This window comes from Vulpes vulpes, chromosome 2 (genome assembly GCF_048418805.1).
Source record: "Vulpes vulpes isolate BD-2025 chromosome 2, VulVul3, whole genome shotgun sequence".
Classification (NCBI taxonomy): Eukaryota; Metazoa; Chordata; class Mammalia; order Carnivora; family Canidae; genus Vulpes; species Vulpes vulpes.
Window position 1 is genome coordinate 49,550,333 of NC_132781.1, and position 243,793 is coordinate 49,794,125.

A 243,793-nucleotide genomic window follows, 5' to 3' on the forward strand; every position below is an offset into this window, starting at 1 on the left:
ACTCTCCTTGCTGGGAAGTGTTCTAAACAGAATGTGCATCACAATCACAGAGAGGGTGTGTACCTGGCCTCCTTCAAGACCTAAGGCAGAACCTCTGAGTTTGGGGATTGAGGTCTATTGACTGGCTACTTCTCCCCACCTCTGTTCTGATTCAAGCCGGGTTAAGGTTTCCCCAGCGGGGCTCGCATCCTGTGGGGTTGTCCAGAAATCTCTAGCTCTCTCAAGATTTATAGATGCTGACTCACTAGCTGCCTATCTAGGGGCTAAGCTCTTGCAAATTCAAGCTGCCTTAGCTTTGAATTTTGCTCCAAGTCCATACCTACAGTTCCGGAATCCCCCCTGATGCTCCCACTCCCCTGCCTCTGAGGCCAGCAGAGCTGTAAACCTTCCCACAGAAGGCCTTTTTGCAGCATGCCAGCTGGCAAACCCATCCTCCATGTTCAAGACAAGTTTAGGGACCCCTTTCTGAGAGGAGCTTTCCCAAGTATTTGGGGCCCATACTGTCAGGGCCTGGTTTCCCGGTGGCATCGTTGCCACCTTGCACATGTTCGTATAGGCAGATTTACACCATACTAAATATGAGCCTTGATAGATGCCTTGTGATTCTTCTGGAACACAGACCCCGGGGGGCCTAGGAGAACTGCTATGAGAGCATTTCCACATCTTCCTAGGAGGCTGCCACAGAGAGTCTCAGCTCCTCCCAGGTTCTGATGCAGTAGGAGGCTTCTGCCTCTCAAAGCTACTTAGCTTTGTCTAGAAGGGACTTCTCAACAACAGGGCTTCCCGCCACTATTGTTGCATTGCTGTATCCAGATCCTTCTGGATATGGTGTTATCCTGTAAAACAAGGGACATGGGGGGTGATACCCTTGCTTATCCTGCTTTGCTGTCCATGTAAATAATACAATTTCTGAATCTAAAAAGGAGTCATTGTTTCTTTATCAGCTGAATCTGTCAGCTCTACTTGACACACGTTGTTACATCACCAACAATGTCATTTGATCCATAGTTGTGTTGCAGAAACAATTGTTTTTGCATTTTGAAAGTTACCTATACTCCATGTAGTAAACCTCTGCAGCATTCATCCCAGAGTTGACTGTTCAAGGGGCTCTACTTAGGCAGTGTTGAGATAGCAAAGATTGTAAAAACAGGGCACACAGCACCACAATTGGTGTTTGAGAAGAGGAATGATGGATGATGGATGGTGGATGGTTGGTTGGCTAGATGGATGGATGGATGAATGGCTTCTTTAACTCATATTGGATAGGCCATTTAGTTTCTCATTCTCACAATCCCTCCTACGTTCCAAGGTGCTTTCATGTCCGTTGTCACTTTTGACCTCTCCCAATCAGTTTCCTGTGCAGATATCAGGAATAAGGTAGGATGTGCCAAGTCCCTGACCTATATTTACACACAGTTAGTAACCAAGGCTGGCCTTGAATCAAGGGCTGTTGAGGTCAGCTGGAAACTGGTTCTGGAACAGAACATGGCTTCCAACTCCCAGGGCCCTCATCGACCTGGTATTGGGCCATCTTCCTGAACCCAGGGTGAGCCCAACACCTGCCAGATTCTGCAGAGTCCTCAGGCACTTCCTCACAATAGATCTTTGTGTCCCACTGGCTCAATTTTTGGCTCCATCTGGGACTTCCCAATAACCCAAGTGACAGCAGGATCTGATAACTAACTGGGTGGGACAGGAAAGAGGTGAACACTATTCAGTGTTAGGGCTCCAAGGCGGTGCTGATAAATATTTACAAGGAAAGAGTCAGTAGGACTCAGAATCCTGAACTTGGACCCGTTATTCCTCAGGGTCCCTCCACCTACCCAGAAACACTTGGCCTAGACCACAAACCCGGGCAGACACTTTTTGACACTTCAACTCATGTTTTAGGATGATCAGAATTGGATTTTACCCTCTTTATGTGCTAGACCAGCCCATCATTCTTTTTACTGCAAAAACATGGAAATTGTGGGGGCAACTCTTGAATGAAAGAGGAAGTTGCAGAATATTTAGAAAATGAAAATGAACACACAGCACATCAGATTCTGAGAGATCCAGGTAAAGGAGCACTGAGAGGAAAATCTGTTGTCCTAATGACAATTTTAATAAGTAAAAAGAATGGAAATGAATTAATTAGCCGCAAAAACTAGGGGGAAAACAATATAACCATAAAAAAGGATAAGGAGGAAACTGCAAGTATAAAAGCAGAAGTTACTGAACCAGGGAATAGAAAAATTGTATATTTGGTCAAGTGGTGTTTTCTTGAGAAATACCAATAAAATAGGGAGCCCTCAATGCCCAAATCAAGAAAAAAGGGAAAAAGAGAATATACATCAAATAATCAATGCTACTGGGAAAATAATCACAAAAGGAGAAGAAAGTAAAGAACCAATAGAAGGAAAACATTTACTTTACCTCATGGAATAAACAAAAAATTTGGATGAAATAGACAGTTTCTAGAAAAATATAAGCTACCCAATCTGGTAGTGAGAGAGCTATCAAGTATTAATGGACTAATTTCCTAGAAAAAAAACTGGAAAAATGAAGAGTAAGTTATTTAGGAGGCATTTATTTCCCCCTAAAATACCAGTTCCAAATAGTTTTAAAGGGAAAATCTAGCACACCTTCAAGGGACAGTTAATTTGAATGCTAAAAAAAAAAAAAAAAAAAAAAAAAAATTCCAAGTCATTTTTATGAAGTTAAGACTCTGTTTTCAGAACCTACCAAGAAATGTACAAATTGATCTCACTTTTGAAGATCAGTGTAAAATTGCTAACTAAAATATTATCAAACAGAACACAGTAATGCTTTTAGAGGGCAATACATAAAACCTTCATTCCAGGATCATGAACATAATTCATATGAGTAAATTTATTGATAAAATTCATCGTAGTAATAGGTCACAAGAGAAAAATTATGTGATCATTTCCGATGATAACTATCAAGGCTTTGATAAAATTCAAAATTATTTTTAATAATAAATTTAACAAAAATTATACAAGCTCAATGTGAAAAAAAAATTACACTCCTGAGGACCCAACAAAGGACACAAACGAAGGAAATGCATGTCATAAAAGGGGCTGGAACATTCCATAAAGATGAGATCTTGCCATTTGTGACAACATGTATGGATCTAGATGGTATTCTGCTAAGTGAAGTAAATCAAGCAGAGAAAGACAAATACCATATGATTTCATTTATAGGTGGAATCTAAAAAACAACAAATAAACATAAAGCAGAAACAGACCCATAAATACAGAGGACAAAGTAAGTGGTTGCCAAAGGAAGGGAGATGTACAAAATGGGTGAAGGGGAATGGGAGGTCCAGGCTTCCTGTTATGGAATAAGTAGGTCACGAGGATGACAGGTGCAGCACAGGGAACATAGTGAAACTGCAGTACAGGTATGATAACAGGTGGTGGCCACACTTGTGGTGAGCACAGCATAACATGTAGAGATGCTGAATCACTATGTTATACACCTGAACTGAGTGTGACAGTGTGGGCCGACTGTACTTCAAAGACAAAACAAACAAAACAAAACCATTGGGGTTCTGGCACACAGGCAGCCCAGTAGAATGGAGGGAATGTCTCTAAACAGAACCAAGTACACATGAGAATCAGGAATGTGGGGAAACTCAGTAGTTAATAAATGGTCTTGGGAGAAGGGGGTGGACATTTGGAAAATACAATTTGAGTCTGAACTCATGAATTAAAGCAAATGAAGTCCTGATGGAGCAAAAGATTGAACAATGGAAACAATGAAACAGTGAAAATCCAGGAATTCAATTTCAGAACATAAGAGGCCTTTCTAAAGGGTGACCCAAACCCTGCAACGGTGGTCAGAAGCCAGGAAAGGAAACACTGGTGAGTTTTAGAGGAAACAAATTGGGATGATACCACAAGTTGAATAAGAAGAGAAATGATAAACTGAGGAAAAGTATTTTTAACTGATAACACATATAATATCTAATTTCCCTAACATATAAAGAGCTCATGTGAATCAATAGAGAAACCTCAAGAATTCAATAGACAAACGCTTCCCCAGGGTCCAAATGGGAGCGGCTCTGTGTGGGTGGTTCCTGGTGCCCTTGGGGCCCCTGCCCAGGGCTCTGAGCCAATAGGCCAACCACACAGGGGACCCAGGTCAGGACACAGAGAGGCCTGTGTGGAGGCTGGTCAGCCATGGGGCTGGGGCCCTGGGGCCCGGGTGGGTCCTGCCGTGAGCCCTGTCTGCCCTGAGGGACTGTAGCGGGGACCACTCAAATTCAGCATCCCCCCATTATGCTGTCACCGCCTTTCAGGGAGGACAACAGGTGTGTTGAGAAGAAGGTCTTTGCAGAGAAAACGGAACTTGCAACCAGGTTCAGCATCGACGGTGAGTGTCGACTCACATTGACTCTGAGCTGCAGCCCCAGCCCCAGCTGCCCGGAGGCTGCTGTCCCTGCCAGTGCCGGGGTGGGGGAGGTGGGGGGTGCTCGGGGCTGCCTGCTCTGACTCGGGGGGTGCTCTGCCCAAGCCCTGGGTCACCAGCCTCATGTGGAGTGGGGTGGCCTCCTGTGCTCAATGGACAGCTGCCACCGCCCCTTACACTGAGCTCCTGGACTCTGCCGGGCTGGGGCAAGGGTGGGGCGGGGGGCACAGAGAATCTTCTACTGAATCCTCTGCCACAAACTGTAACATTTGAGGGGTTTTGTAAATTATAAAAAAAAACACAAACGGAGAACTTAGTGGTAAACTTTAAACAAAGGAGACACAGAGATTTCTCATAGGTGTTCCCCCTACAAATTCTAGTTGTTCCTTACACATGAGACTTGCTTTGGGCCACCCTGAGCCTCCTCTTTTCCCTGGGGCCTATGTCTTCCTCCCTGCCCTTCCTCCCTGTCCTTCCTCTCTCTCCTTCCTCCCTCTCCTTCCTCTGCCTCCCTGCATCCCTGCTTCCCCTCCATCTCTCCCTACCCTCCAGCTCCTGCACCCCCCAGGGTGGGGGCTCTGCTCTTCTGTTCCACCCTTCTGACCCACCACAATCCTGGCTGGCCACACACCTCTCACCTTGAGCAGGTGCTTCATACTGTACCACTCTGCCTCTCCTCTCCCTCCCTTTTCCTGCTGCCCCTGGCCATGCCGGTGCCTGGGGCCACTGCACCTGCACACGGGAGGGACCCTCCTGCCAGACAGGACACCATCTTCACCCAGGCTCCTGTGCCCCCAGATGTGGAGGAGAACCAGATCTTCCTGCTGGACACGGACTATGACAACTACCTGTTCTTCTGCATGGAGAACATGGACACCCCCCAGCAGAGCCTCATGTGCCAGTGCCTGGGTATGTGCTGACGATGTGCGAGGTCACCCTGAGTGCAAGGCTGAGCACCCCTGGCCGGTCCCTTGGGCCCCGGGGAGCAGACACAGCAGCATCCTGTTGGCCTTAGGGCCTGGAGATGCCACATTTTACCCCAGTGGTGGCTAAGTCCCCAGATTGCCTGAGAAATCCAAGATAAGGGGGCCAGGAGGCTGGTTGCAGGATTGAGGGCTGGCTTAGTGTTACTGGCCTCATCAAAAGATGACTACTAATTCGAAGCTTTGGTGGATGGTCATGTTCGACAAAAGCACCACTGAAACTGTCATGTTCTCCCCTGAAATGGAAGCCAGTAGAATCTGGTGGCACAAGGCTGAGGCAGTCCTGGTTTGCCTGAGAGAAGCATTTCCTGTGGGGTCATATACACGTGTTCCTGTCAGCACACCAGCTATGCTGGGTGACCCCTGGTAGCCCGCGGCGGCAATCCGTCTCCTCCCTTGTCCACGCAGACCCCCCGCACTGCCCTAGATTGAGGGAGAGGGGACAGGGACCCCGGAGCCCAAGACTGACTGCAACCCCCACCCCCCCACAGCCAGGACCCTGGAGGTTGACAACGAGGTCATAGGGAAATTCAACAGAGCCCTCAAGACTCTGCCCGTGCACATGCAGCTCTTGAACCCCACCCAGGTGGAAGGTGAGCACCCCACACCCCACACCCCACACCTCACACCCCTGCTTTCACTCTGTGTGTGGCTCACCCACCAGACAGCCATGAGCACTGGCCTCCCCATCCCCCAGGCCTCCTTGGATGGGGTGGAGCAGGTCACAGCCCCTGAGGGGGGTCCCCCTCCCCACCCCATCTCTGCCCCCTCTGGGCCGGGGGCTGTCCTGGCGACCTGTGACCCCCCCTCCACTCTCTTCCCCCCACAGAGCAATGCCTCGTCTAGTCTAGTGAGCTCCACCTGACCCATCTCCTGGGGCAGAAATTTCCTTGTCCTTTCGAAGAGGAAGCCAATGACCTGCTAGATGGTCCCCCTCCAGTTTCCTGGGTCTGTGTGCTCAGGCTGGGACCTTGCTCTCTGACGACTCTAAATAAAGCCGCATGACCTCCCCTCTGTGATGTGTGTTGTTGGGAGGCGTCAGGGCTCAGGGTGCGTGGGGGGTGTGCTCCAGGAGGGACCAGTTCCTGGGGAGAAACTTCCTCAAGTTTCTCATGCACAAAACAGGAGAATCCACTTGAGCAAACTTTGTAAAATATTATCAGTGAACTAGGAGGAAAACTCATAGTCCTGAATCCTTAAATTAGTTAGCTAAGAGAAACTAAAATAAATGAATCCATAATAAAATCAGGTTAGAAAAAAAGCATTAAAATAAGGAAAATAAGGTGCCTCTGCCCCTAAGGCAAGGGTGGGGGTGAGGCTGGACAGACTTAGCTCACCTATCAGAAACTGCTGGAAAAAAAATCCCCACAAATTTCCAGAAATATCAATGACCACAGATGGAAAGAAATTTAATTTAAAGAATCAAAAGGGGGATCCCTGGGTGGCGCAGCGGTTTGGCGCTTGCCTTTGGCCCAGGGCGCGATCCTGGAGACCGGGGATCGAATCCCACGTCGGGCTCCCGGTGCATGGAGCCCGCTTCTCCCTCTGCCTATGTCTCTGCTTCTCTCTCTCTCACTGTGTGCCTATCATAAATAAATAAATAAAATTAAAAAAAAAAAAATAAAGAATCAAAAGGGATTCAGTTGTTTGGCTCTAATCTCATATACTTAAAAACCTCAAGTGGATGATTTTCACAGCAAATGAATGCGTCCAAAACAAATCCAAGAAGACTAGAGAAAAAGTGGTCAGGCCCCTCACCGAGGCAGAGGACACATAAGTGCAGAGCCTCCCACCCGCCCTCTAGCCCCACCGCCGGCCTCAGAAGGGGGCAGACAGGCCCTTCAGGAGCAGTGGTCAGGAGTGAGCAGCTCTCAGCATGGGGGGCAGGCAACGCCTTCACATTCTCGTACCCCTGACAGATAGGCAGCGGAAGAAGTCTGTAACACGAACAGCGTGCTTGCACAGCCAGAGGGACTGTCCCCTGCGCTTGCTATACATGTGGGCATGTCATCCCCATGACAGTGCAGGGGGGCAGGCAACCCGTGCCCCTACTGTTGTCACAGAGGTATAGCATGAGCCACCTGCCCGACACGGGGGCCACATGGGGCCGGCAGTGGGCCAGTGTCGCGGCGCACACCCACCCACCCCCTGCCTTTCCCATCAGGACACCCTATGCACCCATGCAGAGCCCCTGAATGACCTCATCGCCCCTGGATTCCAATGGCGGAGCGTCTGTGTGAAGCTCAAACTAATTTCAAACAAACTATATTCAGATAATTAAAGAGGAAGAATGATTCCTCTGTAGGTGACTAAGTCCTGCTAAGACTCCTTCCTGTAAATTCTCTAAATGGATAGGGGGCAGTTTCCAGGGTGTGCAGTTACGTGCTAACTTCTGTGTAAGAAAGAACGGAAATACACAAATGCGCAGAAACATGGACTAAGACACACAGGAAGAATGAGCAGATGCTGAGTTAGAAACCTATGGGGAGGAACATGAGAGCGCGGGTGGAGACATTGGTGGGTGTAGATTTCATGCAATTTTAAGATTTGAACCAGTTCATATCTTCTGTATTTTAGATGTGAACTGAAATAAAAACCGAAAAGCAGCCAGCCATGAAATGATAAACAAGCAGAAATGAATGAATCTAACTTCTGTAAAACTGACCATTTCAGTTTTGATTTTTTTTTTTTTTTTTTTTTTGGCCGGTGACATGCTTTAATGCCACCTGGCAATTGATCCATCATGAAAGGTGGTTAGTTCCAATGAGAGGGAACATAGACAGTGGTGGAAGGAGAAGCCTCGTCGAGCAATATTGGTCAGATGCCGTGCTTTCTGGTCACACCCTGTTCACTTTGCTGTGCACACACCCACCCTGGGGTCTTGCCCCTGTGACAGTGCTCCACCTATTCATACTTTGATCTTCTGTGGACTATATTCTAGCGAAAAATAAAATTTTTTAAAGATTTTATTTATTTATTCATGAGAGACACACACACAGGCAGAGACACAGGCAGAGGGAGAAGCAGGCTCCCTGCAGGGAGCCCGATGCAGGGCTTGACCCCAGGACCCTGGGCAGATGCTCAACCACTGAGCCACAGGGGCATCCCAGGAAAAAGAAATCATAGCATCAACCTAGTAATAATATTCGTGTTGGTGACAATACTGGTGTTCTTATCAGAGTCCAAATTGAAACAGATGGAACTTGAAAAATGGCTTTGAAGGATTATGCATTTAGAAGGAGATCTGTCAGCAGGGAAGGAGGGAAGGGGCTGCGGCCGGTGGGGCCAATCTCTTACCTACCATGCATAGTCATAAGAAGAAGGGATGGGTTGGGGGTGTGTGGGGAAGGATTCACGTTGTCATTGGAATAAAACCCAAAAGGTCAGGGGAGCAAAGTAGTGTGGCAAGAAATTTGTGTTGAAAAGTAATGGAAGATGAGGGTGGTATTTTAATTCAAAGTAAGTCTTATTTAATAAATGACACACAGGCAGCTGGAATTGGGGTAGTGTGTGTGTCACAACCTGAGCTGGGGAGGGGGGGGGCCACCCCTCAGCTTGCAGTTCCCAGAAGAGTTTTTGCAAGATTTGTGTTGCTGCTTTCTTAAATGTTTGATGGAATTTAACAAGGAAGCCAACTGGGGTTTGAGATTTTGGTGGCAGGATAGGGGGAAGATTTTCATCCACAAATTCAATTTCTGCAATAGATCTACATCGATTCTGGTTATCCATTGCTTCTCTAATAAGCTTTGATACTTTTTATCTTTCCAGGAATTTATGCATTTTGTCCAAGTTATCAGAACTATTTTCATAAGGTCATGCAAGATGCTCCCTTAATATCCTTTTTTTTTTCTTTTTGAGAGAGAGAGAGAGTGTGTGTGTGTACATGAGTGAGGAGGGGGCAGTGGGAGAGGGAAAGAGAGAATCTCAAGCAGACTCCCCACTGAGCTTGGAGCCCAATGCCGTGCTCGAACCAATGACCCTGAGATCGTGACCTGAGCAGAAACCAATTGTTGGATGCTTAACCGACTGAGCCATCCAGGCGACCTTTCTGATATCCTTTAGTGTCCACAGGGTCTGTACTGCTGTCTCATTCTTTGTTCCTAATCATGATACATGTCAACGACCTGGATTTTCCTGGTTCATCTGGCTAGACGTTTATCCATTTTCCTGATCTTTTCATTTTTTTCCTGATCTTTTCAAAGATCAAAATTGTTTTTGATTTTCTCTGTAGGTTTTCTGTTTTATATGTTATTGTTTTTTGCTATTACATTATTTCTTTCCTCTTGCTTATATTGGTTTCAAATTGTTCTCTTGGTTACTTAAGCTTCAGGCTTGGATTTTTCAATTGAGCATGTTTATGTGGCCTAATATAAGAATCAATGCCATAAATTCCCTTCAAAGTGCTGCATCCACATACTTTAATATATTTTTGTTCTCATTTTTAGTTAATTCAAAATACTTTTCTAGGGTGATGGGCACTGAGGGGGGCACTTGACAGGATGAGCACTGGGTATCATACTATATGTTGGCATATCGAACTTCAATAAAAATATATATATAATAAAAAATAAATTACAAAAATACTCTTCTGTGAAGGATCAAAGGATCACCTGGGGAAGGGGCCGTGAGCTGCCTCTGGGCCCCTTCCCGTCCCCACAGAGGACTCCCCGTCCCACCCAGGCCAGGGGCCGAGTCTAGGCGGGTGGCAGTCAGTGGGCTCTGGATGACCCTTGGCCATCTACCAGACACGGGGCTACAGGGTTTCCACACTGGAAATCACGCACCTGTTACCCAGGTGGGTCTGAAGTACAAGTCACATGAGTTCCCTAGAACCTTCTGGGACTGGGGAAACCAAATTACAAGCCACCCTGAAGGCGGAGAGCCAGGGGCAGGTTTCCCGACGTCATGGCTTCTGCTCATGCCCCAGAGCCTGTGGAGGACCCCCTTCCCTGGCCACCCTGCAGCTCACCACCCACCCCGGCCGTCCTCGAACCTTCTGGAGGTCCAGGTCCTCCATGGTCCGGGGGACGACAGTGGCCTGGATGCCACACACGAGGGCCAGGACAAGCAGGAGGCTCCTCATGGTTGTGGCTGTGGTTGCACTGAGCTCCCGGGAGTGAGCAAGACCGAGCGAGGGGCTCGGGTCCTTATGTAGGGGCGGGGGCGTGTGGGCCAGCACCATCCAGTCCCCCATGCGGTTCCTGGAATCCCCGGGCTCATCCCCAGGCCCCCAGGGGGCTTCCTCCACCAGGACAATAGGAGGCCTCTTCCCTCCCAGTGGAATCGGGAAGGTCCCTGTGTCCCTGGGGCCTGGACAGCTCCTGGCAGGTCCCAGAGGGGAGGGTGGGGGCCGGAGGGTGAGGGCTGGCCGCCAGCGTCGGTAACACTTCCTCTGAGGACACTGAACCTGCTTCTATCCCCACCCCCGCCTCCTCTGTGCTCCTCAAATCTCCACCATCTGGCAGCAGGGACACAGGCAGCACCCCCATTGGGAACCCGGGGTGACCAGGGTGTGTCCAAATGACCTTGGCAACTTCACCCAGAAATGACCTCTTAAATCATCTCTCTTGTGGATGAAACGTGTTTTGTTTTGTGGGCACACACTTGCTACGTGAAAGGAGATCCAAATGCAGGTGTGATCCCGTTCCCTTCTCTGTGAGCCAGAAGGGATGAACCTTGACGGTCCCCATTATTTAGGAATCTAGAGGGCTCACTGGAGCCTCCTGGAGAATTTTCAAGTCGTCCTGGGTTCCCCCAGACCCACTGAGGCAGGGACGGACCCACCACGCTTGTGTGGATCTGGGTACGAGGGCCACTGAGGGGTGTTCATGCATGACGACTGTTAGGTGTGGTCATGGCACATGCCACACCACCCCAGCAGAGGAGCGGATTCTTCTAGTGCCAGAGGCTGGGGAGAGGTGCCTGGGGCGGCTCTCGAATGCTCCACCAAAGAGAGAAGGAAAGTGACAGGTCTCTGGGGCATGGGCAGCATGAAACTGAGCACAGTGTCTGAGGGGGTCATCCGCCATCCTCTCTTCTCTGCACGGGTGAGTTTCCATAATTTTTAAAATAAATTTAAAAACAATACCAACAACCTGTGACCACTGTCATCTGTGACCACCTGGGGAGTCTTCACAGAGACAGTGGAGTCCCCAAATGGAAATGGCTTCAAGTCCCCTGGGTCCTGTGGTTGCCAAGCTCTGGCAGCTGCAAACCCTTCCCTGCTCCCTGGTACCGGCCCGCCCCGGCCACCGGCTCCCCACGCTCCGCCGCCATCACCGCCCTGCCAGGTTAAGGAAACTCTATTTGTAGTTTGCTAAGAGGAGCGGCCCTACGTTGTGTGTAGCGTTTTCCTGAATGCCATTTGGCGTCTGAGGAGGTGCCACTCTAGTTTGCCCACCTGGTGGCTCACGTGGACAGGTGGCCCGAATCCCAGGCACAGCATGCGTATGCCCACAGAAACCATTGCTCCTTAGCGTGACGCCGGCCGCACTGATTCATAAGGTCAGACAGGAGGACAGAACGGAGGCACATAGGCCGGCAGGAGGGAAGTGAGGTGGCCACAGCAGGAAGGGGACACGCCCTGCACCTTCCTCCATCCTCTGGCCCTGCTGTCCCTTCCCTCATTCCAGGCTCCAGAGCACCAGGCGTGAGTCTCCTGACCAAAACCCCTGAGGGGTCTCTGCTTCCCTGTCCCTCGGTCCTTCTCCGTTCTGCTCCCAGAACTTTCCACTGAAGTGCATTTGGCATCCTGGAGTGTACACATGAGTGTCTGTGTGCACACAAGTGTCTGCATGTGCTCATGCACCTTTCTGTGTGTCTGTGCATATGTGTCTGCATGTGTCTACATGTGTCTGCATGTGTGTGGTGTGCATGCATGTGTGCCTGTGCATGCACATGTATCTGTATGTGCCTGTGAATGCATGTGCACACGTGTATACATGAATCTTTCCATGTGCTTGTCTCTGTGTGCATGTGTGTATCTCCGTGCACGCGTTTGCAGGTGCAGATGTGTGTATATACATGTGCGTGTCTGTATGCATGCATGTGTGTCTATGTATACGTGTGTGGGTACATGTGTGCACATGCATGTGTGTCTGTGTGAGATCATGTGCGTGTGCCTGTGCATGCTGGGGGGAGCTGCCATACAGTTCCCACTTCAAAGTCTAGGTGACCCCACCTCCATGAAGCCCCAGAACCTTCTTTGAACACTTGATCCCTGGCCCTGCTGCCCCTCTGCTAGGGTGTGTCTACCCACGTGGTCACAACGAGCTCAGATATTCCTTCGTTGGGAGGTCTTCCCTCTGCCCCCAAGGAGGGCCAGCCATCCTGTCATGTCCCCTTTGGTGGCTCCTCACACACCCCTGACCACTGACCACAGACCCCTCCATCACTGTCATATGGCAGGAAGGGGTATTTGCTGTCATGGGATCTGCCTTGCATGGGTACTGCCCACGGAGAGGCCCTCGGAAGCTTCCTGTCACTGGTGCTTCAGCAACACCACATGTCATCCCTTTGCGTCCATCAAGCACCAGCACCTGTGCATATGTGTGGTTCACAGCAGAGAGATGTGAATGGATTAAGGGCCGGGACCCTGTTCATCCAGGTGGGCCCAGGGTGGGCACAGTATGTAAGTCGACGTTGGAGGTGGGAGAGAGTCAGAGCAGAGCAGATGTGAGGATGGGGATACTGCACGAGGAGGACACCCCTGGACACGGCTGACCGTGGGAGCCAGGAGATGCAGCACCCCCCCAACGTGAGCCCCAGAGGGGTGGGCACAAATGCTCTGTTGGAATCAATACTTTCAGGAGCATGCTCAGCTGGTGCGGGGGACACCTGCTGTGCACTGGGCAAGGGGGTGTGGAAGGCGGTTCTGTGCACGGGATCCGGGCCGGCCTGGAGGACCCTTGGCCTGAGCTGTTCGCACGTCTAAAGGGAGGGCTTCTCAAGGCTTAGAATTCAGCCTGAGACGCAGAGCGGGGCCTCTGGGTTTGAGCGTGGCCATGTGTGTTGTATGCATGGGTGCCTGTGTGTGTGTGTGTGTGTGTGTATCGGTGCATGTGTGTATGTGTACCTGTGTGTGAGCATATCTGTGAGTGTGCACGTGTGTGCCTGTGTCTGTACATGTGCACGTGTGTGCCTGTGTGTGTGTATCCGTGCATGTGCATGTGTGCAGGGAGCCAGAGCAGCAGGTCCCAAATCAGTGACACCTATGGTCACAGCCCCATGTCTGAAGGCCCGAGCATCCCTGCCTGCCCACTGGCCTCGGTCCCCCTGCCCCCCGGTTCCCACCGCACCCATTCCCACTGCCCCCTGTTCCCACTGCCCCCTAGTTCCCACACATTCTCAAACCTGATTATCCGGATCCCAGTGAACTCCGTGGGCACCGCCGTCATCGGACTGAATTTTATCTGCTTATATTAGCTAGTTTGTCCCTGGTGCTCTGCCCCTGGGGCCTGCTGTGCCAGGAAAGGCCCGGGAATGCCTCGAGCTGGGGTGTGGAGGGAACTCCCCGTACCTCCTGCCTCCAGGAGGCTGGTGGGGTGCATCCCTCCCATCACAAGGGAGACCCCAGCCAGCAGCATGTCAGGCTATGCATTGCAAAGCTGCAATGTCGGCACCAGAACATGAACAGAAGTTCCTCCTGAGGCGGCCCCTCCTCGGGCAGAGTCTGTGTCTGGCCCAGCCTGGGGTGGGGTCACGAGCAGAGTCTACCCTGGCTGGGGTCCCAGTGTCCTGCTGTCCTCATCCTGGTGGCCCCGAGGAGCCTGGCCTCAGGCCTGCACTGTCATCCCTGCCACGGCCTCCAGCCAGTGGGGAACAGGGGCACCAGGTGATCCCCCCATGTGTGTCCCCACCTCTGGTCAGAACCTGTCACCCTCCTGCTCCCTCCCCCAGCCACAGAACCTGAGCTTCGTGGATGCCAGCCCTGCAGAAAGCCCCCACAGGACACCCAGGCAGAGCCGCAGCACCCTGTCCCTGCCCGCACCCTCCTGCCCGCTGGGCTGCGGACCGCTGTCCAGAACCAGGACATCACCAGTCCTTGAATCTCTCCTACCCTGGCTCATCCACCCTGCCGCCTTCCCAGCCTACCCGAGGGACCCCACAGACAGACAGAGTCACTAGGGATTGGAGAAGTTCTTTATGTGGAAGCAGGAGAGGGTAGGGGGCCGGGAGGGGTGGAGCGGGCAGACCCGGGGGCAGGGGTTCCATCTGCATCATGTAGGACAGAGGGTCGCGGTGCTGCTGTCCCAGGACTGCCGTGGAGCCGCTGCTCGTGCCTCCTACCCTGGGAGGGAGGAGGTGTCCATGAGGCTTAGGCAGGGGTGGTGAGGGGTGGCCATGCGGGGTACAGGGTGGCTCCTGGGGGCTCCAGAGGGAGAGGGTCCTTCTGCCATCTGCCACTACCCAAAGCTGTGTGGGGGGGATGCCTCTGAGGTAAGCGGGCTGGGCCACCCTGGGGCCGCGACTAGGTCCCCGTTCTGTCCCCATCTGGGCTGTGCTCACGGCAGATCTGGTGGATCCGCGCACCTCAGGCAAGTCTCTGCACTTCCAGCTCCAATATTAGTGACAGAGACCCGGTGACAGGGCACATGTGGGGCACCCAGAGCGGGAGGGAGGTGAGGGGGTCCCAGCGCCTCAGGGAGGAGCCGGGAGGGACATCACCAGGACTCAGGCCGGCCTAGATGTCTTCTTGGGGTGCATGGGGTGTGGTCAGGGCAAAGCCTGGCCGCTCACTCCCGAATTCCACATAATGACCCGCCAGACAGTTGGAGAAAAGAAAAGAGTTCCTCTCTGTCCCTGAGACAGTTGGGGACAGACACCCTGAGTGACCCGTGGGGGGGGGGGTCTCACCGCAGAGAAGGCTCTTGGGCCTAGATTGGGATGTCTCCCGGGACCTTGAAGTCCTATGGAACCCAGGACGTCCCTCCAGGGGTCACTCATCCTAATCACATCTGGGAACGCATCTTTATATAGAAACCAAGAAAGAGCCCGAATGACAAGACGCCCCAGACCTGTCACTACCCGCAGCTCACACTGGACAACGAAGACCTAGAGGGGTCCCCTGTGTCCCTGAGACATGTCACTGCACGGATGTGTCCCCGTGAGAGTAGGGGACCCGAGAAGGGACGGGGGGCACAGGCAGAGCTAGCCGTTACCTGTCTGGGCAGGCACAACCATGTTCTGTGGCAGTCCCCTGTGCCGTAGGAATTTCTTAAATGCTTCCAGTGCTTCTGCGTTCATGTCCGGATTTCTACCTGCAGTGAGGTATGCAAGTGAGCCCGCAGTGTCAGGGAGCGGACCGGGAGGAACCGGGGGTTGGGGGTATGGAGGGTGGCAGGAAGCTCACCCATGAGCTTAGCTACTTTGAACCCGTCCCCCTTGAACTGTCCTTCACAGTAAAGTACAATGTAGTCCTTCACAGGTATCTCCTCCACGTGCAGGTGGCTCCTGCCCACTGCAGAAGGCCACGGGGTGGACACAGGTTCCTGATCCTGGAGGAGAGCTCGGGGGTGGCAGACGTCTTCCCACCCCTGACTGCCATGCCCTTGGATCTGTCCACCTGTCCCCAGCCTCCGCCTCCTGACCTGAGCCCCAGGACTGAGGTCCCCAGCACCAGAGTCTCAAGTCCCCGGCCCAGGACTGCCCCCGGGGCAGTGGAGGCAGGGCAGGAAGGCTGCCTGGGGAGGGGACGCTCCGGGTCTGGTGGGGCACATCCACCCCCTGAGCATCCGAGTCTCATAGGCTCTGTATTTGCCGGGCGTATCGGTTTTCTCCAAGAAGGTCTCCACTGTGTGGCACTGCTCATTGGACCTGGAGGTCGGGACAGAGGCCAAGTGGGCAACGGCTTGATGTCCGCTCCTGTCTGGGGGGATGCAGAAGCCTCTAGTCCTGACCTCAGGGCAGCACAGTAGATCCCAGCCCTGCCTGGGGCCCTCCCACCTCCAGAGCTCTGTGGGTGTTCGGTGTTACCCCACACTGAGCGCAGGGCTGGGGGACCCCAAGTGGGGCCTGAGGCCATGGGATGGGGGGGCTGGTGGGCAGCTAGCCTGGTGCTGCCTGGGGTAGAGCCGGGCAAATGCTCACCTGAGCATCAAGGAGATGTGCAGGTCACTACTGCTCAGCCCCAAGACCTGTACGGGGGCACCTCGGCCACTGAGGTGCCCCTTTCCAATACCACAGTGTTAATATACCACTTGCCTGAAACCTGAAAGACACATGTCCTTGCAGCACTTGTGACCAGCTCCCCCGACCCTGACCCCCTCATAATTCCACCCGCAGGCCCCACCAGACACCTCCAGAATCCAGCTGCTCATCACCCCCACACGTCTGAGGCCTCTTGGTGGACACCGGCTCCCTTGGGGGCTCTGGGTCCCTTGCTAGTTCTGGCACATTCCCTCGGCCACATCCTCGTGTCCCAGGGCCTGGAGACAAGACGCAGGTCCTCTTGGCTCTGAACCTTCCTGCTCTCTGACCATAGCCTGGGGAGGGTCAGGCTTGAGCTCTAAAAGGGGTCTAACTCCTGACCACCCTCTGCTGCCCCAGCCCCACCCACCCCACAGAAGCTGCACGTCGGGGTCCTGGAAGATCAGGGGGTCCTGGGCTTGCACGGTGATGAGGCCAAGGGCCATGGCCAGGAGCAGTGTCTTCATCTCCAGGGCCCTGGGGTCACGGCTGCCACGCAGGTCCGTGTCTGGGGCTCGAGAGGCTGTGTAGGCTCCTCATGGGCCGCCCTTTATACCGCCCACCCCCACCCCCATCCCTGGGCCTGGGTCCCTGGGGGCTTGTCCAGCCCACCTGCTGGCAGGTAGAGCCTATCATTTGGAATAGCTGCTCAGTAAGCCCTGATTTACTTGATTTGTGTCCCATGAGCTGTGTTTAGGGCCCAAATGGGCGAGCCACACTCTCAGAATGGGATCCTCAGGGGGCAAGGAAGCAGAGTGGCTCCTCTCCTCCAGCCCCCCGCCCATGGCTTACCTTTGCTCGACCACCCTGGCTCTGGTCAGGCCTGTGCTCACCCCTGGGTGGGGCCCCGCTCCTGCAGATCCCAGACCTGCCGCATCCCACCCTGGGGAGCCCCCCAAGGGGGAATGTTTTGGGATTCAGGGCTCGGCTGCAGCCACGCTGGGGTGCCCCCAGGCTCACTGTGGGAGCATCACCCTCTCCCCTGTATCATGTTCCTGCTGGACCTGCTGTGGGACGCCTTTGTTCTCTTCCTGGGTCTACCCTGACTTGGTGCTCGGAGCCACAGAACCGTACTCTTTCCCAGGTCGGGTGGGCGGAAGTCTGAGAGCAAGGTATCACCGGCCGAGGTCCTCCAGCCCCCTCTACCCACGCTGCCACCTCTCCCAGATCCCAAAGGGCCCAGCTGTCTGCTCAGTATCCTCTGGCTTCTGTCCTGTGTCCTGAATCCCCTCTTCTCCCCTCTGGACACCAGCCCTCGGGTGTAGAGCCCCCAGCAGCATGACCTCGTCCCACGGTCAGTACCTAGGTGATCACGTCTGCAAAGACCCTGTTTCCCTGTCAGGCTCTAGGTGGGTCTACCCTTTCAGAGCCATCCAGACCTGCACGCCATGCTGCTCTCTCCAACTGACCCAGCATGAATCTCTGGCTTCTCATTTGCTGCCACCTGCCCCTGTTAGGGGACTCAATCCACTTGCTCAGGGCCCCACACCCAGGGCACAGAGGAGCCCAGCCCTGAGGGGCCCTGTCCTTACCCTGCAGCCCTAACCCCTCCATGGTATCTGACCCATGGCCCTGCGGGGTCATCTGGCTGCCTCCATCTCACACAGACCAGGTGAGAGGCTCAGGCGCCCAAGCCTAGACCCTGTGGTCAGGCCCCTGCTGCCCTCTGAATAAGGATTCCTGTGCTGGCCCTGGGCTTGGAGTGCCTGTCCTGGGGCCTGGAGCTGATCCTGGTGGGAGGTGAAGGCCCCAGGCAGGTATTTCCAGCCTCACAAAGGCATCCTTATGCCTCTCTGCACCAGGTGTGCCTCCCCACATGCTCTCCATAACCCCTGGGTGATGGAACTGAATGTGCTACTTGTAATTACCCCAGTAATTACCCCCAGGAAAGTGCTCATGAGCAGAGCCCTGCCCTCCCCAGGGTGGAGAAGGGGCAAGTCAAATGCTCTTTTAGGCCTGAGACCAGGAGGCAGGTCCAGGCCTTGAGAAAGGCTCTCGTGTTCCCTGTGTGTGCTGACCTTCTGCCAGGGACAGGCAGGATCCCTGTCCCTACCAGATCTCTGAGATGACAGGGGTCCCCGGGGACCCCTCGATGGCCTAGCTCTGTAGACACCCCGGTGCTGCCCCATCCTCACAAGAAGCCTGGGCAGCAGGGCACCAAAGGGCCTGAGAGGCAGTGGTGTCCATGGCCCAACTGAGCTTTGCTGGGACTCTGGGGTGCTGAGGGATGCTGGCAGGCCATGGCAGGATGTGGGCCCAGCCCTCAAGGCAGGTAAGAGGTCACCTGATGGGCACGTTTGCATTTGCGGGTATGCTGTGGGTGCTGGGAAGGGACACACACATCAGTGGAGCAGAACGGAGAACTCAGAAATGGGGTCACACAATAGGGCCAATTTATTGTTCGATAAACCTGTTGGAGTGACTGAACACACAAATACAGGAGCCTTGACGTCAGCCACAGGCCTTCCTTTATGAAAGTAGCTGTTACATTGATCACAGGCCTCAATGTAACATAATTCAGGAGACGTTTTCATGAGCTGGTGTCAGGCAAAGCATTCTCAGAGACAGCACCCAAAGTATCATTCATAAAGACAAACCGGTGAACTGGATGTCATTAAAATTCAAAACTTCTGCTTGGCCAAGTCTGTTGTTGAGAGGATTTTATTTAAAAATAAGTTGCATGTGGGACACCTGGGTGGCTCAGCAGTTGAGCATCTGTCTTCAGCCCAGGGTGTGATCCTGGGGTCCTGGGATTGAGTCCTACATGGGGCTCCCTGTAGGGAGTTTGCTTCTCCCTCTGCCTGTGTCTCTGTCTCTCTCTGTGTCTCTCATGAATAAATAAATAAAATCTTAAAAAAATAAAAATAAGCTTGTGTTGGGAGAAATATTTGTAAATTTCATAATCTCAAAAAAACAATACATTGAAATAACCTCAAACCTCAACGGCAAAAAACAAACAACCCAATAAAAATGAGCAAAACACTTGAACAGACACTTGCCCAAAGAGGACATCCAGAAGGCAAAGGGCAGTGGGATCTGACTTGCAGCATCACTGGTGATGAAAATGTGTCACCACGCCATCCAGGAGGCAGCGCTACATGCCCACCAGAGCGCAGGATATCAGCAGGGACACCAAGAGTGGGACCCTCACCCGCAGCTGCTCTGGGAAACGGCTTGGGGATTTCTTACAAATACAGATACACACCTTACACCTAGGCGATCTTTCCTAGGTCTGCATGTAAAAGAAATGAAAACACAGGATTCCACGCCCACAAATGTGTATGGCAGCCCCAGGCACAATTGCTAAGAACCAGAGATGGCCCCACGTGCCTCTCTCTTGAGCTGGTCAAACAAGCCACAGTCTGTCTATGCGATGGAATGACACAGTAAATGGAGCAAGGCATGGACCAGGTTGGTGGCAAGGTGGGTGGCGAGGGCCTGAGCAGAGTGAGGGTTCCCACCGGGGTGCCCCGGGGTGCTAGGGCTCCGTTTATGTGACGTTCTGGATAGATGAGAACTTGCGGGGGCAGGGAAGACAGCAGGAGGGGAGGCCTCGCCCGTAGTGTCAGGCATGGAACGGCTCTGTATCCCGATTAGGGTGGTGGCGACACAGATCCGTGCACAAGCTAAGGTTCATAGACTTGTCTGCGGAAATGCTCCTGGTCGATGTGGAGCAAACACCCACCCACCCCAGCCCCACCAGGGAACGTGCTCCCTCCCTGCTCTGTCCACCAGCGCCAGAAGGCACAGCATTTGGAGTTGTTTTTCCCTCCAGCCCCTGGGATGGGAGGCCTCCAGAGGCCGTTTCCCCAGAGTCTCTGCAAGTGTGTTGCATGTTCCCGGAAAGCAGGCCATGCATCAGTGGAACATGGGGCGTGGTGGTGCAGGGCACCAAGTGACAGCAGTTCCTTACCCTGGGGTTGCTTGCAGGGACATGGCACCTGCTGGAGACTAGCTGGTTTGGGGGACCCAGTGGGCTGCTGCTCTCAACCATAAATGTGGGACCAGTGATGGACTGAGGGTGGCTTTCCAAAAGGAGATGTTGAACCTTGGAGCTCCAGGAAGTATCAGGGCCTTGGCATCATCATTTATTTCAGAAACCTCAGGACAGAGGTGCCTGAGAGCAGACCCCGCGGTGATGGTGTGTCTGTGGGACTGTGCCAGGAGCTGAACTCAATCCTTGCCAAGTCTGTCCTGGCAACGTTGGGGAGATGACAAAGTAGTGGGATCTCGACACCCGGATGTGGGACGTCGATGAAGCCCTGGGGCAGGAGAGGGGACCGTGGCCCTCCCTCCCTGAGAACCAACCCCTCTCCCCCACCGAGAGCACCCCGCCTCCCACCCCTGGGAAGCCCCGGCTGAGGCGTGGTGAAGATTCTGGAGGCGTCAGAGAGCTGGCCTGAAGGCTGAATCACAGGATTCACCAGCTGCGCGTGCATGCTGGAGTCAGGATGTCAGGAGACGACGCAGGCAGCTGGGGGCTCCAGACACCAGCCAAGACTGCCCTGCGGGCTCATGCGGAGAGGCTGAGATCCCAGAACTGCTTTTAGAGAGAGGGGAAGGGTCCCACGTCGGTCAGTCAGTCTTTTGGTCGAGGTTCCGGAGAGAGAGCCCACACTGCCGTTGGAACAAACATACAGAATTCGTAACTGGTCACAGGGGACAGTGACTAAAGGCAGCCAGGACTGGAGAGAATGCAGGCATCCGAGAGGATGCCTGCAAGCCCACCAGGGCTGAGGCCTGGGACCCGGCCAGGAGCAGACCCGCGGAGTCAGAGACATTCATGGGGCTCAGGGCTGGTGGCTGGGGTACCTGTGGAACTCCCCAGAAAGCCACCACAGGGCATCCTGCTTGCTGCCAGGCATCCCAGGAGCAAGGAGACAAGGAGTAGGGCAGGAGGCAGACCCCTGGCTGGGCCCCATCCTCGTCGCCCTCTGCCCACAGGCCCGGCCCTGGATCCCACGTGGGAGGGGAGCAGGACACACGTCGGGGTCCCCTGGTGTCATCTTGATTCTGGGTTCCCTTCAACTCTCTAGGTGGCTGGCCCAGAGGGGCCATCCTTACTCTTGTCTCTGGGGGGCCTGAGCCCCTCGTCATGACTGTCTCTGGGCAGGGAGGCACCAGCAGGTGAGCCCCCAGCAAACCCCCAGGTCCAGATGAGCTCCTTTCTGCTCTGCCCACTGGTAGCCAGTCCCCCGGTTCACCATGGTTGAGGTCAGCACCCCGACCAAGCAGCCAGGAGATGAGAGAGTTGGAACAGCCGGCACGGAAGTGTCCATCGCAGTGACCTGGGGCCGAGTGCACCTGTGTGTGTGAGGCGTTGGGGAGAGGCAGTGACGCGAGGCCCCACCCATCTGCCCCCAGACCTACTGCGAGACTTCCCGCTGGCCTTCCTGGGGGCAGGAGCACACCCAAAGCAACTGAGGTAGAGCAGGACTGCAGGCCATGCGTGCCCTGGGATGGCCCTCAAGGGACCCAGGCCAGACTGATGGGGAGAAGGTGCCGAGTGCCTTGTGTGCAGGTCTGATGCCTGGGGACCCCAACCTGGGGCACCCACGTTCTATTTCCTCCTCATAGAGACTGTGTACGAAGCCAGGTCAAGTTTCCCAAAGGCAACATCCACTCCAAGGGCAGAGCACGGATTTGGGGACTTTGGCCAGCGCTCTGCTCATGCGCCCTCTTCTGTCAAGATCGTCAAGCAGTCCCTTCCTGACCGCCGGCCACCCCTTCCTTCCCTGGGGAGCAACATTATCTCCAACGAGGTGGGATGCAACTCTCTGAGACCCTGGCAGCCTGGTGGGTAAGCTGTGGTCAGTTGGTCCATGAGCACCTGGGGGAAGGACTCGGCTGGGTGCGCTCTCTGCTGCCCCCACTTCTGTGTTGAAGGCAGGCCTGGTGTCTGCTGCCTGGAGCAGATGCAGTTCTGATAGAAACCCTGCCATCCTCCTGGCTGGAGAACGGGGACAGGGTCCCCAGCAATTAAGGCTGCTGGGAAAGGAAGGCAGAAAGCCAGGAAAGAAAGGAGCCAGAGAGCGAGAGCCCCAAGTTCTGCACCTAAACTGTCCGAATCTTGGGCTCACCCTAAAATATGAACGTACAGGGTGGACTCCAGGCAGCCCAGCCGGGCTCACGGAACTGGCCTGTGCCCAGTGCAGGGGACACAGAGCATGCAGGTTGGGTTCAGACAAGTTAAATGCCTGTTTAAAAGGGTAAAGTACAGAGGCACCTGGGTGGCTCGGCGGTTGAGCATCTGCCTTCCACTCAGGTCATGATCCTGGGGTTCCGGGATCGAGTCCCCCATCGGGCTCCCTGCATGAAGCCTGCTTCTCCCTCTGTCTGTGTCTCTGCCTCTCTCTGTGTCTCTCATGAATAAATAAATGAAGAATCTTTTAAAAAAATAAAATGGTAAAGTCCATAGTCTTCTTTAAAAATTTTTGTTTATTTATTTGAGAGAGAGAGAGAGAGGCACCAAACATGCAGAGAAAGTGGAGATGACCAGAGAGAAGAGACATGCCTTGCATGGCCATGGGTGGAGACTGGGGGCAGGACAGACATCAGGTAAGCATCAGTCCACATCAGGGACCCCAGGGCCCAGAAGACTGTGGGCCGTCGTCAGGAAAGGGTTGAAAGAAACTAAGAGCCCACCCAGCATCGTACAGCCGCTGAAAACACCTTTCATGAATAAAAGCAACAGTGAAAGCATTGGGCTGGAAACATGTTGTGGATTGGGGGCACCGGTCCAGCTGCAGAATAATGGACAGTGGGACTCAGGACCCAGGAGTGGAGGGCAAAGGGCAGGACAATGGGTGAATGAAGCTTCGCTTTCCCCTCTCCGTCCCTCTCTGGCACATCTGGCTGGTGGATGCAACACACGGGCCAGTGGGCACCTTTGAGAAGTTGGGAGGAATGGGCCTGTGCAGCCGCAAGGCCTCCACATTTTAACCAAGCCCGTGGAGCCCCAGGTGATATGTGCTGTGGCCCCCAGGCAGCCACTCTAGGAGCAATCAGAATGGGGGGTGGCTTTGGGGGTCCACTTGGATCCCCTCATCTTTTGGAAGCCCTGAGACCCGACCACTGAGGGACATTCCCTCTTCCAAAATGCCCCTCCTGCCAGAAAGCAGTCCCAGCCCCACTGTCCCTGGGACAGAGCCCAGGGTGGGGGTGGGGTTAGGGTGAGGCTCTGGCTGGGCTGAGGGGGCTCTGGTCTGTTCACAGGGGAGGGAGGTCTTGTGGAGGCCACACCATGTACCATGGGCAGGACTGGCGCACCTGTGACTCACTCTGTGAATGTATGTTCCTCCAAGCAGAGTCCTCAATCCTCATGGTCCCCCACGAATGGTCATTTCTCTTCCCCGCAGACGGGTTCCTCCCCACAGCCCGGTACACGGCATCTTGCGGGCAGGCTGGTCTAAATGGATGTCCTCCCCCAGATCCCCCGGTGGTCTATGTGGCAGTTGCCCAGGAAGTGGGAGGAAGCGGAGCCTGAGTCGGGGGCGGGGGGGCGGGGAGGAAAATCAACAAAGTGCTTTCAAGCCACAGCTGAACCCACAGGCTGGGTCCAAAGACACTGCACGAGGGACAGAGGACCAGCAGGACACCCCAGGCCCCCAGACTGCCCTCCAGGATCGGAGCTGCCTCCCCTGGCCTCACAAGTGCAGCCAAGTAGAGAAATTGCCCCAAGACACCCATGACCCCGCTGCAGGTGAGCCGGGGAGACACCCGTGCGCCCGTCATAGGTGAGCTGGGAGCTGGGAAGCTGGACATGGAGCCGTGTGTCGAGAGCATCTGCTCCAAGGAAGCCTCGGGTGCTGCGTGGCCTCTGCTCCAGGCCCCCCAGATTGGGTCAGTAGGCAGTCCACACGGGGAGCCGGGACGGCCCACTCTCCCCACCCCACATGCATCACAAGAGCCTCCCTGACAGGTTGGCACCTGGTCAGCCCTGGCAGCCCCCGTATGCAGAGGCTCCCTTTCATCTCCCAGTGTGTCACCGTGTCTCTCTGTGTTGTGCTGTCAGAGAAGCTTTTAAATCTTATCAAACACCAGAAACCCCCAAAGGTATCTGAACAAAATGATACATGTGATACTTTCTACTCCAGAGATGTCACTCCCCAAACCCAGACTCAGACCTGGCAAGCCTCAAGCCGGGACCCAGAGGGAGGCTAGGAGTCTGGACGGGGCAGCTTGGGAAGCAGAGGCTGGCCTCCTTGGCTGACAGCTCCAGTGCCAGCCACACCCCTGATTGGAGCTCCACCCCCGCCCACCGCCCTGTGCAGGTGGCTTGGATGCAGGACCAATATTGAGGGTCCAGGGCACCCTGCATCCCCCACCCGGGCAGATGCTCCCTTTGTCCCAAGCCCACAAGTCTGACTTGTGCTTCCCCATGGATCAGACCTGTCCCTCAACCCCAAGACCACCCACGACCTGAGCTTCGTGGGTGCCAGCCCCGCAGAAAGCCCCTGCAGGACCCCCAGGCAGAGCTGCAGCACCCTGGCCCTGCCTGTACCCTCCTGCCCGCTGGACCAATGCACCGCTGCCCAGAACCAGGACATCACCAGTCCTCGCATCCCTCCTGCCCTGGCTCGTCCACCCTGCCCCCTTCCCAGCCTACCCGAGGTACCCCACAGACAGACAGACAGAGTCACCAGGGATTGCAGAAGCTTTTTTTTTTTTTAAGATTTTATTTATTTATTCATGAGAGACACAGAGAGAAAGAGAGGCAGAGACACAGGCAGAGGGAGAAGCAGGCTCCATGCAGGGAGACCGATGTGGGACTAGATCCCGGGACTCTGGGATCATGCCCTGAGCCCAAGGCAGGCGCTAAACCACTGAGCCACACAGGGATCCCCCTGCAGAAGCTTTTTATGTGGAAGCAGGAGACGGTGGTGGGCCGGGAGGAGGGAGTGGTGGTGGCAGGAGGGGTGGAGCAGGTGGGCTCGGGGGAGGAGATCCTTCTGCATTCTGCAGGACAGAGGGTCATGGAGCTGCTGCCCCGGGGCTGCCGTAGAACCGCTGCTAGTGCCTCCTGCCCTGGGAGGGAGGGGGTGTCTGTGAGGCCCAGGCTGTGGCAGGAGCCCGAGGGGCGGCTGCACAGGGTCCAGGGGCAGCTCCTGGGGGCTCCAGCCCTTGGACCTGAGCCATCAGAAGGGGAAGCTTCCCGTGGGCCGCCCCCAAGGCTCCCAGCCCAGTAGGTCATGTGAAGTGTGAACCTGTGACAAGGTGACAGGTGACTTCAGGTCGGGGGTGGGGGGCACAGGAGGAGCGGGAATGCAGATCTAGACTCTGGCTCCGCCAGCACTGGGCAAGCAGCCTTGACGCAAGTCTCTGAAACTCCAGTTCCAAAAGGACACACAGCCAGTGAGGGACTCAGGGGATCGGAGGCATCCCGTGCATGGGTCACCATGTTTCTGAATCTTTTAAGCAACTCGTTGGGTAAACAGAGTCACGATGACTGTTTAGGGGTGAGGAGGGATTTCCCACACTGGCCTATCGGGAGGTCCATCGCCCACCTGCACACCGGCCCGTGGAGTGCTCGCTGCCAGGGGCCACTCTACTGGATGGCTGCACCTGCCCGGCCCAGGTGGGACATGGCCTCTTGAAATCCCACTGACTCTGCAACTGTCCACTTACCCTAGTGTCCTCCTGGAGAGCAGGTTTCTGTGGAAGGAAGGAAACACATGATTCAGAAGATCCCCAGGGCCCTTGCCAGCCAAGGTTTCAGACAAGCCCAGAGAGAACAGCCAGAGTTGGATGTGGTGTGTTCTCCTAAAATGTCACTCTGCTGGTGGTTCCACCATGGAGGCAATTGGGCAGGACCAGGCACAGGCATCCTTCCTACCGCTCTGCGCGAGTTCCAAAATCTCCTGGTTCAATCCTTTGGCTCTTGAGAATTCCCGAAAATCCTCCAAGGCCTCTTGGCTCTGCTCAGGGTCCCTTCCTGTCAGGGAAACCAGGAGGCATGAGGTTAGGGGACACGAGCAGGCAGCATCTGCACCCCAACCTGGGTGGGAGCCCGCGCACCCCCATGGGGGCCAGGCCAGAGGGCTCTGGGCCAGAGCAGGCAAGCAGCTGGAAAGGCGGAGCAGAGGAGCTGTGGGCATGTAGCAGGAGCTGGAGCAGCAGACCCGGGAGGACACACTGGGTGTCTCTGGGGAGCAGGGGGCCAGCTGCAGGACTCCCCAAGCCCCCCACACAGAGGCATTTCCTTCCCAGGCAGGACCCCACACGCTTGGAGCTCCCCCCACCCCGGGAAGGTGGTGCAGCCCCCCAGGCAAAGCCTGGCCTGCTCCCTGACATTTGGGTTCCTGTGTTCTTGCTGGGCATGGACCCGGGCTGGACACCCAAATCCTGAACCCCAGGAATGGCAATGAGTCCTTCCCTGAGGGTGGTGGTGGGGGGAAAGCAGCCAGAAGGAGAAGCCACCTGGAGCGGGCCGGGGGTTGGGGGGAGGGTCTGCAGGCACTGGGATGTGTGAGCCTCACCCAGAAGCTTGGCCATTCTGATCTGCCTCCCATGGAGCTCGCCCTCGCAGTAGAGAATGTAGTGGTCCCTCACCTGGGATGGCTGGATGGACACGACACGCTGGCCCTCGTCTGTGGGATGACAGCAGGACGTGTCCTAAAAAGGCCTCGTGGTTCTCCAGAAAGAACCAGGGCTCACCCAGGTCCAGCTGGGCACACCACCCAGCCTCCATGCATTCCCACCCGGGTCTGGGCCCCCCTTGCCGGGTCCCAGAGAGGCTCCAGGCAGAGGGGTCTGAAGCACATGGGGCACGGGGTGCTCAGTCCCCAACAACCAGGTTGCCCTCTGCCCCTGACCTGGGCACAGACATGGCTGGAATGCCCTGCAGGCCAGCCCTTCTGGGGACAGATCCGTCCCACTAGTAATTGGGGTGCGGTGCTGGTACCATAAGGCACTTTGGCTCAGCAAGGAGACAGTGGGCACTGAGGGGTCAGGCAGGAGCGGACTTCTCAGGCTGCGAGTCCGCCCCGGCTTCCTGAAGCCACCCCCTCCCCCAGTACATGCAGGGCACTGCCCGGCTCAGGCTCCAGGACTCACATGCCGTGTATTTGCCAGGCTCAGAGGTCTTGTGCAGGACCACCGTGATGTTCTGGCACTGACCATTTGTCCTGAAACACAGGAGCCCTGTGATGCCTCCCTGGGCACGTCCCTCCTGTCTCCAGCAGCCCAGGGCAACGCCGCGTGCTGCCCTGGGTCTGGCACAGGCTGACGGAGCCACTGACATCTCCCACCCAAGTCCCGACCAGACCCTCGGTGCCACATGAGGCAGCTCCCTGGGGCTCCCCCGGGAGGAGCTGGGGCAGTAGCTCCCCCAGTGTGCCAGTGCTACCCCTCTGAGGCCTCTCCTGTCCTCTGCGCTCCCTGCCAGTGAGGCATCTTCTGTGGCAGCACCCCCTCAAAGCTGCCCGGTGCTGAGCATGAGGAGGGGCTGCCCAGGTCACTGCGTGGTCTGCTGGTCCCACCTGGACACTGGCTCTTGGGTGTGTGCATACAGGGGGTGCTGCTGAGGGAGGTCACGGGCCACCTGGTCGCTGACACTCACAGCATGGTGATCTTGGCTTCCAGGTTGCCCCCCTTCTGGGCTTTGAGGAGCATGGGAGTCACTGAGTCAGGCTTCTCAGGCACCTCCTGGTCTGCTGTCATGGCCTTCAGATACCATTTCCCTGACACCTGGAGAAGGTTCACTTTCCTCAGGGCACAGGCTGGCTCCCCTGGGATCCCCCTCCTGCTCTGCAGCCCGAGGCTGTCCCCCAACCCCAGGACTGGGGGCACAGAGCATGTCCCGGCCCACCTCCCTCCCCAGCAGATGCCCGGTGCCCTTGCCGGACCTCCAGGCGCCAGAGGCCAGGCCCTGCAGGCCAGCTAGGACCTCAGGTGTCCTTACTCCCAGGGCCCTCCGCACCCGCAGCTCATTTGGCACAGAACCGTCTTGCTCTGTCTGACCGTTGCCCTGGAGACAGCGGTTAGTGCCTCTCCCTGAGCGCCCCCGGCCCACCCTGCCCCATCAGGGCCTCACAGCCACAGTGTCCTTTCCCAAGGCTGGGGGATCCTGGGCCTGCAGGATCGCAATGAGGCTGAGGCCGATGGTCAGGAGCAGGGTCTTCATGTCTAGGGGGTCTGTGCTCACAGCTGCCAACAGGTTGCTCGCCTGGGCTTGGACAGGCTGTGCGAAGGGCATGGTCACCCTTTATACCCCTCTCGGCCCAGGGCCCCCAGGAGACTTGGCACAGACAATTGGCCGCTCCCTTCCCGCCCATAAACCGTGGCCAATTCTGCAGTGGAGCGGATAAAATGTCATTATTTTCAACTGTAAACTCTTGTTAACCAGCACAGACCACCACTGTGCAACCAGCGGTGCCACAGGCCAGAAGAACAGACTTACGAATATTATACAGGAGGGAGTGGGTCTGAGCGCAGGAGGTAGAGGCTCTCCGTGAGGGAAGCCACCAGGGGAGATGTGTAAAGTGCCAGTGGCCCATCCCCACCAACTGGGCAGACGTGTGACTGCCAGAGAGGGAGTGCAGTTTGGACCTGAGAACCATGGGGCTTGGTCTCCCTGACCCTCCTGTATTCCTGGGCATGCCTCCTAACCTCGAATTCAGCATCAAGAAAGGGACCTACTATGTGAACATGACCCTGTGTGTATTTAAGGGGACTATCTACACTCCTGTCAAGATAGGTACATGGGCATTTTGATGCGCCCTGTCTGCTGCATGTGAAGGATTGGGCCTAGAAGGGAAAAGCCACGACAGGCAGGTGGCCACAGGGACAGTGTAGTGTGCACACACATGACATCATGTGGGGGCCCAGGGTTCAGGGAGGTGGGAGAGTGCAGACCCAACCCACAAAGCAGATGGGAACCAGCTGCCCCCCACCTACTCACCCGGCAACATCACCCTGGTTCCCCACACGTCACAGCAGACAGAGCAGACCAAACACAATTTAAGGTGAAAAGCATTATATAAGGATAAACAGAGAACCCGTACAAAAACAGCATAAGGAGCAATCTACCAAGAAGATACAATAGCCATGAGTTTGAAGGCAAGCTGCAGCAAAAATACAAAAAGCGAAAACAGTTGGAAGAAGCCAGGGCTCCTGTCAAATCCACGGTCACGCCGGAAGGCCTTAAACCTTCTCCACCCAGAACAGAGGCCGCAGGTTTAATAGTTCATACCAATGCAGGAGATTCCAAACCAAAATGATAAAAATCTGTGTGTACAAAGACCCTGCCCCAAGAACTACATTCTTTTAAAACACACACGGAACAGTTATAAGGATTGTCCACATGCCAGGTAACGTGAGAAATTTCAAGAAACAATACAAAGCATCTATCCTGTTTGGCTACAAGGCCGTGAAAATGGAACCCACAATGAACAGAGTGGTAGAAGATAAACCCACACTTTGGGGATCCCTGGGTGGCTCAGCGGTTTAGCACCTGCCTTTGGCCCAGGGCGTGATCCTGGGGTCCTGGGATTGAGTCCCACATTGGGCTCCCCTCAGGGAGCCTGCTTCTCCCTCTGCCTGTGTTTCTGTCTCTCTCTCTGTGTCTCTCATGAATAAATAAAAATTTATTTAATTTAAAATTTTTAAAATTTATTTATTTATAAATAAAAATTTATTTAATTTATAATTTTAAAAATTTATTTATTTATAAATAAATAAAAATTTATTTAATTTATAATTTTAAAAATTTATTTATTTATAAATAAATAAAAACGTGCTGAATGTCCATGTCCCCCTCAAATTCACGTGCTGAATGCCTAGTTCCACGGGGGTGGGGTGAGGAGGTGGGGCCTTTGAGGGTGAGTAGGTTCTGAGGGAGGGGGCCCCCTCACATAGGATGAATCTGTGGGTGCCAGGCTGGCGGGCTTCCAGCCTCAAAACTCTGAGAAAGAAATGTCTATTGTTTAAACTCCTGAAACGACAAAAATACATGAGTTATAAGCATTTAAATCAAGAAGTAATAAAAGTAGCCTAAAGAAAATTAGAAGGTAAAAAATTACAAAGAATGGAAACTGAAGAACTGAGGTATTTTTAAAATGGGGGAACCCAAGAGTGGTGAAGCTGGCTGGGAAGAATGCATCGAAACAAACTTCTAGCAAGACTGATGGAAAGAATTAGAAACGCAGTCAAACTGTCTTAGTATGAGGAGGTGATGGGAACCACAGGTAGACACCTGCGGCCCAAGCGATGAGCAGGTGCAGAGGCCGCCCCGAGGGTCTCAGCGCCCCCAGAGGAGCGCGGCCCTGTTGTCCTGGGGCCCCAGCAATGGACCAGGGAAATAGAGGGAACGCTGGTGCACGACACGGCTCACCGGGGTCCCCGGGGGAGGTTCGAGGGCAGCGGGGAGAGCTGAGCTGCACGTTACCTTGGCCCCCGGGAGCAGCAGGGCAGTGGGAGGGCCTGTGCTTGCCCAGGGGCTGCTTCCAGGAAAGGTCATGCTGTGTTTCTGTTCCAGTTCTTTCTTTCCTTGAGCTCCTGCTAGGTCCCTGGCTTTTCTGGACACAGGACCCCTTTGTGCCTCTAGTTTGCTCTGTGTCATGGTGAATGTCACACAAACAGGAGTGTGCCTGGAGGCCACCTAGATCCGTGCCTGCCTATCTTGGCTGCTAGTTCAATGCCAGCAGACACTGCCGCCAGGAGAGGCTTTGCCAACCTGTCTCCCCCTCCACCAGCACAGGGAGCTTCTCAGGGGCTGCTCCCACCCTCCTTGGACAAGGCAGATCCCAGAGAGTGGGATCCAGAGGCAGGCCTCTCCCAGTAGGTGCCTGGGAGCCATGTCGAGCTCCCCAATGTGGTCAGTGCTCAGATCCCGCCAACTCGGCCTTGGCCAGCACAGGCCCCATCACTGGCTGGTGCAGGGGCCTCATTATGAGCACACTAACCTCTTGGCCGGGCTTCTTCCTGGGGACCAGGCATCTCTGCCACTGGGAAGGTTCTGAGCAGGCAGCATGAGGGCCAGCCCTGTAACTGCCCCAAACTGCCCCAAACTGCCCCCGTGCCACAGGACAACAATGTGTGCACATTCCCTACTGACCTGGGTCAGGACCGGGGAGCAGCACGGAAGGAGGTGTCATAAGCTGGAGCCGCCGGGGAGGAGGGAACAGAGTGGCTCTGCCTCTGCCTCTGTTTGCCTCCGGGACCTCAGACCCAGTCGGGCAGACCCAGGCCCCCGGCCTCTGCCCTGAAGCTCTCCTGCCTCCCGAAATCCACCCCCGCCCACCCACCCCGTACCCTCACAGCTGTGGGGGAGCTGGAGATGTCCCAGGTGGGGGCCCTGAGACCAGGCTCCTCCCTGAGCACCTGCCCTTCTGCCTACCCCAGGTGAGCGCCAAGAGGCTCCTCTCTGGGGCCGGGCTTGACACTGATGCTCCTTCTGGGAAAGTCCTTTTTGGTGAAAGACTCAGAGATGAAATAAGCCATTTCTGCCTGTCTCAGAGGCAATGCGGGGGTGATGAAGAAATCACGAGACAGCCTCTGAGTCTGAAACCACATGCAGGGATTCACAACACCCTTTGGAGATCATAATTTATCAAAAACCTGAAGAAAACAATTTTTCATACCCAGGCAGAGGTAGCGCTCACATGTTAATAGTGCTGGGACCTGCTGTCACACCACCAGGCACCCATGGAGGGGGCCGTGATGGCCTCAGCACCGTCACCCACCACCAGGGCACTCAGCACCCGTCCTCAGCCCATGGCTGCCAACAGCTTCAGAATTTCCATGCCCATGTGCACGATGCTCTAAAAACATCTCTCCGTTTTTTCAAGAGCATGACTTTGATGCATTCCACAGGAAAACACCTACTCTCATCTCCTGCAAACACTGGACATCTTCACACACAGGTGTTGAACACAAGCAGAGTGAATCTAATAAACTGCCAAAAGTGGGACTTGTGGGCCAAATGGCATGCATCTGTCCAATGTCCCCAGGTGTCACACCTCCAGGCCAAAAGGACCAGCCAGCCCTTGGAGAGGCTCGCAGGTGCCAATGGCCTTGGCCTTGGAGGGGCCATGACTCTCATCCCCTTTCAGGGTAGAGGCGGTGGGGCCAGAGTGGGGGTGGAGGGCCCAGTGCCTCAGAGGCTTGCACAGGCCAGGCTCAGGCAGGGATGGGGAGTCTGGACCCCCACCCCCTCTGAGACTCTCCTTTTTCTCTTTTCCTGTTTTTTCTGGGGTCCTTGGATGTAACTGCCTGTGGGGTGCCACCGTCCCAAACCAATAATAGAAATACTGGCCTCGGGGTGCTGAGCTGAACAAGGGAGATTTTTACTCCGAATTTTGAATTCTCAGCACTTCTGATTTTTGTGTGCTTGGCTCTTGAACAATGTGGGCCTTAGGGGCACTGGACCCCCCCACTCCCCGTGCAGTCGAAAATCTACGTATACTTTTGGAGGCCCCTCAAAGCTGAGCTACTAATAGCCCACTGCTGACCCGAAGGCTTACTGATCACATGAATAGCCAATGGGCTCACAGGTGCAGTTCTGTGCACAACACACTGTCCTTACCACACGGGGAACTTCAGGAAAGATGTCAGCAGGAAAATCATACAGCAGAGAAAATAGACTTACAGCACCAGCCTGCGCTTACTGGAAACAATCCGGGGGTAACAGGATCCATGCGGTTCAAATCCACATTATTTCAGGATCAGCTGTATAATCAGAATTTTTAAAAAGGTTGTTGGCACTAAATAGACACCAATATATTTGTATTGTAATTTTATACTTTATTTTTAAAAGGTTTTATTTACTTATGAAAGACACAGAGAGGCAGAGACACAGGCAGAGGGAGAAATAGACTCCCTGAGGGGACCCCAATGTGGAACTCAATCCCAGGACCCTGGGATCATGAACCTGAGCCAAAGGTAGATGCTCAACTGCTAAGTCACCCAGGTGCCCCATAATTTTATACTTTTAAGAAAACATGTAAATTGCCTAAAATTCACCCAGCCCCCACAAAAGTTCCCCAGGGGTTTTAACAGGGTTGCTGGGACCAGTCCCATCCAGTCTGCAGCCTCATGTCCCCAGAGACGGTTGGGCATTTCCTTGCTGGTTTTCTGAGGCCTCAGAGAGATCACTGGGATCAGCCAACAGTGTCCTCAGGCTGTTGGGCACGCTGGAGCGATGGGAGTACAGGAAGTCAGGGGCTCCATGAAGCCTGTGGTGGCACTTTGGTGGCTCGCCCAGCAATGGTTCCCCTCCCTCCGTCCTCCCCCATGGACCGATGTCCTCCTGGGCACTGAGCACCCTCCCAGCCCCATGGTGAGTCTGGCTGAGCTCACAGTGACCCCATCCTCTGGTTGGTGTCAGCTCTGGAAGGAGCAGGGGAGACATGGTGGGGAGACTGGCAGGGGATGTCTGAGAACCACAGTAGGAACCCCGTCGGGATGAGCCAACCATGTGGACCCTGGACGAGAGACAGGGAAAGCTCCCAGGCCCTCAGTGACCTCATGGAAGCCTGCCTGAAACTTAGAGTCCAGGCCTGCGAGCCGATGCACAGCCAGGTTGGTCTAGCAGTGTGAGGCAAAGCAAAAGTGGGGGTCCACTTTTGAGATTGGCCTTGCATGGACGGCAGACAGTGAGGGTATTGTGTTGGTGAGGAGGTGTGGGTGATACTGGGTGCCAATGTCAAGGACAGGCAGGTGCTGCGCAGTGAGAGGTCAACTCTGGTGAGATAGGGGCTCGACATGGGCCACCATCACTACTGATTTCCAGCTACAAGGAAGGAGGCGCATGGACAAAGCAACAGGATATGTCTGTAGCAGCTGACCTTTAAAACTCCAGATAGGGACATGCCTGTCTCAAGAGTCCCCACTCAAACGATTACGCGGTCCACCACACATGCGGAAAGTCCACGTTAATATCCGTGTGTGAGCTGGTGTAAGTTGGCCTGACTGAGCCACGGGGAAGTGAATATCAAACAATTATGTGGTCTGCTGTGCACGTGGGGAGCCAACATCAACATCTGTGTGCACACGGGCGTTAGCGGGCTTGGCCACGCTGAGGGGAAGGGGAGCCAGTGCCAGGCTGGCAGCCCTAGCACCCACTGCCGGGCAGCGGGGGCCACATGGACCTGGAGATTCCGAAGGACAGGTCAACAGCCGCCACCTTCCTGTAGGCTGAAGAGAACAAGGACCCGTGTCCATCACCACCTGCTTTGTCTTGATTTTGTTCTGTTTTGGGGACGGGGTTAGGGGGGGATGTTGCAGGGGACAGTGGAAACTATCCCAGAGTGAAATGGGTTTGGTGACTAAGCCAAGGATCTCAGTGACGCACCTCACCTTGAGCTCTGCCCCAGGCACCAGCACTGGGAACATTCTGATCCAATCGCAGGGTTAGTTTTGGAAATAGTTTTCTTGTTCTCTGTAAAGATTTTATTTATTTGACAGAGAGAGAGCGCGCGCGCGCATAAGCAGGGGGAGCAGCAGAGGGAGAGGGAGAACCAGGCTTCCTACAGGACTCAATCCCTGAACCCTGGGATTGTGACCTGAGCCTAAGGCAGTTGCTCAACCAACTGAACCACTCGGGTGCCCCTGGAAATATTTTTCAATTCTTTCTTCTTCCTCTGCCCCAGTCAAGGGACAGAACGGCTTCTAGGTCACACTGCCTTTTAACCACTTTATTGGCCTTGTACTTCACATTCCCTGGTGTTCATCTCTAATAATCATACAATTTCATGGCTTTTACTATATATCTCACAGTTGTGCAGCCTCCAGCAAAATCTAGTTTAGAGCATTCCTACTTCCCCAGAAAGGTCCCTCATGCCCACCACACATCAATGGCCAATCCCACCCCAGCCCCTGGAAACCAGCACCATGGATTTTTCTCCTCTGGAGATTTCATACAAAAGGGATTCGTACATGTGGCCTTGCTCCTCGCACTCAGGAACACATGCTCAGGATTCCTTCCTGTAGTAGTGGTGCTGGCACCCCAGCCCTGAATACGATTCTATTCCATCCTGTGGATGGACCATATTTTGTTTATCCATTTTGTTTATTTCCCATTTAATGAACATTTAGGTTGTTCCCACCTTGGGGCTATGAGGAAGAATGCAGCTGTGAGCATTTTTGTAAAAGCCAGCCCTCCCCAGATCTCTGGGGGTTGTGCCAAGCGGGGTTGGGGTCCTGAGTCATCCAGCAACTCTCCAATTATTTGGAAAACTACCAGGCTGTTCTCCGTGGTGGCTGCACCGCTTCACAGTCCCGCTCACAACCTCCGGTGGGCTCGCTTGCCCGTCATCCTTGCCAACACCTGTTAGTGCCTATTTTCTGGACTGGTGCCATTCTGGTGGGTGTGAGGTGGTGTCTCTTTGTGATTTTGATTTGTGTTTCCCTGGTAACTAAGGGCATCCACTCATTTTTCTTGTGCTTTCAGCCATTCACATGTCTTCCTGGGTGAAATGCATATCAAATATTTTACTCATTTTTTTAGATGGGTTGTTCATTTTTTAAAATAAATTAATTTTTTATTGGTGTTCAATTTACCAACATACAGAATAACACCCAGTGCTCATCCCGTCAAGTGTCCCCCTCAGTGCCCGTCACCCATTCACCCCCACCCCCCCGCCCTCCTCCCCTTCTACCACCCCTAGTTCATTTCCCAGAGTTAGGAGTCTTTATGTTCTGTCTCCTTTTCTTTTTTTTTAAAATTTTTTTAATTTATTTATGTATGATAGTCACAGAGAGAGAGAGAGGCAGAGACACAGGCAGAGGGAGAAGCAGGCTCCATGCACCGGGAGCCCAATGCGGGATTCGATCCCGGGTCCCCAGGATCACGCCCTGGGCCAAAGGCAGGCGCTAAACCGCTGCGCCACCCAGGGATCCCTCTGTCTCCCTTTCTGATATTTCCCACACATTTCTTCTCCCTTCCCTTATATTCCCTTTCACTATTATTTATATTCCCCAAATGAATGAGAACATACACTGTTTGTCCTTCTCCGATTGACTTACTTCACTCAGCATAATACCCTCCAGGTCCATCCACGCGGAAGGAAATGGTGGGTATTTGTCGTTTCTAATGGCTGAGTAATATTCCATTGTACACATAGACCACATCTTCTTTATCCATTCATCTTTCGATGGACACCGAGGCTCCTTCCACAGTTTGGCTATTGTGGACATTGCTGCTATAAACATCGGGGTGCAGGTGTCCCGGCGTTTCATTGCCTCTGAATCTTTGGGGTAAATCCCCAACAGTGCAATTGCTGGACATACACATGCAGAAGAATGAAACTAGACCACTCTCTTTCACCATACACAAAGATAAACTCAAAATGGATGAAAGATCTAAATGTGAGACAAGATGCCATCAAAATCCTAGAGGAGAACACAGGCAACACCCTTTTTGAACTTGGCCACAGTAACTTCTTGCAAGATACATCCACTAAGGCAAAAGAAACAAAAGCAAAAATGAACTATTGGGACTTCATCAAGATAAGAAGCTTTTGCACAGCAATGGGTTGTTCATTTTTATGGCTTCTCCTGCTCCTCCTACCCCTCCCCCTGCCTCTTCCTCCTCCTCCTCCTTCTGCATTATTTTTGTATTTTTCTCAAGAGTTCTTTATTTTTTTTGTTTATTTAATTTTTTAAAGAATTCTTTAGATATTACAGATAAAATGGTGTTTTTTGAAATGCAAAAGTTTTTAATTTTGATGAAGTCCAATTTGTCTTATTTTAAATGGATCATGCTTTCGGTGTATATGTAAGAAATCTGGCCCACCCAATATCATGAGGATTTTCTCCTATGTTTTTTTTCTTCAAGTTTTATAGATTTACCTCTTACATTTAGATTTATGCTCTATCTTGAGTTGTTTTTTTCACATGCTGTGAGGTCAGGCCTGAAGTAATCTTTTTGCAAGTGGTTACACAATTATACCAGGAGAATTAGTAGGAATGTTTCTCTTTCACTATTGAATTGCCCCGGCACCATGTCAAAATTAATGAGTCATAAATATTTGGGCTTCTTACCAGACTCTCCAAATTATTTCATTGATCTTATGCCTCTCCCTATGGCAGTATCACACTACCTGGATTGCTGAAGCTTTAGAGGAGATTCTAAAATTAGAAGTATAGGATCCCCAACATTGTTCTTTTTGAAGATATTTTGGCTATTTGGGTACCTTGCAATCCCATATAAATTTCAAAATCAGTTTGTATATTTCAAAAACAAACCAAAATAAGGACCAACCCAAAATCCCACTTGGATTTTGTCAGCAATTGAATTGAGTCTACATATTGATTGGGGAGATTTGGGGAGATTTGCCATCTTGACAACACTGAGTCACCTGATCCATGAGCACAGAACATCTCATGTCCTATAACATCTGAGCCCTCGGCAATGCTTTATAGGTCAGCGCACAGGTCTTGCCCTTCTTTTATTAAAGTTACTTCTAAGCATATTATTCTTTTGGGACATGTTGCAATTGGAATTGTCTTCTTGCTTTCATTTATAGATTGTTCATTGTTAGTATATAGAAATACAGTGGAAACATGCGTGTTGATCTTGTGTCCTGAGACTGTGCAAAGTCATTTATTGATTTTTATGGTTTCTTATTGATTCCCTGGGGTCTTCTACACAGAATCATGCTGTATGTGAATAGAGACCATTTCACTTCTTCCTTTCCAATTGGGACCTTTGATCTCTTTCATTTCTCATTTTTTATTTTGACTTTGCTGCTCGGTTTCTCTCTCTCTCTCTCTCTCTCTCTCTCTCTCTCTCTCTTAGTGTACTGGCTAGAACCTTCATGAATTTGGAAGACTTTGTTGTTGAATGCATGGACATTTATGATTATTTTAGCTTCCCGAAAAATCAAGCCTTCATTGGTTATGGAATATCTCTCTTTGTCTTTTTTAATATTTCTGTTGTCTTAAAGCCTATTTTTCTGATTTTAATATGACTTCTCCAGCTCTCATGGTCACTGTTCACATGGTGCCTCTTCTTCCATTGTGTTATTTTAATCTACTTGTGTCTTGAATCTGAAACATTTCTCTTGTAGATCATGGAGCTGGATGGTGTTTTCCATCCAATCTGTGAGTATCTGCCTTTTGTTTGAAGAGTTTAATCCATTTACATTTAATGGAATTAAATTTTTTGCTGTTAAAATAGCGGCAGTTTTATTTTACTTTATTGAAATTCAATTAATTGACATATAGTACATTATTGGTTTCTCAGAGGTAGGGGTCAGTGATTCATCAGTTGCATGTCACACCCAGTGGTGGGATTTGTCTGCCCTCTCACCGTTTTCTATGTGTCTCGCGTCTTTTTGTTCCTCTGTTCCTCCTTTACCACCTTCATTTGTATTAAATAGATACCTGGTCTGATAGTTTCTGCTCCCTCTCTTCCTCATTTCTTGGACTGTGAGTGTTGCTATGCCTGATTGTACTCCACAGCCTAAAAGCTCTGCTCCTTTTTCTTCATTTTGTTCCGCTCTTCAGATCAGATGATTTATGTTGCTCTTCCTTCAGTTTGCTCTGAGTTTGTAGATTCCTTTCTCAGCCATCTCAGACATCCTGTTGAGCTGTCCCAGTACTTTCTCCATATAAGATACAGTACTTTTCAACTACAGACTTTCCATTAGGTTCTTTTTGATCATTTCTTTGTCTTTATTTTCTCTGTTCTGTGAGTAGTTATCAAGATACTTTCCTTTAGTTTTTTTCAACATGGTTGACATTAATTCTGTTTCTACTTCAGATCCTGGCATCCTAGTGATAGGTGAGTGCTTGCTCAGAGGTTGGGCTCAAATACTTTCAGTCAGGAAGGCTTCTGTTCTTTGCCAATGGATCTGGGTATGGGAGCACATTCAAAGGTCTGACCATTTATAAATCTGCCCTGGATGTTTGCCAACCATCTCATGTCTCCTCTGCACATGTACAAGGATTCACACTGAGCCAGGAGTAAGCAGAGAACTAGGGCCCTCTCTGGTCTTTCCTGACTGTGCTGTTCTGTGGCTCCATTCTGCATCAGGAAGCTGAAAGGTTGACCTCCCAGATCAGCTGCCACTGAGATGGCCACTGTTTCCAGAAATTCTTCAGAGCAGGGCTGGGATTTACCTACCAGTGTACACATCAAGTTGGTGACCTCTGACAGTGGAGCCACTGGTGCTCCTCATGTGTCACCGCCCCACCCTCCCCCCCCACCCCCAGGATAAACATCACACTGAGGGTTTTGGGGGAAAAACACCTGAGGTTCTCACTGTCCCTACCTGACCTTCAGATGCTCCTCGGTGACTTGTGTGCCTCTGGTCTCTTCCTGGAACCTAATCCAGTGCTGGATACGGGTGCCCAGTGTCCACAGAGCTCAGGATGTCCTGGCAAGGGAGGCCCATGAAGGGCCCAGAAGAGGCCAGACACAAGGAAGACAACAGGACAGAGCTTCCCAAGGGGAACACTGTAAGGGGAAGAGAATCACAGGGGCCCTTGGGAAAATGCAGAGGCTGTGGAGATGTTGGCTGAAACTCTGTCATTTGGTCAGAAAATTTATGTCCCAAACCCCCACTCAACACTGGATAAGTGACTCTGTTGATTTTAGGAATCTGTGCATAGGAGCCATTGTAACTCACGTTGCATGGAATCTAGGATAAACTTACTTGTCATCAAATTTTAGGACTAGATACTTCTAGAGGAAGTGTCCAGCTTGAGCCTCTCCATTCTTTGTGCAATGGACTTTCATTTTCAGGAGCAAATTCCTGGTGCTCATCATCACTGCTAACTCTGAAGACTGCCCCTGTCACCTCCCACAGTGGACCTGAGTGTCATGTGGGCAGAGACCACAGGGAGGGGTGCTCACTGTTGAAACCCCAGTGTTTGGTGCACAGCAGGGACCCAGATCCTCTACTGAGGGAGGGAAGGTGAAAGGGAGGACGGGAGAGAGGGAGAGAGGATGGGGAGGGAGGGAGGCTTGGGATTGAGGGAGGGAGGAAGGATGGGAGACTAGAAAGGGAGTGATTGAATTAGGGAGAGGGTGTGAGGAATAGAAGGGAAGCAGGATGGATGGGGGAAGGGAAACCACAGAAGTAGGGTGCATATACCAGGAGCCAGTATTTGGGGTAAGATCCAAGGGCATCACAGCCTGGGCCCTGATTGGTGGCACAGGCCCTGACTAGCGGTCCTCCTCATACTGACCTTCCTTCTCCTGGGATCTGCTGTCATCCTGAATCTCCTCCACCTCCTCCTCAAACAATTCTGAATATTCCCAGGAACTGAGTGGCAGGAGGGGGCTCAGGAGGAGCTTCCTGGATTCTGTGCCCCAGAGGCAGAATGCTGAGACAGCCTGCCCGGTGGCTCTTTCTGTCCTCAGGCACCAGGCAATGATTCCACTTTCTCAGGGAATTCAACCCATGTCATAGATGGGGAAACTGAGACTGATGACAGAGACTGGGACCACTAGAAAGTTGATCTGGGTCAGGGGCCCGATCTCTTTGACTTTGGATTGTTCTTAGCTGTGGACCCAATGCTCAGCATCCTGGAGCACAGGGTCCTAGCTTCTGAGGGAATGCACCATCACATCATGAGGCTCTACTGAACCCAGGGGAGCAGAGCTGACCATTCTGCCTAAAAAGGGACATGGTGGCCAGGAATGGATGACTCTGGACTCTGTGGGTTCTCCCACTACTGGACCTGCCATTCCCCCAACGAACTCTGCTCTTCAGGGGACTTGCAGGGACCTCTGTTTCCTCACATCCTCAGCATAGCTGCTGATCCTCACACCAGACACCTGCAGATCTGAGGGTGACCAGCGCTGGCCCCATAGGGTTTCCTTTGCCAGAGTCCCTCCCTGGGAGCTCCCGTCTCTGACACATACTCCCCGTGTCCTCCCCTCCCCTTGCACGGGTGTGTGTTGGTCTCTGTCCCTGTGGACCCCATGAACGTGGAGCAGTGTTTGCACCAGAGGCTTGTGAAACCTTTCTCTGGCCTTGGGTTGTGACAATGCTTCTGCCCTCCGAGGGGTGTCTTCCAGCTTTCTGCATTTCCCCTATTTCTGTGTTGGCCACAGGAGGAACCCGCCGGCTGGGTTGCCTTCTGGGGTCTGGCTATGGGGTCCCAGCAGGATAGGGGATCTCAACTCCTCCCCTGAATCTCTGGTTATGACCATTCTAGTTTCTATGTCCATGAATATGGCTACTTTGGAGGTGCTCAGGTATGGATTCTTTTTTTAAAATATTTGATTTATTTATTTGAGAAAGAGGGTGGGTGGCTGAGGAGAGAGAGGGGGAGGGAAAAGCAGACTCCCCATTGAGCAGGGATCCAGATGCAGGGCTCCATCCCAGTACCCTGGGATCATGACCTGAGCTGAAGGCAGACGCTTCACTTGACTGAGCCATCAGGTGCCCCACACTTGTGGATTCATGCAGTACTTGTCTTTCTGTGACGGCTTCATTCACTGAGCCTTGTGTCCTCAGGACTCATGCATGCTGGAGCAGGTGTCAGGGTTTCCTTCCTTTTTAAAGCTGAACACTATTTCATTGGTGGAGAGACCACATTTGGTTTCTCCCTTCATCCATTGGTGGACATCTGAGTTGCTTCTACCCTTTGGCTACTGTGAAGAGTGCTGCTGTGCACGTGGGTGTGCAACTATCTCTTCCAGACCCTGCTTTCAATTCTTTTGAACATATACCCAGAGGAGGGGTTGCTGGATCATACTGTAGTTGCATTTGTAATTTTCTTTTTTTTTTTTTTAAGATTTTATTTATTTATTCATGAGAGACACAGAGAACTAGAGAGGCAGAGGGAGACACAAGCAGAGGGAGAAACAGGCTCCACACAGGGAGCCCGATGTGGGACTTGATCCCAAGGCTCCAGGATCACAACCTGGGCCAAAGGCAAGCACAAAACCGCTGAGCCACCCAGGTGTCCCGCATTTGTAATTTTCTGAGATGCTTCAATCCTGTTTTCCATAGTGGTTCACCAATTCACAATCACACCAGCAGGCCACAGGGGTTCCACTTTCTCTGAATCTTTGCCAACATTTGGTGTTTTCTGTTTCTGGTAGTCATCACAGTGAGAGTGAGATTTTATCTCTGTGGTTTTCGTTTAATTTCTCTGATTATTAGTCACATTGAGCATATTTTCATACGTTTGATGGCCATTCACATCTCATCTTTGGGGAAATGTCAATTCCAGTCCTTTGGCCATTGTTAAATCAGGTCATTTGATTGTTTGGTTATTGTGTTGTAGGAGTACTGTATTTAATCTGGATAAGGAGTCATTATCAGATCCATGATCTGCAAATATTTTCTCCTCTTCTGTAGGATGCCTTTACACCACTTGTGTCCTGTGATTCACAATAGTTTTTAACTTGGATGTAGTCCTATTTGGCCATTTTATTATTGTTGTGTTTTTGGTATTCTATCTAAAAAACATCGTTGTCATACCCTGTGTCATGGAGCTTCTCCTCTATGTTTTCATATGGGAGATTGACCATTTTAGGACTTTCACTGAGGTCTTGATCCATGGTTGACTCATTTCTGTAAATGTTGAAATGGAAGGTTCTGTCTTTGTACGTTTGCTTTATTTAACCATAGATACAAGCCATCGTCTCATCTCTGTGTTGTATTTCAACACTATAGATGTGTCTTTAAGCCAGAACCACACTGTTTTGATGAACATTGCTTTGTAATACTTTTTGAAACCAGGAAGTGTCAGTCATCCATTGTTGTTTTTTTCTTTTTTCTTTTACATTGATGTAATTACATATCAGGTATTATTAGTTTCAGTGGTAGAGTTCAGTGACTCATCACTCTTATATAGCACCCAGTGCTCATTATATCATGTGCCCTCCTTAATGATTTCATCAAAAATAAAATAATATTTTATGATTCTGTTTCGTTTCTTAAATTACACGTGAGGGAAATCATATAATTGTTTTTCTCTAGTTGACTTATTTCGTTTACATTATCCTCTAGTTCCATCCATGTTATTGCAAAAGCTAAGATTCCATTCTTTTTGATGGCATAGTAGTATTCCATTATGTGTGTGTGTGTGTGTGTGTGTGTGTGTGTATACCACCTCTTTATTCATTCATCTGTTGGTGGGCATCTGGGCTCTTTCCAGAGTTTGACTATTGTGGACATTGCTGCTATAAACATTGAGGTGCAGGGGCCCCTTGGGTTCATTACATCTGTATTCTTGGGGTAAATCCCTAGTAGTACAATTGCAAGGCCATAGGGTAGCTCTATTTTTAACTTCTTGAGGAATGTCCACACTGTTTTCCAGAGTGCGTGCACCAGCTTATGTTTCCATCAACAGTATTAGAGGGTTCTCCTTTCTCCACATCCTCACCAACATCTGTCATTTCCTGGCTTGTTCATTTTATGTGATTTCGATTCATATTTCTATGATGCCGAGTCACGTTGAGCTTTTTTTCATGTGTCTGTTGGCCATCTGTATGTCTTCTTTGGTAAAATATCTGTTCGTACCTTCTGACCATTGGATGATCTGTTTTTTGGGTGTTGAGTTTGATAACTTCTTTACAGATTTTGGATACTAGCCCTTTATGTGATAAGACATTTACAAATATCTTCTCCCATTCTGTCAGTTTTCTTTTGGTTTGGTCAACTCTTTCTTTTGCTTTGCAAAAGCTTTTTATCTTGATGAAGTCCCAATAGTTCATTTTTGCCTTTGTTTCCCTTGCCTTTAGGGATGTGTCTAGCAAGAAGTTGCTACCTGTGTTCTCCTCTATGATTTTGATGGATTCCTGTCTTAAGTTTAGGTCTTTTCATCCATTTTGAGTCAACTTTTGCATATCCCTCTTAATAGTTCTCCCAGGGCTGGTTTAGTCATCACAAACTCTTTTAGTTTCCGTTTGTCCTAAGAAGCTTTTTCTCCTTCCTATTCTGAATGACGTCCTAGCTAGATAAAGTATTCTTGGCTGCATTTTTTCTCATTTAGCACCAAAAATATATGATGCCAGTATTTTCTGGCCTGCCAGGTCTCTCTGGATAGGTCTGCTGTCAGTCTAAGGCTGCTACCCTTATAGGTTACAGACCTCTTGTTACAAGCTGCTTTCAAGACTTTTTCTTTGTCTCTGAGATTTGCAAGTTGCACTATTATATATCGTGATATTAACCTATTTTTACTTAATTTGAGGGGAGTTCTCTTTGCCTCCTGGTCTTGAATGCCTGTTTCCTTCCCCAGATTGGAGAAGTTCTCAACACTAATTTGCCCCAATATACCTTCTGACACCACCCCCCACCTCTCTTTCCTCTTCTTATGGGATCCCAATTATTCTAATATTGTTTCACATTTTGTTATCACTTATGTCTTCAATTCTCCCCCTTGTGATCCAGTAGTTGTTTATTTCTCTTTTTCTCAATTTCTCTATTATCCATCATTTTGTCTTCTAGATCACTGATTCTCTCTCCTGCCTTATGGATCCTAGCAGTTATTTCGTCCTGATTAGATTTCAGTTCTTTACTTTCTGCAGAAAGGGATTCTCTAGTGTCTTCTATGCTTTCCTCGTGCCTATTTAGTATTTTTATAATTATTATTCTGAACTCTAGTTCTGACGTCTTATGTCCATACTGATTAGGCCCTTGGCAGTCAGGACTGCCTCTTTTCTTTTTTTGAGATAAGTGTTTCGATCTTGTCATATATAATCAGAAAGTGGTTGCTTTTCTATTTGCAAGTTGCAGCTATGCTTTTCTTAGATCTCTGGCAGAATTCACAGGAGTTCAGAATGAATTGATAGCTTCTAATTGAATTCCTGGGATCAACATGACTAAGGGACTAAGGTTTCCTATTGCTTCACCATCTTGGACCGGTACCAATTGTCTTCTGAATTGTTTTGGCTATTTGAGGTCCTTCTAGATTACACACTCCTTTAGGATGAATTATTCTATTTCTGCAATAAATGGCATTGAGGTTGACAGAGACTGAATCTGGAGATTGTTGCAGGTAGCATGGAATCTTGACAATAGAAGACCTTTAGTCTGAGAGCACAAGAGGCTTTTATTTGCATCTTCTTTCACTTCTGTCTGCAGGGTGTTATAATTCTCTATGTGTAAGCCTTTCACATAGAAAAAAAGGTTAAAGCCTTTTAACCTTTGTTAGGTTTATTCCTAAGTATTTTATTATGCTATTGTAAATAGAATTTTCTTAATTTTCTTTCTCTTTGGTTGATTCTTCATGTAAATTGACTCAAATTATTTTTCTTAGTTGAATTTGTATCCTGCACCACCACTGAAGTCCTCTGCTGCTTCTAAAAGTGTTTGGTGAATGCTTCCACCGTCATTTGGTGGAAGTATAGAAGACATCTACATCTTCATACACAGATGATTTATTTCTTCCCTCCCATTGTGGATGCACTTTTTTCTTGTCTAATCGCTCTGCCCAGGACTTGCAGTACTATGTGGAATAGGAACCACAATGGCAGGCATCCTTGCCTTGTTACTCATCTAGGGTAATGCTTTCAGCTTTTAACCCCAGAGGATGGTGTTCAATGTGGGCTTTTCAGAAACAGCCTTGACTTTGTTGAGCTCTTTCCTTCTTTCCTCGTTGGTTTCATGTTTTTATCATGTGAGGGTTTGAAATCTTGTCAGGACCTTTTTCTATATTGGGTGAGATAATCAGGTGGATTTGTCCATCTTTCTGGGAATGAGGTTTATGTATATATTGGTATATCAAACCATCCTCAGGATGTACTGTTTTTGTGTGTCTTTCTTCATTATGTTTCTAGGATTCCTGAAGATGTGCATGTATGAGTTGGACTTGGACTCCATACTACTCTGTGTGTCCCCTTGCTCTATCACCTCACTGCCCTGATTACCGTAGGTTTTACAGAGCCTGAGTATCGGGTAGTGTAAGTTCTCTGACACTGTTTTCCTTCATGACTTTTATGAATATTGAGGGCCTTGTCTTTTAGTGTACATTTTGGAATAATCTCACTAGTTTCCACAGATAATTGCCTGCTGATGTATTTTATGGGGATTGTATTGAACCTGTCACTCAAATTGATGATAACAGACATCTTTACAAGGCATGGTGTTGAGCTTGACACCAAAACTTAGAAAGGAAGAAATTTTAAGGTCATAGGAAAAAGGAGAAAATGATAAAGCATCACTCAGAGCTCAGGAATGGGGACAAATAGCCTCCTGTGCCTGCTGTAGGTGTCCTTGTGGAGCTGATGCAGAAGCTGGTTATAGGTCCAGCTGGCTTCCTAAACCTAGTATGCACTTGCTCAGTCTCCTGAGGAGGGTACTACAGCAGGAGATGGAATTGCCTCCAGCTCTGGAGCGGGCTCTGGTTCCATAGCTACTTCTGCAGCTGCAGAAGTCCCCCATCTAGCTTGGGGGGCGGGGGGTACTAGCCCTGGTTCCGTGCTTGGGTCTCCATCTTGAGATGATGCTGAGGCAGCAAGAGGAGAATAGATCACCAACCTGCCTGTCTGTCCATGTGGCTTCTCAAAAGGTACAGCCCACAGCCTTCCAGAGCAAGGCTACAGCTGCTGCTAGAATTGACTCTCATTCTGGAGCTGCCTCTAACTCTGGCAATGAGATCAGAGTGAGGGGGAGAAGCTGTATTCGAGATGACCTTTGCTCTGAAGCTATGGCCAGATTTGTTTCACTCTGTAGGTGGTCTACATGTTGGAGCTGGAGGAGTTCTAGTGTGTGGATAGCACTGGCTTGGACTCTAGAGCCGGTTTCACAGCTGCCATAAGTCCAGGGCTATTGAATATTCTAGGGTGCTGGATGGTGAGGCAGATGCAGGATCCTGGTCTGAACACCTGTGCCGCACATTATCCCCATGTACCATGCCCGTCACTGTCTCTAGTTTTGCCATCCATAAAACAGACATGGGATACTAACTTTCCTGGATTCAAGAGCTCAATCCAGTTGAAAAATCAGGTCTAGATTATCTTTGGAGGTGGATTCAGTTCTGGCACCTGCCCTGGAGCTAGTGCCAGGTCCAACTCTGATGCTTGAGCCAACTCCAGAGATTGGGGCAGCTCCAGTCTCAGCTCTCATGCCAGTTCTGGGATCAGGCCCATCTTTTGAGCTACAGCCCACTCCAGCTCCAGCTGTGGAACTCCCCATACAAGGGGCCACACCTGCCCCAATGTACATTCAAATTGAGCACAAAGTCAGGAGGGAGCTGGGAGGTGAGAGGTACTTGCTGATTAGGTCACTCCAATACTTCACTCACTCCACTAAGAGCTACTACTATTGACCCTTCCTGGAGGTCACAGGCCCAGCTTCCCAAATAAGGCTCAAAGAGGAACAGAGACCTTGAATGTTGTATGTCCAGGCTTCTACCTTAAAATTATTATATTGACAAAGAAATTCCACTTTCTGGAATCTGTTGCAAATAGAGAGATTTATGGACATGGGTGTTCCCCTCAGTAAGATGGAAGGGAGACCTGGGGCACGGTCTGTGTTCCAGAGCCGGGGCTCCTTGGAAATACTGATGTGGAGAGAGAGTCAATGGGGGGAGGAATAGGATGGAGGGGCTGGTGTCCTCCCCTGAAAAAGCAGGTTCGGGAAGATCACACACCTGGCATCAGCCGTGATGCACAGTAACAGGTACACATGCTATGCCAGAGTTTATGGGGTGATCCCAGAATGGGGATGGCTAATTGATGGTGCACCTGCCAGTGGGATAGGTGCTGATCCCTGTTCTCCAGACAGAGGTGCCATCACCCTTGTCTCCAGGGCAGCTGTGGGGTCTCCCCTTCCTCAGGCCCCTGAGGGCCACCCGGGCCAGGCATTCACCTTCTGCAAGAGAGGACAGATGGGGCATTTCTGTGCCCAAGAATATGAACCCTGACCCAGCCAGGAGAGCTCTCCTGGGACTCCTCACCCAGCCAGGTGGCCGGGGCCACCATGTAGGTGACAGAGCCAGAGGGGCTGGGCCTTGGAGGGAACATGTGCCTTAACCAAGCTGCTCCGGGTGGTGAGAGAGCACAGCTCCTGCTTCTCGGGGAGCAGTGATGTGTGTGGAAGAAGGAGGCGAGTGGAGCCTTCAGGGCCTCACCACAGTCTCTCCCTTGGTCCTGAAAGCCACAGATGAGGAGCTCTGAGGGGCGAGACGAGGCTCCAGGAGGATTCCCATCCAGGGAAAGGGGAGGCCGCTGACCCCTGGAGGGCTCTGAGGCAGCCAGCCCCCTGGGCTCGAGGCCATGGCACAACATCACCTCCGGCTCTTCCTTTGCCCACCTTCCACGATCGTGTGTGTACAGTGAGTGGTCCACTCCCCGCTGGGGCACTTCCAGGTTCGGCCTGGAGTCCTTGCCTGATAGGGGTCACATGCCAGTGGCCCAGAGAGCAGAGGATGACCCTCTTCCTCAGGAGCTGTGGAAGGAGCCACTGTCCTGGGGCAGGACCAGGTCGAGTGAGCCTTCCCTGCCTGCCCAGCACCCACTGGCCCTGAGCTGGAGGATGGCCTGTGCTCCTGGGCTGAGGGCGTGGCTGGCCAACGAGGAGGGGAAGTCCGGCTGGCAGGATTGTCTTGGAGCAACAGGAGAGTGTGACCCCTGTGAGCAAGCAGGACCCACATCTGGTCTCCTTCTCAGAGCCCACCCAAGACCTGGAGTCGGGGCGCCCATGGGCTCAGCTGGCAGCAGGGTCTGTGCTGACCAGGGGGCCATGACCCCAGGAGAGTCCACGCTGCCCTCTCCCCACACCTGCCTGGCCTCACCTCTCCTTACCCCAGGACCCCAGACTTGGAGCCTGGCCCCACAGGGCTGCAGGGCTCCAGCTTGTGATGCTTGTGCATCCCCTGGGGCAGCTGGATTGGCTGGGCTGGAGGGAGGCCTGGCTGCAGACAAGGTCGGGGTGGGAAGGGCTGGTCCAGGCCAATGAGGCACGCAGGGTCCCCGGAGCAGGGCTGTTCTCCAGTCCTTTCCAGGCTCACCCCCCATGAGGTTCGCCTGGGGAGGAGAGCCCCCAGGTCCTCAGGGACAGCCTCCCACCCCATCCCATGTGAGGACATGACCCCGGGCTCCCCAGGCAGGCAGAGAAGCACACCTGCACACACACACACACACACACACACACACACACACACACACCACTTTGGGTGCCCAGCTGAGGGGTCAGGAGGGGTGCACGTCCTGGGAGGGGAGAATGACAAGGGGGAGAAGGAAGAGGAGGGGCAGGGGCATAGGGACTCCTGACAATAACTCAGATCCACAGCAGGGGAGGAGGAGTATCTTCCAGGTGAGTGTCCAGGGGCCCTGAAGTGCCCAGGGGGGTTGCCAGGGCACTGGGAGGGGACAGGGTCTGGGGTCCGCTGTCCACCACCACCCTGGGCACCTGGAAGTGGGAAGAGACACCCCTCTAGTGGGGAAGGGGTTACTGCCCAGGAGACCTCCGCTGAAGCCCGAGTAATTGGGCTGCCTAGGTGGGGGTCAATGGGGTCCCAGAGGCTCTGTGACAGCAGGGACAGGACAGATCCATAGTTCCTACCCCTGATGGCATCCCTAGACGGAGAAGCCTGAACCCCACTGTGCAGATGGGGAGCCTGAGGGGCCCTGAGAGGCACAGGGTCTGTCCGGGGTCACAGCCCTGGGCAGGAGAAGGCAGGTCTGAAACCAGCTGTGTGTCCTGCACGCGGGAACACGGGCTGCACCCAGGCCTCCCTGGGGGGGTGGGAGGGGCTGTGTTGGTGTATCTGTATGGATGGGGTATGAGGTGGACGGTGAGCACAGAACCCATCGGGGAGGGGGCCCTTGGGGGCTCTTGTGTGAGGAGGAAGTCGGATGTGAGGACCCCATGATGTGGGGACCTCACTTCCCCGACGACACAACCCCTCGGAATTTGGAACCCGGATAACCAGGCACCCGCATTTGGACACAGCCCCGTACCCGCTCAGTTGGTTGGAGATCCTCAAACCAACAGCATGTTTTCCTGCTGCTTCAACACATCTGGATGTTGCAGGAGGAGGACAGCGCACCCTGCCAGCAGTGCCCCTCATGGGGGTGTCCCATCAGGGCTCCCCGGAGCCTCTGGCCATTTGGCAGGAAGGTTCAAAAGGACCCCAGAGCCATCCCACCCAACCCCGCACCACTCTGATCCAACCTGTGCAGCGCTGGGTCTCCTCCCCTAGGGCGCATGTGGAAGGAGGGAAAGGGACATGTGGGGTGAGCCCTCCCTGAGCAGGCGCAGGCTGATGAGGGGTCAGAACCTGGTGGGTGGGTGCTGTTCACTCCCCAGGTCAAGGCTGCCTGGTGGGATGGGGTGTGGGGGCGGTGCCTTTCTGCCCAGGGCTGACCCTGGCTCTGCAGGGATGGGTCGCTGCATCCCGGGTGCAGGGCTGTGCACACTCAGGTCTGTGTGTGATCTGGGAGCACAGGGGGAGTAGGCAAGAGCACAGGGAGGAGGGCCGGGTGGGGCTGTGAGGTCTCCGGGAGGCTGCCTGTCCCCCTCTTTGCAGAGCACCGCAGAGGCTGGAGGTGAGAGACGGGAGACACCAGGTCCCACCTCCCTCCAGTGGTACAGTTGTACCCCACCGCCCAGCACGGCCAGCGTGGACATGGGGACAGAGTCTCCACAGAGCAATCTCCAGGAGCAGGTACCCGGGACTGCCTGGGAAGGCCCCTGACCCTGCCTAGGCCACTGTCTCTGTTCCTCCTACATTGGACTCTAATCCTGGAGGGGGAGTTCAGGGAGGTAGAGCCTGAGGGTGAGAAGCTGAGGTGAGTGTCTGTGGGTGTCTGGGCAAGGGTGGGTGTTGGGCCCCACAGGGAGGAGCCCCAGAGGCTGGAGTGGGGCCAGGAGCCAAGACTAGGCTCAGAGCACCCAGCTGGGTGACAGTCATCAGGGAGATGCCCTGGGGGGGTTCCTTCCTGGCTGTGGCCCCTCTGGGAGGATCTCGGCTGGGTCTGTCCCTACAGGGGCTCACAGAGAGGCAGGCATGTGAAGGGTCTCTCTCCTCTCACACGGGGTCCCCATCTGACCCCTGAGAGCCCCTCTCACGATGCCTCTCACAGAGATGGAGCAGCCAGGAGCAGGGGTGGGAGCTTGCACCCCTGCAGAGCCCAAGGATGGTCCCCCTGTAGCTGGAGGGCCCCCTGCGGAGGCTGCTCTTGCATCAGCAGGTCTAGGAGGAGAGGGGGTGTCTGCAGAGACTCCTGCAGGGGCCCTAGAGTCAGCAGGTGACCTAACAGGGGTTCAGGACAAGCAGCCACACGAGGAAGAGGAGCTGGATCCCAACCAAGGGGAGGTGGCACCTGCTCCTGCCCCAGGTCTGCTCCAGCTCCTGACGCTGACCCTGACCCTATTCCAGATCCGGACCCTAACCCTGACCTGACTCTGACCCAAATCCTGACCCTGACCCTGTTCCTGCTCCTGTTTCGGCTCCTGCTCCTGACACTGATTTTCCTCCTGCTTCTGCTCCTGATACTGATCTTGCTTCTGAGACTGACCTTGACCCTGCCGCTGCTCCCGTCCCCACCCCTGCTCCTGCTCCTTCTCCTGAGATTGACCTTGCTCCTGGTCAGGACCTTTCCCCTGCCCCATCTCCTGACCCTGCTGCTGCCCCTGCCTCAGCCACTACCAGTGCTCCTGCCCTTAGCCACCTCTTGCTCCAACCCCTGCTCCTGCCCTTGCTCCTGTCCCTGCTCCTGCCCTAGCCACTATCAGTGATCCTGCCCCTGGTCCTAACCCTTCTCCTGACCCTGTCACTGCTCCTGACAGGGACCCTGGCCCTCCTCCTGTTCCTGTAGGGCTCCCAGATACATACCCGGAGCCCACAACCCTTCGGAGAGACCTCCTTGTACAATCACCCTTAGGTCCATCACCTGACCCCGACCCCCTGCCCGCATGCATCATCTCTTCCTCCTATATTCTTCCTTTCTGGTATCTATTCACTGTCTTTCTATCTTTACACATTCTGTGCGGCATATACTATTTCTTTTAAATAAATTTAGCTGTTTCCCTTGAACAAATCATGAGCATTAAGTGTGTTCCCAACATTGTGCCACTGGATCCCAGATCATTGCTGCAGAACATCTCAGTCCCCAAAGGACACCCTGACCCAGAAGCCCTCCCTGCCCGTTTTTCACCCAGCCCAGCCCCTGGAAACCTCTAAGCTGCTCTTTCTCTCTCTCTTTGTCCCTTCACGGGTTCTGGATGTTTCCCGAAGTGGAATCATCCAGTCGGTACCTTTGTGTCCACCCACAGATTTTCAAATGGGACCCCGTATGTGTGTGTGTGTTTATGTGACACAGAATTCCCCTTATTCAGTATTAAAATCCCTGGCAGATGAAAGAGGAGATCATAACAGAGGCCCCTTGAATAAATATGGGCACACTCAAGTGGTCCAAACCCTGATCCTTCTGGGACCCCACAGCCAGACCCCAGGCAGGAGCCCAGACAGTGGGTTCCTCCTGTCGCCAACACAGAAACAGGGGAAATGCAGAAAGCTGGAAGACACCCCTCGGAGGGCAGAAGCATTGTCACAACCCAAGGCCAGAGAAAGGTTTCACAAGCCTCTGGTGCAAACACTGCTCCAAATCCATGGGGTCCACAGGGACAGAGACCAACACATGCACGTGCAAGGGGAGGGGAGGACGCGGGGAGTATGTGTCAGAGACGGGAGCTCCCGGGGAGGGACTCTGGCAAAGGAAACCCTATGGGGCAGCGCTGGTCACCCTCAGATCTGCAGATGTCTGGTGTGAGGACCAGCAGCCCTGGTGAGGATGTGAGGAAGCAGAGAATCTGAGTGGGGTCGCCAAGGTTCTGGGATGACCCGCCCAGCAGGGACCCTCCTGCTCCCCAGCCCCACTCCTGACCTCGTGCTTGATGGCGAATGTAGGATGGGAGGTGCGGCCCTTGTACAGGGAGTTCCACAGCGGGGGCCGGAGCAGGATCCAGCTCAAAAGGTGGCTCTGACCAGAGAACTGGCAAGAGAGCTGAGACTGGAGCTACCTCAATCTCTGGGCTGGCGCAAGCATCATGTAGGACCAGGCTCCAGCTGCCGGACAGGTGCCAGAGCTGAATCCACCTCCAGAGTTGATCTAGACCTGGGTCTGCACTTGGATATAACTCCTGAACCCAGGAACAGCCTCCTTCCCAGCCTGTTTTATGGAGGCAAAACTAGGGAGAGCAACAAGCAAGGCTACATGGGGACAATACCTAACAGGGGTGTTCAGACCAAGGATCCCACATCTCCTACACCACAGACCCTGCCTGGTTCAGTCCTGAGCTCCCGTTAGGGACATCTGTGTGTCCCACCGCCCCAGCAGCTGCTCCCACCTGAGTGGAGACACTTACCAGGCACCCTATGCCCCTCTGACCTCTGGTTGGGGCAGGCCCACGGGGGTGGGGACAGTGCTTCCTCACTGCTCTGCCCACAGCCTCAGAACAGTGCCTGGAAGGTAATAGCACCTCACATGTTATACTCATGTGACCCCCCAGCAGCCCAGGGATGCAGGGGGGTGGGGAGGGTGTCCCCCAGGTGGGAGATCTGGGCATATTCTCCTGTTCATCCATCCACACCTGTGCCCGCACCAGCACCCATGTCTGTCCCTGGGAGAAGAGGTGCACCCCAGACCCCCTCCCTGCCCTCGGGGCTACAGCCTGACCTATGGGTCAGCATCTCACTCTCAGTCAGCAAGCGGGGGAGAGAGAGCTAGAGCATCTCCAGCACCAGACCTTGTATGAGCTGTGGAGCAGAGCCAGCTCTGGCGGGAGCTACGATCTAGAACCATCTGACACCCAGAACTTGCACCAGAGCTAGAGTCGTACTATCTGTGGAGCCAGCTCTAGAGCCTGAGCCAGTGCCATCCACACACGAGAGCCCCTCTGGCTCAAGCACATGGACCAGCTACACGGTTACAAAAACCTGTGACTGGAGCTTCAGAGCGAAGGCCGCCTCCACCCCCACTTCTCCCTCCCATGCTGCCCCAGTGCCAGAGTTAGGGGCAGCCTGAGAACGAGAAGTAATTCTAGCACCAGCTCTAGCCCTGCTCTGGAGGCTGTGGGCTTTTCTTTTGAGAAGCCACATGGACATGCAATTAAGTTGGTGATGTTCTCTCCTCTTGCTGCCTCAGCACCACCTCCAGATGGAGACCAGGCCACTGTACCAGGGCTGGTAAACCCCCCAGAGCCCGATGCAGCTGCAGAAGCAGCTACGGAACCAGAGCCCGCTCCAGAGCTAGAGGCGCTTCCATCTCCTGCCGTAGCACCTTCCTCAGGAGCTCCAGAGCCTGAGCCAAGTGTGCACTGGGGTTGGGAGGCCAGCTGCACCTACAGCCAGCATCTGCCTCAGCCCCACAGGGAGACCTGGAGCAGGCACAGGAGCGCTTGCCACCCGGTGAGCTACAGCAGGTTCTTGTACCAGCAGCAGAGCGAGTACACCTCCACCTACAAAGCCAGAGCCGCTGTGAGCACCTGCTCTTGGCACCAACTAAGGACTCGTGTCCACTCTGGCACCTGCCAGGATTAATTTATTAGGATAGCCTCTATGGATAAAACTTCTATTCCGTGGATTTGAATTCCATTGGAAGTTTGGCACCAGACTGAATACTAGTCTAAGCCAAAATTTTCTCTTTAGTGTTTAGAAGCACCAAACAGGTTTTCCTTCAAGTTAAAAGAAAAAAAAAACAACTCCCAAACTAACAGAACCTCATTAGCTTAACATTATGTTGAATGCAACTTGGCTTGGGTCATCCCTATCTCCCATAGAATTTTAGATGAAAGCAAATTGGCCTATGGCAAAGAATCTGCAACCTAAGTGAGATGTAAATTTACAAAAATTTCATCTCTTTGGTGTGACAAAACACATTCCCTCCAGATATATGCTGAAAAATTCAGAAATGAAGTGTCATGATGTCTGCAACTTACTTTCAACTGGGTCAGCAAAAAGCACATATGCATATACATATATGGAGATAGGTAGACATCAGGCAAGTTTGTGTGGTATGTGTATTAGACATTCAGACAATTACACATTGTACTAGTCTTGCAACATTTCTCTATGTTTGAAAATAATATATTGTTAGAAAGAAATTCTAGCTGTGTTTTAATTCCATTTTGTGCATCCAAAGGAGTATTTGTTCTTTTCTCTTTCTTCTGCTATGTTGACTCTAACCATTTTGATGTATGGAAACTTTCACTTGAATTGCCTTCCACCATGCACTTATATTTTTGTTTTTAATCCTTTTATCCTCATAACCGTTTTGTCCAACCTTCTTCTTAGAGCATAGATTTACTTTCTGCTTTTAGTGTAATTTGACATTTAATAAGAATAGGCTTCCTTTGGCTGTGTCTTTTCACCAATGTCTTAATAAATCAAACTATCTCTAGCCTCTGTGATTAGGCCTACCCAACACTCCATTTCCCATTAGGATGGGAATGTCTGTAACTCTCCCCCTGCCAGGCTGCCACAGAATGACTTTGCATTGTGATGGTGGCCTAGAAGTTGCATGGAATTAGATCAAACTCAATTTGGCCCTCTTTGATTTGGGCCTCCTAACATAATTTTCTAGTGTTTGACCCAATAAAGATCATGAAGTGGAGAATTTGAGGGAAAAAAAAAAAAGAGGAGGGCCTCCAGTGGACACTTGGGCCAGCTCCAGAGCAACAGTCATCTCTCCACTGGTTCCTGCACCAAATCTAGCATCAATGTCGGAGAAAGAGTCAGCTGAGGACTAGTCATTTCTTTTTTATATATATAATAAATTTATTTTTTATTGGTGTTCAATTTGCCAACATACAGAATAACACCCAGTGCTCATCCCGTCAAGTGCCCCCCTCAGTGCCCATGACCCAGTCACCCCCACCCCCCGCCCACCTCCCCTTCCACCACCCCTAGTTCATTTCCCAGAGTTAGGAGTCTTTATGTTCTGTCTCCCTTCCTGATATTTTCCAACATTTCTTCTCCCTTCCCTTATATTCCCTTTCACTATTATTCATATTCCCCAAATGAATGAGAACATACACTGTTTGTCCTTCTCCGATTGACTTACTTCACTCAGCATAATACCCTCCAGTTCCATCCACATTGAAGCAAATAGTGGGTATTTGTCATTTCTAATGGCTGAGTAATATTCCATTGTACACATAGACCACATCTTCTTTATCCATTCATCTTTCGATGGACACCGAGGCTCCTTCCATTCCACAGTTTGGCTATTGTGGACATTGCTGCTATAAACATCGGGGTGCAGGTGTCCCGGTGTTTCATTGCATCTGTATCTTTGGGGTAAATCCCCAACAGTGCAATTGCTGGGTCCTAGGGCAGGTCTATTTTTAACTCTTTGAGGAACCTCCACACAGTTTTCCAGAGTGGCTGCACCAGTTCACATTCTCACCAACACTGTAAGAGGGTTCCCTTTTGTCCGCATCCTCTCCAACATTTGTTGTTTCCTCCCTTGTTAATTTTCCCCCATTCTCACTGGTGTGAGGTGGTATCTCATTGTGGTTTTGATTTGTATTTCCCTGATGGCAAGTGATGCGGAGCATTTTCTCATGTGCATGTTGGCCATGTCCAAGTCTTCCTCTGTGAGATTTCTCTTCATGTCTTTTGCCCATTTCATGATTGGATTGTTTGCTTCTTTGGTGTTGAGTTTAAGAAGTTCTTTATAGATCTTGGAAACTAGCCCTTTATCTGATATGTCATTTGCAAATATCTTCTCCCATTCTGTAGGTTGTCTTTTAGTTTTGTTGACTGTATCTTTTGCTGTGCAAAAGCTTCTTATCTTGATGAAGTCCCAATAGTTCATTTTTGCTTTTGTTTCTTTTGCCTTCCTGGATGTATCTTGCAAGAAGTTACTGTGGCTGAGTTCAAAAAGGGTTCAACACTCTAAAACAATCAATGTGATTCATCATATCAGCAAGAGAAAAACCAAGAACCATATGATCCTCTCATTAGGAGGACTAGTCATTTCTAGAAGCAGCTTGTGCACGACTGCCTGTTACAGAACCAGCCCCAGCCCCAGCTCCAGCTCCACCCCCAGCCCCAGCCCCAGCCCCAGCCCCAGCCCCAGCTCCAGCCCCAGCTCCAGCCCCAGTCCCAGCCCCAGCTCCAGCCCCAGCCCCAGCCCCAGCCCTAGTCCCAGCTCCAGCTCCAGCTCAGGCACAGGTCCTGAGCCGGGTCCAGGGCCAGAGCCAGGGGCATCCCCAGCATCAGCCGCAGCTCCAGCTCCAATGCTAGACCCATCCTTGCCCAGTGCCACGCATCACCTCTCTGGAGAGGGAGCAATGGTTTTTCTTCTATATGTTTCATGATTTCTCTATTTAATCATAAACATTTAGATTCAATAGAAATTAACCTTTCATCCCATCAAGCCGTACCATGGAGGCATTAACTCCGTCTTGTACTCTGCTCCCCTGTCACCGCCAGCTGGTCCCTGTCGTCTCCATCACCCCAAGGGGACCCTCTACCCACGAAGCAGTCATTCCCCAATCTCCTTCCTTACCCCCTGACAAAGACTACTCTGCTCCCAGTTCCGTGCACTTCCCTCACCAGGCCCGCAGCCCCCTCCTCAGCACCACTCGGCCTCACCTCCCTCGGAACTGAAGATCCAGACAATGTCAATGTGCTCTATGCCATGAACTCTACGACCAGAGTCACTATGTTCTGAGAAGCCAATCTTCACCGAGGGGGTGGACAAACCCTGGAGCCAACTCTCCCCTCCCCACCTGAAGCAGAAGGGACCTGAGAGTGCATACAGGAATTTGTAATTGGTCCCCAGAGCTGGCCAGTTCCAGGGTCACCCTCCCCACGGTCTGGCTGGCTGGCTGGGTAGCTAAACCCCTACAGACAGGAGTGACATAGACCAGCCAGGCACCTTTACCTCACCTGCCGGGTCAGATCACCCCCAGGAATAGCATCAGGCTGGGCCCGTCCAGCTGCTGGGCATGATGCCTCACTCCCAACTGGCTGACCTGGCCTTCCGTGGTCCACACAGCCTCGGGTGACCGCTGATCAGGGATCTAAGGAGTTGCTGTCCTTCCCCGAGAGCACCACCCATGGGCACAGAGCCCTGCTAGGTCACTCACTGCCCACTCCACTCTTCCCTCAACCTTCCTGCTTGTGGGTCCCCAGTCTGTGCCTGTGGGAACCCCAGAGCTCCCACAGTCCCAGCTGGCTTGACCACTGCAGAATTCAACCTTCCCTGCATCCTCCAGGCCCTCACACAGCATCCAGGGCCTGGGCCAGGGACAAAGCCAGCTCCCACTCACAAGGCCTGGAGTAGTTCAGGTGGGACCCAGACCTCAGCACTGGGGACACTGCCACTCCATGACCTCCTCTAACTCCAACGTGGAGGAGATCGGCATGAGCTATGACCCAGAGGTCCCAGATGGCCAGGAAAAGTAGCTGACTGTCCCATCCCTTCTCCCTGACAGCCCTTCCAAGTGCCAGGGATCCCCACTCACCTGCACAGAAGGGGCCAGGAAATCCTAGCTCCTAAATGGAGCTTCTAGAACCCCTGGAGCTGGACCCCAGCCTGGAGTGCCCTGCAGGATCCAGAGAATCTACTGATCATACCGATCCCCCACCCCAGTGTCTGCCTCCTCATCATCTCTGATGATTTTTGGCACAACTGCACCAACACAGCTCCTCCTCCTCTTGAGCCACCACCATGTCCCTGGTGGCCACATGCACCCTGCAAACACTCTGTCCCAGGAGTCTGCAACCACAGCTCCTCTTTGCAGCTCTCCATCCAGCACAGAGGCAACATTGCATCATCCATGTGACTCCAGTTGGAAACAATGGTAACCTGTACTCCATGGGTGAGGAGTCCCTGTGGGGCCTTCCCCTCTCAGTACAGGACTCTTCTGAAAGGCTTCCTGTGAAGGACCTAATAGGACCTCCTGGCAGCATGCCCATCCCCAGGCAGAGGGAGGCCTTAGCACCCTGCTCTGCACAGGAGGAGAGTGCGGCAGGACTCACCTAGAGCTATAACTGGCTCCGAAACAGATTGCAGACTTACAGACAGAGCCGGGTTGGGAGGAGGAGTCAGCTGCACCATGGCTCTAGCTTGAGCCCCAAGCTTACAACCCTTGCCCATGTTCCAGCAGTTGTCCCACCAGCTCCAGCAGACAGGTGTCCTGGGACAAGCTCCGAGGGAGATAAAGCTCCAGCAGCTGCTCTCACACAAACTGGACAGGAAAACCTCGTACCACATCAAACACGATTGCTAGAAAGAGAGGCATTTTTATCACCGAGTCCTGTGAAAGCTCCAGAGATACTTCTCTAGCTTGAGATCTAGAGCTAGAGCCAGCTCAGGTCAGAGTCAGGTCCAGAACTACCTGTGGCACCAGATCCCAGCTGGAGCCTGGCAAGTTCCAGAGCCAACACCAGCTGCACATGATGCTCTAGATCCTACACACAAGTCAACAGTAGGTCAAGAGCCTCCACCACCAGCATCTCCAGACCTACAGATGCTCCGTCACCAATTCCAACGTCGGTGCTGCTGCAGCTCTAGAGCTACCACCAGCTCCTTCACCATCGCCAGAGCTAGCGCAGGTGCAAGACCCAGAGCTAGACCCAGCTCCAAATCCAGGTGCAGCATCACCTCCTGACACACAGGCAGATCTGGCACCCACTGCAGACCTAGAGCAACTGGGCTCTGAACTGCAAGACCAAGTCTGGCACCAGCTCCAGAGCTGGAGCAAGCTCCAGCCTCACCTCCAGGACCAGTGGAGGAGATACAACCAGGGCCAATTCAGATACCAGAGCCTTCCTGTCCGCTCTGGGGAAGGCACTTTTTCTTTTCTTTTGGCTTTTTTTTATTTTTGTGATTACATGTGTGTTATATTTCAAAATTAATATAAAAGAAACTTTATCTTTTTAAACATTTCAAAATATTCAATTCACTGATATTATCTACATTTCCCATGCTGTGCAGCATCACCACTATCTTGTTACAGAACATGTCATCGCCCCAGAGAGATACCTCCCACCCACTAAGCAGTCAGGCACTGGCCATTGCCCACTGCCCCTGCTCCCTGGCAACCACTAATCTGGCGCCTACCCCTCTATGAATTTTCCTATGCGGAGGGCCATACAGTATGTGGTATTTTGCCTCTAGTCTCTGCCACTGGGTATCCTGTTTTCCAAGTTCACCCACATGATACCGGGTATGAGCACATCATTCTCGTCATGGCTGAACGAATTCCATTGTGTGAATGTGCCACGTTGTGTTTATCCGTTCACCTGTGGATGGATATGGGCGTCGTTTGCATTATTCAGGGATTGTGATGAGTGCTGCTATGACTGCCTCTGTGCAGGCTTTTGTTAGGGTGCCTGTATTCAATTCTCTTGGTTAGATAATGAGTGGAATGGGGTCCAATGATGACATTACGGTTAATGTCTGAAGGATATGCCACACCTTAACCATTTTCCATCTCCCCCAGCAATGTGTGAGGGCTCCTATATCCCCAAATCCTCTCCAACACTTGTTATTTCTGTTTATTCAGTATAACCCCCTCCTGGGTGTCAAAAGCTATGTCATTGTGGTTTTGGCTGCATTTCCCCACTACCTAGTGATGATCATCTTCCCATGTACTTACTGGACTAACTATCTTCTTGAGAGAAATGTCTAGTATTTTCAAGGAGGTGGTTTGTGTTCTTAAGTTGTAGAAAATCTTTCTATATTCTAGATGCAAGGCCCTTATCGGATTGAGGACTTGCAAATAGTTTCTACCACTCTTTGGGGTTCTTTACATTCTCCTTTGATTTATTAGGGACACCATTGCCAAATCCAAGATTTGCCCCTAAGTGTTCTTAGTTGACTTCTGAGTTGACTTCTGGAGTGTTAAGAGTTTTCACTCTTTTTTTTTTTTTTTTTTTTTTATTCATGAGAGAGAGAGAGAGAGAGGGAGAGAGAGAGGCAGAGACACAGGCAGAGGGAGAAGCAGGCTCCATGCAGGGAGCCCAACGTGAGACTGGATCCTGGGTCTCCAGGATCACGCCCTAGGCCGAAGGTGGCACTAAACCGCTGAGCCACCCGGGCTGCCCAGTTTTCACTCTTAAAGTTAGTTCTTTGATCCTTTTGGGGTGAATTGTTTTATATGGTGCAAGACAGTGCACTGACTTTACTCTTTTTTTTTTTTTAATTTTATTTATTTATGATAGGCACATAGTGAGAGAGAGAGAAGCAGAGACATAGGCAGAGGGAGAAGCAGGCTCCATGCACCGGGATCCCGACGTGGGATTCGATCCCGGGTCTCCAGGATCGCGCCCCGGGCCAAAGGCAGGCGCCAAACCGCTGCGCCACCCAGGGATCCCGACTTTACTCTTTTGTATGTGGATATCTGGTTTCCCAGCACCATTTGTTTGGGACCCTGTTTTTGTCTCAATGAAGGATTTTGGTATTCATGTTGGAAAACACCTGACCGTACATGTACCTATTCCCTGATTCTCACTGGTATTCCATTGACCCACAAGTGTTGGTCTTCTCTGCTCATATCTTGTGGAACATGTTCTAATCTCCTATAGAGATTTTTTGACTCTTAGTATTTTTTGCATATAAAATCATGTCACATATATAAACACACTTTTCCTTCTTCATTTCCATTTAGGAGCTTTTAGTAATTCATCTTGTATAATTACTCTGAATAAATTCCATGACAATATTGAAATGAGGTGGTGGAAGTGGACGTGCTTGACTTATTCCAGAGCTTAGGAGAAAACTTTCAGTCTTTCGCACTGAGAATGATATACATATGAGTTTTTTCATCACTAATCTTTATCCTACTTTTTAAAAGATTATTTATTTATTTGAGACAGAGAGTGCCCACTTGTGTAGGGGGAGGTGCAGATGGAGAGAATCTCCAAGCAGACTTCCCTCTGAGGGCAGAGCCCAATGGGGCCTTGATACCAACACCCATGAGATCATAACCTGAGCCCACACTGAGAATCAGATGCTCAGTCTCCTGAGTCCCCAGGCATCCCTCCTTTATCGTATTTGAATCTTCTATTTCTATTTTCTTGACAGCACCTATCGTGAAGGTGTTTGGATTTTGTCAAAGCTTATCCTACATCAATTGATCCTGTTTCTTACTAATGTAGCCTAGAACACTGATTAGCTATGTGGAACAGCCTTTGCATTTGGGCCTACATCACACTTGGTCATGATGTAGAGTCTTGTCAATGTGCTGCTTGATTCTGTTTGCTAGAATCCCGTTGGGGATTTTTGCAGCTCTCTTCATAATAGATTTTGGGCTGCCATTGTCCTTACTTGTAAGGTCCTTGTCAGTCTTTGGAATCAGGATGAGGCTGGCATTCTAGGGTGAACTGGAATATTCCCCCCATCTTGTATTTTTTGTGGAATTTCAGAAGCATGGGTATTATGTCTTCTTCAAATGTATGGGACACATCACCATGGAAAGCATCAAGTCCTGGGCTTTACTTTGTTGGGAAGTTCTCAAGACTGCTTCAGTCTATGTAGTTCTTATAGGTCTACTCAGGTTTTCCATTTCTTCTGGAGTCAGTTTTGGTAGTTTGTGTGCTTCTTGAATTATCTGCTTCACCTCAGTGAGCCAACTACTGATATAAAATGGTTCCATTTAATTCTCATTCCAAATTTGGATAAGTGTGCAAAAGAAAGAACCATTGCTGTCACTGATTTTCTCAAGGGCTGTTCACTTTCATTTATCTCCATTCCAATCTTCATAATTTTGTTGACTCTAGTAACTTTGATCTTCTTATACTGAAAAAGAGGAACCTCTAACTCTTCCAGACAACAGCCAGACGGAGGGTGACCTTCCAGGTCTGGGTAGAGAAGGAATTACAGATTCAAGTGGATCAGGCTACCTGGGCAATTTCTACCTCAATGGGCATCCAGGCCACCTCCAGACTACAATTTCAGTCTTACCTTTCCTCTGGCAGGCAGGATGCCCAGCAACAGACTGACCTGGTTCCCAGCAACCACTCAGGTCTTAGGCACCTTCTGTGCTGTGGGAACAAGAAGACTAGCTGGATTTTGCCAGGCAGCACTGGCCCTGGGCAGGAAACTCTGCATGGCCCTGGGCATTGTCTCTGTGAACTTCCTTCACACCTTCTCCTGTGTGTGTCAGGTCCATCTGTGCTCATGGAAACCCCAAAGCACCCATTCACCCATGGTGTCTGATCCATGCAAAATCAGCCCTTCAGTTCTGCCACCAGACCCCCAACACAGCACCCAAGACCCGAACGAGCCCTCATTCCAAGTCCTGTGGTCAGCTCAGATGCAGCCCCCACCTAGGCAGCAGGGACATTGCCTGCCTCAACCATCTTCCCCAGCCTGATGCGGAAGAGTAGATCAATATGGGCTTTGTCCCAGGGTCCCTCAATGGCCAGGGAAAGAAGATGGCTGTCCCACCCTTTCTTCCTGACGGATAGCCCTTCCTGGGACCTGAGTTCCCAATCCACACCCACAAGGGGCCAAGAAGACACAGTCTCTAGAAGCCTCAGAGCTAGATGCTGGCAGGGGGTGCCCTGCACAATCCAGAGTTTCCATTGACCTTTCCTTTCTTCAACTTCCAGAGTTGACCTCCCAGTTACCTCTGGAAACCGCAGGCACCAGCTAAGTTTCACACAGCACCTCGTCCTCCTCAGCTTCCACCACACTCCTGGCAGCTTCAGGCTCACAGGAGCTCTGTGTCTCGGGATCTGCATCCATGGCTCCTCGCTGCAGCTCTGCATGCAGCAGGTGGGTGATGATGCCTGAACCGTGTCAGCCCTACTGTGAAGATTGGCAAAAGGTACAAGAGTGTCCTGGTGAACTGGCAGGTGGGGAGTCCCTCCGGTAGCCTCACTCAGGCCTCTCTGAGTACTGGCCTCACTGGAGCTGCTACCCTGACCAGAAACCATCGCTGGATCTTCCAGGCAGCATGTTCAGGGCTGGACAGAGGCAGAAGACCACATGGACACCACTCTGCACAGGAGGAAACTGAGGCAGCCGCCTCATCCCTGGCAGCGGCTTGGTGATCCACGCTTGAGTGGGGGCAATAACATGCCCACCAAGCTCCCTCCATATCTAGGAGGAGGTCTCCATGTCCACTCAGGCCAGCGGCCCTGCCTGGCAGGACTGGAGGTGGCCCCGCCTAAAGGATGTGAGGGAGACAGGGACACGCGGGACCAACCTTTCAGCGACCCCTTGGCGGTGCGCGTGCCCGCTGCGAGGTGAGGTCCCGTGCACGCGCTTTCTGCTGGTCCGTGTGCGCCTGCGCAGGATCCACCGGCCTCCTACCCCTCCTGCCGTTGGTCGGACAACAGCGCCCAACCAGAGTGCTCTGCGTCAAACCCTCCAAAAGGTGGGAGCTGCCTGGATACGCTGAGGCCGAGCCCGCTTAGGAAGTTCCTCCTCCAGCCCTTCCTGGGACAATGGGAACCTGAGGCCAGGGGAGGGGGGACTGGCCTGGGACCCACAGGTGAGCAGAGGCTGGAGGAGCAGGAGGGTCCTCTTCCTAGGCCAGGACTTCATCTTCCAGGGGGTGAGGGGGGTGGGGTGGGGGGGATGGTCCTGTGGGAACCAGAGCCCCTAAGGTCCTGGGTGACCCCTGTGCACTGCTCCGGGGCCCTTTCCTCTGAGCATCCTCGTGTGGGCCCAGGTACAAGGTTGTGCCTGCACACACACACGAACTAGCTCCCCAGGTGGGGTCAAAGGAGGAGTGGACCCTGGGGGTAATAAGGGGGAAAGAAGGAAGAGGTAGGAGGCAGCTGGACCGTGGGATGAGGGCATTGACTCCTGGGAACTGCCCAGGACCGTGGCATGGGGAGGGGAGATGCCAGGCTGAAGGTCAGTGGGTGCCCAGGGTGCCTCGCCACGGGCACCCACGCTCTAAAGCAGCCCGGCCCTTCCACTTCACTTGGCTGGAGATGCTCAAATAAGCAGCCTACTGTCCTGCTGTGTCCTCCTGACCCGGGATGTGTTCTCAGGAAGCCCGCAGTGAGAGCCTTTTCCATGCTACAGACTGTAGGTGGCCTGTCACCCCGATGGCTCCGCCATGTGCCTGGAGAGGCCCACAAGGAACACTGAGAGGCGCAGTCTGGCCAGACACTGCTGTGATCCCACCGAGCAACCCCATCGCCCTCCTGTGTGTGTGTGTGTGTGTGTGTGTGTGTGTGTGTGTAAAGAGGGGTCATGTAGGGTGCGCCCACCCTGAGCAGGAGAAGGCTGATGAGGGCACAGATGCCTGGTGGGCGGGTGCTGTTCACTCCCCAGGTCCAGGCTGCCTGGTGGGATGGAGGGGGGGGGTGCCCTTCTGCCCAGGGCTGACCCTGGCTCTGCAGGGATGGGTCGCTGCATCCCGGGTGCAGGGCTGTGTACACTCAGGTCTGTGTGTGATCTGGGAGCACAGAGGGAGTGGGCAGGAGCACAGGGAGGAGGGCCGGGTGAGGCTGTGAGGCCTCCGGGCGGCTGCCTGTCCCCCTCTTTGCAGAGCACCACAGAGGCTGGAGGTGAGAGGCGGGAGACACCAGGTCCCACTTCCCTCCAGTGGTACAGTTGTGCCCTACCACCCAGCAGGGCCAGTGTGGACGCAGGGACGGAGTCTCCACAGAGCAATCTCCAGGAGCAGGTACCCAGGACTGCCTGGGAAGGCCCATGACCCCGCCCAGGCCACGGTCCCTGGTCATCTTATGTCGGACTCTGGTCCTAGAGCCGGAGCTCACGGAGACTGACTTCCAGGGTGAGAAGCTGGGGTGGGTGTCTGTGGGTGTCTGGGCAGGGGTGGGTGCTGGGCCCCACAGGGAGGAGCCTCAGAAGCTGAGGTGGGGCCAGAAGCCAAGACGGCTCAGAGCACCCAGCTGGGGGATGGTTGTCAGGGAGATGCCTTCGGGGGTCCCTTCCTGGCTGTGGCCCCTCTGGGAGGCTCTGGGCTGGGTCTGTCCTTATAGGGGCTCACAGGGAGTCAGGCATGTTGGGGGGGGCCTCTCTCCTCCCACATGGGACTCCATCTGACCCCTCAGAACCCCCTCCCATGGCCCCTCTCACAGAGGTGGAGCAGCCAGGTGCAGGGGTGGGAGCCCGCACCCCTGAAGAACCAGAGGATGGTCCCCCTGCAGCTGGAGGGCCCCCTGCAGCGGCTGCTCCTGCATCAGCAGGTCTGGGGGGAGAGGGGTGTCCACAGAGACTCCTGAAGGGGCCCTGGAGCCAGCAGGTGACAGGGGTGCAGGGACAGGTGCCACCCGTGCAGGGAGAGCTCCTGGCTCCTGGTCCCCCTCCTCCTGCAGGAAACCAGGCCCTGCTCTGGATGGGGTAGACCCGCAGGGGGCGCCAGCTGCCACCACCCTGAATGTACCTCCTGCTCCACAAGGTCACCCTGATGTCCCACTAGGAATGTTGTTCTTTATCATGGTTTCTCCCGGGGGATTTTTTTCTGTTATTTTTGTCATTTCACTTTTGATGGAATCATATATTTTAGGCTTTAAATAAAAGTACATTTTTTTATTTCACTATTTATGAGCATGAAGAATGTTTGAATGCCCTGCATCTACTGTGTAGTCACAGAATATCTCAGTCCCCAAAGGACACCCTGACCCAGAAGCCCTCCCTGCCCGTTGTTCACCCCGCCCAGCCCCTGGAAGCCCTAAGCTGCTTTTTCTCTCTGTTCCTTTAAGTGTTCTGGATGTTTCCTGAAGTGGAATCATCCAGTCGGTACCTTTGTGTCTGCACACAGATTTTCAAACGGGACCCCGTATGTGTGTGTGTATTTGACCCAGAATTCCCCTATTTCGGTACTGAAATACATGAAGGATGAAAGAGGAGATCATAACAGAGGCCCCTTGAATAAATATGGGCACACTCAAGTGGTCCAAATCCTGATCCTTCTGGGACCCCACAGCCAGACCCCCAGGCAGGAGCCCAGACAGTGGGTTCCTCCTGTGGCCAACACAGAAACAGGGGAAATGCAGAAAGCTGGAAGACACCCCTTGGAGGGCAGAAGCGTTGTCACAACCCAAGGCCAGAGAAAGGTTTCACAAGCCTCTGGTGCAAACACTGCTCCACGTCCATGGGGTCCACAGGGACAGAGACCAACACACGCACGTGCAAAGGGAGGGGAGGACGCAGGGAGTATGTGTCAGAGACGGGAGCTCCCGGGGAGGGACTCTGGCAAAGGAAACCCTATGGGGCAGCGCTGGTCACCCTCTGACCGGCAGGTACATGGTGTGGGGACCAGCGGCCCTGGTGAGGACGTGAGGGAACAGAGGCCCCCGCAGGTCACTGGAGAGAAGGGTGACGGCACCCGTGTCTGGGAGAACAGGGAGCAGCACCCATCCCAGCCAGCAGGTGCACACATCACCTGCCGTTCTCGGCCTCAGACTCACCCCCCGGAAACCCTGGCACGGTTTTTCAAAGGTGTATTTTCAGGAGCCTTCATCACGACGGTCGGGGAGATGGCAGGGAAGGGACAACACTAGTGCCCGAGGAGGTGGGTGGCATCCCTGGTCCCAGTCCCCCTGACAGGAGGCCCTGTAGCTACTGTCACCGCACCCCTCAGGGCACGGATCCGGGAAGGCCCTCCTGAGTCCCCTCCTGCCACCCGGCCCCTGGGCACATTCAGAGCTGTTGGAGGAGGCGGTGGAGAGGATCCAGGATGACGGCAGGTCCAGGAGAAGGAAGGTCAGTACGGGGAGGACCGCTGCTCAGGGCCTGTGCCACCATCCAGGGCCGGGCCTGTGATGTCCTGGGACCTCACCCCAAATACTAGCTCTTGGTGTATGGACCCCACTTCTGTGGTTTCCCTCCCTCCCTCCTCCCTCATTTATTCAATCCCTCATTCATTCTTCTCCCTCCTTCCCCTTCTGACTGCCTCCCTCCCTCCCCCCTCCCCCCTCCCTCCCTCTCTTCCTTTCCTCACTTCCATCCTCCGCCTCTGGTAGCCCACATCTCACCCGCACCACCAGCTCTGTCCCCAGGGCTGAAGGCCGTAGAGGCGTCCACCCTCCCAGGCTGCAGGCTGGCAGCAGCTGGCAGGAGCGGAGGTGCCCCTGGAGCAGGAGGCAGGAGGGATTCCTCAGGCAGGGAAGGGGGGCACTCCCCCAGCAGCAGGCAGACCCAGGTGGTTGGAGGGGGCATCACTGGACAGCAGTGCCTGCAGCTGGGTTTCCACACATGCCCCCTCCCCAGGCCCAGCACAAGCATCTCCTGATGGCCTTTGCCCCCAAACACAAAGTCTAGCCTAGGACCCCCTCCACACACCCCACTCCCAATCATTTCCACTCAGCTCAAGTGATAAGAAATGGACAGCATTTGAGGTGGTTTCGGGTGCACAGAGCCATTTGTGTGTGTGTGGCCCCCGCTGTAACGTCACTGCCATTTTAGAGAACAGGCCTTCCAACGGCAGGATGCTGAGGCTCCAGACAGCTTTCTGGAAACCTGCCTCGGTGCTATGCAGCCCTTCCGTCCCACCAGTTCTTCTCTGAATCTGTCCAGGCCACAGAGCCACAGCCTTGGGTCCTCAGATGGCCAAGATGATGGACACACTGAGGATGACAGCAAATCCCTCCCCTCCCAGAAGGTGAGGATACCACTGGCTGAGCCGTCAGTCACCAGGTCAGGGCTCCGAGGAGAGACCAGAGGCACACAAGTAACTGAGGAACACCGGAAGGTCAGGAAGGGACAGTGAGGGACTCAGGGGTTTTTCCTGGGGCAGCTCCATCCCCCTAAACCCTCAGTGATGCCTCTACTGGGAGGGTGGCTGTCACTCCAGGGGCACCAGTGGCTTCACTGTCAGAGGTTGCCAGCTTGATCTGTGCACAGGCAGGGAAACCCCGGCCACATCCTGGAGAATTTCCGGAAACAGTAGCCACTCGGTGGCAGCTGACCTGGGTCAACCTTCCAGCTGCCTGAGGTGGGATCAAGCTTCAGGCCAGCATGCTGCCCAGAAATGGCCGGAGAACCAGGTCTCCACTTCCATAGTTTCCAAGTGTCTGGCTTGTTCGTATGGTTAATATACTTTGCATTCTGGGAAATCTCTGGCTGTCTAAGGTCTTGAAAATGTTCTCATGTTCTCTGTTGGAGAACTTCTTGTAAAATCTCTTGTCTATATCTAAAGACCATCCGGAACTGAGTTCTGTTGGTGCAGCCACCTTGGGAAAAGTGTGGCACTTCCCCCAAAACACTAAACTAGAACTCCTACATGATCCCACTACCGGGTGGACATTTGCAGGACATTAAAGCAGTTTCTGGAAGTAAGATCTGCACTCTCCCACCCACTTTCCGCAAGGCGGGGTGGCCACCCTTAGCAACAGGACACCTGCTTGGGAAGTCCTAGCAATCCTCCCCCAACCCCCCTTGAGGCAGGTACCTCCTTGGACAAGGAGCCGCCCCAGGGCTGGGAGGTCTGCACAGCAGCACATTCAACATCCTGGGTTGTAGTAGGAGGAGACAGAGGACAGCACCCAGCCGGAGAGGGGCAGGACACATGACCTCAAACACAGCACCCTGGCAAATTAAATATATGAGCGGAAAGAACTTTTGCGTCGAGCAGAAGCAGGAAGCTCGCTCCAGCATCCAGCCATCGGCCTGTCTTCCCTGAAGCAGGTCAGAACACTCGCATGGGGAATTTCCTTTCCCGGGACAACGGGGACGACGTCCTTATCACCAGAGTCGAGGACTGAGGGCCACCTAGGCTGTCCGAACACATCTGGTCAGACTCGCCCTTATCTTCCTAAGACAGCGTGCGGCAGCCCTACCCAAGCCCTGTGTCTGTTAAGCTTCACACATTACAGCTTCTTTGTCACCTCTTTGTGTGCTTTGTTACACTTCTGTGTGCTTGTCACCTCTGCTGGTCTCCGGGTCTTGTCAGGCTCACACATACCTGTGAAAACCAAATGCTTGGCCTGCTTCTCTCCTGTTCATCTGCCTTTGTCTACATCCAGACCCAGCGGAGGACCTTAAGAGGCTTGAGGAAAACAATTTCCTCTCTGGCAATGCTGGGCTCTGGGGAAGCGGGCAGGCAGGAGAACCCACTCTGTCTTCCTGGCCTCGGTTCAGACCGACCTCTGCTGGGACGCAGCACACGCACAGCATGGCAAGGGGAGTCAAGGAGAGGCTGGGGGAGACTGTGGAGCTACCTGACCCCCAGCCGGGGGATGTGGCCCCCGTGATGAGTCCAGGCTGTGATTAGGAATATTATAATATGGGGCAGCCTCGGTGGCGCAGTGGTTTGGCGCCGCCTGCAGCCAGGGGTGTGATCCTGGTAGACCCTGGATCGAGTCCCGCGTCGGGCTCCCGGCATGGAGCCTGCTTCTCCCTCTGCCTGTGTCTCTGCCTCTCTCTCTCTCTCTGTGTGTGTGTCTCTATGAATAAATAAATAAAAATAATCCCTTTTAAAAAAATAAAAAAAGAATATTATAATATGAACAACCCAAACATCAGACCTTCCCCCTCTGGGTGTCATAATTGCTGCTCCTTGTAGCAGCTACTATTGGCTTGGTGACTTTTCTGCACTAATTTTATCAAACCTGTATTCCTTGTTGTGTGTGGCCACTGAAGTGTCTGATCTGTTAACGTAGTGGTCAGCTGTTGATTGGGGGGATTTCCTTAAACATCTGGACCCCCCCATATCGAGGAAAACAAGTCCTGGTTGTGGCACACGGGGAAGAGGGCTCTGGGTGTGTGAAAGGTTACAGCCTTGGCACCTGACAGGCCGCTTTCAACTCTGCCCTGGCCATCACTTCCTGCTTACAGAGTCTGATGATCATCGGAGGGGAGAGCCTAGGGCCTTCTCAGGTCTGCCCTGAGCATGCACCTAGGCAGGCATGCAAGTGTCCCAGGGGCTCAGGAATAAGGCCCTTCTTCCCTAAAGCTCCTCCTCGGCAGCCTTTCTTCCAGTTATTCTGCTCAGTTTATATTTGCGCCAACTGTCACCCACTGCTCTAGGCAGCAGAGACTCGCATATGCCTTTAAATGTTTTGGACAGTGAATGCCCTCCAGTAGCCACCTCACCACTGGAAGGTTTGGTGGCAAGCAAGAAGCCACGGATGACTCCAAGGGTCTGGACTTGGCGCTTCCCTCTCCTGAGTTGGGGATGCCTGTGGGAGGAGCAGGTGGTCAGAGGGTGGGGGGAGGAGGTACCTGAGGTGCACAGGTGGGAGGGATGTGGGGCCTGGGCCCTCAGGTGGGTGTGTCTGGCATCTGGACTGAACAGGTGTCCAAAGCTGCAGAGTTGCTGGGATCACTGAGGCCCTGGGGACATTGCCCTGGGGCCCTTAGGGCAGAGAAGGAAGGTGATGGGGCCCCAAGGGGACTAAGCAGGAGAGAGCCACTCCCTTGGGGGAAAGTGGGTCAGGTCCAGGCTCACAGGGACAGAACTGGAAGCCTTGTGCTCCATGGAACAAGCCAGTCCCTAAAGGTCTGATACTAGAGGACCCCAATCCCGAAGGATGGAGAGCAATCCAACTCATAGAAGTGGCAGGAGCTGCTGGCTGTCAGGGCTGGGGCTGGGGGCTGGGGGGTGAGTGTCTCTTGGGCAGAGGTTAAGGTTGAGATGATGAAAAAGTTGTGGCCACAGAAGGAGGCGACAGTGCATGTACACTGAATTGTACACTTAGGCACACTCAACCGTATTGGCTGGGTGTCTGCTCCCCCCACATGCAGAAGAGGTAAGTCAGGAGACCGGGGCTGTCGCTAGTCCCTGGATGGCCCAGGGACATGATCCTGTCTCAGTTCTCGTCCTCATGCTCTGCCCCCTGTTAGGAGATGGAGCTCATGGTAGGCACTCAGTACATGCTGGCTATGCAGTGCATGCACACGTCCCGGAGAGAGCGCACAAGTGCAAACCGACTGTGGCCACTGAGGAATCCCAACGGGGCCATGTCCAGACTGAGTGGGTGCCCACATTTCCCAAATACCAGCGCAGAACTATCCATTTAAAACAAAGGCAGGAGCTGGAAATACTGCAGAGGGCTCCACGCTCCTCCAGGCCGTGCTAGCAGCCCACCAAGGCCTCTGACGGGCAGGGGTTTGGGGCTGAGAGGCGGCTCCAAGCACCCCTGACCCTGAAACCCCGTGGCTGGGGCCTGGCACGGGTACTGGGAGGGAAGACCTGGCTGCCCCTTGCCCCACCAGGCTGGGTCCGCTTAGAACCAGGGAGAAAACCTTTTCCCTCAATTGTTCTTTTTAAAATTGGTTGCTCGGCATTGATACAGGAAAACCACCAAGAGGAAACTGGAGCCGATCCCAGCTGCAGATGGCGCAGCTGATGAACACGGACTGACCACAGAGAGGGACCTGTGCCAGGCGGTCTCAGTGTGTGGGGATGGCCGGGGGGCTGGACTTGCCCCTCAGGAGCCCCGGATGTCCAGGTGACCCTTGGGCACAGCCACGAATCTCAGCTTCTTCATGACGGGGGGCCAGCCCAGCTTCTGTCGGTCCCACAGGTACTCTGGGGACAGCACCTTGGTGGGCTTGTGGTCCAGCAGGTACCTGTTCAGGTGGCTCTCATCATGCCACATGGCCTCGAGCCCGTTGGCCTGGTCCACCACCATCGCCTGGTGACAGGCCGTGGTCAGCTGGAGAACCTTGACCACCGACCCCCCGAAAAAGCCCCCTGCATAGTAAAAGTCACCCTCGTCTCTCGGAATGTAGGCCTGAGACTGCAGCCGGCGCTTGTAGGTGAAGGCCTCGCGGGCCGCCCCATAGAAACCAGGGTGCAGGGTGCCAAAGAGGGGGGACAGGATCTCCACGCCCACGTGATCGCAGAACTTCATGTCCACATCCATGCACACCAGGTAGTCCACCTCGTGGAGGAAGCGCTGCTGTGAGAAGTTGCTGATCATCTCCATGCGGTGCATGGACACCTCCTGCCAGCTCAGGGCGCCGGGAACCTTGAGGACCTCCACCCTGCGGCCCTCCCTGAGGGGCACGTGGGGCACATCGGCCGGCAGGTCGGTGAAGACGTAGTAGGTGACCCTGTGTCCCACCATGAAGTACTTCTCTGCCGTCTGCAGGAACAGCTCCAGGAAGACCATGTATCTGCAGGGTGGGAGGACGGTCACTGCCAGGGGTCGGGAGCCATGGACCTGGGGACCTTCTTCAACCCTGGGCTGCTTTAAAGCAACAGCTCCTCTCCTGGCCTGTCCTGAGCGATCTGCCGCCAGGGCCTCCCTGATTCTACTCCCAGAGATGGGATCATCGGCACCTCACAAAGGGGAGCCTGAGGCTTAGGAGGCTGGACACACCACCGCCCCACACTCAGCCTCCTGGAGCCAGGAACACCTCCAACCCTGGTGCTCAGCTCCCGGGCAGACCCTGAAGGTGCCCTCCCTGGCCAACCACCCTGCCCATCCTGTCCCCACCTGCCATGAGCTCCTTGGGGCACAACCTTCCTTTCTATGCCCCACGAATGGGGTGGGACAGCAGGGCCACCTGTCCCACGCTGCTCTGAGTGGGCTTTCTCCAGCCCCCACAAACTATCTCCACCCCTGAGGTCCTCCCTGGAAGCCTACTGGGCATCTTGTTGACAAGGCCCCCAGTAAACCACTGGTGTGCCTCGGAGCACTCACCCTTGGACTCTCCTAGATCGGGGACTCAGGTCCAGCACACGGGTAGGGAAGGGAAAGAGAACCCCTGGAATAAGAGGGGGCTTGCTTGGGCCTCAGCCTTGGATCCCAGGGTGTAAGCATCCGGGTCCAGCCCCAAGAGGTTGGAAGCCTTGTCCAACAGCCTCCCACAGCTGGGCCCCCTTAGAGGGGGCAATCTGCTCCCCACCGTAGGGACACCAGCTCCCCCATCCTCAGGCAAGGGCGCTGAGCCTTCCTGAGGCTCAGAGACACCAAGCCACCTGCCTACAGCCACCCAGCATGTTCACCGATCCCCTGACCCTGATGTCCCAGGGCCTCGCTGGTCGGCTCCCTCTCGGGCTCTGGGTCTGGCACTGAGCGCTGGGCCTGGCCTGGCTGTCCCCCTCAGGATCCTCATCTTACAAATGACACACAGAAGGAGCCAGCTCTACAGGCGATGCCTTTGTCGCAATCCAGGAGGCACGCGTGTTTCCCCCCTTCCACTTCTCAGGGTGGGCGAGGGCTTCCCGGTGGTCAGGATGTAGGGGTGCTCTACCCCTGGGCTCAGCAGGGGAGTGGCCTGGGGTCAGTGCTGTGTCTGCCCTGAGGGGGGCAGTGGGCTGGAGGTGCTGTCCTCAGTGATGGGCAGCCTCCTGAGAGGGAGCCAGATGGTGTCCACTCACTGGGGGCCCGAGAGCCCAGGACAACTGCTGAATGCAGGCACTTTAGCATTAATCCCTGGGATGGGCTGGGGGGCAGAGGTCTCCACCCACCCTGTGTGGAACATACACATGCCTCATGTCCCCTCACAAAGGGGACATGTGAGATGTCTCATGTCTCATGTAAGATGGTAACCTTACTTTCTGATAGCAAACACCGTGAGTCCGATGGTGGCATTCCAGAGCCGGAACTGCTCGTTCAGGACATCAGTGTTGAAGGTCCCTTCCCAGAGAACGGGCGCCAGCCACGGGGTCAGGACCAACACATTGCTCCTGCTGCACCGCAGAGATCCACACGGCAACATGTGAGCCGGTGGGGAGGGAAGTGACACGGCCAGGGCCCCAGAGCTTACCACCCTACCTGGGCCCTCCCTGGCCCCAACTCCAACCCTCCAGGGACTCCCAGGCCTGACCCTCCTTCCAGAAGGACTTCACACTTCCAAGGAGCCCCTGAGATGCAAATCCACACTCAACCTTGTGCATGTCACGTGTAGCTCTTACCACACATCGGAGCCCCCTGGGCTTCAGGGTGGGAACTGGGATTCACCAGCAAGGAGAGGGGGCCTCCCCGGGGAGGGAACGAGGAAGCACCCCTCACAAGTTCCCCAGTGGGCAAGACACACAGTGGGAAATGCAGGCCACAGAGGAGAAAGGATGGAGAAGAGTCTGTGGGCTCCATGCTCAGATCTCAGAAAGACAGGGAGGAACAGAACCAGGCCAAGCAAGCACCAGCTGAGCTCTCAGTGAAACTGCCCTTCCGTGTCTACCTCAAATTTCACTAAGTTTGGGGATGCAGGGGAGGGAGGGGCAGGGGGAAGTGGGAATAGGAGGGGAGGGGGGTGGGGGGAGGGGAGGACAGGGGAGTAGAGGGAGGAAAGAAAGAGGAAGGGGAAGGAGGAGGAAGGGAGTGAAGGGAGGGGGAGGGAAGGAGGCAGTAGTGGAGAGGGAGGGGGATGGGCAAAGGGAGGGGAGTAGAGGGGGGAGGGAGGGGAGGGGCTGGAAGGGGAAGTTTCAATAGATTTACCTACCAGGGTGTTAGCACCTTGGGCTGTCCATAAACCATCCTGAAAAAAACACCCTGCGATGTGAGTTTGCAAGAAGCTGGCAGGCTGTGCCCAGTCCCTGGGGAGTCGCTGCAGGTGACAGAGCTTCTGGGTCCTTCCAGGAGGACCCACCCCACCAGCTGCACTGGGGCTGCTGCATGATCTTCTCCAACACAGTCCCAGGGCCTGGAGGGGGGGCTGAGCCTCTGCGACTCAGTTTCCCCTCAGGGTGAGTGGCCTCCCTCATGATTTAAAGGACAGCCCTCAGGGGCGGTGCTCTAATTCACAGTGGTGGAAAGGGCTGGAAGTGGCCACTGTCCCGGGCATTTCACCCAAGGAAAGGGCCCGGTCAGGGGCACCACAGTCAGACCCACAAGGTCCCCCGGGGCCTGCCCCTGCCTGGCTGCTCCCAGGCGGGGTGATGCCACAGCTCTGAAGCTCCTGGAACCCAGGCTTCTGTCTGCAAATGCAGAGGGAGGTGGGCCTCACTGGGTGTCTTGGGCCCCACCCCATAGTGCCCTACGCTCCAGGGACCATGCGCCCTACGACCCTGTCCCAGCAGAAGGATCCTGAAGCCCCAGGAGCAAAGAGCCAGCGGGCATCGGCCAGGGTGCATGCTGCCTGTGCCTGCCTCCTGGGTGGCATCCCAGGGTAGGGCATCAGCCTGGAAAAGGCAGGAGACGGCAGCAGCGACCCCTGATGAGCCTGCGGACAGAAGCCAGGTGCAATAGGACAAAGCCTAGGATTCCACTTGCACAGGGAGCCAGAGGCAGCAGTGGAAGACGGGCGCCAGCGCTGGGAGGGGTGGGGGTTAGTGTTTCTCAGCCACAGGGTCCCCTTTGGGAAGTGGAGACGGAGACGGACCTGGGGATGGGTGCACCACACGGTGAAGGCCCCCCCGCCCTGAGTTGTACACCTAACGATGCTGAAGATGGTAACCTTTAGGGCGCAGGTATTTGGCACGATTAAGAAATGGAGGAAAAGAAAACTCGGGCACCACCAGCCAGGTTGCCTGACCTTCCAGATCTCGACTCCTTTAAAGACCCGTTTCCCAGGAACCCCCTGAGTCCAGAGGAGCCAGGCCAGTTGGCGACCCTCACTGAGAACCACATGCTGGGCAGCAGGTCCAAACAGAAGCACCAGGTCCACCCAGATCTTTCTGAGGCTGCAGGAGGAGGAGCAAGTTCGCCCTGGGGCTCAGGAAGAAAGGCTGTCCCTGTATGAGGCCCAGGAGGAAAGGGAGCCATCCAGGCAGCTCCCCTGTGCCCTGGGCTGGCGGGCAGAGATAAGAGGCAGAGGTACCGGGAAGACGTCCTACCTGGAAGGTTCCACGGCCTGCAGGCCATCCAGTTCCCCACTCTTGCTATGAATGAGAACACAGAGGAGGGCTTTACCAGGAGGGTTCAGGGCACAAGGTCAGGGATCCTGCCTGGGGTCCTGGAGAAGGGACAGTGGTGGCCTGGAGAGTGAAGACGGAGTCTGTCTGAGACTTGCTACAATAGCCGTCACTGTGGACAATGGTCCTGGAGCTGGCCCGTGTCCCTGCACGTCCCCAAAGGGGACTTCAGACACAGTGGTGGCAAGTTTGCCCTCCGCTCAGCCACAGCCCCTGTGCTCTCCACATGCTCCGGAGCTGACACCAAGCAGCTGGTGGTTTCAAACCGTGTCTGTATCCTGAGGCCACTGCCCTTGGGAAGGGGTCCATCCCCAGCTCTGCACACAGCGGGCCTTGGTCTCGGGGTTCTAACTAATCTAGTGCCACCAGCTGGTGCCATGGGTCTTCTGAAACCATGCCGTCTGGGGCTACACACCTCTGTCTGTCCTGGAGACACTGATCCTGAGCCTCTGAACTCGCTGAGAAGGGGGGCCGAGGGGATGCCCAAGTAATGTCTCAGGCCAGAGCCAGCAGTGACCCCACAAATGGGAGGAGGCCGTCAACGGCCTGGCCCAGCCTCCATATGTCTACACTCTCAGGACAGACCGGGGTCTGAATGCCCAGCTGGGGCCAGTCAACGCCAGGATCCGGTGAGATGTGGGGTAAGTGACTGTGATGATTCACACCGCAAACCAGGGGGTGTTTCTCAGCAGCAGGTGCCTGATCCAAGGGGAACAAGCCAGACATGAAGCAAAAGGAGAGAAGAGGGGTGCTGGCAGAGGGCACAGCACAGGCAGAGGCTTGGAATCAGGCCTATGGGGCACGTGCAGGATGAGCACAGACCCCTGTGCTCACAGACCTCAGAACACAGAGAAGGGAGTCGTGGGAGGAGAGGTGAGGCCAGAGAGGACAGGCAGGCAGAAAGCAGACCACAGAGGGGCTTGTTGATTATGTTCTGGAAAGATCACTCTGGCTATCAGAGGAGAATGGGTTCTGTGGAGTGGGGGATGGGAGACAGCATGGAAGCTGCTGGAAAGATGAGAGGCCCTCACAGAGAGTGGGGCTGGGAGTGCAGAGAGAAGCATGTGAACAGAGAAGTACTTAGAGGCAGGACTGGCAGGCTTGTTGTGAGCAGGGTAGGGGTGAGGGGGAAGAGGCAGGTATGATCCCCAGGCTTCCACCTTGGGCTGGGGGAGTTGAGGCCATTCACTAAATCAGGAACTTGAGAGCAGGAGTGGCAGGAGCAGGGGGTCACTGGTGGGACACACAGGTGACTCCAGAGGCAGGAGATGGGAGGTCAGAAGAGAGGTTGAGGCTGAAGCTGGACAGGTGGGGGTCAGTCCTGCCCACGTAGGGGTCAGTGCTACCCAGATGACCTGACAAGGCCATGGAAGTGGCCTGGCTGCTCTGGGCAGAGCAGAGGGGAATGGGGGTGAGGCCCAGGTCACCGATGCATCAGCCCAGGTGCAGAGTGAGCCCGTGAAGCAGCCATGTCTGCCACCCAGCACACAGCCCGTCCCCAAGGCTGTCAGGCACTGGGACCCTGCCTTCATCCGACTTACCCTACCCCTGCTTGCCTGCTCCCTAGCATCGAGCTTCCCAGGATCCGGAAACCAGTGCTGTGGAAAGAGCCACCAAAGTCACTGTTGAGGAGGGTCACCTGGGCTGGCTGTCCATCCATCCCTGGGAAAACAGGAGCTGGAGCCCATATGGGGAGCTCAGAGCTCCCTGGCACTGCTGCAGGGGCTTGGGTGGGGCCAGGAGCAATTTTCCCCAAAGCAGGAATGACACATCACAACCTGTGAGGTGGCAGGAGGGCCGTCATTGTGGACACTGCTCGCATCTGAGCTCCTTCCTACGGCAGCCAGAGTGGGTCCCTGTGTGTGGACAGCACAGGCCTGAGGCTGCCCCAGGGAGCAAATCCTGGCCGTGTCCCCAACCCCCAGGAGGGCAGCCATGGGCCTTTGCTCCTACTTCTAGAATCTTCTCTATCTGGAAGCTAATAGCACAGCTCCCTTGCTGGCCATCCCTACTCCCCAGCCACGTGACTCCCCAGTTGGGGGAGGGGGGAGACAGCTCACAGTCGAGGCAGGGTTCAGTGGGAGGGTGTGTGTGGAGTGGCAGCATATCATGCCTGTCCTTATGGCAATGGTGCTGGGGTGGGGGCTGCTGCTGGTGCTGCCTGGAAGGTCTGGATGGGGTGCACGTTTCTTACCCAAAAAGGACCAAGAAGAGCGTTACTAGGAGGAAGGTCACCGTGTGAAGTGAGCAGCATTTTGTTTTCCCTGGAAAACAGCAGTGGGACCCGGATCACTCCCTCCCGCTCCTCCCATCCTGCCCACATCCCTCAAGTGTGATTCAGATCAGCTCCCCTGGTGGCTGCCTCCCCCTGCAGGTGGTTTGATCATTCCACTAACTTCTGGAAGACTCCATCGGAGACTGGCTTCTCTCTCATTCACAGAGAGGGAAGTGGGTGGTTCCTTCCAGCACATCACCCAGGGGTCCCCTTGGATCCCAGAGCTATGCAGGCCTCTCTAGGTAGGGCCTCTTTCCACCAAGCACCTCCTTTCCTCGGAGTCTGAAATGAGCACGAGATAAATGCTGAAGATACGACAAACACAAACCTGCACACACCTAACAACCTAGCCCCAAAACACACGAGGCAAACACAGACACGATGGGAGGGAGAAATGCTCCATTCGACAATTGTAGTTGGAGATTTCAAAATCCTGCTTCGCCGCCAACAGTGGATGGATATTTAGACAAGCCCAGGTACAGAAGGCTTGGGCCACACAGCAAACCGATGAGACCTGACAGCACCAAACAACACCCGGCCCCCAACAGCAAAATGCACACTATCCTCAGGGGAACACGAAACATTCTGCAAGATGCACCCAGAGCTGGGACACAAAAAAAGCTGGGATAACTTTAAGAGGATTGTTCTCACACAAGCATGCACTCTGACCATAGCAGGCCGGCCAGAGATTAGAAGGGCAATGACAAAGGCACCTTGGGAATCCCACAAACATGCACAAATGAAACAGACTGCCCCTAAATAACCCACGGGGCAAAGAGGAAAAGCGAAAGACGTTCTGAAGCTGAAGGAAAAGGAAAGCACAGTGTGCCCACATTCATGGGATGGAGCCAAAGCCACTTTTCGAGGGAAATGGATAGCTGTAAATGCCTGGCATAGAGAAGAAAAGTCCCAGCTCCATGCTTAGGTTTTGACCCTAAGGAACTACAAGAAACAGAAAGGGGAGAAAACAATGATACCGAAACCTAGTTCTTTGCAAAGAGCAACAAAGGTGACAAAGTTGTAGCTGGCTGGCAAAATTTGGGGGATGGGGACAGAGCGGGTTGGGGGACACACAAATGACTATAAAATTAGGGAGGGAAGAGGAGGCACCGACACCAGGATATTACTGAGAATATAAGCGTTTTAAGGGAACACTATAAACTACTGCTTGCTGACAACTGAGACAGCTTGGATAAGATAAGATGCACACATCCTTGAAAGACACAAACTAGAAAACTTTTTTTTTTAATTTTTCAAAAAGATTTTATTTATCTGAGAGAGAGAGAGAAAGAGAGAGAAAGAACAGGAACAGGCAGAGCAACAGAGGCAGAGGGAGAAGCAGACTCCCCCCTGAGCAGGGAGCCCAATGGGGGGCTCGATCCCAGGACCCCAAGATCATGACCTGACCCAAAGGCAGACACTTCACCACCAGAGCCCCCCATGCGTCCCTGGACTACATCTTTGTGATATTCGGTCAAGCAGAGATTTCTTACCTATGACAACAAAAGTACAAACAATTAAGAAAAAAACTACGTGGAGCTCATCACAATTAAAACTTGTGCATTCAAAACACCATGAAGAAAGTGAAAAGACAAGCCATAGGGGAGAAAAAATATTTGCAAATCATATATCTAATAAAGACCAGGTATCCCCGATTAAAGAACTCTTAATGCTCAACAAAGAAGACAAATACTCCAATTTCTTAAAAGGCAAACATTTTTTTACTAACCTTTCACCAAAGACACCCAAATGACTAATAAGTACACGGAAAGGTGTTCAATGTCATTAGTCATCAGCTGAAGCAAATCAGAACCTTGGGGAGACACCATGATCTCTCCCCAAGTTTGGCTGGAACAAGTGCTGGTGAGGATGTGGAGAACGGGGAGCCCTCTACACTGCAGGCAGGGGCGTCAGGCAGCAAAACCACTTTGGAAGACAATTGGGCAGTTTGTGAAAATGTGAAACACATGTTTACCTTATGAACCAGCGAGGCCACCGCTAGGTGTCCCCCAGAGAGCCATGAACACATACGCCCCCACAAAGACTTGTAGGCAATATTCAGTGCAGTGTGGTTCCCAAAACTACGGAGTGGAACCAACCACAATGTCCATCCACTGAAGAGTGGGGAAACACACCATGGAGCCGCCCCCAGCGGAAGGCCCCAGCAGGAAATCAGATAAAACACTGACCAACACCTCCAGCGTGGATGACCCTTGAAAACATTTACTTAAAGGGAAAGGAGCTCCATGCAAGAGATCTTATAAGACTCCGACTATATGGAAGTCCAGAAAAGGGAAAGCTACAGAGAGATGGTGGTTGCCTGGGGTGGACAGGAACAGAGAGGGTGGCAGGTGGGCCCCAGGGGGTTCTGGGGAAAGTGCCAAAGTCTATGACACAACTCTGCAAGCTGATGAAAGGTCATTGGGGGGCACACTTAGAAAAGGTGACTGTCATGGTCTGTAGGTGCTACTGCAACTAAGCTGTTGAAGACGTGTTGGCCCCGGGGCGCAGACACAGACTGTCCTGGAGTTAGAGTCCCTGGTGCTGCGGGGCCACTCCCCGCCCCCGCCCCCGGGCCACAGGCCCCTGGGAGCACCCCCTCCCGCCGCGCCTACATTCCGGCTGCCCCCAGCCCAGCGCAGGGAGAGGCCGCAGCGGGAGCAGGGGGGCGCGCGCCAAGCCGGAGGCCGCGGGCGTGTCCTCTAGGTCCCCGCCCTCCGCGGGACCAGACCACCGACCCCGGGGGCGCCAGCCGGCCTGCTGGGTCCCAGCACTAGGGTAGCAGGAGGCTCCCGCCCCGCTGGCGGCGCCCCCTGCCGGCCCTAGGGCACACGCTGCTCACAGGCTCCCCTACGGCCCCTCCCGCCAGGGCCCGGGACCGCCACGCACCCGCCCGTCCGCCGCATCCGTCCGCCGCATCCGGGCAGTGGCCCCGCGTCCCACTGCGGCCTCCGCGCGTCCCCTGCGCGCTGCCGACGCGCCACCCCCTCCGCGACCTTCCCGCGCGGCTTCCCGGCTTCCCGGGGGCGGGCTGGGCTGCTGCACCCCTCGACCCCTGACCGCGCGAGGGGAGCGAGGAGCGGGGCCCTGGGGGCAATCTCCGGGTCGGGCCCCGAGGCCCTGGCCGGGTGGGGGCCACCTGACCCAGACCTACACCAGCCAGGGGCCCGGCGCCCGCGCCCCCGCCCGGCTGGGCCCTGACCCCGCCCCCGGCCCCGCCCCCGAGCACCAGCCCAGGACCCCTCTGGGCCCTCTAACCTTCCGGACAGAAAGGGGCCTGGGCAGACCTGACCCTGCCCCGCGGAGCGCGCCCCCCTCCCGGCCGGCCCGCCCGCCACCCCGCCACCCCGCCACCCCGCCCAACGTCCGGTTTCCATGCCCCCCACCCCCCACCCCCACCCCGGGGCCCCTTAGCGTCCACGGATGCTGGCTGAGCGCCCCTCAGTGCCGCCCAAGCTGTGCCCCAGGAAGGCTCACCAGGACCCCGTGTCCCCATCACCGGGGCTGCAAGGGCCATCCTGAGGGTGGGCGGGTCACCACGATAGGCCACTGGTCTCCAGCTAGTCCGAGCCGGGTGCTGTTCTAGAGGCTTCTTTCTAGTGTCCTCCCCCCACCCCAAACATGTCCTGGTGCCCTCCTGATCCTCCTTTTACAGGTGAGTAGCCGAGGCCCAGGGAGGGAAGCGGGCCTGAGGGTGGACTCCCAGGCCCTGCTGCTCCGCTCAGTCCTGGATTGCATGGCCCTACGCCCCTGGCCCCTATCAGGTAGCCAGATCCTTTCCTGTCAGTTTCCCCTTTGCTTTGCCGTCAGGGAGCAGCCGGCCAGAAACCCAGTGGCCTGGGCTCTGTGCTCGGGTTTCTCACCATTAGGTGCCTCCATCAGCCCCTCACCCCTTCCCTGCCTCCAGGCAGATGGGGACATCGCCCCTGGCCCTGGCCAGGCCCACCCTGGAGGGGCGGCACATCACTGAAGATCCAGTACTGCAGAGAGCCCTGCACACGGCCTTGGGTAACCTCTGCTGTGCCCTCAGCCCCTCTGGCTACAGAGCAAGGAGGGAAAATACAACCCAGTGGGCTCAAGCAGTGGCTCCCTGGAGAGATTGAGACACCAGGACACCTCAGACACAGTGGGACAGGGTCACTGGTAACCTGGAGGATATGGCGGCAAGCAGAAGCTGTGGACAGGGTGGCCCGAGGCTGATGACAGCCTTGCACACACCAGCCCAGGCTGCAGAGACAGCTGACAAGTTAGACACAGCAAAGGGAATACAAGTCCATTCCAGAGCAGTGTCTCAGACATGCATGGAAGACAAGTTCACCACAACCAGGGGTTGGGGACGAGGCACTGAAATACATGAACCATGCCAAAGGGTGATCCCAGACCTGGAAACAAAGACCCCAAGTCCCTTTGCACAGCGAATACATGAGGAGAAAAAGCAGGAAACAGAAGAGATGTAGGCCGTGATTAAATTAGCGATGTAGGGGCCAAGAGACAGTCACCGTGAGTGCAGGAGAAGAGGCTAAGGGTCACGGCAGAACAATTAGGATGACAAACCAGAGAGCTCAATAGTTACTGCTAAACAGAAAACAGGATATGGGCTGGCAAGAATTAGCCCCAAACACACTGAGGATCATGGCATGAAGAGAGTAAGTTCCCCTGGTGAAAGATAAGATGCACAGATTGTGTGACGTCCTTTTTAGAAGAGAAATGACTACATGACAGCTTGAAAAACATTAGCAAGGAACCAAAATATTATAGGAGAATGTCAATCAAAAAGAGCAGGTGTGGAGGCACCTGGGTGGCTCAGTGGGTTAAGCGTCCAACTCTTGATTTCCGCTCAGGTCGTGATCTGAGATGGAGCTCAGTGCAGAGTGCACTTAAAATTCTCTCTCTCTCCCTCTGCCCCTTCTCCACAAATAAATAAAATCCTATATATAAAAAAAAAAGCCTACCTCCTATATGATCTCAAGTCTGTGGCATTCTGGAAAAGGCAGAGCTGCGGAGATGTGAACAGAGTGGTGATTCCTCAGGCTGGGTGCAGAGGAGGGATGAAGGAACGGAACATAGATTTTTAGGTATTTTTAGTTAGGGAAACCACTCTGTGTGATGCTATAATGGCAGGTGCAGGTCATTCTATATTTTCCCAAACCCATGGAATGTCTAACACCAAGAGTGATCCCTAATTTAAGCTGTGGACTTCATTTAACATGAATGAAACAATATTTTCTTATACATCACATATAAGTGTACCACCCAAAGGCAAGATGACAGCACTAGGGAAGGTGTGCAGGGGAGAGAGGGAGACAGTTCTTCTGTGTGCCTCAAACTGCTCAAAAAAATAAATAAATAAAACCTATTGGGGTGCATGCGTGGCTCCGTCGGTGAAGTGTCTGCCTTTGGCTCAGGTCATGATCCTGGGGTCCTGGGATCAAGCCCCCAGGTCGGGCTTCCTGCTCATAAGGGACCCTGCTTCTCCCTCTCCCTCTGTTTTTCCTTCTTCCTCTCCTGCTCCCCCTGCTTGTGCTCTCTCTCTCCCTCTCTCTCTCTCTCTCTCTCAGAAATAAATAATATCTTTACCAAAAAATAAAACCTATTAATTAAAACAAAGAAGACAGTAGACATATACAGCATTTGAATAGAAAGGCTGATTTAATCCATGGTTTGGCTAGAATTGTGTCCCCTCTACTACTATAAGGTGAAATCCTAACCCCTAGGGCATGTGAATGTGACTTGATTTGGAATAGGGTATTTGCAGGTACAATTAAGATACAAATTAAAGTGAGGTCTTAGTAGAGTAGAGTGGACCTTTTATCCACTTGGCTGATGGTCTCACACAGAGAATGGAGGAGCAGAAGGATGGGCCACGTAGACACAGAGAGGAGAGACAAGCCTGTGCCAAGGCAGAGGCAGGGACGGGATGGGGAAGCTGCAAGCCAAGGAAGGCCAAGGGTGCATGGTCACCACTGGACGCTGGAAGGGGCAGGATTCTTCTACCCAGCATTTCAGAAGGAGCGCAGCCCTGCCGACACGTACATCTCACACTTCCAGCCTCCAGGACTGGGAGATGACAAATTTCTGTTGTCAGCCACTCAGTTTGTGGTACTTGATTATGTATGACAGTCCTCAGACACTAATCAAATTCCAATATTTGAAATGCTATAACTGACAGCAGGGAGAGTCCTGGTCTTCTTAATTGGTAAATCATCTACATATAATTAATCCACGAGAAATGTTCAGCAATTGCAATACACTCTGAGTCACCTATAATAGGGCACCTCCTGCTTCTTTTCCAGACAACTACCACCACCTAGCTCTGTGGCACCCGCTCCCTGGCATCAGTCCCCATAGAGAGCTATTGCCCCTGCTTGGATATGACACACGGAACCGGACAGCCTGTGTGCCCTTGTGTCTGGTGTCTGGCCCAGCGTGATGTTTTGGAGACTCATTCACATTCCTCCTGCATCAACAGTCCATTTCTTTCCTGTGCTGAGAATTTGTCCATTCTGTGAATGTTCCACTTTGCTTGTCTGCTCTTCTGCTGGTGGACATCTGTTCTCTTGGACAGATACCAGGGAGTAGAACCAAGGGTTTATACAGTAGGTAGCTATGAACTTGACAAGAAATTGCCAGACACTCTCCAAAGTGTTTGTACTATTTTGTGTACATTGTTTGCAACTGCCCATAACAATTTTTTGAATGACACATCAGTAAGCCATTAAAGAAGATCAACCAATTCCCCAGAGTTAAAATTGTGCACTCATCTTATTCTTGCTATAAAACTATACATCCAGAAAGAAACAGCTAAAGGATAGCCACAGGAATCACAACCTACTACTTCGGTGTTTTAAGATTTCTTCTAAATAATGTTGAGTTAAAGAAGAAATAAAAGCAGAGTATTTAGGAAGGAGTGACAGTGTGCACACTGGTTATAAGCGCCCAGGGCCACAACCTACTTACGCTGTACTCAAAGGGAAGGTCCCAGCCACATGCTTTTCTTAGGAACAAGTAGCATTCCAAACAAATGACCCTGTTAACTAAGCATTCCACTCAAGAATGCTAGAAAAGAATAGACCAAACTAAAATTAAAGGAATACACTAATAAATACAAAGCAGAAACTACCATTTAATAGACAAACCAACAATAGGCTAGACGCTTCTTTCAAAAAATAAAGTGGATTGTCTTCAATACTCGCATAAAATCAGAAAGAGGGATGCCTGGGTAGCTCAGCAGGTTAAGCATCTGACTTGGGCTCAGGTCATGATCTCAGAGTCCTGGAACTGCGCCCCGTGTGGAACTCCATGTGAAGCCCTGGGTGGAGCCCCAAACCAGCCTTGTGAAGGGCTCCCTGCTCAGTGGGGAGACTGCTTGTCCCTCTGCTCCTCCCCCATTCATGCTCTCTCTCATTCTCAAGTAAAAAAATAAAATCTTAAAAAAAAAGATCAGAAAGAAGAAAGAAGGAGAAAGAAAGCACAAATAAACAGCATTACCACTAAGACAGTATGATTTTAGGTTCTAGAGATTTAAAGTCACTGTAAGCCTAAAATGCTGTTCTTTTTCCAACAAATTTGAAAATCAATATAAAGTGGAAGCTTTTCCAAGAGAACATAAATGATCAAAATTGATTCAAGTAGAAAACTTGGGCGCCTGAGTGGCTCAGTTGGTGAAGCATTTGCCTTTGGCTCAGGTCATGATCCTGGGGTCCTCGGATCGAGTCCCGCATTGTTGGGCTCCTTGCTCAGCGGGGAGCCTGCTTCTCCCTCTCCCTCTGCCTCTCCCTCTCTCTCTCTCTCTCACACACACACACACACACACACAAATAAAATAATAAAATATCTACCAAAAAAGTAGAAAACTTGAATGTGACTCTGATCTGCATTCTTATCATCGAAGGAACAAGAAGACCCCACCAGGTGTTTACCGCCATAAATGTCAGTAGGTTCCAGGATTTTTGAGCAAAAACAATCCTGAGATGACTCAAATATCCCAGGGCATAGAAGATAAGGTTCTGAATCCAATCTCCCAGACTATCTGGACCATGATGCCAAGGTCTCCCGGAAAGATCCCAAACAGGTGCCATAGATGGGTCTTCCTGGTGAATACGGACAAAACAAAGAATAATCCAATATGCCAGAGTAATATGCCCTGACCAAGTAGGGTCAATTCAGATTTGTGAGGGTAGGAAACCCAGATATAAGGACTTGGCATTTACAAGTCACTTCTATTAACAGGAGGAGAGAGATTAGATGATCCTTACGGTCGACTACAAGTTTTGACCAAACTCAAATCCACTCCTGATTTAAGGGGAAAAACTACAGTTCTCATTAAGCAAGAAGAGAGGGAAACATTCTCACTGTAACAAGAGAGGTCACCTGGCTGCAACCATGGGCACAGTTGTGGAGGCCGAGAAAAATTAAGGCCATCCCACCTAAAGTTTAGCATTAGCACAAGTACAGCCATCTTAGGTCCCTGAGAATAAGAGCTGAACTTTAAGGGGAAAAACTGCAGAATGTCCTCAATGTCCTCCGCAGAGAATCCCATATCAGAAAGACAACAGAGCCCACGCCCATGGTAGAAAGTCCCATCTTAGAATTCCTCCATCCCTTCTGGAAATCCCCTAGACCAGCCTATAAAAAACCCAGCTGTAACCCACTTCGGTGTCCAAGTCTCTGCTCCGCTATGTCGGGTATACTTGGACCCAAGCTCGAGCTTGCTAATAAACCCTCGTGTGCTTGCATCAGTGTTAGCTCCTTGGTGGTTTCTCGGATTCGCGATCTTGGGCACAACACAGTTTCCTGCACTGACTCCCCAGAGACGTTTCACTGAAAGTCAGAAAGGCAGCGGGGGTGCCTTGGGCCGGCTGGGAAGCACTGTCCGGGGGTGACTCTGGCTGGACGCCACTTGGGGAGCTGATCTTGAATCGTCATTTCACTTAAGATCAAGGGAGTGTAAACAGTCTACACCAGAGGACTGGGGATCCTCAGGGCAGTGTGCTCCAAGGCATGAGAGCACTGGACAAGAAGTGGGAGAGAGAAAGTGAAAAGAAAATGAAACGCTCAGGCTTGGATTGGTTTTCAATTCCAAGAGCGATTTGTTCATCAAGCGATTTTTGAGGGAAGTGTCAGGACTAGTTGGACAGCTAGGTAGTCAGGACAGGAGTCCCCAACGAGAAAATATGGCCTCAGGACAGCTAAGATAAAACAGCACTGACTTTGTCCCTATCACAGGTAAGGGGCAGTGTAGACATAAGCCCCCAGGTGTCAGCAAAAAAAGACCATTGACATGTTGACATTAACCTAACAGGTAGACAGATGCGTGACCAAAGCTCTGATTGCTTAGTTAAGATAGTTCTGCAAAAGAGCTCATAAAAACCTCTAAACTTAGAAACTCTGGGGGCAACCCTCTCCGGACTGTGGGACCCAGGAAATTGAACAAAATCCCCTACCCCTGGACAAGCAGAGCAGGACTGACTCTATTTTGGGCTGCACCCGCCTTGTGCTGACCTGCTTATTACTTAGGGCACTGCCCTGCCCTAATCAAAGACCAGGACACACCCTAATCGGAAATCCGGCTCAGCGGACCAGCATGACTAAGCAACTTTCTGTGTATCCCGTTGGCCACTGGCCCCTATAAAGTTGCTAAGCCTCTTAGTCTAGGGGTCCAAGTTCCTGCTCCGCTCCGATGGGTATACTTGGACCCAGGCTCGAGCTTGTAAATAAACCCTCGTGTGATTGCATCGGTGTCGGCTCCTTGGCGGTTTCTCGGATTTGCGATCTTGGGCACAACGTTGACCCCTCCCTCTCTGGGAGCCTTATACTCTTGTTCAATAAACTTTCTTTGCTGCCCACCACTCTTCACCTGGTCTATCTCTTCATTCTTCGAAGCAACGTGACCAAGAATTACAGCACTAAAGGCAGAGAATCCCTGCAACATTAGGATCTCGTGTGTTGTGTTCTGTGAACTCTTACCTGTTTGGGAAGGGCCAGACACGCACACAGGGAGGATGGTGTACAGAGATGCGGGCAGACTTAGAGGTGGCACCCCGACACCCGAAGAGCACCCATGGCTGCCAGCTGACCCCGGGGCTGGGGGAGAGGAAGTGGTGGTCTCCCTCCCAGCCTCAAGAGGACCCAGCCCTGGCTTGTGAGCCTTCTGGCAGAGGGGAGGGGCGCCTCCAGCAGCCACTGATCAGCTCGGCTTGACTGGTCACAATTCTGATGAAAACTTCAGCCAGGGGCACCTGGGAGGGGCAGCCGATAAGAGTCTGACTCCTGATTTTGGCTCAAGTCATGATCTCAGGGTTGTGAGATCGAGCTCTTAGTGGGTCTCTGGACTGGGCATGGGGCCTGCTTAAGAGTTTCTCCCTCTGCCTCTGTCCCTTGCCCACCACTCATCTGCATCCTATCTCTCTCTCCAAAAAAAATAAATAAAATAAATAAAATAAAATAAAATAAAATAAAATAAAAAACTGCAGCAGGCTCCTTTGTGCAATTTGACGGAAGATATAAAAGTCAGATGGAAATGCAACAGGTCAAGAGCAATAAAACTACTTTTAAAGAATCAGTGGAGAGGACTTGCCAGGCCAGATACCAAGATTTGACTATGGGGCTAGAGTAACTAAGATGGTGTGTTATTGCCACAGGGACAGACCCATAGACCAACAGAACAGAACAGAGAGCCCCAAACAGATTAGGCACATGGGGACAATTGACAGTATGAGGCCCATAATATTGCAAGTCAGGAAAAGAACTTTCTGGGTAAGACTGCAACAGCATTTTAATAGGTGGTGCTAAGATAATGGTTATCTAGAGAAAGGAAAACTAAATCAGATCCTTATATTAAAAGCAAACACAAGTCAGTATGAGTGGATTAAAGACTTAAGTGTGAGGCAAAAACAAAGCTTCTGGAAGATAACATAAAACACCATCTTCATGATTTCAAGGCAAGGGATGAGTTGTTAAATTTACCTGCATTATGGGACAGCCTGGGTAGCTCAGTGGTTTAGCGCCGCCTTCAGCCTGGGGTGTGATCCTGGAGACCCAGGATTGAGTCCCATGTCGGGCTCCCTGCATGGAACCCTCTGCCTGTGTCTCTGTCTCTCTCTCTCCTCTCTGTGTATTCTCATGAATAAATAAAATCTTTAAAAATTAAATAAATAAATTTACCTGAATTAAAGGAGTTGAAGTAACAACATAAAAATGAAAAGAGATTTTTAACATGTGTCTGAGGAAAGTACTAATAGCCAAAACACATAACAAATTCCCACAAATCTGTGAGGAAAAGACAAACAACCCAAAGCAACAAGCTACCAATATGCACAAACGAAACCAGGAAAAGTCTTGTAGGCTGGGCAACCCTCCCCTTGTCTGTGTGCACGGTTCACTAGGTTTTTATGGATCACTTAGGCTCAAATGGGAACAGGTTTTGAGAGTCTCTGGGCATAAGGCACCATGGTAGGTACTGCCTCTGCCCTCGGGAGCTCATACTTAATGGGCACGGCCAACAGGGAATGGAGCAGAATGGCAGCACAGCTCACCCAAGGATTACACCAAGTGCTACATAGATGCAGAGTGAAGCGTGGTGTGTTTCCACAGCAAGAGAAAGGGACAATCAAAGCCCTTCCTGGAGAAGGTGACCTTATGGGCAGCATGAAGGATGAGCCCAGCTTTAATACAAGGATGAGTGATGGGCACCTCTCCAGGAGAGGAAACTGAGGCCCAGGGACTCAGCCACACCATCCAATCTTTGGCAGATCCCTTGCCCGGGGAAGACCCACTAAGGAGGCAGCCTGAACAGAGACCTCCCCAGGGCTCCACGCTTGTCACTGCCGGATTTCTGCATGATTCTTGGGCACTGCCACGTAGCGCAGTTTCCTAAGGAAAGGTGGCCTCTGCTGCATCTGTTCGTCCCACAGGTACTCTGGGGACAGCACCTTGGTGGGCTTGTGGTAGAGCAGGTACTTGTTCAGGTGGCTCTCATCGTGCCACACGGCCTCGAGCCCGTTGGCCTGGTCCACCACCATCGCCTGGTGACAAGCCGTGGTCAGCTGGAGAACCTCGACCACCGACCCCCCGAAAAAGCCCCCTGCATAGTAAAAGTCACCCTCATCTCTCGGAATGTAGGCCTGGGACTGCGGCCGGCGCTCGTAGGTGAAGGCCTCGCGGGCCGCCCCATAGAAACCAGGGTGCAGGGTGCCAAAGAGGGGGGACAGGATCTCCACGCCCACGTGATCGCAGAACTTCATGTCCACATCCATGCACACCAGGTAGTCCACCTCGTGGAGGAAGCGCTGCTGTGAGAAGTTGCTGATCATCTCCATGCGGTGCATGGACACCTCCTGCCAGCGGGCATAGTTTCGCACCTCGAGTACCACGACCTGCCTCCCTTCCGCAAGGGGCACACGGGGCACATCAGCCGGCCGGTCAGTAAAGACGTAGTAGATGACCCTGTGTCCCACCATGAAGTGCTTCTCTGCCGTCTGCAGGAACAGCTCCAGGAAGACCACATATCTAAGACCAACGACAGGCACCCCAGAACAGAGACGGTGGGTGTTAAACGAATCAAACAGCAGCACACAAACAGACTAGGGCATAGACAGCTTATGACCCCGTAGTCACACCTGGAGGATGTTGTACTGAGTGAAATAAGCCGATTGCAAAAGTCAAGCACTGTCTGATTCCACTTAAAGGGAGTATCTAGAATGTGCGAATTCCTAGAAAGAGACAGCAGAAGGGTGGGTGCCAGAGGCCGGGGAGTGGGGAGCTTGTGTTCAGTGGGCACAGAGCTTCAGTTTTGTGAGGAAAACGCTTGTGAAGATGCGTGGCCCTCTGGTGGCACCGAAACACAAATCTAACACTACCGAACTATGGTGTTTAAACATAGCTAAGATGATAAATGCTATGTGCATTTTAACACAAAAATCAAAAACCGAAAATAAAAACCATAGCCAATCTACTAGCTAAAGACAGTGAATCAACTGTAGAGTAGCAGAGGCCTTCAGATTGGTATTGAGAACATGTAGTCTCAACCATCACGTATTTTTCTTAATCCATGATGTTGATAAAAATCAAATGATGGATAATGTCTAAATGATAGCTCTCTCCCAACTCATGACCCTCTGATGGCTTCTCATCTTTAAAAAAAAGAAAAAGGTAAATCCAGATCCTACAGTGGTCTACCAGAGCCTACAAGATCTGCCTCTGACCTCGTCTCCTCCCCTCTCTCCTTCTTTCTGTGTGGGCAGGCCGTCTCCTTGATGTTCCTGACACATGCCTGCCATGCTCCTATGGGCCTTTGTGCTTCCTCCTCCCTCAGGCTGGGATCCATTCCCTGAAAGGCTCACCCCTGCAGTACCTTCCATTCTTAGATTAATGGTCGGAACTGAACCTGTCCTATAGCTCTTCCTGCTGGTACCAGCATGGATGAATGCAGATGCAAAAATGCAGCAGGCTGTGCACTTGAAGCACGTATTTTACTATGTGGAAATTATAACTCAAAAGGAGAAAATAAATACACAAATAAATATGAAAACAAATCACTCTCCCCCTGACCCAGCCTTAGTTATTTTTTTAGAGCCCATATCACTATCTGACATATTTTGAGCTTTTGTTTTATTTGTTCTTCTGTGTTTTCACACTAGAATAGAGCTCCACGAAAGCAGGGCCTTTGCCTGTCTTGGTAACTGTCTTATCCCTATAGTCCACACATAGTAAGTGTTTAGCAAAGACCTTTGTAACAAATGAGTAAGTGAATACTGGGTGTGAGGTTGAGGGTAAGGGAAGGCAGGCACTCTTACATGCCACTAATGAAAATACCAATTTTTATAATCCTTCCAGAGGGCATATGAGAAAATCCATCAAAACTTTAAAGATTATAGTTTTTTATTTATTTATTTGAGAGATGGGGGTGGGGAGAGGGAAAGAGACAAGCAGACGCCATGCTGACTGCAGAGCCTGATGCAGGGCTCAATTCCTGCAGGCAAAGATCATGACCCAAGCTGAACTCAAGAGTTGGACACCCTACTGACTGAGCCACCAATATATCAAAACTTTAAATTTCACTTCCAGGACTCTACCACACAGGTCGACTCATAGGTGTGTATAAAGACCCAAGTATAAAAGTTTACAGACAACTCACATCATAAAATGCTGTGGAGCATGTGGAACAACCAGAACTTCCATATATTGTGGGTGCAGGTGTAAAATGCTACAACTTGCTTGCGAAAATGTCAGGAATTTTTTTCAAAATTAACATGTATCTAACCTAGGACTGAGCAATCCCACTGCTAGATATTTAATCAAGAAAAATATATCCTATGTCCAGAAAAGATTTTTCTGACAAAATTCGTATTTACTCTTAATATTCAACACCTAGAAACAGGTGTCTATCAAAAGGAATATGGATTAACCAATGCTAGGATGCCCATATGATGGAATGCTAAGCAACAAAAAAGAGCTCTGACCCATGCCAAATCACGGATATATCTCCAATCACGGATATATTCTTAGTGAGAAAAGACAACAAAAAACAGTCTGTACTTTACAATTCCAGTAGGCATAAATAATCTTGGAGTGGATAAAAGTCAGAATGCTGATGTGGGAGAGGAAGTAGGGGGAGGTGTTGGCTGGGAAGGGGTGCTGAGGAACTTTATGGGGCTGGTGGGATGTTCTATGAATAGAAAGTGATTTTTTTTTTAAGATTTTTTTATTTATTCATGAGAGACACAGAAAGAGAGTCAGAGACACAGGCAGAGGGAAGAGAAGTCTCCCTTCAAGGAGCCCAATGCGGAACTCAATCCCAGGACCCCGGGATCACGACCTGAGCTGAAGGCAGGTGCTCAACCACTGATCCACCCACGTGCCCCAGGAAAGGATTTTGGTTATACAACTATATGCATTTGCCAAAACTCAGCAAACTTTTGTATGTACATTTTACCTGGGAAGAAGAAAAACCATAAACACATCTTGAACTCTAGTTGACGATACACACAGAGAAGTATGTATGGGGAGTGTGCTGGTGTCCCAGATTTACCTTTGTGTATATCAAAAACAATATGGACAGATAGATGGGTAGATTAGTGATCATGCCAGTACAATAAAATTTTAATTGTGAAGTTTAGGGACTTAGGGAAACCATAAAAAGAAAGAGTGTCTGCATTATGGGAATCCCAAAGGGAGAATGGAAAGAGAAAGGGACAGAAAACATATTTAAAGCAATAAGGGCTGAAAACTTCCCAAAAGAGAGACTTGGCATCCAGATTTATGAGGTTCAAAGGAACCCAGATAGTTTGAACCTAAAAAGCACTAGAGAGAGAGATATTATAATTAAATTGTCACAAGTCAAAGGCAAGGAGGGCACAGCACCTAGCTGGCTCAGTCAGAAGAGCAGGGGACTCTTGATCTTGGGGTCATGAGTTTGAGCTCCACGTTGGGTGTAGAGATTACTAAAAAAATAAATAAATAAACTTTTTAAAAAGTCAAAGACAAGGAGAAAATGTCCAAAGCAGTAAGAAAAAAGCAAGTCATCACATATAAGGTAGCCCCTCTCATAAGACTATAAGTAGATTTATGAACAAAACATTGCAGGCCAGGAGAGAGTGGGATGATACATTCAAAATACTGGGGCACCTGGATGGCTCAGTCGGCTGGGTGTCTGACTCTTGATTTCAGCTCAGGTCACAATCTCGGGGTTGTGGGATCAAGCCCCTCATTCGACTCCATGCTGGGCATGGAGACAGCTTATGATTCTCTCTCTCCCTCTCCCTCTGCCCCTCCCTTCCCACTCTCATATTCTCTCTCAAAAAAAAAAAAATAAAAATATTGAAAGAATACCACCCTTGCAAAGCTGATTTTCAGAAATGGAGAGATAAAGCCTTTCCCAAACAAAAGCTGAGGGGGTTAGTCATCTCTAGACATGCCTTACAGGAAATGCTGCAGGGCATCCTGCTCTTCCAGCAGAAAGAAAAGGATGCCAATTAACTTTATAAGAGCATATTCATACATTTATACAATACATTGCCATCACAACATTAGAGAATCTGACTGCTACCTGTGTACTGTATAAATGTATGAATATGCTCTTATAAAGTTAATTGGCATCCTTTTCTTTCTGCTGGAAGAGCAGGATGCCCTGCAGCATTTCCTATATTTCCTTTCCAAGCTACATATTCCTCAGCCATAAAAAAGCAAGGAGCCCTGCCGTTTGCAACAACAGGGCTGAAACTTGAGGCCATGATGCCATGTGACACAGGTCAGGCTGAGACAGTGGGATACAGGATGATCTCACAGGTGGAGTCTAAGAAAACTGAATCCATAGCACCAGAGAACAAGTAAGAGGTTCACCAGAGGAGAGAGGTGCAGGGCTGGGGAAATGGATGAAGGGGGTCAAAAGGAACAAACTTCCAGGTAGAAGATGTAGAAGTTCTGGGAATGAAGCTAGCAGCATGGGGACTGCAGTGAACACACTGTGCATCCGTACGTCCCATCATTATATCCTGCACCGTACACTTACATGGTGTTACGTGTCCATTATATCCCATTAAGACTAGGGAGGCTGAGCGGGGAATGAAGAAAGCACACCCTTCAGGGTGGAATGTGGGGTGGGGGCACACACACGTTCACTGTCCAATTTTTGCAACACTGCTGCCCAGTTGAACAATTTCATGATAAGACATCATCGATCGTGGTGTGACCTGAGGCAACTCTACAAAACAGCTCCAGCAGGAAGGAAGCACCTCTGGGATCAAAGTGTGGGCAGCCACTCAAGAGTGAGGAAGGGCCACAGGTGCCAGTGTGCAAGGGCGACCAAGATGCCCTAAGTGATGATGTGGTCTGTAAAATACCAGCCAGTGTGGGAAGCAAACAAGCAAGCCCCAGAGCTGTAGATGCAACCTGGAGGTCGCGGGTCCAGCTCTGCCACACGGTAAACCTGCTGGGTAACCAGGCCCCTAAGCCTCGGTCAGCCGCTCTGGGAACAGATCCGGGCGGCAGAGCCTCTGCTCCTGGGCTGTGCTGCGGTTCAGCTCCCAGCGCAGGGACTGCCCCTGCACGTGGTCAGTGGTGACGGTGCAGCTCGAAGACGTTCACGCAGCGAACTCCGGAGCCTGTGACCCTTAGGGGTGGGGCTGCTATCATGAGCAGGGGGTGTCCAGCGGCCCCTGAGAATCCCAGCAAGGTCCCCTGCACCCGACGCCACCCACATCTCCCCAGATCCCATGAGCACCTCATCCTGGACAGGAGGGACACCTTGTGCCTGGTGCCACCTGCACTCGGGTGGGCTCCCTAGTTCCCCCAGGCAGGCACCCCTCTCCAGCAGCATGGCCCGGACCCCACTTACTTTTTGATGGCAAACACGGTGAGACCGATGGTGGTGTTTCTGAACTGCGCGTCCAGAATGGCAGAGTCAAAGACCCCCTCCCAGACAATGGGGGCAAACCAGGGGGTCAGGACCAGCACATCCGCCCTCCTGGGGGAAAGAGGTGCTCTGGGTTAGGGCAGGGCCTCAGGCAAGCCCCTGCACTGCTCTGAGCCTCAGTTTCCCTGCTTGTAAAACAAGGGCTGCCTCAGAGTGGCCCCTGGGTGGCCTTCCCATTGGCAACCAGCACTGAATGCCAAGAACAAGCAGGAGGTGTGGGTTCAGGAGGCCAGGCTGTGCGGTCCAGCACGGACTGTGGTCTCTCAGCCATCTGCACCCCAGGAAAGACTCAGGGCCACCCCCGCCCCCAGCTCTGTCCTCCATCCCCAGGACACACAGGAGTGGGCTCTGTGCCTCCTGCGGATGCCCACAGCTCCCCAGGGCCCAAGGGCTGGAGGCGCCTTCCACGGCACCCACACTTGTCACCCTCCCATGAAAAACACACCCAGCCCCAGGGAGACCTGAGAGAAGGAAAGAAAAGGCAAGGAAAGGTCGCAGCCCCAGAGAGGAGAGAGAGAGAGACAGGAGACCCCCAGGCCGTCAGGGCCGGGGAGCCCCCGCCGCCCCAGGGACCCACTACTTACATGGGATTGAGGAGCTGCACATTGGGGTAAAGCATCCTGCGGACAAGACATGCATCAGGGCAGATGCAGGTCACACCCGGAGGCTCCTCAGACCCCAGGAGTTGGTGCCCAGAGCTGAGGGGGCTGTCCTCCTCCTCCAGAGGGCCAGCACTGCCAGGGTCAGCACCCAGCCCCAGGGCACACACCCTCCTTCCTACCTGCTCCTCTCCTGCCTCCTTCCTGTCCTCCCTCCCTCCCCCACCTATTGCCTCCCCTCCCTCCTTCCTGCCCTCCTCTCCCTCCACTCCCTCCCCCTCCCCTCCTTCAGTCACTTAGTCCCTCACAGACCCCAGGGAGCATACCCACACACCCTGAGGAGGTCACACGCTGCCCAGTGATAAACTGAGGCTAAAGCCCAAGCAAAGGCCGCAGGTCACCCCTCATGGTCTGTGAGGATTATTGAGGTTCTAGACGTCCCCCATGTTACCTTCTCTCCCAGCGCCCCATAAGTCCCCACAGGGGTCTCCCTCACTGTAACTAAGGTGCCCTGTCCTGCTCTTATTTTGGGGGTGAGAAGATGAGGGCTGGCCCTGCCCCTGCACCGAGCCCAGGTCCACCTCACCGCCCCTCCCCGCCACACCCACCTGCTGCCTCCCTGGTCCCCCAGCACCCCCACCCCCCACCCCCACCACATCATCCAGTTTTCCTCGAGGCTGAGTACTGAGAAGCCGGGACTGGGTCCCCACAGCTGTGCCGCCTAAACCAGGGCCAACAGGAAGCCTGAGGTCCGAGGAACCCCACCCTCGAACATCTCCCCTGTTCCTCTCTGACCTTCGTACCCTCCTCTCCTGGGTCCCTGGTACCTCCCTCCCTGTGAACCAGCCTCAGGAGCCACAGGAGGATGAGGAAGGGGAGGGGGCAAGACACGTGTTCACTTGTTGGAAAGAGGCCCAGAAACAGCCTGAACAGGTGTCCCCATACCTGGGTACCTTGGGGACTCTGCAGGGGTCCAGGTGGCTGTCACGGTCACTGAGGGAGGGAGATAGGGTGCTCAGAGCCCAGGGCCGGGTCCTGGGAGGAACACAGGTGGCTCTCCTCCAGGGCCCCCCCAACAGAGCCCCTGAGGAGGACAGCTCCCCAGGGAATCCAGAGCTTGGGCAGTGTGGTCCAGCGAGTAGAACAGGGGTCCAGAGCACAGCAGACAAACCTTGGACACGCGGGTCACATCTGGGAGCTCGGGGCACAGATCCACCCATGGGACATTCCACACCCACAGTGCCAGCAGCCTGGCCAGAGGCCCTCTGTGCGGGGAGCAGGTACACAGCCCTGAAGGCAGGAGCTGTGGCCACCCAGGTGGGCCCTAGAATCCCACAGGAAGCTCTGGTGAAGCCCCCCTGGCCCTCTGGGCCCTGGGAGCCTGGGTCCCCACCCCCTACCTGCACTGTCTTGTCTCCAGCATCCTCTGCGGGACCACGGGCCCAGCCTCCTGGCTGCAATGGGAAGGGTTCCACCTGAGTCACTTCAGGAAAAGTCGCCATTGCTAACAAAGTGCCGCGTCCTGGGGACGGGTGCCCCAGGCAAAGGGGAGGTGTGCATCCCCGCCCCCTATCCCTGCTGACCCCACAAGGCCCCAGGAGGGGAAGAGGGGACACAGGCTCCTGGAGGGTTCCTCCTCCATCCCAAAGGCCAAGGAAGGTCCATCTTGGTGAGTGAAGACAAAGGAGTGAAAGCCGTCACCCCAATGGCAGGCTCTCCCTCTGGCCCTGTGGGTGGGGACCTCAGTGCTGCTGGAGAGAAGAGTGGTGCCACGTGGCCCTCATCTACCTGTCCATCCAAGCAGCATGTGCGGACCCCCACGTGGGTGGGAAGGAGGAGACCTGGGTTCAGGACATGGCTTTAGGCTGCATCCTGCTGGCTCACAAGCTGTACTGGTTGGGGGCTCTCACCTACCTGGTCCCAGGTCAGCCAGAGAGGGCCGGCCTGGAAGGGAGTAGCTCTGAGAGGACAACTGGGCCCCCCTGCCTGGGTCCCATGGGGTCAGAGGACACCCCGTTCCCTGATGGGCCCATGGAAACCAGGGAACCTGGAGCCAGCGCCACAGGCCGTCCCTCCTCAAACCCCGACCTTGCCTAGCACCTGCTGGGCAGTGTGTTAACCCTGTGCACGTGTCCTCTCCAACAGCAGTCAGAGCTCCACCTTGTCCCTTGTCAAGGACTCAGAACCAGGGTAGAAGGAGGAGCCAGGAGTCCCCCTGGGAAATGAGTATCTCCTTGGTGATAATTACCTCCAGTTCGATACATACATATTTCTGTTCTACATCTTTCTAGAAGGAACCATCCTGACTCCAAAGACTCTGCCATTACCTTTCAGACTCTCTTCTCTGCCCCCATCCAGGAATCAGGTTGAAAATGTTGCTAGGAGACAAACAAGAGTGTGATTGAGTCTTTGCTGGGCCAGAGGAGGGACAGGCTGTGGATTCGAGGCTGAGACTCTAACACATACATTTTCACCCTATTCGCCTCTGGCTCCTGCGAAAACAGGTGGGGCCCAAGCTGTGCTGGCCCCCTCCCCACCCCTGCCAGACACCCTGACCATTGCAACACAGTCTCATCGCCGTAGTAATGAATAGCATGGAGTGGACCAGGGGACCCTGGCATTGGATTCACCCAGATGTGATCCAGATGTGCACACCGCTGAGCTGAGCGGTTGGAGGGCTGTGCGTAGAGACCTCGCTTTCTGACAGGCTCCCCAAGTGATCTGCGGACACGATGAAGTCCTGCCTCCCTCCCCTTTTCTAACAGTGCTGTCACACAGACAACAGAAGCCCAAGGGAGCGGGTCCTGAACTTGGTGGCTTGCTAGCTAAGGGTCAGAGCAGGAAGGGACCTATGGCTCCACCCCTGGGTGACTATAGGGCCTGGGACGCCCTGCCCCCTGCACTGAGGACACAGCAGGGGTGTGCGATGTCACACTGGGACGCCACTCCTGGCGTGACTATCTCTCCCACCCTCCCCTGCCCTGCCCTGAGTTCCCCTGTCCAAGCACTGCTGGTCCCAGAACAAGCATGCCCTCCTCCAGGAAGCTTCTGTGTCTCCCTGCCCCGTGAGTAGGGTTTGGGTTGGGGTGAGAGCTTCTAACCTCGGCCACTACATACCTGGTATGTCACCGCCACCACCACCCCCTTTTCCCATCATATTCCATATGTGACTTGCTCAACTTGCTGTTCAGACTTGCTTTATAAAGCCCTGACATGTCTCCACCGCTGGCAGGTCAAGAGGTATCTTCCTCCCAGGAGATCCAGGAGACCCCGTATCCACTCTCCTGACTGGACCACCTGTCTACTCCCCTGACCAGACCTGACGCTGCTCAGGACAGGGAGCTGTCCCATGGACGGTGACACGTCAGCACCCCTGGGAGCACCAGGCTCAGGAAACACCTGCCTGGGTGAAAGTGTAGATGTGCCCAACAGCACAAGGGCATCATGTTGCCAAACATGCACTGGCTGCCCCACCAGCCCCGAGACTAGATGCCAGCCTAGATTGACTCTCCCTTGGGGCCCTGGGGAGGGTGTTGGGAGCGTTCTGCATCTTGGCCTTGCCACTTCATACCCTGTAACCTGGGTGTCACCTCCACCTCTGGGGCCTGTTTCTTAGGTGTCAAGTGGGGATAATAGTGCACATCTTACAGATTGACAAGAGGAAGTACAAGAATGTCCATCAAGCACTTAGCTCAGTGCCCAGCACAGAATAAAAATCCAACAAATGGAAGCTCCTTCTAACAAATTTCTTTTTCTTTCTTTCTTTCTTTCTTTCTTTCTTTCTTTCTTTCTTTCTTTTCTTTCCTTCTTTCTTTCTTTCTTTCTTTCTTTCTTTTTCTTTCTTTTTTTTCTTTCTTTCTTCCTTCCTTCTTTCCTTCCTTCCTTCCTTCCTTCCTTCCTTCCTTCCTTCCTTTCTTTTTTAGAGACAGAGAGTGTGTGAGCAGTGAGAGGAGAGGCAGAGGGAGAGGGAGAGAGAATCTCAAGCAGACTCTCCGCTGACCATGGAACCCACCAAGGGGCTCAATCTCAGGACCCTGAGGTGAAACCAAGAGTCAGACGCTTAACCAACTGAGCCACCCAGGTGCCCCACTGACAAATTTCTTTACAAAAGTTGCCAATGAAAACGTGTATAGCTCTGAAGGTTTACTGCTAATTAAAAATGCCTTTTTGTCATCTGACCTATATGTTCAAGCACTCAACATCCACCTCAAAGTTGAGGCTAAGAGCAATTTCACTTTGTGGGATAAGAACCAGTGTCCTGAAAAGATATCCACTAGAATCTATTGCTCTTAAGGGGAGCAACTTTATCAAATTTGTTTTAAAACATCAACTTTATTGTTTGTTTTAAACTAATAACAAAAAAAAATGTTATCTGTTTTCCACAAATGTATTTGCAGCATGATGGGAGTTCCGTATGTTGAGGTAACTGGTGTTTCTAACAGGCTGAGGCCCTCCACACCCCTGGCACCTATAAATGTCCACTGGGGAGCAGAGCAGTGGGCTGGCTGGGAGTCTGTGCCCCCGTGAAGTGGGGTGAGTGAGGCTGGGATACCACCACATTCCCTTGGTTTCATCATGTGCAAAATGATCATGACAGTGCTGGTCACACTTTCTCTGGGATCATTGTTGTGGGCCAACCCTCACTGGTTTTGTTAACTACAGTCAAATAAGCCATAATTAATCCCAACCTGCCATAGGGTCCCCAGGATCATCCCCCACCCCTTACCTGTAGAAGCCCAGGCAGGCAGCAAAGAGCAGGAAGCCGCACAGCCAGGGGCTGGCACTCTTTCCCCAGAAGCCTGTGGAGAGGAAGTCTCAGTTATTCAGGGTTGGGTTACCTAAGTCACCCTGTTGAGGTCAAAATTGGGCACTGGCCAGTGATGGGCTCACGTCAGCTCCAGCTGAACGCCCCCTCCCTCTTCTGTACTCACAGACAAGGTGGGTCAACCTCTCCTGGAGACATAATCCCATTGAGCCTAATCCTACAGTCCCTGGGTACCTGCCCCAGTGCCCCTCCTTGTTGACAAGTCTTGAGGGAATGGGTCAACTCTTTTTTTAAAGAAAAAAAAAATTTTATTTATTTGAGAGAGAGAGCATGCACAAACAAGGGGGTGGCCAAGGGAGAGGGATAAGGAGACTCCCCACTGAGCAGGGCTCCATCCCAGGACCCTAGATCATGACCTGACCCAAGGGATGCAGAATAAGGTGGAACGCAGCCACAATCCGACTGGCAAAGTGTGGATGACAAGACACGTGAGGGCTGTGGCAGACAAGGGTGTACCAACCCAGCTCCACTGAGGGGATTCCAGACCCCGTGGACGCCTCGAGCCCTAACACAGGGGGAGCTACACACAATATGCCATGGCCAGAGAGCCCGAGGCAGGGAGCAGCTCTCCAGAAAAGGTGCACATTGGAAGAAAGCAAAACTGCACGTGTTGGTGAAACTTAGCAGAGGTGGTGGTGCAGTGAGACCCACCGTTGATAAAGGGCCTCCTCCACCCACCACGTGACAGCCAAGACACCCAAGTCTGATGTCCTAGCAACCAGAATCTCATTGATCACAAATGTGTTTGGGGCCCCAAGTGCTGGACCGAGAAACAAAACACTGTGCATGCAGACACCTGGGTGCAGCCCAAAAACTGTTACCAAAGATTTCCCTTGGTCTAAGACAGACATGTCTGTTCCCTCTGGGTATGAAAATGTGATGTATCCCAGGGATGTATCCAAATGGGTCATCTCAGAGATGTATGCAAAAATAAGAGTTTTCGTGGCCATGGACTGGGCCAAGGTTTGAAAATGTGACGCACCGAGGAGCATTCAGCAGGTTCGGTTGGTGGAGTGCGTGACTCTTGGTGTCAGAGTTGTGGGTTCGAGCCCCACGTTGAGTGTGGAGATCACTTAAATAAATAAACTTAACAAAATCAAAATACAACACCAAAAGCAATGTCCGTAAAAGAAAAATGCATACATTGGGCTTGATCAAAATTAACAACCTCTGCTTTTTTTTTTTTTTTTAAGATTTTATTTATTAATGAGAGACACACAGAGAGAGGCAGAGACACAGGCAGAGGGAGAAGCAGGCTCCATGCAGGAAGCCCGATGTGGGACTCGATTCCAGGACCCCAGGATCACACCCCGGGCCAAAGGCAGGCGCTAAACCACTGAGCCACCCAGGGACCCCTAAAAACCTCTGCTATTTGAGTGTCACAATTAAGAGAATGAAAAGACAAATCAGGCTAGAAAAAAATTCTTTCCCAACCACATATGGAAGAAAGGAGCTATGTCTCAAAACTCAGTTGTATGAAAACAAACTCTACCCATATATATCTCATAGATACATATAAGATCTGAACACACACTTCACTAAAGAAGATACAAAGATGGCCAGAGTTCCACAGAATGCATCAGTCCTTAGGGAAACGCACATTAAAATCACAGTGAGTGGGACGCCTGGGTGGCTCAGTGGTTAAGTGCCTGCCTTTGGCTCAGGGCATGATCCTGGGGTCCTGGGATCAAGTCCCACATCGGGCTCCCTGCGTGGAGCCTGCTTCTCCCTCTGCCTATGTCTGCCTCTCTCTGTGTCTCTCATGAATAAATAAATAAAATTTTTTAAAAAATCACAGTGAGTCCCAAGTTCACATCTACTGGAATTAGAACGACTGACCACACAAAATGTTGGTGAAGACGTGGTGCACCAAGCTCTCAGATGCTCGGGGTGGGGATGTATCTCATACAACCCCCTTGAGAAACAGCCTGGCACTTCCCACCGCGTGACCCAGTCATTCCAGGAGAAAGAAAAGTGTGTCCACACAAAGACTTAACACATAGGCTCACAGCAGCTTCCCTGGTCATAGCCACCAACTGCAAACCACCCAGATGGCCAGCAGCAAATGAGTAGATCGGCCAGTGGACGTGTGTCCAGACAGTAGTGAGAGGAATGAACTGTGGATACACTCACCAGCGTGGGGGAATCTCAGCGTAATTACACTGAGAGATGAGGGCATGAAAGGAGTGGCTAATGTCTGATTCCTTTTATGTGAAATTCTAGAAGATCAAACTAGTCTGTAGCTATGGAAGGCCAACGGTGTGGCCTCATACGGCAGGGGTGAGGCAGAGGGGGATGGATTGTAGAAGGGAAGAGGGAACATTTGGGGGGGATGGGGGTTCATTATCTGATTTTGGTAATGGTTTCATGTGTGTATGCAAATGTTTAAATTTATCTAACAGCACACTTCAAATATGTGTAGTTTATTGTAAGTCAATTATTCTTGGAGCTGGTTAAAAAAAAAAAAAAAGCCACAGTAGATACTATTTCTCACCACCAAATGCCAACAACATGCCTGCGCCTGCCCTGGGCTCTCCAGGTGCCCCAGGGATCCCTCCTGTCCACACCTTGGGTGGCACTAGCCTTCTCCAGGCAGGGGGAGGAGCAGGGAGCGGGAGGTCAGGATGCCGCCCCTGAGAAGGTGAAAATTGGTTTTTGAGGATGCAAAAAAAAAAACTTGATCATTGATGACTTGTGGCTTTCCAAAGCTTAATTTTACCCAGCAAACTCTTACTCCTTAATATTTTTTCTTTAGGGACAAATTTTTTTGTTTTGTTTTGTTTTGTTTTGTTTTGTTTTAAATAGGCTCTACACCACCTGGGGCTTGAACTCATGACCCCAAGAACAGTCCCATATTCTCCCGACTGAGCCAGTCAGGTGCATCTCTCTTTAGGGGCGATTTATTTATTTATTTATGTTTTATTTTTATTTTTTTAAAGATTTTATTTATTCATTCATAGACACAGAGAGAGAGGGGCAGAGACACAGACAGAGGGAGAAGCAGGCTCCATGCAGGGAGCCTGATGTGGGACTCGATCCCAGGTCTCCAGAATCACACCCCAGGCTGCAGGCGGCGCCAAACCGCTGCGCCACCGGGGCTGCCCTTTAGGGGCGATTTAAATTCAATTTTATTTTCCTCCTTACAGGGTCATCAGCCAGGAGGGGTGAGGCTCAGAAACACCGCGGTAGGGGTAGAAAGAGACCAGACTCCACAGGGAGGGACATCTGGCCGTGTTTACCCTGAGCCAGACTCACTCAGCATCTGACCCAGCAAACCCAGGTGAGGGTCTACACTGCGGAGACACCTGCCCACACAGAAGATGATGGTTGTTCTTAGTGGCTTTGTTTCCAGCAGAAGCCTGGAAATGGCCAGTGCTCTGCACTAGAGGCTGAAAGAGGTCACCTGCCGAGCTGCCAACTCAGCTCCCTGTGTGGCTTTAAGGAAGAGCCCAGCGCTCAAGGCATGGGGGGTGGGGTAGCTCCAAATAAAGTCCAGAACAGCACTTCTGTATATTCTTATGCTTATCTAAACACCTAAAAGGCTGACAAGCAATAACTCAGAACAAGTAACTGCGGGGAGCAGGGAGCCCGCAGAGGCCTTGGCAGACACCATGCAAGGCAACCCTTCTCCATCAGACCCTGAGGCATCAGCTCTGACTTCAGTACCCCGCAAATGTACTGACCGCTACAAATAACAAAATTAGACAAACCTGTAAATACACCAGAACAAAAGAAAGAGCCTATGTTTTCAGTCTGGGAGAGGGGAAGACCCTAAGTGTGGCCCCAGATTTTTTTCAAAAGCCCTAAATGAAGACAAATAAACAAGACCTGATGAAAATAATTTGACGCATGGTTGAAAAGACAACCACAAACAAAATCAAATAAATAACTTAAAGAAATGTTTTGGAACTCATATCACAAAAAAGCCCCAAACCCTTTAGGATAATATCTTCCTATGATTTAATAAATAAGAGCAACTGGTGAGTTGGTTTTTTTTTTTTTAAGATATTATCTTTAAGAAATCTCTACACCCAAGGTGGGGCTTGAACCCACAGTCCTGAGATCTAGAGCCCCATGTTTCACCCCCTGAGCCAGCCAGGTGCCCCACAAACTGGCTTAAAGGGCAAATGATATGCAGCAATAACCACGTTAAAGACATTTGATCTTATCAATAGTGAGAGCAACACATTAAAGACTATCCCCAAGGTCCTGATTTCCCTCATCAGGTGTGCACGGGGAGCTGGCCGGCTGCCCAGGTAAAGTGGGCGCTGAGCCAGGTGAGCTGGGAGCAGCGGCCAGGACCAGAGCAGGGCACCAAAGACCAGCGTGAGGTCTGTGCATCATTCAGGTTTCTCTACCGACATTCCCTCCGCGTTCTCTCCCCACCCCGTTCTCACCCCTCCCTGTAGAGAGCAGCTTGAATGGTCATCCCCATGCCCTCCCCACCTCCTCCCATTCTCTCCTCACCCTCCCTACCCAGCCTGTCACTCCAACCACCCCGGGACTCCCCTCTGGCTGGCTGGCTCTGGGATACCTGCCTCCTAACCTGGCGCTCTCTCCTCTGCCCTTGGCCACTCAGCTCCTCGGCTCCTCGGCGCAGGTGAACTCTGCTCCCTCTGGCCTGTCAGCTGGCTGCACCTGCCCAACCTCCCTAGGAGCACAATCCTCCGAGGCTTCAGGTGTGGTCCCGGCCTCTATTCTGTCCCCACTGTGCCAGGAGCATGAACTACGGCATCTACACTGTCATCCCCCTCCCGCCATTCTCTAGCCTTTACCTGTGTGTCCGTGGACCGAGGACGAGGAGACTTGAGCCCCACGGGCCTCCCCACCGAAGGCCCATCAACCCTTTCACGGCCCAGTAGGACCGTGGGTCCCTGTTGCCCACACCCCAAGTGGGGCATTCTTCCCATCTTATGGCCAGACACCAGGGTGCCTGGGAAACTCAGAGGCACCTTTCCTCCCACCCCAACCCCGACCCAGCAGCACGCCTCCTTGGCCACACCTTCCACATGCGGGTCCACCTGCTGGGGGAGGAAGTAAGGCAATTCCCCCAAAATTAAATGTACAATTACCATATGATTCAGCAATTCCAGGGCTGGGTCTCTGCATGTTCCCAAGCGCTATTCCCTGAAAATAGGAAGCGTCCCAGGGTCCTACCAGGAACCCAGGAGCAGAGAAGACATGCTCCATCAGCCCCATGGAATATTCTTAGAAAGGAAGGTAAGGTAGTCCCAGGCTCCAACATGAACGGGCTCCAAGGACAAGAGATGACTGAAACAGGGAGGTCATGGAGGGACAGAACCTTCAGGAATCCATGCCCCTCAGGGACCTGGAGACAGAAAGTGGACGGTGGGCGCCAGGGGCCGGGGATGGGGGTCAGTGTTCTACAGGGACAGGGCTTCGGTTTGGGGGGGATGGAAGAGCTCTGTGGTTACACTTGCACAGCAGTGTGATGCTTGTGGCCGCTAGACTATGCATTTAAACTTGGTTAAAACAGTAAATTCCTTCTTGTGCGCATTATATCACAATAACATATTATGAGAAGGGCAGGCAGGCGAGTGGGATTGGCCTGGAGGCTCCCCTGCCCCGGAGCTAGCGCTGGCCAAATGGCTGCAGGTAGCCCCTGTCCAGCAAGGCGGCTTCCTGATGTGGGGAGCCTCCCCCCCCCCCCCCCCCCCCCCCCCCCCCCCCCCCCCCCGTCTCACCTGGACCCAGCTGGGGGCAAGGGGGACACCTAGTGTCCACAGTACACCTGCCCTTGACCTGCCCTGCGAGAAGCCGGCATCAGGCTACTGGGTGCCGACTGGACCACTCCACTCTTTCTGCTGGCAAGTTCCCCCAATAACCCGCATGGTCTCCACCCGACCCAGGGGTGCTGGTGCCGTGTGTTCTGACTCTTCTCTTGGCCCCCCATCTAGACAGTGGCCCCACGCATTAGGAGCTCACCAGACAGCTGAGGATGGGACACTGCCGGCTCACACCGTGTACAGCACAGTGGCCCGTAGTCCAGGCTGGGGCCCGGTCCGGGTCCTGGCACTTTCCAGTTGACCCTCTACATCCCCCATACTGACACGGGGCAGGCTGGCCTGGGTGACCCTAAAGGGCCACTAGCTCCCTGATTGGGTTGGCCGGTTCCCAATGTGGAGCATGTAGGGCATGCACACCCCACACAGGGAAGTGGGGCAGGAAAGGTCGGAGCACCAGGGTGGTGGTCCACTGGGGCTGGCAGGCCCCCCAGAGGGCACACAAGAAGCAGAGGCCCAAGGGGCACAGCAGATGAGCAAGATCCAGGGAAGGGACTAGCAAAACCATAGCAGCAGGAAGGACCTGGTCACCAAGGGCCTCGGGAAGAAGAGAAGCCATCCCAGAGGGCCAGAAGCTGGACCGCCAGGCCCCGGAGGGTAGTCTGGAGTGCTAAAACCAGGGAAGATCTGGGCACACTGGGAAGCCCTGGGCACCCAGCCAGGGTGTGACTTTCAGACCAGACGTGTCACTGCCTGCAGGCCTCTAACAGAGCGGCATCCCTAGGAGGTGGGACAGCCACATCTGGGGCTGCCAGCCTGGTTCTCCTTGAGCAGCTTGGCATCAGAGCCAATGTCTGCCCCAGGAGACCCACCCGGTCCTGACCTACCACCTTCCAGGGAACCAGGAAACCCTGAGCTCAGGCCCACGTCGGGGGTGCTGCCATCACAGGAGCACCCTGCACTCTGCCCTGGTGTTGGTGCCTCCTGGGCCTGGGATTGGGCTCTAGGAGGGCCCTTCTCACCACCCCCAACCACACGGGGTCTCTGCTTAGGTCAGAAGACTTTACAACGAGGGCAGAAGTAAACTGTGATAGCCCGGTGCATCCTCTCAGCCCATCCCAGGAGGGTTCCCTCAGGGAGGCCTGCTCCAGGCCCAAGCCCAAGCCAGGCCAGGCTGGAGGCCTCCTATCAATGAAAGAATTTCAACGACTAAACATGAGGAAAAGCAGTGGCTGTTGTCTCTGGTTTCTCTTCTGAGAAGATGTGTGCCTGACTCCCCAAGTGACCGAGGAAGCCCCTGACCTCTCTGCGCCTCCTCCCAGGCTCTGGCAGGGACCCCACCCAGCCAGGCCCTGTCCCAGGAGGCAGGACAAAAGGGAGGGAGGCCTCCAGGGCTCTGTCCTCATCTCCCTGGACCCTCCAACGGTCTCTTCAGGGCCACTTCCTCCTGCAGTCAGGGCAGGGGGCTGAACAGAGCCCAGAGCATTCCCTGGGCCCCCAGGACTCCTTTTTCTCCTCTGGTCAAGGAAGGGGTGACTCCAGGACCTAGGGTTTGAGACCAGCTGTGAGGGCACCCCAGGAGACCTGGACCCACATAGCCCATCCCATGTCCATTAGGCTGGGCACATGCTCTGATGGATGAATGGCGGCAGAGGAAGCTGCATACAAATCAGCCCTCACACCTACCTCTGCATGAGATCGCACAGTGTCCCAGCCCCCAGCAGAGTGCCACGGATGAGAGGGTAAATAAACAGTGCCAGGTCCTGGGCCTCAGTAGATGCACATGAAAGCCAGACCCTTGCCCTCCTGGTCCCTGAGGAGGCGCAGCTGGGCACAGGGCAGTCCCAGGCAGGAGCTCAGAGCAGGTGTACTTGCTGCTGTGCTGTGGCGCCGCGGCACCCAGAGAGGGCACATGCTCCCATGTCGGGGAATGGGGGGCTCCCAGCGCTCACCACTCTGCTGGGGTTGCCCCCTCTACGGACGCAGGGGCTGGGCCTAGGGCCCGCAGGTCCTGCTGACAAGAACTGAGTTGTTGAGCTGGTCTGTTGCCAGGTAGCAGCAGAGGTGGCATGAGATGGCCAGGCAGGGGGAGAGGGACCCCAGAAGCCTCCATCTCTCAGCCAGAGGGGCAAAGACCACCCCATGGGGAAGTGAAGCACCCCCACCATCCCGGCCCGGTTGGGAGGGCAGGGTGGAGGCAGGAAGGGGCCCTCCTCCTGGCTCCAGCTCCCCTCTCCTCCCTCGCCCTCCCTCTGTCCCCTCTGCCCTCAGATGTCAGCCTCACAGGCAGGGTTACTGATATCAGGGAGCCACCTTGCACCCACAGGAAACTCCTCTCCCCGAAGCCTACTTCCTCTTTCCCTCCCTCTCTCTCCCGGCCTCCTCCCCACACCCCCATCCCCAGCAGGTGCCCAGGGCCCCACTCCTAGCATTGGCTGTGCTTGAGCTCTGAGCTCCTGGGACGGCTCTTGGCCCTCCTCCCACAGGCAGACGTCCCAGCAGGAGGAAATCCCCTCCTGGGCCCTCCACTCTGACCTCTGGGGACCAGATAAGTACAGAGAAGAGAGCCCAGGAGAGGAGACCGGGCAGGAGGCCTGGGCAGGAGGGCTGGCAGAGGGCTAGCCAGGGAGCTCTGTATGTCAAGTCAAGATGCTTCCTCCAAAGGTCTGCCCCCCATACAAAACTGCTCCAGCCACATCCTATCTGTCCTTCTTCCCTGAGTGCCACCATCACCCTGCCTAAGACCACCTCCCCTCCCACAGCACAGGGGCACATTGAGCCCCCAGGCCCTCCCCACTGCCCTCGCCCCAGCTGTCCCCACCCTGCGGGGTCTGGACCCTGGCTCCCTGTGGCTGGGGAGCCCCGACCAGATGGTCAGAGGCCCATCCTGGAGCCCTGGATCCTCCCCACTCACCTCTGGGGTCCATGGCTCCCCTGGGGCCCCAGAAGCCAGGTGCTCTGGGCACACGGCGGGGGCAGGAGGTGGAGGGCACAGTTCAGAAGCTAAGTGCTGCTCAGACCTTAGGCTCAGAGCCAGACAAGCCCAAGGAACAAAGTCCTGGTGCCTGCCTGGATCCAGCCCTCTGGGTGGGAGGAACCTCAGCAGGCTTCCGGTTCGCCCAGGTCTGGCAGGGGTGGGCAGCTGGGGCAGTCCCATGACAAAAAACAGACTTTTCAGCTTGATGCCCGTGGCTGGCTGCCCAGCTGGCACAGGGGCAGTGTTTCCCACCTACCTCGGCTCCCGGGAGGGCTCCGTTGGTCTTCCTCACTCTGTCTCCAGCCTGGGGAAGCTGCTTTTCTCACCCGGCACATCATCTACCCAACCTCAAAATGCCCCATGGTCTTGGACGCCTTCTGTGTCCCACAATTCTCTTTAGAGGGGAGGTTCCAGAGATTTCTGACACCCTGGGAGAAAGATGAGCGACATGCAGGCCTGGGAGAGGGTGTCGCCCGGAGTAGGGCACACTGGGGTGTGGGGGGCCCACTCAGGGATTGAACACAGCACGCTGCAGAGAGCAGGAGAGGCAGAGGACAGCCGCGTGTCTGGCCCTGTCCTCCTGCGCAGACTTTCTGTGCAGGCTCTCACATGGCCTGGGGGAGGGGAGAAGAACCAGGCCCGACAGGGTGGGGATGCCACACCGCCACGCCCAACCAGCCTGGCCCCACAGCCCGGTACCAGCCCTGGGGGATGGAGAGACGGCCCTTCCACATGCCTTCCCAAAGGCATGTGTAGGCCCCCATCCCGCCGAGGGCAGGGGGGCAGAGCTGCTCCCAGAGAGGTCCTTGGTCAGGGTGACATGGCGGCAGGAGAAGCTGCATACAAATCAGCCCTCACACCTACCTCACTCTGTGCACAAAACTTGATTCAAAATGGATCTGTGCCCTAAATATGAGCTTAAGCAATTAATAACATTGTTTTAATATTTATAAAACATAAAAGACATGAGATCCCTGGGTGGCTTAGCGGTTTGGCGCCTGCCTTTGGCCCAGGGCGCGATCCTGGAGACCCGGGATCGAGTCCCGCGTCGGGCTCCCTGCATGGAGCCTGCTTCTCCCTCTGCCTGTGTCTCTGCCTCTCTCTCTCTATGTCTATCATAAATAAATAAATAAATAAATAAATAAATAAATATTTAAATAAATATTTAAATATATATAATAAATAATAAATATTTAATAAATAAATAAAATAAATAATAAATATTTAAATATATATATATAATGACATTTTTAAACACTTGCAAATCACATCTGACAAGGGTCTAATGTCCAGAATGTATAGAGAACTCTTACATCTCAACAAAAGACAACCGATTGAAAACTGGAAAGGACTTGGCGCATCTCGGAAGAAGACCCTGAGAAGTCAATACGTGTGGGCAAAGCTGCTCAACACCATCGGTCCTCAAGGAAACACAAGTCCACGCCACCGTGAGCTACTCCTTCACGCCCACTGGGAGGGCTTCAGTCAGAAATCGGGAACATCACAAATGCTGGTGAGACTGGGGACATTGGAGCCTCATACTGTGCTGGTGGGAATGTCAAATGGTGCAGCCACCATGGAAAATTTTCTGGCGGCTCCCCCCAAGCCGCGGACCTGGCAACTCCACTCCTGGGCACAGCCCATAGGGACTCAGAACACCTCCTGAAACAGGTCTCTGTGCACGCACGTGCACAGCAGCAGGTTCTCAATGGCCGACAGGTGGAAGCAGCCCAAAAGCCCATCAACAGACAGATAAGATGTGGTCTGTCCACACAATGGAAAATGATTCGGCTGTAAAATGGAATGAGGTCCTGATGGATGCCACTGTGAAGGGATCTCAAAAAACTCTGCTCAGTGAAAGGATTGGGGCCCAGGGCCAACATTCTGTCATTCCCCTTTGTGAACTGTCCAGAGTAGGTAACTCTGTGCAGCAGAACCAGGTCGTGAGTGCCGGGGCCAGAGGGAGGAGGGAATGGGCAGCGGCTGTTTAATGGGCAGGGGGTCTTTTTTGGGGGTGATGGGGATGTCCTGAGGAGAATGATGGCGGCTGCACAACAGTGTGGATGACTAGAGGCCACTGAATTGTACGCTTTTAAAACATTTAGTTTTATAATATATTAATTTCATCCTAACAATTTGATTAATTTTTTTTTAATTTATTTTATTTTATTTATTTATGATAGTCATACAGAGAGAAAGAGAGGCAGAGACACAGGCAGAGGGAGAAGCAGGCTCCATGCACCGGGAGCCTGATGTGGGATTCGATCCCGGGTCTCCAGGATCGCGCCCTGGGCCAAAGGCAGGCGCCAAACCGCTGTGCCACCCAGGGATCCCTGATTAATTTTTTTAAAGATGTTATTGGTTTATTTGAAAGAGAGCAAGCGAGAGAGCACAAGGACAGAGGGGCATAGGGAGAAGCAGGCTCCCTACTGAATGGGAAGCCCGACACAGGGTCTCGATTCCAGGACCGCGGGATCATGACCTGAGCCAAATGAAGGCAGATGCTTGACAGATGGGAGCCACCCAGGTGCCCCTGTCCTAATATTTTCACAAATCAGCTTTATTTCCTACCACTGGCTCATAAACCACAAAGGACATCTTTCCCAGACCCCAGCCACCTGGGCTCCCGGTTCCTGGTTGCACTCCCCTTGCCCTGGGGCAATGTTGGCCTTTGAGGCACCAGGGGGTGAGGGAGACGGTGGGTCCCCTGCTCCCTTGCTGAGCCTGAGGGCTGCATGTCTGATGGGGAGACTGCATGAGGACCTGTGGGGGCTGGACACTGAGACAGGCCTGGGCGATGCAGGCGAGGGCCCCCAGGTTCCAGCCCGAGGTCAGGGTCCGAGGACCACCGTGTGGCACCATGAGGCTGAAACAACAGTGGTCCAGGCCAGGAGAAGCGACTGGGCCCCCTACGTGTTACCAGGTCAGATTGGGCCAAAGTCCCCAGCGCAGGGGGCAGGTGGGGCAGAGCCAGACCCAACAGGAACTAAGGGAAACATGGGAGATGTGACCCAGGCACAGCTGGCAGGGAGCCCTACCCAGGGTTATGACCCCTTAGCAGCTCAGCCACATTCCAGTTACTTCCCTCCCAGCCTCCTCCCTGCTCTACTGGCTTGACAAACCTGCTTTCATCTTCCTACTGCCTCTGCCTGCAGACTGGAGGGCCTCATTCCCAGGTGGCCCTGGAGCTGTCTCCTGCCCCCTGCAGCCACCACCCCCGACTTGGGCCTTTCCCCAGGGCCCGTCTGCTCAATCCAGTCTTTGCTCAAGGGCCTTCTTACCACCCACTGCCCCAATCTATCAGGCACTCACCAACACTGCCTCAGGATTCGGCCCCAGCTTCACACACGTAGGTCACCCAGGAGCACTCCCATCTGATGGGACTCACTCCTTCTCCCCATACCCCTCGGGTCACCTGGGACCTGGGTGCAGATCATCCTAGACGTGAAATCCTGTCAAACACACACAACCTGGTGCCTGGGTGGCTCGTGAGTGAATCATCTGCTTTCGGCTCAGATCACGATCCCGGAGCCCCGCGTTGGGCTCTCTGCTCGGTGGGGAGTCTGCTGCTCCCTCTCCCTCTGCTTGTGCTCTGCCAAATAAATAAAATAAATATTTAAAAACTAAAAACAAAAAACAGAAAAAACAACCCAAGACCACACACAACCTGCCCCCATAAAGACCCTCCCGGCTTGGCCCACCTTCTGTCACCTGCTGCTCTGAGTCTCACCAAAGCAAACTCTGCCTACCCCCCAGAATATATGCTCCTCTCCCACCCCCTGACTTGCCTGGACACCCCTCCCCAGATCAGCTACAGCAGCTACATCCAACTGGCTCTCCCTCTTGCGTTGCTCCCCTGGGGGGGTCTTCCTGAACACCACTAGCCCGTGTCAGGAGCCGTGCCTCACTTCCCCTGTAGTGCACTGGGTGCCGCCCCATGGAAGCCCTCCCCACACTGCTGAATGGTGCTTTGTGCACCCTCTAGGATATGGGGACTTCGGGTGGAAGATAAGACATCTTGGCATTGTGCCCCCAACAGGACCTGGTGCGTCCATGTTCACGTACTCAATGACTGGTAGTGGTGGCCAGCGACGTGGCAGGCCCTGTTCCAGGAACCAGGGAGACGCTGGGGCCCTCCTCGCCCAACAGGCTTGGCCAGACCTTAAGCGCTGTCGCCCTGGACTTTTTTCTCTTTTGTGCTGTTTGTTGTGTGTCACTACCAACATTATGCTCAATTAATGCAAGTAATTTAGAAGCAATACTTGTTCTATTTTCTGAACAATTTAAACAGATTTTAAACTATCTGTTCTCAAGGCACCTGGGTGGCTCAGCAGTTGACTGTCTGCTAGCAAAGCTGATTTTGGGAGAGAGAGAAGGTTAAAGCACACTGCTTTTCATAAAGGAAATGGAGAAAATTTCCAGAGTTACACCTGCCATGCAAAAAATGATAATGATGAAATAAAATGAGGTGCAGAATTTTACAGAATCTTACCCAAAAGTTTAGAGAACAGATAGTTTATTTCTTCTAAAGATTTTATTTATTTATTCATGAGAGACACACAGAGAGAGGCAGAGACACAGGCAGAGGGAGAAGCAGGCTCCCTGTGCGGAGCCCAATGTGGGACCTGATCCCAGTACCCTGGGATCACGCCCTGAGCCGAAGGCAGACACCCAACCACTGAGCCACCCAGGCATCCCCATTTGTGGACATTTCTAATTGTGACCATCCAGTGAGTTTTTGAAAAGTTGTACCGTCCACTCTCAATATACACATCACACCTGAATGGGAAATCCTGTCACTTCAGTGTTCAGTATTATTTTGTGTCTAGATGATGTAAATGAACAGACACAAATAGCTTGACGCCGACTCGGCCCATCTCTCCTTGCATTTTGCACATTAATGATGTGCTGTTTGGTAGCCGGTCAGTCACACCTACCGAAGCCCTGTTGAGAATGCCACTTGTCTTAAGAAGCCTGTCTTTTTGCCTACCCCCCCCCCCCACCCACCCACCAGGGTTCTAATCCCTGAAGTCAATGGCAACAGGTGCCGCAGACACAGCCTGGGCACTTTTTCTTTGCATTCATCCGGTTTCCCTGGGAACTTTTTGGTTGTGAGCCCATCTGCATCACATCTTTGTAAAGTGTGTTCCTTGTACACATTACTGAGTTCGGGCTTCTTTGGTCCAGGTGGAAACTCTTTCCCTTTGATAAGGGAATGGAAGGATTATCATATTTACTCTGTGAAGGTGTTTGTTTTGCTTTTTATAGCCTTGAAGGACCTTTAGCTTTGGTTGGTTTTCTTTGGTGTGTTTTTCAATACTTTGGAATTTCTCTTTGTACTTTCTTAATGCTTTATCCTGTTTCATTTCCTGTGTTTTGTCAATGCCTCTTTTTGTATAAAATCTTAGGACTGTTTATTCTTTCATGTGCTGCTTCTAACTTTATTTCTGTGATGACTTATTGTTCTTCCACTCTTTCTCTGAGCTGTCTGATGTATTTTTTTTAAATGATTTTATTTTCAAGTAATGGCTACGCCCAACGTGGGGCTCAAACTCCCAACCCCAGGATCAGAGGAGTCACATGCTCCACTGACTGAGCCAGCCAGGCACCCCTTGTCTGATATCTTCAATCCTTCTGTTAACTATTTCCTCCATATGTTGTTTTTCCTTTTTGGGCTTTCTTTTATAGAGGTGATTGCTTTTTGTTGTTGTTTTTTAATTTATGGAGAAATATTTGAGAAAATTCATTGGCAAAAGCGTTTTGGTATGGGTTATTCGTGTGCACTTGTGTTACTGGCTCTTTCCTTGTTGGGATTGTGTGATATTATTACACAGATCTCATGCAAGTTCCCACTTTGAAACTCATTAAGGACTAAGGATCTTCCTGACTTATGTATTTGCATCAGCGTCACTGAAACAGGATGAAACATGATTATCATTCAGGACTGGATGTGTAAACTTCAGCTCTTATATCTGAGTCAGAGAGAAAAAAGCAGCTCTGAGACTGTTCTCAAAGCAACAATGGTCACTCCAGCCCCCAACACAGAGGAGTTTCAGCGAGGGTGGTGGAGTCTTGGTCCCACACCATACTCAACTTCCCAGAACCAAACTCCCACACAGGCTCCAGCTGCCAGACTTGCCCTCACATTCTCGGAGCTTGCACAGGCTTGTATTTGCATCTTAGAGAAGGGGATTTCTTAGTCCTCCCAGAGATTACCACCAAGGACATCCCCTCCTCACTTCATTTTGCTCCCATCCAACCTCTCCTGGCTTCTGCACCCAGTCCAGCTGTTGTGTGGGTTAGGACATCAACAACTCCTTACAGCTAAGATGGTCCTGTTTTCTGTTATTTTCCCAGTCGGCTGTGGTGCTTTATGAATGAAGAAATGCCAGCTTTACGCTGACATTTTCAAGTTGGGTGTGCCCTAATCTCTTAAATCCCTTTTCTGTTTCGATCAACAGTGGTCATCTGTATCTTGTAGCTAAGAGCCCTCATGTGGAAATTTGTGCTAAGAGCAGCGGCAGGCAGCCTCTGCTCAGGAGGCATCAGGCTCTTCAAAGCATCCTGGCTCTTCTTCCTGCCACTGAGTAGGTGCATTTCTGTGCCCATTGGAACTTAGGTGCAGCCATGTGTCTTGTTTTGGCCAGTGATATCAGAATACATGACACTTGCAGACAAAAGTGTTCAGATCCAAAGTTTAGTCTGCCTGTTTCCTTAACTGATAAACTTTACCACTGAGAGCAGTTTCAGGCCCACAGCAAACCTGTGAGGAGCCGTGTGCTCATCCCCACGGCCATCTCGCCTTCCGATCTCTAGCTCTACAAGCAAGAGTAGGGCCCGAGCAGGCCCCAAGCACCCAATTACAAGGTCAAAGTATGAAGGTTAACCCCGTAAGTGAACAGAAACATTTGCTGCTTTATATCGAAAAGTATCAGAAATAAATACGTGGGAACTGATCCTGGAACCGCTTGGCCGGAGGGAGAGATGCAATATCAGATTGGCTTCCATCTGGAATTAAGATCCAGTGGCCTAGGTGGGGGAACTAGAAAGGAATCAGTGATTTTCTCTGTTGGACCCAACCAAAAAGTGGAGTCCATGGAGGTCCATACTAAGGTAAGTGAAGCTTCTAGAAACCTGGAATAACAGAAAGGTAAGAAACCCCAATGGAGAGGTAGGCTTACTGGAGGAGCCTTACCATGTTCTCTGCCTATCCACCCAACAGATGGTCTGGGGAGGATCCAGAAGACACACCTTTGCCACATGCAGGGCTCAGAGATCACGGAAAAGCAGCACGGCTGGAATGCTGGTGTGAGACCATAACTGAGCTCCCACGGTCAACACAGTCGTCACAACCAGACAGCAGAGAATACACAGCTGTTTTATTTCCACGCACCATGTATTCAGGGATCCTGTGACTGTCTGCCAGACTAGTGCAGTGAACTGGATAAGACAACCCACCAGGGTCTGGAGACCTCAATCTCTGCCCCCACCCAACCCAAGGTCTGGTGAACAGAAGACTCACTAGGACTGGTCACAGCCCCTCACTGAATTTCTAAACACGCATTAATTCAAGTCCTGGGGCCCCTGAAAAGGAGGGATGGCTGGCTGCGATCTTTCTGCTCAGCTTTGCCCAAAGGGCCAGTGTCAAAGGGAGACTACTACTGACCTTGAAACTGCCAGTACTTCACCAATAAAATGGGCTTATTCAAGAATAGCAGAGAATTGCAATTTGGGACACACAAGCTACAACAAAACCAGACAAGTCCAACAAAGAAAGGAGTGCTGTGTTGTGAGGAGGAAGTTAGAAGGGGCTGTCCTGAACCCAAGTCCGCCAGAGAAGAGTAGGAGTTCGGGTGAGGGCAGGTCCTCACTGGGAGTTGCTGGGGGAGTGGATTTCCCATAGGAGATGCAGCATCCATCTTTGGCTATTGGGTATGTAGTCTCGATTCCCTCCTGTTGAGGATACTTCTGCTGGGGTGTGGAAGTGCCAATTCTTCCTGTAACTGACTCCAGGTGGCACAGTGCACAGGAGCTCCTCTTTCCCACCTCCTGACCACATTTTTGTGAGCTTTCCCCTTATTACTTTCCATAGAACCACCTTTGTGACTGCCGGAACCCCAGTTCCTGGGCAGGAGGGGTCCTGGTTAAGGCACTCATCCACTTCCCTCCACCCGAGGAGGGTGGGTAGCTCTGAAACTGGGAACCACCACCATTTGGTTCTGGAAAGGTCTCGGACACTTGGCCCTTGGAAGTTTTCTCCCATAATGCTACACTCAGTTCTTCCACACTCAACAGGTGTCTATCAGGCCTTAGATCCACTCTGATTTTACCCTTTCTTCCCTACTGCCCATGTTCCTTCGTCCACTACAGGTCCTAGATGAGCTGTTTCTGTTGCCATCCGTCCCAGGACACATCACATGCTACGCTGCCCTACGCAACAGCAGCCCCCAGCTCTGGAGGGGCGGGGACTGGCTAGGCCTGGGAAAGCGGAGAAAGCGAATCAGGACATTTTCAGTGTTAACACTAGGAGTTAGATTACATCTCCCACAACAACCCACAAATTAACTCGGAAATACGTTCTTAAACTTCTGAATGTGAAATTCCTAGAATTACCTCTTAACGATTTATCATGCTGCAGTGACAACATGCTTGGGGACACGGATTCCTTCAACCGGAAAACTTGCTTCACAGATCAGGCCATCAGTTCTGGTTGCTGCCCCAGATGCTCGCGGAGAGCCTGAACCTTGTTTCCAGACACCCAGTGTCGTTAGATCAAGCTTATCGGTCCCACCTAGACCTCTCATCAATACCAGAATCCTGTCTGGTGTTTCTTGGCCTAAGATGGGTGTCAGAGATCTCCCACTTCTGTTTTTGAGTGGGTTTCTAGGGGCAGCCTTGCAGCTCTGTCACTGGGGGCACAGAGTCCCCCCATTACACCATGATGCTCTTTGCCCTCCTCAGTGTGGCTCATCCTCACTTCCAGCACAGCCACACTGAGGCCTTCCCTCACTGGAGCTCAGTCAAAAGTTATCAAGGATTTACTGAAAAGTGATTCACCAGCCACGAAATCCACACCAGCCCTGCTGGTCTTGTGCATCTGCAGTGGTTCTGCTGCTGGCAGGTATGCGTGGATTTCCACCACCTCACTGGGCATCTTCCATAGCCTCGCTGAGTCCTAGCTTCTATCCCTCCTCATCTCCTGCCTTCTCCTGGACTGACACCCTCCCACCCACCCCGCCTCTCCCTTCCTCCCAGTGTAGTGTATACTGTGCCCATCTTCCAGGAGACAACTTCCCCCTCCCAGAAAATGTATTTATTTTAAAATGAGAGACAGCAAGAGCAGAAAAAGCAAGATGGAGAGTAAGATAATTTCAAACAGATTCCACACTGAGGATAGAGCCAGACATGGGGCTCGATCTGAGGATCCTGAGATCAGGACCTGAGCCAAAACCCACTTAACTGAGTGCCTCAAGGACCCCCCACCCCCAACCCAGCAGGCACCTGAACATTTTTCATGCACATGTTTACCTTAAGCTCTAATTCTTGCTCCTCTTACAAGTCAGCTCAGGATGATTCCCTCCCAGTCTCAGCCAAGGTCAGCTCCACCCTCTGCCAGTCCCATGATGCCCATTCCCACCTCTGCCTCAGGGTACAGCAGTTCTGAGTTTCCTCCCTTCCAGGTGAGTTTTGGACTGACATGGGCAGTTCCAAAGGCCATTCTTTCCCAGCTTATGCCACCACGGTGGGGAAGAAGGGCCAGTGACATGCCCCCCAGAGCCCTCGCAGCCTCCATTCTTCCCTCACCCTGCAAACGTCCGGGGAGCTTTACAACCTCCTAAGAGAAGGCTGGACCCCGGGCCCAGTCACAGCTTTCCGGGCTCTGGAGGATCCAGGCCTCCATTCTCAGCAGCATTCCTCCTTTGACACATACAAGCTGAGCCTTGAGAACCCACTGGCAAGGTGAGCCGACGGAGCCTCCTGCTGGCCAGGAGCTCCTGCTCAGTGTCCCAGGATGTGGGAGGGCAATACCAGGTTAGGGGCATGGTCTGGGTATCCGGGCTGCAGGCCCTCATGCCAGGCCAGCCCGCTCCAGGTCCTGGGGAAGGATGCGGCCCTTCCTGTGAGCCTTCTCCAGGCGCTGCTCGGCCCGGGCCGCCTTTTTCTTGCGCAGGTTCTGCCGCCGCTTATCCTGCCGCCGCTGCATCTTCTCGACCACGTGGGCGGTACGCTTCTCCCACTTGCGCTTGCGCTGGGCACGCCGCTTCTCCTTGCGCTTCAGGGCCTCCTGCAGCAGGTGCTCATTGTCTCGGATGCGCACGCCCTCGGCCTTGTACAGCAGATTGGTCCACTTCATCTTACTCTCGAGCTCCCGGGCCTTCCCTTCGTCCTGGTCCCGCAGCTCGTCCAGCCGAGCCTGCCGTGCCTGAAGGCGCTCCAGCAGCTGCCGGTAGTTCTTGCCCGTCAGCGGCGTCAGGTTCCCCTTCAGCTTCTGCCTCTTCTCCTTCCGGCGCTGGGCCTTGCTGCTGGCTTGCTCCTCAGTCACCTCCACCTCAGGAGCAAGGGTTGCAACCCCAGTGAATTACAGCTTTTCGGAACCTTTCCCATGAATGTTCCCGAGCACCCCTGAGGGCAGGCACTGCTGCCACTCCACTTTGCAGATAGGCAACCACAGGCTAGAACCACATGGCCAGCTGGGGGAAAGCCAGAGTCCCCATGCCCCTCACCTTGTTGAAGAGCAGCCCTGACTGTGCCTCCTCAGAGGGTGGCTCGTGAGGCTCATGGGGCGGCTCAGCAACCTCCGCAGCCTGTGCCACCTTCTCCTTTGCCCTCAGCTCCTTTCGCTTTCTCTTTTTCCGGTCCCGCTCCTGTTTCCTCCGCCGTCTCTTCTCCAAGGCGGCAGGAGACAGCTCCGCGTCACGGCCCTGGAGAGGAGGAAAGGAAGAACTCAAGCCTAAGGTCCTCCAACTTGGGGCCCCCGAATCTGGGATGAGGAATCAGGGCAGAAAAGCAGGTAGGAGATTGCTGTGTAGGACACAGTGCCCACTGACTTCAGTGCTCGCCTGTGAAACCATCTATTGCCCAGAATGCAAGGGACCCACAAATAAGAAACACAGCTTCCAGTTCCTAGGGACTTACACCACACTAGGACACTTTACAAGCATAGCGACTGTAACTTCCTAAAGCTCCAACAGATGACATATCCTGCATCATTCCATAGATGAAAAGCACAGGCTTAACAAAGGCCACCAACTGGAATGTAGCATCAGGTCAGAATGACTCAGTGCCCGTGCTGACCACAGCAGCGTTCTGCTAGTGACATGTCTGACCTCTGCTCTCTCACTGATGGCCTTTTCTTCTGGAGGCAAACAAGAAAACCCTGGACCAAAGTGACCCAGACCTGTGTGTAGGAAGGCCAGGCCTGGAGCCTGGACTACCCCTTGGGAACCACCTCCTAGCTTGAGCCATGGCAGCACACAAAGAAGGTAGGGGACCGTCCCCACTCAGCCAGAGGCTCAGGGGACATCCCCTGGGAAAAGGCAGGTGATGGCTGACCAGGAGGACTACACCACTAGCAGAAAAGGCCCAGGCTGGTTCAGGTCTGTGCTCCCCGTGGAGGTCTTCTCTCCAGCCCTCGCCTACCTCACAAGGCTGTCATGACACTTCTGGGGACCCAAGGGCTGCCTGGTGGGGTGTTCAGCAAAGGGAGCTTCCCACTTCCCAGGGAGAGGAGACTGAGCCTCTCTCCAAGGGCACAAGGAATCTGCAGCTCAGCACAGATCATACAAGGCGAGTAAACCTGGGAACAGAGGCCCCTGTGAGATGCCGCAAACCACACCTTATCTCCTGCTGATCAAAGCTGCTAAGGCCCTGGCAGGACCCACTACAGGGGTGGCAGTGGCAGCTGAAGCCTCTCCCACCAGCCCCACAATGGCTGGCTGAGCTGGGAACCAACCCCACAGAGAGCAGCAAGGCACCTCTCCTCCAAACAGAGCACAGAAACCACCCTAATAAACCACACTGCTCCCCACAACCCAGAGGCCTCCCGGGTCACCTGATGCCGGGCCTCCTGAATTTTTTCATGTAGCCGCTGTCGTACAACCTCCAAGGCAAAGAGAGAGTCAGGCTCTGTAACCAGGGCATCTACAAGGAAGAAAATAGACAGCTGAGAAGACACCCCCTCCTTGCCTCCTGTCCTCTTCCTAAGGCCCAGCTTCAAAGCCTGAACCTCCCACCACTACCACCACCAGGTGGCCACTCATAGACCTGCAGGGCAGATTCAGTAAGTTCTACTCCACCTCTTCAAGCTGGACTGGGCCCCAGGACAGCCTCCAGAACAGAACACCCCCCGTGTGGTATGACAAGGCACTTCCTATGGGACAAGCCAAACCCACCTCTCATTTCTTCCAACTTCTGCAACCTGGGTTTCCCTACATCTCCCCACAGGTCAGCTCTCACGAATTCCCTTCAGACATGTGCGGGCAGTGAGGTTCCTCAGGGAAAACTGCTCCAGGTCCTCAGGGGGACATGACCTTGCCCCTCACCAGACCCAGTTGCCAAATGGCCTGGAACCATCCACCCTCAGAGCCCCTGGGGTCTGTCCCTGGAAAGCTCACTCTCTGGGAAATCTCAAGCTACCCTAGTGCGCCTGGCACAGTGTTTTCTTATGATCAAGAGGACCACATTTTCACCTGATCTCAGCTGGCCCTGCCCGACATCCCCACCTGCTGGGGATCCTGTGGAGCTGAAGGCCTCTTCCTCCTTGGCTACTGCTGGCTTTCCAGCCCTGGAAGCTGGGGGAGACTTCTCCAGGGCCTGGGACTTAGGCTCCGCAGCCTTCTCCTCCTGCCTCTGGGATTTCTTCTGCGCCGTCTTCCTCTTCTTCTTGGGGGGCCCAGCAGCTTCAGAGCTTTGAGCTTTACTGGCTGAAATACAAAATTAGAAAGGGTTGCGGTCTCAAGTTTTGTGACCTGTTTAACTGGCCAAAAAAAAAAAAAAAAAAAAAAATCTTGTAAAAGCTCGAATCCCCAGAACAGGCTGCGAATGAATCAGGAAGGAGGACCCAGAGGCCCTTATCCATAGAGCTCAGACCCACACACCCTAGAAGACTGGCCACACATATCAAAACCTGAAAAATCAACATCCACAGGACCCAGCAGTCCGCTTGTGAGAATCCATCCGTGGTGTGCATGAAGTCGTGGCCTCAGGGATTTTTATTACAACGTTTTCTGAGGGAAAACCTAGGCAAACCCAAGAACACCTAAATACCCACCTACAAGAGCAGCGTAAGGCACTGCTACCTGACAAAGTGCTGTGCGCCCGTAAAAAAAGGACACCAGCTTGCGCTCTAACAGGTTAAGTAACATTTACGTTTAAGGATGCAAACGAGTACACAAAAAGCGTTTTCAAACGTAAAATACGCTTGTAGGAAAAATACAGACCTAAATGATTACCAACTGCTTAAATAACTCGCTTAGTTTCTGAACTCCGTCGATGGATTCCGTCCGCTTTTTGCGTAAAACAGGAGTCCGTCCTCTCTCCCGCCCGGCCCCCCGCGCCCCGCCCCCGCCCAGGCAGCACCCACACGTCCCACCCCGGGGGGCAGCTTCCGTCCCACCTGCTCGCGGGCCGGCCTCCCTGCCAGCCCTGCGCCGCAAGCACCCCCGTCCCCGGCACGAGGCACCGTGTTCCCCGCTTCTCCCACCGCTGCCCGCCCCACGGGGTCCCCGCCTCGAGCCCCGCAGGAGCTGCCGGCCGGGAGCAGTCCGCGGCCACTCTCACCGCCCCTTGTATGTGCCCCCAAGCAGGAGGCGGCGGGGCGGGGGGGGGCGTCCGGGCTGCCGCAGCCGGGGTAGCCCCCCCCGAAGCCCTCCCAGGCCCGACCGCGACCGCGGGCTGCGCGTTACCCGACGTGCGCTTCTGCGGCTCCAGGCTGGGCTGGGAGCAGATTTTCCTGGCCAGGCCCTGCAGGTAGGCGTCCTTGGCGAGCAGCGAAGACATGCCGGCGGGCCCCGAGACGCCACCAGGGTGCCGCGCCGCCCTCGCCCCTCCGGCCGCGCGGGAAGCCGCGCGTGCGCAGGCACCGCCGGCCGAGCGCCGAGCCGCCGGCGCGTGGCGCTCGACTAGTCCGGCCTGGCTCCGCCGGAAGAGGCGCGCGGGGCCAGGCGCAAAGCATTGTGGGAGGGAGCTGGGGGTCCCGCCCCTGCCCGCCGCGCTCCGCGCGGTGCCGCCTACGCAGTCGGCGCTCGGGACGCGGCGGCGACGGGACGAGCGGCTGCGCTTCCGGGGGCTCGGGTCCCGCGGAATCTGGCGAGGGCGTGTCGGCTCGTAGGGGACCGCGCGCCGGTGTCGTCAGCGGAGCGCCAGGGTGCGGCCGCGTGCTGAGCGCGGCGCGGCCAGGGCCAGGGCGAGTCGGAGGGTGCTCAGGGGGAAGGGTGGGAGGCGCCGGAGACACCCGTCCGTGCCCCGGCGCTGCCCTCGCCCTCCCCGCAGCGCCCCGAGGGTCGGGCGGGCCCCGCACGCCGGCGCCCTGCTGCGTGGCGGTGACGGGCTCCGACACCTTGGGAGCCTTTCGAGGGTCGGCTCGGAGACCGCGGCGTTCGTGGAGGGGGGCCGGGGGCTCGGGCCTGGGTCACACCTGAAGGGCCTCGTGCTGGGAGGTCACACCTGAAGCACGGCTTGACTTCGCGGCCCTAGCCTCTGCTGTGGGGGGACGCCTGGAGGAGAGGGTGGCCCCGTCTTCCCGCACGGTTCCAGTGCCCCAGCCCGACCTCGGGAGCAAACCCCTGGGCCAGAGCGCGCCGTCTCCGGCTGTCAGTTTCAGCCGGCAAAGCCAGGGGCGCCGAGGGACCGGGATGCGGGAAGGTCCAGCAATGCCGGGCCCTCTTTCAGGGCGACGCTGGTCCACGCCACAAGGCAGGCTTCTCCGTCCTGCGTCACCACCTCCAGGGAGGCCTTTGAGGCTTTGCTGAGGTCTTTGCTGGACGGGGTGACACGTGCCAGCAGAACTGCCGCGGGGAGGGAAAAGTGGAGTTCCAGGAGCAAATGTAGATTTATGGCCCTTATTAGGTTGCCTGGAGGGTCTAACCAGCTGATCCTACCTCCTCCCTGAAATCCTGTCCCCAGAGGACTCCAGGGACCCCAAAGGACAGGCCTTCCTCCTTCCCCCGTCTCTCCTCTGAGCCTCACTTGCTTTTTCTGTCAACTCAGTGCAGTGACCCCTTGCAGGGCCCGTGACCTGGTGCTGATGATTCCCCTGAACTCCACGTATCTCCATGGGTATGTAGAGAAGAGAGGTCTGCCCCGGCCTCCTGCCACTGCCTCCCATGTCAGTTAAGGCCGCCATATGCTTGGAGGCACACAGGTCAGACCTGGAAGCCACCTTGCCTCCTCCTCTCATTCCCCACATCTAGTCCTTGAGCAAATCCTGTTGGCTCTCCCTTAAAAGTATATGCAGGAGGCGTCTGATTTTTAGTTTTGGCTCAGATCATGATCTCGGGGTCCAAAGATCTAATCCCACATCAGGCTACCTGCTCAGGGAGAAATCAGCTTCCTCTCTCTGCCCCTCCCCCTGCTCAGGCAGTCTCTCTCCCTCTCTCTCTAAAATGAGTAAGTTTTTTTATAAAATAAAATAAAATTTTATTTTTAAATAAAAATAAAACCCCAAAAGTATATCTGGAACTGTATCTAGACCTAGCCCAGACCACCACCTTGATCCTGTTCTAGATTTCAAGAGACTGTAAGAAATAATAAGTAAATGCAATGCAAAATAAAAGTAAGTATAAAAGAAAACAGCTGGAGAACTGGGTAAGTTAGAATGTGTCATGATCCTAGAGGATATTATGGAGCAATTGGTCATTTTGGGCCTGATGCTGACATCGGGCCATGAAGAATGTTGGTCTTCTTAGGCAAGCTGGCAGGTATTTAGAGGTGAGGTGTTATGAGGCATGCAGCTGACGTTCAGGTGGTTTTTAGAAGTGAGAGCAAGTAAAGATGCAAAAGATGAATCCAGAAAAGTGTCTCTGTGGGTGTTCTTTATGCAACCTTTATGCCTTCGCCAGGAGTTTGGATGGTCTCAGAATAAAACACTTGGGATACAAAGGGTATGACTGAGGAGCACTAATGGTTTAGTGACATGGAGGCCACTGGGTACCTTAATACGTGTAGCTCGGCCAGAGTCCTGGAGACCAAACCTGCCGGAAGCAGGCTCAAGGGAGAGTTGAAAATGGTCCATGAGTCCAGTGGGTTCTGCTTCCAGGGACATGGGCTGGAGAGGAGGAGGTGGCAAAGAGCTACCTTGCTTTAGGATGAGGAAAACCATTTCATCTTCCAATGGGAACAGTATCCCGAGCCCAGGAGAGCGTCACACCGATGGTCCATTGATCTTGCCCCTCAGGTGTTTAGAAAGTGAAAACAGTAGAAACCCCATCAGGTTTGGTCCAGTCCTTCCAGCCTTTTCCTCACAAGGGCTTCCACTGGTTGCATTTCCTTTTAATTTGTTAGCAGCAATTAAGGTTTGTCGGAAAGAGATCACCTGTTTTCTTGACGGAAAAACAACTTCCCCAGGCCGCCCCAGAAAACCAGAGCCAGGGCCAGGCTCCATGTTCCCACCTGTGGGATGCCTCTGCCTGGCTATAGGGGGTGGGGGATCTGTGGGACCCAACATAACTGCCCTTGAGGCTGGATTGTGGGCTGCCTCCCCCCCCCCCCCCCCATAGCCACCGAGAGAAGGCATGCCAGTGATGGCACAGGGTTGAAGTCCCAGTTCTGCTGGTGTTGGCACCGCAGCACCTGGCCTTGCACCCCCTGTGGGTGGAGTCCTGACTTCTGCTGCTGCATCTCCCAGCTGGGTGACTGCGGACACAACACTTCAACCCCTTCCCAGCCTGCGGCCACTCCTCCCAATAGTACAGGGGACTCCAGGGGCAGTGAGGGCTCGCTGGGACCACAGGTACAGGCACCTGGATCTTTTAATGTGAAGGAGAGGCAGCAGTTTTTCACTTGCCAGATATTCAAGACCTAGGTCCCAGGCAGTTCTAGGCAATGGCAATGCAGCCACAACCGCAAACTGGCCAAGTCCCTGCTCACCCAGCTGTCCAGGCTGAGCCTAAAAGCTGCTCTCCCGACAGTCACTAGGAAACCAAGGGTGGTCCAAGAGACCAAGGACTAAGGAAGAAAGAGCCAACCAACACAAAAGGGCAGTGCTGCTTTTATTCAACGGTATCATCACAAAAGTACCGTAACATATACGGCAGAATTAGAAGGTCCCTGTCCTAGCTTCTGTGAGAAGGGCAGCATCCCTCTCCCTGTCACAGCCCCCACAGGGACAGTCCGCTTGTGTAGGGACCCTTGGGACAAGGCAACAGGTGGGGCTTTGCATGGGAGGCCTGCCCTAGACAGGGAGTCTGGAGTTGGCTGATACTGTCCACTCAGAGCACCAACTGCAGCTTTTAAAACAGCAGGACATCCTCCTGCCCCACTACTAGGGCCGCCCAGGACACACTGGCCGGGAAGCTTCTGCCCAGCAGGCCAGGAGGGCTGTGAACAGAGGTGACCACTCAGGTTGGTGGGCCACCTTGGCAACGGCCCTGGGGGGACTCATCCTCCCCAACACTCCTGGCAGGGGGCTGTCCCTGGGCTAAAGTCCCCAAGGAGGCAGGCCACCACGGCTCCCCAAGGGGAGGCAAGGCTGAAGGGGTCACCAGCCTTCCTAAGAACCTAGGGGCGTGGGGAAGGGAGCCCTGGGAGGCTCAGGCGTGCTCCGTGGGCCCGGGGCCACTGGCATGGGAGTGGACAGGGGCTGCAGCCTGCAGGGGGCCAGCGCTGGGCTCCGGGGACGCCAGCACGGGGGCCGAGAGGCCATCCGCAGAGTCTGTGTCCGGGTCCAGCCTCCAGTACGCTTCGCACAGAGGCAGGTCATTAGCTTCGCAAAGACTTGAGCTTTTCCACCACCAGAAACCCAGGGAGAGACAGGAGCAGGCAGGGCGGGGGCAGGGGCAGGGGAAGCAAGATAGAAGCAGAGTTAAGGAAACAGACCACACCCCAAACTTGCTTTCCCCTCCTCTGGGTTGGCCTGGCTGCGGGTGGGTAGGTGGGGCTGCCCTTGCCTCAGGGTCCAGGGTCCTCAAGGGGAGGCCCTTCCAGGACCAGCCACCAGCAGGCTGTGTGACCCTCCCAGCGGTCTCCTCCTGCTGACCAGCCAGGAGTGCTCCCCAACTGGGGGCCACAGGGCTGAGCCCACCGAGCTGCCACCTCCCACCCCAGCTCCAGATGCTCTTGCAGGCCCCGGACACCAGTGTCCAGAGCTCGCTAGGGTCTCTCCACAGTCACTATACTTCGCAAGGATCCCGAGAGCAGACCCGGTCTTCTTTTTGGATTCTCTGGCCAGCAGGGACTCTGCCTGAATGGGGTGACAGAACCAGAAGCCCTGGCATCCCCTTCTGCACCACTGGACCACCTGTGTGGCCTCCAGCAGGCCCAGAGGCCCCTTGAACTCAGTCTCCCCACCTCTAACATGGGGTTGCAAGTGTTGGCCTCCCTGGGCATGGGAGGAACCTGGGTGAGGATGCAGGTGAGGGGCGTGGCTCACTAGGGCCGTCAAGGGGTGGCTAGAGCACAGAGGTCCCACACCTATCTGACCTGCCCCTCATCCTACCCCACCCCTCACTCCCTCCTTTGCTCCTGCCCTGAGCACTTTGGGCCCAGAGTGGCATCCCAAGGAGAGCAGAGGGCAAGAGGCAGAGAAAGAGCAAGTCGTGAGCAGAGAGCAGGCGAGCGTGGACACGGGCATGCAGGGCATGGCAGTCTGTGTTGGGGGCTTTCGCGGAGGAGCACGCAGCCTGCCAGCTGTGACTTAGCTGAGCCCTGGCCTTACACAGGTCTTTACCATGAGGGAGGAACTCAGCCTCCCGAGGCACCGGGGGCAGCAAGGAACCCCTTTGAATGAACCAGAGACCAACAGGGCAGGACGTGGGAAGCCTGGCACTTGGGCCCCTGGGTTCCCTGCAGTCCTGTCCAAGTGACTTTGGGCAGGTCCCTCAGGCCACCCCTAACCCAGGCCGCAACGTCAAGAGGCAGGGCTGAAATGTTGTCCGTAATCACTTAGTACACAAGCCCAGCCCCGGAGGCAGCAGGAAACAAACACAGGGACGTGAGGGTACTCCGCAAAATGCAGTGGGGCTGTGAGCCATGTCCCTGGTGACACAGACACCCCCCAACCCCCACCCCCAGGGACCCACCCAGGGCCCTTCTCTGAAGGCCTGGTGTGCATGAGGTGCTTCCATACGTCTACTGAGCTGATAGGCACCAGGCACCAAGGGTGGCCCCAGAATTTCTGAAAAGTCTAGAACCACTCCAGTTGGAAAGTGGCACTGCCCCTTCCCACAGAGGCCAAGATGGCCAGGGACAGTGAGGGCTGGTACTGAGTACAGGGCAGGGAAACCAAGGCCCAGACCACAGACCAGCCTGGAGCAGCTGGTCTCCGTGGGGCAGAAAGGAGCATCTGAAAGCCACCACAGGAGGAACAGGTTTGTCTGGGCAAGGGCACGCGGGCCACTGACTCTATATGAATTGAGACTTGACTTGGGGACAGAGGTGCAAGGCCTCCTAGTCTCCAGCCTGTTCCCGCATGTAAATCACACCTGGACTCTGATTCCTCTGGACTCCTTGAGATCATACAACTCCAGTTTCAGGATTCAAAGTGGTGCACGTGGGCTGGGGAGACAGGTCTTGCCCGCTACCCCTGGGGCCCGGCGTGGGCCTAGTGTGTAGGAAGGCTCTGGTTTGCGAACCAGGCTGAGCTGAACAGGAACTCAGTAGTGCAGGCACTCCAGGCCCAGCTTTCAAAGCCATCCTCTGCTCTGGATCCCCCTTGCCCCACCACTGCAATGTGGGACCTGACATACACTGAAGGTTTGGTGATACCCAGTTGGAACTACATCCCTAGGCAATAACTAATGTCCTGCACATCCTGGACACGAACCCGGGCTGCCAAGAGAAGCTAGCCCAAGCCTGGCTGGAATGTTTAAATCTTGATAAAAAGCTAAGAAAAGCACACAGGCCCTGAGTGAGACAGTCAGCAGCCCCAGCAGGGAGGGATGCTGGCTCTGCACTCCCTTCTTGGGCTCAGCCCACCCATCCCCTGAAGTTCTGTGATTTTCATCCTGCTGCCCCGGGCCTGGTAGTCGGTGTAAATTGTCCATCAATCACTCTGACCACGAGCTCTGCTCTGAAACCAGAGCAGGCGTCTGTGCTGCCACGACCAGGAAGGGTTTGCAAAAACAGGGCCTTCGGGGCTGCAGGCCGGGCCCGGGCCCACAGGTGTGCTCTGCGCAGGGTCCAGCCCTATCTGTACCTGGACGAGTAATACTCCTCCTCCAGCTCGTACAGGTCGATGGAGATCTCGTCCCGCAGGGCGATGAGCTTCCGGTCACATTCCTCCTGCAGGGCTCGCAGCTGCTGGTTGCGCTGGTCGATGGCCTCATTCACCGATGGGAAGTCATTGAGGATGAGGAACTGCTTGAGGTCAGACACCAGCTTCATCAGGGATTCACCGGCTCGGACCTGCGGCCATCAGAACCAGGGCAGACGTGGGTGGGGAGCCACAGCGGCCCTGCCTCCATTTCCTTGTCTGTAAAGTGGGACTACAGCGATGACGAAGTCATTGTAGGAAATAAGAACTGAAAGTGAGCCACGGGGGACAGGGTCCATGGCACCGCCCTGACGGCATGACACGCTCCCCAGTCCCTCCCCTCACACTGGCTGCTGCTCCACGAGGCACTGACCTCCCATTCCAGGTTATGCAGGTACATGGCCTGCTTCTCAAAGCCTCAAACCCCAAGATAGAACTACTGTCCTGCTGAACTCCTGCCTCTGCGCTTCCTGGGGGCAGTGTGCAAGCCAGGCGGGCAGGATATCTCCGGGGCTTCTCCTAAGCATCTTCACCTGCGGGCATTTTTTTTTTTTATATAATTTTTTTTTAATTTTTTTATTTATTTATGATAGTCACAGAGAGAGAGAGAGAGAGAGAGAGAGAGGCAGAGACACAGGCAGAGGGAGAAGCAGGCTCCATGCACTGGGAGCCCGACGTGGGATTCGATCCCGGGTCTCCAGGATCACGCCCTGGGCCAAAGGCAGGCGCCAAACCGCTGCGCCACCCAGGGATCCCCTGTGGGCATTAATCTATGGCAACATTCGGCTGACGTGCCTGTTCTGTGACCTCAGAACAGATTAAAACCCACATCGTGTTTTGTTCGGCAACGTGCTTTTGCTCTCACAATGAATCTCCAGGAGCCTTCTCGTCAGCAAGACAGGATCAACCTCTTTCCAACCAGTGCACAGCACTCTCCGTGATGGATGCAGCGACAGTCAGCTACCCCTTGCACAGCTGCGAGGCAGCCCCCCGCCTGGGAGGAGTCTCCTGAGAAGTAGTTTGCCCCCCACCCAGGAAGCCCCAGTGGGACCATGAGGCTTGCACAGCTGGGGCTGTGCCCCCCACCTAGTGACTCACGATGTTGGCAGCTCGAACGTGCATCTCGTAATTATCCTGCTCGCCCTGAGTGGCTCTCGACACTTGTGTCTCGTCCTCGATCTGAAGGGCGAACAAAAAAGCCCAGAATTGGCAGGTGCCCCAGCCCGCAGGTCACTGGGCGGCTGCAGCACACCCACACCCGCTGCCTCTCATCCCCTTCGCCTTCTCTGCCAGGCCCTGTTGGCCAGACCTTGGACAGCCTTCAGCCTCATGCCTTCTAGTTCTGTTCTTAGGAGCTAAGGGGCACCTTCACCAGGAAGATGGGTGTCCATGTACCCTGACTGCGGTGCCACAGCCAAGGAGGTCTAGGTCTCTTTTAGAGCCCTGTTCAGTATCAAACCAGGTCACTAACTCAGACGCTCGATAAATTACTGAACGCATGAAGGCTCGTCGTATCTTTTTTAAGCAACCATCTACCAAGTGCCTCCAGGGTGCTGGGCACCACGGTCAGCGCTTGACCGTCGTTACCTATCTCACAGGTTTGTCGCAGAAGCCTGGAGTGCCATCCTGGGTTTCCAGGGTGCAAACCTGAGTTAGGGACAGCACAGAGGGTGCACTCAAGGCATTTCCGACAGTAAACGGAGGAACCAGAAGCACTGCCTGGCCTGTCTCGTCCAAAGTGCAGGCTATTCAGGCTCCATCCAGCCCATCCATGGGGACAGGGCTTCCACAGGGGGCCTTGCCAGGCCGGGCTGGGGGCAGGGCACTTTAAAGTGAGGAGTTGGACTTCCTGGGTTCAAATCCTGGCTCCGCTGGCTATTCGCAGAATGACCTTGGCGAATTACTAAGTCTGAGCCTCAGTTTCCACTTTTAAACACGGAGACAAGAAGTGCCTGCCCCACAGAGCTCTTGTGAAGGTTAAACGCATAATATACGCTAGCCCTAGCCCTCACAACAGAGCACAGTGAACACATGCTTAATACAGGCTAGCTTTCTTCATCACGGTGCTACCCCGCCTTCTGAGGTCTACAGTGGCTCAAGATCCACCCGCACCTGGTGCAGCACAGCGCCGCAGGTTTGCCCGACCCCACCCAGACACCTGGAGGGGCCTTCCCAGCTTTTCTCCCTGATGGCACTCGGGCAAAGGGCGCCTTGGCCCGCATCGGCCCGCATCAGGCTGCACGTAACCACTTTATACAAAGTCACCCAGTCACCAGAAGGACCTTAGGGTGCAGGGAAACCAAGGCACGGAGTCCACTCCCCCCCCAGATCCATGCTGCTGGTAGCTGGTGCGGCACACGGAAGCCTGGCCATCTCACCGCAGCGGGTAACCAACCGGCTGGTTCGGTCACCGGGTGACCTGTTGCCTTGGGGTGGGGGGAACAAGGCCCTGGCCGCCTCGCTCACTGCTGCTCCGCACCACCGGCACGCAGACTCACCCCATCCCATCCCCGCCCCTGTCTCCTGTCTCCGAAGGGCAGGAGCCGGCCTGCCCGCCCCTACCTTGGCGGTCTTGATGATCTCGGTGAAGTTGTCCATGATGGACTTGACATCGTCCTTGAGCCGCTTGTTGTAGGACTGCAGCAGCGTCTCCTTGCTCTGCGGCAGGGCTCTCTGCTGGGCCATGGCCGGCCTCGGGCCTCGGGCGGCACCTGCGGGCCGGAGTCCGGCGTGAGCGGAGCCACCCCCAGCCGCCGCCCTCCGTGCCCCCGCCTCAGCAGAGACTCGGTCTCGGGAGCCCCGTCCCGGCCAGCACACCGTGCGGCCGTGGGCACACGGACGGGCCGGCGCCCTGGGCCAGCGAGCGCCGGCCGGAGGCCCGCAGACCCCGCCCGCGCCGCCCCGGGGCCCGCTCGCTCCGCACAGGCTGACCCCGCGCCCGCGCCCCGCGCCCCACCCAACTCGCGGCCTGGGAGCCACCTGGCAGCGGGGCAGGGAGGGTCACACCCGAGAAGAGACGGCGACCCCGCCCCGACGCGCCGACGTCCCCACCTACTCCGCGGAGCCCGGGTGACCCGGCGGGACGCAGGCGGGAGGCGCGAGCACACGAGCGCGCGCCCCTCCCCGGAAGTCCCGGCTTCCCGCCCGCTCACACCTGCCGCGGCCGCCGCGCTAGGCACCGCCTCCTGCGGGGGCGGGGTGAGTGGGTAGGCGAGAGCGGTCCTGTCGCTTTAAATCCGGAATCCCGCGCGGGCTCCAGTTCTCGCGATCTCCAAGGTCGCCTACATATTGCCCACAATTCCCTTTTCTTTCTCTCCTCTCCGGCAAGCCAAGATGGTGAGTGATGTCGCCTTTCGCTGTGTCGGCGTCGAGTCCGGCTTCTATCCGCCGCCATCCTCCTCGGGGCGCGGCCGTGCGGGGGTCCCTCCACCGCCGGGCGCTAGGGGAGCCCCCCGGGGCCTGGCAGGGAGGCGCTGGGCCGTGTGTAACGCCGACGGCTGCCTCCGGGAGTGCGGGGCGAGGGCCCGGGCGGGGAGCGCAGCGCCGCAATGCGGGGCTCCTCGGGCGCGCGCGGTTCCGAGTCCGGGGCGGCCGCGGCTGCCGGGCTCACGTCGAGGTGTTCAGCGCCTGACGGCTGGCAGCCTGCGCGGGGCCCCGCACGGCGAGGCGCGGGCCGGGGCTGACTGGGTCCCTCTCTTGTCGCCCAGCCGAAAGGGAAGAAGGCGAAGGGGAAGAAGGTGGCCCCGGCCCCTGCCGTGGTGAAGAAGCAGGAGGCCAAGAAGGTGGTCAACCCCCTGTTCGAGAAGAGGCCTAAGAACTTCGGCATCGGTGCGTGCGGCCGCCTGGAGAGCGGGGTGGGGTGGGAGCCCGTCCTCCGCCGGGGCGGGGCGGGGCGGGGCGGGGGCGCTCCGCGGTGTGCGTGCAGGTGATGTGAAGGAATATTTGCTATCCGAGAGACGGTGATGACGCCCGAAACCACCAAGATCGCTGATGCACCCGCACCCTCGGGGGCCCTACCGGCCGCGCCGCCGGAGCTTGAGCCGCACCGACCCGTGTTGCCCTCCCCTCAGGACAGGACATCCAGCCCAAGAGGGACCTCACCCGCTTTGTCAAGTGGCCGCGCTACATCCGGCTGCAGCGCCAGAGGGCCATCCTGTATAAACGTCTCAAGGTGCCTCCCGCCATTAACCAGTTCACCCAGGCCTTGGACCGCCAAACAGGTGAGCTGCTGTGCACAAAACCTCCTGGGCGACGGGGTGGGGACGCGGCTGGACCCGCAGATGTTGGGGGGGCGGTGGGTGTTTTCGAGTACGTTGGGTTGTCATAACTTAGGAAATCTCTAGTTCGTGGGCCGTGAGGGTAGGAGGTGGTGCCGCTGAAGGGATCACTACACAGTGTGAGGGGACAGTGGCCTAGCGTGAGGTCAGGTGGCACAGACCAGAGCCTAAAACACAAACCTAAACCGTGATTTTTCCAGCTACACAACTGCTTAAGCTGGCGCACAAGTACAGACCAGAGACTAAGCAAGAGAAGAAGCAGAGGCTGTTGGCCCGGGCCGAGAAGAAAGCTGCGGGCAAAGGGGATGTCCCCACTAAGAGGCCGCCTGTCCTTCGAGCTGGTGAGTGGGCCCCTTCTCCAGGGGTGAGTGGTGGGGCCGGCTGTTGACAATGATGCAGGAATTTCTTCACCTGGAATCTCTGTGAAGAGTAAAATCGAGCTTTTTAACCCTGAGTCACAGCCGGGCCCAGAGTAGTAGGATGGCTTTTGTGAACAGAGCAGCCCTCACGGACTGCTCAGGCTAATGGGTTCTGTGTCCTAGGGGTTAACACTGTCACCACCTTGGTGGAAAACAAGAAGGCTCAGCTGGTAGTGATAGCCCATGATGTGGATCCCATTGAGGTACGTCGAAGTATCCACTGTCGAGCCTAGATTGGGTCTTTATGTTGGTATCAGGAAGGCTAAAGCTGAATGTTGTCTGGCATATTGGGCCAAGGTGGGGTGACCGCTTTCTATTGAGGACGGTACTGACGAGGGATCCGCGTGATAGCCCTTACGACAATGTGGATTTCTTAGTGAATTAAACCTTGAAGTGCAAATCCGGGAGTTTAATCCTCATAATCCTCAGCAGTTGTTACAGAGTTAGGTTTTAAATTACCATTTTGGTCAAAATACACTCTAGAGCTAACTCTGTCTTCCAGCTGGTTGTCTTCCTGCCTGCCCTGTGTCGTAAGATGGGGGTTCCTTACTGCATTATCAAGGGGAAGGCCAGGCTGGGGCGTCTGGTCCACAGGAAGACCTGCACCACTGTCGCCTTCACACAGGTTAACTCGTAAGTATGCAAGATGGCTCCAAACTCCCAACAGCCAGTGGAGGTCAGGGACCCACACACACACACCCAGTTCCTTTAATTCCTTTAGGATTTTACCCTAAAGATTAAACGTCATGCTTTTCTAAAGGAGTGTGTCTATCTACATCTTTGCCAATGATGGTTACGAATTTCTTCACCTGAACCAGCCATGTGGTCATACTGTATCTGAGGCAAAGGGCTTGTTGGGTCAGCAGGTCCTCCCTGGTTTTTGGAAGGTAACTGAGAAGAGAAGCTAATGACCCAGATTTTCCCCTGCCTTTTTAGGGAAGACAAGGGAGCTCTGGCTAAGCTGGTAGAAGCCATCAGGACCAATTACAATGACAGATATGATGAGGTAAGTCATCGGGGAGAGGACTGGCTGACTCTGCCCTCCTAAGCACTCCAGTAGGAGACCGCATGAGCTAGCGTAGTGGGAGCCTCAGCAGCGGACACTGACCCCTCTGTGTCTTTGCAGATCCGCCGCCACTGGGGAGGCAACGTCCTGGGTCCGAAGTCAGTGGCTCGCATCGCCAAGCTGGAAAAAGCAAAGGCTAAAGAACTGGCCACCAAGCTGGGCTGAGTGGACGCTGTTGAACTTTCTGTACATAAAAGTAATAAAAGGTTCTCTTTCAGTGAGTGTCAGTGGGTATTTGGGGTTGAATATACTTGATCTTGTTACCGTAAGTTAAAGTTGTTTAAAATCCAGGATTTGTATTTGATGCAGGGTGGGAGTTGGGGGAAGACGACGTGCTATGTGGGGGGTGCAAGGCGATGGTTCTGAACAAGCAGCTCACCCACACATTGGTACATGGTACTTGAACCCACTGATTATGATCAGATTGTTGCATAGGTAGAAAAGGCAAGCATGGCATGTGTACTGTATGGATTTATTCATACCGCTCATACCTAATCCACATAAATCGTATAAAAAGAAAGAAATCTGTGACTTAGTGATTATCCAAGAGAGTAGCGGAGCTACTTCAGTAGATCATACACCAGGAGTCCGACGTAGGAATTTCTTAAACCATAGGTAGGATGTAGCTGCACAGAGGCCATACCTTGGGTTGAAGAGATGAGCAGTCAGGGTTTAGAAGGGGAAGAGAAGGGAGCAGCCAGAGGCGGGGACTTACCAGGTGAGGATGTACTGCATGTGTTCATTCCTCAGAGTGACTCGCGTTTGCCCTCCAATGGGTCCCCCGGGGACCGTGCTCTCTGCAGAGACAGTGGGTTTAGTGTCCACAATCCCTAGGGCAGTTTGGCCAGCTGTCTCCATGGGGCCTTCCAGAGCTCTTTAGAGCTGTCAAATTCAGTGAGGCCTTGGACCTGTAACTAGACCCTGTGGCCTCCTTTCCTTAGTGCCCACCAGACACTCCTCCCACACATTAAAATGCAGGCAGCAGGAAGTAATGGTCATGTCCAGGGCTGAAAGGAAGGCAGGCCGCTCACAACGTACGGAAGTCTGCATCGATGAAGATGGGGTCTGCGCCTGTGAGCCTGGCCATTGCCTCCAGGTCCCGGTAATGCCAGTGGTTCCTTTCTGGGTTGTTCTCTGGGACAAAGGGCTTCCTGGTTTCTGTCAGCCTCACCATCCCAACTAGATCCACTTCTCCCTCGACCTACAAAGGGAAACCAAGACTGTTCTTCAGGGCTGGCAGTTTCTAGACACCCCTGCTTACAAGGGAAGGTTCAGGCTCCTCACCTGGCCTCTCTGCCGTGTATCAGGATTCACTTTCTTCCTGGGGACAAACCCTCTGTTGACCAGGATGGTGACTCTATTGGAATAAATAGAAGTATGCTCTCAGGGCGGGGAAGGATCTTTGAATAAAGATTATCACTGGTCATCCCTATGAGAACAAGGATGGTGTCTGGGATGGTTTAAGATGAGGCTAGCCTGCAGGTACGCCACTGGGAAGGTCTTCCTTTCTCATGCAGTGTACCCCCCCCACCCCCCATCTCCACTTCCCTGTGCCTCAGCCACTGCAACAGCCAGGTTTCGGATAGCTTCTCTGTGAAGAGCAGCTGCCTTCTGGACCTGCCTGTGGGGTCGCAGAGACCCTCCCACACCCGAAGCCAGGAAATTGCTCTGGCTGAGCTCAGTGCCCCCTTGCTGGAAAGGTCGTTTCCCTGGACTGCCCTTCCCCTCCTGACTCCATTTGTGGCCCAACTGGTCACCTGGGAACCCTTCCCTGATTCCACCCGAGTGAGGGTTTGGTTCCTTTCCTTTCTCTTCCCTCAGTCCTCACACGAGCCCCCACCTCGTACTGCACTATGACCATTTAGTGTGTTTGCCACTACACAGTCTCCAAGGTGGCCGATTTCATTTGCTTCAGAGTTTCACGCAGATGAATGACTCAGGAAGAACAAATGAATGGGCTTAGGGAAGTCAAGTACTAATTCCAAACTCAAAGAAACTGAAACCTTCTGGGTCTCTTAGATTTCCCCAAGGTTGCTTCATCCCTGCATGTCCCACTCACCCCAAGTCAGTGCAGTGAAAGGGGGTAATGACATAGGCACCACTCTCGGGCGAGGAAGAGAGACGGCCAGCCTCCCGGGCCTCCCTGGCTGGGTCCACCATGGTCCGAGGCATCATGTACAGCTCCTTGGAGTGGTCGAAGTGCCCCCTGACCTTCACCGGCCTGTACTCCAGATTTTTCAGTTCCATTGGGCTACATGGGAGTGGGGAGAAGTGAGGCTGAGGCCAAGCAAGTTTTGGCAGGACATTCAAACCCTTCCAGGCCTGCACACTATTACAAATACAGCACACACGTCTGCTCCCCTGAATGGGAAGCTCTGTGGACTGTTGCTCCAAGACAGTCCATTGAAACAAGGGGTAGACACTGTAGAATCATTTGCAGCACTCTTTCAAGATAACGCTCTGATGTTAAGACATGACATGAGGGTACACTCTGCCCTCCTTCACCCATCAGGTAAGAGTCACTGCTCTAGGGGGCCCATCAGCACTGTGGGGGATGCCTCAGGTACAATGCATCTCAAAAAAAAAGTAAAATCCAGGATCAAAGATGTTTTTCTAAGTTTGTCAGGACGCCCAGTAAGGTAACTTGTTTTAGGGGCTCCCATGTGAGGGTCAGGACTACAAGCAGAAGCCAGGCCCCCACTGCTGACCAAGTGAGACCAGTTGCAGGTGGGCAGCTGCACACTCACTCTGCTGGCAGAGGGATGGGCTCAGCCATAACTCGAGACTCCAGCTCTGCTATCAGCTGCAGCTTCCACTTTCGACGCTGGACCTGTGGGAACAGTACAAACCCGAGCAAATGGCAGCAAGGGCAAAAGCTCAGAGCCGCCAGAGCTAGAAGTCAGGCTTTACCTGCCATGTCCCCAGGCCAAAGGCTGTCACAGGAATGAGAAGCAGGAACCACTGGAGGAAGGAGTCCTCTTGTGCTTCTGTGGCAGGTGCTTCAGCTGCAGAACTGCCACACCTGCTTGGCCTCCAGGCCAACCCTGGGAAGTTCAACACCACAGGCCCAGGGTCAGAAGCCCTTGACAAATAGAACGGGAGCAGCCAATCCCTCAAGGAGACGCCACCACTACTGCCAGACAGTAAACAGGCCACAGCCCGTGGCCAGCAGCCAACCAGTGACACCTGCGTCCAGCCCAGCTTCTAAACTGGGGCCACACGCTGCACACTCGGTGATGTTTACTGACTGAATAAACGCGGCCTAGGGCTTAGTCCTGCTGTGCCACCAGCTGTGACCCCGGGTAACTCCCGGAACCACCTGCGCCTTTTACACAATACTCTGCGATGTATTCCATTGCACTAAGACGCACCCGCGCAGAGACAGAACCGTGAAAACCCGGACAGCGGCTCACGGCGCTCAGCGCTGAACACCTTCCTTTCCACTGCTCATAAACTTAAAGCTGGAACAACGTACTCAGAAAGTATATTTTAGCTGTCGGAGTGTGAGTCTCAAGTCAGTAACACGGGCTTTGTGGACGGTTAAAAAAAAAAGAAAAAGGCTGCAGCGGGCTGACGGGCACCCTTCCCCCTCGCGCGGCGCCCCGCTCCCGGCTGTCGGTGCGCGCGCAGCCCGCAGGCCGCGGGTCCCAGGCTCCCGGCCTTCAAACCCCATCAGGCGCTGGAAGGGGGCAGCTCCGAGCTCCCCTCAAGGCCGCGGCCCCCGGGCAGAGCGGGGGACGGGAGCGGGGGCGGCTCTTCCCGGGCGCCCGGGGCACCCGCGAGCCAGTCCTCACCTGGGCGCAGGGGGACCGCAAGGACGCTCCTCCTGACCGCGCGGGGCGGGCCCTGCGGAGACCGGGACACAGGCTGAGCTCCCCAAGCCGGGACGCTGGCCCCCAGCCCGCCCGACACGCCCGCGCCGCTCACCCGCCCCGCCGCCGCCGCCGCCGCCGCCGCCGCCCGCAGCCCCAGCCACCGCACGGCCGCCGCCATCGCCCGCCGGCACTTCCGGGCCGCGAGGCATCTGCTTCCGGGGCACCGCCGAGCCCCGCCCCCGGCCCACGATCCACGCGGCGCGAGCGGCGCCCGCCTCCGGGTCTGAGCCATGGGCGAGCCTCCGGCCGACGTGCGCGCCTTCCTGCGCCAGCACCCGAGTCTGCGGCTGGAGCCCGGCGCGCACAAGGTCCGCGGGCCCGGGGGGAGGCGCGGCGCCGCGCGGCGCCCCGGGCCCCCCTGACCCCCTCGCCCGCCCTCCTGCCCGCAGGTCAAGTGCGTCCTCACCGGCCACGAGCTGCCCTGCCGCCTGCCGGAGCTCGAGGTCTACACCCGCGGCAAGAAATACCGGCGGCTGGTCCGCGCCAACCCGGCCTTCGACTACGCGGAGTTCGAGCCGCACATCGTGCCCAGCACCAAGAACCCGTACGTGCGCGGGGCCGCTGCGGGCGGGGCTCCGAGGGGGACGGGCCCACCGTCGTGTGTTACCGACGCTTTTCGTGGGGCCGAGGTCTGTGCCTTCAGGTTCTGAGTGGGGCCAGTTTCACATACTTCGGGAGGACTTTGGTGTAGCCGCCGCTGTTTGCCGACAGGGGCTGAAAGGAAGAGGGCGGTGGTGGCCGCTGCTTCGCGCTGGGCCGGGCCGCCGAGTCTTCCCCGCATCCCCTGGAGCAGGGGCGGCTGCTGAGGCTGGCCAGGCCTGGGTTCCAGGCCAACCGCGGGAGGTCACAGCCCGGCCGGACCAGTGCTGTCCACCTCGGCTGCAGAGGGGACCGCCCTGCTGCCCAGGCCCCATCCTAGACCTCTGCTGTCAGGCTGGCTGAGATCCTCATGACTGTCCCTGTCCCCCAGGCACCAGCTGTTCTGCAAACTCACCCTGCGGCACATCAACAAGTCCCCAGAGCATGTGCTGAGGCACACCCAGGGCCAGCGGTACCAGAGAGCCCTGTGTGAATGTAAGTAGCCGTGGGTGGACACGGCCTGCTCTCTCCTCCAGGACAAGCGCCCTTGGAAGGCAGCAGCGGCGTCTCAGTCACCCACTGGCAGCCGCTGGTGGTGCCCTGGGCCCAGCCCAGGGGAGGCATGGGGCTGGAGGTGGGGATAAAGCAGGCGGTGGGCCCCGAGGTCACTGCAGGCTGGTGACTGCTACGTGCTGTGAAGGACGGGTGCCGAGGGCTGTCCGTGGGGAGTAGAGGCAGGGATTCAGCCAAGGTCAGAAGAACGCTTGGCTGCTGGAGCCTCCATGCCACCATGCAAGGGGAGGTCAGTCAGCAAGGGAGGTGGAGACGACCACAGGGGGTCTTGGAGGCCATGGCCTGGACCACGGGAGGTGGAGATGCATTGAAAGGACTGAAGCAGGGCTGTGGCACGACCACTGTGGGCAGGGAAGATGTGGACAGGCAGAACTGTCTGTGGCTAGAATCAGTAGGTGAGGGAGTGAGGTCAGAAATCACCTGGATTCCTGAATTCCTGGCTCAAGACCTGGCTCTGACCTGGAGGTCAGAAATCACCTGGATTCCTCAATTCCTGGCTCAAGACCTGCGGTTTGGAAAGTGGCATCTGGATAAGAGACCCCCTGAGGAAATGAAATGTTCCTTTCAACCTGTGTCAGGGGACAGTGGCTATTGAAGTCGGGCCAGTGCTCGGAGGGTGCACATCACCGACACAGAGCGAAGGAAGAAGGGATGGGGCTGGGCCTGAGAACAAAGGAGTCCAGAAGGGTGAGAAGAGCCAGGTGGAGGGGTCGGGGGGCAGAGGTTTTAGGAGTGCTGGGACGACCAGGGGCTTTGGGGACAGACACAGAGACAGGATAAGGAAGAGAACTCTGAAGGCGGGGTTTCTCCCAGGAAGAAACGAGGTACAGTCTTCACCTCAGGACAGTAGTGAGGGATGCTGAGTAGTGAGTGGACAGCTGAGAAGCAGGCATCCTACACAGGTGCAGAGCCTGAGGGCTGCTTGGTGTGGGCGGGAAGGGGGGCCTGGGTTTCCCCACAGGCTAGAGTCATCCTATGTTGGGGTATGTGGTTCATAGAACCAGCGGCTAGGAGTGTAGAGAGGAGACCCGGGTGCAGAGCCCAGTGGCCACAAGGCCCTGTGGGGCAGAGGTGAGGCAGAGGATATGTCCTTGGAGGAGGGCAGAAGCAGACATCAGAGACCAGGGGGCCCAGTCCCCTCCCTCCTCTCTGAGGGGGCTGCATGGACAGGAGCCATGCCCACACAGGGCAGGGTTCAGAAGCCAGGCTGGTTGGTGCCACCCAGCTCCTCATCTCAGCTCAATCTGGATCTGCCACACTGAGCTCCTGGCCTCACCGAGTCCTCTACATAGGACCTTGTGGCTCCGGCGTGGGGGCCCAGCCACCCTCCCTGGGGCTCCCGAGGCCAGGCAAGGGCTTGGGGGGTTCAGCACTCAAGGCCCCACCCCTGTGTGGCCCTGCACTGGAGGACAGGGGCAGGCACAGAACCAGGCAGTGTGCTGGTCTGTCTTCCAGATGAAAAGTGTCAGAAGCAGGGTGTGGAATATGTGCCTGCCTGCCTCCTGCACAAGAGGAGGAGGAGGGAAGCCCAGATGGACGGCGCTGGACCACCTCACTCAAGAGAAGCCTTCTGGGAACCTGCGTCCAGTGAGGACGATGCAGCTGCCAGTGACAGTGATGACAGCATGACAGACCTGTACCCGCGTAAGTGGGACTGCCCCCCCACCCGCCTTCTTGCAGATTTGGGTCCTGGCTGTCTGGTCTATGCCTCCGTCTGTCCCACCTCGAGTCCTGGGCCCTGGCTGGCCGCCCCCTGCTCAGCCCTGTGCAGACGGTAAAGCTAAGCTGAAATTGCCCATCCCTCCGTGTCTTCCAGCCGAGTTGTTCACCAGAAAGGACCTGGGAAGGACTGAGCCTGGCGACAGCACCAGTGACTTTTTGACAGAAGACGAGGACGGGAAGCCAAGGCTCACACCAGGGAAGGGCCCTGAGGACAGAGAAGAGATGGAAGTGGCCCAGGCACTAGTTCACAAGCGTGGGAAGGTGAGTGTCACCTCCGGGGCTGCTGGTGTGGCAGCAGCTTCCTCTGGGGGTAGCTTTCCATTTCCTTAAAAAAATTTTTTTTAAAGAACCTTGTTCTTGCCAACAAAGTGCCAAGCTAACAGTTTGTAAGTAAAACAGGAGCCAGGGCCACTCTGCCCTGACATGTGGGGGCTGCTTCCGGCTGAGGGAAGGACTTGTTTCCCTTTGCCATCGCCAGTGCCATCATCCCTGGTAGCTGAGCAGAGCCGGGCTCAAGGAAGTTGGGGACGCGGGGGTGCCGGGAGGCCAGCAGCAGAGGAGAGCGGCCACAGAGAGCTGGCCTGTCTCTGTGGCCAGGTGTCCCCATGGGGCCCTTTCCTCTCTGACGGGAAAGGCTCATGACCGGGAACCCTCTGTTCGTGTTCCAGAAGCAGTTGAGTTTGTCAAAGAAGAAGTTCAAAAGTCATCATCGTAAAGCTAAGAGCTTCAGCTCTCTTAAACACTGTGGTTAATAAACGGCTGCTGGAGAAAGCACATGTAGAGAGCCTGAGAGTTCTTCAGACACTCGACCCCGTGTTCCTCTTCATGCCGTCTGCAGTGCATCCTCTCAGCTGCTGGGGTGTCCCAGGCCCTTCTCCATCCACTCCATGTTGGTGGGCTGGGGGGTCTGGCCCCCAGGCTCAGGGGCACACTCCCTGTCCCCAAGAAACAGCAGGGACCCCCAGGGAAGAATTATGTCTGGACATGGCTTCTAAGTGGTCCTCAGTGAAGCCTAGGGGTCCGTCAGGCTCACTCAGCGTCTGAGGAGAGGCCTGGCGAGGCCTCACGCCAGCTGGACAACACCAGAGGACCACACTGCGTACAACAAATGCCATTATTTATTTTGATGTTTTCAAAAATCAAAACGTTTTCAAACACAACTAAGATATAAAATACAGCATAAAATGAGATTTATACCTATTTCCCACATAAAGCAAAAAAATTTTCAGAAATTGTTTTGCCAAAGCCAATTGGTAGTATTTTTTTCTCCTCCCTGCAAAGGCATCTACCCTGTCCCAGGCACCGGCCTGCGCAGGGCCCCGGGAGGCCAGAACACCCCCTAGCATTGAGGGTGTCCTCTGACCACACCCATCAGCCTCCTGGGGTCCACCTGTTTCTACAAACTGACAAAGAAAAGGTCTTGCGAGCACAGGGTCAAGAGGGACCCGTACCGTCAAATACCGTGTCACAGAGGAACGGACCTGGCTGAGTGTCGATTGATAGGACTGTCATGCTGTGCTGATGGGGGAGGGATAGGCCAACAGGTGGCCCCAGCAGGTAGAAACCCCTTTGTGTGGTAAATGTCCTAGTGTCGGGAAGTAGAAAAAGCCTCCGTCCGATAAGCCACTGCTTCATCTTCAGAAGGCCAGAGGGGCATGCAAGTGGGCCGTGGGGGAGGGTTTAGGGACATCTCGGGGTGAGCCTCCACCAGGGCAGGGGCGTCAAGAAGGTGTGCCATGTGGCCCTCAGGTTTGGTGGGTCCAGGCTATGGAGCCAGTAAAGGTTCTAGGAGCATAGGTAGGCAAAAGTGGGGCAGGTTCCCCACCTCACACTGGCTCTGGTCTGGCTGGGAAATGTGGATCCTGGCTCGGGACTGGCCCCAGCATCCCTGAGCAGGACCCTGAGGCCTGCACACCTCGCTGATGAACCAGGAGAAAAGAAAAGCTCTGATCAGTCCTCACTTGAGTTTGGTCAGCCTGCCCCCAAGAGGTTCTGGGGGAGGACTGGGGGGAAGCACAGAGATGTCCCACTCTCCCCTCGTGGTGTTCGCTATAGCCCAGCGAGCAGAGAAGAGCCACAGGCGCTCACACCCCCAAGAAGAGAAACACAGTATAAGGCAATGTTAGAAAACTTTAAATACAGGATTAAGATCCAATCGGTAAGGCATCACAAATCGTAAAAAGTAATTTGGGCTGCATTCAGCATAGCAAATAGACACTCTGAGCAAGCGACAGCCTTGAGAAGATGGTAAGTCACGGCCGCTCAGCCTGGGGAACTGCTCCCTCCCGCCAGAGAACCAGGCGGGTGCTCAGCCAGGCCAGGCCCACGGCTCAGCAGAGGCTGTGTAAAGGTCGGGGGTGAGGTAACTGGTCTGAGAGGCCGCTTTGTTGCCACCCTGCCCCACGCGGCTGCCACTCAGCCCATACCCCTCATGGGGGAGCCAACTTGCAGGCATGTGGCCAGGCCAGGGTTGGAGCTGGGATCCCTACGGGTTCTGGGGCACCGGAGGACCTCGGGCCCCTCCGTCCCCACCCTGAGCCACTAAAGCTCTGGGGGGATTACTCTCTAAAAAATCTGTACCAATCTGAGCTGGCTTTCTGATGAGGGACTTCACCATGAGCAGCGGCCTCGGCCACCCCTCCAGTACAGCTTCCTTCTTTGGGTTTGGGTCTCGAAGTGCTGTCACTGTTCCCACAAGTAATATAACGCAAGGCAGGGACAACTTGAAGCCACGGGTGCGGTTTAAAACCAGGGCTTTGACAGTGTATTTGATGTTGGGCTGGGCCATCCCGAATTCTTTTGTTTTGGCTAAAAACGTAAACTTAAAAAATAAGAAGAGGGAGACCACTTTGAATGATACACCAATGTATCTGCTCACGGTACAGCTTGAGGCCCCCACCCGCAAAACAAAACAGGAACTGAGGCCACAGCCCAGCCGGCCACTCACTCCGAGAGGCTGAGGCCTTGCCTTGGTGGGGGAGGTACTGCCGGCCAGCTGGCCAGCCCCAATGGCCGGATACTAGGGTGTGGGTCCAGAGCAGATTTAACCATCAATTTTCAGGTGTCTGCAAATAAATTCTCAAAACATCTGTGCCTTTACCAAGGGAGAGAAGGGAAGAGGATACATAAATGCTGGCAGTTTTGTCGAATCCACCCCGAACCAGTCCTCGATGGCCACGGGTCTCAGCCAGGCAGGGAAGGGGTGTGTTACCATTCTTTCTTCTTTTCGTCCATGGAGACGCCCCCGGGGCCCAGGGCCACCACCAGGAGCAAGCCTCCAATCACCGACATGGTCTGGAAGAAGTCATACTTCAGGAAGTCGTGCATAGGCTTATAGACAGGAATGGTCCAGAAGGCGTTGAAATACACGTTGATGGCAAACAGCCAGACGACAAGAGTCAAAGCAGCCAACTTGGTTTTAAAACCAATGGCCACTAAAATCATCAGAGCTGTGCCCACGATGTTCTGAAGAATCTGCAAAGGTCGGAAGGCATGAAATTCAGAAAGAGGTGAGGAAGAAAAGACATACTCATACTGTGTTTTATCAACAGGCAAATTCCAACTTCCCTTGTCAGTGTCGGGGCGATGTCACAGAAGGGCGTGCGTCCAAGTGAGAAGTAAAGACCGGTGCAGGGGGCGGTACACAGAGCAACACTCTGAACACCAACGGTCAGGAAGGGTAAAGGAAAGCCTCCACTGCACAGGCTGTGATTTACCAGGAGCCTGGGGGCCTGCAAGCCATCGAGATCTTCCCCAGTACTCTCTTAGGGCTGGGCTCCCCCTCCTAGGGTGCCGGGAACCCCTCCTGGGAACCTCTCCTGGCCAGGGCGCCCAGCCGGCTCAAAAAAGGGGCGCTGTAAGCTCCTGGGGACAGGACAGAACTTCAGCTCTGTAGCCGACACCTGGCGCACATAGCATGCCCTAAAGGTGGGAGCGGTGGGCAAGAAATAAAGCGAGGGTCTGTAAGGAGCCTGAGTGGGCAGCCCGGAGGCCAGCATGCCGGGTGCCTGGTCCTCCTGTGAGCTCAGGGAGACTCTAGACCTCGTGTGCCCACTCTGGGTTCACAGGACTTGACGGGTCTTCATTCCTTTTCGTAGGATCAAAGGTTTGCTTCCTTTAAGCCAACTCATTGGAACATCATAACAACAGCCCCTCAACAAGGCTGAGTATGCAACCAGGGAAGGGGACGGGCTCCCAAAGGCCAGGAGACCTGACCCATCCAAGCCAACAGGAACACTTACCGAGAAGAAGCTGGCATCAAAGTGGAGGAGGGTCATGAACATCAAGACCAGCAGAACCCGGCCTCCCAGCTGCATGTACTGCTTGGGAGAGCTCTCGCGCATGGTGGGGACCCCTGCGAACATGCTCTTCCCCTCAGAACGGGACTCCGCCAGGAGCAACAGCAAGCCTCCTCCCAGGGCCAGATTCCTGACAACAAACGCCAGGTAAGTTACTAAGGCTCATCGGGCACGTGCCCCTCAGACCAGGTCACAAGGCCTTGGCGGGAGCACAGAAAGGGTCCCTGGGTCCCTCTCCACACCAAGCTGGACCAGCCAGGTGACTGACTGATAGCTCCAAGGGCCTTCTATGGCCGTTGTGCCAAATGGTGACAGGAACCTGAACACGCTCGGGACCCATCCTAGTCCTGGCCCCAATGACGACCAGTTGGGTCCCTGTGAGCTAGTGCGCTCATTCTGGCCTCCTTCCCTCCCTCATGAACACAGGGCTGGGAGAAAAGGCTACCTTGTCCCCTGTGCTCGGGGTGGGGAGGGGGAGCCTCTGCCAACCCGCCAGACTCCAAAGCCACTCAGACCTAAAGAAGTTTACCCCGACTGCTAGTTACAGGGTCTAGAGACACGAAAAGGAAGCTCACCATCAGGAGTACACATACCTCATCAAAAACTTCAAGTCCCATAGGATGCTGTAAGCAATGGTCTGAATGGAACAGAGAAGAGAGACAGAAGCTTAAATCTCAGCATTTTCAAACCCATTCAGACTCCTACCGAGGCAACTTCTCTGCCATGAGTGCGAACATTAGGAGGTACAGAACAGCTTGGACCCCAGGACAGCGCCAAGTTCTACAACCTGGCTCAGCATCTCTCGGGGCATGCCGCCAGCCTGGACCTGCTTAGCACGCACCTGCTCACCAGAGCTGTGCCCAAGGTGTGCTAGAACAGGTTAAGATGCACTGTGTTATGCAGCCCGCGCAGCCCACGGGCATTCCTTAGGAGATGAAATGATAAGATAATGTCCTGGCCTCAGCCAACCTTATGATTCATCCCCCAGTAAAAGGAAACTCCAGAAGATGGCAAAAACGTGGGTACCCAGAGCTCGGGGCCTTCTCGGGGCACCATCTTCTTCAGCTCTCCTGAGCTTGCTTTGAGGAAAATTCAGTGATTTCTCAGCAAAGAAAAGGAGGTTCAGCCAGAGGCAGAAGGCTCAAGGGGGAGTGAAGCCGAATCCTCAAAAATGCCTTTTTGCAGAAGCTCAGGAAGAGAGAGACCCGGACCTCACGCCCCATGTACCTGCAGTGCTATGATTCCAAAGAGCCCAAAGCAGGCATACTGCACGAAGTTCCTGCTCAACACCAGGATGCAGCCAGCTGGAAAGGAGAAGGGCGAGGGTCAGGGGGCTGTGGGCATGTCCCAGGTGAAGGGATGCCACCAGGTACCTGGGTACCTGGCCACCTCGCCTGAGCCCTGTGCAGCAGCAGCCTAACTACCCACCCCAAGGAAAAGTGACTTCCAGGAGAACCAGTGATAGGCGCAGACCACACGCCTCAGCTGGACCTCGCTTATTGGAAACTTGGTTCTAGAAAGTAGATCCCTTGCACCAGAGAAGGGGCCTCTCCCAGAGTGTGTGGTCCCTCAGAAACTCCACCGTGGACAGACTAGAAAGCCCCACGAGGCACAGGGAGGGAGGCTGCCACCAGAAGACAGCGGTCAGCAAAGGGAGAACCCAGGCCCACAGGAGCTGAATGCCCACCTGATGCTCTTCGTCTTCTGTGTCCTTTCACTCATCTTCCCCTGACACTCAGGGTTCCAGCTCGCCCATGTGTCCCTCTCCAGGTGCTTGAGACAGGGACCATGTCATCCCCCCCAGGTCCTCTATGTGTCCCTCTCTAGGTGCTTGGGACAGGGACCGTGTCATCCCGCCAGAGGCCTGCTGCCCAGGAAGGAGGGGAGGGGGCGCAGTGACCACTCTGGAAGACCCCCAGGTGACATTGTCTCCAGCCCCTGAGCACGTGCTTTAAGGCCACTCACTCAGCTGTCCGAGCAGGTTGAGCAACACGAAAGCGGAGGCCAGCGCGTAGCCACAGCCCCACGTGGTGTCGATGTAGTCGCGCTGCTCGCCCCACTGGAACCACATGCGGACGCCGTCCTCCAGGAACGTGCTGATCAGGCACAGGCGCGCCACGTGTGGCAGGTACTGCTTCGTGACCCGGAGGAACTGCAGGCACAGAAACCACTGAAGTGGCTGCGGGCCTGACATCAGAGCCCTGCTGGTGCCCCTCTCCGCCCAGCCCTGTGGGGCTGGCTCAGGCCCCTGGGCCCCGTCGTCTCACACGCGTGTGTGGGCAACAACGGTAATCAACGCAGAGCGGACTCTCAGGCTGGGGCCTTAGTGGATGAGGGTCACGGCATGAAAAGGCCCCACGAGCCCACCCAGCTGCCTCCCCGCCCACCTGTGGGCCCCTGCATTCTCTACCACGGGCTGTCCCGCCCAGAGATGGGGGTGGCATCCCTGGCCTCTGCCCACCAGATGCCATCAGCACCGGCCCCAACCGTGACTGCCAAAAATGCCTCCAGACGTTTCCATGTGTCCCAGAGGTTGGAGGGGGAAACCTCTCCCACTCCCTTGAGAACCTGTCGTTTTATAAAAGGGCAAAACCGAACCCCATACCCGGGGGGCCCACTCAGTGCTGCACCCACTGGACACTGCTGTGCCGAGGCCTGACCTGGCCTGCTGGTCACAGCCGGCCGAGCCACGGCCTTCCAGACCCAGCAACACTCAAACCCGCTCTACACGGAACAGGGCTGAGCACACTTGAAATGACAGTCCACTTGGGTGATGGCCAGGGTCCCAGGCCTAGAGGGCCTTCTGGGGGCCCTAACAGGATGCTCACGTGTCTATACTTCACCGGAACCTGCAGAGCAGCCAGGAGAGGCCAGGCCCTGGCAGCTGTGCGTGCATGTCCCAGGCCCACACTGGGCAGGAGGGAGACCGGGCAGGTGTTTGCGAGCGCTGAGCACACATGTGTAACTGTGTGCCCAACAGCTGGAAAGCCCTGCGGGTCTTACAAACACACACTAACAAATGGAAGGCGCACTGTGTCAAGGGCAGTGAAATTCAGAAAAGTTTCAGAACTCGCTGGCAAAGGTGAGAGAGACAAGAACAGGTCTAGAACTTCCTCCTGCCCTCTGAGGTGTGATGGCACGGTTAGGAAACAAATAACTCGAGTTGAATTGAGGCACAAATGTTGCTTAGGTGCCCAGCAGCCACTTTCTCTTTCCAACCTTCAAACCCAGTGCAAAGGGACACCGTACCACACACAGCAACGGTGGCCGCTCGGGGAAGACAGCCCCACCCACAGGAGTGACGTGTCAGGCAGAGTCTAAAGGGCATCTGTGGGTCTAGCCCCCACAAAGGGATGGTCAAACGAATGTCACTGCTCCTCTTAGGGCCGATGAAAGCGTACTGGCACCAACGAAGGGGTGTCTAGTATCGAAGAGCATCTCTTAACTGTTGGCATTTTGAAAAGTTGCCTTCAAGTTCTAGAAACAGCTGATGCTTGCAGCCACAGGTAACGAGCCTCTGGCTGTTTAGATCAACCCTCAGTTGGCCAACTTTGGCTTGGTCAGCAGAGAAGCCTCCCCACCGTCTGCGCCTCCACCTGGACCGCAGCAGACAGGCTCACCTGGGAGGGAGGGAGAGCGAGCGAGGAGAGAGATTACAAGCCAAGTGTCCTTTCTCTTCAAATCTCCTGAGCCCCAAGGTGGCGATTCTTCACAAGCTCACTCAGCCCTCGACCCTCACTGAAGCGGTGGCAGAGGTCACAGTGAGAAAACAGATGCCCAATCAACCAGGTGGATGTGGGCAGATGATGCTGTGAGTCCTGCCAGCCTGTGTACTGTGGCGGGACAGGGAGGCAGGGAACGGCTGGATTAATGGCTGCTAAGATTCTTTCCAACTCCAATAAGCAGAGGAAAATGAAGGAAAAAGACCCTTTTTTAGAAAAAGAGAGGCCTCGAATGTCTCACCAACTTTGGAGTCTACATAAGAGCCTGTGTAGGATGTACACACACTCGGTGTACACATCCCGCCCCCCGTCGGCAGACGCCACCACCCCTGCCACTTCTGCCTCAAGGCCCCCAAATGCTTTCATAAGATCCAGCGACAGTCACCGGTGGCATCACTCCCAGTCCAGTCATAGAGACACAGAGAGCGGGGCCACGGCAGGACTCCGGGGAAAGCTGAGACCAAAAGGCCGGCAGGCAGACATTGGAGGTTTGCTGACCTGCCTCGGACCTGGAACTGAAAGGTGCTCAGTGTGCTCTGAGCCCGGGCCCTCGGGCCTCACTCTGAGCCTCCTCACCACCAAGCACCCCCGTGTAACACATGCTCAGCTCTGCCGCATGGCCCAAGAGACATAGGCAGTGTTTAAAAGCCTCTGTGCCAGTCTGTACTCCTAATTTGAGTGTCTGGGTCAAGAGGATTAAAGAGCAACAGGGAGACTCCTCCCTGCCCCATGAGACATGCTGAGGAGACAGCTCCGGGCTGGGGGGGAGGGGGGGGGCGTGGAATGCCAAAATTCAGGTTATTTGTGCTATGAAGTAAGCATATCTCTGATTTTCCAAGTCAGATGTCGTCTAGGCTTAGGGCCGACTGTGTTTTGTTAAGTCAGGCTGCTCCAGCGCCTTTTAAACCAGCCAGCCTCTAATAAGCACCTGTTTGGACTCAACATGGAAAAAAAAAAAAAAAAAAACAACCCTGTTTTAAACATGAGGCCAGGGGGATCCCCGGGTGGCTCAGTAGTTTAGCGCTGCCTTCCACCCAGGGTGTCATCCTGGAGTCCTGGGATCAAGTCCCACGTCGGGCTCCCTGCATGGAGCCTGCTTCTCCCTCTGCCTATGTCTCTGCCTCTCTCTCTCTCCTCTCTCTCTGTCTCTCATGAATAAATAAAATATTTAAAAACAAACAAACAAACAAACAAATAAACATGAAGCCAGGCCCAATTTTACTGATTCCCTGAATGCGTGTTGCTCACAGCAATTCAGATGTGGCCACTGAATCCACACCATGCATCTGCGGACAGCATGGCCTGGGCACAGCAGAGAAAAGTCCCTAAATCAGGCAGCCCAGCAGCACCCACAAGCCCAGTGGTTCCCTGGCTGGTGTGGAAGTGGTGGCAATGGGGGCGCCCAGAGCACCTGCAGGCCTTGTGGGCCAGGTAATGCCCCCTCAGGATGCTGAGACCCGGACTGCCTCGTACGGGAGAGCATCGTGGCAGGAGAGCTGGAGACGGACACGGAGCAGGGACAAACAGCAGGAGAGGACAGTCAGCCTCTGTGGGGCCGGCTTTTCACCGGCATCTCCAAGAACCTCATAGTCAAGCCCGACATGGCTCATGAGCAGTGACAGCACCTGAAGGACTTCCAAAATATGGAAAGCAGGGATTTCTTTATGAGGGGTTATTATTCTAGAGGGGATTTAAGAAACATACCCCACCCGAAACAGAACTCTGAACACACAGCAATCAGGTCCCAAGCCACCTGCAGCTCCCACGCAACACAGAAAAACTCACTTTCTCGGAGTATTGGGGACAGAAAGGAGGGAAACAGTCTGCAATTTTTGGTTGAGGACTTTGAGGAAGTGGAGAGGGCAAGTCAGGTCTGATCACCAGGGACTGGGGCTGCCCTTCTCAGGGGCCACCTCAAGCCTACACGTCCCAGATAATTAGAGCTTGCAGTAGGGTAACTTCCTTCTCATCAGGCTGAGTCAGGACTGGAGCAAGAGTTTGGTGACTCACACGTGTGCATCCTTCATGACCCCAGAACTCCCCCAGCAAGTCTCCCGGAGTGCCACTCTGTGGGTTCAGGCTGCACCTCCAAGAATAGGAACAAGTGTCAACTGGCCCTGGAGACGACCTGGCTTTCTGTACCCAAAATCCACGTGACCAAGAGCTTAACCACAGGAGAGCAGCAACAGGCCACATGGAAGAGAACATAGCTGTGCCTCACTTTCCAGGAGAAGCCTCGCTAACCATAGTTCCCTCCGCCATGGCCCCACCCCGCTCCCCAGAAGAGGTAGGGCCCCTCTTCTTAACCTCCTAAGGCAGGCAGGTGGGGAGGAAGGAGCCCCCTCTGCCCTTTCCCCTCACTCCTGGTGGTGCAGGGCAGGCAGCCCTGGGAGGGCAGGGGTCACAGAGACACGGAAGGAAAGTGATGCTGAGACCCCATCACTGTCACCAGAGCCCCACTCACACCCAATGGCCATCCATGGCTGTGTGTATCCAGAGCCCTAACACCTGTGGGTCAGGTATGCCCAGTCACTGCTGTCAGGGCCATCCCAGCTACCCAACGCTTGACCAGGGGCCCAGGGGCGCTGCATGGGGCAAGAGCTCCTAGGACTGGCTCTGTCACACCCGAGATAGGTTAAAACCAAAGGCCATCATGGAGAGCAAGGCCCCATGCAGCTTATCTGTCACTCAAGTGATGAGCTGTCACACTGAACCTATTAGGTGCTAATACTCCTGCTGGCTGGCACAGATGTACTTGGGAGCTACATTCTGCTGCACGGCAGCAAGCACCAGCTGCAGGACACAACATAATTTTGGACTGCTGAGTTCATTGGTCTCTGGCTCCTTCCAACCTGGTCTCAGATGGCTTCCGAATGCCTGGCTTCTGCAGAGGGCACGCTCAGCATTTTCTCTAGCGCCTGGCTTCCTGGGAGCAGGACACTGTCCCTGGCCGCCCGGGGCGAGGAGCCTGATGCCAGAGATGCAGCTCTGAAGAGCCTGCCAGCCAGAACTAACCAGACAGCTGACCCTGTACTCTCACCTCTGCAGGCCTGAAGGAAAGGCTGCCGGACAGCCAAGAGGTGAGGAGCCCAGCCTCCACTACGAAAATGTGGATTCAGAATTCCGGCCTACCACGTGCTATGCAAGACCACCTTCCCACAGCTGAAGATGGAGGTACTGTGGCCGACCTCACATGCTCCGGAGGGTAGCACAGCGCCAAGTGTGGAGGACCTGGCCCAGAGTTAGCAGTTCAGGATTCTTGTCCTAAGTACTGGGGGAACACAGGCCTTTTTAGGTCCCCTTCGAGCAACCCAGACTTTCTGGTCAAATCCTGTCACTTGGTTTTTGCTTCTGTTCTCTGAAGACAAGGTTAGAGAAAAATGGATATGCTACCTAATATTTCGCCATTCTTTTCTTTTGAAATCATTTTCATTTTAAAAGCCTGGACTCAGGACGCCTGGGTGGCTCAGTTCGTTAAGTGTCTGCCTTGGGCCCAGGTCATGATCTCAGGGTCCTGGGATCGAGTCCCTGCTCAGCAGGGAGCCTACTCTTCCCTCTGCCCCTTCGCCTGCTCATGTTCTCTATCAAATAAATAAAAATCTTCTTAAAAAATCAATCAATAAAAAGAAAATCCTGGACTCCCAGCACCTTTATGATTGGTTGCCTTCTTTTAATATTATGTGGATAAATGTTAAAAACAAAAATGCCACCGCGGTGTGGCCAAATTTTGTCCATGGGAAGCCATCACTTTGGCTCTGCCCTCTTATCTGCCCACATCCTCCTGCGTCAAGCCTGCCTGTGGCAGAAGAGGCTCCTGACTTTGGTTCTGAAGAGCACGAGGGCCACTGCCCTCCCCAGTCACCCATCACGGGGCATGGAGGGGTCTTTTGACATCTGCTACCACCACCCAGGTGGGCCTTGGTGCTGATAAACCAACAGCAGGAGTCCACACTGCCTGACAGACAGCCCTGGGCCACTTTGGGTGCTGGGTTTGATGCAGCATGCCCTTTTTACAAGGGGGGGTCCTTCTCCCCCCCCCCCCCCATTTATGCCAGAAGAACACCAGGCCTCAGAAGCTTATGGTAAGTGGCACTAGCCTTGGGGCGAGGCTGGAGTCTGGGTTTGCCCCCACACCCAAGCCCCGGGCCAGTCCAGAAGCTCCTGCAGGCCCTGCCTGCCTTCCCAGCAGTAACTTGGTACAGGCAGACCCTGTGTGCCCTCCACAGGCCTTTCCAGTTCCGCGATTCTGCTTCTTTCATTTAATACAGAATACGTGGAGGAAAAGAAGAAAAAAATTACATAAAGAGATTTTTAACTTTTTTTTTTTTTCCCCTGTAAGAAAGTTTATCATTTGATCGTTGGCAGCAGCTGGGTTAGAGACATTTTAGCTAGCTCCGGTTATGAAATGCACTTGCAAAATCAGGGTTCTTCAGGCTGAAGAGTGAGTGTGCAGAGCTCTCCCGGTCCCCTTGGCTGAGAGGAGCCATGTTCTCAGGGAGTCGCTACTTGGGAGAAATGAAATCAGGTCACTAAAGCCATGACAGTGAAAACTGGCGGGGAAGGAAGGCCTACTGAGCTCTTGAGAGCTCTCAGCATGAATCGTCTTTGCGAAGCACACGATGTTTACACTGCATCTGTAAGCACAGAATCGTGACCTTAGGAAAAACTATGTCTTCAAGCTGATACACTTTTTCTCCCCCGAAGTGGTCTTAAGATAGCAGCTCGCAGGAAAGTGGTGGAATGAGGACCCGATTAGCAGACCGCACGAGGCAGATTCACCCCTTGAGGGGAACAGTGGAAAATCTTGCTCACCCGTGCCCAATCAGAAAACACTCATTCATCTCTCTTAAAATCGCTCAAACGCATACAAGCCTTCTGATGAACCTTAGCTTCAGAGTTTGATTACTCAATTACCACCTCCCTAAGAATGAAAACTCTGACCTCACTGCTGTTGGCTCTGGTGGGACCACAAGCAGGAAAGAAACTCGCTTGGGTCGGACGCGGACCCGCCGGCAGAGCAGAAGGCTGCCGATCTGCAGGCGTAACGGAATACTTTCACGGGTAAGAGGCCCGCAAAATCCTCAAAAGCCTCATCAAAAGCGGGCGGGAGCTCCGTCCTGTGCCTCTCCAGGACCTGGTTCTGTCCATCCAGCCTGTGGCCAACCGCCCGCCCCAGGGCTTCCCCGTCGCCCAGAGCGCCGCCGGCGCAGTCCGGCAGGGAAAGGGGAAACCGCCGGCAGGGCCGGCTCCCCTCCTCCAGGCCGCGGCGAGGCAGGCGCCGTTCCGCTCGGTCGGGGCAGAGTCCAAACAGCGAGGGCGAGTGCCGGGAGGGCCGGGAGGGCCGGGAGGGCCGGGGGACCCCCGAGCCCAACGCCCGCGGGGCAGAGCGGAGAGCGGCGTGCGGTGGCCGGCGGCGGCCGGGGTGCCGAGCAGGGCGCCCCCTTCCCCGCGGGAGGACCCCCAGGCCTGCAGCCGGACCAACCAGCTCCGACCAGCGCTCCGCACCCCGCCCCCCGGGTGCCACGGCGAGGGGAGCGTGCGGGGACCACCCCGGCTGTTCTAAGGGAGGGGACGCTGCGCGGCGGCGGCGGCCGGATGGCTCCCTGCGCTGGCGGCGGCGGGCGGACCCGCGCGTCCCTCTCCTGGAGGCGCCCGGGCCGGGCGGGGGGCGCGGGGGGCATGGGAGGCGCGGGGGCGGGGGGCACGGGAGGCGGGGGGCACGGAGGGCACGGGGCGCGGGGGGCACGGGGGGCGCGGGGGGCGCGGGGGACACGGGGGCACGGGGGACACGGGGGCACGGGGGGCGGGGGACACGGGGGGCGCGGAGGGCGCGGGGCATGGGGCGCGGGGGACACGGAGGGCGCGGGGCGCGGGGGCACGGGGGGCGCGGAGGGCGCGGGGCGCGGGGCATGGGGCGCGGGGGACGGCTCCCCGAGCTGGGCGCCCTGGCGGGCGGCGGCGACCAGCGCAGGCCGGGCCCGGGCGCCGGCCGCGGGAGTCGGGGCCGGGAGGCGCCACGAGCCCCGGGGGGCATGCCCCGGTTGGGGGAGGGGGCGCGATCCTCGGGCGGGGGGCCCGCGGGAGGGGCGGGAGCCGGGGGCCGGGCGGCGGGCCGCACCTGGTCGGCGAAGTCCTCGGCCGTGCCCATCAGGTCGTTCTGGCCCATGGCGGCGGCGGGAGGCCCGGCTCGCTCGGCTCGCTCGCTCGCTCGGCGCTCGGCCCTTCGGCGCCCGCGCCCGCTGCGGCCTCCACAGGAAGTGCCCGGCGGCCGGCCTCGCTCCGCGTCCGCGGCTCCAGCGGCTGCCACGTAGGCCAAGCCTTAAAGGGGCCGCGCCGGCGGGCCCGCCCCGGCCGCGCCTTAAAGGGGCCGCGCGCCGCCGCCGCCGCCGCCGCCCCGCCCGCCGCCCGCAGGTCCCGCCCGCCGGCCCCGCCCACCGCGCGCCGGCCCCGCCCACCGCGCGCTTGGAGGCCGCGGGGCGGGGAGGGTGGTCCCGCGGGAGGGGCGTGGGCGGAGCCCCGGGCTGGGCTGACGGTCGCCCCTGGGGTGGGGGCTGGGCCTCTCGGCCGGACGCCGTCTCTACTGCGCGTGCTCAGTGGAGGGTCCGCGCGCCGGCCCGGGGGCTCGCACCCGCGGCGCCCCGCGGAGGGAGACGAGGCTGGGAGTCCCCCCCCGCCCGCTGCAGCCGCTATGGAGAAGTACCAGGTGCCAAGTTGTTCCCTGGCGGGGGGGCAGGGGCGACGAGTACGCGCAAGTTTGGTGCGAGCCAGGACCTGGACCCCGCCACCTCCCCGCCCCCGACTGGTTTACCGGTCACAGCCGGGTCACAGCCGGGTCACAGCCCACAGCCTCCCGGGGACCTGGACACACACCCGCTCCCACCTCCCCACCCGCCTACTCGTCTACCGGTCACAGCCCCTGGAGAGGGCCAGGGTGAGCCATCAGCGCTAGGGTGACCTCGGCTACCTTCGGAGGTGACCTCCTGGCTGCCCTTTGGTCTCTGAGCCTGTTTTCCCCTCTCTAGAATGATGGGTGAAATGAAGGACTGGCCATCCTCGTCTGTCTGAATAGCTGAAGGGAAAGAGCTCCACCTCTCCCACCCATGGGTCCCCAGGACACCGTAAAGCGTCCAAAATTCAGTATCAGGAGCCCCCATACTCCTAATACAGCCCATCAGTAGTCCTGGGTAGGAGGACTTTAGCCTTTTCCAGGGCCTGTGACAATGTATGAGACTTGAAAAATTCATAAAACAAAAGGAAAGCTGCAAAATAAAAATGAATGAATGTTTAACTGCTTCTATACATAATGTCAACTTTATCAAGTGTTATAAGATTCAGTCTTTGTAAAAATGTTATTAATTTGAAAACAATCTGTAGATTGGTTTTTTTCTCACTCTGTGAGCACTCCATTTGTGTGGGAGGACTCCCAGGAGTCAGCTGGTGGTAAAGGAGACAAGTTTCTAGGGCCCAGTGAATTTTAAAGGCAAAGTGACCTTTTCAGGAAAAAATAACGACAGCCCCTATCTGAGATACAAGTGTGTTTTACTGTTTAGCCCGCCGCTTAAGAGGGCCAAGGTATGTGCATTCTTAGACTGGCTTACGCTGCTCAGGACGTGGTCTCCAAAATTCCCTAAGCAGGATTCGGACTGCAGAATCCAAGACTTGCCCGACTCTGAGAGCCCCTAGACTCAGGGTTCCATCTCCTGCGTCCACTCCCTGTATCTTGCCAGGCTTCCTCCATCCTCCCACAGAAGTAATCCCAGCAGCCACCCCACCCCATGGCCCATGGGCTCTCTGCACAGAGTTCTGACATGGCAGCTGTCTCTCTGGGGGTTTGGTCCAAAGCACAGGCTCTGGAGTCAGACCCCAGAGTTCCAGTCCAATCCAGGCCATCTAACTTATTAGCACTATAGCCTCAGACACAAGGACCTTGGTCCCTGTGTGCCTCAGTTTCCTCGGTGTGAACAATGGCGATAGCAATAGTGCTGCTCACAGGCGGTGGCTGTAAAGTGCTTGGCCCAGTGCCAGGCCACTCATGGCTGTGACTATGCACCAATTATAGACCATTTAGTTGTTTGTTTGGATGCTCAGTTTGGAGGTGGGTGCTGGAAGCTGGGGGAATAGGGGAACAGAGTGAATAAAGCTCTGCCCCAGGGAGGTGCTGGCTCTTGGGTGCCCACTGGTCCCTGCTGCAGATTGGAGAAGGGTGTAGGGTGGAAAGAGGTCCAGAATTGGCACCTGAGAGATGGGCTTGGGTTCCTCAACCTTCTGGGAATTTCCTGCTCTGAAAAATGTGGTGGAGATGCTTGTTCTCCCGGCCTGCAGGAGAAATTGGGGCCAGAAAAGGTGTCGGGGCTAAGCATACTTTGAAAAGTCAATAGCCTGTGCGTTTCCTGAAAGCTGCTCTTTCTCTTGCTGGTAGATTTTGGGCCGGCTGAGTCCTGGGGCCTTGGGGGTGAACCTGGTGGTAGAGGAAACAAAAAACAAAGTAAAGCACGTGATAAAGCAGGTAAGAGGTGGCTCCTGTGTGGGTGGTCCCCCCCAAACATACACGCATCATCCCCATGTTAGGGAAAGGTTTCCTGACGTGACAACTGGTTCCTCTCCACCAGCAGTCACAGAGGCAAATCCAGTCAAGGGTAGACATGGGGGTGGCATGAGGCTCCTCAGACTTCCTGGCACATCTGACTCTCTCACCTGGTTGGAGAAGGAATGCTCATTTGTCCTTCAATGACAACAGCAACTATCCCTATGGTTTATTCAGCTGGTGCTTCGTGCCAGGCTCATATTAATCTCCCACCAGCCCTGCAAAGCTGGGATAGGGAGACTTGGGGAGGCTGCAGGCTAGCCAATGTCACACAACTCCCAAGAGGATTTGAACTCAGGCTACCTCAGCGGGGCCACCATTTTACCAAAGGGGAGCCACAACCAGGGTGGAGGAGGGGTGGGCAGGGACTTGCCCAAGGTCACTGGAGGCTAAGGGCAGGACTGGCATGGCAGGATGGGGTACGGACCTGCAGGGGGACAGCCCTTTGTGCATCCGAGTCGGGTGGTCCAGGTGAACAGAGTGAGTGGGAGAAGAGAACTGCCATAAAAGAGTCCTTGGTATCCCCTTGTGGTGCCCGGCGCTGGCTGGTAGACCATGGGATTGGGGGTGGCTGTGCACATGGAAGAGCCTTGTTGGCATCAGCTGCTGGGGTCGCTTCTGTGAAGCCAGGCCTCTTGCCTGTGGAGCCACTCAGCAGCCTCTATGCCAGGAGCCCGGGCCCAGAGTCCTTACCTTCCTCCCACTCCATGGGGCTCATGGCGGGCTGGCTGTGGGGCCACCCCCATTGTGTCATGGGCCAGTGGGGCAGGAGCCCACTGCCTTCTGGGCAATCAAGGAGCTTTTTAAAAAGCCAGTCAGTCTTTCTTATTAAAAAATAAATTAATTAAATAAAGATGGGGATTGGCTGCAGATAGGGATTTGTGTCTCCTAATCTTTTCCCTAAGCATTTATAAACTTTGTTTTGACAAGAACACCACAGAGGTTGATAATGTACCTTTTCCCACTTAGCATATGGCAAACACCATTTCATGCCACTGACACAGCTTCCTCCTTTATTGGCTCTGGTGGCTGTGTGACCCCATCCGCTCCATATGCTGCCACTGACCCAACCATCCCCTTGTGTATGATAAGCACTTAGCCTGTTCTTGATGTTTCACTCTTTATAAACAACTCTGATAAGCAAAATTTTTGAGGATCCATTATATCCTTTGGGATAAATTCCTAGGGGTCGGGCCTGTAGGTCAAAAGATGTGACATTCTGAGGGCTTTCGGTATGTTTTGGCTAGATTCACCTATAAGCACGAGTCCTGGAACAGGAGGAAGGGAAGACAGACCCGCAGTGCTGCTGTGTCTGGGGTCTGTGAGGATCTGGGAATGAGCCACCATCTCTGCATTTTCATCTACGATCACCCTCAACTACAAGAGTTCATTGTTTGGAAGTCTTATGAGCAAAAGCTCTGGGAGAGGGTCTGGTAGTAGATGTGGTGCTAAGATGCACCTGCAGTCTATGCCACCAAATATGTCAGAGACTGGATGCTTGATGCTCCCCTTCCCACCCACCACCCTTTCTCTCTCACATTCCCTCACTGCCCCACATTCAGGGACAGGGACAGTGTTCCCAATTGGGGTAAGGAATGAAGTGGTGAGGTTGATGCTTTGCCAACCAGAGCAGAGCTGTTTGGCTCTAGGGGCAACACATTTTTTTCTTTCCTGCTTTCAAGATGGTCTGAGAATGGATCCTCTAATGATTGCTCAGAGTTTACAGTTTGCTATCCCAAACTTATCCTTGCAACAGGACCAAAGATGTTCTCATTGCCCAAAGCATGGCCTCATCTGGTGCCATGTGGTAGAAGCCTGGCATCCCTGTGAATGATGGTGGTGGTGATGGTGATGATGGTGGTGGTGATGGTGATGGTGGTGAAGGTGATGATGATTGGTGGTGATGATGAAGGTGATGGTGATTGGTAATGATGGTGGTGAAGGTGATGATGATTGGTGGTGATGATGAAGGTGGTGGTGATTGGTAGTGATGGTGGTGAAGGTGATGATGATTGGTGGTGATGAAGGTGGTGGTGATTGGTAGTGATGGTGGTGAAGGTGATGATGATGAAGGTGATGATGATTGGTGGTGATGGTGGTGAAGGTGATGATGCTGATGGAGATAGTGGTGATATTGATGGTGATGTTGATAATGGTGATTGTGGGGATGGTGATGATGGTGATGATGGTGGTGGTGGTGATGGGCTGACTACATGTTCACTGAGTTAGTGCTCTTGCACCCCTACAGGTGGAATGTATTGATGAGCATCATGCCAACAAGGCCCTGGAGGAGGTAATTCACTGGGTAGTTTCTCTCTAAAGGACATGAAGCAGAACACACAGAGATGGTCCCATCCTCTCCTGTGGGATGACTGGATAGAAGCCTTGGTGGAGGCATGGAGGGTCAGAACCAGTTCTTGCCCTATTCTATGAAGCCAGAATCCCCCAGGTCACAAAAGGAGTCTGCGCCCAAAACATTCATTTATAAATCAAGGTGCAGACAGCTTAGAATACAGGTTCTCAGAGATGATAAAGTTCCAATGCTGGCTGGATCCCCAGGCTAATCTACCACAAGCCATCTTTTAAAATATTGTTCCTTCAATTATAAAAATATTAGTCACAGCAGAAAATTTGGGAAGTACAGAATTGTCTACCAAAGAAAATGTACATTCTTTTATATTCCTTCAATCTGCCAGTCAGAACCAACAAGAACATCCTGCTTTATAGTAACAGCAATGCCAGCTGTGTGCACTTGGATTTGCTGGACAAAGGTTTGGAGTAGTTTTTCTTTGCTTCCTTCAAATCTCCCAGGAAGCAAACATGACCCTCCTATTTAATGGTTACTTGTTTGCCTTCTTCCCAGAATCCCCGGCTTCTGAGCTTTGCCTGCAAATGGCTGTCCGGTCCACAGTGTGACTGCTATACAGGGAGGGACCCAGGCTGCATCCTGACAAAGTGGAGAGACAGTGGTAGACTCTCCCCACTTATCACGGCTGTGTGCCTCCCTGTTCCCTTTCCCAGCCCACTAGGCGATGGGCTCTCGCAGCCAGCCTGCCCCCAGCGGTGACCGTGCCCTTGGCTCCCGGTGGCCTCTGCAGCCGTTGCTGCAGCCCGACTCTGTGCGTCCTCCAAGCACCTCCAACCAGGAGCGGGGCCTGGGGCCTCAAGTGTGTGCACCCAGGAAGCCAGCTGGGCACAAGGGCACCTTCTCCAGATGCTCCTGACCATGATTTCTTTCCTCTGTGTCGGGCACTTTGCCTGCACCAGCTCCCGTTAGCCTTCTCGACTCCCCTGTGAAGCAGATACCACAGTCACTGCCATTTTCAGATGAGGCTAGAGGCTCAGAGAGGTTGAGAAGCCTCTGCTCAGTCACACAACACAGCTGGCACAGGCTGGAGAGATGGGCCCCCCACCGGACTGTCTGGCTCTGAAGCACAAGGCTGCACGCCCTCCTCATGCTTACCCACAGCCCTGTTCGAACAGGAGCTTGTGTTTGGGCTGGGAGGCCTGACCTAGAAGCACTAGCTGAGAAGCGGTGTTTCTGGAACATCTTCTACTTCCTCTGCTCTCTCCCCACAGCTGATGCCGCTGCTGAAGCTTCGGCACGCCCACATCTCCATATACCAGGAGCTGTTCATCATGTGGAACAGTGAGGTGGGTCAGAGCCCATGCCTTTGGGCTCGGCTGGCATTCAGTGCCCCCAGGACCAAGCGAGCTGAGCACAGGGCACCCCAGCACTGTTAACCCCCTGAGCAGTTGTGACCGTGACTCTAAATGTGGCTGCCCCTGACTCAGCACTTCCTGGGGCCCCCGGGGGCTCTCTGGGGGTCATCTCACATGAACCTCCAGTAGTCTCAGCCTAGGGGGGTTGGTGTACGACTTTAAAGAAGAAATAGAAGCTAAGAGAAAGATGTCCGTCCTGGTTACCCACCCACCCCTTGGCCCAGCCAGGAGGAGAGGCCTGGCAGCCTGATGCCAGTGCCATGTGCGTTCAGCCTCTGAGCTCATTCTGCAGCCCGAGGCTCAGGGAGTCTAGTCTGCCCTCTGAAGGTGGAGCTTTTGACTTTTGTAGAAGGAGCAGCCCTTAGGAAGCCAGTCCCCACTTTTCCCCCTTACGTGCCATCAAATTGTCCTGGGTCCCTGGACCCCCGACTTCTGCAGCTCCCGTAGCTTATTAAAGCTGCATGGTTATCCTCAGACCCCCGGGAGATCTGCAGGGTTGGAAGTACTATCCTCATTTCCCTGGGGCTCAGAGAGGTTAAGGAGCTCTCTAAGACCACACAGCCAGTGACAGCTGAGTGGGGGAAAAATAACAAAACAAACAAATACAGCTAAATGGTGGGATTCAAACCAGGATGTTGTAAAGCCCCCATGCCCTATGCTTCACCCCATAGGCTGTATGACTTGTCTTTACAGGGATCCAGAAAGTAGCAATGTAGCAAATTATTCCAAACGGGCCTGAGATGCAGGGGGAGGTCTAGCTGGGGCAGTGCAGGCAGCCTAGAGGTGAAGAGAGGCGGCAGGGCTTCTTGGCCAGTGTTGGCCCATCATGGGAGCTCTACATTAGCATCCTTGTCTGGGGTGCACAGCCAAGGGTTTGAGCAGGAGTGGAGGGTCCCCTCGTACACGTTCTCCCTCTTCAGCTGGACCCTAAGGAAAGCCATATTGAGGGGCCATCTCTGTGTGCACCCCGGGTATTTTCTGAGCACCCATAACACTCTCAAGGAGGCACAGAAAAGCCAAGAAGACATTTCACCATGGAAGAAGCAGCAGGGTCCGCTGCGAGCCCTGAGTTGAGGCTCCTGACCTGGTCTCCTGGAATTCCATCCAGGGCCAGCGCTTCTGGGGGAGGAGACGGAACGCTGAGCCCTGAAGAATGAATAGTTACCCTGGGAAGCGACGGGGTCCCAGGCATGGTGGCCAGAAGCCCCGGAGGTCCAGGCTGCTCTCAGAAACATCTGAGGGGCTTAGTGTAGATGGAGCTGGGGTGGAGGCAGAGGAGAGGACAGATGAGCCAGAGGCTGAGCACCTCAGGAGCCACTCTTGAGGGGCGCTCCTACCTCACCGCTGGTAGTGCTTCCAAAACCACCACAGAGGGTAGCCCAGTGGAGGGAGGCCCTGGAGCAGGTAACCTGGGCTTCTGGGGGCCAGGACCGCGGCATCCGGCTAAGGCTTCATGTCCCCACCAGATCTCCTCTCTGTTCCTCTGCCTGGTGATGGACTATAACGATGGAAGCTTCCAGGAGATTATCCAGAAGAAGAGGGAGACAAGGACAATCATTGACTCTGAGGTAAGACAGGCTCTCTAGGACACCAGGCTTGGGGACCACCTGGGTCTTGTATGTCCCAGGCTCACTCGGGGGCCAGGGGGGCAGAGGTGCAAGGTAGACACTACTGGAGTCTGGCTTATTTTTTCTTATATTTACCTGTGGAAGTGTGTGCATAGTATAAAGTGCGCAAGACTTAAGTGCACTGCTTGGTGCACTGTACCTGGGCATACACTCACATAACCTCCTGCAGATCGAGATGCAGAACACTCCAGAGGTCCCTGTCCATGTCTGCGGTTGGGTTTCTGCCTCCAAAGGTCCTTCTACCTGCCCTGAAGCTCCCAGCACTGGACTCACACACATGTCATCATTTGTGTCAGATTTCGTGCACGAGTGTATCAGGAAATCATCCCTGCCGGGGCTGCGTGCCCCTAGTCTGTGCACAGCCTAGTGCTGTGAGCGTGCAGCCTGTTTCTGGGGACTCATGAACAGAGTTGCCATGAACACTGCTGGGTGTGCGCATCCTTTCTGGATGCATCCCTAGGTGTGCAGTTGCTGGGTCATAGAGCAGGTGTATGTGTAGCTTTAGTAGATCTTCCAATTTCCAGGATCATTTGGTTCACTTGGGGTTACTCCCAGCACAATTTGTAAGCATTCCAGTTCCTATTTCCTGGCTAACACTTCAGTCTTTCTCATTTTAATTAAAAATTGCATTTTAATTTGAGTTACTTTTTAAAATTTTTATTTATTTGAGAAAGACAGAGTGCGCGTGAGAAAGAGTACAAGTGTCAAAGCACAAGCAGGGGGAGTAGCAGAGGGAGGCAGAGAAGCAGGGAGCCTGATTCAGGGCTGGGTCCCAGGACCCCAGGATCATGACCTGAGCTGAAGGCAGATGGTTAACCAAGTAAGCCACGCAGGCGCCCCTTCATTTGAATTAAATTCACCATTTAATGGTGCTTTTTAGCCATTTGGATTTTGTGTCGTTCGAGTCTTGTGTGCATTTAAACATTGGGGTTGTCTTTTCTCACTGGTCTATAAGTTTTGTTCACATATTATGGATGCGGGCATCCAGACTGCCTTCTCCCAGACTGTGGTGTTTTTTTTTTTTTTTTTTTTCCAGACTGTGGTTTGACAGTTCATTTTTTAAACCATATCTTGATGAAAAGAACTTCTTAATTATAACAAAGTCAGTTTAGCAATGTTTCTTTATTTGACAGCGCCTTTGACCTCATGTGAGAGCCTGTTCTACCCCAAGGTCATAAAGATATTTTCCTGTTGTCTTTTGACCTTGGTCATTTCTGCTTTCACACTAGGCCTATGATCTACCTGCTTTTGCTCTTAGAACCCCTCTGCTGGGGTGGGGGTGGGTCTCTGTGCACCACCTTGCCCCCCTGAGGGTTTCTGAGGGGCACGCAACTCCCCTCCCAGCGCGGACCTCAGGGTAGGCTCTCCCCTTAGTGGGTTTCAAACTTTGTTAGTGGTAGAACCCTTACAAGCACAAAATGTTCTCAGAAACCCAGTAAGGAAGGCAAAGCTACTGTAATCAGGGGTGTGGGAGGACTAGTGGAAGGTGGAGTGGGACGAAGCCTGGGGTCCTGTTCACTCAGCCCCTCTCTGACATGCCTGGGTGGAATCTAGGGTTCCTAGGAACATGGTTTGAAAATCACTATGCTGGAAACTAGATGGATCTCATGTCTGACACAAAGTGTTTCCAGAACGTTCTTTGTCAGAGCTCTTCTCATTCCGATGACATAGAGAGGCAAGCCCAGAGTCAGCAATAAAGGCTTCGATTATCTCTGACACCCACAAGGCCCATTGGCCCCAAGGGGTGGGGCACAGGCTGGGGTGTCTCTGGCATGGAGACCAGGAGTGTGGGGTCTGGAAACTGGGGCATTGCCCTGGCTGAGATGACTGTACTGTCTGGAGAGCTGCGTACACTTTAGCCTGAAGGGAACCTGAAGTACAAATGTCTTGCACTGGCTCTGAGCTTTTCTGTAGCTGTGGGCCTGTTTTAAGAAGTGAAGAGAGAATGTGCTGTGACCTTGCAGGCTGCTTTGAGGGGTCGCTGTCCTGCTGCTGGGAGACCCCTCGCATCCTGGCATCTCTCACTTTTTCTGCAGTGGATGCAGAACATGTTGGGCCAGGTGTTGGACGCTCTGGAATACCTGCACCAGTTAGACATCGTCCACAGGTGACCAGGGGGTGGGGTGAGCAGGCTGCTTTGGGACAGAGGGCATTGAGTCCCCTTCGTCGTCGGTACCCCCCCGGGCAGGGCTGGGGGAGAGAGGTGTGGCTGGGGTCAGTGCAGCACCTTCGCAGAGCACCTCCCAGGCTTGAAGAGCATGGCACCCCCTCCACGTCACCTGCAGTGATTCACCAGCTCCGTCCAGTGTACACTGACCCGGGCAGGTGGGTTCTAAAGTGCAGGGAAAGCAGCCAGATAACAGCGCTCGGAGGAAGAGATTAGGCTGCGTGCTGTGGCCTCTGGTCTGAGCTTTAGACCCACCTGCAGCCTGGCTTCAGTCGCGCTCTGGCATCCATAGTCCAAAGGCGCTGGGAGTGGCTTTGGTTTGGATGAGTATCAGACCTGCAGGAGGACAGAGAACCACGTGGACCATCCGGGTGAAGACAACGCTTCCAACTTAGTGTTAATGTCAGTGAACATTACAAAATGGTTGGGAACCTGGTCCCAACACAAATGCACCCCCAAGAGGTGGAAGGGAATGGAGGAGATGTTAATGGAGAAGCTGCAGGATTGGGTGTCTTCCTATTTGTAGTTGGCTTATTGTCTTGCCACTTAAAATAACCGAGTATATTTTATTTCTGTAGGAAACACTATTTAAAAAGTGGGCTGCAAAGGGGGCGTTGTTGAGAGAGGAGCAGGGCTGGATGGGGTGGGGCACAGAGTGTGAGGACTGAGGGGTGCTGGCCCCCAGACCAAAGTCCTGCCTTTTGGTTTCAGGAATCTTAAGCCCTCCAACATAGTCCTTGTCAGCAGCAACCACTGCAAATTACAGGACCTGAGCTCCAACACAATGATGACAGACAAAGCCAAATGGAACATCCGCGCGGAGGAAGGTGGCCAGGGGTCCTCCCAGGCTGCTGGACAGCAGTGGCTAGGGAACAGGGGGTAGGGGGTGGTCACCCGGGTGGGGTCAATCACTCCTAGAGCCCAGAGGCAGTGACCCAAACTGGAACAAGGCAACATCAAACCTCCACTTGCTCAGGAGGCCCCCACAGACCCCCGTGGGCTTATGTGGGCTCCAAAGGGACCCCCTTTCCCAGGTTATAACTGAGCAGAAGTACCCCAGGCCGGGGGGCGGGTGCAAGTGGGGCTCAAGAGACACCCAGAAAATGTTAATCTTCATATGGAAGGAGAAGAACGGCCTCAGAAGGAGATGGGGGCTAGTGGGTGCCAGGCATTGGTAAGAGCCAGATTACCTTACTGAGTCCTAAAGGTCACCAAGGAGATGGTAGACATGGGGCAAAGGGAGCTGGGCTTGAAGCCATACCAGCTGTCAGAAAGCAGAGAGTAACTGTCTTGAGAATTTCAGAGTCCCACGTGCACAGAATAAATGGACAGATGGATGCATGGACAGACAGGTGGATGGATGGATGCACAGATGGACAGACAGGTGGACAGATGGGTGGGTGGATGGATGAATGAATGCACAGATGGACAGGCAGGTGGATAGACGGGTGGGTAGATGGATAGATGCATGGACAGACAGATGGGTGGGTGGATGGATGGATGCATGGACGGACAGACAGGTGGACAGATGGGTGGGTAGATGGATGGATGCATGGACGGACAGATGGGTGGGTGGATGGGTATGTGGGCAGACCTCCTAGATGTGTGTGGGGGGGCAGGGGTCCCTGGAATCCACCCTGTGCTATTTGGCTGGGGAAGGAAGGTCCAGAGAGAGGGGGCTGCCTGAGGTCTGTCAGGCACTAACACTGATGGCCCCACCCTTGTGGCTCGTTGTCTGGGGTTCAGGCTTAGGGACTACTATGGGGCAGCTGGCATCTTGCCTCCGGGTTCTGGGCTTTGGAGGAGCAAGGTGTTTGAAGAGGGTAGAGGTTCCAGCCTCCCTGGCACATGCCCCTCTGGACCGCGTCTGCGCCTTCCTGGGCCCATTGAAGAGTGCGTGCCCGCCCGGGCCAGCCTCACTGGCTGAAGACCTGGCCCTCTTCCTTTGACTCCACAGATAGCAGCTCCCTACTTCCCCTCGCTTGCTGAGCCACTCGCTCCCCCAGGGGCACAGGCTCACCCATCCGACACCTTCTTCTGCCTACAGACCCTTTCCAGAAGTCCTGGATGGCCCCCGAAGCCCTTGACTTCTCCTTCAGCCAGAAAGCTGATATCTGGTCCCTAGGCTGCATCATTCTTGACATGGCCAGCTGCTCCTTCATAGATGTGAGCTGCCTTCTGTCCCCCATGCACCCGGACTCCACACCCCACATCCCCAAAAGCCAGCCCTGCCTACTTTGCCTCAAAGGGGCTCACTCTCCCCACCTGCATCCTCCTGCCTTGCTCTATGCCTCCAAGGGGCTGTGAAGACCACCCCATCCCACCCCCGCTCCATCCAGCTGCTGTGCAGATCCCCCCACCGCATACAGCTGCTGTGCAGACCTCCTGCCCTATCCAGCTGCTGTGCAGACCCCCCCTGCCCCATCCAGCTGCTGTGCAGACCCTCCCGCCCTATCCCGGCTGCTGTGTAGACCCCCTGGCCCCATCTCAGCTGCTGTGTAGACCCCCCCCCATCCTGGCTGCTGTGTGGACAACCCCCTGTGCCCCATCCCAGCTGCTGTGTGGACCCCATCCCCTGTCTCCACTGCTGGGGCACCCACACTCACCCTTGGCATGGTGATGACGACCATGGTTGAGACATTTAGGCCCCAGGGCTAGCCCTCACGGGGGGGGGGGGGGGTGCCGTCCCTGTGCTCTCCCTACCTCGTTATGGGTGAGAAAGTGAGTTGAGGTGCACAGCGGCCCCGGCAGGAGGCAGGCCACGGGAAATTGCACCTCGGTGGGCCTGACCGCACAGAGGCTGTTTATTGTCACCCAGGGACCCCATGTGGCTATGCAGCCTCCTGGCCCCAGCCTCCTGCCTCTGGCCGTCTTGCTGGCTCACCCTGGGGCACCACTGGGTTGGGCCAACGGGGCAGTGTTGTGTCTGTGCAGAGAGCAGAGGGCCTGCTTCTACGGAAGTCCATCAGGAGCCACCCAGACGGCCTGCAGGGCGTCCTGAAGACCATGGAGGAGAAGAAGATCCCCGACGCAAAAACCTTCGGGTCACTTTTGCCTTTGATGCTGCAGATCAACCCCTCAGAGCGAATAACAATCAGGTGAGCTCAGGGGCCAGCGGTTCTCTCTGGCCATCTCTCCGGCGGAGTACCTGCCACCTGGCATTTTAACGCCACAAACACACCGGTTCATCCGTGGACTGCCGGCTTCTCCAAGCATGGGCATCCTGAACTGCAGCTGCGGGTGACCTGGCACGCACACCTTTGAGCCCTGGAGCCAACAGAACCGATGGTTCTCCGTCGGGTACGGAGACACGGCCCTGAGGGCCAGGAAGATGTTCTAATTGTATGTTATCCTAAAATGAGAAGCAAAGAAGGAACATACGACCGTGAATCCAGCCTGGGTTGGATTCACCTTTATGCTAATAGAGTTGTACAATCTGTTTTTTCAATATATTTTAGGGAGGAAGGGGCACACACAGGCGGAAGTGCAGGTGCCTCAGCCCTGCCCAACATCACCCCACCCCCGCCCTGGGGAGCAAGCCCGGGGCCCCTCCTGGAGGTGGGGCTGCTGGGGTGCCAGCTGTGCGTGCTGGCAATGGTGGGAGAAGGGCTACCTAGTGGAGGCCCAAACAGGAGGGTGACGGGCCTGCATTGGCCAGCCTGCCTGCGAGGGGGCAGGGGCCCAGCAGAGCCCAGTGGCGTGTCCCCTCCCCTCCAGGGAGGTGATCCACATCACCTTCGTGATCAGCAACTTCCAGTCTTCCAGCATAGCTGTGACCCTGCACCGGCAGGTGGTGCCCGCCTTCATCACTGACCTGCTGCTGGACAGCAACATCGCCAGCATTTTAGGTAATGGCAGGGATCCAAAGGGGGAGGGTCTCAGCTCTGGGGGACAGTGCTTGCCCCCCAAACCCAGGCCCCTGGACTGCTCCTGACATGTGGCCAGGGGGGTCAGAAGGCTTCCGAACTCCACTGAGGGTGCTGTCAGTGACCTGGCACCCTACTCGCTCACCACACAGCCCCATGTCTCCACTGAGTGCCCCTGCCGGGGGGTTCCTCACAGCTCCCAGCACCATGACCACACAACCGCCACTCCCTAGGTCTTGGGTCTCGGGGTGGGTCTAGAGGCCACCTTCAGGCCCGAGACCAGCTCCTTGCTCGCCCCTCCTCTCCGTCTGTGGCTCCCTGCCTGGCCACCTATGACAGGGGACCCTCCCCGCATCTGCCACCTCCGCCCCCATGTCTGGGGAGGGGATGCTCACAAGGCCCTAGCTTCTGTTTCGCTGCGTCTCATGGCCAGGGCTTTGGAGGCAGGCAGGCAGCTAGGCCAGTGGAAGCTCATCACCCATGAATGAGTGGCCTTGAATGAGTCATTTGCTCATGTGGAGGAAGGAGCACCACAGGGCCCATTTGTGGGATGCTCCGAGGTGCACGGTGCCCAGACATGAGTGGAGCAGGGGTTCTAAGTGGGACGAGGAAGGGATCTCCAATGTGCACAGCTGGACACTGCAGCTTGTTTTGGGGGCTGGAGTCGTTTGTTATAAGTCAAAGGCCAAAGGCCCTGCAGGGAGGCTCAAGAGGAGCAGCAGAAAGAACCTGGGCTTAGGGGAAAGCTCTGGCCATCTTGAGCCTTGAGTGAGGCCCCAAGATGGGCTTGGGTTTGACTCTGGACCGGCTGCTAGGCCTGCAAAGTGGGGGTGGTAAGAGCCCCACTCATGCCCTGTCACATAGATGTGTGAGCAGTGTGGTGCCTACAGATAGGCGCCAGGTGCCCACCCCTCAGGAGGGTCCCTGAGCCAGCCGGGCTCCTCCCATGCTGTCCTGTCTCCTGCAGAGGTGATGCAGAGCTTCTCCAGCAGACCCGAAGTCCAGCTCAGAGCCATGAAGAGGCTCCTAAGAATGCCTGAGAATCAGCTAGGTAGAGACCCCGTGCACCCACTTTCCCCAGCTGCTCCAGGGCACACCCTGCGGGATGGCCCTTCACACCAACCTCTCCTACACCTTTGAGCCTTATGTCCCCACCTGCTTGAATGGGCAACCTGGAATTCACGTCACCCCTTTTAGCCAGCAAAGAGGGGATGGGGTGGCTCGGTACCCAGTTTGTTTGGGAGTCTCCAGGGCATCGCACACAGGCCCCCAGACTTCACATGGTTTTCACGGATTCTGAGTAAGGATCCCACATCTCCCACCATTTCTATCGATGGCTGAGTCATTGCCAGTTGTCCAGGATTATAAATGGTACTGTACTGACCACCCCGGAGCATAGGATGTGTGCCTAGATGCTCAGGGTGTGAGCATTTCATAGTTTCACAGATACCACAGATTGCTGACCAACTTACCCACCTATCATATCAAGAGTGCAGGACACACTGTCTTCCCCATACTGTCCAACAAGGACAACTCCTATCTTTTAAATTTTGCCAAAATACGGTTTCATAAAATCTCTCCATTCAACTTGCCTCACCAGCCTGAATATTCTATTTACTCATCCATCCATCCATCCATCCATCCATCCATCAGTTCTCCCCATCTAACTATCTACCCATCTGTCCATCTGTCCTTCCACGGAGGGTCTACTCCTGTGGCTGGGGCATCGGAGATGGCAGAGGCCCACACTGGCCACTCGCCTTTCCCCCTTTTTCATCCTTGACCCCTCTCCTGGAGCTAGGCTGGGAGACTGTGCCCCAGAGCCACCATGCCCGCCCCAGCCAGCCTCATTTGGGGGCGGGTTAGCTGAGCTGGGCCTGCAGGTGCCAGTGTCCTTGTTCTGGCTGTTCTCACTGCAAGCCTGTGATGGACGGCTTGCGCTCCCCACTCTTCCAGGGTGCAGAGACCAAGGGAGGCAAACGAAGCAGCAGTGGGGAAGGAGACAGGACCCTCAGCCACCTGCCACCGCCTCCCACCCTCTCCCCTGGGCAGTGGCAGAGGAAAGTCCGCGAGACACACAGATGCCCACACTCAGGGCAGTTAGGGCCACAGGCTTGAGGCAGACCAGCTGGGTTCAGAGCAAGTACTTTCATCTTCCTGACCCTGCTTGTTCACCTGTAAGGGAGTGATGGGAAGCTCCACCTGAGAGAGCTGCTGGAAGATGCCCATGGCAGACATATAGTGAGTGCTCATCGAGCATGTTCTTTCCTCACCTACTCATCCGTCTGGGGGCCCGGGTGCGATGCCCTGGAGACGCCCGGCACTGTCAGGTTCCCTGGCCTGGTCCGTACACCCTTCCTGCCCACCCCACTCCCTAGGCCAAGGCTCACCTTGGTACCCCGCCCTGGCAGGCCTGCCGTGGCCCATGGAGGTGGTGGAGGTGCTGGTCGCCATCATGAAGCAGCACGAGAGGATCCTCGACATACAGCTGTATGCCTGCTCCCTGCTGCTGCGCAGCCTGGGTCAAGGTGGGTGCTGAGCCGCGTGTTGACCCTGCATACTGTTCCCAACCCAGCTGCATAGTGCCACTTACTCACCAACTGTGTGGGCTGGGTAGATGCCTGCCCCTTCTGTCCTTCACCCTGTCACACAGCAAGCCCTTCCATGGACCTGCTCCAGAACAAGGCTGACCTTGGCTTCCTCCGTGCCAAGTGGGGGCCCTGCCCCCCCACCAGGGAGGGAGCACACCTACAGGTTACCTGCCCCATGATCCCCAAGTTTGCGAGGTAACCTTCCCTTGGCCCAAGCAGCACTGGCGCAGGACCCGGCAGCCGAGGTGCTGAGCGACAGCTCCGTCATCTCCGTCCTTCTGAGCATCATGCAGAGCCACCCCAATTCAGAGCCGCTCCTCGTCATGGTCTACAGCCTGCTCACCATCATCTCCAGCCAGGGTGGGTGCGCCTGACCATCCCCACTCAGCCAGGGCTAGGGCACAGTGGGGGGGACTATGCCTGCTCCCCAGATGGCACAGGTGCACTGCCTTTGGTGGGTCTGTTCCACATGCTTGCCCTTTTTTTTTTCTCTTGATGGAAAGCTTCCATGTGACGGTCAATTGTTCTCCACAAATGTGCAGATATCAACCAGGTGCCAGGGACCATTGTGGGCTTCACACTGCCATCTCCCGCCTTGTTCATCTCCACTTCTCAGAGCACTGGGGCTCCTGAGGCCACTGGCCTGGCAGGCAGTGGGTCGTACACACCTTACATTGCTCCCACCCAGCTCCTCGGGCCCAGGGACACTCACCTGGAGGCCCGTGGCCAGGGAGACACCAGCACTCTGCTCCTCCCCACACCTGACAGGAGCCCACTCTGGGGGCTAAGCAGGGGCACAATGAACTGGCATGTTAGAGCAGCAGGTGTAAATGAGAGCCATCAGGCAGGAGGCCCAGGTCTGCTGTGTGTGGCCCCAGCCCCATGGAGGAATGGGCAATACTGGGACTGGTGACCCCAGGTACAGACCACATTGTCTGGCTTTGGGACCCCACACTGGGTATGAGCCCAGAGTGGACACCCAGACACGCAGGCTGCATGGGCCTGCTATGAGCAAGGACAACAGAGGGAGGTGATGCACAGGGAAGGCTTCCTGGAGGAGGGGGTTCTCCAAGAGCCTAATTGCAGGGCTCGCCCACAGAATCAGCCTCAGAGAAGCTGCAGAAGGCTGGGCTGTTTGAGCATATCCTGGAGCACCTGAGCACCTTCCCCACGAACAGGGACCTGTGCATCAATGGCCTGAGCCTGCTCTGGGCCCTGCTGGTGGATGGTGAGGGCCCCTCCTCCTGCTCTCCTGCTTGGGGCTGCTGTCCTCGCCATTCCCTCATCACCTCTGAGACTTCAGGGCCTCCACGGCCGCCCCTTCCATGCTTCAGGACCAGGGCCCACAAAAGGCTCTTCTGTGAGCCGGGAAGCAGATGAACAGCAAGGAGGGGAGGAGGGCTGGAGGGTGGGCTGCAGCCAGTGGAGCAGGGCCTCCTGCCCTGGGGGTCCATCTACTGCCACCCATCTTGGGGTGGCCTGGGCAGCCCCTGGTCTCTGAAGGCAGCTGGGCATTAGCATCCCTCCCAGGCTGTGCTGCATCCTCCCCTCCAGGCCCCGTCTCCCCAGCAGCCAGCTGAGCGTTTCCCCTGGGAAAGGGAGCTCCAGCCACCAAGAGCCTAGGAAACCAGAGAGTGCTGCCCACACCCAGCGGGCACAGTTCCCCAAGACCCTTCGGGCCCCGGTAGTCTTCCCCCGCCCCCAACTTTGACTCTTGTTCTTGGTGGGAGGAGGGGTGTGGGGCCATGTATACAGCAGGCACTTGGCAGCTAGGTGTCCCCTCCTCTCTCCCATCCTGGTTCCAGCTATCATTGTGGACAAGACCCCTTTGGAGAAAGCCCCAGCCCTCGTTGCTGAGATGCTGGCCACCTACCCCAAGGACGTGGAGATGGCAGAAGCAGGCTGTGCAGTCTTCTGGCTGCTGTCCCTGCTAGGTGAGCAGCTGGGCTGAGAAGCGGGGCCCACCCACAAGGCCGTGACGCCTGAACGAGGCCCCCTGCAGGTTGCATAGAGGAGCACCAGTTTGAAGACGTGGTGGCACTGTTCCTGCAAAGCATCCAGCTGTGCCAGGACAGAGTCCCACTGGTAAACAACGCCTACCGGGGACTGGCCAGACTCGCAAAGATGTCGGGTGAGCCTGGTTGTGGATGGGGTACCACTAGGAGCTAGGGGCAGAGCTTGACAAAGCATGTCCAACCAACCCCAAAGCAAACACACATGTGAAAAATCAAGAAAAAGAACAATCTGTAGTCCCTTCATCCAGAAGTTGCTATGGAGACTCGTCATATACTTTTTTCTTAATGCTCTACTGAGTCTTTCCCTGTTCATGAATACATATTTGGTCTGCGCAGGTAATCCTGTAAGTTTAGCTTATCAAACACCCCAAGAGACAGGTCCCACCTCCTTAACAGAACAGCTGGTTACTCGGTGCACAGCGCCTGGCACTGTGACTGCTTCATGGCACCACAACCCCTCAGAGACATTTGGGGCCTGGGCACTGGGCAGGGTTGCCAGCTGGTGTGTGAGGGGTGCTTCAGTCCCCCCAAGGTCCAGGACAGGTGTGCAGGGTGGGCCAGGCCAGGCTGGGGGCCAAGGGCCAGCCAGGCCTCTGTCCACTTCTCAACCTGAAACTGTCTGGGCCCTAGGAAGGGAGCACAGCCACCCTCACTCCTGGGAGGGAGGTTCCAAGGAACTCGGGCAGGGTCTTCCTTCCTGGTTAGACACCCAGGGCTCCAGACCCATTCCCCAGCCTGAGGTCCTACCAATGCAGGTGTGTATCAGCTACTGAGGTCCTGAGGGCAAAAGGAACCTGGCTTAGCAATGGAGGGGTGGTCAAGCCTGGGACCAGTCTGGGAAAGAATGGGCTTTGCCCCCTATTGGCTGGGACACTCAAGTCATCCCACTTGAGCATCAGATCCCCAGGCCTCCAGCCCTCAGGAATTGGTCTAACCCTAACAGGGTGTACGTGCAGCTTTGGGGCTCCCCTGGCACCCACCCTCTAGGCACTCTCTGCAATGCGTCCCAGCACTTCTTGTGCCCACGGGCTGGGACCACCCCTCTGGCAGGAGCCTTTTGCTGGGAGAGGGAGGTGGGGACATGCCGGCCTCAGATGTCCCTGGGGGCAGGAAACTGTGGCCTCCCCTGCCAGTGGCTGAGGTCCCTGCTATCCTAAGCGTGTTGGGTTTTCTCAATGACCCTGAAAACTCGCTACCACCGTCACCCCACTTCCCTCCAGAGCTGGCAGCCCTGCATGTGGTAGCAGCAGAGGGTAGTAGCGGCCTCAACCTCATCAAGGAGACCTATGAACTCCACAAGGATGACCCTGAGGTGGTAGAGAATGTGTGCATGCTGCTGGCCCACCTGGCTTCCTACAGTGAGAACCCCCTCTCCCCACCACCCCTCCCAGCTCTAACCGAACTGCAACATCCTGTCAAGAGAACTCATTAGGTGCCAGGCACCATGCCCACCTGCTCCTGAGCCCCTGAGACACACCGAGCGTGAGCCAGATGGGCCCAGCCTTGTCATACTGGCCTCCTCAAAGTGCACCGGCCGGGGTTGGGGGTATCTGGTTGGCTGTGCCCTGACCTAAGGACCCTCTGCTCTGCCCACAGAGGAGATCCTGCCTGAGCTGGTGTCCAATGGGATCCAGCCCCTGGTCCAGGAGATCAAGGAGCGCTTCACCTCCAGCCTGGTGAGTATCAGCAGGGACCCACAAGCCAGGGCTCCCACCTGCCCCTCAGCCAGATCCCAGGGGCACTGAATCCAGTGGCTCAGAATGAGAGATTTTGTGTAGCACAGACTCAAATCTGTGTATGTGGTTTTTGATGACTCCTCTCCTAGTAGTGAGTCCATGTCTCTGACTCTGCCCAAATGCCCCAAACCTAAAGGGTGGAGACTTTCAGACCTCTCCACTGAAAAGCAGATCATCACAAAAATACCTACTCCTAGGCCCCCAGAGTGTCCACAGCAACAGTGCCTGCTGGTTGTCTCTTCCCAGGAGCTGGTTTCATACGCAGAGACGGTGCTCCTCAGCCTAGAGGCCAATATGCCACCAGGCTCCGTGGGAGGAGAGTCAGGCCTGCCGTGAGGCGGCAGGCCCCCCGAAGCCTCCCACCCCCTGCCCCTTCTCTCCTGTCCTTTCTTTCCTTGTACATTCCTGGAGCTGCCCAGTGAATGGTTTTCTTTAGGGTTGGGGGGGCAACGTCACTTCACTTTTCTTGGGGATGAGGCCCAAGGCTGGAGCCTGGTGGGGAAGCGTCCCAGGGACAGGACAGGCTGGTGGTGCTCTGCGGGCTCGGATTGGCAGGCGCCACACAGGCCTTGGCCCTGGCCCGCTCAGGGAGGCAGCTGGACACAGCGGGCCTTTGGGGCCATCCTAAACGAGGGAAACAGTAACCTCCACAAACTTCACCTCCAGTAAAAACCTGCATTTATGTTAATTGTCCTCAGTGGGTTTGGGCCTTCGTTGTGCAGCGGTCAGGTGGCCCAGGGTTTCATGCACCAAGTGCGACTCATAGCCCCCCGATTGTTCTCAGAAAGACCAGCACACCTGGGGTCAAACCCACATGATGGTCCAGCCCGACGGCTGGGGGTCGGATTGGCACGTCCATCTTAGAGGGGGAGAGGTGCCACCTCTGGGAGTGACTGCTGTCACTGAGCGTAGACAGCCTGAGCCTCACCGCCACACTGTGGGCCCTGCCCTTCTGTTTAAACTTGGTAGGTCTACACACGGGCGGGGGGGGGGGGGGGCACGGGGGTGAGAAGGGGATGGCGCTCTTGGAAAATCTCCCTAAGTCCAAAGGCAGCCATAGCCGACTCCGAGACAGGGCCAGGTCCAGGAGTCCAGCAGACTTCTTTACGTAACCGGACTCAGAGGGAAGAGGGGCCTCCTCTGAGGAAGGCGCTGCAAACCCAGGAGTGGGTACTTCCCACCCCTGGGACCAGGCAAGTCCCTGGCAAGGCTGCTGCCACACTGCAGTGGCAGCAGGTACCTCCCTCCATCAGTCCCCACCAGCCACCTCTGGCTGTGCCCAGGACAGACGCTCCTGCCCATGCTGCCCACCCCAAGTCTCGACTACACGCCCTGCCACCAGGACAGTGAACATGTTTCGACACAGCTGCTGCCTTGGGAAGACCCGAGCTGTCCCATGCTTGGTCACAAGCGCCTGTGGACGGAGACACCGCTGCTGTCTGGAGTGGGGGCTGTGGGGTGCCTGTCCTGGGCCGTGCTCTCCCACTCCTTCTTCACCAGGATGTACAGTCTCATTGCTGCCTGGGCATCCTGAATCTAGGGGACACAGAACACTACTGTGACTGTCCGAGCAGGTGACACGCATGGCTACAGACCACCCAACCCCACAACTGCCAGGCCCAAGGACCAGACACGCACACGAAAAAGCCAAGCCAGGCAGCAGTTTAGGGACTTGATCTTGGCCAGGCTTTGGTGACCCTGGTGCCTCACTTATGGGGGAAAAAAGGAACCCAAGGCAGGGCAAGGACAGACACACGGACACGTAGGCGGGAGGACGTCTCTGAGTGTGATGCCATGATGTGGGGGCTGGGTTCCAGGGGCCAGCAGCCTGACACCAGCACTCCTTAGCCCCCACACTGCAGCCTGTCACCAGGCCCAGGGACTAGCTGGGGCCATGTCACCCTAAAAGACCTTCAACCTACGTGGGGGACTTTTTCTCCAAAAAGCTGCAATGATGGTACTTTTTTGTGTTCAAATGTTAATTAGCTAAACGTAAACAAATATTCAGAATTTAGGAACGCTCTGTGAGCCTGCTGTGCCATCTCACTTTTAGGGACCAGAGGCCTCCTACAACTAAGTTATCCAGGTCCCTGACAGGGCACCTTGGCTGTATGGTCAGGGATGGCCCCTGATCCTGAGGACAGTCCCCCCAGGACACACTTACCGAACAGTGCTCTGCCTGTTGCACCTGGATCCCCAGGATTCTCTCTGCAAGCAGCTTCAGAGATGGCCGCCCACTCTGCCAGGGGAGAGGAGAAAGCACACAGCTACACTGGGGTGCAGGCCTTTGCAGGCTCTGCCCTAGGGCTGCTGGGCACTGCACTGGGCAGGGAGTTAGGGGAGTCACCTACTGAGCCTCAAACCAGTGCCCCTCGATGTGCCTTCACCAGAGGTGCCGTGGCCTCCAGGGCTGGTGGCACCCGCAGTCAGCCCGGAGAGGAGGACCCAGGCGGAGTCTGCATCTCTCTTCTAGCCTCAGGCCTCCTGCTACAGCAGATCTGAGAGCGGCAGCTCCCCTGAAATGGTGGGGGTCTTCTTGCAGAGATCGGGGCTGGAAGAATCTGCTCCTGCTCACATGGACCTCTGGGGGCAGCCCTCAGCAGAACTCTATACTTTTTTTCCTTTTAACCTTTGAGTTTCAAAACTTAAGACAACCCCAAACCAAAACCAGAACCATTACACAAACCAGGGGAACAACTGTGACGTATAGAGCCCCACTCACTGTAAGTACCTTCACTTGACTCTTGAAAGGTTTGTATTTCTGTGTGTCCCGAATCTTCTTTTTTGGGTGATCAAGAAACAGTACCTGGAAGAAGAGAAGGATGGTCACAGTTGTTTGAGCGCAGTGGCGGGGCTCCCTCCTCTCAAGGTGCCTCTCAAGGGACCCTGATGCAAAACACACTCAGGTAAAAGGGGACTGATATGAACTCGGACTTGTGATAGAAAGCTATCACGCTGTCCGAAGACCATGCCCAACCCTAAGAACCCCATTAATAAAGCCTCAGTCTCAAAGTCAGGGAAACAGGAGACCAGCAGTCACCACTTGACCAGCGAGCACAGCGTTCTTGCATTGTCAGTGGGTGTCACACAGGCAGGACGTCGGGGGGATAACAGATTGTAGCAGCTCATCCTACGACCTCAGGAGAGGGCTGGACACAAGTGCGCCCACGTCACCAGAGATGGGGCAGGTGCAAAGGGGTTGCAGGACCAGTAGGGAGGTGGCCACTGAGGGTCTGTAGCACCGCATTGCAGTGGGCAGAGGACCTGCCGGCAGTTTCAATACTTCAAAATTTCAAAAGGCAACACAGGCTGACATTCCAGGGTGCCTGAAATGTCTGAGAACTCCAGGGTTCCATGGAAACGCCATGCCCAGAAAGGGCAGCCTCCCACTCTGTCTGCCCTGCTGCTTTCATCTAAGGTGGCTCAGTTCTGCCCATAGCAGAGACCCTCAAGGAGCAGAGGCTGGACGTCACAGCCTCTGGGGCACCAGAAGTGGCCCCTTCTGGGGAGACAAGAGGAGCCCCAGACGGCCCAGTGGCTGTGGGGGGAGTGGCCCTAGGGGACACTTCCCCACAGACGGCACTCTGACCTCTGTGGAGTCCCAGGCCTGGCCAGTTGGGTGGAAGCTGCAGAGGCAGCAGCCTGGCTCCTCTCCATGTAATGTGCTTGAGCAGTGGGCATGTCACATAACCCACAGCACCTCGTTTCTAGCGCCTACAACAGGAGCATGAAGGCCTCAGATGCCTTTTAAAGAACTGAAAAGTGCCTAGCACTACTCCCAGGACAGGGGAAGAACTCGCTAAGTTGCACCTGGTACTGTGACTATGGCCTACAAGCCCCTCCACGGCATGAGGCGTGCACGCAGCAGGCAGCAGTACCTTCAGGTCGTTATGCAGCGCATGTCCGACCAGAATGCGGCCCTTCAGCATGTCTGCCACCTCCTTCTGAACGACTTCGAATTTTTCTCCTGACAAGCAGAACGAAGAAGTGGTTTTTAGCAACGTGGACGAGGGTGGGCTTTCAGAAGCACTCAGAGCCACCCAACAATAATTTTAACTGTTGAATCTTGTAAGAATCAGGCTGGATTTCAAGCTTTCCAACTGGAAATAAAAACAAAAATGGTCCTTCACCACAGACGGTGAGGAGTGCTGCTCCAGACACTCAGCCCCACAGGGAGCAGCCTGCTCTCCTAGCAGATGCCCTTGGGCTCACCCCGCCCCCTCCTGCCAAGGGAAGGGTCAGGTCACCCCGTGACCCTGCCTGTCCCCAACAGAGGAGATGAGATCAGGGGCAGCCCACCTTGAGCAGGACCTGTCAGGGCCTGGAGCTGAGGGGCTGGTCAGGCTGTAGCACCACTTGTTGGTTGGATGTACAGAGGGACCTGAGAGCTGCAGAAGGAGACTGCATGGGGCAGAAGGGACTGTGACCTCAATCCTGAAAGCTTCCAGAACCTCTCCAGGTCCCTAACCTTGGAGTCACCCTGGGGGCCTTTCTGTTCTTCCTCCCCCATACCCAATCCATCAGAAAACCTACAGACTCTGCCTTCAGGGTGCATCTGGGTTCGGGCCACCCCCCACCAGGTCACCACTAGCACATGCCTCCTCTTCCTATTTCCACCCTCATGGGCCTAGGAGTCTATTTTCGACACCACAGCCAGAAGGAACCTGCTAGAAGCTGAGCTGGACCTCTGACTGCTCAGACCTTTGCATGGCTTCTGAAAATCCTCACAAAGATGAGACCCTGTAGGGTCTACCTGCTCTCCTGCCCCCCACACCAGCATATACTCTCTGGGTGACACAGAGACAGGGACACAAATGCGCCCAAGAGCCATCTGAAAATGGGTCACCCCTCGGGACTCTTGCTGTGGCGAATGCTCCCAAAAGAAAGGGGATATAGAGAAAAAGAGGGGGTACCTGGCTGGCTTGGTCGCTGGAGCGTGCAACTCGATCTTGGGTTCGTGAGTTTAAGCCCCACGCTAAGTATAGAGGTTACTTAACAAAATAAAAAGGGAGAAGGGAGGGCAGCCCGGGTGGCCCAGTGGTTTAGCGCCTGCCATAGGCCCAGGGTGTGATCCTGGAGACCCGGGATCAAGTCCCACGTTGGAGCCTGCCCCTCCCTCTGCCTGTATCTCTGCCTCTCTCTCTCTCTCATGAATAAATAAAATCTTAAAAAAAAAAAAAAAAAAGGGAGAAGGGACTCAGGCATTGCTTCTCCTCTGTGCTCATGAGCTGGGAGGACCCACCCTGCTTGAGGTTTTCTGGCCGAATCCCGCTGACCGCCGTCCTGTAGTCCGTCACTGGCTGGGTGGGCTTGACGTACTTGTCATAAACACACTTCCCATATTGGTTCACAATAGACACTCGGGCAGCGACACTCTCTTCCCCCTTGGGGCCCGCGCCCACCATCTCACAGTCCATGGCTAAGGCTCTCGTCAGGCTGAAAGGAACCAAAGGTCCCAGTTTAACCAACACGGCAGGACCCAGCAATCGGCACCTAAAGTTCTCCGCCCCTCACCACTGCTCGAGGGACCAGCTCTTTGTGCTCAACGCTCCTCGCAGGACAGGGTGGCGCCTGCCCGATTCAAGTCGGGGAGGACAGAGCTCCTTCACCAAACCCTGCCCCTTTTGGGCTCAGTGCTGCCGGGGGCCCCGGCCCTGTGTGCATACCCGCCGAAGGCCTGCTCCTTCACCAGCGTGATGCTGCTCTCGCTCTGCCCCAGCTGCTGTCTTGCTATCCTGGCTGCTTCTGGGCCCATGGCTGCTTCAATATCCGCGGGGTCAACATCATCAAACCAGATGTCTTCTCTAAAAGGCAGAGAACAGGGACGTCTGGGTGGCTCAGTGGTTAAGCGTCTGCCTTCGGCTCAGGGCGTGATCCTGGAGTCCTGGGATCGAGTCCCACATCAGGCTTCCTGCAATGGAGCCTGCTTCTCCCTTTGCCTATGTCTCTGCCTCTTTCTGTGTCTCTCATGAATAAATTAATAAAATCTTTTAAAAATAAATAAATAAATAAATAAAAGGCAGAGAACAGGCCAGGCACACTGGTCAGTGGAGGTGCTGGTACAGCTGGAGGGGGGGGGGGACCCAGCGGTCCAGCTACTCCTGCTGTTTGCCCAGCATGGCACCCTGCTTTTCTTTTTAGTTACAGGATGAGCTCGTTATCCAGAAATTAGGAACTACAAGTAAATGAAAAGGACATCAATTACAAACATACAACCCAGGTATAATGAGTACTAACTTTTTTTCCCCCATGTCGAGGAAGTAGTAGGTTCATCATGGAACATTTAGTAAGGAACATTTCCAAGGAGTAGGAAATGGAAACCCAGACATCCCTGCCCAGCTCCCCCAACTTCGCCCACCAGCAACCTCTAGCGTCGTCACATTGAGGGCTCAAGGCTAGATGCACACGCAAGGGTGACCATTCCCACCTGGGAAACTCGGTCTCTCGGGCTCAGCTAAATGCCTTTTCCTTATTAGAAATCTCTTCCTGACCCCACCTCTGGCCACGTTGCTCTGGCCCTTTGCTCCCAGAAGCTTCTCCCTCCTTGAGTTTATCCTGACCACACTTACAGAATCACTGGAGTAATTTCAGTTTGGTGGTCTCTCCTGCTTGACTGTCAGCGTCAAGGGGGAGGGCCCTGTCGCACCTGTTCCATTTCCAGAAGGTGTCCCTGGCACAGTGACACATGGCCGGCACTCAAACCCCTCTTTCCTGGAACCTTCAGCAACCCAGGCGACTCGCCACCAGCCTGACTTACAACCATGCCACTTCCAGCCAAGCCACGCAGAGGCAGCCACTGGCTCTTGGTCTGCCTGCCCCACAGGTAGTGATCCACACAGGGTCTACTGAGTAACCACCAGGTGCTGAGCCAACACATCGCATCTCATACCCGCCCCCCACCCCCAGTATCACAGATGACCATACTGAGGTCATGGGATGTCAGGAGCTTACACCAGAGCATCTCACTTGCAAGATGCAGAAATTGGTTTGAAACTCAGGTCTTTCTGGCTGTGGCATTCATTCATCCCACATATCTTTACTGGAGGCCTACTAAGGGCCAAGCTGCTCTAGGCCCTGGAGATTCAACAGTTATCAAGCAGGGCCTTCCCTCACTATGGCTTTATCCTAGGGGAAACGAGTGATAAGCCAAGAAATAGCAGTGGGGTAAGGTGATGGAGGGAGTGCAGGAGCCACCAGCCTAGGCCTCCCTGAGGACACAGGCCCCCCCTGCAGCACAGGGGGGGTGGAGGTGACCAGCTGGGTCACCAGAGTTTGGCCCAGGCAGACGCCACCTGTACTTACTTGGTGGGCAGGGCCGGGGTCAAGGCCACAGGCACCTCCTTAGCTTTCCATTTCCACTTTCCATACTTGATGTCTCCTCCTCTTGGAGAAATGTCACCGTTTGTCCTTTTCTTGGCTCCTTTCTCACTGTGCTCTGCTCTGCTGGCCTTTGTGGGAGGTGCTGGCACCTTCCTTTTCCCTGGAGATCCTGAAGCAAGAGAGTCACTGCCAGTGGCCCCTGGGTCTGTGGTCTTCATCTCCACCTTACTTCTCTGTGCTTTATCTAGGATCGCTTTTCTCTTTTGTTGGGTAATCCCGGGCTGCTTTTTGGAATCTGTCTGAGAGACGAGAGGCTTTTCCGGGGCTTGTGTTTTTTGTTTCAGGAGCTAATAGGACCCAAAATAAAAGACAGGACACATTTAGATTTGGAAATCACACACAAGAGATTGAAAAGCCTTACGTGTGTACATACGCTCGTACGCATCAGTCACATCTACGTATGGCTGCTTCCACCATCACTGAGATGCAGTTTCAAAGGGTCTGGGAAAAGCCCCTTATCACTCCCATCTGAAGTTACACACGGTGAAAGTTTCCTGGCTTATCTGATTCCAGTGCATGATTTGAGATCTGCTTCCTCCTTCCTACATTTCAAACTGTGTCTGCATCTTAAGTACCTATTGAAGGAACAGAGACTTCAGTCTGAGCCCAAGGGGACGATAAGCAACCCGTTTACAGTTAGAGTTACTTCTCCCACAGACTGGGCCAACCAGCTGCAGTATGGGAACCACTTCCTTAACAAGATCTCTTGGTATGCTCTCGCCAATGGGGTCCCAGGAAGGGGAAGGGGCGTATGTTCCACAGAGAGTGTCTGTCAAACTGGGGGAGGCTGACGATCGGCCAGCGGCCTTACTGCTGCTGTTGTGCAAGGAGGGCTCTCGGGGTTCTTCCAGCCCAACCTCCCCACTGTGCTCCTGTCCCCAGCACGGCTGTTCTCAACCACAGCGACGCTGGTCACGTGGCAGTGCGCTGGGGCACGATGACCTGGGTGCCTACTCACTTCTACACACGTTTAGGAACGGAGGATTTACTTTCTTATAGGAAGTAGAGAAAATATGATGTTTCCCCCATAACCACCATCCTTCCCCCTCATTCAATCTTGCTTTACTTTCTCCGGAGAGAGAGAAAGGCAGAGTCACACCCCAAGAAATTGCACAGAACCCGGGGGCTTCCTGAAGGAAGCTCATTAGTCCTGTCCCCCGAGGCAGGCGGTCGGGGTCTCCCATCCCAAGACACCGGCCGTGCTAGGAGGCTCCAGAAGCCCGGAGGCTGTAGAACAGAGTCCAGGAACCCGTGGAAGGCTCTGCAGGTCACCAGTAGCAAAGCACACGTGCCGCCGAAGTGTGAATCTGCACCCCGGCGCCCCGTTTTCACTAGCTGTGTGATGATCCCTTAAGCTCCGGGCCTCAGTTTCCTCAGCAGCTAACTCCAAGGGCGGCCTAGCGAATTTATGACTGAACTACAAGGAACAGCACCCGGCGGAAAGGAACATCCACGGGGGAGCTGGGCCTGGATGCCCAGAGGCGGCAGGCTCCCCTGGCCTGCAGAGCAGGGGCTCCGCCTGCAAGCGCGAGGCCGCAACGGGGCCCGTGGCACGTGCAGGAGCGAGGCCGCGGGTCCACGCCGAGCGAGGGCTGGAGCCTGGGGGCACCCTCGGTACCGCGGGGATCCCATCCCCCCGGCCGGCCGGGGCCCCACGTCGCCCTCCGTCCGCGGGCCGCCCAGTCGCACCTCCTGCAGCGCCCTCCAGTTTCGGGAGAAGTCCTCCGGCGCCTCTGGGGGCCGCCCCATGACGACCCTGCGGCCGCCTCCCGCCCCCTCGCTCGCTTCTCGCCGTTTGCTTTTCCAGAGTCTCTTCTTCCTGCTTTTCTTCCGAGGCAGCTTCAGGCCGAGGCCCGGCTCAGCCTGGGGGTCGCCCGGGGCGCGCCCGGAGGTCAGCGCCTTGGCCATGCCGGGGGCGGGGGGGGCCCCGGGGCCTCGCCGCCCGGGCCCGGAGCCGGGCTCTGCCCGCCGAGCGCAGGCCCACGCCCCCGGCTCCCCGCACGCCGCGGACGCCGGCCTCCCGCACCCCGGAAGCGACCCCGCGCGCCGCGGCTCGTGCGCCCCAGGCCCCGGAAGCGCTCCTCTCTCCCCGACCCGCTGGAAACCCGGCCTCCGCCCCTGGTTCCGCAGGGCCCGGGGCGGGGCGGGGCCTCTGCGCCCTCCTGGGAGAAGGCCCACCGCCCCAGCGAGCGGCGTCCAGGCTCCACGACCGAGGGCAGGGCTCGGGGTGGCCGAGGATCTTACCGAGAGCCGGGACGGGGATGAGAAACGAGGGCGCCGGAAAGGAACTGGGGGGCCGCCGTCAGTGTAGCACCGCGACTGGGCTGGCCGAGCGCGGGGAGGCAGGCGGCCGCGAGAGGGCGCTGGTGGGCTGGGCGGGGCGGGGCCGGGGGCGGGGCCGGGGCGGGGCCGGGGGCGGGGCCTACCTCAGAGGGTAAACTGAGACACGGGGCTGCCGAGGCCGCTGAGCCACCACGGAGAGCACCGAGGATGCCTTGTAACGACGCTGTGTATGACCTTGCGGCGCCGCGGTGACGGTAGATCCCCAGCACCCCCAGCCTGGCCCCGCGGGGCCCTGGTTCATCCCGTGGAGGAGCCTCGGCTTCCGAGAGCTTCCAGCTGTGCGTGCGCGCGGGGGTGGGGCTCTCGCGGAGGGGGACGCCGGAGGTCCCGGGTACCAGGAGCTGCCCTGCAGGGACGGGGACGAGGCTGCGGGGGGCAGGGACGGGGGCGGGAGGTTGAGGCAGGGCCGGGGCGGGCAGACGACCTGCGGGAGGCCGGAGGCCCGGGGAAGAACGGTTTTCGGTGTGAGTGTGCCCCCTTCAGTAGTTACAGCGTTTGGGACCTACTAACACGAATGCCGACAGTGTTCGGTGTTTATCCGAAATTTAAAGATTTTTTAAAGGTTGTATTTATTTATTCATGAGAGACACACAGAGAGAGGCAGAGGCACAGGAGGGAGAAGCAGGCTCCATGCACCGGGAGCCCGACGTGGGATTCGATCCCGGGTCTCCAGGATCGCGCCCTGGGCCCAAGGCAGGCGCCAAACCGCTGCGCCACCCAGGTGACCCCCAAAATTGAAATTTAATTGAGCGCAGTGATTTTTATTTCTGAATGAGCAAGTGACACGTGCGTGCACACTTGGACAGGAAACCAGGACTCAGAGGGAAGACAGCAAGACCCTTGAGGTGCCTGAGGAAGAGGAAGCCAGTGTGGCTAAGTCTCTGTGTGCCAAGGGGACAGGCTTAGCTATGCGGGCAGAGCGACAGCAGGGGCCAGTCTAATCTGATTACGGAGCTTCCCAGGCTGCCGGGAAGTGTTTGTTTGGACATCTTAAGGGCAAGGGGAAGCCATCGATTGCTTTAGAGCTGGGGGGTGATGCAGTCTGACTTGAGTTCTTTAGAGAACACTGGCACTGTGAGAAGTGGAATGGGGAGGGCGTGTGAGAGAGAGAAAGAAAATAAGCATGCATGCAGGGAGGCCAGGCAGGAGCCAATGACCCATGCCCAGGGCCCCGGTGATGAGCTTGGATTAGGCAATGTGTCCATCTGGGTCTCCAAGGAGCAGTCACAGAGATGGTCAGGAACGCATGGCATAAATTGGGATGGTGTACCTGGGAAAGGTGAAGGAAGAAGTGCAAGATGGGCAGGATGAGCCTCAGGCAATCATGAAGATCTGGCCTGAGAAAGGAAAGCAGACCGGCCCAGGATGGAATCCTGCAGCCCCCGCCCCCAGCTAACAGAGGACAAGGAGGCAGGAAACCTGCACAATCCCCCTGCCAGCTGCCAGCTGGGTTTTGGGTGAGGGGGTGTCCTGGAGGCGTAAGGGAGCATGAAGAGTGTGACCAAGAACCTTCCAGAAAGTGAAATGGGCTGCCAGGCGATCTGTGATGCTGAGGGGAGCATGGTGCCACCTCACCTGGTTCTGTGACTGTCTTTCAGGGGAGCAGACACAGAATAGTAGCTGAGAGGGAGGAAGTAAGACAGAGGAGTGTTTGCAGCACGTGAGTATAGAGGGGGACCCAGAATCTGCACTGGGTGAGAAGGGTGAAATGAAACACAGTACTTACGTCGAGGGGTTTTTAAATGGAGCCGGGAGGGGATCCCTGGGTGGCTCAGCGGTTTAGTGCCTGCCTTCGGTCCAGAGCATGATCCTGGAGTCCTGGGATCAAGTCCCACATCAGGCTCCCTGCATGGAGCCTGCTTCTCCCTCTGCCTGTGTCTCTGCCTCTCTCATGAATAAATAAATAAAGTCTTTTTAAAAAATAAGTAAATGGAACTGGGAGTCCATGAAGGAGATGGGCCACATGCACATCTTCCCCATTCTCACCAGTGGAACTGTGAACTTTTGGACTGGGCCAAAGTGCAAATGCTGCAGGGACCTACAGGGACCTATCCTGACCACTTACAACCATCCTACGGTGGGTGGAAGACTGCTCACTGAGGGCCTTAGTTGAGATTTATAACATAAAGGTTTCCCATCTGTTGCCAACACCAATAAAAAATCCTCTGTAAGCAGTGTACACAGCCGGCCTTTTTTTGCTGTGAATGCTCCCGACTTTTGCTCCCTAGTGGGGCACTGTTTGGATTGTGATCCAAATCTCTGTGCTCTGAATTGCAATTGTTTTGGATCCCGGATAAAGGTGCTTGTGTAATTGTTGCCTCCCAACAATTTTAGATCGACAAAGGGAATAAGTACTGGAATGCAGGACAGATCAGGGGGTGTCAGTGGAAGAGCAGTTTGTCAGAGGCTGGAATGTACAGCCTCTCAGTCAGGGGACAGTAACCCAGCCCCAGTTACAGAATCACACCTGAATTCACTTCTGCAAGATCCCTGGTCCAGCGCCGTCACCTCCTGGCCGTGCTGCCTGGCCCAGCCCCGTTGTTGGGGTAGGGGGTGGGGGTAGGATCTGGTGCTCTGGACCAAGGAGTACAAGAACTTGCAGGCTGCCCACTCTTTGGCCCCTGCCCTGGGAGGAAGCTCCCAAGAGTAAACACAGCCTCCTCTCCCCGCCCACTGCCCCGTGGGGTCTACCACAATCCACCCCAGCCAGATTTCCAGTCAAAAGGCTCTCTCCCTCTGCTCCAGGCTGGCTTTCCTGAGGATGAGGGAGCCTCGCCCCTGGGGGAGATGTGTGGGGGCAATTCTCACATCTGTCTTCTTTCTCCTGGGCTGCTGGGGACTCTCCGATTTCCAGCAGGTGGGTGAGTCTGCAGGAGCCCTGGGGCTCTTCTGGGTGCTGAAGGAGGGTGCCCTGGGGAGGGAGAGGGCTGCCTAAGCAGCCTTTGGGCAGAGTGGGGGTGTTCTTTCAGCTTTGGGGCGTGCACTGAGGGGGGAAGATCTGAGCTTGGGGTTCCGGGGATGAAATGTGCTTGCTGCTGAAGGAATGGGCTTCTCAATGTGTCCCCGCAACCGCCATGTCAATTCCTTGCTTCTCTCGCCCGCTTGCCTTGCCTCTCTCACTCCCTCTTCCTCTCCCTCTTCTCTTGTCCTTTTGGTCTTGCAGCAATTTCTTAAGGCTTTGGACCCGGAGGAAGTGACTTCTTATTTTGGCCCTGAAGCTACCTTAAAAGGTACATGTCCTAGAGTCTTCTTAGCAGGGGGTGCTCCCCAGGGCCTGCGGGGCATGTCATCCTGGAGTCTGGGCTCTGCTGGGAGGAGGTCCAAGGGGCTGCCATCATTCCTGCTAATTAGCTCCCGGCTTCTGCCAAGGCCATAGAATCTGGTCCTGGTATTCTGACCCCAAGCTTCTGCTCAATATCTCAAGGAAATGGTCACTAATTAGCTGGTCCCTTTTACCCTGGGGCCTCCCGCAGGCTGGCGGAGCTGCAGGAGCTCTGGAGGTTTCTGGTCATGGATGGAAATATTTATCCCTTCTGTGAGAAACAAGATAGGCGCTGGCTCAGGCTCCAGACAGAGCCTCTCTGTCATTCTCGGACCTGTCTGTGGGCTACTGTGGGGTGCCCGCCCCCTTCTCCAAGTTGGGCCACTGACTAAAGGCTGCTGGGAACTAGAGGTGGGGGTGGGGCTTGTGATTAGGGTGGAGAGAAATAAGGGGTGTCCTGCTTGTGACTGAATTCTCTGTGGCCTGGGCCAAAGGCAAACAGAGCCCCGCTTGGGGCTGCCTAGGTGTGGAGGGTGGGGACTGGACACTGTTATCAGGACCCCAGGTCCCTGCAGCTGTGCCCTTCCTGGGGCCTGGGGTCCCTAAGGCCTCCGGGGGGCTACTTAGGAGTGAGGCACATGGTGGAGAAGGATGGTGAGGCTGGCCTCGGGCGCTTGCTGTTCATAGAGGCCACAGAGGCTGTGCTCGTACCTGCTTTGCCTGTTAGGGTTCATGCCACCCTTGGTGAAAGCCTGTCATGGGGTGAGGCTAGGGCACTGAACGCCAGTCTTCCCCCAGGGGTGAGGCCCAGATTGGAGAGGCAACTTGCAGTCCACCATCCTGCAAGCTGGGAGGAGTTGGATTTGAACTCAGGCTGCCCCCTCTCTCCCTGGGCTTCCAGGCCAGCCCTCATGCCCACTCACCAAAGGGGAATGAACTGGGGCCCCCTGTCCCAGGCAGGAAGACCCAGAGGGCTCAGCAGGGCTGGGCCAGGCAGCTTCCTCTCTCCTGCAGCACCCCCATTTGACGTGGCCCCGCTCAGCTGCATCTGTGAAGATGGGCCCGGGGTGCCTCCCTGCCAGGCCCTGAGCTGCTCCCTGCACATCTGGGGACAGCTCTTCACCATCTCCTTCCCGCCTGAATGGAGCCTCTTTACCACCTCCTTCACCAGCGAGCTCGTCCTGAACGCCTCCCTCCAACTCCTGAGGCGGCTGCCCCATCTCTGCTTCTTGGGGGGCCGCCCCCTGCTGCCCCTGGGGGCCGCGGCCAGGGTCACTTACTGCTCAGGCCACTTGGTGAGCACCAGGGCAAGACCACGCTGAGGTTGGGCTTGGTGGGACCCCCATGGTGTGAACAGGCCCTCCATCCGAAGGTGTGAGAGGACAACAACATCAGGTCTTTGCCACGTGCCAGGCCCTGCAAAGGCATGTTCCGTCGAGGCTCAGGAGAGCTGTCTGGGTTCCCCAAGACCACCGGGCTGGCAGGGGGGCAGAGCCAGGTGCGAATACAGGGGACCACGGGATGGGAAGAACCAGGGCCTGGCAGTCATCCACATGGCCATGGACCAGTCACTCCATTGGATCTCAGGGCCTCCACTGAGAAATGGCGAGCTATCCTGGGTTGTCGAGAGGACTGGTGTCAGGTGTCCATGTAAATTTGTCACCATGTATCAGTCAAGCTAGAGCCATCCACGTCGTTCTGGGGAAAGCCCAATGCCCCTCCGTGGTTGCTGCCTTGGGTGGCCCAGCATGGGCTGGGACACGTGCTACTCGGGATCAGGCTGCTGACTGCTGTGCTGTTCATTAGCATGGGGCTCACTAGTCCTTGAGACCCCCTCTTGTGTCTGTATACGTGGGATCCCACCGGTGTCTTTACCAGGCCTACAGCTTGGGGCCCAGAGGCCAGGACGTGAGGGAGGCCTGGAGAGTGGGCAGTGGGGGGCTGGTGACAGGTGGAAGCAGTAGGCACGGCCCCAGCAAGGCATGGATCCCTAGCTGTCCCACAGGGATGGGCCTGGGGATGTCACACTTGGAGAGAGCTCAGGGCAGGTCTGTGGGGCCCAGGGCTGTCATGTCCCTGGGAGGCTCTGTCCTGAAGTGGGGCACATGGGCTCCATGCCAGGCTGCTCTCTCTTCTCTAGGAGGGTGACATCCTGGTGGGTGCAGACCTGTTCCACATCCAGCCAGTGAAGATGCAGCACCGGGAGCTGGTGCCACCCTGGGCTCTTGCCCAGCCCCACCTGATCCACAGGCCTTTCCCCAAGGTCCCCATGGCCCCCGAGGCCCTTAACACCATCCGAGGTACAGCTCCTGGGAGAGAGAGGGTGGTGCTGCCCTTGGGGACAGCCCTGGGGGATGGCCAGTTCTCCCCAATGCCCAGGTGGCCACAATCCTGACTGAACCATCTCCTTCAGGATGCTGGAAGCGGGTAGGCCAGGGGAGCACATGGCCGGTCATCAGCCATGCCGCCCACTGTCTACTTGGTGGCCAGGTAGACGTACGGACAGCTCTTCATAGTTTACAAAGCACATTCATGGACACGTGTGATTGGCAGGAAACCGCTTATTGGCGTTAGTTACTAGTACAGATGGGACCATGGAGTGGCTGCTCAGGGCTGATATTGTGGTGCCAGGGCATGACCAGGATTGGAGCTGGTAGCTGCTGCCTCCCAGGCCCACTCGTCCAGTACCCAGGTGCAGGCAGGGTGGTGGCTTGGGCTCTCCTTGTCATCTTGGAATGACCCTGTTCTGCTCTCCAGCGTGTGCCCAGAGAGATGTCAGAACCAGGGCCTGGGGCTTTGGGGAACCCAAAGAACAAAAAGGCCACCCAAGAGCTACCTCCTTGGGCCCTGCACTGCCACCTGGCCCTTCCAGATGCTCCGGAATACCTAGTCACTAATGGGATCTGGCCCTTGGGGCGGGGTGGAAACCAAGACCGGCAGCAGCCTGGACCAGCCACCACTGGTCATAAGACTCACAACAGACAATGACTTCTGGGAAAGTGAGCTTGGGACCCTCAATCCTCCTGAGGAGCCAGGAGGCCAGCTCCTGGAGGCACAGCATAGGCCCACTCACTGGGTGCTCCCCCGCCTGGGAATTAGGTATTCCCTGCTCCCTACGTTCCCCATGAGAAAGCTGGGGATCACGCCCCCTGACTCCCTAAACCCATGGTGGAAAGTGGCAGGGACAGGACTCACATGGTGTCTCCAAGCCCAGAAAGATCTGGCCATGGGGCCAAAGCCACGGATTATCTGTTTTCTAGAAGCTTCGCTGTCAGCCCCGCTTCCTCCCTCACCAGGCCATCCTCGGTCCCCTCGCCTCCGGAGATGGGTTGCTGGGAGTGTCCTACACCTGGAGCTGCTGGTGGCCGTGGGCCCCGACGTCTATCAGGCTCACCAGGAGGACACTGAGCGTTATGTGCTAACTAACCTCAACATGGTGAGTGTTCCTTGGGCAGGGGACTCCGTGCATGATGCTGACCATGAGGAGTGGAGTGCGGGAGCCTCTGCACATAGCACGCCACACTGGGGACTTGGGGCAGAATGGGAGTGGGCCAGCTTATGTGGTGATTTGAACTCCTGTTGAACTCCAGTGTAAACCTAAGGCTGGGGTCATGCTTGGGGCCCAGGGCCTTGGGGTGCAAGGGGTGTGGTCTGCCCTTTGGTTCCTCCTCCCCTCCCTTACTTGGAGTGGAGGTGGGTGAGGTCCCGGGTCCCCTCTTGGCTCCCTAGTGCACCCCACAGCCTCTTGCTACCTGGGTCTCTTCTCTCTGGGAGACTCTCAAGTCTGGCCTCTGTCCTGAGGTCCATTTGCTCCCCAGGAACCTCAGCCAGCACTGCCCTGGCACCAGCAGGGGTGCCCCACACTGGCCTCTCCCAGTTCCCTTTCCCTTGGGCATCCCCATTGCTGTTGGCCTCTCCTTCACTTGGCTCCTAGGGGTGAAGGTGGGATGAGAAGTATGATTCCCACTGGTGGGCATCGAGAGACAGAGTCAGCAAAGAAGCAGGTGTCTCCATAATCAAATGCTCACGTGTAACATACTGTGATGTAAGGGACTACATGAGAGCCCATGCCTGTAGCTAGGCTCGCACGTGTGACACGCACGCACAGCTGCCAGGTAAGCTTCCACAGTGTCAGGAGCTTAATACCAACACTGCATGGAGAGTGCCACCTTCTTGGAAGCTGGCCCCGGAGGCAGGCTGCCACCAAGAATGTGGGGTACTTAGCCCCGCATTATGCCCAGTCTTGGGTATGTCCACCTATTTTGGGCCAAAGGAAAAGTCCCCCCAGGCTCAGAGCCCCAGGCCATCCCCCCCCATCCCTATGTGTTCCCTGGGTCCCAGGGCCATACCCACGTGGTCCTGCGGCCTCTCAGACCCAGCCCAAGTCCACAATAAGCCTGCTCAGGTGTCTGCCTGCAGCCCCAGAGGTGAAACACATTTCCTTTGAGCCCCTTAAAATCTGTTTTTGAGTATTAGGGGTGCTATCACCTCTAATATGCTGACATCTCATAATGGAGCCATACTCTCCTGTGGTCATTTGATGTGTCATGTGAGGACCTAGGATGGTGGTAGATACCAGACTGGCTCCTCAGTAATGGCCGTTGTCATGACCGGACACCCACCTTTGCCAGCTGTGCTGTTCCTAAGTCTGCCAAGACCACAGGAGGCTTTCCCTCCATTTTACAGATTATAAACCTGAGCTTCCCCAGTCAGTTAGCAGGATCCTGGGCGTACAGGTGGGAAGCAGAAGAGCTGGGATTCAGGCCCACTGAGGCTGGGGACAGCAGGGTGCTCTCTTGGGCACCATGTGTAATTCAGAGGACAAGCTGGTGCCAACAACCACACTACACGTTGACTACGATTGGCATCTTGACACATGTGCCGAGAGAGAGCCAGGAGGCTGGCTGTGGGGGAGTCTTCTCTCTGGGGTCCCCAGGAAAGGCCTTGTGGAGGGCAGGGAGGCCCTCGTGCTGCCTCATGGAGATGCAGAGGTGGAGAGAAGGTGGAGAGGCAGAGGTGTTTTGAGTTGGTGGACAGAAATGAGAAGGGAGAGGGCAAATCTGGTGAGAGAGAAGCAGTGTTGGAGTGGAATATTCTAGGCTAATAACAGTTATTTGCATCCCGTTGTTTCAGGTTTTTCTTCCTTGTGTTGGCTGGCTTTCTTGAGTCACGAGCAAAGGGAGGACCAGAGCCCATCTGCCCACCCCTGTGGCTGGCTCCCAGCCCAGGGACTAGCCTTTCCCCCCATGCTGATGGAGCATCTTCTGTGGGCCCAGCTCTCTGCCCCCCCACCACCAGCTAGGCCACATGAGCCCACATGAGTCACCTCTCCCTCCTGCTCTCCCACAGGGGTCAGAGCTGCTGAGGGACCCATCCCTGGGGGCTCAGTTCCAAGTGCATCTGGTGAAAATGGTCATTCTGACCCAGCCCGAGGTAGGCATCAAGCTGGGAGCCCAGAGTCACTGGAAAACCTATTTCTATCCTCTTTACCTCTTCCCATGGGTCTCCCCCTCTGTAGCATTCACAGTAACAGGGCTGTAGTGAGGACCCTGTTGGGTGCAGTTCCCATAAACATGGGCTCTATACTGATCCTCAGGATGCTCCGAACATCACGGCCAACATCACGGCATCACTGCTGAGTGTCTGTGAGTGGAGCAGGACAGTCAACCCTGAGGATGACACAGATCCTGGCCATGCCGACCTGGTCCTCTACATCACCAGGTAGCTGAGCTCCCCAGTGGCCCACCAGCCTGCTGGGGGAGCTGCATCCCTTCTCTGCAGAGGCTGCCTGGCAGCAGGCAGGGACCTAAGCATCACCCAAGTGTCCATTCTCTCTTCCCAAGATTTGATCTGGAGTTGCCTGATGGTAACCGGCAGGTTCGGGGAGTCACCCAGCTGGGGGGCACTTGCTCATCTTCCTGGAGCTGCGTCATCACTGAGGATACTGGCTTTGACCTGGGGGTCACCATCGCTCATGAGATCGGTCACAGGTAGGCATCTTGTCCTCTAGGCTGAGGCCCAGGAGCTGACCGGGGTTCTTAGGAGGGAATGTCAAGGCTGGCAATGGGCCCTGGGAAAGTGTGCTGGAAGGAACCTGTACCCTTGGCCCCAGTGGACTTGGGGCTGGGGGTGGGGGACAAGAGCTGGGAAATCTGATATCTCTTGATTAAAAAACTTTTTCACCCTAAGATAAGCAAACTTAGCAATTAGAAAGTAAGTTTTCTAGAAAATTCAGGTAAAGAAAAAGCAGGCTGTCAAAATTATCTCAGATCCTACCGCTTAGAGGTAACATCTGTTCACAGTTTATGTTTAATTTTAGTCATTTCTTACCCACACGCATAATTTTTTATTTGTAAAATTGGGATTATACCATAAATTGTTTTGTTACTGTTCTTTTTTTTTTTTTAATGGAACGCTACATCCCAAACACTTTTTCCCCGGATCTTTTATAATTTTTTGTATGAGCTGTAATTTAGTTAATCCCCTGTTGTTGGCTTTTTAGGTTGTTTACAAATTTTTCCTGTTACGAACATTCTGCATTCTGTAGGCAAATCTTTGTTCCTGTCTATTGTCATTTACCTAAAGTGGCGAGCTTCTTTTATGATTTTTAGTCTTTTCATTATGACAGTAACACCTGTTTGCTGTAGAAAGTCAGCACAGAAACCCATAAAGTAAAAAGTGAGTCTATGCTCCTTGCCCAATGGCCCCCACTTGCCCCCAGGCCTTGCAGCCTTTCTGAGTTCTGCTGTGGAAGCCCCACATCCCCATCTCTGTGGGTGGCCCAGGTGCCCAGCGAGGCTGGGGTCCTCACCCCCATATCAGTTCACAACAGCTCTACATTTACAATGACTTCTGCACTTGGACATGACCCCACACACACAGTGCCTTCATTCGCCCGGTTTGGAGGGAAAAGAAGGTTTTGAAAACCACTGCCTTCCACTGGGATTGGAAACAATGGCCAAAGGCCTGCACATTTTCTCGATATTTTTTGTCAACCTCGCTATACAGGCAGTGGATGAATTTTCCTACTCTGAGTGGCCACCAATCAAAAAGTCATCACTGGCAGCCCCGCCCCCCAGGGCCCCTTCTTGTAACACCACAGATTAGCTTGGTCTCAACGTTTTTAAAACTTTTCAGTATTTGTTAGCCCAAAGAGGCAGGAGCTCCCTGGCTGACCCAGCGCTCTCTCCGGTGGGAAACCGAAGCAGGGCTCTCTGGTGGCAGGATCAGGATGCCCTTTGGTCCGAAAACACCCGGCCTCTCTGCCGGCCAAAGGGTTGGTCAGACCTGAACTGGGTGGGGGGGCCGTGAGGAGACCCTCAGTGTTGCCTTCCGCGCACAGCCTGGGCCTGGAGCACGACGGTGTGGCCGGCAGCAGCTGCAAGCCCAGCAGCCACGTGATGGGCTCCCAGGACCGAGCAGCCTCCCATGGGGACCTCTCGTGGTCTGCCTGCAGCCGCCAGCAACTGCTGCATCTGCTCAGGTAGCTGCATCCCTCACCCCGCCCCCATCTATATCAGGGGGCACCCCTGCTTGTCCCTCAGACCCACCCCTCCATCTGCCCCAGCCCTGCCCAGCCCTGCCCAGCCCTCTGTTCAGTCCCATGGTGTCCTGCGCCCCCTCCCCAGAGACCCCCATCACCGCTCCGGGGCAGCCTCCATCCTCCCTGGTGCCCTTGCATCCACCCTTCCATCTGCCCCTCCACCTGTGCACCCGTCCCTGCATCCACACCTCCCCACACAGGCTCCCTGGTTCCCTCCCACCCCCATGCACCCCCTCTTCCATCCCACCCGCTTCTGTGCCCACCCCTCAATTCTACCCCATCCACGCCCATCCCTCCACCCATCCCGCCCTTGCATCGACCCCTCGGCCCCACCGGCTTCCCAGTCCAACCTCTGTCAGCCGTGTCCTCCTCCGGCTGCATAGCGTGGGGTCTGCTCTACCCCCACCGGCTCCGGCCCCCACCTGCTCCGCTCCCACCTCCCCTTCTCGTGGTCTCTGGCCTCAGGGCAGGTCTGCGCGCTGAGGACTCCCCTCCCCACCTGCCGGCTCCTCGTCCCACGTCCCACTCCTGCCCCCTGTCCGCCGGGGACCTGAGCAGGGGCCTTGTTGCAGCGCAGGACGGTTGCGCTGCCTGGGGGACCTGCCAGAGCCACAGGCTGGGGCCGCCGGGCGCCTTCCCCAGGCGCAGCCTGGCCTTCTGTATGGCACGGACGAGCAGTGCCGCGTCGCCTTCGGCGCTGGGGCAGTGGCCTGCACCTTCACCAGGGAGCATCTCGTGAGTCCCGCCGCCCCACTGTGCGCAACCCTCTGACCCTGCCCGTGCTCCCTCTACCTGGGCCTGTCCGCCCCGCAGTCCAGCTCATGCCCCGCTGTGCACTGAGTGAGCACCCACTGTGCCAGGCTGTCGGGGGCCCTTCTTCTACTTCTTTTTTTTTTTTTGTAAGATTTTATTTATTTATTCATGAGAGACATAGAGAGGCAGAGAAGCAGGCAGAGGGAGAAGCAGGCTCCCTGCGGGTAGCCCGATGGGGAACTCCATCTGAGGACCTCGAGATCATGCCCTGAGCCCAAGGCAGATGCTCAACCACTGAGCCACCCAGGTTCCCTATATATTAACGATACACATTAGAATATCTTCTTTGACCTAAAAGATATTTTTTTCTTTGGATAAAATAACTGAAACCATATTTTTGAGCCCATAAAATGACTGTGGGCCCTGGTCACGTCCCTGTTCTATGGAGCAGGCCGTGCTCATTCTCCCTGGCCCCTGTGCCCACGGGACCCCGTATGTGTCACTGTGTCCTGTGGTGTGTGGGGAACCATTAAGACTGGACGCTGAACAGGCTGTCCCCCCTCCTAGGACATGTGCCAGGCTCTGTCCTGCCACACGGATCCCCTGGACCAAAGCAGCTGTAGCCGCCTCCTCATCCCTCTCCTGGATGGGACAGAGTGCGGCGTGCAGAAGGTCAGAGCAGGGAATGAAGAGATGCCAGAGTGTGTGCGTGTGCGTGTGTGTGTGTGTGTGAGAGAGAGAGAGAGAGAGAGAGTGCATGCACATGCATACGGGCAGCCTGCATTCCCAGAGCAGAGGACCTTGGTCACCTGGTCAGGAGAGATGGGCTGCAGGATGCCCTGTGTATCCGGTGATTTTTGGACGATGGGATGTGTTTTCTAGGTCCATGGGACCTACAAAAACTGACAAAGGGCTTGCTGATAACTCTGCTGAGGCTTATGGGGGGGCCAGAGCCATAGCCAGTGTGTATTGAATGCCCTGCCCCTCCCCGCACAATTGTTGAGTCTCCTTCCCCCTTTCCCTGGTTCTGGAGACACGGCTTGTGCTGTCACCCCTGTACCACAGAGGAGATGAAGGCTTTGAGTGACAGTGATAGCCTGGCCCAGCTCCCTAACCCAGACTCCCTCTCTGGCCATACCAGGCACTCACCTCCCTCTACCCTGCAGACCTAAGTGACTCCGCCTTTCCCCTCTGTGGGGCATGGCCAGACCCTTCCTGGGTCCTACAGCCTGGGCATTACCCTCTTCCATCTAGCATTGTCTCCTGAGCAGGATGGGGGTGGGGGGTGCCTGCACATGTGCTTGCCTATGTGGATGTGGGTGCCTTGTGTGTGTGGTACCGTGTGGTTATGGGGGACGTGGGGTGCCCTGGGTATGGGATGGTGTGTCCTTCTCTTACAGTGGTGCTCCAAGGGTCACTGCCGCTCCCTGGCAGAGCTGAGCCCAGTGGGGGTGGTGCACGGGCAGTGGTCTAGCTGGGGTCCCCCCAGCCCTTGCTCCCGCTCCTGCGGAGGAGGTGTGGTCACCAGGAGGCGGCACTGCAACAACCCCAGGTACACGTGGAGGGAGCACTGCCCTTCAGGTCTGGGAGGGGATGGAGCCTGCTCCACATTCCCTGGTTGGGAGGGCAGTGGCTCACCTGTCACCCCTCATGTCTTGTGGACATTTTCAGGCCTGCCTTTGGAGGGCATGTGTGCGTGGGTGCTGACCTCCAGGCGGAGATGTGCAACACCCAGGTAGGCCTTCCCTTGGGGCAGGACGAGAGGCTCAGGTGGGCAGCGCTGGGCCCTGGAATCAGGAAGGATCCCAAAAGATCAGGGCAGCTGAATTTGTGGTTCACACCAGGGCGCTTTTGAGATTTGGGGGTGCTGCTCCACCTCCCCTGGGACCACGGTGCGTACTCTAGGACTTCCCTCCCCTCCAGGACCTCCTGAAACCATTCTTTCAGTTCCAAATGCTGGTGAAATCTACATCATATAAAACCATTTAAAAGTATGGGATCCAGGGGCATTTGGTACATTTACAGTGTGATGTGACCACCACCTCTATCAAGTTCCAGAGCATCTCCATGACACCGAAGCAGAACCCCAGACCCATTAGCAGTCCCTGACCCTGACATCCTCCAGCTCCTGGCAACTACTGATCCCTGCCTCTGGATTTGCCTGTCCTGGACATTTCATAGACATGGAACCCCTGGACATTTCACATAGACAATCTGTGGTCTTTTGTGACTGGCTTCTTTTACTCCGTGTCATGTCCTCCAGGGTCACCCGTGTCATAGCCGGTGTGAGAAGTTCACTCCTTTTTAGGGCTGATTAGGGCTATATTCCATCGTATGGATGGACTACATATTATCTGTTCATCTGTTGACAGACATTTTGGGCCATCTTGACGTTTTGGGCCATCTCTACCTTTTGGTTATTGAGAATCATGCTGCTCTGAACATGTGTATATGCACACTCGAGTACCAGTTTTTATTTCCTTTGTAATGCACCTAAAAGTGGAGTCATTAGATCACATGGTATTTCTACACCCAGTCCTTTGAGGAACCTGCCAGCCATCCTTCAGAGCAGCTGAGCCATTTGGCTTTCCCACCTGCAGTGTGCAAGGGTTCCACTTTCTCTCCATCCTCTCTATCCCTGTGGTCCGTGGTTTTGATCATGGCCATCGTCCTGGGCACCAACTGCTAGAATGGTGCCTGTGACACTTAGTTAAGATGTGCACCTGGTGAGACCTTCCCTCCCGCCTTCTCCAGGCAGACCCAGCGCCTCCCCAGACACAGAGGGCCGAGTTCTCACCTGGAGCACAGGCTTGGGGGAGGGAATGAGCGAGCAGGGCTCTTTACCTCTTTGTTGCCGAGTGGCAGTTCCTGCCCTGTGTCCTTGCAGATTCTTCTGGATCCTCCCATCAGCAGAGGAAGGCTCTGGCCTCCCCCACCTTACAGAGCAGGGAACCGAAGTGTAGCCAGGAGCTGGGCTCCAATCCACATTTTGACCTTGTGCTGCAGGGTGCCTTGCTATCCCCAGGGGCAGAGGCCCCTGTCCTGGGTCCCCTGCCCCCATCCCAGGGCCCCTCCTGTGCCTATCCTCTGCCTCCTCCCGGCCAGGCCTGTGAGAAGACCCAGCTGGAGTTCATGTCTGAGCAGTGCTCGCAGACGGACAGGAAACCGCTCTACCTGACCCCGGGGAATGCCTCCTTCTACCGCTGGGGCTCCGCTGAGCAGTACAGTCAAGGTGGGACTGACCACCATTACCCCGATGCTGTAGATGGCAAGGCTGTGCTCAGGCTCTGCATCAGTCGAGTCACATCCTGGCAAGGCTCCTGGCTAACAGGCCTGAGTCTTGGTTTTCCCATCTGTAAAAATGGAAATGAGAGCAGGGCCTCCCTGCTTGGGTGTTTAGGGTTCAGTGAGATGATCCCTGGGCAGCACCAAGGGTGCTCCTTGGTTTATAACTCAGTAACAATCGCCATGTCCTTAGGAGGCAGGACCCTTGCCCCCAACCCAAAGGATGAAGACAGATAGCCCTGGCAGGGAGGTGGGCCCACCTGGGTCATGCCTTGCAGGGTTACCGCCTTCCCCCTACCCCCTGTCCCCCTCATGCCAGGGTTCCCTGTCCCTCTACCTTCCCAGGCGATGCTCTGTGCAGACACATGTGCCGGGCCATTGGCGAGGCCTTCATTGTGAGGCGTGGGGAAAGTTTCCTAGATGGGACCCGGTGTGTGCCAAGTGGTCAGCGGGAGGACGGGACCCTGAGCTTGTGCATGTTGGGCAGCTGCAAGGTAGGTTCGTGTGGGCAGCAGAGGTGCCCTCCCATATAGGGTGGCCCCGAGGCCAGTCACCTCAAAAGCCAGATGCTGAAGGGCTCCGAGGGGGCCAATGTGCAGGGGCTGGCCCCCCATGAAGCTGCAGCAGTCTGCACTGGGTGATCCCAGGGTGCTGGACTGACCTTGGAGTCATCTGGGTGTTAAGACCCCTGCCATGACCTTGGGTGAGTCACACCTGCTTCCTGCATCCATGTCAGATGCTTGCAAAATGCCTCTAATTTGTGGTGTGACTCCCAGAGCCTCAGAGCTATGGGGTGAGTGGGCCAGCACCCTCCAATGACACCTGCCTGGGTATCACCTGCCACTGCTCTTTGCACAGACATTCGGCTGTGATGGCAGGATGGACTCCCAACAGGTGCGAGACGTGTGCCAGGTGTGCGGAGGGGACAATAGCACCTGTAGCCCACAGAACGGCTCTTTCACAGCTGGAAGGGCCAGAGGTAGGAGCTGCCCTAGGGATGGATGGCCGGGCTCCTCCCAGCCTCTAAAATCACCTGCAGCCCAGAGCCTCGACACTGAGCCCTCATGGTTCACAGTAGCTGTGATGCAGATAAAGCCCGGACACTGGGCAGTCTGCGGTCGGCTGGCCTCTCCATTCCTCCCCAAGGAATCCCATCAGAAGGGATATTATACTTCGGTAACCCTTGACTTTGATCCATTTATAAAAGAAGTCAACTCATTTGCCAACTAGGCGCTTAGATGGTCAGCCAAGGAGTGGAGTCCCACCTGCTGAGCCCTTGGATTCAGTCCTTCCTCCTGGCCAGGGCACACCCTGGAAGCTGACCGTCCCCCCAGCCTTGATTACCTACCCCCCACCCATGACAGGAGACTGTCTACTGCTCAAGGTGGTCCTGTTGTTAGCTTTTGGTGTTGAGGCACTGCATCCTGGGCATCTGACATTTGCTTCCTTTCACTGTGATGTCAATGATCTGAGACCACCCACCATGTCTGCTTCCATCTAGAATATGTCACGTTCTTGACAGTTACCCGCAACCTGACCAGTGTACACATCACCAACCGGAGGCCTCTCTTCACACACTTGGGTGAGCTGACCTGAGGACGCTCCCCCAGAGGTAGCCAAACTGAAGTTTATAAAGCACAGTCCCCAAGATGCCCTTACTACTGGTGTCACCTGCAGGTTTAGGGGGGTTCCCAACTGCCAGGTTGGGTATGTCACTACCAGGGCCCCCAGAATACCCGCAATTATGGTTTATTACAGGGGAAGGAGATAATAAAACAAGCCCGAGCAGGAAATGCCTAGGGCACAGTGTGGGAGGGCTCCATGTCCACCATCCCAAGCATGGCAACGCACACAGAGTATTGCCCACCCGGGGACCTCCCTCAGGCTCAGTGTCCAGTTTTTTTTTAATATAAACTTTATTCATTTATTCATGAGAGACAGAGAGAGGCAGAGACACAGGCAGAGGGAGAAGCAGAGAGCCCAATGTGGGACTCGATCCCAGATCCCAGGATCATACTCTGAGCCAAAGGCAGATGCTCAACCGCTGAGCCACCCAGGCTCAGTGTCCAGTTTTGATTAGGACTTTGTTATGCAGACATGAGGCATGACTGATTGATTACTCACATGGATGGCCTCAGTCTCTAGGTTCACAGATGAGATCAACTGAAAGCTGCTGTCCTAAATCACATATTTAGTCTTTCTGGCTTGGGAAGTCCCCACTGTAAACAAAGACACTCCTATCAAGTGTGACGTAGGTCCCAGGGCAAAGGCCACATCTGTGCTTCTTGATTTCCAGAGGGTGCCTATGCCTGTCCTCTGAATCTGGAGTGGGGGTGCTGGCCCCAGGTCCTTGAGCCCCCAAGCCTGCACATGAGCACACTTGGTGAGAGGCAGGTCCACAATGCTCACTAGGTTCTGGACAGAGCCACAGAGCCACTGACATGCAGAAGCCTTCTGAGGGCAGGCGCCTGTGTGCCTATGGGAGGATGTGCCTTGCTTGTTACGGGGATGGCCTGCGGACTGAGGTGCTAGGCAGACGGGCTCCTTGGGGAGGGCTGGGGCCTGGGGCGAGGAGATTTATCCGACTGTTGCTACCACCCCTTTCCATAAGTCAGGATCTGTTCTGGTGGGTGGCTGGTGCCCACCTGCCACAGCTGTGGAGGGGGTGCTCCCCTGCTCACAGCCTTGCCCCCCCCCCCCCCCACAGCGGTGCGGATCCGAGGGCACTACATCGTGGCTGGGAATTCCAGCATCTCTCCCAGCACCACCTACCCCTCCCTCCTGGAGGACAGCCGTGTGGAGTACAGAGTGACCCTCACTGAGGACCGGCTGCCTCGCCTGGAGGAGATCTCCATCCAGGGACCCATCCAGGAAGACATGGAGATCCAGGTGACCCAGAGGGCCTGGGGGAGCCAGCAGGGCCTCCTCCTGGTATCACCTGCTTATTCACTCAGCAGCCCCTGGAGTTCTGAGGGTGGGTGTGCAGGGGTCAGGGGCTTGCCTGGGGTTGGGCTGTGTGGCTGAGGTCTGAGATGAGCTAATGCTGCTGGGCCAAGCAGGGAGTGGCGTGTGCTGAGGGAAGAGGGTGTGCACAGGGCGGGTAATTAGGAGGGATAAGGGAAGGGGAGGTGGCTGGAGGGCTTCATGATCTCCAGGGGTTAGGGAGGGAGGCTGGTGAGGAGGCTCTGTGTAGGGTACAGGGGGGATTGGGCCTGTGTCAGCCCTGGCTGAGGGAGGGTGTGGGGAGTGAGACAGTGGGGTGCCCAGATTAGAGACTCTTGTAGCCCAGCAGCTGGAAGCAGGAAACCCAGAGGTCAGGGGCCAAGGCCTAGGGACTCAGGTAGACTGGACTTTGAATCCTGGCTCTGCAAGAACTTGGGCAAGGGAATTGACTTTTCTGAGTCTCAGTTTTCCCATCTGCAAAATGGGGCTAAGCACACACACATTATAAAGTTATTATAAAGGTTCATTTTTTAAAGATAAGTTGCGTTAGGCATGTGGTGGTGTGTCTGGCACCCTACATGCGCAAGCACCCTGAAAGGTGGCTGCTGCGACAAAAGTCCTTGCTGGCTTAGGTCTTGAAAGTACCCGACACTGAGGATGCCCCATCTTAAAGGTGGGAAAGTGAGCCCCCTCCCACCAGAAGTCCTGAGGCAAAGGGACGGGCACAGCAAGGGCCTGACATGGAAGCTGAATGCTCTCCCAAGCCTCTCTGTCCTCTGCAGAGCATTCTAGGCTCTCAGCCTGACTCTGCCACCACCCTGGACCTCAGGCTTCCTCTGTAGAATGCGCACGAGCTGCCGGCCTGCCTGCTGGGGTTATGGGGTGCATGTGCCAGGCAGTGTTGGCAGCCATTGCTGGTACCAAGGAAACTCTGAGTGGATATTGACTCTCACTGTTTCTTGGGGACAGAGGTACATGGGAGCACATGCTTTGGGCGCGTCATCTGCACGTGAGCTCCTCTGCACATGTCCCCATGCGTGCTTTGCTGAGGAAGGCACTTGGAGGGAGAGATGGATGTTAGCATGTGTGTAAACAGCCCTGAGGCTCTTGGGGAGGGGGCCAAGTCTCAGTGGTCTTTGACTCTGGTCTAGCAGCCCTAGCCTCTGCCCCCACAGCTGGAGGAGACAGTGGGGCTCCCCCAGAGTCCACCCAGGCCACAAGGAGCCCCCTGGTGAGCCACTCACTCCTTCCCTGCCTGCCCACACAGCCCAGTTCAACCACTTCCCTGCCCCCAGGAATGGTTCTCAGGTGGTAGCAGCCAGCTGAGCTGTCTGCATCCTTTGCAGACATGTATGTATAAAATGTATGTATTTGTATGTATAAAAATACACATTCTTGGGCCCCTCCGAGAGCCACTGAATCAGGACCTGCCAGGCTGGGCCCGAGAACCCCCATTTTAACAGAGGATGGTGCTGTGTGGCTAGATGAGGCATCGTGGGGGCAGGTGCTGGAACCTTGGAGGCCTCCAGAGCTTAGCCTTCAAGCCTGACCCCTCTCTGGGGCTGGGCTAGGGGACGGAGCCCAGTGTGACCCTCAGAGCTCCTTCACGGAGCCCACTGGACAAGGACCCGAGCTCTCTGTCTGTCTCGTGAAGGTTTACAGGCGCTACGGGGAGGAGTATGGTGACCTTGCACGCCCAGACATCACCTTCACCTACTTCGAGCCTAAGCAGCCACAGGCCTGGGCCTGGGTCGCCGTGCGGGGGTCCTGCTCGGTGAGCTGTGGGGCAGGTGAGGCCCGGGGCAGGGCTCGCCTAAAGCATGGTTTGCGCCCTGCGGGGAGGTGGTCCAGCCTCCCTCTTCCCTCCCAGGACGGCGCTGGGTGACCTACAGCTGTCTGGACCAGGCCAGGAACGTGTGGGTGGAGGCTGCCCGGTGCGAAGGGAGCCAGCAGCCAGCAGCGTGGTCAGAGTCCTGCGCCCCCAGGCCCTGCCCCCCACAGTGAGTGCTGTTGCGCTAAGCCATGGCCGCTGGGCTCTCACTGGCTACGGAGCCCATGTCACGTGCGCTCAGTGAGGCCACGTCCAGGCATGTTCTCCGTAGTCTTGGATGCTGCCCTGTGAGGTGGGTTATGTCAGTACCCCCATTTTGCAGGTGAGGACATGGAAACTCAGGCAAACACAGGTGACAGCCTAGTGTGACCCATACCTGCTGCACCTCGTCTGTGGGCACATGCTGCAAGGTGGAGGTGACCGCCCTCCCCAGAACGGTTGTGGTGAGGGTCAGAAAGGTGACAGGGGAAAGTACCTGGCCTGTGCAGCTGGTAGGAGTGTAACGTTAAGAACAAGACTGTCCTTGTTGAGTGCAGAGCTGATGCAGCTACCTGCCAACACTTTAAAAAATTGATTGATTGTAGGCTCCACACTGGCTGTGGAGCCCAACATGGGGCTTGAACTCATGACCGTGAGATCAAAACTTGAGCTAAGAGCAAGAGTCTGATGCTGAACCGACTGAACCACCCAGGCGCCCCTTGCCAACACTTTTATACAGGTGTCCTCTGGCTCAGGTGCAGCTTGGAGATATCTGGAGGGCCCCTGGGCTGAGGTGGCTGTATGTGTGCAGTGTCCAGGCACCTGCAGGGACCTGGGGCCTGGCCCAGCACAGGGAAGCGAGTCAGTTGGATAGATCTGCCTGTCTCTCACTGCCTCCCCCAGGGGATGGAGCCCAACACTCTGTTCCCTTCCTCTGCAGCTGGGCAGCTGAGGACTTTGGTGTGTGCAGTGCCTCCCATGGGGGAGGCTTGCAGGAGAGGGTGGTGCATTGCATGGAGGCCCAGGGCAGCCTCCTGAGGACATTGCCCCCTGCTTGGTGCAGAGTACCGGCCCCGCAGCCAGCAGTGCTAGAAACCTGTGACTTTCATCCCTGCCCCAGGAGATGGGTCCGGGTACACAGGGAGGCAGTGTGGCTGGCAGGGCTTGTCCCTGCACTGAGCCCTACCCTGAGTTTCCCCTCTTCCCAGGACTCTGGCTGGGTCTGGAGTGGCCAGCTTCAGAATCACTATCCAAGAGACCTTGGGCCGGCCATTTCCCTCTCTGAACCCTCTAGTCCCTGCTTAGGAGGGGTTGTGAGGACCAAGTGAAGCCACAAATGTAAAGCAATGCGTCACTTTGCCATTGCTGTCCCCAGGGCACCTCCCATCCCTTCAGTGTCCAAGCTGACAGTGGCTTATTCTGATTTGCCACTAACTGGCTGGGTAACCGGGTCAATTCCCTTCCCTCCCTGGGCCCCAGTGGGGAGGGGGTTGGCCTAGGTCACTGGTGGCGCATGCATGGCTTGGGCTCCTTTTTCCCTCTCCCATCCTTGGCGGACCTGGGAATCCTCACCCTTTCCCACATAGGCCCACTCCTGCCTCAGGACCCTTCCTGCTTCAGCACGGCAGGAAGCCACCACCTGTCAGGGTTGGCACACACATGAAACACAGTGGCCATCCCTGATCTGGGTGATCTGATTGTGTTACAGCACCCACTTGGGTGCAAGGAGTGGTGTTACTCTCTGGATGGAGGCCCACCTTCCTCTCTGGATGGCAGGAGGGTAAGGGCCTGTGTCACTGTCCCTGTGACACTGTCACTGTCCCTGCTGAGTGGAGTGCTGGCAGTAGTTCATCCAGCATTTTAGGGAGCAGCCTCTGGATTTTGTTTCTTTGTGGGGCTTCTCATTGAGCTCTTGGACACCAGGGTGTAGGTTCACTGCCTCCTGTCCCAGGAGTGAAGCTGTACCTACAGCCCAATGAGAGGCAGGGCCTTATATCTGTCCTGTGCCATCCTTAGGCAGGAGGCATCGGATGCATGCACAACAGCCTGTGGAGCAGACCTGGCATCACAGAATGTGACGTGTGTGCACAGGGTAGCTGGCCTGGAGACACTGGCCATGGCTGGACCCTGCTCCACAGATGAGAAGCTGCCTGCCCTCAAGCCCTGTGTGGCCACGGCATGTCCTCCGGGACAGGGTTATGTGAGTGTCCTGGGCATGAGGGTGACCCGGGCTATTGGGGGTGTATCTGGTCAGGAGAATGGGGGGCACTGGTTACCATAGACCTCCTGGCCAGAGCACAAAGACCGTCCTTCTGCAGTGCTACTGTGTGCAGGATCCCCCTGGTCAGAGGATGGACCTAGGGAAAAAGCACAGGGACCGCTGGGAAGCCCGCCTAGCCTTCCCTCCAGCTGGCAAGCGGGGCCAGGGACCCAGACCCTGTCAGAATGCTGCCAGTTCTCCACTACACAGAGAAACCATGCCACAGTCCCGCCTGTGTCCTGGGGCTTGCAGACAAGGGTACTGGCCAAGCCTGTGTCCTTGAGGCTGGTAGTGATTGCAGAGCCAAGTGTGCCTGCAAATCTGGCTCCTGAGCCCCAGCCTCAGCCCTGCCCCCCAGCGATAACTCATGCCAGTACAGAGACCTAGGTGGGTAGTGGGGTGAGGACATCCTCTGGTAGCCAGAGCACGCCTCCCTGGAAAGGAGTAGCAGGGAGGGGCAGGCTTTGGGTGTTGGTGACCACATCTGCTCTCTCCTGAAGAGATTGGGATGGGGGAGGAAGGACCAGGTGCTCAGGGATCTAGAGGGGGCAAGCCGGAATGCGCCAGCTTGTTGCTTGTCCCTTGCAGCCAGACCTCCAGTCTCTGGAGGAGGAGAAGGAGGCCACATCCCCATCAGGAAGTGCTGGGCTGGGGGCTCGCACCACACACATGTGGACCCCCCTGGCGGGGCCATGCTCTGCCTCCTGTGGTCAAGGTGAGGTGCCCAGGGCTCATGAGCTCTTCCCTGCCTGCATTTTGCCTGGTTCTAAAAAGCATGTGAATTGGCTTACAGAGAATCCACACTATGGAGGAACATGATGTAATACACGAGGACGTTGGGGCAGAGTAAGGACCACCATGTAAACTTGTTCATTGCTTGGCTGAAAGATAGAAAAGATGACAAAACTCAGCAATTTGTTAAGATCTAGAAAAGCAGCAAGAGAAGGGCCCCAGTAGCTCTGAGCTTCCTGGCAGCCACACCAGAGGAATGAGATTTTTAAGATAGGCTGTGTCCGTCCGTTCTTTCTCTTTCTTTCTTTTCTTTCTTTCTTTCTTTCTTTCTTTCTTTCTTTCTTTCTTTCTTTCTTTCTTTCTTTCTTTCTCTTTCTTTCTACGATTTTATTTATTCTTTTCATGAGCGACACCAAGAGAGAGAGGCAGAGACACAGGCAGGGGGAGAAGCAGGCTCCCCGTCTATCCCAGGACCCCGGGATCACGCCCTGAGCCAAACAGGTCCTAGGCACGCTCAACCACTGAGTCACCCAGGTGTCCCAAAATTTGTGCATGTTTAGACTCAAGACCAGAGACTTTGAGGATACTCCTAAAGGGGAGGTTCAAGGAAACCAGCTCTAGTAACATATTTGTTATAAACACGGTAAGAGATTTTCACATGGCAATTCTCATAAAATAACAGTAAACAACAGCAGCTACCACTTGAGCACCTACTATGTGCCAGGTAATTTGTATCTCCATTTTAAAAATCTATATAAATATACCTGTAAGTTAGGCACCATTGGGTGAAAAATCTGAGGCTCAAAGAGGTTAAGTCACTTGTCCAAGGTTACACAGCTGGTAAGTGGCCAAGTCAAGACTCAAACCCAAGTAGGCCTTTTCTGCTAGAGCTCTCCAGAGAGCTGGCCCCTGTAGTTCTTATTTAACCCTCCTCTTGGGGCTTGGGGGTCCCTGCTTCCTCCCTGCAGGCCTGACGGAGCTGAACTTCATGTGTATGGACTCTGCCCTGGGAACCCCTGTCCGGGAAGAGCTATGTGACCTGGAAAGCAAGCCTGGGAGCCGGCAGGAGGTCTGCCAGGCTGCCCCATGCCCGGCTTGGTGAGTAGCAGTGGTGGTGGGGAGGCTCAGTGCCTCAGTGCCGCAAGGGGTGTTGCGGCAGCTGGGTCCCCTACAGAGGAAGGAGTCTTACCCTGGGGTGTAGCCTCTGATTGAGTGCTGGCCTCCTTATTGCGGGTGGGAGACCCAGGCCTTGGTGGGGGTGGGGGGGTGGGGGCAGGTGCCACTTGATGTTCACTGTGTGGGGCTGGACCACAGCCACCCCATCCCCCTGCCTCACTCCAAGAGCTGGCCGGCCCCCAGGCCCCATCCCATCAAGGACTGCAGTCCAGAGCCCTGCCCTGCCAGGTGGGCCCCTTCCCAAGGAGACAGGTAGTCCTAGGCATGCATCCTTAGAGGTGGCATCATCACCTTCCTGTAAGCTCCTGACCCCCAGTGCCCTCTCCTGCAAGAGTGGGTCACACCGGTGTCTTAGAAGGCTGTGGGGGATGCTGTGGGCACACGTGGCCGATGGTTCACTTGTCATTGCTTGCTCTTTACTGAGGGCCTGCCATGCCCAGGTGTGGTTCTGGCAGTGGGGCTGCAGCAGTGAGCACCTAGCCCTGCCCTCCTGGACCAGACACCAGGGGTATTGGGGAGATGGAAGAGAAATCAAACAGACAGGGAGACAGAGTTTGACAGGTGGTGCTGGTGTGATGTGGCAAGCACAGTGGGAAGGAAGATTGGGAGTGCTGGCCAGGCCCTGTCCGGGCTGGGATCCCTATGGGAGACAGACAGCTTTGCAGTCCCCCTGGGGTGCCCTGCCTTTCCCCCGTCTGCCCTTTGAACACATCAGTTTGCCTTCAGCTTTCTGTCTGTAAAACAGGCCCTTCTGAATGTTCTCCGTCCACTGTGCCCAGCTGCTCCATGGAGATGTAAGGGTGACCCTCAGAGGAAGGATCCCTCCAGGCCCTCTCCAGTATGGGGAGATGAGGGGAAGCCCTGTTCCCTTGGGTCCCTCCTGACTCCAGTTTGCCCCAGGTGGAGGTACAAGCTGGCTGCATGCAGTGTGAGCTGTGGAGGAGGGTTTGCGCAGAGGATGCTATATTGTGCACGGGCTCACGGGGAGGACAAGGACGAGGAGATCCTGCCAGATAACCAGTGCCAGGGGCTGCCTCGTCCAGAGCAGCAGGAAGCCTGCAGCCCAGATCCCTGCCCACCCAGGTCAGCATCCCTGAGGTGTTGGGGAAGCAGCCTGAGGTCCTGGAGTGTGCAGACACCAGGCCAGTTGCCGTGGGGCTTATTATAGGGTGGCTCTGGCCAGGGAGACAGTCCTTGGGAAGCAGGACTACTGGCAGGCTGTACCAAGTGTCAGAGGTGACATTCCAACAAAATGCAGGTGGCATGGCCCGCTCTGATTGGGGTGAAGGTGTGGGGAGGGCTGGAGAACTTCCTTGGGAAAAGGCAGGGTTTCAGCGGAGCCCAAGGATGGTCCCAGCTGGGGTGTGGGACAGAAGAGCTCAAGCCAGCAAGGTCCAGAGGTGGGGTCCGAGCCTCCTGAGGAAGAGCAGACAATCGCCCACCTTGTTCACAGCTCCATGGCTGCGTCCTTGTAGTTTTGCACTTTGACCAATGAAATGCTTTACTGTATCATCGAAAGAGGCAAACAGACACCCATGTGCCACCACCAGGTTTAACAGATGTGCTTTATTGCCACATTTCCTTCATGTCCTTGGCTTTAAAAAAACACACCATTCCAGATAAGAATTCATTTAAATTAGAAGCCTTAACTCATCTGTGATATCTTTGGGGGTATGTTGCAAAGTAGGGAGCATACTTTATTTCTCCAGATTGCTAACAGAATTTCCCCCAGCCGGCTCCATTATCACGTCCTCTTAGATCCTTGTGTGTGTTGGGATCTGTGTCAGGGCTTTTGACCCGATTCTGCAGTTCGCAATCCCCCATTGATCCCTATCCCAATATCAGACTGTTTTAAATACTGTAGCTCTGTGGTTCATTTACCACCCGCACCAGTGTCTCTTGGCTTCTTTGCTTGTGCTAAAGTCCCTTGGCCATGCAGCACATTCATCTATATGGGATTTTATCTGGGACTTGTATGGGAATTTGACATGCATGAGGTCTAGCTCCTCTCTGGATGTCACTGTAGCCGTGTCCTCCTTGATATTCTGGAACACATGCTCCTGCCTCAGGGCTCCTGCGCCTACCTTCCCATTGTGTGAATGCGTCTTCTCTGGATATCCTTGCAACCAGGCTCTGCTCAAAGCACCACAGCAGCGAGGTGGGGAGTCCTGAACAGCACACTCTACTCACCCCAGGACTCTCGGCGCTGCCTGACTCTACCACTTAGCATTTATTTCTTTATCTGCTGTCTCTTCCTTCGAGCCTGTGGTTTCTCCACGAGGGGTTATTCTGCCTTCCAGGGGACATGTGGCAATGTCTGGAGACATTTTAAATGCCATGACTAGGGAATGGGGGTGGGTGCTAGTGGCCTCTGGTGAGTGGGTGGAGGCCAGAGGTGCTGCTGAACATCCTACACTGCACAGATGGCCCCCACGACAGAACCACTGGCCCCAAATGTCAGTGGTGCCGAAGTGGAGAAGCACATGTGTTCTGAAGGGTGGCGTGGGGGGCTTGGTCTGGTTCACTCCATTTTCCTAGCGTCTAGAAGAGTGTCAGGCCCACAGAAGGCATGTGTTTGAGAGGTGGCCTCCCAGAGCCAGGAGGTGGCACAGTGTCACCATTAGAGCCTCAGGCTCCAGCACAGGCTCCCTGGGTTCGGTCTCAGCTCTAAAAAATGTCAGCTGTTACCATTCATTGAATGATTACAAGTTAATATGGGCAGAACTGACCCACGCCAAGATTTGTTTTCCCTTCTCCTGGGGCATGTTTTCCTCCATCCCTGTTACTTGGAATCACCAACCAGGAATGGTGAGCCATTGATAGGAAGGGCTCGCTCTTCCTGGGCTCAGGGCTGCACTCTGGGTCTTTTCTTCTTGCAGGTGGAAAATCATGTCCCTCGGCCCATGCTCAGCCAGCTGTGGCTTTGGCACTGCCACACGTTCTGTGGCCTGTGTGCAGCTCAGCCAAGGCCAGGACATTGAGGTGGATGGGGCAGCCTGTGCGGCTCTGGTTCGGCCTCAGGCCAGCATCCCCTGCATCCTCGCCTATTGCACCTACCGGTGGCATGTCAGCACCTGGACACAGGTAAGTTGTGTGGTTGGGGCTGGGGCTGGGGCTGGGGCTGGGAAGTGCATCTGCTGAGGGTCCTCACACACAGAACCCTGGGGGCTCTGATTGTGATCCCCTGAAAGGAGGGGGCATGTGGGGTAGGAGGTCGTTGGGGCACCCAGAGATGGAAGACACAGCAGGGCCTCGAGACCCAAGGGGCAGGTCTAGCCCAAGGTCCAGAGACACCAGAAGATGAAGGGGAAAGGTAACTCTGTTCCACACCTTGCTTTTCTGGTGTCCTGTGTCCAGCACCTCACAAGGTACTAGAAAGACAAAGGTAAATAAGGTTAGGTCTCCTGCTGGGTAAGCTCACTCGTGATGTAGAGGGGTAGAAGAGGCAAAGTAGCCAGCCACCATTGGTGTCGGTCACAGGACTCTGGGCATCCAGGTTGGGTAGAGGTGGGAGCTCAGATGAGGACAGGGTTGGAGCCTCAGTCTCCTCACCTGTGGAATGGAGAAACATGCTTGCCTCCTGGGCTGTGCAAAGATTAGATGGGATCATTCCTGGCCAGTGGTCACCGCTGCCCCCGATGCCCTCTGGCAAGGTCAGCCTCAACTTCCTTTCCTCTTTCCTGGCAGTGCTCTGTCTCCTGCGGAGATGGCATCCAGCGCAGGCGTAAGGCCTGCCTTGGACCCCAGGCCCAGGCACCTGTGCTGGCTGACTTCTGCCAGCACTTGCACAAGCCAGCCACCGTGCGGGGCTGCTGGGCCGGGCCCTGTGGTGGGCAGGTGACTCCCAGGCCAGCACCCAACGAGGAAGCCACTGCTCCAGACCAGGCCACTGCTGGTGCCTCTCCGGAGTGGCCTCAGACCCGGGCCCACCTTCTCTCCCCAGCACCCCCACTTCAGAGGCTTCTGCCTGGGTCTCAGGAAAACCCAGCTGAGTCCAGTTATGTTCTTCAACCTTTCTGTCTGGGTGGCTGGTTGGCTGGCTGCAGGAGGGGTGGGCAAAGGCACCACCACTGGGAGAGCTGGGACTAGCTCCTTGTGGAGACCCCTGGGGCTGTCCTGCGGAGCAACCCTCAGAACCCTGGGATGTGTGCGGCTGGACTGAAGGGATGGGCTCTGGAGGTGGTGCTCCGGGCTGGCCCTCTTCTCCCACTCTGTATCCACCAGCAGGGTACAAACTCACTTTTATTATCATCAAGGGAAGGGAACCTGTGTTTTCAGAGAGTCGGCCCCAGGTCTGTGGGACTCAAAGCCAGGCCCTACTATATATGCTGCCTCCCTCTGTCTGGAGCATCTTGGAAGCGGCTCTGTGCCCTGGATGGTGACACTTGGACCCATGCAGCTCCCTTCTCTGCCCTCAGTATGGTCTGGCTGGGCCTAGGAGGATGCCAGCCACTCCCCTGCCTGTCTCCCACTCAGCATGGAAAACTCCAGGCCCCGCCCTGCTAGGGATGCCCTGCCCACCTGGAACCTCTGTTCACCGGGGGCCCCTGTCGCCTTTCCAGGTGCCTGTGGCCGGCAGCATCTTGAGCCAATGGGAACCATTGACATGCGAGGCCCAGGGCGGGCTGACTGTGCAGTGGCCATTGGGCGGCCCCTGGGTGAGGTGGTGACCCTCCAAGTCCTCGAGAGTTCCCTCAGCTGTAGTGCTGGTACGTCTCAGGCCATGTGTGCAAGTGCTGCAAGTGCCAGGCCGCCAAGCACCAGTGAGCATGAGCCCACCCCGTTCAGGGCCAGATGTGCCATGTGCATCTCCACGCATAATCCTCATGCCCATCGCGCGATTGGCCTGGGATGCCCCAGATGATGAAACTGAGGTGGTGTCCAGTGACTTAGAGTCACACAGCCGGGAAGTGGGAGGGCCCTGCCCACAGCAGTGGGTCTACCCCAGGACACCTGGAGTGGGGGTGCTGGAGCCTCACTGCACTGCTGCTTTCTAGGGGATGTGTTGCTGCTTTGGGACAGGCTCATGTGGAAGAAGACGTGCGGGAAGCTATCTGGCATGACTTTCAGCTCCAAGACCAACACGCTGGTGGTGAGGCAGCGCCGCGTGCGGCTGGAAGGCGGGGTTGTGCTGCAGTACAGGAGCCAGCCTGCACCGGGAGCCCCCCACCGAGGTATGGCAAGGTGTTTGAGCCTCCCCCATATCCCTGCAGGGTGGCTGGATGGGCGCTACTGTTAACTGGCCGGCTGGCCAGGCAGAGGGCACCCATGGAGATGGAGGAAGACACCCCTGGCTCATCGACCCCAGGATGAGGTCCCAGCATGTGTGCTGCGCCCTTCCTCGCTGGGGCCTGGCAGTGACATGGGTGGACATGAGACCTGACTTTGACCACAACACCAAACTGCCCCCCTTCACTGCTCCCCTGGTGGTCCACACCCAGTCCACATCCAGTTCATCCACCTGCTCCTCTCTACAGAGTGTGACATGCAGCTCTTCGGACCCTGGGGGGAAATCGTGAGCCCCTCCATGGGTGCTGATGGGAGGAACTCAGGGGGCTGCCGCATCTTCATTAATGTGGCCCCACAGGCCCGAATTGCCATCCATGCCCTGGCCACTGATGGCACAGGAACCGGTGCCAGCTATGTCTTGGTAAGGCCAGGATGGGGACAGGACAGGTGGACTTTTGCTATGAATCTAGACAGCTGTCTCTGGGGATGGGAGCCAGGAGTACTAGAGGACCCCCCGAGTTTGCTCAAAAACCCCAAAATCATTAGTGAAAGAATGAGAGAGAATTTCCTCCAAGTACATCAACAAATGTTTCTTGAGCTCCTCACAGGAGTGAAATAGGAATACACTTTTTCTGGTGTAGACTGTCAGCTAGCCCAGGACTAATGCATAATTTTAGACCCCAAAAGAACTTTTCCAGAAGAGCGGGCTCCCCCCACAAAGTTCATGGGGGACTGTCCTCTGCAAGGTGTTAGCTCCCCTGTTGTAGGCAGCCTGGCTTCTGGAATCAGACAGACCTGGGCTCTGATCCCAGCTCTAACACCCTGGCTGTGTATCCTTGGGGAAGTAGTATAACTTCTCTGAACCCCAGTTTCCTGGTAGAATAACAGTGCCTTCCTGATAGGGCTGTTGTGTGAAGATTATATGTGATCCTGAGTGTATGATCCCTTGTATATCAAAGGCTCCCCGAATTCTAGCTAGTTATCATTTGTGGCTGGCCCTCTGGGGCTGGCCCTTTCCCTTCAGATCCGGGACATCCACAGCCTGAAGACGGTGACATTCCGTGGGCAGCAGGCACTCTACTGGGAGTCGGAGGGAAGCCAGGCTGAGATGGAGTTTAGCCAGGGCTTCCTGGAGGCGCATGCCAGCCTGCGAGGCCAGTACTGGACCCTCCAATCTAGAGTGCAGGAACCTGGCTGGGCTGAGCCCTAGCTTCCTCTCTGAGCACATACCTCCAGTGACCTGTGGGCACAGGGGGATGCCTCCTCCAAACCCCAGAAGAGAAAGGAAGGAGCCTGACATCTATGAGCACCTCTTAGGTGCCCGGTGAGGCCCGGAGGGTTGATTCTGGGCTCTGAATGCTCTCCAATTTGGATTCCCTCCAATCTTTATCTCCTTTAGGACTTCCTCCAACATGCCAAAGGCTGGGCGGTGGGAGGCAGGGACTGGACTCGCTGGAAAGGCAGTCTCCAGCCTCTCTACCAATAAACGGAATGTGCAGTCTGAGTAGCGTTTCCTTCCCCAAACCTGTCCAATCTGGCTTGAAAACCTATCCCAAGGCATTGCCTGGGTTCCCGGGCAGCGGTCGGGCTCCAGACCATTCTTGAGCCGCGCCGTCCCTAGCGGTCTTCCCCTTTGCCACCCAGGGTGGAGGAGCGGGGGCTGCGGAGTCAAGAACCGGCCAGACCCAGCGCACCTGTTAATTGCGCGCGCCGTCCGGCCGGGACGCTCGTCCGGCAGGGACGATCTGAGCGCCCAGAGCGCCCGGGCCGCGCCGCCCCGCCCCCTATGCTAATGAGCACGAGCCCCTCGGGCGCACCTTGCCCCCCGCCCTGCGGGTCCCGCCCCCTATGCTAATAAGAGGCCGCCTCTCCCACAAGGCAGCGCGCCGGGCCGACGCGGCCGGCTCCGGAGCGCTTTGTGAGGGCGGCGGGCTGCGCCAGACGGCGGCACCATGAGCGGCTCGGGCGGGGCGGCGGCGGCGGCTGTCAGCTCCGCGCCGCCGGCGCAGGACGAGGGCATGACGTGGTGGTACCGCTGGCTGTGTCGCCTGTCGGGGGTACTGGGGGCCGTCTGTGAGTACCCGGCCCGGGGGAGGGGCCGGCCACGTCGCCCACCGCGCATGCGTGCCCGGTCCTGCCCCTGCGGCGCGCCCCCGCGGGGAGGGGCTGCGGGGCGGGGAGGGGCTGCGGGGCGGGGCGGGGCGGGGGGCTGCGGGGCGCGCGCGGAGCGGACGCCGGTGGTTGCTATGGTTACTGGCCCTGCGGCCCGGGCTGTGGCGACCCCGGGCGGGGCTGGCGGCTCTGGGGACGTTCCGGGAGGGAACGCGAGCTCCCGCGGCCCAGTCGCTGCCCCCGCCGCGTGTCCCTGCGCCCGGGGCTTGGCGGGTCCTCCCAGATGGCGCCCGGGCCCGGCGCGGCTTCGCCTGCTGACCGGGGCGTGGGTGGGGGCGGCAGCCGCCTTAACCTTTGGGCGACGGTTGTAGATCCGTGGGACGTGCCAGGGGACGGGCGGAGAGGGGTCCTCCCCGTCCATCCCTCCGCCGGCCGCTCTGCCGCTTCTCCTGCCCCGACGCAATGCCCCCAGCGCCATCCCCGACGCACATCCTGACCTCTAGTTGCGGGGAAGCCGGGGCACATCCCCCCTCCCCGAAGGAACACGAATAGGAGGCAGACCTGCTGCAGAAGTAAGGCAGAGATCCTACGGCGTGTTTTCCGAAGGCAGAGGCGCGTCTGGTCTGTTTGGTCCGCTCTCCTCTTCTCTTCCCGTGGCCCTCAACTTTGGGAATTGCTGGAGCCGGAGAGGGCACCTGGCACAGAGGGTGGGGCGGGGCAGACCCCCATCCAGTCTGCCGGGGGAACACCTTGCAGGGTCCCCTGCAGGTCCCGCAGCCCTGCCGGGTGGGTGGATGCTGGAAGTTCAGGAGTGCGAGGTGGGAGTGTGCGGCTCAGGCAGGGCATGCCCTTATCCAGAGGTGGCCCCTGCGTCCCTGTCACTGGTGTCAGAGCAAGCACGTTTTTGCCTCCAGAGGAGAGACTGGTGGTTTGAGGTCAGGCTTTAGATAAGACCCTCTCTAGTTTGGTTAGCTATTTTCCTTGCAGATCAGAGTAGGGGGTCCTGGAGGGAGTGACAGTGGTCAGTGGGGGAGAAAGGAAGGGTTCCGACTGTGGCCTGTGGGCGGTCACCCTCCCACTGTCTTGGATTCACCATCCCTGCTGATTTCTCTAGGTCCTTAGGCAGTTCTGTGCCTCTCAAAGTGGGGTACCTGGGCCACCCCAGGACTTCATGGTGTTGGGGCTACAGATGAAGCACCAGGAGAAGCTCCTGACATTGCTCTCAAATGTCAGTTTCACTCGAAGATTGTGAGGCAGGGGTTGTTATGTAAATACCACATAAGGTATTTGTGTGCACAGGGTAGAGTGCAAGGCACCCAAGAGTTTTAGGGATGAGGGACACCTGGCTGGTGCAGTTGGTGGCATGTGAGACTCTTGATTTTGGGGTTATGAGTTCGAGCCCCATGTTGGGTGTAGACATCACTTAAAAACAAAATCTTTTTTTTTTTTTAAAGATTTTATTTATTCATTCATAGAGACACACAGAGAGAGAGAGAGAGAGAGAGAGAAAGAGGCAGAGACACAGGCAGAGGGAGGAGCAGGCTCCATGCAGAGAGCCTGATGTGGGACCCTATCCAGGGTCTCCAGGATCACGCCCTGGGCTGCAAGCGGCGCTAAACCGGCGCTAAACCGCCGCACCACCGGGGCTGCCCAAAAACAAAATTTTAAATAAAAAAAGCTTAGGGATGAAACAGGAATTCTGATAAGGGTTGCACTCTGGCTGGTCTCTTCAGTGTAGGGTTGCCCTCCTCGTCAGCAGGCGTCTTGGAGAGGCATTTATTCTGGGTCCCGACAGTCATCCAGAAGCTATAGCCTGGGATCAAAGAGGACTGTACAGGATGCCTCCCTCACTTAGCAAGAACTGGAAACTTCAGGGGGACGGACATCTTCCAGCCTAGATTGTCCTAGGACTCCTGGCTGAAGCTTCTGTCTGGGTCGAAACCTGGTTCTCTCCCAAGGTTGGCTGTTGGCAGGACGGAGCGGGGGAGGGTGGGACCTGGAGGCGAACTGCTAGCTGCCACAGGTGTAGGCCTCTGTCAGGTTAGTCCAGGCCCAGCTGAAATCAGGGCAGAAGCAGGACTGTGTTGGGGGTGCTCACATTTGTGGCCCTGGGGAACCTCGCTGCCTGAAAGCATACATGCCGTGTCCAAGGGGAGTACCACCTTCTTAGTAGGCAGAACGTACCTCTGTCATTCTAGGAGACCTTGGGGACACACGAGGGCAGTCCCTCTGCAGTTTGGGCTCACTTCATCTGGTTTCCTCTCCCACCACTGGTAGTCTGCATTGGGTTACCAGGGAAAACAGCCTGAGAATTCCAGGCCAGTCAGGGATCAAGTGCAGAGGAGCTGCTGCAAGTTTAATGAACTGGTTGCTAATTGCTGCCTGAGGGCTGAGCTTCCAGCCCCCCCCAGCTAAGGCCCCAGCTGGGTGCTGGGCTGGGTGCCAGGCTGCGTGCCAGCTGGGAGCCAGGGCCCAGAAGTGTCTGGCCAGCTCCAGGAATTCTGGGTGAAGCAGGGCCCAGAGGCAACTGGTTGTGTGCAGAAGCGGAGGCGAGTGTGGCACACCCTGCCTGTGGAGCACAGTCAGAAGCCCTGGGCCAGGCTCCACATTTGGGGCCTCAGGGCCTGGTATTCCAGGGGTTGGTGGGCTGGGCTGTGGCACTTGCCTGTGTGCAGGAGAGAAAACGGACCTACAAAAGTAACAAGAACATCCCCAGGGTTCCTCAGCTGGTGTGCAGGTCACAGCCGGTGTGGTGATCCAGGTCTCCCTGGTCCCAATTTCTGTTCCAAGAGAGGAGAGGCAGCCCTTGACCCAACCAAAATCCAATCCATGTTTCCTGCATCAGAGGGCTTCTTATGTGGCTAACCCTGTGAGTGGTGGTGCCTGCCTGGCCTGAATCCCCTAGACTCCTCTCTCTCTTCATCCTCAATACCTTGAGGTCGGTAGGGGTTCAGCTAGGGTTCAGAGGCCAGCCCTCCCAGCGCTAGATTGGACGGAGGGTGAGACGCCCTCTGAGCCCACCAGCCTCCAGCTGCACGCACACTTGCTCTGGGGCCTGGGGCAAGCTGCTTCACCTCTGTGAGCCTGCATCCTCACCTGGGGTGTGGGGCAGTTACGTTGGTCCCACTTGTGTCCGCTGGCAGAGAGGAGGCTTGCGGGTGCTGTGGGAGGAAACAAGTGCTGGGTGTCGGAAGGAATCCTTCCTGGCAGGCTCTGTCCCTTCTTCCCCGCTGATTCCTGCTCCTGTCTCGCTTCCAAGCTTGTGCCATCTCGGGCCTCTTCAACTGCGTCACTATCCACCCTCTGAACATCGCGGCCGGCGTGTGGATGATGTGAGTAGCCTTGTGACCTACTGTCTTGCCTGGTGGGGTTTGGGGCATGTGGATTTCTAGTCACCGGGCAGGTCTTCACCTCCTTCATACCCTGCCATGTTCCGTTTTCCTGATTCTCATTAGGGCCGGGCCCTGGAGGCACCTACCCAGGCCTTTATTGTAGGGCCAGAGTCACAAACATTTGCCGAGTGCCCACTGAGCCAGTCTTTGCGGGCACCATGTCCACTACCATGGGAGCTCTGGGGGCCATCAGAGCCAGTCAAGGGCTGAGTTGGAGGCTTGATGTCTGGTGGGGTTGGAGTCAGGTGCTGGGATCAGGAGCTCCAGCTGGGAGGTGGGCAAGCCACAGACAGGGCAGGTCAGAGCTAGTGCGGGACCAGGTAGTTAGAATGCCCTAGATGAATTCCCTGCCCACCTCGTGTCAGGATACCTTGATCCCATGGGAAGGGAACGCAGGGGTGAGCCCTGACCAGTGCAGCTCTGGCTGCATCTGACCCACCCAGCGCATGCGCCAAGTGGCTGTGCACCAAGCAGTGCCTGTGCCCGTATGGGACTTGGCTGGGGAGGGGCACAGAGATAGATGGGGTGCCCTACCCTCAGAGAACTCAGGCCAGGGGTGAGGCTTGCTGTGGTGGGGCCCAGAGGCCTGTGCTGGCCACAGGCAGTAGGGATGGGGGTGGGTCAAGGCGCTGGGCCCAGGCATCAGTGGGTAGAGTCAGGAGACTGGCTGGCTGGGTGTGGAAGGGCTGGGGGAGGACTAGGGAGAGCCAGGGCGAGTGTGGGCTGTGCAGAGTCCCTGCTTGGGGCTCAGGTGGGCACCTGGGGCACCCTTAGCTTGATTCTCTGTAGGTCATGAGGGCCCAGTGTCTGTGACGGTGACCCAGCCATGGAGAACACGAAGACTGGAGCAGACCCTCAGTCAGTCCCCACAGCCTAGTTGTTCCCAGCCCGAATATAGGAAGGCGGGCCGGGGTAGGGGGTGGCAGGGGAAGAATACTGCACAAAAGGGCTTGCTAAGCTCCCTTCTCCCTACGTGGGCTTTGTGAGGGGCAGCCTTCAGTGACTGTGGACGGACAGACCCACTCTGGGCTGTCCCAGTGGGCAAGCCACTGCTGGGGACAGCTTTCTCAGGGCTGATGGCCCTGTGGGTGACAGCAGTGATCATGCTAGTAGCTGAGTGGCAGTCCACGCTCTGCAAAGTGCTACTGACAGCAGTGCCATGATGGAGGGGGTCTTGTCTCCTTCAAATACCGAAGGATAAAGGGAAGACCGGAATCTCCCTCTGGAGCGTTCAGTTTGGTTAGGGAGGCTGGCATGTGGGCAGTGGTTCCGCAGAGGCCCCAAGAGGAGACGTGGGGGGCCATTGGGGACCTCCCGCTCTCCAGGCTCGTCAGCCTGCCGCCCTCTCTCTCTCTGCCCTCCAGCATGAACGCCTTCATCCTGCTGCTCTGCGAGGCACCCTTTTGCTGCCAGTTCATTGAGTTTGCAAACACCGTGGCGGAGAAGGTGGACCGGCTGCGCTCCTGGCAGAAGGCTGTCTTCTACTGCGGGTGAGGGGCCCCAGGGGCCGGGACGGCTCAGAGGCTGACCCCCAAACTCAGGAACCCCAAGGGCAGGCGATGGGTAGCAGCCAGCATGTGGGGCTGTTGGTGAGGATGGGCCTGGGTGAGCTTGGTGCAGGGTCCTCTGCACCACAATGGTGGCTATTGTGAAGTGGGACCAGTGGTGTGGTGGCCGGGGAGTGAGCTCAGCGCTGCAGTCACCTGCGCTGCAGACATGAGGGGCGGGAGCCCTGCCCTGCGTCAGAGAGAAGTGAGTGTGCCTGCAGCTCTGGCCCAGCCTCGAGGAGTTGTTAAGTACATCTTGGTAGGTCCACAGCGCGTCTGTGGGCAGCCTTTGGAGAGAGTACTGTCCTTACAGGTGCCCTGACATGAGGGCAGGTTGCAAAACAGAAACTGTCACCTTCCAATAGGCTTTCCTTTGATTTTCCCACTTTTTTTTTTTTCCCCAAGATTTTATTTATTTACCCATGAGAGACAGAGAGAAAGAGAAGCAGGCTTCCTGTGGGGAGCCCGACGCAGGACTCGATCCCAGGACGAAAGCAGATGCTCAACTGCTGAACAGTTGAGGCACCCCTGATTTTCCCACTTCTGACAACAGATTTGGTACACAGCACTGCCCACCTGAGTCATGAGGTTGAACCAATTTCAAGATGTCTGGGACTCCAGGACTGTGCCCTGGGCTGATGGCAGACGCTCAATCACTGAGCCACCCAGGGGGCCCTTGATCTTTATTTATAAGAAATGTGTTTTAAAAATACTAACAGAGATATACATTCATTAAAAATGATTTGGAAAATATTAAAGCCCCATTTCTTGGAACGTTTAGGTCTCTGTCCACTTCTGCATGGGGAGCCTTTTAAACCTGTTTCTTGGGACACCTGGGGGGCTCAGTGGTTGAGCATCTGCCTTTAGCTCAGGTCATGATCCCGGGGTGCTGGGATCAAGTCCCACATCAGGCTCCCTGCAGGGAGCCTCCCCTTCTCCCTGTGCCTGTGTCTCTGCCTCTCTGTGTCTTTCATGAATAAATAAAATCTTAAAAAAATAAAAAATAAACCTGTTTCTTACACAGCTCCATCCTAAGTAAATATGTATCCTGCTTTTTTTCACTTAATATCGTGATATAAACACTCACTTTCAGTACTACCACAAAGGCTTTATAAGGTTACTTTTAATGATGGGAATACTCATTCCACTGTGGACGTTGTGCTTTTCTTAAGTTCCAAACTGTGGTGCAAATCAAATATACAGTGATGTGCCAACATGTTTTCTGTGATGCTTTCCTTGAGATATGTTTCCAGGTGTGCACTTATGAAGTCAGAGAGCACAGTCATTGAAAAGGTTTCAGTACGTGACTGCTAAGAGGTTTTCAGCGTTTCCACCACCTCTCTACCCTCCCGGGGCCATGCACCGTTTTACAGTTGTGTCCGTTGTTTAGGAGCTGACCTGTTTTTCCAAATGTTTTTGCTAATTGCATTTTCTTTTTTGAAAATGGTCTAGTTTACTTTTTACCTATTAATGGGAGACATTCATTAATGGCATTTTACTGTTTTACGTTGCAAGTTCCTACATTTCCTGCAGTGAAGATTTTTTAATCCTTTGTTATATTTCTTGCAAATATTTTTTCAGCTTTGACAGAAGATTTTCCTCTGTGCTCTTCTTGTGTGTGTGTCATTTCTATTATGCTTTTACTTAGAGATTTTATAACCACAGTAAAACCTCACGATCACTTACTTGTCTGTTCTGGATAGAAAGTCAGGTGGAATTCGACTGGCTAGTCTGGTGGCCCAGTCTGACCTTCTTTGTGTACAGGGTGTGTGAGGGCAGGTGGGGCTGCTGGGCGGGCAGCCTGGCCCAGGGAAGCGACAGGACGGAGTGCTGGTCCTCTGGTTCACCCTAGCCACTGCCCCTGGTCTGGGAATCCCAGCCAGCGTGTGGAGTCAGCCCTGGAGACATTGGAGCCCGAGTGGACACCTGCCACCAAGTGGCACCAGACTGCGGTCAGGGGACCAGATGGAGCCAGGGCTACTCCTGCTGGGAACCTTGCAACTAGGAAGCCCCACGCCTTCTGCAGCTTAAGCTCTGGGATCTTTCTTAGACAGGGCTGGCTTTTCTGCAACATGAAGAGCTACCATATGTTTGGTGCTAACGTTGCTGATCCGGGCATTGTGTTGTGTAGTTAACACGGAGGAGTTCAGGAACTTGCCAAGTCACTAAGCCAGTAGAGGGTGAACTGTTTTAGGAACAGGGAGGGTGGTTGTCCCAGGGCTGTTTCACCCTTTGTGTGCCACAGACCCTTTCAAAGATCTGATGAAGGCTTTATGTCCTCTCCCCAGAAAATACAGAGAATTGTGCGGACAGGTGCATGGGTGTTTCTGAAGCCTGCTGGTGAACCCATGTCCAGACTGATTTCTAGGGACCCTTCCTGTACCTGGCTGTCTGGGAAGGGGGCCGGGGTTGGTCTGGGGAGCCTGGAGGTGGGGTGGCAGCCTCAGGGCGGGGGTACCCCCTTGACCTCTGCCTCTCTCCTAGGATGGCCATCATTCCCATTGTCATCAGCCTGACCCTGACCACGCTGCTGGGCAACGCCATCGCATTTGCCACTGGGGTACTGTACGGGCTGTCTGCTCTCGGCAAAAAGTACGTATGCCTTTCCCAGCCCCTGGGAGGAATCTGAAGTCTCTCAGGGAGGAAGGTCGGAGACAGGCCCCCCTTAGCCGTTTGCGGAAACTGAGGCACAGAGGTTGTCAGTGACTTTTGTCAGTGTCCCCAGGGTGTTCAGCTCTAGGGAATGAGAGCGAGAGGGTTCATGGGCTTCTGGTGGCCCGGCTGTACCTTGCTGCAGCTGATAGTGGGGATGGCAAGTCTGGCTTGGAGGAGCTTCTTCCTCTGCCCTCAGAGCCAAGACTGCAACTCTCAGTCCTTCTCCACCCACCATCCCAGGCAGCCTGTGCCACTCTTAGAGGTGATGTGTGTGCCATCGTAGCAACAGGGTCTCTGGGGAAACCAGAGGCCCAGTACTCTCTTCTGCAGGTCATGCCTTGGTCACAGGCCAGGAATCTGGTGGTGGCTGGGAGGGCTGTGTGCCTGGGGTCTGTCCTCACTGTGATGTGGACTCGTTCTTTCCCAGGGGTGATGCAATTTCCTATGCCAGGATCCAGCAGCAGAAGCAGCAGGCAGATGAGGAGAAACTCACGGACACCCTGGAGGGGGAGCTGTAATGTGAGCTTCCCGCTCGCCCTCTGGTTCTGTGTGGACACATCCTGCAAGGACGAGGCCTGGAGCATTGACCCCGAAGGACAGCCTGGAAGAGGAGCCCCTGCCTGGCTCCCAGCAGTCTCTGTACGCCTGTCCCTACACCTGGAGTCCTCTTCTGTCTTTTCCTCTCTATAGCTTGGTGTCTTCTGGCCCTGGACCGCAGCCAGCAGCAAAGAGACTGGCAGTGACAGCAGGTAGCCTCAGGGGTGACCCAGGCCACAGGACTGGAGGAAGAGCCTGCAGTAGCTATGCAGACAGCCCATCTGGCTCCACTTCTCACAGCTGGCCTGGCTTGGCCAGAAACAGGCTGCTGTGCACATTTCCAGAATTACAGCACTAGCAGAACCACCGGGGATCTGCTGAAGGCTTGGGAGGAACTTCCCCCGGAGATGCTGGGCCTGTGCTCAGATGGGAGGCATGTCAACCCGGGCCTGGGCATTGGTCAGAGGGGAGCCTCCTCTTGGCTCTCCAGGCAGGAACATACCCCGTAGGCTGAGCCACCTGGGCCCCCTCTGTTCACCTGCCATCGGGACAGAGCTGTGCCCTGCTGCCCAGGGTCTCTTACCACTGCCCAGGCCCCTCCCGACCTCTCTCTTCTCTGGGGAAGCCCACAGCACTCCCAGGATGCTCCTCGAGTACCCAGAACAGCAGCTTTGGCAGCGGGTAGACAGTTGGGTACTTGTCTCAGTTCCCTGGAACCTTGGACAGGCCATTCCAGGGACTTCTCACGGGCCTGGCCCATGCTCCCAGGTTCTCCCTGTAACCCCCAGGGCCTTGGTGCTAAGCATCTGGGGAGGGCAGGCTCTCCTCTGTCCCATGGGGCTCTTTTTCCGCCTGTGTGATGCGGTTCTGCCATGTTAGCCGTGGCCCAAGTCCGGTTATTAGGGCTAAGCTCGACCCACCAACATTCCTGCTGGCCTTCCCCCTACCGTGCCCTCAGGGAGCTTCTTGCCTTTGAGAGGTGGGTAGAGACCACAGCTGCCTCCACCACCATAAGCTGTCCCCACTGCTCCAGGTGCCAGGCCATCAGGGAACCAGGCCTATGCAGAGGGCCCAAGGAAGCAGCCCTACCTGGGATGTGCGCCATCTACCCCAGCCACCCTCCATGCCGTCGTTACTTGTGTCCACCACGTGTCTCTGCCTCAGCCCGCTGACGTTCCGCTCCCCAGACTGCCCCCCCACCCCCAGCTGCTAGGCCCATCCGATGGGGCCTGGCCTAGCCCGGGGGGCACTGGGGAGAGACAGGCTGGTGTGAACAAGGCTCCCTCTGGGGCCCAGCTCCCGCCCATCCTTCCCTTAGGACCTGGCTGTGCACCTGCTCACAGCTGGAGCTCAGCCCCAGCCCTGCTTTGTTGAAACCGCCCTTGGGCTGTGTCCTGATCTTTGCTTCCCAGAGGGAGCTCTCCTCTCTGGGGGCTTGTCAGTGTTGGACACCGGGAGCAGCAGTCACTGCCCTGGGGACATGTCAGAGGGCTTCTGGTCAGCAGAGGGCCCTGCTGCCTTCCAGAGCTGGCCAGGCTGAGCCCTGGGGTGGCCGGCCAGGTGGGACACGTGCCTTCAGGTGTCCTCTGGGACCATCTTCCTCAAACAAGCACTAGGTTCAAAGGGCTGTGAGCTCTAGACTCTCCAGGCGGGCGGGAGTGTGTGTGTGTGTGTGTGTCTGTGTGTGTTCTGTGTGTGCTGTGAACAAGACCTGTCTACCTCCCAAGAGGAGCACTCTTGGCTCATTCTTACCCAGGGAGTGGGACTCGGGGTCACCTGGGCCCAGTCCTCCTGCTCCTTCTGCAGGAGACAGGCTGTCTGTGATCCAGGAAGGTTGCACCTCCACCCTGTCAGGAAGTGGGGTGTTGGATGGGCCCTAGAGGCAGGGGACCCGGGGGGCGGGGGGGCGCTCCAAACCCTCCCACATGTGCCCAAGGTTCCCAGCGAGTAGAGCTAAGCAGTCCTGGAGTCTGTGACCATCCCTCGGTTTGAGGTGCTGCCCTGTGAGGAACAGCCATCGGGGGCAGAGGGGCTGGGCCGCCAGGGTCCACCCCGCCCCCATGGGTCTGCACTGTCTCCTTGGGGGCCTCATGTACGCTGTGTTTAGCTTGCATTTTGAGCAATAAAGCCTGGTCGTAGTTTGTATGCTTGCTCGCATGCTCTGCCTGTTACCTTCTCCCCTGGTCTCACAAACAAGCAGGCTGGGACCCCTGGCCTGGGGTTAAGTGCCATTTTATTGAGGACATTCTGTGCTCCTGGCTCGATCCCAGTCCGGTTCATGGCATCTCAGACCAGGGAAGTGGCTTGTCCAGGTCACATAGCTGGTAAGGGCCAGGGCCTGAGGGGCAGAGCCAGGCTCTCCCTCACTGGCCGCCTCGCCCCTCCTTGCTGCCTTACTGTGGACAGGAAGGGGGTGGCCGCGAAGAGGGCCTTGCCTGGGGCAGCAGGCCCTGGCTGCCTTGGCCTGCCTGGAGTTTGGGTCTAGCCAAACCTGGCTGCTGGGAGGCACCCCCACCTGCAGCAGACCTCAACCTTCTACTCCAAGGCCGATAGTAGCCTGATTTATTTTTTACAAATGGGGTGAACGTGGTTTGCAGATGGGAGCGCTGAAGAGTCCCATATTTCCAGAGGCCAAGTGGGTGCAGGAGGAAGTGTCTGTGCTGGGTCTTGTGCCCTGACCTGGGTGGAGTCCAGAATGTTCCCCAGTGCAGCCACAAGCCTTCAGAAGTGCAGATCTGTCTTCCTTCCCGGAGTCAAGTCGTTCTGTGGTACCTCAGAGGATCAGAACAAAACGGTGTGACGATGGCCCCGTGTGCCTGCCCCACATCTCTCCTGGTTACAGTCCTCTGTGGGGGTGTCCTCTGTGTACGAGTAAGGAACCGGGCCCCAGGTCACCCAAGCAGGGCCTTGTCCTGGCCCATGGGCCATGTGCTGCCCTGTGGCCCGTGGCTGCCTCCTCTGCCCCAGCAGGTCTTAGCAGATGAGCGTGCAACACGGCAGGCCGCCTGAGCTGGGACCCAGGCTGGTAGAGGTGCTGCCTGCCCGGAGCCAGAACGCACACCGTGGGGGTCCATCCTGCTGTTGTCCCGTCCTCCTGTGCTCTGTCTGATGGCGCACGGCTGCCGCCTCCCGGCCTTGGTGTGCAGGCTCCTGGCCAGCAGAGAGGCCCTGCGCCCAGTGGTTTGGCCCGCTGTGGGCAGGGACCCTGACCTAGTGCAGGAAGGACCTCCTCCCGGTGCGGAAGAAGGACTCGATCTGCTCCAGCGATCGGCCCTTGGTCTCCGGCACACAGCAGCCGGTGAACACCAGGCTGGCCAAGCAGATGGCAGCAAAGAAGAAGAAAGGCACATGGAGGCCAAAGGCATTCTGGGGACATGGAGGGGACACCTGGTCACGTGGAGGTTCCTGGCCCTTCTAGTCCAGCTAGCCTTGGGGGCCTTCACCATATTCCCTCACTGCCTCCCACAGGAAATGCAAATGCTTTAGCATGGCCCTGAGACCCTCGAGGTCTGGAGCAGCCTCCCTATGGCACTGGGTCCTAGGACTGCCTCCCCTAGGCAGTGGCCTGCCCTGGCTGGAGCTCTGCCCTCAGCTCTCTCCCTGGCTGCTTCATGCTGCCACCTGCAGGAAGCCTGCCACTACAACCCCACAGGACCAAGCTCTTGTGCTGCTAGAGCCACCCCACGTGTCCTCCTGCCTGGCCCCCACCTCACCTGCGCCTCTGCTGGGGCTGGGCACACTGCAGAGTTCCTCAGCCCTGCCCTGCCCCACTGGCTACACCAGGGTAGGCACTGGCCCCAGAGGCCTGTCAGGTTTCCCTCCTGGGAGCGGGGAACATGATTCTGGCTGGCCTCAGGGCCTGCGGGGACCCCGGCTGAGAGACCCAGACAAAGGCCCAGCTGGGTGGGCAGGGTGGCCCTGTGGCTGGCTCGTCCTGGCCTAGAGGGCCTGTGTGATACCCAGAGGACTCGGCCGAGAAGCCTAACCCTCGTTACTCACCACCACCAGCAGGAAAGACTTGGTGAGAGCAAAGGCGGTGAGCCAGCTGACTAGCACGCAGAGCCCCGAGGCCACGCCACGGGCCTGCAGGGGCAGGATCTCCGACATGAGGAGCCAGGTGATGGGCCCCCAGCCCATGGCGTAGCCTGCCAACAGAGGGGACAAGGGGCCTCTTCTGCCTCCACTGAGCTGCCGAGACCGCCCCCCTCCAAACACCCTGACAAAGCAGGACAGCAGCACCCCACCCCTGCCCTAGCGTGTCCCCCACATACCTAAGCAGCAGATAGCCCCCTGCTAGCTGGCCATCAGTCTCCCAGAGCCCCATCCCCGTGGTGGCACTGCCATACCCACCTGTGATGAAGAGCATGGTGGCCACCAGGGGCACCAGGGTGAGGTAGCTGGAGGGTGTGGCCAGGGGCTGCTCTGTGCCCCCCAAGGGTATGCTCTCTAGGCCCATGGTACTGTTGGGGGTCAGAGGCTTCGGGCCAAAGTGGACGTACAGCCCCACCGTCAGGTTGGCAGCAAACATGATGGTGGCTGTGGACACACAGGTGGCCCTCGGGGGCCAGGACCCTCTAAGCCAGGGGCTTCCTCTGCAGAGCCCCTCAGCACCCTGCACCCTTTGGGGGCCAGCAGGTGCAAGGAACAGGCCGGTGCTCACCTGAGACGAACAGCAGAACCTTGCGGCCAGCCAGGTCCATGGTGAGGGCAGCGATCAGCACAGAGAAGAGCCTCACAGCCCCCACAATGGCTGCGTCATCCTTGGGGGGCTGCAGGGAAGAAGCCACCAGGGCTGAGGGGCTCCATCTGCTGTGCTCACCCACCAACACGGCCCCCAACAAGGGGCCACAGGGTGCTCAGGTCCTAGGCCATGGCTGCAGCTCTTTTGGAGTGCTGGGCTGCTGAGTGCAGACCACGTGCCAGGCCTTCCTCTGGTCCCCTGGCCTCACCTGTGGGCCCTTTGGGCAGGGCACAGGTGCGGTGCCCACCACCGAGCCCAAGGCCAGCACAGAATCCAGGCGCCACAGTGACTGGGACTGTGCTGTCACTAATCTTTCAATCTCCTCTCCCGCTGAGCCCGGGACTGGCCAATGGGGGCTCACCCTGTTATCTCCCTTCTACAGAGGCGGAAACTGAGTTTTGGAAGGAAGCGACTTCCCCAGTGAGTGACCGATACCCTGAATTTGGGGTCCGTGGCCAAGGGCTCTGGGTTCCTTTGTGATTCTGTATATTTTCAAACACCTAAGTTTACTTACAGACGTTATTCTGAGAACAGATGCAGGGAACAGAAACAAATTTAAGAGACTCTAGGGTGCTCCCCATGGCGCATGCACCCCTGACACGTGCTCAGTGAGGGCCGGCCTCCATGGATGCTGGGGGCAGAGCTGGGGTGTGGGGCTGGGCTCTCACCAGCAGGATGGCAGTGCTTTCGAAGATGGGCTGCAGGTAGACAAGGATGGGCGTGATGCCCATCAGCTGCTGCAGGAAGCGCATTACCAAGGCAATGAGGATGGGTCGGTACATGTGGGGGTTCCGAGCCTCAGCCCATGACATGTGCGTGCTCTAGAAACATAAAGCTGCCACTGAGGGGGCTGTGCCGGCCCCTCCAGCAGGTACCACCCTGCCCTGGGCTGCATGGGGCCGGGTCGAAGACTCCCTCCTCCCCCCCCCCCCCCGGAAAGACCCCTGTGCATGGAGGCAATCTGGGCCACAGACTGGCCCGGGGGACCTCCGCCTGACCCCAGGCACTTGGATAAGCAGGTGGGACAAGGCAGATTTCTGCTTGTCGGTATCTCTGGGTGCCCAGAATGGCGGCAGCATGGAGCTTGCGCTCTGGGGCAGGTGTGGCAACATCTCCACTCCCCCTCATTCTTGGAGGGGAGAGCAGCTCTGACTCCTGTTCCCTCCCCAGGAGAAGCAGCCAAAGCACAGACAGGCCCAGAGGCTGGCCGCAGCCACGCAGACCTGCGCACCTGCCCCCCCCACACCTGTCTCCGGACGTTGTCCTGGATCTGCTCGAATTCCCAGCGGATGTCGGTGTCCGCCCCACGGAGCCAGGCCAGTGCCCGCAGTGCCTCCGTGTCCCTGCCCCGCGAGAGTAGGAAGCGGGGTGAGTTGGGCATGAAGCTGAGCAGCAGGATCATGATGAGCACAGGCCCTTCCCCGGCCACAGCCAGCCAGCGCCACGGCAGCAGGAGGCCTGGGGGCGAGGAGGAGGTGAGGAGCTGGGATCTGGGCTGGACAGAGTCCCCTCCCACGGAGCCCTCTGAGCAATGCATCTGTCCTCAAGGGCTCGTCCCAGGGCCACCTCCTAGAGGAAGTCTACCCTGGTTGCCCCAGAAGTGGCCATGGGGATTGCTAGGCCCCTAGCACAGGGCCCAGCACACAGAAGGAGGTCCTTGCAGGGTCTCAAGGGCTGTGGCGGGGTGATGTAGGGGTAGCCTGAACAGACAAGGCCCCAGGCTTCTACCTGCAAACCCCCACTCCATCTCAACCATAGGTGCTCTCATCTCCTTTCTAGATGGACTTCCCATTCGACCAGAGAGAGACAGGGCATTGCCTGGAGGTACACAGCACAGCAGTGGCTAAGCAAGTACCTTGTCTCCCAGCTCAGGGTTTGTTTTGGGGCACGTTCACTCCCCTTCCACCCCTGTCTGCTCAGTAGCGCCCTGTCACTCCCATGCCTGCACGCAGGAGACGCTCAGTGCTCCTCTGGAGGATACTTGCCGAGTGCGTACAGGGACAGAGATCCGAACACGGCCATGAGCTGGGGTGTGGCCCCGAGGGCCCCACGGACTCCTGGAAGAGCAATCTCAGACACGTATACCTGCAAGACACATCGGCCCACCCAGGCCGGGCTGAGATGGGAGAGGGGGCCCTGCTGAACCTTGGGAAGTGAGTAGTCGGGCCTCCTGGTGGCATTGTGGTCCTGATTGTGACTCAGCCCACTTCCCTGTCAGGTGGGCAGAAGCGCTCAACTGTGAAGTAGCCTGAGGCTGGGAAGTGAGAGGCCCATGGGCACCCAACTCTACTCCTCCCAGGCATCTCTGGCCCCTGTTAGCATGTGTGTAGCTACAGGAGGAGTCCTAGGGAGGGGAGAGACTTCCCCTTCCCTCATTGCTCAATGCAGATTTTCTCCTGTTGAGCAATGTGCCTGAGTGTCGGGAAATGGGGTGGAAACCTCAAGAAGTCCAGACTCAGGTCAGCTGGAGATGTGGGGACAGGTCAGCCGCCCTGCTGCAGGTAAGCTGAGGCTCCCGGGCACACAAATCCCCCCCGGGACCAGGGGCCTCGAGGGCCAGGAGACTTAACTGCATGGTGGTCGGCATGGCACTGAGGCAGGGAGGGATGGGCAGTCCTGGCCTTACCGGGATGCAGGCCGCTGTGAGTCCCCCAGCGAAGCCTGTCAGCGTCCTCCCCAGCAGCAGCATCCAGAAGCCGTGGGCACCTGCCATGAGCGCGTAGCCAGCTGCTGAGGGCACAGCTGAGAACATAATGCTGAGCTTCCGGCCCAGGAGGTCATTGAGGACCATGGCGCTGAGGCCCCCCGCTGCTGCACCCAGTGTGAACACAGACTGCAGGAAAGGGGTGCAGAGGCAGACATGTGTGGGCACCCATCGCTCCTACCCACCCCACGAGCCCAGACTCAGCTGCTTTTCCTGGCTGATCATGACATCTTTGCTTGTGGGATCAGGCCCTGAATAGTAGGGAGCCTCCTGTCTTTAGAGGTGTGCAACCATCACGTGCACAACCATTTGTTAGAGACGCCACCATGGGGAGTCTCACTCTGAGGAGTGTGTGGGGCTGTGCGTCCACAGTGGTTCTGTTCAACTGAACGTTTAAATGTCTGACACTATAATAATACAGCTGTCGGGAGAATTCTGTGACCCGAAACCACTGGCATTTTTAGATTTGGGGGTTCTTGGATTCCCTGTGGAGTGGAGTGAGTAGGGTCCTGTCAGTGACTTGGGCACATCACTTGGCCTACCCAAGCCTCATTTTCTCTAGCTGTTTTATGGGGAGAGAGGAGTATCCACCTCATAGGGTTGGCCCTGGACTCAACCAGCTCCCACACCCAGTGCCCAGCTGCACCCCCGGCTCACACCGAGTGCTCAGTACACACGGGGTGTCATCTTAGCTACTCTGTTGAGATTGTTTGTTTGAAGCCCCTAAGATCATCATTCTAGACTCCTGGGACTCCTGGAGCCTCTGCTCTTCCCTTCTGTGGGCCCACGCTCTGTTCTGGAACCCTCCTTGCCCTAGCCACTGCTTCTTTCCATTGGCATCTAATGCTCCTGCCCCCCCCATCATCCAGGGAGGTGCCTGCTGTGCTGTGGCTGCCCGGCTGTGCGTGTGGGGGGCCTGGGGCAGCAGGGAGGCCTGGAGGGCCACCTCTTCACTCGCTCCTTCCCATGCCTTCTTAGCTATCACTTCCTCCTTCTATTTCAGAGCAATCATTTGGCCTCACTCACCCACTGCCTGGCCTGCAGCCTGGCTGGATGGAGGAGGGGAAGGACCAGGGCTCAAGAGGGCATCCCAAGCTCAGTGGGGCCCTGTGCACCCTGCTCTGCCCGTCTCCAGCTCCAAGTGTGCCTCTTACCCCAAACCAGGATGCCTGGGCTTTGGTCAGCTTCAAGTCAGGGTCCAGGGAGTGCTCCAAGGCAGGAATGACAGGGGACGTGTAGACCAGGGCATACCCGAAGCTGAAATTGCCCAGCACGGCAGCAAAGGTGGCCAGGAACACCCTCTTGTTCTGTGGGGCCCTAGTGGGGGTGGGGAGCAGAGGGATGAGGTTTGGAGTCCCTCCTCCCCTTGCGGCTGAGAGGCTGCCTGTCCCGAGCCCAGTGGCCGCAGGCTCAGGCTCTGAGGGCAGCGCTGGGCGGGACTGAGGGCTCCCAGGGCTTGAGTGTCCTTTCACTGGGAAAATCCCCAGGACACTTCCCAAAGCCCATTCCCATGGCTGAGACACCGGGAAGGAGTGCTTCTCTCTAGAAGAGGAGCCTGGGTTTCTGCTGCCGGCTTCGCCTCTCAGGCCAGCAAGCCCCTTGCTCTCTCTGGGCTTCCCTCTCTCACCCTACCTGAGTCATGTGGGGGCTGGGCCTCGGGCAGCGGGCGAGCACGCCTTAAATAGGACTCAGGTGTCTGGGGTTAGGGGAGGCCAGCGGGCCTCTGCCGGACTCTCACGGAGGTCGGAGGAGGCCCCCACCCGCAGCCCGCATGCCCGGCGACTCTCACCTGCCCCGCGTCCTGTCCCCTGGCGACGGGGACGACTTCTCGGGGAAGGTGTCATAATCCGGGCCCTCGGCTCCCAGCAGCGGCTCCTGCATGGCCGGCCCTGCTCGCAGTGTGTCCGTGCGGCCGCCGACGGCCCGGGTGCGGGTGCCGGTGCCGGTGCCGGGTGCCGGTGCCGGTGCCGGGGACAGCGCGGCCGGGAGACGCTCGGGGCAGCGGCGGCTCGGAGCATCCGGCGCAGGCTGAGCTCCACCCCTCGGCCGCGATTGGCTGCGAGGCGGCCCTGCGGAGCGGGCGCCAGCCAATGGGGCCGCGGCGAGCGGTGCGGATGCGGGATGCGGGATGCGGGATGCGGGATGCGGGCGCGGGGCGGGGCGGGGCGGGGCGGGGCGCGGGGCTCGGCCGGGCTTTCCCGGGGCGCGGGGCTCAGCCGGGCGGGGAGGGGGCGGGGCGGGGCTCGGCCGGGCGGGGGGGCGAGGGGCGGGGCTCGGCCGGGCGGGGAGGGGGCGGGGCGGGGCTCGGCCGAGCGGGGAGGGGGCGGGGCGGGGCTCGGCCGGGCTTTCCCGGGGCGCGGCGCGGGGGACGGAGCCGGGCGCAGGCTGGGGCGCGGAGCTCTGCGGGGCTTTCCTGAGGCTCCGACTGTGGGGCGAGCCGGCGCCCAGTGGGCGTGCCGCGCACCTCGTGCGCCCCCGGGGCGGGTGTGCTGCCCTTCAGAGGGGAACCCCGCGCCTGAAGTAAGAGGCGCGACAGTCACGCGGAGCACGTCCGGGTCCGGGTCCCAGGGGGGCACCAGCAGCGGTTGCTCCTGCAGCCCCACCACGGCCCAGCGCCTCCAGGCCGGAGGAAACCGCCCGGGGGAGGCGAAGCCCACTCCCAAGGTCACACGGAGAACACAGGTCTCCCACCAAGGAAGGCCTTGCGCTTTGCCTTCCCGGACTCCCTCCCTGCCACATCGTGTGGCCGCTGGGCCTGCCCCTCCCCTCCCAGGGTGACGTGAAAGCATCAGACAGCCCGAGGGTGACAGCCTGACGGTGTGTGGGCTGAAGGCCCAGGGAGGAGGGGGCGGTGGCCCCAGTGGCAGAGAGTTGTATTTTCCCCACTTCTGGCCCTGACTGCAGAAATAAACTGGGCTCGTTGAGAATCATCCATGTCAGATAAAATTAAAGTATAAGAAAAGCCGAAACTGAAGATTTCCTGGAGGCTTACCCTCAAACAGTAACACAGTCACGGTGCCAGCTCTACTTGCGACCTTTTCAGAGAGGGGCTGCCTCACGTCCTACTGTGCTGCATGATGTGCCACACGTGCTTTTTTAACTGATCCTTTGTTGTTGAGCATTCAGGTTATTTCCAAATTGTACCTATTAAAACAGTAAGTCGTTTGAGTTTTTTTTTTTTTTTTAGAAAAATTTATTTATTTGAGAGAGAGAATATGAGTGTGGGAGCAGGGAGAGGGGCAGAGGGAGACTCTCAAGCAGACGCTGACGCCCCACAGGACTTGATCCTACAATCCTAAGATCAGACCTGAGCCAAAATCAAGAGTCGTTTGCCCAATGGACTTGAGCCATCCAAGTGCCCTCAGTAAATTGTTTCTATTTTTATTTATTTTTAAATATTTTATTTATTCATGAGAGACACAGAGAGAGAAAGAGAGAGAGGGGCAGAGACACAGGCAGAGGGAGAAGCAGGCTCCATGCAGGGAGCCTGATGTGGGACTCGATCCTGGGTGTTCCGGATCTAGCCCTGGGCTGAAGGCAGTGCTAAACTGCTGAGCCACCTGGGCTGCCCAGTAAATTGTTTTTAAAAGGTATTCTAGGGACACCTGGGTGGCTCTGTGGCTGAGCATCTGCCTTTGGTTCTGGTTGGGAGCTCAGGGCGTGATCCTGATATCGAGTCCCACATTGGGCTCCCCACAGAGGCTCCTCCCTCTGCCTGTGTCTCTGCCTCTGTGTGTGTGTGTGTGTGTGTCTCATGAATAAATAAATGAAATCTTTTAAAAAATGGTATTCTAGAATTCTCTTTTACTATCACAATACAACTGTCCTCCCTGGTGGCCTTCTGCATCCATGTTTTACAATGGAGAAAGCCGGTTCGGGAAGGTCGCGTCCATTTCCCTGCAGCCTTCCAGTGTCCTTCCCCACATGGGTCCCTTCTGCATATTTCCCCATTGTGTGTGTGTGTACACCACTGTGTGGCCACTTTATATCACATCTGAGGCATTTTCTTGCTGTAAAGGACATGAGTTTTGGATCCAGGCACACCCAATAAACAGTGACTCCTAGTGCTAAGGGGGCACAATTCCTGGAACCATATTTTAACAATTGAGATATAACCTGGTCATGGGCATTACGGCTATCTCAAACATGTTTGCTTTAAAGATTATTGATTCGATGGCCATCTTTGTCCTTAAAAGATGATTTCTCTCAGCAAGGATGTGTCTCTGGTCTTCAGGTCTCTTTTATCCACTGCCTCCTACCCCCTAATTGGGTGGCTTGGGCCTTCTCTCCTGCTACCTGGGTCAGCCCCAGATGTGCTGCTTGGGAACCTGGCCCCTGGAGTGGGCAGGGGCTCTCCTCTTCCCTGCCCACCTGGTGCCTGGTGCCAGGAGGCCCCTGGTCGATTTGAATTCGGAGCCCTCCCCTCTTCCTGCGGTTCTCCCAGCCCCCATCAGGGAAGCCTCTGCTTGGGAGCAGCAGAAAGCACTGGTCTGGGATTCGGGACACCTGGATCTGCTTCCCCTCTTTGGCCTGGACACACCCACAGCAGGGGCTGGGCCTCTCCTTTCCCCGCCCCCCAGCTCCAATTCCTCCCAGAGGGAGGCGCCAGGGAGGGTGGGTTCTGTAGAGGAAAGATCTCTGGTTGATCCACTGGAGCTGCAAGTGGTCTGTGTCTGCAGTGAAACCTGACAGCCCCCAGGGCGTGGCAGCTGCCACCCTGCTAGAAGGTAAACATCCCACAGAGCTGCCAGGGTTGGGGAGGGGCTGGGCAGAGACCACCCCCCGACTTCTGGGCTCCTGGACTGGCTCCATCCCCCCACTGATCCAGGGCACCAGAGCTTAGCAAGTGACCTGGTGCACTGTCTGCCCCTGTACAGACGAGGAGCCTGGGGACCTGGTCTCAGGCTGCTGTGACCATCGCTGCCAACCTCTGGGAATGCTCGAGAACTCTGCCCCAGGGAGGCACTTCCTTCTTTGAACCTGGGTTTTCTGAGCTGTAAAGTGGATGGAACCGGGTGCCCTCCTCCCGGGGGCCACTGTGTGGGCAGAAGGCAGCTGGCAGGCCTTGATGGAGCTGCTTCTACAGTTTGACAAAGGTCCCTCCAGACGAGTCTGCTGAGTCTGCCAGCTTCCTAGAGTGCCCCAGGAACTGGCTGAGCTGCATTCCAGACCCCCTGGCACAAGGACAAAGTTCTTGGAGGGGGTCTGTGGCTCTGAACCTGACCTTCCAGGCCTGGTCATCTCAAGAGAGAAGGTAAGAGGGAGGGAGGAGATGCCAAGACCCTACTATTTCATCTGGTCCCTGTCCTCCCTGGTGGCCTTCTGCATCCCTGTTTTACAGAGGAGAAAACCGGGTCTCAGGGAGTCACTGGCCAGGGTGGCCTGTGGGATACCTCCTGGCCCTGCTCCTGCTGTGTCTGGAGGGCCTCCCAAGGGAGAGGGATGGGAGGGACAGAGACCAAGGGAAACACTTCCCTTATGTCCTCCTTCTCACAGATGGGCCGACCGGAGCCCCCAGGGGAGAAGGTCTTGGACACTCAGCTGTTTGGTGCCCCTGCTGCCCTCCACCATGCCCTTGGCGATGTGATCCCTGGTCCTGAGGACTCGGACCTGGTGCCCTCCGTGACCCTGGCTGCAGCCCTGGTCCTGCTGTTCCTCCTACTCTTGGCCTGGCTGCTGTAGGACAGGCTTCCCAAGGCCCCTGCTAAGGTGGCTTCCCAGGCAGGGGGTGGGGTAGCCCTTGTCTGGGCCTGGCCCTGTCTCAGGAGTGATGCAACAGGACCAGAGCCAGGGACAGGGTTGGGGGGTAGAGCGTGTGGGGAGGCCCCAGTGGGACCTGAGGAAGGCCCTAAGGTCCCCCCCACAGTGGGGGGCAGGAGCCCAGATGGACCTGGCCGCTGCTGGAGCCTCAGGCCTGCGAATGGCGGCAGGTGGTGGGCTGAGCCTGGGGCAGCCGCAGGTGCTCAGGCCGGAGGGTTCAAATTCACCTCATGCAGGGTTGCTGCGGGGGTGGGGCCCCCATCTTGGCGCGAGCATCCTGGGTGCTCCCCCTGGGCGTCTGTGGGATGAATCAAAGTGACCGGGAAATGAGAGTTCCAGCCCAGGCCGTGTCCCTGACGGGTGGTGACGGTGGACTCTGTCCTCCGCTCTGGGCCTCAGCCTCCTCAGGCATCCAGCCAGGGTGACTGTGCAGCGTTGTGAGGCTAAGCAGCGGGCACTCTGGTCACCTGTGCAGCAGATACTTCTCCCCTTGCCCCCCCCACCCCCCCTCAGGTCCCCCCTGTCCGGGGACCCTTGGAGGAAGCCCTGCCCCTGGAGCAGGGATTTGCTGGTCTTGGCCGCCACCTGGTGGCTGAATTGGGAATGGCACCACCGCGGCGGGATCCCCTCAGGCTTGGCGGGGGGGCGGGGCGGGGGAGGGGTTGGGGGGCAGGTGAAGGTGTTTTTCTTTTTCTTTTCTTTTTTTTTTTGTTTTCTTTTTCGAAGTGGGAACATTTGAGATTTCGGGTAAGCACAGGTCTGGTTACGTAGAGAGAACTTCTTTTAACCATTTGCTGTTTGCCGTTGTTCCCTTCATGTCTGTATCTAATACCCAAAATATTTTCTCAGGATAGGGGGTGGAGGGGACAGGAGGGGTAGGGGTGCCGATGCCGGTCACTGCCCGGAGTCATGGGTGTCCTTCTGCCCCACGGTGGTTCTGTGTGGCTCAGGGACCCATTTTATAAACATCACGGCTTCACCTCGGGGTGAGCTCCTACCTCAGCTCCCGCCTCTCCTCCCCTCTGCCTCTTCCCGGGGACGCGGGGCAGCCAGGCGCCCCAGGTTAGGAAAGTACCAGCTTCGGGCGGGCGGGACATTGCAAAAGGTGACAGGACGGGCTTGGGGATGCGGGCGGACAAGTCCCAGGTGGGCTGGGAGGCTGGCACTGAGCTGGCTGGCAGCGGGGCAGGCAGCTTGCATGTGCACGTGTGTGAGTGTGCATGCGTCTAGAGGTATGTGGGGCCACCGGCTGCTCTCTGTTTATAAAATGGGTCCCTGAGCCACACAGAACAAAACATTCCTTGCAGGTACAGGTCCTTCTGCAGTGAGCTGCATGCAGACGCCCATGCGGCCTCAGCCAGGGCAGTGGAAGCCCCATGGCATTGTCACAGGCACTGTCACAAGTGCAAACGGGCAGAGCAGGGCTGAGACCTCAGGCAAGGTCCAGAGGGGCTTCTCCCCCTAGAAGTATAAGTGTGTGCATGGGGGCACATGTGGCCATGCTCACGTGTTTAATCCACGCAGCCTCCCTACGCGAGTGCACGCACAGAGCCACATGGGCGTCCTTCCTCGCAGCCTGGTCGTGGGCTGGTGGGAGTCTGCAAGGCAAGCTCAGGGGCTCTAGAGGGGCCAGGGAGCTTCTCTTGGCTATTGTTGAAGAGTGGTGGGCCACAGGCTGCTCTCTGGCTGTGTCCCTGGGAGTCACACAGCCAGAGCCCCCTTCCACATCAGCCTGCAGGGACTATGGGGCAGCACTTCAGCCTCCATGCCCTTTGGCTCCTTCCTAGAAGGGTCCTGGTTTTGTTTGGGGTGGCAGTGTGCGTAACCCAAGAAAACGCGGGTCCCCTGGCTGCCCTTGCAGCGAGGTGGCCGTGTGAGTCAGCTCTGACCCGGAGGTGTAGACAGAGGTGTCCAGGGAGGGCCACACTTCCTGATGAGAGGGGTTTGGAGTCGGGCCTGGTCCGCAGGTGAGAGGCCCCAGGAAACAGGGCAGTGGTGGGAGACCAAGCACAGGCTGGGACCACAGGGCCCTGTCCTGCCTCCTGCCCCCCGTGGGGTAAGAATGGAATAGCCCGGCAGCCCGGGTGGCTCAGTGGTTTAGTGCCACCTTCAGCCCAGGGTGTGATCTGGAGACCTGGGATCGAGTCCCATGTCGGGCTCCCTGCATGGAGCCTGCTTCTCCCTCTGACTGTGTCTCTGCCCACCCCCCCTTCTCTGTGTCTCTCATGAATGAATAAATACAATTTTTTTTAATTAAAAAAAAAAAAAAAAAAGAACGAAATAGCCAGGCAGGGCTGGGGTCATGTGACGAGTGGAAGGGTCCCAGCCCTGTCCAAGAGACGGGACAGAGGAGCCCACAGAGGGTAGGCCAACTCATGGGCAGGTGTGCAGAGCACAGAGCATCCTTCCTCGTAACTCGGGGCAGCCAGTCCTGAGGGCCAGGCCCCAGTAGAGCCATACTAAAGGCCTGGCCAGACGTCCCCTAGGGGACATTCTTGGGTACATTCTCTGGATTTCAGCCACCCCACACCGTCAGGTGCCTCCTGCTTGGGGCATTGTAGGGAACAGGAAAAGGCTGTGGTGAGGCTGTCTCCTCCCTGGCCGGCAGCCCCTCTTCAGGCACTGCTGTGACCCCTGCCTCTTTTGCTCTTGGGGTCCCACCAGGGCAGCCAGACAGCCTGGGGCCGAGTGCTTGCTGTGCAAGCCTGGAAAAGCACTCCCCTCCGTGAGCCTCCATCTCCTCTTCTGGACGTGGCGGTGTGTGTGTGTGGGGGGGGGGGGCGGGGGGATGGAGAGTTGCCTGACGCCCAGGGGCCTGGATGTCCCAGTGGCCTGGATGTTGTGGCTTGTTACCTTCACAGTCTGCTTTCATCCCTCATTGACAAACCAGCATCCAAGTGGGGCCTGCAGGAGGCGAGGGGGGCATGGACCCAGGGGGATGGACATAGAGGGATGGACCAAGGGACACGGAAACTGATCTGAGCAGGTGAAGTGAGTTCCGTCCTCGTCTAGGGCCAGGAAGAGTCAGACCCAGGTCCCCCACCCCGGCCAGACACCCTGGGATCCACACCCCCTCCCCTGCTGGGGACCCGAGTGCCACCCAGCAGGCCTCAGCCAGCACCTACTCGGGGACCCAGCCGGCCAACTGTGGGCCACTAAGTAGCACAACATCTGCTTTGCTTGCTCAAGTATGATGTTACGTTTTTTTGCACAGCCGGACTTTTCCTGTCTTGCAGTGTGTCAGCGACAGTCTGGCTCTGTCCCGGCCGTCTCCTGTATCCCTTCGGTTTATCTCTGGCCTGTGGACTCTCTGCCAAAAGTAATGACTGAATTTTGAATCTCGTTTTGCTGACAGTTTAGAATATGTAAAAAATGTTCCACTGGGAGACCCAAGGGCACTGCGGGGGTTGGGGTTGGGGG

The 243,793-nt window shown here is 55.4% G+C and overlaps 15 protein-coding genes, 1 long non-coding RNA gene and 3 other non-coding genes across 70 annotated transcripts; 10 read left to right on the top strand and 9 right to left on the bottom strand.

Moving 5' to 3' along the window:
• The first annotated feature begins 4,283 nt into the window (after positions 1-4,283).
• LOC112906929 (beta-lactoglobulin-2-like) lies at positions 4,284-6,242 on the top strand. Its single transcript, XM_025982042.1, has 4 exons — positions 4,284-4,377; positions 5,212-5,322; positions 5,888-5,989; positions 6,226-6,242. The coding sequence occupies exons 1-4, from the start codon at positions 4,284-4,286 to the stop codon at positions 6,240-6,242; spliced, it is 324 nt and encodes a 107-aa protein (XP_025837827.1).
• Positions 6,243-25,277: 19,035 nt separating this feature from the next.
• LOC112906955 (major allergen Can f 1) lies at positions 25,278-28,734 on the bottom strand. Of its 2 annotated transcripts, none has more exons than XM_025982085.2 (7): positions 28,618-28,734; positions 28,144-28,271; positions 27,639-27,709; positions 27,062-27,172; positions 26,419-26,517; positions 26,211-26,237; positions 25,278-25,605 (listed from the first exon to the last, which is right to left on the bottom strand). In XM_025982085.2, the coding sequence occupies exons 1-6, from the start codon at positions 28,705-28,707 to the stop codon at positions 26,212-26,214; spliced, it is 525 nt and encodes a 174-aa protein (XP_025837870.2). In that variant the 5' UTR covers positions 28,708-28,734; the 3' UTR covers positions 25,278-25,605; position 26,211. The 2 variants fall into 2 exon arrangements, with proteins under 2 accessions (XP_025837870.2, XP_025837869.2); XM_025982084.2 differs by having other exon boundaries at positions 25,278-25,610.
• A 42,172-nt stretch (positions 28,735-70,906) lies between these two features.
• LOC140593665 (histo-blood group ABO system transferase-like) lies at positions 70,907-81,947 on the bottom strand. Its single transcript, XM_025982005.2, has 7 exons — positions 79,528-81,947; positions 79,326-79,395; positions 78,673-78,729; positions 77,054-77,098; positions 75,721-75,756; positions 74,834-74,968; positions 70,907-73,446 (listed from the first exon to the last, which is right to left on the bottom strand). The coding sequence occupies exons 1-7, from the start codon at positions 79,541-79,543 to the stop codon at positions 72,756-72,758; spliced, it is 1,050 nt and encodes a 349-aa protein (XP_025837790.1). The 5' UTR covers positions 79,544-81,947; the 3' UTR covers positions 70,907-72,755.
• Positions 81,948-90,162: 8,215 nt separating this feature from the next.
• LOC112906902 (histo-blood group ABO system transferase 2) lies at positions 90,163-111,476 on the bottom strand. 3 transcript variants are annotated; one of them, XM_072748165.1, is made up of 8 exons: positions 111,218-111,476; positions 102,142-102,214; positions 99,743-99,793; positions 98,816-98,869; positions 98,361-98,408; positions 97,401-97,436; positions 96,739-96,867; positions 90,163-91,913 (listed from the first exon to the last, which is right to left on the bottom strand). In XM_072748165.1, exons 1-8 carry the CDS (start codon positions 111,297-111,299, stop codon positions 91,226-91,228), a joined length of 1,161 nt encoding a protein of 386 aa, XP_072604266.1. In that variant the 5' UTR covers positions 111,300-111,476; the 3' UTR covers positions 90,163-91,225. The 3 variants fall into 3 exon arrangements, with proteins under 3 accessions (XP_072604266.1, XP_025837789.2, XP_072604267.1); XM_025982004.2 differs by lacking the exon at positions 111,218-111,476 and adding an exon at positions 110,899-111,073; XM_072748166.1 differs by lacking the exons at positions 98,816-98,869; positions 111,218-111,476 and adding an exon at positions 110,899-111,034.
• Positions 111,477-120,259: 8,783 nt separating this feature from the next.
• SURF6 (surfeit 6) lies at positions 120,260-125,067 on the bottom strand. The gene is made up of 5 exons (XM_025981999.2): positions 124,866-125,067; positions 123,684-123,884; positions 123,014-123,102; positions 121,686-121,883; positions 120,260-121,510 (listed from the first exon to the last, which is right to left on the bottom strand). The coding sequence occupies exons 1-5, from the start codon at positions 124,957-124,959 to the stop codon at positions 121,031-121,033; spliced, it is 1,062 nt and encodes a 353-aa protein (XP_025837784.2). The 5' UTR covers positions 124,960-125,067; the 3' UTR covers positions 120,260-121,030.
• Positions 125,068-128,151: 3,084 nt separating this feature from the next.
• On the bottom strand, positions 128,152-134,545 carry MED22 (mediator complex subunit 22). Of its 6 annotated transcripts, none has more exons than XM_072748173.1 (5): positions 134,420-134,545; positions 133,931-134,079; positions 132,467-132,547; positions 131,312-131,520; positions 128,152-129,358 (listed from the first exon to the last, which is right to left on the bottom strand). In XM_072748173.1, exons 2-5 carry the CDS (start codon positions 134,051-134,053, stop codon positions 129,268-129,270), a joined length of 504 nt encoding a protein of 167 aa, XP_072604274.1. In that variant the 5' UTR covers positions 134,054-134,079; positions 134,420-134,545; the 3' UTR covers positions 128,152-129,267. The 6 variants fall into 6 exon arrangements, with proteins under 6 accessions (XP_072604274.1, XP_025837758.1, XP_072604272.1 ...); XM_025981973.2 differs by having other exon boundaries at positions 128,152-128,898; positions 134,420-134,541; XM_072748171.1 differs by having other exon boundaries at positions 128,152-128,898; positions 134,424-134,512.
• Positions 134,546-134,701: 156 nt separating this feature from the next.
• RPL7A (ribosomal protein L7a) lies at positions 134,702-137,357 on the top strand. Its single transcript, XM_072744838.1, has 8 exons — positions 134,702-134,884; positions 135,076-135,196; positions 135,439-135,588; positions 135,846-135,986; positions 136,188-136,267; positions 136,567-136,697; positions 137,001-137,070; positions 137,191-137,357. Exons 1-8 carry the CDS (start codon positions 134,702-134,704, stop codon positions 137,293-137,295), a joined length of 981 nt encoding a protein of 326 aa, XP_072600939.1. The 3' UTR covers positions 137,296-137,357.
• On the top strand, positions 135,289-135,363 carry LOC112906977 (small nucleolar RNA SNORD24). Its single transcript, XR_003232665.2, has one exon. It is a non-coding gene; the product is annotated as a small nucleolar RNA SNORD24 (small nucleolar RNA).
• On the top strand, positions 136,031-136,104 carry LOC112906985 (small nucleolar RNA SNORD36). Its single transcript, XR_003232672.1, has one exon. It is a non-coding gene; the product is annotated as a small nucleolar RNA SNORD36 (small nucleolar RNA).
• Positions 136,845-136,911, top strand: LOC112906986 (small nucleolar RNA SNORD36). The gene has a single exon (XR_003232673.1). It is a non-coding gene; the product is annotated as a small nucleolar RNA SNORD36 (small nucleolar RNA).
• Positions 137,358-137,583: 226 nt separating the features above from the next.
• On the bottom strand, positions 137,584-141,151 carry SURF1 (SURF1 cytochrome c oxidase assembly factor). Its single transcript, XM_072748169.1, has 9 exons — positions 141,058-141,151; positions 140,925-140,976; positions 140,041-140,174; positions 139,878-139,960; positions 139,190-139,381; positions 138,415-138,487; positions 138,169-138,331; positions 137,846-137,927; positions 137,584-137,773 (listed from the first exon to the last, which is right to left on the bottom strand). Exons 1-9 carry the CDS (start codon positions 141,121-141,123, stop codon positions 137,704-137,706), a joined length of 915 nt encoding a protein of 304 aa, XP_072604270.1. The 5' UTR covers positions 141,124-141,151; the 3' UTR covers positions 137,584-137,703.
• Positions 141,150-144,653, top strand: SURF2 (surfeit 2). Its single transcript, XM_025981964.2, has 6 exons — positions 141,150-141,313; positions 141,395-141,549; positions 141,976-142,079; positions 143,613-143,801; positions 143,974-144,140; positions 144,548-144,653. The coding sequence occupies exons 1-6, from the start codon at positions 141,236-141,238 to the stop codon at positions 144,629-144,631; spliced, it is 777 nt and encodes a 258-aa protein (XP_025837749.2). The 5' UTR covers positions 141,150-141,235; the 3' UTR covers positions 144,632-144,653.
• A 326-nt stretch (positions 144,654-144,979) lies between these two features.
• SURF4 (surfeit 4) lies at positions 144,980-158,252 on the bottom strand. The gene is made up of 6 exons (XM_072748170.1): positions 158,018-158,252; positions 150,143-150,329; positions 149,405-149,481; positions 148,771-148,814; positions 148,121-148,307; positions 144,980-147,353 (listed from the first exon to the last, which is right to left on the bottom strand). The coding sequence occupies exons 1-6, from the start codon at positions 158,063-158,065 to the stop codon at positions 147,087-147,089; spliced, it is 810 nt and encodes a 269-aa protein (XP_072604271.1). The 5' UTR covers positions 158,066-158,252; the 3' UTR covers positions 144,980-147,086.
• A 192-nt stretch (positions 158,253-158,444) lies between these two features.
• STKLD1 (serine/threonine kinase like domain containing 1) lies at positions 158,445-178,237 on the top strand. Its single transcript, XM_025982119.2, is given in 19 exon segments — positions 158,445-158,602; positions 160,319-160,405; positions 162,732-162,776; positions 164,063-164,137; positions 165,673-165,774; positions 167,871-167,941; positions 168,713-168,828; positions 170,049-170,167; positions 170,936-171,099; positions 171,719-171,849; positions 172,835-172,918; positions 174,279-174,395; positions 174,678-174,818; positions 175,558-175,686; positions 176,264-176,392; positions 176,461-176,589; positions 177,694-177,831; positions 178,070-178,154; positions 178,156-178,237. Coding segments are annotated over 19 exon segments (1,959 nt in total). The 5' UTR covers positions 158,445-158,587.
• REXO4 (REX4 homolog, 3'-5' exonuclease) lies at positions 176,686-187,623 on the bottom strand. 2 transcript variants are annotated; one of them, XM_072748168.1, is made up of 8 exons: positions 187,279-187,623; positions 185,512-185,876; positions 183,876-184,013; positions 183,452-183,645; positions 182,088-182,176; positions 180,932-181,015; positions 180,374-180,448; positions 176,686-179,745 (listed from the first exon to the last, which is right to left on the bottom strand). In XM_072748168.1, exons 1-8 carry the CDS (start codon positions 187,495-187,497, stop codon positions 179,614-179,616), a joined length of 1,296 nt encoding a protein of 431 aa, XP_072604269.1. In that variant the 5' UTR covers positions 187,498-187,623; the 3' UTR covers positions 176,686-179,613. The 2 variants fall into 2 exon arrangements, with proteins under 2 accessions (XP_072604269.1, XP_025837832.1); XM_025982047.2 differs by having other exon boundaries at positions 180,941-181,015; positions 187,279-187,622.
• Positions 187,624-187,983: 360 nt separating this feature from the next.
• ADAMTS13 (ADAM metallopeptidase with thrombospondin type 1 motif 13) lies at positions 187,984-218,426 on the top strand. 42 transcript variants are annotated; one of them, XM_072748185.1, is made up of 33 exons: positions 187,990-188,126; positions 188,519-188,653; positions 189,531-189,592; positions 190,678-190,789; positions 191,096-191,162; positions 192,209-192,489; positions 193,335-193,494; positions 194,455-194,630; positions 196,544-196,627; positions 196,791-196,915; positions 197,038-197,184; positions 198,537-198,677; positions 199,310-199,472; positions 200,058-200,162; positions 200,891-201,042; positions 201,162-201,225; positions 202,596-202,722; positions 203,121-203,269; positions 203,634-203,754; positions 204,277-204,357; positions 205,483-205,664; positions 207,373-207,508; positions 207,589-207,718; positions 209,545-209,728; positions 210,377-210,503; positions 211,489-211,618; positions 212,597-212,779; positions 214,576-214,780; positions 215,384-215,693; positions 216,259-216,405; positions 216,694-216,870; positions 217,174-217,346; positions 217,950-218,426. In XM_072748185.1, exons 4-33 carry the CDS (start codon positions 190,694-190,696, stop codon positions 218,133-218,135), a joined length of 4,509 nt encoding a protein of 1,502 aa, XP_072604286.1. In that variant the 5' UTR covers positions 187,990-188,126; positions 188,519-188,653; positions 189,531-189,592; positions 190,678-190,693; the 3' UTR covers positions 218,136-218,426. The 42 variants fall into 42 exon arrangements, 35 of the variants coding, with proteins under 35 accessions (XP_072604284.1, XP_072604278.1, XP_072604286.1 ...); XR_011999782.1 differs by having other exon boundaries at positions 188,014-188,126; positions 216,694-216,788; positions 216,910-217,346; XR_011999783.1 differs by having other exon boundaries at positions 188,021-188,126; positions 188,517-188,653; positions 216,719-216,870.
• Positions 218,427-218,773: 347 nt separating this feature from the next.
• CACFD1 (calcium channel flower domain containing 1) lies at positions 218,774-229,313 on the top strand. 2 transcript variants are annotated; one of them, XM_025981955.2, is made up of 5 exons: positions 218,774-218,998; positions 222,297-222,369; positions 223,794-223,919; positions 226,461-226,568; positions 227,059-229,313. In XM_025981955.2, the coding sequence occupies exons 1-5, from the start codon at positions 218,878-218,880 to the stop codon at positions 227,147-227,149; spliced, it is 519 nt and encodes a 172-aa protein (XP_025837740.1). In that variant the 5' UTR covers positions 218,774-218,877; the 3' UTR covers positions 227,150-229,313. The 2 variants fall into 2 exon arrangements, with proteins under 2 accessions (XP_025837740.1, XP_072604312.1); XM_072748211.1 differs by lacking the exons at positions 226,461-226,568; positions 227,059-229,313 and adding an exon at positions 224,382-224,984 and having other exon boundaries at positions 218,802-218,998.
• Positions 229,314-229,384: 71 nt separating this feature from the next.
• Positions 229,385-236,686, bottom strand: SLC2A6 (solute carrier family 2 member 6). The gene is made up of 10 exons (XM_025982048.2): positions 236,403-236,686; positions 235,768-235,930; positions 234,536-234,742; positions 233,895-233,994; positions 233,156-233,367; positions 232,578-232,730; positions 231,829-231,937; positions 231,519-231,704; positions 231,168-231,313; positions 229,385-230,534 (listed from the first exon to the last, which is right to left on the bottom strand). Exons 1-10 carry the CDS (start codon positions 236,492-236,494, stop codon positions 230,379-230,381), a joined length of 1,524 nt encoding a protein of 507 aa, XP_025837833.1. The 5' UTR covers positions 236,495-236,686; the 3' UTR covers positions 229,385-230,378.
• A 2,521-nt stretch (positions 236,687-239,207) lies between these two features.
• LOC112935889 (uncharacterized) lies at positions 239,208-240,322 on the top strand. The gene is made up of 3 exons (XR_003238239.2): positions 239,208-239,340; positions 239,491-239,867; positions 240,110-240,322. It is a non-coding gene; the product is annotated as an uncharacterized lncRNA (long non-coding RNA).
• Positions 240,323-243,793: the final 3,471 nt, after the last annotated feature.

What these genes read in the sequence shown, in the direction of transcription:
- SURF4 (XM_072748170.1), bottom strand. Translation starts at nt 158,065, where the DNA reads ATGGGCCAGAACGACCTGATGGGCACGGCCGAGGACTTCGCCGACCAG. An exon ending in CAACCTGCTCGGACAGCTGA is followed by an intron (nt 149,482 to 150,142) that starts GTGAGTGGCCTT and finishes TCTCCTTTCCAG; the next exon opens with CTGGCTGCATCCTGGTGTTG. An exon ending in GACTTGAAGTTTTTGATGAG is followed by an intron (nt 148,308 to 148,770) that starts GTATGTGTACTC and finishes GTTTGTTGTCAG; the next exon opens with GAATCTGGCCCTGGGAGGAG.
- MED22 (XM_025981973.2), bottom strand. Translation starts at nt 134,053, where the DNA reads ATGGCCCAGCAGAGAGCCCTGCCGCAGAGCAAGGAGACGCTGCTGCAG. An exon ending in AGATCATCAAGACCGCCAAG is followed by an intron (nt 132,548 to 133,930) that starts GTAGGGGCGGGC and finishes TTCGCCCTTCAG; the next exon opens with ATCGAGGACGAGACACAAGT. An exon ending in ACGTTCGAGCTGCCAACATC is followed by an intron (nt 131,521 to 132,466) that starts GTGAGTCACTAG and finishes TGATGGCCGCAG; the next exon opens with GTCCGAGCCGGTGAATCCCT.
- LOC112906955 (XM_025982085.2), bottom strand. Translation starts at nt 28,707, where the DNA reads ATGAAGACCCTGCTCCTGACCATCGGCCTCAGCCTCATTGCGATCCTG. An exon ending in GAAGCCAAGATCACCATGCT is followed by an intron (nt 27,710 to 28,143) that starts GTGAGTGTCAGC and finishes CCTGTGTTTCAG; the next exon opens with GACAAATGGTCAGTGCCAGA. An exon ending in TTTGGAACTCGCGCAGAGCG is followed by an intron (nt 26,238 to 26,418) that starts GTAGGAAGGATG and finishes TTCCTTCCACAG; the next exon opens with AAACCTGCTCTCCAGGAGGA.
- LOC112906929 (XM_025982042.1), top strand. Translation starts at nt 4,284, where the DNA reads ATGCTGTCACCGCCTTTCAGGGAGGACAACAGGTGTGTTGAGAAGAAG. An exon ending in AACCAGGTTCAGCATCGACG is followed by an intron (nt 4,378 to 5,211) that starts GTGAGTGTCGAC and finishes CTGTGCCCCCAG; the next exon opens with ATGTGGAGGAGAACCAGATC. An exon ending in CCTCATGTGCCAGTGCCTGG is followed by an intron (nt 5,323 to 5,887) that starts GTATGTGCTGAC and finishes ACCCCCCCACAG; the next exon opens with CCAGGACCCTGGAGGTTGAC.
- LOC140593665 (XM_025982005.2), bottom strand. An exon ending in AGCAGGCAAGCAGGGGTAGG is followed by an intron (nt 77,099 to 78,672) that starts GTAAGTCGGATG and finishes TCTCATTCATAG; the next exon opens with CAAGAGTGGGGAACTGGATG. An exon ending in CAGGCCGTGGAACCTTCCAG is followed by an intron (nt 75,757 to 77,053) that starts GTAGGACGTCTT and finishes TGTTTTTTTCAG; the next exon opens with GATGGTTTATGGACAGCCCA.
- ADAMTS13 (XM_072748174.1), top strand. Translation starts at nt 188,102, where the DNA reads ATGACCTTGCGGCGCCGCGGTGACG. An exon ending in GCCTCTCTTCACACACTTGG is followed by an intron (nt 204,358 to 205,482) that starts GTGAGCTGACCT and finishes CCCCCCCCACAG; the next exon opens with CGGTGCGGATCCGAGGGCAC. An exon ending in GCTGCCCCATGCCCGGCTTG is followed by an intron (nt 211,619 to 212,596) that starts GTGAGTAGCAGT and finishes AGTTTGCCCCAG; the next exon opens with GTGGAGGTACAAGCTGGCTG.
- SURF6 (XM_025981999.2), bottom strand. Translation starts at nt 124,959, where the DNA reads ATGTCTTCGCTGCTCGCCAAGGACGCCTACCTGCAGGGCCTGGCCAGG. An exon ending in GCCGCAGAAGCGCACGTCGG is followed by an intron (nt 123,885 to 124,865) that starts GTAACGCGCAGC and finishes TTTGTATTTCAG; the next exon opens with CCAGTAAAGCTCAAAGCTCT. An exon ending in TTCAGGAGGCCCGGCATCAG is followed by an intron (nt 121,884 to 123,013) that starts GTGACCCGGGAG and finishes CCTCCTCTCCAG; the next exon opens with GGCCGTGACGCGGAGCTGTC.
- SURF1 (XM_072748169.1), bottom strand. Translation starts at nt 141,123, where the DNA reads ATGGCGGCGGCCGTGCGGTGGCTGGGGCTGCGGGCGGCGGCGGCGGCG. An exon ending in CCCATCCCTCTGCCAGCAGA is followed by an intron (nt 139,382 to 139,877) that starts GTGAGTGTGCAG and finishes ACTCCCATGTAG; the next exon opens with CCCAATGGAACTGAAAAATC. An exon ending in CTTCATCGATGCAGACTTCC is followed by an intron (nt 137,928 to 138,168) that starts GTACGTTGTGAG and finishes CTGTCTCTGCAG; the next exon opens with AGAGCACGGTCCCCGGGGGA.
- SLC2A6 (XM_025982048.2), bottom strand. Translation starts at nt 236,494, where the DNA reads ATGCAGGAGCCGCTGCTGGGAGCCGAGGGCCCGGATTATGACACCTTC. An exon ending in TCACAGCGGCCTGCATCCCG is followed by an intron (nt 233,995 to 234,535) that starts GTAAGGCCAGGA and finishes TGTGTCTTGCAG; the next exon opens with GTATACGTGTCTGAGATTGC. An exon ending in AGTCTTTCCTGCTGGTGGTG is followed by an intron (nt 230,535 to 231,167) that starts GTGAGTAACGAG and finishes CCATGTCCCCAG; the next exon opens with AATGCCTTTGGCCTCCATGT.
- CACFD1 (XM_025981955.2), top strand. Translation starts at nt 218,878, where the DNA reads ATGAGCGGCTCGGGCGGGGCGGCGGCGGCGGCTGTCAGCTCCGCGCCG. An exon ending in AAGGCTGTCTTCTACTGCGG is followed by an intron (nt 223,920 to 226,460) that starts GTGAGGGGCCCC and finishes CCTCTCTCCTAG; the next exon opens with GATGGCCATCATTCCCATTG. An exon ending in CTGTCTGCTCTCGGCAAAAA is followed by an intron (nt 226,569 to 227,058) that starts GTACGTATGCCT and finishes GTTCTTTCCCAG; the next exon opens with GGGTGATGCAATTTCCTATG.
- SURF2 (XM_025981964.2), top strand. Translation starts at nt 141,236, where the DNA reads ATGGGCGAGCCTCCGGCCGACGTGCGCGCCTTCCTGCGCCAGCACCCG. An exon ending in TGGAGCCCGGCGCGCACAAG is followed by an intron (nt 141,314 to 141,394) that starts GTCCGCGGGCCC and finishes TCCTGCCCGCAG; the next exon opens with GTCAAGTGCGTCCTCACCGG. An exon ending in GTGCCCAGCACCAAGAACCC is followed by an intron (nt 141,550 to 141,975) that starts GTACGTGCGCGG and finishes CCTGTCCCCCAG; the next exon opens with GCACCAGCTGTTCTGCAAAC.
- RPL7A (XM_072744838.1), top strand. Translation starts at nt 134,702, where the DNA reads ATGGTGAGTGATGTCGCCTTTCGCTGTGTCGGCGTCGAGTCCGGCTTC. An exon ending in GCTGCCTCCGGGAGTGCGGG is followed by an intron (nt 134,885 to 135,075) that starts GCGAGGGCCCGG and finishes CTTGTCGCCCAG; the next exon opens with CCGAAAGGGAAGAAGGCGAA. An exon ending in GGCCTTGGACCGCCAAACAG is followed by an intron (nt 135,589 to 135,845) that starts GTGAGCTGCTGT and finishes TGATTTTTCCAG; the next exon opens with CTACACAACTGCTTAAGCTG.
- LOC112906902 (XM_072748165.1), bottom strand. Translation starts at nt 111,299, where the DNA reads ATGATGTGCCGGGTGAGAAAAGCAGCTTCCCCAGGCTGGAGACAGAGT. An exon ending in GAGCCCTCCCGGGAGCCGAG is followed by an intron (nt 102,215 to 111,217) that starts GTAGGTGGGAAA and finishes TCCTCTCCACAG; the next exon opens with GCTTCTGGGGAAAGAGTGCC. An exon ending in GTGCAGCTCCTCAATCCCAT is followed by an intron (nt 96,868 to 97,400) that starts GTAAGTAGTGGG and finishes TCTTTCCCCCAG; the next exon opens with GAGGGCGGATGTGCTGGTCC.
- REXO4 (XM_072748168.1), bottom strand. Translation starts at nt 187,497, where the DNA reads ATGGCCAAGGCGCTGACCTCCGGGCGCGCCCCGGGCGACCCCCAGGCT. An exon ending in CGCTGCATAACGACCTGAAG is followed by an intron (nt 181,016 to 182,087) that starts GTACTGCTGCCT and finishes CTCTTCTTCCAG; the next exon opens with GTACTGTTTCTTGATCACCC. An exon ending in GTCAAGTGAAGGTACTTACA is followed by an intron (nt 180,449 to 180,931) that starts GTGAGTGGGGCT and finishes CTCCCCTGGCAG; the next exon opens with AGTGGGCGGCCATCTCTGAA.